General features: G+C 39.6%; 2 protein-coding genes across 2 annotated transcripts; one reads left to right on the top strand and one right to left on the bottom strand.

The window, feature by feature from the left end:
* Positions 1–45673: 45673 nt before the first annotated feature.
* Positions 45674–51687, bottom strand: FZD4 (frizzled class receptor 4). The gene is made up of 2 exons (XM_066341294.1): positions 51471–51687; positions 45674–50261 (listed from the first exon to the last, which is right to left on the bottom strand). The coding sequence occupies exons 1-2, from the start codon at positions 51600–51602 to the stop codon at positions 48933–48935; spliced, it is 1461 nt and encodes a 486-aa protein (XP_066197391.1). The 5' UTR covers positions 51603–51687; the 3' UTR covers positions 45674–48932.
* A 19091-nt stretch (positions 51688–70778) lies between these two features.
* Positions 70779–232317, top strand: TMEM135 (transmembrane protein 135). Its single transcript, XM_066341303.1, has 15 exons — positions 70779–70990; positions 81086–81213; positions 86618–86710; positions 105987–106020; positions 140241–140306; positions 172835–172881; positions 213997–214038; positions 215256–215402; positions 217504–217573; positions 221489–221656; positions 224346–224409; positions 225099–225175; positions 226734–226832; positions 228312–228379; positions 229920–232317. The coding sequence occupies exons 1-15, from the start codon at positions 70850–70852 to the stop codon at positions 230050–230052; spliced, it is 1377 nt and encodes a 458-aa protein (XP_066197400.1). The 5' UTR covers positions 70779–70849; the 3' UTR covers positions 230053–232317.
* Positions 232318–288358: the final 56041 nt, after the last annotated feature.

Genomic DNA, 288358 nt, shown 5'->3' on the forward strand with positions numbered 1-288358 from the left:
TCTTTTCTGGAAGACAGAATTGAAGTAACCCAGAAGTAGCAACAGTAATAAGAGTTTTGCACTGGGTCATGAGTGATGGGAATGTCACAGAAAATATGGAGTAGATAGGAGGAGATTAAAAATAAAATGAAGGCAGGTGAATAATGAGAATGAATGGTCTACATTCTTAGTCTTGGCCCAGATGGGGACTTAGGACCACAGAAGAGATTGAGAATATCTTTGGGAATGGCTGGAGGAGTCAAGCTCTGTGGAAGAGAGATGAGGAAATGGGAACACTGGGTATGGAACAGTTGGGGTTACCTCTGCACTTGCCTTGGAGTGAACAATAATGCACCATGAGCAGGATTTCTAATCCCCTATGTATTTTCATGTCTTCCCATTCTTTTCTCTCCCCCTCATCCCTTTTGCTATCACTAATATGCGTTCAGTTTATAACAGTATTATTTCGTTCTGCAGCTTTCCTTGGTTTAAGAGCCAAAAATCACCTTATAACTGAAAAGAAAATATATCCAAGAAAAACAGTTGGGATGCACAGCTCTGTCAGAGCTAGCATGTGAGCCACTGGACTGGAACATAGTAAACCTGCTCAGTGAAATGCTTAGAACTAAATCTGAGATGAAAGTAATAGATTACAAGAAATGTTGGCACACATGGTCCTAATGAATGCAAGAAATCATTTCTTTCCTGATTTAGGTTTGAAGATTTTCTAGGTAGCTGAATTTTGAAATGAAGAAAAAGCCTAAGTGGCTATTGAATAAACTACTATTTATTGCATTTTATAACACAGTAGTTTTGCCAAGGACGGTCTTTCACCTGATGGATTGGCTCTTCAGTTAACTTGTGACACAGATAGACATACTGAAACGCATACTTAAGAGTTTAAGATACAGTGTACAGCTTTGACTTGGCAAAACAAACATATCAGCTCTAATCACAAGTAATGCCGATCCATTGCAGGTGAAATTTGGCTATGAATAATGGATTTCATTTCCACAATGATACCCAGGTCTGCATGCAGAGCTGCACTGCTTTTTGTTGGCCCTTTCCCAGAATAAAAGTGGTCCTGGCTCTTTTCTTCCTTGCTGTTGGATTAGGAGCACTAGATTCCCAAGGGACGCAGATCAGACCCCAAACCCGCCTGGCATGCATTGCAGGCAACTCCACTCAAAAAAATGTGGATTGGCTCATGCCACATAGGCAGATTTGCAAAAATGAGAGTTTCTCTTTCAAATTTTCCTCATGGGAATTGCAAATATTCCATCTTCAAGCTTTTTTTTGCTGTAAAAACAAAGACCAGAAGGGTTTAGGGTTTGTTTTAAAGGATGAGAGAAGACGACATAAAAGAAGTGTCTGCTGGAGAGGTACGTTTGTAAGAGGGGACATAGAGCTGTAGTTTGCATCAGTGAATGTGCCAGTGATAAACAACACTCCTATCAAAGACTTGATTCAGGCAGGTCTCAAACAGGCTGCCACTGGGATGTTTGCATTTATTTATCTCTACTTCTTTTGCTTTGTGAACTGCAGAAAAAAAAAACCCCACAATCAGCTGTTCAAAAAAAAAAAAAAAGCTTTTCAGCTCTTCCCAGTCCAGCTTAAACGAAATTCCACTGACATTTTCTTCTGAACCTAATTTTCTTATCTGGTCCTGGGAATGACAAAAAATACCTGCTGTCAAAAAAGCTTCAGATTCATTTTATCTATTTTATCCAGTTGTGGTGTTTTTACCCCTGCAGTTGGCATGGTTCAAACTTGGTACACTCAGTGAATAGGACGTAAGTGGGAGAATATCACTTGCATGGCCAAAATTATAACAGCTGAGAGGTTTTTTTAAAGAGTCAGTGAAGTTATGGCTCTGATAGATGCTCAGGACCATCTTGCTTACATGGAAAAATGAAATGGCTCAACAGCGAAGAAAAAGTGACACATGGACTTGAAACCTCTATTACTAACAGAAATGTGAGTACTTGTTGGCAATGAGTTTAAGACCAGAAGATCAAATTAAGGTTAGAAGGTCAGAAGATTGCTAGATCACCTGTTTTGAGCTCTGATATGATGCAAGTCATAGTGTATGAAGTGTATGGATTTCTGTGTATGGAGAGCAAAATCTTGCCTTTGGAGTGCCAAAAGTGTGTCCAGTTTGTCTTTACAATTTCAAAAGATAACAAATTCAGACAATTCCCAAGGTCCTTGGCGTTTTCTCTCTCTTACCAGGCAAGAAAGATGCTACAGTAGCAGAATTCTAGAACCTCGAATCCATTTTCAACTGTGAAAGCAGAGAAGTGTTAACAAAAATGCAGTAAATCAGATAATAACGAAGAAGACGAAAAGTGCCGAGGAATGCCAAGTGCTACTCAAAGTGCTGTGTGTAGAATCATTTCATCAGAAAACTTCAGAAGAAGATTCACTATACCTAGAAAGGCCAACTAAAGATACAGAGAGTACAGTGTTGCAAAACCCTGAAGTTGAGTGATGCTTCTTGGTGTTATTAATGATTATTATGTTATTATGTTATTAATCTCTGAATAGCATGTCTCCTCTATGTTCTGAGACTTCTTCTTGCAGATATTGCTTGTCACAGCTCGGCAGATCCTCTGATGAGGTGAGATTAGGCTTGTTCTTCAAACCTGCTGGGATCAGGTGTTCTGTCTGGTCCTACCTGGGTGGCTTTGCAGCATCCAGAGCAGATGTACCTCAGGAAACACAAGTATGTGCTCACCAAAATGACAGTGGTGACAATGATAACCACTGTAGCACTAAGAGCTGGTGACACTATGTCTTCCAAAATGGTCTTCCTGCTGTGGGGAAAGCAGGCAACACTGTGTTCTCACCTGGTGATGATAGAGCAGTCACAAAGCAGAAATTGCATCAGCAATTGCACAAAGCCCAAAACACTGGTGGTAGTTGGAAAAAAAAAAAAAAAAAGGCAAGCACGAAGTAGGATACACTAGCATTTATCTCAGTTAACTTTGACATTTTTAGGGTGCACAGGAACACCTGAGCTAGTGTCTCTCACCTTGCTTGCAAGGAAAAGCAAGAAATATGCTTTTTGAGGGCACAATTAATTGGCCTAATTTTTACTGTCTTTAACATGAGATAAAGTGTCTCTGCAGGCAGCCAAAAGCAAGTTAGGGGATGACTACATTGAAAATAGATGGTTGTATTTAGTCAAATGATTCTCACACCTGATTATTGGGAAAAGAAAACATAAGCCAGTTGTTGAATCTGATTCTGTGGAAATATTCTTATGGGTGACACAAGAATTAAAAAAAAAGAAAATTAAAATTATTGAAGTGAATATGAGGATAGGCAACTATAATACTTGAATTGTGAGGCCTTGAAAATAGTTTTAGAGAAGTTCTCTCCCTGAGAAAAGTCTGACACGCTTTCACCTTGATTTATGTTCATCAGTTAATTGGGGCTGCCCATGACAGTGACAATGGCCCTTACCCTGAGGTTAGGTACTTGCATATAATAGGTTATACAAGGTTAGATGCTATGCATACAAAATTCTCTAGGATTCTGGACACCCAAGATGTGTCACTTGAAAATCCACTCCAGACAAGTGATATTATTTAATTGGATTTTTGTTCATGATCAATTCGCAAGTGGATTTTTTCTGAGAATACTTGTCAAAATCAGCTCACATGTCTGGCAGCACCAGCTATGTCACTCTTTTCCACTCTCATCCAAATCAATTCCAAGCACCTCCTGCTTCAGAGCTCTCTGGTACTGCCCCCCACAATGGGCCTCAGTCAGGAGTGTGCTGAGCATGTTAAGCACATATGTGCTCACCCTGAAATCCTGTGTTTGGGTTAATAGTATGACCAGATTGCTTTAAAATCTATGTCTGAGCCTACGTTCTGTTTACCTTCCCAAATCCTGGTTTATTGACATTTCTGTGTAATGCACCCCTACTTTACAGACAAATCTCACATTTGCATTAGTTTTTTTAAATTATCTTCTCACTGTCAAAAAGAAAGTCATGCTTGATGCAGTATGTTTACCCCTCTGCCTAAGCACTGATATGTCTGATTTTTGCACACAAAGCCATACATACTCTCTCAGCAGACGTGGGATGATTATGCAAGACCTGACTGCAGAATCCTACTCTCAAAGTAAGTGCAGAAACAAGACACAGACTTCATTTTTCCTGTTTGTTTTTAACCTGAAGCTTGTTCCCTTTCTTTTGGCACAGATGGTTATTTACATATATATCTATATAAATATTTATATTGTGTTCTGCATACCTATATCTCTCTGTTGACTCTGTTAGCAAAAAGAATACGAAGCTGTTATATTTTCCACAAGGAATTTCAAGTAAATTCAAAGGACAGCACATTGTGCTCTCTAAAGGAGATATCCTTATGTACATTTCCATGGGGAATGTACCAAAATGAGGAAATAGGAACTTTAAATAAGATTCTCCTCTGAAAACTTCACTAAAATTAGTAATTTAATCTGAAACTTTTTTTTAATAGGGGCCAGATTTTTCCGCTCTTTTTCTTGTGAGTAGAACAGTGATTATGATTAAAATTCTTAGGAGTCTGAAATATGCTGTGGGGTTTATTGGTGTTTCTCTTCTAAGACTTCTTTCTTCAGGTCTCAAGCTACTTTGAATGGGAGGTCTGGAAGTGTAGCCACTACTCCTACTGTGCCAATATCCCACTGATTTCAAGATCATACTAATTAGAGGTTCACCCCTGTTATGATGCCAGACAAAACACTCCCCAGCAAAGGCAGGCTGTGAGAATGCCAGCCTTGATTTTTCCTACAATTAACATGTTTCTAACTAGGCAAATATATGTTAATTTAACTCTTTCTTTATCTTTCTCAAGTGTTCTGTTTTTCCTTACCCTTTTGTCTGGCCTTGTACATGGGCTGTAAGCTCTGCTGTGTGAGCACTCATTAAATGGGAGCCCAGAACAAGGAAGGTGGGTGGGTGAATGGGGCTGCTTCTTGCTCCTCAACACAAACAAGCAGAGCACAAACGATGAGATTGGCCCTCGCATTCGAGTGACAGGAGAACAAGGTCGGTGAAAAACACGGAGCACTGCCATGGACCCCAGGCAGTAACATGGGTGACAGGCAGCTCTGAGTGCCACCAAGAGGGCTTTGCCTCCTTTTGTACCGTGCTCAGCTGCTCCCACTATGAGTTAATTTTTCACCTAACTCATCTCTTTGCTTCTGCATCTCAGCGACCGTAGTGACAAGCACATGGCAACACCCCCAGAGGAGGGAATGGAGCTTCATGGTGATCTTGTCCCTCTGGGCTGCTGCTGCACACAATCCCTCTCTTTCAGCGCAGAGATGACACATTCATAGCACACCTGCCCTCCCCACACAGGGACAGGCTCTGGGCAGCCAGGCCCTCTGCAAAGGCAGAACAGAGGGCTGTGCAGGCGTCTTTCTCTGCAGGATTGACTTTTCCCATTCAGTTGTGCTGCCTCGAATTTTAATGGCAGAGGCGTTGCCAGCTCAGATAGCCCCAGTGCTGGGTCAACTCTTCCTTGTCAGACTGATGGGGAGCAAGAGTCCCCAGGAGAGGGAAGGATATTGACATCTCTGCACCTCAGGCTTCTCTTTGCATCAAGCTCCAGCTATGTGTTCTCAAGACCCTCCTAGCTCTGCTCTGACTGGTCAGCTCTTGTCTCCAAGTTTCCTATGATAAAGCCATCTTTATCATGTATTTGTTTTTATTTGCACTTTATATCTCAACCCTAAACTTACAATCTTTCTCTGGAATTCTTCTTGAAGGTCTAATTATCTCTTCTTTTGAAAGGTATCAGCAAGTGCGTTCTGGATGGAGGACACGGCAGTTCTACTTCATTTAGGGTATTTAAAATTGAGGAGTCCACAAATGTCCTGATTTCTCCATCTTTTAATATAGCTGAATAGAACCAAGCAGCTCTCATACCTTTGAGAAAACAGGCTGCTCCTATTTGTTGGATAGCGTGTGCTTTGACTATCTCCTCCCCACCTACTCAAAATATGCTTTAAAATTTTTCAGGACAAAACTGCCTTAATGTATTTGATGTGTTACCATGCAAGGGCAAAAGTATGCAGAATTTTACTGGACTTCTGCTATATTTTCCTTTTATACAAACAAGTACTAAAACTAATCGTCCCCATGAATACATGGAGTGATTTGGAAAGAACTTGAGATCAGCATTTGAAGGCATTTCTCTAAAAAGTCACTGTGAGTACTGTCTACTGTGGGTGGGATCAAAATGTTGTTTCCAAATCTGAGTGTGGTGGAGTCTCGCTCTGACTGAGGTAAAGTGATGTCATCTTAAAAGACTTCACTTCTGCCAAGGCAAATTGATTTGAATGACCCAAGTGCAGAAAAACTGAGTAACCTGGCTCTTTGCAAAGCAGAAGGGATCACCTTATGCAGGTGTGCTGGGTGTGCAAACAGTCTGGGCACCTCGGGATTTTTATCTTCTCTAGTGGCTGAAAATACTGGTCTGACCTGATATTTGGATTTTCCTGATCACAAGGAAGTGGAAGTCTGCATGTTGGCTGTGTGAGAACTGAGTCTTGTTGCCGGGACTTTGCTGAAACGTGGTAGCAAACAGAATTCATATCCCAGCTCTAGGGAAAAGATTCTGGGGTGTTATCTTGAAAATAAACTAGTGATGAATCACTGCTTAAATTCTGAGTCACTAATGCTAGTAACATGCTTTAGGTGAAACATGAAAAACACTTGTGTTACCCATAAAATAACATTCAGTAATCATGAGAGACAGAGCCCATGGTCCAGAGCTCACCAGCCCCTCTTTCACACCCTGTAGGTGCCAGAGAGTGTGAATAAGAGGTGGAGTCCAGGAAAAGACTCTGCAAATTCATCCTGCAGCATAAAATACATTATTTGCTCTACACAATGGAAGTGCCAGCTGCTGCTGGATAACTAAATAATATGAGATGTAGGCCCTAACTTGGCAAACATCTTTGTCAGATAATTCAGTGGGTTCATCAGTTCAGAAATTCATTTCTTCAACAGTTTTCGTAGTTCTTCATATTATTAAGATGGGAAAGGGTAAAACAAGGAGAAATGAGACTAGATATTATGAAAACACAGATCTGGAAAACACACCAGACTCATTATGGAGGTGTATGTCTGGCTTTCAGGTGGGAATAATTTCACATGTCAAGAAAACTAGGGAAGGATGGCAATTCATATATAACAGATTGTTTGAATGTACACACAAAGATACATTGTTTGTATACATTTTTATGTGTGTACTTAGCTGAGGAATGCAGATTTTCTAGCTTTTTCTTCTGTTTGAGGATAAATATACCATGCTTATTGAACATTTTTGTTTGGAAACCTTCTTGTGCACAAAGACTACACACAAAGTCCTACTTCACTGTAGAAGCAAAAACAGAGACAATTCATTAGCAATTGTTCAAAATAAAGGCAGTTGAACAAATTTGTTCTAAAATTCAAGTACTCAACCCACAAGAAGTTTGGCTTTCAGCCACGTGCTAAGGTCAGGTTTGTTGCTGCTCCCTTCCTCTTGGCTTTGTTTTTCCTTTGGGACTGCAGCTCTTCAAGGCAGACCCAAGCACCACAGTTGTGTTCATGCCAACCCTTTCCTTGTGCTGATGCTGCTGTGGGGCTGGCACAGACTGGAGCTCTGGGTGAGTACCAAGAAACGCACAAGTGATGTGTATCACACAGTTGTGTGCTGGGCTGGGCTCACGGTTCATTCTTTGAGGACAGGCAGATGTCTTTAGACCTGGACTGTCACCTTCTTGAGTGTTCCCATAGACAAAGTTGCCATTTATCCTCCTAATCAAAGAGGTTGGTGTTGCAGCTCTCTGCTCCTCCTCAGACTGGAAGAGGGAAAAGAAATGAAACCTTGGGAGTTGGTAAATGTCTGCAAGGTCTTGCTGTAGTGCGAGATTGAACTAGCAGACTTGCATGCCCAGGGGACTGGGTTGTGTGCCAAGTGAAATCTGACAACCACATTTTACACAAATAATGTGATTTTTCATTGCTAGGAAATGAACTTCAGAACATCTTTAAGAATACACAAGGTCGAAATTCCTTTGGTGCTCAGTGGAAGCACACAGGCTACAGTATGTCCTTTACTCAGATGTGATATTGTGGAGATCAGGGATTATCTCCCCCCTTGAATGCAGCAAAGGTATATGGCCCTGGAAGGTACATACTGAGATCATGTGGCTCCCTGTAAGCAATTCTGTGTGCCTCTAAGCCCTTTCCCACACAGAGGGCCTTTTAGTCTCCGATTTCCTCACACAAGGTGGATTGTATGCTTAGGCATTTCTGGCTGGTAATCAGGCACTGTAATTCCTTCTGTCACAAAGCTGTATGCCAAGAACATCTCACTAGATCTGGCAATTAGCAGTAAAGTCTCCAGCTGTTCTCAAAAGCCTCTGTCTGCAATTTTCTCTCTCCAGCCCTGAAATTCACCCTGCAGCTCATCAGAGCCAAATACAGCCATCCTTCTGTTCATCAAATCCTTTTCCGAGTCATGGAACCCCTGCTTGGCCTGGGCGAATGGCTGCCCTCAGTCACTGATGATTTGACAATGCCTGTGATATCTAAGAGTGTGCTAGAGGAGCAAAACACAATAACTTCAGGTAGCAGATTGCCCAGAGCTTCTTCATCCCACATGGCTGGCAGAAGGTGGCTCTCTGTGCATCTCCACTGGGTGTGAGGCATTCGGTACAGATAAAGGCAGAAAAATAAAGGGGTTTGTCCCAGATGTGAATCAGCTGGATCTGGGCAAATAAACTCAGCAAGGAGGAAATCAGGAAATGTCATCAAGTTACAGTAGAAACAAAGAAGGGAATGAACATACTTGAAAAAGAAGTACCAAGTTCTGTTTGTGGAATCAAGATGTATGCTCAGGGCCCCTATACCATCAGGCTGCTGGTACTAAGAGTAAGGAAATACAAAAGTATTTAGCTGCACTATGCCACAACTGGTGATAGATATCCAAGCATATTACTGCAAAAGTCATCACTTCAATTAGCACTGAAATCCAAAGGTAGAGCCCTCATCCAGAACTGTTCATAATTATTTTGCTTTTTACTTAAGAGTATAATATGTGAAGTTTTCATGAAAGTTATTAAATATCTTATCCTGACTTTTTTCTTTGCTTCTGTTAGTGTTTTTACTGTGCATTTACAGTAGAGCCCAGCACCACATTGGTTTGCAGATTGGTTTGTAAGGGGCAGAGCCTCCACAGCTGCTACAGAAGGAACAGGAAAAACAGAAGCCCCCCCATGTATCTAGCTGAAGTAGAATTTAACCGTAATACTGAATAAGTTACCAGAGCTTTATACTCATGAGAAGCACTATTGCATTTTAATGGCTGGCCAGCAAACAGCAACGATGCCAGGACAAATATTGGGCAGCAGCAGAGATTTTTTTTGCCCTTTCTCTTTGGCCATCTGTGACACAAGAGTTCTCAATCTCTTGGGTATTCAGCAACCTAGAAATACAGCCTAATACTTTATTTTTCAAACCTGAACTATGGAGAATGTTAAAACCTCAGAAAGTGTCTGTGGTTTTGACTAAATCTCCATGGATCTCCTGTCCTGAACGATGACCTTCAGCAACTGAAGAACATAACTTGATGTATCTTCAAATCAAAACTAACTCCCATGAAATATCACTTTAACTCCATATTATTAACTGAGGGAATGGATCTGGCTTCTTTGAAGCAAAAAAAAAAAAAAAATCCTTTCAAAGAAAAACTGGATTTAAAAATAGTCAATCCAAATGTATCTTATTTACTTAAGATATTAATCTAAGAATTCAAAAAGCAACATGGATTTCTGTAAATTAAATTATAATTTGATGTAGGGGGTTGTTGCAGCAGTGCAGTTGTCTTTGAAGCGTGTAACTTCACTGCTTTTTGCCTTTTGGCTTCATCTTCGTCTCTGAGGCCAAATTTACTTATAATAGGATTACTTATGCTCACACAAGCTGCAGTTATAGAATAATATCATTTTGGGCTGTAAGCACCAGGAAGATCTGCCAGCTTCAAAAGACCAAGCAGCACCAGGAGTGATGCCTCAGGTTTTGGGTTTCGGCGCGGGATTCGCGTCTTTGGGAACGTTGTCTCCCTGGGCTCCAGGCCCCAAGGATGGACGGCGTGGGGGATGGAGCGCCGTCATTTGGAATGTTGATTGGACGGCGAGTGGGGCCTGGAGGGGGGGGGGGAGGAGGTTTGGTGACTCGGCCTTGTTTGGGAGCAGGCTTTTTGAAGCGAGCGAGGCAGCCACTGCTGTGGCCGCTGGGGCTGGCCTTGAAGGCCAAAATAAAATGCACCTTAACTTTAACCCTGACCGGCCTCTGCCTCAGTCATTGGCAACAGGAGAGCCTAAGCTCTGCAGGGTCCTTCATAAGCCTGTATATAAGCGCAGACCTGTGGACACAGAAAGTCAGGACTGGTTTTCCAGCTTGTATGATCCCACATGCTAAGAGCCCTGAACACAAACAGAGAAATCCTAATCCAAGCTCCCAGCAGTAGCTTGCTTCAGTCTGGAGAAAGAGAATGAAATGTATGGCTACACAGGTGAGAAGGAGTAGTCAGTCATTAGATTATTTATAGCAACCTTCCAGTCCTTCTAGCACCTTCCTGCAGCTGAAGGGGATACAAGAGAGGACTTTCCACAAGGATGTATAGTGACAAGACAAGAGGGAATGACTTCAGCCTGAAGGAAAGTAGGTTTAGATTTGATATTAGGAAAAAATTCTTCACTATAAGTGTGGTGAGGCCCTGGCACAGGTTGCCCAGAGAAGCTGTGGATGCCCCATCCTTGGCAGTGTTCAAGGCCGGGTTGGATGGGGCTTGGAGCGAACTGGTCTAGTGGAAGGTGTCCCTGCCCATGGCAGGGGAGTTGGAATTAGATGATATTTAAGATCCTTTCCAACACAAACCATGCTATGATTCTATAATTGATTCTATGACAACCAGAATGCATTAGATAACTACTAGATTTGACACTATTTTCCTTCCAACATAAAGAAATTCTTTTTTAGCTGTTATCTTCAGGAATGAAGGATTGCCTCAAGAAGAAATTTTGCAGTATATAAACTTCTCAAAGATATTTTTCAAGCCTTCTCATTCCTTCCAGTGTTACTTTTTCCTCTCTGAGCCTGCAAGTAAATTGCCATTAATTTGCAAAACCACACACCATATATTCAAAAATGAGCAGACACCACAACCTTAATTTCTATAGAACTATCCAAACCTCAGGCCTGCCTTTCAGCTGTTCAATCTCGTTTCAAATTGCCAAACCTTTCCAATTATCCACTCTGTATAATAATCTTTCTGCTTCGCCTAGCATTTCAGCCTTTCTAAGGGGAGAGGCAGGTGTCCTCTATCTCCAGCAAGTGGACAAAATTAATTTTACTGGAGAAAATCAGTGACTTTGAACACCAGTTCTATTAAAGCAGTAACCAAAGAAACAAACAGGCTTTATCTGATAATTTTCAGACTTCTTCTGTCCCCATTCAGACTTCTGAAGCATAAGATACATACTGAATGAATCAGTGAGTTTATCCTGATGGCAAGCAGAGGGATAAATGTACTTTGTCACATGGGAGTCACTTCATCCTGGGATGGATGTTTCTAACACAACTAATGCAAGTTCAATAAGGTCAGTCTGGATGACTTAGCACAGAAATAACCATTTCAGGCAGGGCTGCCTGAAATTAAGCGAGATAAATTCCATCCTTACTAATACAGATGCACAAGAGCTAAAAGGTGATTTTATAACAGCAGCAAGAATCATCACTGAATGATGATTCAATGGGTTGGAAAGGACCCTTAAAGGCCATCTAGTTCAATGCCTCTGCAATGACCAGGATCATCTTCAATCAGAACAGGATGTTCAGAGCACCATAAATGCCTGATACAGAAATGGGACATGCTCTCTATTTACAGTTACAGCAGAATTTCAAAGATACAATGGAAGAAAAGATGAAGAAGCACTTTACTCTGGGCTGTTCATGAAAGAGACAAAAAGGAAGGACACCCAGGCATGCTCTGACTGACAACATCAATTACCTTTGGCTCTTCTGGCAAGCAGATGTCATAAGGGTTGCAGATTGAACAGTGGATCTAAAAATAATACACTTAACTCGCCTTTCCACCAGTCCCCTCTGCAAAGTAACTTGGAGTACTTATTTATTGCATATTATGTCCTCTGCACTCTTAACTGAAAAGGATATAGTTCTGCAAAGCCTATTCACTCCATTTCAATGAAGACCCTGCTTTCACATTTAGTGAAACCACATTAGTGGTTCACATTTAATGATTTCTTTCAAGAAAATGATTTCAAGAAATGATTTCTTTCAAGAGGAAAGGTTATGATTTCACACTAGAATACTCAGATGGAGTCTAAGAAGGGGTCCAGGTTGGGTTGCCCCTTTTAAACCCAGTATAAACCAACAATGTTTACAATTGTATGGATTTATGTTGCAGCTCTGCAGTGCTGCAGTCCAGGTTAACACCCTGCTCATGTGGGTTGCAACTGAGCAACACAAAGGCGGTAATGAACAGCCAGAAACAGGGAGCAAACAAGTCATTAATTAAACATTAATGACATAATAATGGTTATGCTAAAATTTTTTTTGAAATCTAGCCAAATATAATGTAATCTAGTGAGAGTGCTAGGGGACACAGAAACTAGCCATGTATGTATTACATACAACAGAATATGTAATTTTAAATTTCAGAGGGACCGTGTGCCATGAGGTAAGACTATGAGTAATAGGATGAAGTTATGTGAAGGAAACTTTACAATGAATTACAGGAAAACTTAATTAACTTTGCTGAGGTAGTTTAGAGTCATAGGTTCCCAAAGGAAGCAGGAAAGTCACAATTTATTTGTCATCTCAGACCAGTGTATTATATATTCTAGACAGTGGATGATTGGATACCTTACTGGTCTCTGGATTACAGTAGATATCTGATAGAGTATTTTAATCAACTCAGCTCTCCATGAGCCTGGTTATGTAAAGGCTCAGACTTTCTAGCATACCTGCATGCCCAAAGAAGCATGGAACTGCCTAGTGGTATTTTTGAAAGCACCTGAGAAGAAAGATCTTGTGTCCTATCTGCCTTGTTTTTGGAGCACAATCTCTAAGGCAACACTGAAGAGTGTATGAGTGCCATTAAACCAAACTTCCAGTGAATAAAATTACCTTGGTACAAACATTGTTAGGGAAATGATAAACAAGACACTGTGTTGGTGCATCCCCTGCCCCTCCTCAGATCTGCCTTGTGTAAGGAGCTGGGTGGTGAAGGGTCCCTTGATCATATCAAGTACTACAGATGCCTGGCTAGATGGAAGACAAGAACAGGAATTATCAGCCATCCCCCGACAACTCTGGAATATTTCCCACCTGAGTCAAAGTCTCCAGTGCCGTTCTTATTGCTAAACCCTTCTGCATCATTACTCTTTACACTCTTGCCCTTTTTTATCCCTGATTGCCGCCTAAATGACTTAACTGATGCTGATCTCATTTTCCTTTGTACACTTCATCCATTCGATCAGAACTAGAGTGAGCCCTACCATTGAAATATCTTAAGTTACATTTTCAGAAATTTATATTAAATGTGCTTTTGCTAATACCTTTGAGGGTGATTCTTTAAGTGGCTTAAACCACCCATTTGCAACAAACTGGCATAGTCAGCAGGATCCAAGATCAGGATTTGTGACTGATACTACACTCCAAATACATCTTTGAAATTTCTGGCATGATAGTTCATTGCTGTCATATACAAGAGTGAATAGAAAATTTCAAGAGAAATTGAAAAGAGTGATTTCCAGCTTTTCATCTCTCAAGTATGTGGGATTAACAAGTAGGCAGCTATTACTTTAGAGGTATTTCTGGGGGTCATATCCTTGATGGTGAATGATGGAATGGAGAGTATTTTCCACTGAATTTAGATACTTATAATTATTTGTAAAAAATTAGGAACTACTTAATTTTCATTTTTTTCATGACCAGAGTATGTTGTCATCCTGATTTTATCTAACATACTCCAGCTGAATCCTGGTTTATTTTCAGGGGGAGCCACTTACACTGCTAACAATTAATTTTAATTCTCAGGTGGCTGAGAATAAAAATTACAAACCAAGACTCTCAAGAATATGTCCTCCTCCAATCAGATTTTTGTAGCACTCTATATTATTTCAATTTAGGATAGGAGGGTGATGATATTTCATTCTTTTAACAATTGAAATAGTGGAATAACTCCTGAAGGAGTGCTGGACACTGCTTATGTTCTGATCTCAATTCTAATTAGGAAAACAAATAAAATATAGGGATGGGTATGATGCCCTTAGCTGATATAAATCAACTTAATTTTACTGAGTACAGTGGAATTACATCATTTTACATCAGCTGAGGATCTAACACAAGTTTGCAGGATGATTAACCTTCCTCGAATAATCCAAAGTTACTGCAGATTACAGTTTTATATGTAAGCCCTCCCTTCAGCACCTGCCAGAAAGGTTAACAAATAGATTCATCATGCTATAGCTGTGATGCTTCTTTTTCCTAAAACATAAAACATCTGGTGCAATATGTCATTCCTAACATCTGTCAACCATATTTACTAAATGCTAAACAAAGATACACTTTTTCCAGTGACCTCTTTTTCTGTTTCCTTACACATGCTTCTTCTAAACTATTCTTTCCAGGTCCAGTTCCAGACAGAAAAGTAAAATTTGCCAAACATGATTAAAGCCACGACAAGTCAAGTACAACCCCAGAAGCATTCATGCCGATGAAGGTTGGAACAATGAAGCAGAGTCCCTTTGCTGCTACAGGAAGTCAGTCGAAGCAAAATTCTGGACAGTGCTGTTGTGAGAGTGAGGACTTCTAGAAACATCTGCTGCTGTGCTGCTCATGTTATGACCATTTTCATTGTGGCTGTCATTGTCTGGAGTGTGCATGGGCCTGTGTGTCCATCTCACTGTCCTGGGTTCAGCTGGGATAGAGCTGATTTTCTTCCCAGTACCTGGCATGGTTCTGTGTCTTGGATTTAGGAGGAGAATCTAAATCTGATGACTCTGATGAAGCAGAGATTCCTTGTAATTACTTCTTGGAGGTTAGACATGATAAACAAACAGTAAGGAAGGCTGAGGGTGATCAGAGGCTTTGCAGTTATCTCAAGTTAATCTGTGTAAGGTCATTTGTTGTAAATTTGCTTGTTCAGCTGCAGTGTCTAATTCTGTCTAATATCATTATAGTTAGGTTTCTTCCCAGCCAAGAAAGTCATCTGCTAGAGAATGCTTTCCTTTATTTACTCAGATCTTTTTTTCCCCCTAGCCCAGTATTTAGTTTAATTGATAACTTCTTTACCCAAAATGAGATTTTCCCCTCTCCCCAAAAAGCAAGCTGAAGAGGATCATAAACGTATGTCTGAGTCTGAATATTTTCCTTAAAATGTAAAAGGAGCATAAAAGATAACTTTATGTAATTAATCTGCTGTATTTTACAAAAAGTTCTTCTATCTTTTCATAGTTTAAAAAAACTGGTAGTTTAAAAAATTCTGAGTTTACTTCTGAATCTACAGTGTTCATCAAAATAGCCATCAGACATTTCTCTGTGATCAAATCAAGGTGTACTGCTGCAATTCTTTTTCATAGTGAATGGCTGCTAGAAGACATCCTTGAAAAGCAAGGATAAAACAAGGACAGGGCTACCAGCTAAGCAATGTGGCTGACCAGGTGCTCAGTGCTTGAGCCTGAATTCTGGTCCTCTATTTTGGAGTCAAATGTCTAATATGACCTTGGACACATCAGTGAGGAAAATGAGGCACCAAGACTCTCACAGGACAGTTCTTCCATTGCGAGAAGTGTTGTGGGTTACAAATCACACATAAGATGCTGTGACAGCTGACATGGGCTACAGATAGCGATAGAAGACTTTGCCACTCTCAGCTCACTAAGTCTGATTCATATGAGCTGGGCTAACTAAGGATTGACTCAAGGGACTTTTAAAGTATCTTAGAAAATCAAAAATATGGTCTCAAAGCAATGAGAGATTCTTGTTTCTGACATGCCCTCCAGCAGATGACTGGATGTACAAAACTCTTCCATTTTTAAGATCTTAGCACCCAGCATTGAGATGCAAGAGAAAAGCATCCTGGCTTATGTACCAAAAGCATCCTGGCCCCTATCACTAATGGTGTGGCCAGCAGGGCAAGGGCAGTGGTTGCCCCCTAGAGTACAAGCACTGCTGAACACCTCAAATCCTGTGCTCAGTTCTGGGCCCCTCACTGCAAGAAAGACATTGAGGGGTTGGAGTGTGTCCAGAGAGGGGCAACAGAGCTGGGGAAGGGTCTGGAGCACAAGTCCTGTGTGCACCAACAAATCAATACCATTCCCTCAGCCAGTTTAATAATCCAAGCAGTGCACACAGCATCAAGAAAAGGTCTCTGACACAGGGCCCAAAGGATTTTTCTCTATTTGCTACTATCTATAAACATTTCCCAATGTTTATAGATTTCTTGATTTCTTCCCACTCAAACCACAATTGGACTGGCCCATTGTTACAAAACCACAAAATTCTACTTCCTTAGAATAGGCATTAGAGAGATCAGGGAGAGATAGGCACTAGAGAGACCCTGACTACGGTCTAAAGTAGTGGTGTGTGGTTTTGCAGATCTTCTCTTACACTAGGTTTACTTAGTGAATTGCACAGAGCTGTTAGCACATCTGCTGCATTTATGTCCTGGCTGCTGGCTTAGGAGGTCAAGGTTGGCTGGGAGGCCAGGGCAGGTCCACCCCACATAAGTCCTCATCACTTTACCCCTGGCAGTTTCCCATACTGGCCATGGGGAATGGGCAGGGAGGGAGGGCAGCAGGAACCAGCTGGAAGCATCTGCTCTTACACTCATGCAGAATTGCAGGGTGGAAACCCCTGTTTTATGTATGGCAGAGCCCAACCTGTGAAAAGGGAAAACCAATGCAAGGCATTGAGCCTTTGCCAAAGGCAACATGATCATTTCCAAGCCAAATGTCCAGATTAAAACTGATTTGCTCCCACCAAAATTTTTCTTTCAGGCTATTCCAGCAGAAAAGACTTCAATTTGTGAAAAAGAGAGAAAGAAGGAAGGAAGAAGGGAAGGAGGGAAGGAAGGAGGGATAGAAGGAAGGAAGGAAATAAGGGAGAGAAAGGAAAAGAAAGGAAGAAAGGAAGAAAGGAAGAAAGGAAGAAAGGAAGAAAGGAAGAAAGGAAGAAAGGAAGAAAGGAAGAAAGGAAGAAAGGAAGAAAGAAAAGAAAGAAAGAAAGAAAGAAAGAAAGAAAGAAAGAAAGAAAGAAAGAAAGAAAGAAAGAAAGAAAGAAAGAAAGAAAGAAAGAAAGAAAGAAAGAAAGAAAGAAAGAAAGAAAGAAAGAAAGAAAGAAAGAAAGAAAGAAAGAAAGAAAGAAAGAAAGAAAGAAAGAAAGAAAGAAAGAAAGAAAGAAAGAAAGAAAGAAAGAAAGAAAGAAAGAAAGAAAGAAAGAAAGAAAGAAAGAAAGAAAGAAAGAAAGAAAGTTTGTGTGGTGAGGTAAAGACAGTCATCCTTCTTCTCCCTCTGCTCCAGGCTCCCTGGGGCTGTGAGGTCTCTCAGAGCTCTAGAGATGGAGAGCATCTGTGCTGATAGAAAGTGAGTGCTCCCTGCAAAGACAGGGTGTTGGGAAAGGTGAGACAGGCTGTAATAGCACAGGGAGGATGAAAGTGCACTGCATTCATTCCTGGGGGTCTCCAAAAGCTGATGGATGGGTGAGTCTTTGCAAGAGCAAGACATGTCTCCACAAGGAGGTCTGTGAAAGGATTCAGGAATGAAGACCCTGTATGAACCCATGGCACCAGTCCTGTTGATTTTCACAGAGTCTCATAAAGGTGGAAGGACACCCAATCTCCAAGAGCAGGATTTACCAGCTTTCCAATTAGTAGCCCTTTAAAAACAAGGAGCTTAATTCATTGAGAAATTACATGAAAGAAACCATCACTTGTAGGGAGGGAAGAAGCAGCTGGCAGCTGGATCTGAGACCTGATAGCCACCATCAAATGAAAAACAACTAGAAAGGACTCTACACATGTGAATTTAATAAGGCAAACCTTCAGGGGTCTTAATGTCCCCCATATTGGAGACCTTTCTTTTCCACTTTCATCACCTCACGTTTAACAGCATATAACAAACTGGGATGTCATGATAACATCTATTTATGATCACTTCCTCAAAAGTCCACCACTGCTTTTCTCATGGACACCCTTTTCTTCCAGGGAAAGAACTGCAAGCAGTTACAAGCCACTGTCAGAGAAAGTGGAGAAAAAATAAGACAGAAATGTCATAGCAAAGTAACCTGACATTTCCAAAGAGTTTTGCAGGCACTTTTACTCCAGTCCAAGAAATCAACGGAAACAGAGAATTACAAACAGCTCTTTTTGCAGCTGGTCCATGTGCAGATGGTTAAAAGCTAACACCCCTACCCCAGCAGGGAAAGCGCAGCCCAGGCCCACAGGCACAGCTAAGTCTCTCCCGTATGGTCCTAAAAATCCAGGGCTGCGTGGACTTTCGGAAGAGGCTGAGGAGGGATTTCCCCGATTGCCCAGGGGGGATCCCCGCAGCTCAGCGCCCCTCCAGCCCCACTCGGGACACGGCGGGCGCTGCCCATGGTGCTGAACCACCGCCCGCCGGGCTGCGCCGGGCTCGCATGAGCCCGAGGGATGCCCTGCCCTGCCGCCGAGCAGCTGCCGAATCACAGACAAGAGTGAGAACATCTTTCCTAGTGTTTTCCGTTTCTTTTCCCTCTCCTCGTTCATTCCTGTGCTTTATATTTTTCTATTTTTTTTTCTATTTCCCAGTAAGACACAGGAACATTTTGCCCAGAGAACTTGTGGACACCCCATGCCTGAAGGTTTCCAAGGCCAGATTGAATAGGATTTTAATCTGCCTGGTCTAGAGTAAAGTGCCCTTGCCCAAAGGTGTTGGAACCAGATGATCTTTAAGGTCCCTTCCAACTCAAACCAAATCATTCTATGATTTTCTTTCAAATTTTTCAGCTTGGCATGTGGCTTGTCCACTCAGCCCACCTTTCCATTTATGAGGGCACAGTTTTTATTTCAAGAACTAAAAAGGAAAGCAAATTATAGAATTAATGTCTCTAATCACATGATATTAGGTCCATTAAAAAGCACCACTGATGAGATACAGAGATAGAAGACCACGCTGGAGACTCTGAAGCATGGCTGCAGTATCTTCAACTGAACATTTCTAAGTGAAATAAGTTGCCACACTCACTATTGAAATTGACATCGTGCCAGATCTTTGATTATGTAGCAAGTTCATAAGAGGAAGATGAACTCAGAATATTCCATTTTGTTCGTCTAAGTGACTCAGTGTTGGAGCAAGATAGTAGAGGAAGGTCATATATATTTTATGGATTAGACAATTTTTAACTTTGAAGATGATGCAGGTGGGTCTGAGGATGAAGGAAGAATGGTGTTGTCTACCTTGACTTCATCAAGAATAGCGACACAGTCACAGCATCCCTCTTTTCAAGCTGGGTTCTTAAGGTCTGACTCAGTGGATTACTGTCAGAGGCTAAATAACCAGCTGGGCCATCAGGTTCAAAGAGTCCCAGGCAAGAGGGGACTCTTCCTGGAAGTGGTTACAAGTGGAGACAGCCACATCTTTATCCTGGATTTATCCTTGTTAAAATTCCTATCAGTGAGCTGTAAGAGAAGACAGAATGTACCTCATCAGCTTTGCAGGTACACTAAGCCAGGGGAGGATCAGGGGAAGAGCAGCTGGCATGCTTGGGAACAGAGCTGTCATTCAGAAAGTCCTGGACAGGTTGGAAGAATGGGCATGCAGGAGCCCTATGAAAGGGAACAAATCTGAAAAGTCCTGTGCCATGGAAGGAAGAAATGGCAATGGACACGACTGACCGGGAAACAACAAGAACCCAGGAGTGTTAGGGATGTGCGCTGGCAGCAATGAAAACAGGTTTTTGTACTGTACTAACAGGAGTGTAGCTAGAAGACAGTGGAGGAAGGGAATATTATTCCTTTCTACCCACCTTTTAGACCACAGATGTGACCAGTTTTTGGGCCCCCAGAAAAAGAAAGAGTGATGAACTTGGGCAAGTTAGCTGGAGGGCCACCAAAATTGACAGGGGCATGGGAGCACATGTTGTGTGAGGGGAGGCAGAGGAAAACAGGCCTGATCAGCCCAGAGAAGAACAGTTTTTGGGGACAATGGATACCAGTCTTTCCATGTGGATGAGAAGGTTGTGAGGAAGACAGAGCCAGACTATTCACAATGATTTATGGTGGGAGGGCAAGAGACACTGGACATCAGATGAAAAAAGAGAGGGATAGTCTTTTAAGAGTGGTCTCATAGAACATCATTCACATAACATGAATTTTTGGTTTAGGGTACCCTGACATTTGGTACAGGATTCTCCTAGTATTGTAAATTAATATTTCAGTCCAACAAAAGTGTTGCTTATAATATTATGATATCCAAGAGGCAGCGCTGAAACTTGCAACTTGATTTGGATACTTTTTTTGTTTCTTGTTTTTCAAAAAATAACAAACAAAAGGAAAAGCAGTGACTTCAAGAAAAGCTTTGCTTTACCAGGCTGGATATTCTGTGCAAAACTGATGACATACTCACAACATGAACTTTACCAAAGAGTCTGCCATATGCAATTCAATTCAACCTATTGATTGGTTTCTGATAAGCACTCAAATTTATTTTCCAGCAGTATAGAAATAAATTCTGAGAACACAGTTGGAACTTCTGGTGACCCTTTGGTGTTATTTTTGTGTCAGAGATTTGACAGTGCAAAGTACTCAGCATTCTGACCCTGGTTCAGCAAAGCACATAAGTACCTGTTTGACTTCAGCCTCAGACCTCGGTGCTTTTCTGGATCAGGGCCAAAGGGGCACCATGCTGAAAATCCATCCCAAAGGTATGTTTTACACAGCTAAAAAGAACCGATGCAGCCTTTTCAGTGGCCCTCCTCACTTCCATTTCAAAGTAATTTTTGAATAAATAAGTGAACAAATAAAATGAGCCATCCTTCTCCAGCTGCATGGCAAAGGCATAATGTGAAGCTTTCTCTGTTTGGGCTTACTCTGAGTCTTGTACTCTGACATGGAGAGGCAATAAAGGGGTACACAGGCAAGCAAGAGTGATGTTGCTGGGAGTGTGACACTGAATTTTTGCAGCAGTGTCTCAACCCAAGGGGTAGCATAATTTTATATGTTGTTAGCAGCTATTTAGTTTTAGTTCAGGCTTTTATGATATAGTTCAGCATTGTAATTTTTTAATAAAAAAAACCTACAAACGACTTTTTTGATCAGCTTGGTTCACAACATCATTAAAAGACAAGTTTCTAGTAGATTTCCTCCTCTACATATACCTAAGTATGCAAATTAAAACTGTCACTTCTAGCCTGTGCACATAAACACCTCACTTGTGTCCAATGCAGATATATGTGGTGGTGTTGCAAAGAGGAGGAGTACAAAGGCTTCCTGAAAGCACACAGTTGTTCCTGCAGCACTTGAACAAGGCAACCTTAACTCTGGAGACAGGAGAATGATGCACTGGCTGCTGTTTATTCTTATATTTACAGCTGAACACCACTAGATGTCTCCTGCTGCCAGCCCTGCAGCGACAGCCACATCTAGGATGCTGCAACAGAGCCTCTCCGCGCAGTTATACCCCTTACACTGAAAAACATGTCATTACTGCCTGGGGAAGGTTTCAGGAGACTTTCTTATGGCCTTCCAATACTTTCAGGGGATGTAGAGGAAAGATAGGGACAGAGGTTTTAGCGGACCCTGACGCAAAGAGTTAGGGTTTTAAGCTAAAAGAGGGTGGGTTGAGTCTAGATATACAGGAGGCAATTTTTATATTGAGGGTGGTGTCTATACTGTTGGTGGATGCTCCATCCCTGGAAACATTCAAGATCAGATTGAGTAACTTGATCTAGTTGAAGATGTGCCTTGCCCACAGCAAGGGATTTGACTAGATGACCTTTACAGGTCTCTGTCAACTGAAAGTATTCCATGATTCTGTGGCTATTTTTGCTTTGCTGACAAAAGCTACATAACAAATTTTAGAAAAGGTATGATTGCAGTATGTCCTGAACACCTGTGCAGAGCTATTGGAGGTTTTCAACCTTTCTTCCATTCTTCTACTTCACCTTCCTGCTCACAATTACCTCTCTGGGGACAAGAGACATTAGTGCATAAATGTTCTGATATTTGTCTCTATACCAGCAGAGGTTTGGTCAAGCTCAGATCCTTGAAGACTTTGTTCTCCCTGAACATCACAGAATCATAGAATGGCCTGTGTTGGAAGGTATCTTAAAGACTATCTAGTTCTAAACTTTTTGTCATGGTCAGGGCCAGTTTCCACTGGACCAGGTTGCTCCAAGCCCCATCTAACCTGGACTTGAACACTGCCAGGGATTGGCATCCACAACCTCTCTGGGCAACCTGTGCCAGGTTCTCACCACCCTCTCATTAAAGTATTCTTTCCTAATATTTAATCTGACCTTTCCATGTTGACTGTCATGTCTTGTCTTTATACCTGTAAAACTGTCAGGTGTCTTTTGCAAGATGGAACTTAGATCAGAGCTAGACCAAGCCTGCGAAGGGGTTTAAAAGGCCTTGTCATTACTGAGCTCACAGTCTGTACACAAATGAAATTCATCCCTGTGAATTTATGAAAGCAACTTGCTATATAGTGAGTGGGAGGGGACTGACACGTGTCTGAACAGCTCCTAAGTACATCTTAAGAGAGGACAAGAAAGTTGTTTGTGCCCAGTCAGAGTGTTTGTGTTTATGGAGAGTAATGTTTTATCTTATTTACCCTACAAAACCTTATCTGCTCAAGTGCATGTGAGATGCAAATATTGCCAAAGAATACAAAAAAAATCTTAGCTAATAACTGCTCTGAGGACACTAGCCTGAATGATACACGAATCACATTTAGATTCTTTCACCACAGGCCTGAAAAAGTGAGCTAGGAAAGAAGTTTCCTTTTAGTTTGTCTAAAGTGCCACTGACATTCCCTCTTTCCCTAATCAGCGATTGCATATTAGATAAAGCTTGTCACTATGCCAACCCACTTAGAAAGGCCTTGGACAGGAAATAGAGCCAGTGAGGGACAGAAGTTCACGAGAAAAAGCTTCCAACATTTTTCCATCTGACAGGAAACTACAGTTACCACAAAGGATTTCTTGACGTATTCCCTCCAAAACGTGGGTCAATAGTCAGACCTTCAGCTCGTGACTCAGGCATGAAAAATGTAAAACATCTGGCTCAAATCTATGCTATGAACAGAGAGATTCACGACTTTAAGCTAAAGGCTCATTGGATCCACTTTTAAAGACAATTAATTTTATTTGAAAAACAGCTGTGTAGGAACATTCTGCAATATTCCAGTTGTTAGGAATGAACCGGTGAAAGGCCTTTCTTTGATCAACAACAAATGAAGTAATCACAGAATATAACACTATTCCAAATTACCCAAAAATACAAAATGGTCTTTATTTTTGCATTTTTAAGTAAGTCTAAAATGTTGATTGTGCAGGCAAATATTCAAACTAGGCCTCAGAACATAATCACAGAAATCCATAGAGATGGCTACAGATCTGGCACAATAAAATCACATCCATCTTATTGATACTTGGCTAATTCATAGCATAGCAAGGCATTCTCACATCTGCCTGTATGAGTCTGTGCAGACATGTCCACAAATTCCAGCTTCATGCCTAATTCTCTCTCATTTGTGGTCAAGGGTGATGCATGAACATGCTGCTGCCACCTTTCCTCACCATCGCTCAGACACCAACAAAGGAATGCAATGGAGCAACTTCATTGGCTCTCTGTGTTCAAGGCTGATTCACAGCCACAGAATTGTGATTCTGAGGCATCTGGAGGAATAGCTGGAAAAAGTGCCTATAAAATCTGCCTGCTTGTGGTCAGTCCCTATCTCCATTTCTTTTTGTGGCCATGCAGAATAGGAAAATAAATCTGCAGTAGGACTGGGATGCACTGGTGGTGTGATTTGTAATTACTTAAATATTCTATGCATAATCCACCAGCTTTTTAGTAAACAATTTGCAGTTACTGGAAGAGGCATTCAGGAAGTATCTCTGGATAGTGAATGTTAGACCATTACTGTAGATATCTTGTGAACCTTTTTTTCTATGGCATGGCTTTGTTTGGAATTCCAAGGTCTTTAGGATACCTCTTCAAACAAATCCAGTTCCCGTTGTTCCTACTTCTCAATAAAACCCTTTTCACAGGGGACCTCTTCCATGACTTTCCCAGTCCTGGAGATAGTAATGCCTTTCTTACATTAGCTACTTTTAATTTCCTTAAAAACTGAAGCAGCACTGAAGTCTGGGGTTGCAGAAGGGCTCAAGCAGTGCCAGGCTCTGTACTGGTTACAGGGCAGCACAAAATGCAAACAATAAATAGGACAAACTCAGGAGAAGACTTTAAATGTGTATTTTGTTCAGAATGAAAATATTCCCATGGGAACCAGTGCATCAGCTGCTTCCAGCCTGACAGGGAAACATAATTTGGATGGGAACAGGTGGAATTCTTCCCAGTGTGTGAGTAATTTTTTCTTTGGCTTCCCTTACAGAGTTTGATAGAGATCCTAATGCAACACACATTATTCTTTTTAGTTCTTTGTTTTGCTCAAAACCCAGTCAAATGGGCAACGTGGAGGATGACTAAGCTGGTGAACAGAACTGTATTTTTCAAGGTTGTTGAATTTGGCTGGAAATCTTGGTTTTGTCTCTTCGCTCTAATAAAATACAGATGGACGCCTTGGGCTGCAGATAACCTTTTGTCTTCCAGAAAAAAAAAAAAAAAGGACCTCTTTGGGTCATGAGTGCTCTTCCTACAGATGGGGCGAAGGACCAAGTAAAAACAGTATCATTTAGTTACTTTTGAGTAGCCAAAATTTTATAAAAAACTTGAAAATCAGATTACAGTATGAGTTCACAAAACATCAGGAATGTCTGATTTTTCATTTCAGGTGAATTACAGGCCCTGGAGAGGCAAACAAATTCTGCTGGAGAAATATATTAAATAAGATTAGGTTTATCATGCTGCTTTAATGTGTCCACCACTGGTCTTCTAATACTCTTTCTGCCAAGGTCCCATCATTACTACACAGAATCTGGGAATAGTATGGCTGGTACAGCACAGTACATATGAAATTTAATCCAAAATATCCAAAACACCCAGACAGCCTGACTGCTAGAGCCAGGAGTCTCTCTTCTGTTGACGAGCTTGGGGTTAGCCCTGCTAGAAGCTTGTTTCTTTATTGATTTTTCATATGTGGGTTTTTTTCTCTCCCAGGCAAGAGAAGCAACCAACATCCTGTACTCAAATATTTCTGAGATAAACAGAAGGGGGAGACCTGCACCATGAATCTTCTTATGTTTGTGGCTTTTGGATCTCTCTGCTGCTGGCTGCCCCTGAAATGCAATGGAGCAACAACCCTGAATCGTCCTATTAAATGAATTTTCCCTAAGGTTTAAAGGGAAGTGGCAGATGAATGATGACAGCTCAGAGTGCTACAATGTGAGGTTTTATCATGAAGTGGAGCAGGAGGAGCAGGCAGCATTGGTAACTAACACACCTCATACTGAACTCTCCAAGAGCAGAAATCATCTTCCCATGAGGAAGAATTTCTCACCTGAGGTTTGCGTCATCTGCTGTACAGTGCCTTCAGGTTGTTGTGCCAGCCAAGGGTTCTCTCTCCTTCCAAACATGCTGATACATCAATGCAGCATTTCATAGGCTGCCAGGTGCTTTTGAAAGCTATCCCAAATTTACATGTAGAATAGCTCAGGAATAGTCCAGGCTATCTGATGGGTGACGTGCATGGCACATGGGCAGCAGCTGGGGAAATTGCTGGGTGCTTTGTGCTTACAGCTGGCCCCATATCTGCCCACAACGTGTAGCATGGGTCTTCAGTCACAGTCAGAATTTGAACCTCAAGCTCATTCCCATATAAATGATATGGATTATTAACTATATTTAAAATTCAGTAGAGGAAAGTTTTTTCCACTAATAAAAATGTTCACAGCTTCAGGATGAAATCAACACCTTCAAAGGTATGACAGGGATAAATAAAAGCAGCTGCTATGGAAAGCCTTGAATTCTCTGGGTCTTCCACTGTGCATGTGGGAAGCCTCTCTCCTTTATTTGAAAAATACATGGGTAAAATATGCATTTATGTGTATATGTTTGCATATATAAACATAAGTCTCAGTCCTAACGCAGCTGAAGTTGCAGTTGTGGGGATGCTGATACGCAAACTCAGGGCTGTTTTGGCAAAAAATATCATCTCTAGATACAAATGTTTTTGCTGAACTTTTTTTTTTCCCCCCCCAGAATAAATGTATAAACCAGATTAATCTTTAGTGAAATTCTCCTGAAATTATGTCAGACATTACATTTTTAGTACATTCTTCTGTGTTAACAGCTTCCTTCCAACAGTGTAGGCTTCTTCCAAAGGCAGAAAGACAGAAAAACTGTTTACCATACTGACTGCTGCTTGATCTTCTCTAACACAAAGATATTATAAAGGCTGGCATTGGAGGGGTTTGCTCTGAGACAGTGCATCTTGATCTGGGTTGCTTGGTCCTAGTGTCTACAGAGCAATTTTCTCAGGGACATTGAGGAAAACCCCACAGATAAGCAGGTGATATGTCTAAATGAATAAAAAACATAGTTGTAATGGAAGGAAGACACAAACCCTGTCCAAGACTCCTGTTTTACATTTCTGTGACACCAGTTGTCTAGCACTGCAACCTGAACTGTCAGGGAAGGAGTTTTCTCTCCACTCTTCTCTATGTTCGTGGTTGCCACAAAGAAACTCTGTCCTTTGGATAATAGAAAGATTACGCATAGGTGTCGTGGTGTGGTGCAAAACCTCTGCTCTTGCCTGCCTTCATTCTCACTGGACTCTATCCTGATATCCTGGGATATCTCATTAAATAGGCCTCCTCACATGAGAAAGGTCCCAAGAAATGCATTAATCCAAAGCCTGGAGGTCTTATTCCCTTGGCAAGGCTTGTCCCATCCCAGCAGCCCTAGCAATGCATCCTGAGCATGATCTGCCCAGCTACTTTCCTCTCACAAGTAATAAGTGTTCAAATATCAATTCTAATTTTTATTATCACAAGGAATCAGGCCAATCCACATCATGTCAGGCTATGAAGCAGAGTCTCCAGAAATTTACACCCTCCTATCAAGAGGTTCTAGACAAACATGACACAGTTTCAGCTTCAAAAAATGTTTGTAGGCCACATGTTTAAGGCAATATTGCTTTTCATACATTGTGGGCATTATTAATTGAGGCTGCATTTTAAATTTTCTGCTTTTGAGATTGTGGGTGGATGTTTGTTATGGCAATTAGTGTCTGGTATTTTGGTATCCTGGTATGTTTGCTTTTACAGGTGGTAGATGGATGGGAGCTAGTTGCATTTTACAGAGTTGTTTGTTTCAAAATTGAGGGGTATAAATAAGACGAAAAGAAATGATATGCCAGTCTCTTCTGCTTAATTCCTTATATTATGTAAGAGTGCTATGAACTGGAAATGTGTGTTTCAGGACTCCTAGATGACTTTGGAGTTTACAATCACAATTAACATCTGTCTGTGATGGTCGGGCTGGTCCTTTGGAGCTATCTTTGAAGACTTTTTTTTTTTTTTCTCAAAGGTGACAGTGTTACCTGTGTAATTCTCATGGTATAATTTTTCCATCTACAGAAACAGAAGTCTCTTAGTTGATGAAATATTGGCAAGGCTTGGCAGATTCTTGGGCATCCTCTGGGCATTAAACAGTGTTCTGGTTGGCTTTCAGTGTGACTGAGAGCTAGGGAGATATGGAAGCTTGTATTTCACAGGATTTATTTCCAGCAAACTTATTTTGTAGCATATATTGCAAAGTTTGAACTTGGTAGTAAAAAATTTAGAGTCAGCATCCCAACTATATTCCCATCCTATAATTCTGATGAATTAAAATGGCTTTTTAGTTAATAATCTCCCATCAGGGATAAAACTAACATCTGGAGTTTGTAATGAAAAATGAGAAGGAGATCATCAGGATAATCAATAACCTTGAGAGTGGAACACTTTCCTCAGACTGGATGGAATGACCTAAATGTAAACTTTTTAAAAAAAACCCAAACACTAAATGAGTCTGACTTTGGGAGAGTTGAAGCTTACAAGGTGCTCTTCATGTCCCAGATACATGGTTATATACAATCTGTAGTTCTGGGTCAATAATCAATCAGTTTTGACCAGTGATCTTAAGCTGAAGTTGAGTAGAGGTTCATCAAAAAAATTCAGAGATTTTTGGGATTTGATAGCAGACATGCAAAAAAGTTCATACAGGCAGTATGTATTTTTCCAGTCCTCAGATCATAACCATGATCATAACTGGGTAATTACTGAGTTGTTTGATTTCTGTCTTCAGGTGCTGCCTAAAATAAAATAAGTAAACAAAACAAAAAACAAAACAAACAAACAAACAAAAAAAACTTTGTTTTATTCATAGATAGGATTTCACAGACTGCAAATAGCACAGGAACTTGAGATCAGCAATGATAAAAACCTCATGAAGGGCCTCACTGCCCACACTGGAGTACAACTCTCTGAGGAGAGCTTGAGCATTTGGATGTTGTATTTTTCATTGCATCAGCTGAATGTGAGGGCCAGCTGCCTTTCAATGGCATAACTAATTTCCAAAGATGTAATGCTATCCTGGTTAAGTTACATTGTCATAAAACTAATAAATATAGTCTGTATGTAAGACACATTTCTTCCCAAATATTTTGTTGAGTTCTCTTGTAGACAGGTATGTTTAACATCATCAGTGGCCACACTTCTGCTTTTTAAATAATTTCCTAAAGCTTTGTTTCACATAAACAAGTAAAATGGACTGTATGACTCATAAGTGAAAAGAAACACATGTATATTTATGTAGCAAAGTTCAACAGACTTCAATTTCAACTGTCGAGTACTCGATATAGAAAGCAGCCCTACCCCAGAAGGATTCCTGGTGCAAGTTTAACTGCAGACTTCCGACAATTTGTTCCCTGAGTGGAGAACAGCAAGTTCTGTTCATTTCTCCTCTCCCTTTAACGCTGACTTCTGTGCATTTCCCGTGTGAAGTCATCCAAACAGATTTGCAAACTCTCTTGTTTCCACACAAAGATAGTGCCCTGGGATCCTGGCTCCTACATGAGATAAACACCCACCAGTGCTTCCAAATTAGAGGAGCTTGCTGTGCTCTCTATCAGGTCACTGACACACTCGGTGGCCCCAGCTGAGACCTCACCAGGCACTTTACAAGCAGAAAAAGAAACACAGCCTTTCAGATAAATAGGTGGTGGAAAGGAGGAATGATGCTCAGGTGCAGTGAGATTAAACGACTGGCTGATGGTCACCCCTTACCAGGACTGTGAATAACACCCAAACTGATGTTCCATTCTGTGATAAAGGCAGCAAATCTCCTCTTGCAGTCCACCAAAACTCCTGGCAAACTGTCAGAAATGCAAACACAAATTACTGAAGTCAAATGCATCCTGTGCTTGCATTATGAGATCACAGCCTCCTTTCTTCTTTTGTTCCCGTTCCTCTCCTTATATGCCAAATCACAGTGAACCACAGCAGTAAGCCCATTTAGTGACTCTTGAGTGAAAATAAAAATCATAAAGTTGTCATCAGAAATGATGTATGTAATTAGAAGACAGAAAATCTGCTAGGCTGCCTGAAGGCTTATGCCAGGATGCAGCCCACTGTGTGCTCCCTGTGCTGACTTCAGTTTTCTGAACATGGTCTGATAATCAAGCAGGCTCAGGAACTCCCTCTGAAATGACAGGAGGATGGGAACAATCGATACTCAGGCGTGTCAAGCTCATCTGCTATTGTCATCGTGATTCCTGTGGTGCCAAGTCTGTCTGATGTTGGACAATGGAGGCTAAATTCACCCATGATGTAACTCTGCCAAAGGCCAACATAGCTCTGCCACTGGAGGGATTAGTCCCTCCTAAATCTTTTTCAGAATGTTGGATGTGGTGCAGCTGATGTGTTAATGACTCCTGACATGTGCTGCAGGACTGTTTTTGCAGAGCAGCTCACATGGAATCTCTCATACAGCTCAATTGCTATTAATTTACACTACTGGAGGTGGTGTGCATTTTCCACATGTCAACTTGAAAACGGACCCCCCCCAAAAAAGCTTTACTAATGAAGCAGATCACAATGGGAAGCAGCTGTGATCCACACAGCCTCCCAGTGAGGGTAATTCCAGCTCCAGCAGTAGAAAAGTAAACAGAAGGGCTGGCTGAATGTGGGCATGTGGATGGTGCTAAAAGAGAGCAGGAGACCTGCAGGCTGCTTGGTAGCAAGGAAGAGAAAGCTTCAGGAATGGAGTAAATGAGCTGCCTCCTTCCTCATGGACACAGCCGAGCTGTATACAATCTCCAGCATAATCTGGCTGAGCACTTGATTCTATAAACCTCATATAGCAATGCTTTTAGGGACCATACCTCTGAAATGCTGGATTTTATGATCTGGGTGGAAATTCCTGTTTTCTTTTCATGGAGTAGCAGAGTACCATGGTTTAACTCCAGCCAGCAGCTCATCCCTACACGGCTGCTCGCTTATCCTCCCCTGGTGGGATGGGGAAGAGAATTGTAAGAGTAAAAGTAAGAAAACTCATGGGTTGAGATAAAGGTAGTTTAATAGGCAAAGAAAAAGCAAACCAGTAATTCATTCCCCACTTCCCATGGGCAAGCAGGTGTTCAGCCATTCCCAGAACAGCGAGGTTCCATCACACCTGACTTGGGAAGAAAAATGTCATAACTCTGAATGTCCCATGCCTTCTCCTTCTCCCCCAGCTTTATCTGCTAAACATGATATCATATGGTCTGGGTTATCCCTTTAGTCAGTCAGGTTCAGGTGGTTTGGTTGTGCTCTCTCCCAGCTTCTTGTGCACCCCCAGTCCTCTTGCTGGTGGGGTGGGTGAGGAATAGAAAAGGCCCTGGCTCTGTGGAAATCCTGCTGAGCAGTAGCTAAAACATCTCTGAATTATCAACACTGTTTCCAGCACAAATCCAAACCATAGCCCCATACTAGCTATTATAGAAAAAACTATCCCAGACCAAAGCACAAAAAAAAAAAAAAAAAAAAAAAAAAAAAAAAAACCCACAAAAAAACCCCACAAAAAAAACCCACAAAAAAAAAAACTAAAAAAAAAAAAACCACACCACACACACACACACACACACACACACACAAAAAAAAATACAACCCAAAAAAACCTCAAACCACCCCCCCCCCCAAACCCAAAAAACCCCCACAAACAAACAAAGAAAAAAACCCCACCACAGGAAGGGAGGAGTTTAAGACTTAATAACAGCATTGCAGGACATGTGTGAAACTTAAGACCAGAAGCACCTGCTACAACACTCATTAGTCATATGAAAGAAATACTAATTTTCTGGGAGCATGTGCACAAACTGTACACTGGGACATCTCGGGAATGTAGACCCTGTTTATGAGACTGCCTTTGGAATATACTTTTTCAAGTCAATCTGAGGAGTCAGTCCTGTACCTCCAGTTCCCTCCTGTCATTGTGCTGTGCTGAGCCAGACCATGGCTCTGGTGACACCCGAGATTCCCCCACCTTCGGGCTTTTCCGTGGAGGCAGGGTACAGCCGGGCACGGGCTCTGCTCTCTCCGCAGGGTTTTTATCAGTACCGTGTGGTTTCCCAGAGCTGCCAAGAGGTGGGCATCCTGGCTGCTCCCAGGGCTGTGGCACAGGGTGTCTTCTGTGGGACAGCCGTGACACCTAGTGGTGACACACGCGAGATCCCGGGCAGCCGGGAGCTGCCCCCACGGCCAGCCCTTGGAACAGACTGTAGAAGGGGTTTGTCTTCGGACCCATGATGCTATTGGGCTTTCATTCAGATTTAGAATAAATGCCAAAACAGGGCCTGTTACAACCTACATCAGTACTCAAGCCCAAACCCAAGTTACGCCACCTAAATTCGAGCATAAAATTTATGAAACTGGCCCATATGTAATTAGAAACTCGGGCCAACAACAACTGTTGTGTAATCCAGAGTGGTCCCTTAAGTATGTTGAATTGCTAATGCAAATTAATATTTCAGAGGTCCAAGCAGACTGCTCTCCATTTCTGAAAGCATTTTTGGAGACCACCTCACATGTCTTCAGACTCCGTGAGGTAAAAAGAAAGGGCGTCAGCTTTCTGTAAGAACACCAGCGGGAACACCAGAACACATTTGCAAAGGAACTCCACATCTTTAAGGAACTTTTGCTCTGCTCAGACTCCCTGCCAACCTTTTGAGGAATCCAGCCTCCCTCCTGATCCACACTCCAGCACTCTCTGTGAACCAGCCCCCTGCAGAGGGCGTGTGGCAACCACACAGAAACCCTTCTGCACACACTGGCACCAGTTCACATGGCGAACAGAAAAAACTAAGGGACTAGAAAAAACTAGTGCTCGGAAGTGAAACATTAAAACTTCCAGTTTGCAGATATCCAGAGCGAGTTCCAAACTTTTGTTTTAGGTCAAATGCTGTGGTCATCCCCAGTGATCATGGAATCCTAGAATCATGGAATGCTTTGGGTTGAGAGGGATCTTAACGACCATCTAATTACACTCCCCATTTCCTGGGCAGTGACAGTTTCCACTAGACCATGTTGCTTCAAGACTCAACTAGCCTGACCTTGAACATTTCCAGGGACAGCTTCCACAGCTTCTCTGGGCAGCCTGTGCCAGTGCCTCACTACACTCTGAGTAAAGAACTTCTTCCTAATATCTAATATAAATCTCTCCTCTTTGACAGCTGGATGAAGAGCTGCATATGAGCCACGGTCAGAGAGGCAGGATATTCTAGGTCTGGTCGTGTTTCTTACCATTAATCTGTTTGGCTCACAACAACCCCAGGCAGCACTACCAGCTTGGGAAAGAAGGCTGGAAAGTTGCCCACCAGAAAAGGACCTGGGGTACTGGTTGACAGCAGCTGAACAGGAGCCAACCTGTGCTCAGGTGGCCAAGAGGACAAATGACATCCTGGCCTGGCTCATGGTGTGGCCAGCAGGACCAGGGCAGAGACCGTCCCCCTGCACTGGGCACTGCTGAGGCCACACCTCAAATCCTGTGCTCAGTTCTGGGCCCCTCCCTGCAAGAAAGACATTGAGGGGCTGGAGCGTGTCCAGAGAAGGGCAACAGAGCTGGGGAAGGGTCTGGAGCACAAAGCTGATGAGGAGTGGCTGAGAGAGCTGAGGGTGTTTAGCCTGGAGAAAAGAGGGGGAGGGAGGACCTTATCACTCTCTGCAGCCACCTGAAAGGAGAATGCAGCCAGGTGAGGGTCAGTCCCGTCTCTCAGGTAACAAGTGACAGGACAGGCGGAAATGATCTCAGGTTGTTATATGAAGGTTTTAGATTGGATATGAGGGAAAATGTCTTCACTGCAAGAGTTTCAAGCACTGGAAAAGGCTGTCCAAGGAAGCGGTGGAGTCACCATTCCTGGAGTTATTTAAAAAGTGTAAATGTGTGCTTAGAGACAGGGCTGATTGACCTGGCAGTGCTGGCTTAATGGCTGACGATCTTAAAGGTCTTTTCCAAACTGAATGATTCTAAGATCCTATGATTCTACATGGGGCACATGCCAGTCATCTACACTGTTCCATCCACACAAGCTTCTGCCCACTTTGGACTTCTAAGTGTAAAATGCAAATCCAAAGTTTATGTCCAGAACCTTTCCAAAGCAGCCGCTGTAGTGAAAGTGAGCAGTGAATGCTGGTGGAACCAAGGGCAAAAAGATCTACATGAGATACCAAAAAAATCTGGGAAGTCTAAGCCAGAGCAGAAATGTGAGTGAGCTGTGCATGCCTCGAGGGATACTCAGTGCTCTGCAAGTGCAGGGTAAATCATTTACAGCCAATGGCAGTGTGATGAAGGTGCTGCAGAGGGAAAGAGACCCATTAGACCATGGGTAATGATTGACTACGGGTGAAGGTCACAAATCTTTGCAAATATACAGTACAGTTAATGTTATGAAAGATCTACAAGACCTGAGTAGGCATAGGAAGAGAGTTGGGGGTGACAGATTTTGAACCAGTACAAAAGTTGACTGCCATGTATTGGCAGGAGATGAGCAAGCTGGGCAGATCCTCAGTGGCAAAGAAGAGAAAGGAGTGGCACCTCTGAAAGCCCCAGCTGGGAAGGTCTATGGAAGTCTTCATGTCACAGATTGTCACAGGCACGAATAACTTGTAAAGCATGTCCTTTAGTGTCTCTGTATAAAGTGGCCCTGCTAAGAAGGCATCTCAGAACCTTCTCTCAAAAGACCCAGAAACTGCATAAAGTAACATAGTTAAAAAGTATGAGAGCAAAAGGGAGTAAGAACAGCTTGGGAACAAGTTTTCGTAAGGGCATTGTGAAAATGCCAGCAAATGGAAGAATTAGTTGAGGCACAATTCACACCACTGAGAAGAAAATGCAAATAAAACAAGAGGGTTGTGAGCATGGCAGCTTGTTGAAGTGCACCATGTGCAGCTGACATGCCACACCCCTTATCAAAGGTCCCTTATCTGTCCAGAGCCAAGGCAGGGGGTGCATTTGTGCTGCTGAAACAGAACAGGCAGAGGAAGACATGTGAACTCCTCCATCAGGTGGTCCCAGCTGTCAGGGGAGTGGACAGGTTTTAGAGCCAAGCACAATCGAGCCAAGTGAGCTCCTGTGTGCCTTGGGCAGGGAATTAGCAGCACAGATCCACAAAATGCTCAGCCCTTTGCGTTAAACCAGGAGAAAAAAGTCCCAAAACTACCCTGAATCGAGAGATGTCAAAGATGCCTGTTCTTCAAATACTGTTTTCTTTCAGCAAGGTTGGGAGGAATAAAAATGTCCCTCCATATTTTTGTGATAATTTTGTGATAATTTTTAAGATTTAGAAGTGTCCTTTCCACATCAGAACTTATACCTAAATGTTTTTACTTCTAAACAAAGGAGCTGAATGCCAAGAATACAGAAAACAGAGAGGATGAGAGGATGGCATCTCTGGGCAGTCCCTCTCTGCTTGCAGACTCCATTTGCATACCCTGAAACCAGGTTAAATTCCAGGCATTCTCTATTGGACAAATTCTTTCCTCTTTCCAAGTGTTCAGGCCTGTGCCTTGGGATAAGACTGTCCTTTCACTCTTGAGGGGCAATCTCTTCAGTTGTTTCAACAGAAAAGCTTCCTACACAATTCATCAAGCAGAACATTTACAGCATTTAATAAAAGTCTGGGCACCCTTGGACTTGGAGAAATGCACCTCTTGGCTCCCTCTGTAGAGGGGACAGGATAAGGTTGCTGTGTTCCTGCCTGTAGAACAGCACTGGTTATTCACAGCTAAACTGACAGCAGAATAGGTTATTATTCCTCATTCTTGGATTAATGTAAAGGCAAAAGGATCATGATGGATGCTAACTGGAACACAAGGTTTAATCCTGCTTTCAGTTGTCAAATCCCCACAGATTCTAAGACATGATTCAGACTGCAGCTGACAGCAGACTTCTTTTTCTATGCTTCCTCTTGCAGGCGTGGTGGAGGTTACACGTGGGATTGAAGCAGTCTGTGTCCAACAAAGGAAAGGGGCTGCTCAGGAATGAGAAGCTCCTCTAGAATTTGCAGCTCTTGCACTCTGATTTGCTGAGCATGCTCTCTGTCAGCAGGGTGGAGGGAAAATTGACCCAGAAATCAGGAGAAGTCCTGTGTTCATCACTGAGAAATTCAGTTTTCAGGGTGGAAATGGAAGATTTCTCCTGCTGTCAGAGCTGCAGGCTTGTCTTTGGCAGCTGTGACAGACTCACAGAATGGCTGGGCTGTAAGAAATCTCTGGATATCATCTCATCCAACCCCACTGTCCAAGCAGGGCCATCTATAACCCAGGACCACGTCCCAGTGGATTTCAACTGTCTCCAAATGTGAAGAGTCCACGGCACCTATGGGCAATCTCTTCTGGTGTTTGGTCACTGGTTTTGTTCAGAGCACGAAAAAAGAGGGGAAAAAAAGTGTTTCCTGATATTCAAGTGACACTTCCAGTGTTTCAGTTTATGTCCAGGACCTCTGGTCCTGGCATTGGGCACCACTAGAAAGAATCTGGGTCCATCCATCCTCTTTGCACCTTCCCTCCAGATATTTATCTACAGTGATGAATTTCCCCTTGAGCCTTCTTATCTCCAGGCTGAACAGTCCAAGCACACTCAGCCTTTCATTACAGGAGAGAGGCTCCAATTTTTTGCATCATCTTTGTGGCCTTTTTCTCATTCCCAGTGCAGGGACATACTGGTGAGAGGCCAGTGGTGGTTGATGGCATGGGGCTGCCCTGGCTCTGCTGCTGAATGGGGAGTACAGACTTACAAGGGTTGTTTTCTCCAGACTGGTGTTCCCAGAAGGGGAAAAAGAATCACTCCTTTCCCTCACGCTGCAACTGCCTTGATGAATGAGCGATAGCAGGTTAGTGGGCAGTGAGGTCTGTCGAGCCCATATGCTGGTTTCTCACGTTTCAGTCAGTTTTTTTCACCTTTCTGTCAAGTAAAAATAACATATTTCCCAGGGACTTTGAGTCTGGTGATGTGGGAAGAACCACCTGTTGAAAAAAACACCAGGGAAGTTTTCCTGCTAATTTGTCAAAGGCAGAATTTAAATCTATCTTTGTGGAAAAAGGACCCATGAGAACCAAGTCCTTGCTGGGGGGCTTGACATTTGGTAAAAGTTACAGGAGTACTCAGGAAAGTATGGTAGTTTATTATTAATGAATATAGCAGTTCACTGAGAGCCGTGATAAGGTCAGAGATGTTTTTTGCCTCTTACTTCAGGGGAGTGATATCAGGGTTTACCCTGGCTCTGAGACATGTCTGATGGAAAGATCCATTTCAGACTGGGCAGGTTGGTGTTTTTTAGTCTTGTAGGGTACAGCAGCTGGACAACCCAGATTGGAAGGCTTTTGGTGCTTTTGGACACCCTTCTCCACCCATGAGTATGTGGCTGAGAAGGCAGAAACCCCGGCTGATGGACCTGTGTGTGGGCTGTGCCTGGAAAGACTATGCAGGAGGGTGGGGAGAGAGCAGTGCTACCACAGCAGGAATACCCTGAGTCCTGTGGACAGCTCCCCATCACCAGCTGGGCCTGAGCAGCCCACTCATATCACATTCTGGGAGACTCCAACCCACAGCCTTCCCTAAGCAGTGAACAGGGCAGAAGTCCTGCCTCCCAAAGGAGCTCAGAGCCTCCTACTTAATTTAGAGGGAGAAGCACAACTATCCTAGTTTTTCTCAACAAAAGAAGTGGAGAATAGGAATGGCTGAGCTCCATGGTGGATCTCTAGCACGTCCAAAGTCTGGGAAGCATTCAGCTGGTCTTCAGGATTAAAAATGAGTCTTCAGGCCTCACCGTTGTCAAAGGCTTTTCTCTTTAGAAACAGCACTTAAAAGCCCAGCTCTGGCACTGGTGGGACATCCATGGGGTATCAGGTCTCAGCCATTTGTTTGTGGTGGTGGTGTGGCATCCCTGTGTGCTGGCAGACCTCAGGCAGTGATGCTCAGCACAGTTCTGGCTGGCACAAAAGCAACTAGGTGTCTGTCCCTACAGAATGAGGTTCTGCTACAGCTTTTGCAGTTAGAGGTTTGGTGTGAAGAGGATATGGCAATTCTGCACAAGGTATTGTTAGGAGAACTTTAAATTAGAAACACAAATATACATACAGACATAAATATATACACACATACATATGTACCCTGCACTTGCTACTTACCAACTTATTGTGCCTGTCCCCAGTAAGAGAGGTTTCCATTTCCAACTGTTTCTCATGATAGACCAAGAAGGTCTGCCCTGTACTATCTTAACTTTATAATCACTGTGCAAAAACACAAATGCAAAGAAAATTTCATTGCATATATAAAGTTAGCACTGAAAATAACACATACAAAAAGTCCAGATGCCAGATACTGGGTATCTGGAACATTCTGCTTATTTACATAAAAAAGTGATGTTTCATTGCTTAGTCCAGTGCATGCATTATTTTATTTTTTTATCAACTCCAAAATCTGTTATGAATGTTTTATGCATATTCCAGTGACACACTAACTGTTGTTTGAATAAACAAAGCGCATTTTCCTTCATCCCTGCCTGTTCCACTGGCTTTGTTTGGAATGCCAATGAGGAACTTTTGTTTGCAAAAGTAGTCACAGAAAGATAGCGTTGTGAATTCTGTCTAGCAGTGTTTGCACAAGCACCCGGCAGCAGAACTAACATGAATACTCTTGGGAATTTGTTCTGCAAGGTTAATGTCAGAAATGATTTATTGAGGCCTTCCTCCTGCTTGCCAGTCTGGCATCCATCAAGTGAGTAAACATGCCCTGCCCCCCTCCATGATTTCAGAGTGCTCTGAAGCTGATCACTGAGCAAACACTTCATTTCAGAGTCAATATTTTGGGAATAATCAATCAAATTGTATTTATTGCTACAAAATTTAGGTTGAAATCATTTTAATCAAAAGTAAAAGCCAGAAGATTTTGGAGACAAATTGAAGAGAAATCCATTTTTCCCCTGCTGATGCACTAAAGTTGTTCAACAAAGTTGTAAGAATAGTTGATCTGGTTAAACCTATATTTACATAATGTGGAATAATTTTAAAAACCACCAACCCATTTGGAGTTTTTAGGTGAAATTTCAGAAATTAATATTTCTGTCCTCATTTCAAGAAGAAAAAGGATTTGTATGGTGTTGCCACACACTTGTGATATGGAAATGCCCCTTCCAATGTTTTCACCATTAATTGTTGATCCTGAGAACTTATTTGCTCCTTCCTTCCATTCTTTCTTTCTTTCTTTCTTTCTTTCTTTCTTTCTTTCTTTCTTTCTTTCTTTCTTTCTTTCTTTCTTTCTTTCTTTCTTCCTTCCTTCCTTCCTTCCTTCCTTCCTTCCTTCCTTCCTTCCTTCCTTTCTTTCTTTCTTTCTTTCTTTCTTTCTTTCTTTCTTTCTTTCTTTCTTTCTTTCTTTCTTTCTTTCTTTCTTTCTTTCTTTCTTTCTTTCTTTCTTTCTTTCTTTCTTTCTTTCTTTCTTTCTTTCTTTCTTTCTTTCTTTCTTTCTTTCTTTCTTTCTTTCTTTCTTTCTTTCTTTCTTTCTTTCCTTCTCTCTCTCTCTCACTCTCTTGCTCCCTTTTTCTATCTCTCTCTCTTTCTCTCTCTCTCTTCCCTCTTTCCTCTTTTTTCCATCTTTCCTCTCCTTTCTTTACAAAGTGTACACAGAAAGGGATTCTTCCTCTCCATCATAAGTGGTAACTATAGAAATCTGGATTCACAGGGTCCTACTGAATTGCTGATAGAGCTCCCAGAACCAAGGTAGCCCACAGAGAATTTAATTTATACATTCTAGTCACAACCAAAACCACTTCCGCTCACTCTCAGAAGATTTTAGGTAAAACATCAAAGAGGAACCTGAGATAGAGGCTTGAAATTGGCAATACCTCTACATCAGTATCAGATTAAGATGCAATGCTAATTTTACCCTGTTCAAATGCCAGCTTTAAGTGTTCTTGTTAACGTGAGAACATATTAGAACATTAAACCATAAAAAAATGGATAAAGGATGTTAGGCTTATAGTTGGACCTGATGATCTTAAGGGTCTCTTCCAATCCAAAGGATTTCATGATTCTCTGATCAGCTGTGCACAGACACACACTTGGCAAATGGCTGTATTCACTGAAAGGCCTCTGCTCTTGGTTTTTTGCTCTGCTGGCAGCTACTGACCTTTCAGCTCTGCCAAGCCCTGGGTGCAGCCCCATCTGCTTTGTGCAATGGTTCCCAGATTAGTTTAAACACCCCAAACCCTGCGGATGTCGTGTGCTGCCCCTTTTCTGGCAGCCCTGTGGGGTCGCTGAGCAGCCATGGCTGGCCTGGGACAGACATCTGCCCACACTCTGGGGCACCTTGGGGCTCTTCTATGCTGCTCTCCTTTCTTCTCTCTGGTGTCTTCCTCCTGCCTCTCCCTACAAGGCTGAGGCTCAGTTTGCTTTCCAATCCTTGAGAAAGGAGATTCTAAGGGCTGTCTCTGTGCATGTCTGCTTCAGTTAAAAAACACTCTTAGTCAAATTTGTGTGCAGATTCACAGAGGAACTAGAGAAGCTAGATGGAGAAAGCACTTTACAGTACTCTTTTTTAAGTAAGGCCAATTCTTCACCTCCTCTTGTGAAACAATTAGCATTCCTTCTTTAGGTGTGAGGTGATGAGCCAACAGGTGCAATAAGGAATGGGATGCAACACCCAGGTTTCATTTTTGCCATGAATCTATTCACATGGAGATTCTTCTACTGCTTCTGTGTACCTCTTTAGATCAACAGATTCTCAGACCTCTTAGTCTTTCTTCTGTCCCCTGGAGGTTAGTTAGGTTCTTCTACACATCATTTAAACACCTCCAGGGATGGTGATTCCACTACTACCCTGGGAAAGCTTCTTCCAGGGCTTGGCAAAGAGGAAATGAATAAACCTTTCTTAACAACCTAAACCTCACAGGTGCAATTTAAGGCCTTTTCTTCTTGTCTTATCCCTCATGTCCCAATGGCTGTGGCAGCTGCTGAATCCTTCTTTCTGCTCTTAGTTCCCCATTGCTGGGTCAATCCCAGTAGCTACTCACAGCAGCTCAGCAGAAGACTGCAAACTCCTGATGGGAGCCCAGGCTGAGGAAGGGAGTCATGGGGCTGCAGAGACCAGCTACTGGAAAGGGCCACCAAAAAGAGGAGGACTGGACCGGCGGCTGTGTCTCTCAGACTTAACTTTTCACAGCCAAAATAAGTAAAAAGCACTTGATACTCTGAGAAGAGGGGGAAGAAGGAATGAGGCCCCGTGCAGTGTCCTGCTGCATCCCGAAGGTGGCAGGGCTCTGGCAGAAGCAGACGCTGCTCTCCAGAGGGAGGGACTTGGAGAGCTCGCAAAAGTGAAACCCAGCTCATCCCATGACAGACTGATGGCCGGCTTTGCTGACGCTGACAGGGTGAATTACTGGTGTCTCAGAATAAGGTCTGCCCCTTTCCCTGCTTTGGTTATAAAAGCATTCTCTGGGGAGGTATGGATGGCTCCTCATTTCTTTTGGCTCTGCTCAGGCCACAGCTGTAGCAACATAATTGTTTTGTGAGTGGAATGGTATTATTTTTTGTCATAACTTTCATATGCTGGGGCCTCTTCAGCTGATTTTTGGTTTTGGTGCAACATATATATATATATTCCCTCTTGCTCTGAGAATCCTCTTCCCCATCTCCAGGCCTCTCCTGCACCCCTCCTTTCAAGATGTTTCAATTGTATTGTGGGTCTCTGGTGCGTGACTCTGCAAATGCTTTATGCTTTCTTCCTGGGGCTGACAGCGGTTCCCACCACTGCCAAATGGCAGCAGAAAGAAGCAAGGCTGTCAGCCCAGGCTGGAGGCTTTCTTTTCTCCTGTGGTCCCCCAGGTCTTCTTCTTATAAACATAACTAGTGTGATGCCAAGGAAGAGATTGTCTTAAGTCTTCCAAATAAACTTTTCGGACTATATGTGTTGCTGGCTTCTGCCAAGAGCAGCTTTCCTCACCAGAGCAGTGGACAATGTCCTATTGACCCTTTTGCCATGCTACTTTACCAGGTCTGGCTTTTTTGTCCATGAGCATTGTTATCAACCCTCCTGTAATCATGCCAGCCTTGAGCCCAGGGTTGAACAAGGAGATTAATAGAATCATAGAAACATTTAATGGTTTGAGTTGGAAGGGATCTGAAAAACCATCTAGTTCCACTCCCCCTGCCATGGGCAGGGACACCTTCCACTAGACCAGGTCACATCCCACAAGGCCCATCCTGCTTGACCTTTTACACTGCCAGGGGTGGGGAAGCCACAACTCCTCTGGGCAACTTGTTCCAGAGCCCCACCCCCACAACAATAAAAAATTTCTTCCTAACATCAAACCTAACATCTTTCAATTTATTAAACAGTGTGTGAGTTTGTGATTTTCTTACCTGATGCACTTGGTACAAACCACAGTGTATAGCCCAGAGCTGGTAGAATTTGCTGCTAGACAAAGCCTTCATTAGCAGCAGATGAGGTACCCTGCCCTGCTTTTTGACACGAGTGGAAGGCAGGGCTGGGAGAGGAGTCGAGCAGCTGCAGCCAGGGTGCAGCTGCCACTAGATGTCAGCCATTCCTTGCTGCAAGACAGAAGAGCTTCGAATGCAAGAAAAATCTCCGAAAAACCGAATTTCTGCTTTTCCATTGCACTCTGCTTATCATCCCTTACCAAGTACTTGAGTGAGAGTGCCTCTGAGCAGCTTTGCAAGAAAACACTTCCTCCATTAAAACATCTACTGTCAGGCTGTTTCTCTGCATAGTAATATTTTAAAATTTAATATTGTAGAAGCAGAAGCAGTTTGCTGAATGATTTGCATCTATTTTGCAGGACGGATGTTATTCTCTTCCTCAGAGTAAGCTCAGGAAATGAAAAAACCAGACAGGAAACTAGCTAAATGCTGATGGAAATATAAGATGAAGATATTTTTATTGCCAGTGTATTGACAAAGCCATGGGTAGTTGTTTGGGTTTTTGTTTTGGTTTGGTTATCTTTAATGTTTTAAACCTTTGATTTTAAAATGGACAATATTTAAGTAAGGCATACATTTTTTTGAGCCCTCCAAGTGGATCTAATTAATAAGCACTTTTTCTTCTGGAAGGAAACACAACAACAAAATCAAAGTTACAAATTACAGTGAACTTTCTGGTGCAATAGTATTTGTCTTTGGCATTTAATCTGTTTTCTCTGGTGTTGTACCTAACATCTGGCACACAGGATATCCCTGCTCCCCGAAAAAACTAGGGAAAGAAAATAACAGTTTCTCAGTGATACCTTAGCGTGTGAGCCCTCATTTGCTGCTGCTCCCCTCTAAGCCACCTTTGTGCTCTTCCAGCCCGTGCTGACTGTATGGTAGGCTGTTCCCAGAGCATAAAACAAAACATCTGGTTGCTAACAACACAAAGCTGTTACAACAGCTGGAGTCTGCCAGGATGTACAGGACCTCTGGTCAGAAATCATTTCCCAGCCGCAGGAAATAGAGTGATATGGGATCTATTGCACTGGCTCAGCATCAGCTGAGAGCTGCCTGACCTGCACCCATCCTCTCACCCACTCCTCTCAGTGAGGTGCAGCAGGATGGCAGCACCCTGCTCCAGCCGGGACCGTGCTCTGCCTCATTTCTGTTGCAGCCGGTGCTGGCTTTGCAAACATGCGGAGACACTTTGCTCTTAACTGGACTGCCAAACTCTGGTGTAACTTCTGTTTCACCAAACTTGGCAGTCCAGTTAAGCCATCCTAGATTGAGAAAGAGGCTGCAAACTCCTGGCCTATATTATGAGCCAGTTAGTCCAAGCATGCTGAAAAGGGCACTGTGGAGCATCAGCAACACAGCTGCGATGGGGCTGTGTAATGGGGCGTTCACCCATAGGTGAGCAGTTCACATCTGGACTCAGTCATCCCAGTTAAAGAATTAGGGAGATACCAACAGCCCTACTGAAGGCTTTGCTATTTCAGTTGAGGCTGGGGAAGCTGGAAGCAGTCAGGCAGTTGCCACTTTGCTCTCTCCCATCCCTACAACCTCACAACCTCGCAGGTAGACACAGCTCTGGCCTGATGGGGAAGATGGTGCATGAGGCTTGGGAAGCAGCTCTGCAAGATGATGCTTGCACCATATCACAGGTAGTTGTACTGGCAAAGTGAAGGAGGAGCTGAAATGTGGCACCATTATGGGAATGAGTGGCTGAGGATGGAGGAGGTGTGACGGAAACCACCACTGAAGCCGAGGACTTGGTGGTACCATATTTTCACATTACTGGAGCTTAGGCTGCTCCTGATTGCTGGCAGCACAACCCTGGCCTCCTTCTCTACAAATTCCCTAACATATGCTTTCTTTAAAGATAACTAAAAAAAAACAAAAACAAAAAACCAAAACCAAAAAACCCCAAACAACAAAAAAAAAAACCCAAAAAACCAAAACAAAAACAACAACAAAAAAACACAACAAAAAACCCACAAAAAAACAAACAAACAAAAAAACCCCACAACACCCAACCAAGTAAAAATACCCCAAGCCTAAATATCAAAACAACCACAAAAAATTGTCATAAAGGCTAATTTTTGTGAGCATTGCATACAGATACATACTTCCCTCAACAGGCAAACTGGTGTGGATTTGTCATCTCTGTGGCTTGGGGAGCTTGCTCACCATTCAGAGCCACTCTAGCAATCCACCATCACTTCATAGGTGATGTTCTGGGACACTTGATGTGAGTGATCTTGTGAAGACAAACACCCATGAGAGAGACCAGGAGCGGCCAACACTTCTTAAATGCCACACCTGAGGTTTTCAGGTGGTATGAACAAGAGGGAGATCCTGCTCATTCTCCAAGAAGCTCTTTTATGTTTGTTACAGTTAACAGTAGCTTTATTAAAGACTCATTAGGATAAGTTTGAAAGATTGCATTAATCACCAGCCTGAGAACATTACAATGATGAGCTGCCAAAGGCATGAGAAAATCACTCATAATTATCAGTTTTAGATGCTGCTCTTCAAAACTTGATTAGCTACAGACACACAGGTGATAGTTGCTACTCTTTTTTATAGCACACCCTCACTATTAGCCACTCTAGTCTGATTTAGGTTTTTATTAGAATAACATTCTGCTAATTAAATAATCTCACATACAGATTGTTTCATGATGGAGACAATTAAGCAGGTTTAAATAATTAATGTTGCATACTGTTCCATCAGTGTTAAAAGAAACTGGTGAGAGATGCACACAAAAAGCAACTCCTTGCTGTTCCCATACATCCCAACTGTGAACAGAAACGACAAACAGGAATTAAAAGTAGAGCAATTAATAAGCTTGTTTGTAGAAAACCATTGCTAGAAAATGTAGGCATTCAATTGAATCTCTCCTCTGAAGGGTTGAAATCACTGAAATCACCCATAGGAATGAACTCATTTTAAGCAGGTTACTAAGATTAGGATTTTTCCCTTCCAAAAGCCGCTAGTAGTTCCCATATACTGAACAGACTGGTGGTGACACTGCCCTCCTCCACCACATGCTCCGGATCTGAACGCTCACGCTTTGGATGTACACATCCCATAACACCTGAAAGCCTTACAGGAGCATTCCTAATGCTCTTCTCAGGAGCATTACAGCAGTGCTAGAGCAGCAGTGGGCCGTGTTTCTGTATTGCCTTCCAGCTGGGATTTGAGGACATGCCCCCACAACACCAAAGTTCCAGCTGCAGCCTCAGTCAGCACCCAGGACCTGTGTGCTGTCTTTGAAAGGGTTTCTGTCCACCCCATGTGCAGAAACATGAACACACTTTCACTGTTGCCCAATGATGATTCGTTCTCAGTTATTGGATCCAAACTATGCTGGATTAACCCATTCAAAGTGTCCTTTCACCACAGCATGAGCATTTCAGTCCTTCTTCCTTCAGAGGAAAAAAGCACTTCCAACAATGCTGAAGCCTATTTAAGAAACAAACTCACCAAAAATGTGAAGGCTGCCAGGAATTTTTTAGTTATCCACAGAGGTTAAAGTTTTATTTTGATATAAAAATTAAATAGCAAAGTCGGTTTGGTTTTTTTTACAGTGATAAATTAGAAATTTACAGTACATACATTGAAGTAGATATATTTTCTGTACACCCCAAAATAATCAGTGTCTATTTCCTCAAAATTCAGAGAAAGGAGCTAACTTGTCTGTTTAATGTAAGAGCTAAGCTTGTACCTCTCTGGCAGATGCTTGTGAAACCTGCAGTGCCAAGAGCACACGCTGAGGGGGGAGATGGGAGCAGGGACTGTGCAATCGAAGGAAACGCCTGCAAAGTTTCTGGTTGTATAACCACAGCAACTGCCCTTCCGAGACAGGATTAGTCACACCGCTTTTGGCCTTAAGCTCGTAACAATGTTGAAATGAGAGAACTCCAGAGTTGCTGATACCCGCTCTTTGCTCTTCTCAAGCACCAATTTTTAGGCTGTCTGCTGTGTCTTCCCACTTACACAGCCCTGACATGGAGCCAGGTAAATGCATGTGGGTGAATATACCAATGGAATGGTTTAATTGATGCAACCACTAATTTCACTTTGGGTCAGTACAGTGTTCCCCCAGCTGCTGGGGAATGATGTCTCTTCAGGAACAGCAGCTGGTACCTTGCCTCCCCCCAGCCCACCTCTTTCCCATAGCATTTGAATCCCTCACATGCTTTAATGAAATATCCGTCCAGGTCCCTCCTAGGGCTACACAGTGCCATCCTCATCCAGCTCACTGTGTCTCACGTCAGCAGGGGCATCCCTCTGTCAATAGTTCACAGGATCACAGGCAGAGATGCAAGGATTTGATAAAAAGGCACTATTTACCATTCACTTCTGTGTACATAACAAGGTTAAAAATGCCATTTATTGAATCAGTCTCCTCAAACATGGGTCTTATTGGCCAGGAGAGTATCCAAAGCATTTCAGAGTGAAGCACACCTTGAGTGAACATGAGACCTCAGCACAGCCAAATACTAGGTTACAAAAAAGGGTCATACTGCATCCTTGCTCCTTGAAAGCCAACATACAGCTGCTGCCTTCACATTCCCCACTGTGCCAGCAGAAAGACTGCATGATGGAGAAGCTCAGCCATCTGAAGATCTCACACTTGCAAAACTCCTTGTTCACAAAGGAATAACCAGATCCAAACACAACACTAACAGCAAGAGACTTTATGGAGAGGGTGAAAAGGCCCAGCTGGAATGTGGTGTTGGCCAAGACAGTGCTTGTGTGTCTTGAACAGAATGTGTCAAGTTGTCACTTGTTCTGCTGGAGAGGGAGCCCAACCGCAAAGACTGCCATTAGGGTTTGTTTGGGGTCTGGATTTTGTTTGTAAAAGAAAAAAACCCGTTCTCTAGCACATGTTTCAACACTGACATTGAAACAATACATGCTTCTGGGACAGATTAGTGTTCACTTCCAGAGCTGGAGTGAACAGTGGTTTGGGAAGCACATGGGCACCTGTGTGGAAAGCAAGTACTTTATTAAAGCAGCATCTGCTCTCAGCTGCCCTGGAAGATCATGGGAGTTGGGGGGATGCTCTGCAGCTGATCAGGTTCCACACAAACAAAGGAAGCAAAAGCTTGGGGCACAAAGGTAAAAACAAATGTGTTTCAAAGGGATAGAGCATCATAACAGTGCTCTCTTAAGTGCTTCTAGAATATTTGTATTTGCATCATCTTTCTTACAAGCCCCTAGACACTACATTCAGCTCCCTGCAAGCACAAGCTGGTCCCTCCTCAAATAAAAGAACAAGAAAATGAAATGGTTACTTTGAAACAACATTATTCACCAAGAAGTTAGATTCCTTGGATCCCTTTCCAAAAACTGGAAAGGTCTTTGTTGCTCCTGAGGACTGAATGCCTGCTCACATTCTATGTGTAAATGTACATTAAAAAAAAGTGTCCATAGCTGTCAGTGAGCAATTGAAGCATCGTTGTGAGGCAGTCAGCTGTACTGCAATGTCATGGGCTGAGAATGTTCTTTTAATTGCAACTGACACACATAATTATACAAGTGATCTGTGTGAACACGAGGCTGCCAAGGAACTTAACATTTTGTTTCTCCACAGACTGGCGTCTACAGAGGAGATACCATCACACTGAATGAAATACATTAAGACTTAATTGCTCCATGCAATGAGTCTCCAGAAAGAGAAAAGTAAGTTTGCTTGGAGAAACATGGCATTGTTTGAGGGTACCTTCAACTAATTTTTCTCTTTCCTGTAGGAAGGAACATTATATAGTTAAGACTTTTTTTTTTTTTTTAAAGCTAATAAATGCAGCAGAAGAAAGTGGTCTGCTAGGAGTAGCAGGAGCACCTGAAGAGGCAGGAATGGAGGCAGAGGGATAATGACAATAGATGTGGAAGACCATATACAGTTTTCCAACTTGAGCTGATTCCTCTACTTCTGAGGATGCCTTGAGTAAAGCTTTTAGATTTTATAAATATTGATAGAACCACAGAATGACTGAGGTGGGAAGAAACACAGGAAGCTTGAAATTCCCACAAGGCAGAATCAACTCTCCATTCAGATCAGGTTATAAATGGCAAAAAGAATGAGTCAAAATTATTATTAGACCATTAGATGACTGAAAAGTCATCCTCACTAATACCTCACTAAATCCTACTCATCACAAATGGAAAATCCATTTGCTATTTGTTTCAGGTCGTGATCCCTGACTGAACTGTACAGTGTATTGGAACACCAGAATTCCCCCATAAAGACAGAATCCTCATCAAGTGCTTCCTTCTCAATGCTGAACTCAGAAAGAAGACATCTGACTGAGGTCCTGGGTGCTCCATTTCTGGTAACTTGGTAACTGGACCCTAATTAAGCCCAGAATTTGGCCCTGGACTGCCTTTCCTCCATCCGCTGTAAGATGATGAAAGGAAAACATCATCTCACAGCTAAGGGCTACAGCACCTCCGTTTCTAAAGACTTCAAGACTTCAGTAATTGCATCCTGCTTCTTTAAAAAAAAGATAACATGTTTGGGTATTTCACAGCTTTTAAAGCCTCCCTGGGCTCTCCTATTTTGGGCAGCATGGTTTATGGCTATTGGTATCTGCAGCACAATCTCTTTGCTGTTTATTCTTTAAGGCTTTTTTTCTCCCATCCCCAGAGACAGGTTGTATAACTGTCCCCCTACTCTACTCCCAACATTTACACAGCAATGCTTACACAGGACCAGTCCTTCACAGGAGAGCAGTCAGACCAGCAGGATGCTGTCCTTTTCTCATACCACTGTCTCGTTGCCTTTCCCAGGTTTCACCCAACCATCTGTTCTCTTCTCCCGTTTCACCTTCCCTGAGTTCACCAGTCTGTTGGAGCACTTCTGCCACGTGTGCAGAGTTTTGGCTGACCAGATCCACATACCTGACGTAATACCCACCAGAAGGGACATGAAAATTTTGAGCATCTCTACTGCCATATTGGAATCATCTGCTGAATAGCGGAAAATGGCCCAGTTGGAGATCTCGTAGAAATAACAGGCGATGACACATGTTGCTGGGACGGTGTACAGCACTGAAAAGACTCCAATTTTGACCATCAGTCTTTCCAGTTTGTCAGTTTTAGTTCCATCTTTCTGGAGATTAGACCTGATTTTAAATAAGGCCACGAGTCCTGCTGCAATGAATAAAGTCCCAATGACCAGGTAGGTAAAAAGTGGAGCCACAACAAAGCCTGTCAGCGCATCCAGGTTCTGGTTCCCAACATAGCAGAGGCCGGTGAGCTCGTCTGCATCTACAAGTCTCATAATCAAAATAACGATGGTCTTCACTGCCGGGATGGCCCAGGCTGCGATGTGGAAATAGGAGCTGTGCATTTCGATTGCTTCGTGGCCCCACTTGAGTCCCGCAGCCAGAAACCACGTCAGTGTCAGAATAACCCACCAGATGGAGCTAGCCATCCCGAAAAAGTACATCAGCAAGAAAATTATCGCACATCCTGTGTTCTTAAGACCTTCTTGGATAAGAACAGGTTCTGCTGCCTCTTCAAAATCACAGGATATCCTTTCCCGGCCCACAGTTAGCCTCACAATATAAGCAATGCTATAAATATTGTAGCACATGCTCAAAAATATGATTGGCCGCTCCGGGTAGGAAAATCTGGATGAATCAATCAGGAAGGTCAGGACTGTGAAGGCAGTCGAGATGAAGCAAAGACTGGCCCATATGGCCATCCAGATATCTGTGAATTCCTTAGCTGACCTGCTGTACAGACCAGCATCGTAGCCACATTTCAGGACACAGCTCAAGCTTCTCTTCACCCAAATGTACTGATCTGAGTTAGATCCCATGCCGTGGCACTCTTCCCCAGGCTGCAGGGAGGTCTTGCTGTGAAGGGGAACCTCTTCATCTCCTGGGCCCTCCATGCACATGTGGTTGTGATCATTCTGGGGTGGGAATTTGCTGCAGTTTAGGCTGTCTGGCCAGGCAAACCCAAATTCTTTTAAAACAGGTTCACATCTTCTTTTGACAGAGAGGCACATGCCTCCACAGGGACCTATGGGGATGTTAATCTTCTCTGTGCACATCGGCACATAAACTGAACACAGGAAGAACTGGAGGAGAGAAACAGAAATCACAAGTGCGTCAGGGGAAAATTAAACAGGTTGCAATATTACAAGTCTTCTCTTTCTTTTCCTTTTTAGCAGTAATATTTGGTCCTTTGCCTTAAAAAAACAGGAAGCAGCATAAAACAAATAAACCAAGAACAATAAAAACAAAGGAGAAAAAAACCACAATGTTGTCTTCTTTCAGTTCAAATGTGGTCCAAAGCCAAAGCCTGAACATTTTACTCCCTAGATTAGCTCCGTGTAAATTTAGCCCATCAGTTCCAATGAAACAAGTGGGATTTAGCCAAATTTAAACCTCAAGGGTACAATTTAAGAAAGCAGAAAACCAAATTAAAGAGGTTTAAATAAATACATATATTTGTTCTGAGCATTGCCTGGATATTTCAGCTAAGAAACAAACAGGATGGGAAGAAAAAAGCATTTATTGAAATATTTTGGTTCACGATCCTCCTAGAAAAACGTCTTTCTTTCAGAATAACTTCACGTACGCATTTACAACGGTGATAAAATATTGTAGTTTTCTTGTCTTTTGAATAATAGCAATTGGGCGATGCCACACCGTGAGAGGAATTGCGTGCTGACTCGGGAACTCTGCCCCGAGAAACAAGCCGGGTTTTGTTTGAGGAAATCCATGCCCGTGGGGAGGACAGGGATCATGCCATCCGCCTGGGAAAGAAACTTTCGCAGTGCAGCTCCCGGCGGGGTCCCGAGCTGCCCCAGCTCCCCGCGGCCAGCTCCGCTCGTTCTGCGGGGAATCGGGCGCGGCACCTGGGGCACGGCCGGGACGGAGGGGCAGCGGCCGGGAAAGCTCCGGGAGTGGCCGCAGCCTCCGCGGGGGTACCGCGCTGCGGCGGGCAGCCGGGACACCGCCGGGACACCGCCGGGACACCGCCGGGACACCGCCGGGACACCGCCGGGACACCGCCGGGACACCGCCGGGACACCGCCGGGACACCGCCGGGACACCGCCGGGACACCGCACCTCCGCCCAATGTGAGCAGCGCTCTCTTCCCAGCCAGCCAGCAGCGACCCTGCGAGGCGGCGCGACTTTCGGGCTGGTTTAGTACCGAGCGGAGGGGATGAGGATGAGGACGGGGTGCTGGGGGACAGCAGCCGGCCCGGGACCGCACGGCCCCGCTGTGTGTCGCCCCCACCTCGCCCACGCAGCCGGGTCCCCCCGGAGCCCCGACGCACCTGGAGCTGGCTGGAGCAGCCGTACTGGATGAGGGGGGTGAAGGTGGTGAGCTGCAGCTCCGCGTCCGCCTGCAGCTCGTGCCCCACCAGGTTGGGCATCTTGGTGACATTGTAGCCCAGGTTCTGGCACATGGCGATGCGGATGGCGTCGCAGCGCCGCTCCTCCTCGTCGCCGAAGCCCCGCGCCCCGCCGAGCAGCCCCGCCAGCAGCACGGCCAGCAGCCGGGCGCGGCCGGCCGCCCCCCCGCCCGCCCCCCGCCATGGCCCGCAGCGGCCCCGGCCCCGGCCGCGCCGTGCCGCACGGGCCGGCTCCAACGGGGCGGGCCGGGGGCGGCTCCGCTATTAAACTGAGAATCGGCCCAGGGGAGGGACGCGCCTCCCGGGCCGGCCTCCCGGCGCCACCGCCCCCGCCGCGGGAGCCCGCCCCGCTCAGGGCAGGGCCGGGCAGGGCGCGGGGTCCTACCTGCGCCTCAGCCGGGCACCGGCGGGTTCCCGGCCGGCCCCGCTCCCTGGGGAGCCCCGACCCTCAGCCCCAGCCCCGAGGAACGCGCTTCCACCGCCTGCATCCCACCGCTCCTCGCAGGGACCCCTTCTCCTTGGTGACCCGCTACCTGCACACCTCCGAAACCCCGGGGATTCCTGTCCGTGTTTCGTCTCCCCACAACAGTCCCCCCTTCTGTCCCGTGTGCCAGTGCCCCTGGGAGACATCGTCACTATCCCCAGAGTTCCCACCGTGAGTGTTGGTCCCAGGGGCTCCCCAAGTTCCACAGGGACAGGGTAGGCTGAGCCCCTACTAGTGCAGATGTGTTCAGGCTCATGGTGCCCAAATTCTCCCCTCATTTCTGGCCTTTCTCCAGCCCTAAGTGCTCAGCTCTTCCGCTGTCGGGTTAAAAAAGGGTGGCTTTCTAAGCTGCTGCTTTGTCTTCTCAATGGGTTAAACTGCACCGCTGGGTCACATCTGGGCTGTAGCATTGTTTGTTTTTTCATTGGGGCCATGAAACCTGTAGGGCACTGCTAGGTGCCTCCTGGCATTTGTATAAATCCCTGTAAAATAAGTAAGTGTGGATGAAACATTTGTGAATTTGGGAGGAAAGGGCTGGATGATTAGGCAGACCTTTAACATGTCAGTAGGAGGAGGGATTAAGAGCAGAGAAACAAGGCTCACACTTAAATTCTCTCGATATTATTTACACCTGTAATAAAATCTAGTTGAGCTGGTTGTGCCTTTAGCAAAAAATATGTCATCTATTAATGAATTGTTTGTAAAGCACTTTGAAAATATTTGTAAAGCCCTAGTTAAGCAACCTCCTTCTGTGTGCATACAGCATGTGGCATGTACATGTGCTCCTGCATGTGCAGAGTGTCTGTCACAGGCCTGAGTGCACCTCGGGGCCTTTGCTGCTCCCCATCATTCCCCACCTCCATTGGTCAACCAAGACTGGGACTAATGGGATAAGCCACCCCTCAGCTATTGCTCCTTACCAAGCACAAGACTGTAAATCACAGCAAAACCCGTGCTATGAAATGCTCTGTGCTCACTCACTGCATGTTTCCCCTCTGAGGTTCTGTCACCAATGGGGTTTCTTTACCTCAGAGAGGGGGGAAACTGTGTGTGAGCTGTCCTGGGACATTGCAGGGACTGATGGGCATTAATGTGCTTTCCTCTAGAAAGATAGGTAAGTGCTTTAATTGAGGTTTCATGAGCATAGGTATTTATATGCTCATATTTATAATAGCTCTCATTGCTGTAACACTTTACGTCTAGCTTGAATAAACAGTGTCTCTAACCTCACAAAATCCTTGTGAAGCAGACAAGTAATATTATCTTAACTTTTTAAACACAGAGGCAGACAGTGCTCCAGCCCCAAGGTCAGGCAAGGAGCCTGCAATGGAGTCAGCAACTCAACCATATCTTGCAAAGCCCATATTTACCTGCAGGCATTGCTGTCTGGACCCGGCAGTGCTCAGCTGCTAATCTGGGTGGGTGATAATGCTGTGAACACACATGGTGTGCTGCACATGTCCACTGAGCTGTTCCCAGCACCATCGAATCTACCTTCCCTAGCACACAAGTGCAGGGAATGCGTGATGGGCACTCCGCATGCAGTCGAACACATCAGAGTAAGAGGCAGACTTCCACAGTAGAAGGTCTTGGTTAGAGTTTATTTGTTTTCTAAATTATGTAGGAAAGAAGGCTAGAGGGAGACCTTAAATAATAGTGACCTTAAAAACTATGCATCTTCATCTTAGCATGTGAAACCCCTTTTCATCTGCCATCTCCTGCTGCAGTTAAGCACTGAAGAAGAGTTTGCTGCTACTAGAATAAGGCCTTTACCCAATTCCCATTAAATAAATCACCTATTGCATATTCTGAAGTCACAAAGCAAAGCCCTTGGTCCATGGACCTATTCCTCGGACTAAGTAAAACTACAGTGGACACAAGTACCTTTGTAGAAGAACTCTTCCCCCCCAAAAAACCTCCTACCTCTATTGCCTCTTCTTTGAGAATACAAAATAAATATTAGAAAGTACTACACCACTGTGTTTGCTTTGGAAAGTCTTTTAGATAATGGGAATTAGTTTTCAAAACAAGAGTGCTGTGAGAGCCAGTGGCAAACCATATGAGAGGCTGGAGTTGAAAAAAATGGTAATTAACCTGCTTTGAACCTTATGCATATAACAGTGATTCAGTGTCACACCGATAAGCATGTAGATAACATTTTCTTTAAACACAACAAAATAGGAAAACTTCTGGCTAGTGGATTTATAGATTCTTAGATTACTGGGCAGTGAGAGACACTGGCCTATATCTGGCACAGAAAAAGCTGTATTCCTTCCTCAATTATTGATTGCCTGATTTGCAGCATATTTTTTTCTAAATTTTATTTTGAGGGTTCTTTAGCTGAAGGATCACAGCCACCCTTGCAAATATTCTTTGTTGTGACCGCCAATAATTACGTTTGGTTTCTAGTCTGAGTTATCTTCAGCTTCCAGCCACTGTTTTTTGTTCTATCTTTTCTGGACCAGTTGAGAAGTCATTATTGAGATTAACCCTGTAGATAATGTCAGGCTGTGATTAAGTTACCTTATGCCCTTTTTTAGTAATCAAAATAGATTGAACTTCCTGAGTTTCCTATTGTAAGAAAACTTTCCTGATTCTTAATCATACTTTTGATTTTAAAGGAGCAAGATTTTACCCTGCCATTTAAATACCACTTTCAGCTCAAACCATCCTTTACAGTATAAATAGATGTATCTGAATTAGTATTCAAAGCACCTTTAGTCCCTTTAGAGTCAAGAGAGCTAAAGTCAAGATAGACAGGCACTTGCAGAAGGCAGCTTACATAATAGGAATGACATTAATACAAAATCCTACTTATTATTATCTTGTTTTTAGTATTTCCCCCTTACATTTGTATGCATTTTTTTGCATATTTATTAAAGCCATGGACATATTTTTACACTATGAAAATAATTAATCCTTACCAGGATCTCTGAGTATTCCACTGATTTGGAAGGCATCTAGGAAGGTTCATAACTCTTCTCTGAACATTTTCAGTGCAACAATATTTATCTGGACTGTAGTGGTAGAACATTCAGTTCTCAGCTCAGCTTTCCCATTGGAGTGATATTCATGTCAAAAGCTCAGCCCTACAAGATGACCTCACACACAACACAACTTCTCCAAGGACATGATCTCTTCCACTACATTGCAAGGAGAGTCAGGACCAATGCTTTGCAAGCCGATCTGGGAAAACTTGGGTATCCTGTTGGTTTTCTAAAAAAACAAAATGTGGATAGCACATTAGGAAGTGGTTATTTTAACTAAACATAGATGTCAGCTTTTAGTCAGATGAATTTCATTCTAGAAATACTTCTATCTCTCAGTTGACTGTAAAAGGAATGTAGGATGACTAGCCCAGAGGTGAAAGCTCTCAGAGGTGTCTAGTGCTGGATGAGAATAGTCCCTGCCTCCTAGCCAGTCTCCTGGAAATTGATGAGAGAATATTCACATTGCCTTCCAGAAAGTTCTTTCAAAGACTTTGTATAATAGATACAAGTCAATAATATAATAATATTATATTATAGTCAATATATATGAGTCAATAATAATATAAGTCAAATAAACATATAAGGCTTTTAAAATGTGTAGATTCTGGAGTGGTTTTGGGACACTGAAATTTTAAGAATGACTTAATTACTATTAGGTATCTCTATGATACAACTCATCTCGTATGTATTTTTCAATATACAACAAAAATGACTGTTAGACCTAGCTGTTACCTGTTTTGCTTACTCACAATTCCACAGCTTCCATCAAACAACAGACTTCTACCATTAATGACTTTTTTGTCTCAATTTAAATAAAACAATATTTTCTTTGAACATCTGTCCATTAATTTTTTGTCGTTGTTGTGTATATTTTATCACATTCTTGTCAATTCTTTTGGATTTATATTTGTTCAAATCAATGTCTCCTTCCTACTCTTTGACATTTATGCTTTTATTAAACTTAATTAACTTTATAATTTTAAATTTTATTACAGAATTAAAAAAAAATCCATCTGAATTCCAGCTGAATTTTTTTTACTCAGGACCTTCTTTCTCAAAATTAAGACCTAAATCAATCAGCTTCTTTATTCAATGATGCTTTTGCAAGCATCTAGCAACATAGTTTAAATGGTTTTCCTAATTACCCTTCATCAGCCTAACATAAGTTTTCTCCCTTACTTCTGTATCTCATGAGGCTGACTCTTTTAAGGCAGGAGATATATTCCCCTCTTTGCATTTATCCATTATCTTCATAGTTTCAATTGTCCAGTAAAAATCAGAAAGAAATCCTACTGTCATGACTCTTCCAGTGAACATGGCTCTACACCATCTCAAAAACAAACAAACAAAAAAACCCAGTGCAGTGAGCTGCCTATGTATTTATGCACATGTACATATATAAATATGCAAATATATTTACATACACAAATATCTGAGGTTTATATATGAAGCATTCATAGAATCACAGAAACATTAAAAGTTGGAGAAGTGCAAGCACTAGCCCAGCACTGCCGAGCTAAAACCACCACTAAACCATGTCCTTAATTGCCACATTTACCTGTATTTTGAACACTTCCAGGAGTGGTGATCTCTTCACTTCCTTGAGCAGCCTGTTCCAGTGCTTGATCACTTCTTCAGTAAAGCAATTTTTCCTGATATCTAATCTAAACCTCCCCTGGTGCAACTTGAGGCCATTTCCTCTTGTTCTGTTGTTCACTGGGAGAAGAGATTGCCCCCCACCTGGCTGCAGGTAATTGCGGAGAGCAGATATAATACAGGTAACATCAGTGCACAAGGGGGTGCACATTGTGGCGCTCTTATTCAGTGATGTTGAATCAATCAACACTGACCTCAGTGGGGCAGGACTTGTCCCAGACTTTAAAATAAAGTGTATATTATGTGCAAATTTGCCTGCCATAGTGCACTGCAGAATGCTTCTGGGCCTGACCCAATGGGATTTGGCTCCTGATACTCTCAGGATACTCTGTTTAAATTTCTACACTTGGTGTCTCTGTGTGAACCAGCTCTCCGTGCAAAGGGGACACCCAGACAATATCAGCAGTGTGTCTAGAGCACCAGTCTCCTGACAGTCTGTGAATCTCTCTTTTCATGCAGTTATGACTGTAATTTCTTTAAGGTACTTCAGTGCAGCTAAACTGTGACACAGATCCCATCTCTAGATTCACATGTATAATTCCTTGCATGCCAATTTGGGTCAATAGTTACTCCATGACCCTTAAAAGTCAATATTTGGTTTGCACGGAGACCTCAGAATTTGGTTTTATAGCATTGTAAACAGGAAATTTCAGTGCTACTTAATATGCATAATTTTGAGAAATCCTTTGCATTAAAATAACATCAAAACACTTGACAGTACAAGAGGATTTCTCAGATGATATGAGGCTAGAAATCCAGGTGGCACAGAGGTATCACACACAATGTTCCATGGGGAACAGGGAACAAATCCATAAATCTTATAAGATGAAAAGTGGCCATATAAAGGCCACTTAGGCCACTTCATCTATGTGTTAGTATTTTTTTTTTCACATAGGTATTTCTCTTGTTAACTTGAAGAATAACTTCAATTAAAAAAAAATTACACAGTTTTCCAAAAGTCTCTTTCTTCATGTTATTCAGATTGATACACCTCTCCAACCAAATCAGCAGAATAGGCAAGGAGCTGTGAGGTGAAGTCACTCTCAGGATCTATTGAGACAAAAACATTTGCACAATGAGTTTTTCATAGTGTATCCATGTCCATAAAATTTTGTGCTAAAATACAAATCCCATCCAAAGAACCCTGCCCTCTTCCCTTGCCTAATTTTGACAAACTTCTTAGGAAAGCTCTGCTGCAGAGCAGACCAGTTTCAAAAACATCTCTGCCCTTTAGGAAAATTAGTACACTTTTCATCATGGTGGAGGCAAAACTCAGCATGAACTTTGGAATTAGTGTTTTTTGTCTCCCAGAAGGATTTCAGTTTAAACTGCTGCTCACCATTACTTCTATAATGCTCGGAAACTCATATTTTGACTTGAAATTTCCCACATTGACCTTAGCCCAAATGATTATTTTTTTCTGGACATGGATGAAGTTTTCTTCTCAGAAAATGGTTCAGAGGTCCCATTTTTTTTTTTTTTTTTAGTTCTCAGATAAATCCAAAACAGCTTGGATTTGTAGCTTCAGATTTGGCACGTGCAGGGTGCAGTCCTGAAGGAGGAATGCACTTTTTGTATCGTTTGAAGAAATATAATTTCACAATAGCAAACTAGCCTGAAAACTTTAGAAATAATAGACTGATTGCTCATGAGGCGTGATTTAGCCATGGTAGAAAATGACAGGCTGAGTTCCCCCTCCCTAAGAGGTCATGAGTCTTGCTTTATAAATAAGGCTCAGTTTCCTTTTTGCAGAGTCATCTTTCCCACTAAACCTTTCTGCATCCTGTTTTGCTTTAATTCTATGGCAGCATCAGAGGTTATTTCCTGTGTGTTTGCTGTCCATAAGCAACATTGTACTTGGCCTTCGGTGTCATTTTGCACGTTCTGTGAAGCAAATTTCAGTGCAGCTGACTTAAGATGGACTCTTTCTGCCTTGTGTGAGACTCTGAGATAATTTACTGCTCCTAACTCACCCAGGTTACACTCAGTCCTGGTCTTCACATCCAGCTGTCACTAACATCACCACAAACATGCTTATGGACACAGGGAGACAGATTTTTTTAAATTATCTTATAGTCCTTTCCCCTCAAATGTATTAACAAGAAGTAAACACAAAGATTCCAAACATTAAAATAATTAACTTATTACCAAATAAGTAAATATCAAGCTTTTAAGCATGGACAATAATTAATTAATCCATTATATTTTTTTATCTTTGGAAATTATATCAGGCTGAGATATAAATCCCTCAAAATCAAAGCTGAGAAGGTAGGTTTACTGTTATGCTTCAGCTGGTTTGCACTGCTCCAGTGATACCATGACAAGCTGGTTTAATCAATCTGTTATTGCAGGCTGAAAGCTGTTCTGTGTCATTGGAGCAGCACAGAGCTGTCAGGCGTGTGATGAATCTGGCCACAAATCTTAAAATGTACTATTTTTCCCCATTAAAAAGGCAATGTGAGCTGATATGCTGTGTTTAGTTACATAACAGCAAGTATTGACTTGCAGGGCACGGCTGGAAAAAAACCCTTCTTTGTATTGTGTTCGGCAGGCGGTGGGGTCACTCTCCTGGGAATGGAACTCGACATCTGCCAGGAGGTGAAGTCTGCTGCGTGCACGTTGCTTTTGTGGTGCCTGTGAATACACAAAGGGGGAACTGGACACAGGAGTGAAACCTGTCCTGGTGAGGATAGGCGCTGTTGGCTGTGCTCTCTGGAGCCGTGTTGCACACCAGTAACGTGCCTTTGAGTTATACACACTGCTGCTTCCAGGTCCTTATGGAGTCACAGGGAACTTTAAAATAAGCAGCCATACTTGAGCCTTCCAGTTCTAGCTGGACTGCCCAGTTTACAGTGGCACTATTCTTCACTTTGTGGGCCATTTAAAACACAGTTACTGAGTGCTAATTATTTCCACATTCCTGTCTCCATTGCAATTCTTTTATTTTTTTTTCCTAACTTTCAAAAAATTTTAATTTATTCATGGTTGTTTTCTCTTTTAATGATTACATAATGCATTCAGCTTGAGAGCTGTATAATTATTTCACATAAGGAGATGTGTTTTTGTTAACATATTTATACACCCAGCATGCATGCAATTGCAAAATATATCCACGCTATTCTACTTTCTCTTTCGGGATAGTTTATTTCCCTTTCTCACACAGACAGACCTGCTCTTCCACTAACCATTTGTATATGACATTCATAGCTTTTCTTTTTCTTTACCTATTCCTATACACTTAAAACAGTGCTACATTCACAGGAAGACAAACACATAAATGTCATAACAGACAGTGAGAAGGACTGGTTTGGCAAGTCTTTGGCAAAGAGGTTTCCTAATTTCTATTCAAGATGGCAAATTAATCATATATATTACTGTTACACAAACCAAAGGACTTTGAAATTAGTCTGAGCACAAATAATGCCATTCTGTCTTGTGCAGAAGGCTTTGCTGCCAATCTACATTTGCCTTATGCTCCTTGCATGCATACAGGTTGATTATGTGGAGTGCAACCCACCTTACACTTTGCACATATGCTCCCTTCCTCTGACTCCCTGGCAGGGCAGGGTAGGTCCAGGTACTGATTATTAGAAAACTAACAAAATAAAATAAATACTGCTGTGATGACATGGGGGGATGGTGTGACCACAAAAGGAAACAGATCAGCTTAGTTTGGCTTCAACCATGAGGGAACCGCACCCTTATTCTTTTATGTTGTGCTGATCATGGTGGTATTTTTGCACTGTACTGAGGTTTTATTATCAATGGACCTAAAGGTGAATTTTATTTTTATTATTACTGGATCTGGAATTTGAGTATGAACTGATCTTTCATTCTTGGGCAGTGTAATTTATATTTGGAGGCTGACAATTCATCTATTTCCCCACAGACTCATACATGAACTTGGAAAATAATGAGAGTTTATGTGAATTCCATTTTTCTCAGGCATTTTTATTCCTGGGAGAGACTTCCATGGGCCAAATTACCATGAAAACTAGATTACCATGATATTTCAGTTCCTTACAGTAAAAGTTCACATCTTTCAGTACTGCTGACACTGTACACACATCCTTGGGGAATTATGAAAAATATAAAAAGAAAACTCCTAAAAAATGTGCATTAAAAACATAAGAAAGCTGCCATCTAACCTAAATATTCCCCAAGTAAAACTAGAGCAAATTATTTTCCAAATATGAAAATTCTAGGCCACGCCAGAGCATAGTGCTATATTGAGAGGTAAGATTATTATTCAACTTTTGACATAAAATCACTTCAGATGTATGAAGAAATTAGTTGAAAAGAAGATCAACACGCAAACAAACCCTTTTGCTCTCATCATATGGAGCAAAGCAGCGAAGAATTGGGTGCCAAATTTAGGCAAAAGCCACTCTTCCAGTGGATCTGGTTCCTGAGGCAGAGGTAGAATGTTTTAATCCTGCAGGAAAGGCTCTCAAAGGCTCTCTTTGCCACCATTCCAAGATGAGTGCAATGGAAGGAACCACTGCAAAGGCCAGTGACCCTCTCTATCTTGTCCCAAAGCCTGCCTCTCCTTCCTGTGCACCTGATGTAGAGATATGATTTTTGGTAAGTTTTGAGGGTGCTAGGTTTGTCTCCATTGAATACCATGTGCGAATGCAGACAGAGAAGGTAATTGAGAGTCCAGTTCAGATCTAAAGTGGCTGCACTGGAGATGCTTCACTCTCCTTTGACTATCAAAGGAGCTCAGGATGCATATCCAACTCCTTAGCTCCTTCAGGCATCTGGGTAAAAAGGTAAGAGGAACTAACAAAGGCTCAAGTTAAATAGGGGAGGGAGGATTAGGGAAGAATATATGCAAGAACCCTTTGGCAACAGTGCATGGCTGTAGGACAAATATTATTCATCCTGACTAGAGGATCATTTTAACGTTGTTATTGTAAGAATTGCACATAAAATATAGTACCATGCACCTCCAGCCTTTGAATTATGAAAGGATGAACTGGGTCCCAACAATATGATTTCTGTAAGTAAATAGCCAGCATTTACAGAGATCGTTTGTTAAGAAGACACAAGGGAAAAGAGAAACCCTTCTGGAAAGCAGTATTGGTAAAAGATGGATTTACTTTCTTCAGCCAAACCAAACTTAGATGCAGAACATTAAATGGAATTTGTTTTGTGACAATGAGATTCTGGTAAGCCTGCAAACTCATATATCTCTTTTTTTCGATCGTCAGTAATTATAATTCCTTCATACATTGGTCAAAGCTGCATACTCTTTCAAACTGGGCTATTTACGTAACTTAAAGTTTCACTTCATCACCTGAAAATATGCTTTCTGTGCTATTTTTATATATTTCTCTCTAAGCAGAGATGGATGCAGTTCAGTGGGTGTGGGAGTGCCAGGAGGAGGTATAATTTCTTGCATACTTTATGATTTTGCATGTGAAGTTTGCTTAAGTTCTTGTATGAGAGAACTGACTCCAACTGTATCATTTGGGTTAATCCTTTTTTTGGCATTGCAACAGAATTTGGACATTTGTGGACATCAGGTCATTAACCACTCTTACTGCCTTCTTTTTATGGACAGCATGCTCTCCCAGCCAGGGCTGCATTGATTCCCTCCTGGGCTTTTAACCAAAGAGGTCTGTATAAAACATTAACATTACATGTCTTATCCAAAAAAAGAACCAAGTAAATTCTTCTATTTTCCATAAATAGGATAAAGAAGGAAGGTGCTTTTCTGGTGTGGGACGGGAATGTAAAATGATACCATGTCTGACCAGTTACCTCATCTCTATGCACAGGCATATGTACATGCATACTGAGCTCGAGCCAATGCAGTAAGCTTTCTGCTCTCTATCTTCAGAGTCTCCTAGCACTACAAACTACTCTAAAAATATCTAGAGAAGCCTTCCAACAGTGGAATATATCAGGCTGCAAAATGACTTCTCCCAGGGAGTGATGAAAGCCCTATCATTGATAATACGAACAATAGTAATTCTGAAAACATGATGTGCACAAATTTGGACATTAAATGATCTGCAAGACATGCCTTCAAGATGTCACTGCCACACAGAGGCATGGATGGAGTTTTGGGCCTAGGGCCCAGAGAGCAAACCTCTTCTTAATAAAGAATTTACAATCAAGGTCATCTCTTCTAGCTGGGTCCACTGATACTAATGTAGCCCCCACAGCATTTACTTACAGCTAGAAAAAACACTGGAAAATAGTGTCTGGAAGACATATAGGTAGGGCCAAAGAAATGGCTTATTATTTTACGAGGAGATTTTATTCAAAGACACAAACGTAGGTGTTCAACCTGCACTGAAATCCAATAAAACCTGAGCATCTAACTCCACAGGATTCTCTGAAAATACTGTCCCCACGATGTTAGGTCTTTCTCTTGGCCATGCCAGGGTTAGCATGAGGGAAGTCTCTACAGGAGATATCTGTAAATGAGATCAGAACTCAACCATAAAACAGAGACCAAATCATCTGGAGCACACAGAGCTGTTCTCAGTGATGAGTATTTAACTTCATTATTTCTGTGTTTATTACATTTTTTTCTCCTCACGTTGTTTCTGCTTTATCAGCAGTATTTATTTTGATTTGGATTTTATTATAATTTACTTTGCTAGTTCTCAGTCTATTTACAGAGAACAAAAGAATGTAAAACAGTAGAATAATAGTGTTTATTTTCACAAGTTTGAACTGATCAAGTAACTCAGAAGTCCCAAAGTAGAACCATGCTTGAGGTAGGTTAGGTCATCTCAAGTGTGGGGAAACAAACAGAAATATCCTATTCTTTGCTATTGTTTATTGTATTTATGCTGCTTGAGAGTTCTAACAATACCACATATATAAAACATTTGTTCTTGCTTTCTGTATTATTCACAGTTTTCTCAAGGCTCTTTGGTGCCTTTTTTCCCGGGGACACTGTGATGTTGCTATGCTTTTGTGACTTTCTCAACTGATTGAACAGAAATGTTAGAAATGGCTTCTAGGAATGAGCCGTAAGTGCTGAAAAGAAGGTTTTGTTCTCTGAGTGTTTCTATGTTTAAAATTTTCTTGAGAGTTTTAGCTAGTTTGCTGGAAGTTATTTCCTTGATTCTTGCTCATATACATTGACAAACCTTGGTTCAGTAGAAAGAAACCAACCAACCAAGAGGCTGATGTTGCAAATCCACAATTGCTTTTTACACTGCCTCAATTTTTGACAAGAGGTCCAAATGTGGATGCCTAAAGCTACATCTGCCCACCTAAACAAAGTATTTCAAATTCTAATAGTAATCATGGGTCTGTTGTTTCTTTAATTTGCAATTTAAAGCACTTTCAAGACAACTGGCAGCAAATTTGGAAAATAAAGGCAAAGGGAGCAGCTTGCCTCTAAGAGCCTCCTCTGAGCAATTCATTCTGCTCACAGAGATCTTTGGACATCCACAGTCCTGCTGAAGGACAATGCAGTTTATCAACCCAGGATAACATAAATTTTCCATCTATTTGAAAATATAAACCTGAAAAATGAAGTAGTTCAGGAGCTGCTTCTTAGGCTGTTGAATTCTACTGCTGTGACATCCAAGTGCTGGCAGCACGAGTGATCAGAGTCCTGCCGGCACTTCAACATGAGCATTTGACAACTACATAGCTGAAATTTACTGCTCATTATTCTTCTGGAAAAAAGGAAATCAGGCTTAAATTGAAAGCCTTTCAAAAGTGCTGAGTTCCTTGAAGCTATCATTAATTTTCAATGGAGCTGTTGGGTGCTCAATTGCTTTAGAATAATTACATTTCTGTCTGTGGCCTCAGCATCCCAACTTGATAGACAGTCAGTTTTATTACAGAAGCTTTAAGCAGACTAGAAACTCCAAATGGAAGGAAAAAACTGCACCTTCTGAGTATCTTCTTAAGGTCATGACTGAAAAATGCTTGTGTTTGAAGAATAAATAAAGTCTCAATAATGATCTCCAAAAAGTTAGGAGTAGCAAACAAAAGTTTTTATTTGAGGATGTCATAGTTCACCCCTGTCTCCTTTTTCTCTCCTATATTCTGAAAGATCCTTGGCATTGACACTGTTGAAGAACAGGCCACCCACCACTCACTGCTGCTCCTACAGGCAAATGACAATGACTGGCTGGTATCTATCCTACTTAGGGCCAAACCTCTCTATATCATATTGATCTCAGATATCATTCAAAAGGCCCCAGAAAAATACCTGAGACAGAATTAGCTATCAGGTGTCACAGATAATAGATATGCAGAGCTGTACTCCAGTTCTTGGACCTCTTTAAGAGTGGAGACCCATCCTGTGCTGCCCCTGGGCTCCCTGTGTCCAGCAGCATGGAATCCCAGCTGCTCCCACCCTTCCCACCCATGGTCTTGGAAAGGTGATTATCACCTGCATGTTTGAAGGCTGCTTGCCCCCACCCAGTAGGCAGAAATGAAGGACATTGAAGCTATGTGGGACAGGTCTTTCCTGCCTGCTCAATTTGATAAACATCAAGACAAGAGGACGGCAGAGGAAGGATGTGAACTCCAGACACAGCACTGTGACTGTAGAGCACAGGCAGCCATACCTTTTGAGAGCACCAGAAAAGATTTAGGTTTGTTTGGGTGGTGTAAAGCTGTGTTGTAGTGGTTTCAGTCAAACAAAGGTAGGGGACTGGACAAGGGAGTTTCTAGCACAGGAGTACATCGAGATGATGCAAGACTGATTTTTGCATTCTTTCCAGAACTACAGAAAGCTCTTTCCTGGAAAGCAGGAGAGCAGAGAAGCAGCATCAGGGTCACAGTTGCTGTTTTGGGCTGCTCTTGGGATGGTGTGTCCACATGCACACATGCTCTCATTCCTTCTGTAGTGAAAGCAGTGGCTTAATTTAGCCTTTAATGACCAATCCTGTCACCTGATTTAGAAAGAAGAAATCACTGTCTCCAGGAACAGCAACACCATAGGCTAAATACAGCTGAAGTACAATTCAACTGATGCCAGCAGCATGAATATGGCTCAGTATGTCATCTCTTGGTTTGGCTCACAGAGTCAGTGTGGTGAATGTTATGATTTTGTTTTCTTGGTACAGTCCTTGGTACCTCTGTAAGAAAGAGTGCAACATTTATGTCTGAGAAAAAAAATCCTTATTTGTATAAATACGGGGATATTATTGTGTGTATTAAAGTGTTCACAGGGTATTTATTATCCCACAGTCCATCCCATATTTACTTTGGACATTACTACATCTTGGAAAATGGGAAAACTTCCAGATAATTCCTTTACCTTGAAATATCAGCAAACATAAGGGTATTTTGAGCTTATCCCCTGCTAAAAAATGAAAAAATAGCATTCATGGTTGCAAGCCAGAAGAGAATCTCTCTTCAAATAATGCAAAATGGGTTAAGTTAAAAGCCTAAGTAGTTTCAGGCACAAGGGTGAAAAGTAGTTCTTAGAGGGCCTTTTTTTCTTGGAGGAAAGTAAATCCACTCCATTAATGGCCATTCACTCCCATTCAATACAGCCATTTCATGTATTAGTGATGTATGTTACAAGATTGTGGTTTATTTCTAAAGAAACTAATATTATATTGTACCCATCATTTGTCCTGGATATTGTCCTGGAGAAGAAATGGAGACTGGAGCAATATCTCTGAGTTCCTATGCAGCTTACAAAAGGAAGTAGATATCTGCATGCACATAGTGTCACCTATGACCTGAGGAGAGGAATTAATTTAATCCCTTGCTTTTTTAGCAGCAGAATATTTTTCAGTCTGGATTTCATAAGCTTGATGATGGAGGCATGAGACAATTGCACAGAGGGTAGGAGAACAAACTGAGGGATAATAACAATGAGAGTGGAAGAATGGGAAAAGCAGGAAAATAAGTGAGTGAAAAAAACCCCTGCTGGTGGAAAGAACAATTCTTATCAGACAAGAGAAGTATCAGACAAGAGAAGTTACTTCCAGAACCAAAATGCAGGCACTGAAAATGGCATGAGTAGCAGGGAAAAGTTGGATCCGTTGTCCCAAGGGAGAAAACAAATAGGGAAAAAAAAAAAAAAAAGAAAAGCACATACAAGCTGGAAAGCAACAGGAGGGAATGGAGAGGGCAAAACATAACATTTCTTCCAAGTTAAAATGTTTCCAGATTGTTCTGATATTTAAAAATATTTAGAAAGAAGATTTCCCAGATCCCAATGCATTTGGAAGGCAAAGCCTCCTGAAATGTCAAGTCCCCCATTTGGCTTTTTTCCTCAGTTTACTTTTTTTCTGCCTGATTTTGTTCTAATTAGTTAAATGCTTTGCCTTGGATTCCTGGCTAGGCCACCTTCTAACACTGATAACTTCTCCGTGTGAAGGCAAGAGAAAAATCTTCACACTTCCAATTACTCTCATAGGATAAGACATGTCATTTATTTGTAGATACCAGACTTAGCAGATGCTGAAGATAGCAGCAGAGAATGTTCCAAACTGTAAGACTCACTAAAACCTGGAAAGGAAGAGACTACTCTTTTTCATTCAGCAATTGCTACCCAAGCCATCTGCCTCCCTAATATAATCAGTTATCATCTGCATGGGTAAACTAAAGGGTTGAAGTGCTGTCCATCAGTTAAGGTACCTTGCTAAAGAGTGAGTCTAGCCAGGGACTTGTACTGAAAGCTGCAGTTTGTTAACCCAGCTGCAAACAGGTACATGGGCAACAGGAACAGTCTCAATGCAGGGAGATGCTGCCACATCACTCCCTCCTGTGACACAAGCCCGGGACATCATTGCTGTCCTGGTTCAATGAGGTTCACTGTCGGCCTACATTTTTATTCAGACACATTGGTATATTTGACTCTGCTATGTCAACAAGGATCAGGGACTAAGCAGAGCAGTCTCAACTCCCCACCATTCATGTTGCTTAGTAATTAGCTCTCTCCCTGGCTTTGTTTAGTTCTACTCTGGGTAGTTCTTTCCAAGGCACCTGGATATTACAAGGCAAACTCTGAACAGTGTGTGCTACATCACTTGGCTTTATGCCACAAGGTTCACCACCAGAGTTTGTTTAAGCAACATTACAGACACACCCTTCTATTCCCAGTATAGAGCCTTGTTCATGCAATGAGAAGCATTCCTGAAAACCCCAGATGCTTAGGGGCAAAAGTAAAGGTCATCAGTGTTTTATTTTAATTCATGAGATTCCACCCTTTTCTGAGACTTTTTTGTCCCTATTCCAACCAGGGGTAGGTTTCCCAGGACAGAGTAGCCTGGGGTGGCATCAAATGCCAACTGGACCATCAGCAGTATTCCCATGTGGCTTCACCCACAGGGCTTCTTCTCAGAGTATTGCAACCTCATGGAAAAGGGCCTGGAGCAAGGTCAGGACTGTGCTGCTTTCTTTATCAGCGCATCATCAGAATCTTCCTCAGCTGACCCAACAGGAGACATGCAAAAGCCTTCAGCTCTGGGCAGGCAACTCTTCAGCTAGATGACGGGTGCTGCATAAATGAACAAAGTATCTTGTTGGATCCTTGTCTGCCAGTTTTGCTTAACTTTAGCCGGGCAAGTGCTCCCAAAATTAGGACTGTCTGCAAAAACATCTGTCAGATGTGAAATCTACTTGTGCAATTAGTGTTGTATGTGCCATAGCTCACTGCCTACAAATACAAGGCAGCAAGCAAGGCTTAAGACCAGAGTATTACCAATGCCAAAACATGCAAGCAAAGAGAGCCAGAATCCATAACGTAGGCAATAATGGCATTTTCTGCCCACAAGCAGTGTTTTACGGAGTACTTAAAAAAAAAAAAAAAAAAGCAAGCAAGGCACTAGGTCCAAGCCGAAGTCCAGACAACAGCACCAGGTTATATGGCCAAGCCTGCTTCCCCCCTGCGAGGGTCAGCACACAGCAATATTCACTCCCTGAGGCAGCCACAGAGCTGCAGCTGCAGGGGAGCTGTACCCCAGGACTAAAGCTGAATTTCAAGTTATCTCTAGGGCCTTCCACTAGAATTTAAATACAAACTGTCATAGACAGAGCTCTACCTAAAGGGGTTGGTTGGTTAGATACGCTTGAGTGAAAGAGCATAATTGAACTATTTAGCCCAAAGATCTCCTACAGCAGATTTGTTGTGAGTCTGCAGATAGTCTCTCAGTGGCCCCAAGTTCTGTGAACCATCTAACCTACCCATCTACGGGCTGCTAAAATTGAAATGCAAGTATGTTGTTGCACCCACAGCAAGCTCCTTTGGAAGAACAGTAAAGGAGTCTACAAAATCAGTACAAATTTGCTCTATATTTTTGGGAGTGGTACAGGATGGTCCCAAGTCTGATCAGCGAGATGAACTCTTCAACAGGACTATTTGGAGCCAGGCTGTTAAGAGGATGGAATTTTCTTCCTGTGGATCTGTTCTAAGTCTGCATTTGAGTGGAGGTTAGTCTGCTGATCTTCCTATGGACTTCAGGATGTATGTCCCACCTAGGTCTTGAAACAATCTCTTCTTGACTTGACCTCAGCACAAGAGGTAGAGTGTACTTTCTTCAACAGGACAGAGTGTTTGTGACCTGTTATTTAACAGAGAAACAAATGAAGTCCTCATGTCCTGATATACGCTGCCTCTTTAGTCCCTAAATCAGCAAAATTTCAAGCTGGATCCAGATGCCAGTTTTGCAATTGAGCTGTAACTGTGTCATCAGTCATTGCCTTCATGGTTTTGTAAAAACTCCATCATGTCCAAAGGTGATTTGGACTGAAACATCTTTCACATGAGGAAAGGCTCAGGGACCTGGGCTTCTTTAGCCTGGAGAGAGGGACCTCAACAATGTCTATCACTATCTGAAGGAAGGGTATTAAGAGGATGGAACCAGGCTCTTCTTGGTGGTGCCAAGCAAGAGGACATGAGGCAACGAGCAGAAACATACACAGGAAGTTCCACCTGAACCTGAGGAAGAACTTCTTTACTGTGCAGTGACCAAGCACTGGAAAAGCCTGCCCAGAGAGGTTGTGGAGTCTCCCTCACTGGAGATATCCAAAAGTTGCCTGAACACAATCTCAAGTGATGTGCTTTAGTGGGTGCTGCTTAAGAAGGGAGTTTGGATAAGATGACCTCCAGTGGTCCCTTTAAACCTTAATTAATCATCTCCCTGCCTGGCCATCCAGCCCGCTGCTGTGGCACTGGGAGCCACTCCCTATGTCCCCTTCGGGGGTGATGGGACGCAGGGGACATGCAGGAAGGACGCTGCGTGCGTGTGCATGTGTGCCTTTTTTCACTTTTCTGGTATCGCTGGTTCATAATTAAAGTTTTTTTTTTTTATGAAGACTTTGCACTTAATACACAGTTCTGCACGTGGACCCACGCAGATGCCGATCTACGTCCCAGGAAGTTTACAAAACTCTGCAGTCAGCCTGCAAACACTCTAACCACAGGAGCCAGACCTTAAGTGTGTGAGGAGGCCGCACCAATTAAGACGGGAAACAGCGCGTTTGATATGATCCAGGGTCTCAGGAGAAGCGGGGTGACATGGAAACCAGAAGGACCAGGGCCGCACGGGCGGAGTGAGCTGAAGGAGATGTCGCTGCCGTCACAGGCGACGAGCAACTGCGAGATACCTTTAATTCTGAGCTCAGCGTAGACTCCTTGCCCTACTCTGAAACCTCTCCCCACCACGATGAGAATCAGCCGAGTCGTGCGAGCTGCTGTCTCCGCAGACATCCCAGAATCCGTACTGCTGCGATTTGACCACACCAAGTACAGAAACAGCTTCGTCCAAGTGCCCGTGCCGCCACGGCTGCGTGACAGGACACGGGAGACACACACACACACACACAGGACATACAAAGGGAACAAACGCGGGACACACAGGACGCTCGGCGGACGGGAGACACACACGGGACACCCAAGGACACGGAGGACACACCGGGGGGACACACGGGGGACACACACCGGGGGTAACACTCTCCCTCAGCGCCGCCGCCCGCCCCCCCGCGCGCCGCCGCTCGCGCCACCCCCGGCCCCGGCCGCTCCCCGGCGGCCGCGGATTGGCTGCGGGCCTCACGCGAGCGGCGCGCGCTCGGGGCGGGGGGCGTGGGAAGAGCGGCGGTGCCCGCGAGTAACCCCGGCGCGCGCAGCGCCCCGCGCGACCTCTTCCCCCGGCAGCGGCGGTGACGCGGCGGCCGCGCGCGCCCCGCGCCCCCTCCCGTCCCCTCCCCTCCGCGCGCGCGCTGCAAAGATGGCGGCCCTGAGCAAATCCATCCCCCACAACTGCTACGAGATCGGGCACACCTGGCACCCGCGGTGCTCCTGGGCTGTGCTGCACGTCACCCAGAGCGCCCTGGCAGAGTCCCTCCGCATCTACGGCACCCTCTACCTGGTGGGTGTGTGCGTGTGCATGTGCGGCAGCCCGGCCTAAGGGGCAGCCTGGCCTGAGGGGACAAGGGCAGGAGGGGTGTCAGAGAGGGGGGAGCCTGACCTTGGTTTTGGGTGGATACCAGGGCGCAGGGGGGGAGCCTGGCCTGGAGTGGAAGTGGACTGTGAAGGACATGGTGGGAGCCTGGCCTGAGCGGAGGGGGAAGGACGTAGGGGTGTTTTTGGGGAGGACACGAGTGCCGTGGCGAGGGGGTCTGGCTTGCGGTGGCGGGGAAGGACATAAGGCGTATTAAGGAAGGGAGACTTGTCTGGGGTCCGGGGAGAGTGTTATGGTCGGAGGCAAAGGGCAGGACACAAGTCAAGGGAGTAGCCGACCCTGGAGTGAAGGGGGAGAATCGCAAATAGTATGTTTTGGTGTCGAGTCTGGTGCTGGAGGGGAGAGGGATGGTGGTGGGGCCGTTTGGTTTAAGGGCTGTAGGACTGTGTGGTGGGGAGAGCCTGGTGTTTGACAGGGGAAAGGCATGACAGGGAGACTATCTTGAATCAGAGCCAAGTAGGGCAGAGGAATGGCATAGGGGGTAGTGGCATCTGGAAGCATAATATACAGTGAGAGAGTTGGTGCTGGTGAGTAGAAGAGCATGTAGAAATACAGCCTGAACACTGTATTTCTGTCATCTTCCAAAGCCTATGATAGCTGAATAAAAAGCCTTAGTGTTTGCCTGGGAGGCTAGCATTGTGTCTTTGGCAGTAGCAAGTGTAATACACGTGTGTTGGTGACACCTTCCTAATCAGTGCTTTAAGATCAAGGAGATTCTGTTGCATAATGAAGCAAGACCAAAAAAATGCATCGAGGCTAGAGGAGTCTGAGTATTCAGAGAGTATCCTACAGGTGAGGTATCTTAGCGTGAGTGTGCAATTAGACTTGGTTATATCACCTCAGTTGCAGCTGGCACATTTCTAGCAAACCAGGGTGTAGATAGAAGAGCTGGGATGTGTTTGCATCATCTGTGTAAACATATCCTGAGAGCCAATCTAAGCTGGAGTTGCTGGAGGTGAGCACTTCTGTCCCCAGCTCCGTGCTTCTCCTGTGGTGGTACCCTGGGGGATTGAGGAGTGAGCTGGCCCTGAGTTGCCCCCAAGCTGTACTTGACAGAAGGAAGCACAAGTCATTGAGTCTGCACCAATGGTGGTGCAACAGGATTATCGAGCTGTGTAATAAAGAGAAGGAAAGGAGTGGGACTGCAGCATCCTGGCATAATTCAGTAAAGCTCCCATTGAAGGATTTCTTGAGTGAAAATTGTGATGACATCCATTTGTATGGTAAAATGGTAACTGGTAGCTGTGTGAAGCTAAGGAGTTGTCTGACAGTGAACATTTTCACTCAGAACTGCCACAGGCAGGAGTGGCAGCTGTTGGTGGGAGCATGCAGTGACCTGTATCATGAAACTAATACAGAGAACATTCTCTCTTCTCTTCCTTTACCCAGTACTATTTTCTTTGAATCTGTCTTCTGATCTATTTTGCTCTGTAGGAACATGAACAGTTGTACCAGCAGAGCATGGTTCTGAAATGAGCCTGAGAGATGTAGTGGTGATCTTTCAGGTCTGGCTAAAGATAAAGTAGCTCAAACAGTTCTGTAATTATATCAAAGTTCCCCAACAGCCAAACCTAGTCAAGAGATTTCCTGCTAATAGCTCTGTTGTGGTTCGCTCAGTTGTGCAATCATGGGTTAGGGGGAAAGCTCACACTTTTTATTTCTTTGAAAAGAAAAACAAACCTAAAAAGGCAAAATGTTTTCCTGATCTGTTTTGCATTGTGACCCCATAAACAGTTACATCTTGTCACAAACTCAAAGTGAGGTGGGAACTGTTTCAACCAATGTCCTGCTGTATTGTAAAACCTCTGCCTCACTTTTTACACTGTTTTGTTTGCAGTTTAGTTTAGTTTCTCTTAGCTTTTTGTTGACAGTGTTTAACTTGTCCTGACAGGGTAATCTAAAGCTGAGCTGCTGTCAGATCTTGCTGCTGTCTAAACAGAGAGGAAGCACTTTCCAGTCTCTGCTCCCAGACACATAACTTTACTTTTTCTTTGTGTGATTTCGGACCTCATCTCTCCATGAGCTAACCAAGAAGAGATTACTTACTTTGCTTTTTAGCTGGGGTAATTTTCAGATACACTACTGAATTGAATTATTAAGCAGGATTTGAGGAGCACCAGAACCAGTGTAAGGGAAAGAGGAAAAGGGTGCAGTGTGGGCTGCAGAGGAGGAAGCAGAAGCTTTGCACATTAAGTAGCTTGGCAGGGAAAGAACAGTGTTGAATTAAGAGAGTCATCACAAAATTCATTCTTTTCCTGACTTACAGCTGTGCTTGAAAAACTTTTATTTGTAAATGAAATACCACAGTTGGACAGCAGAAATGCTCAGATTCACATAAGGGGATGGATTGAAGTTATTTTGTCTTTATAGTTATATCAGTGTGTGTTCAGAATGTTTCTGGTTGTACTTAGTCCTAGTCCTTTGTAGACCTCAGCAACAAAAAATGCACTTCATTTTTCTGTGTCAGCCTGTAAAATGGCTTCTGATTGTTCCTCTTGTTGCTACAAGCTAATAGCTAAGGAAAGGAGATGAAAGAGTTTCCTTTCACAAAAGCTTGTGTAGAAATGAATGAGAATGAATAGATGAGAATAAGTAACCAGAGGTTGTTCTCTGACAGAATGTGGTTAGGGACAGTTGCAATCCAGAGTCCAAACTCGTAGTGGCTTCACCCCACATCCCTTAAATGCTTTGTTTCTCTTTGGTCTGTGGGAGACTGATGGAACTGAATTAAGTGGTGTCAGTAAGTGAAATATTGGCTGTCGGTATATGACTGCATAAAGTTTTTGCTTTTAAGTAGTGCTGTACTCTTTGTTTAGTTGTTTGGTTTTTTTCCCTTCTTTTTTTAGTAATTGTGCTTGAGTATTATTTTAGTTGGAAAAAATATAGCCTTGAGACACCATACATGCACTGTCTATTTTTGGTCCAATACAAATGGATTGCTTTGGTGAAAATAGGCTTCACATCTACATTGAATTGTCCCTTGCCATGTCTAGTGGCTGACAGGAATGCCTGTTTTGTAATTAAGGCTGCTTGTGTTTTCACAAACCAAATGTCCCCATATGCAAGTCTTATGAAACCCACTTAAAAAAAATAAAAAAAAATAAAAAAGGAAGTGGCTTAGCATTTGGCTTGGCTTATACCTGCAGAAGAACCCCTGAACAGTGTTTCATAAACCTTGTGATTATACTTTTTGAGAACTATTTGCCTTGATATCTTGAAACTTCAATGAAAATGTCCTTCCTCAGAATTTGCTGTACTTTCTTCAATCTGTACTTTGTTTTCACATTAGTAAAACAAAATAGGAAAGTGACATATTTTCAAAGCCGCAGAAGAAGTCAGACTTCTAGAAATTCACAGAGGTGAGGAGATGAGGATGATTTAACAGGAAAAATGCACAAAGTTGGGAAAAGACTGGAATAGTGAGTGGTTTTGAGTAGTTTCATCATTCATTTCCCAAGATCCTGTTCATTTCACATGAGTAAAGTGCTGTTCATCACATGCATTAGAACAAAATCCTCTATTTCCTGGGGATTTGTAAGTTTTAGGCATTTGTTTGCTGATAGTGCAGAGTAGATAAATGTGCTTAGTCATTTTTATGAAGTCTTTGTAGTGTATCAGAGATAATCTGATCAGGTAACATTTTCACCTAATCTAAATAAGGTAGAAATTGTTTGTTTGCTACTTTGTAGTAGCAATCCTGGAACTCACTCTTTGAACCTTTTCCCTGTGGGATGCCGAGAGTCAGTCATACCATTCGCCTTGCCTTTCTCTTGGTCCGATTGTCTACTCTCTTCACCTAATTTAAGATAGGCTCCCTCCCTCACTTTCTGGCCTGACTTCTGTCCTGCCCCTCTCCCTTTCGAACACAGGTCTTCCTCTCCCCACCTCCATCTCCTGCACTTCCTTCTCAGCACCAGCCTCTTCCTAAATGTATCTGCTGCTAAAGGGCACAACCAGGGCACAGCTTGAGCACTGGCCCAGGCTGACTCTTGGCTTACTCCTGGCTCTGACTCCAGACACTTCTCCCGCACAGACCTGCTGGCACACAGGAGAGGAGCTGCAGGCCTAGTGCGCTGTGGGTGCCAGAGGGTCTGTTTCAGATGTCCTCTGCACTGAGGGCTGATTCAGCCAACTCTTCAGAGCAAGTGTAACCAGAGTCTGCTGCTCCAGGACAGATTTTAATGATCCTCAGAACTTGCTCTATTTTACTGTTTTTTTTTCTTTCTTAATTTCTTCTCATAATCTTTTCAGGCTCAGTTTCATACTTTTGATTCTCATTTTGGTTTCACTTCTATTTGTTCATACTTGTGCCTTATCTGCTTCTTCTTTTGCCAAGAATAACCTTCAGGTTCTTAGATGCCAATTGCTTCTTTCTTTTTCTGTGTCAGAAGGGGTTTTTTTTTCTACTTAGGATTCCAGTGCTGTTGTCTTCCTGAACCCTGTTTGACCCATCAGTATCTGTATTCTGTATCCTAATCTCCATTATTTATTCTGTAACCTTTCTAGGAATAGGATAGCATTGTATATCATATTGTCAGAGACACAAATGCTCTCAGCTATTGTATAAATATGAGGTGTTTTTTTCTTTCTCTACAATATCAGTGGGAGAGACATTTGTGAGAGTACAGTGTGGGCCAGGGAGCTGCAGTGCCAGCAGCATGTGGCAGCTGGCAGGTCACTTCACAGGTAAATCACTGTTTGACTGGAGGCAGCAACAGCAAGACCAGCTCTTGTGCTAATGAATTGCTTTGAAAATGATTGTGGGTAAGACAGAATCACCAGCCAAAGATCAAGATGAAGTGTGAGTCTCACATCATTTTTGTGGCTGTATGCACATTGCTGTAGGATGGGGCCTGAGGTTGTTCCCAAGGATGGATGGTGCACTTTGGCTGTGCTGCTTCTTCAGACTCGCTTTGCATGCAGCTTTCCTTGGGAGAGCTGTTTGAATGGTCCTCAGCAAAGGTGGGGGACCAGCTAAGTAAAGTGGATCTTCTCTTGTTTGCCAGCATAGATAGAGTTGTCATATATCATCTTTCTGAGGTGTGCAAGGAGGCTGTACTGCCCAGATTGTATTCTAAAATGCTCTAGAATTACTAGGTTTATTAAGATGTGATTTTTCCTTGTTTGTGCTGCAAACCATTGTGCGTTTAGAAGTAGAGTGGGGAGACTAGGGAGGATGATAGTGTTACTATGGAATAAGCTTCTGGATGCCAGCTTGGATCTCTGGGTTAGGCTGTGAGTGAGTAATCTTTCTTCTGTCTGATCCAGTACCTAGAGTTACTGTAATGGTGGTATGCGATTGCCTTCTTTTGGATATCTGTTCATCTTAGTACTATGCAGTGTCCTGTGTCTCAGTGCTATGTTATGGATGACGTGTAGGTCACCGCCTTCTTGCCTTTAGATTCTGCTGGAAGCTGGGTTAAATATGACTAAAATTAGCCTAAATGTTACTAAAGTAACTGTGACTTCTTTATTCCAGGCTTTGAACATTCCACTCTGTTCAGGTGGCTTTTGGGCCATGATATAAAAATTCTCTCATAAATTAAAATAAACAAAAAAAGTCTTTTGCTGAGATGCTGAGGGTTTAAAAAGGATCATATAATGAATTTAGGTGAACTGAAAAATTTATGGTCAAAGATGCAAGGGGTAACCAGGAGCCTGCATCACGGTAATGCTGGAAATCAGAAACAGCCTCAGCCTTGACTGACTGAGCAAAGATCTTGGTAAAGACACTGTGAATACTGAGAACTATCAGGGACTGTTTATCAAGGAATAAATCTGTTCTCTTAAGTACAGCTTTATAGTAGAGTGCAGGAATTTCAGGGTAGGATGACAATCCATAAAAATTATGCTGAGTTAGACATTTTAAGGGGAATGAAATATACTCTCCAACTTATTTCAGTAGAAGGAAAACAACTAGTGAAGATAAGTTGTCATGGAAGGAGAGTGGTTCCAGGCGTGAAGGTAACTTACATGTCATTCAAAGAATGCATCAGTACTGTTTATTTCTTTTTTTAGTTAGTGGAGTGGTATGGAAAATTTTGAAATATCCAAATCAAAACATCTCTACCGAATAATGGTGATCCTCACAGGACATCCTGTGTGGGACAGGGCAGCTCAGAGAGCGGGAGGCACACATTCTTCTTCCTCAGAGTATTGCAGGAACTGATCTGGATGCCAGGTTTTGTAATCAGCAAAAAGAGGAAGGGGCAAGCTAATAGAAAGAAGAAAAGCAAATCTGAGTGTTTCAGAGGATGCATGAGAAACAAGTTGCTAATTTGAACAAGTGTATTTCAAAACCCAAGTGTTACCTGAGGGCATGTTGAGATTCAGTTACTCCAATGCATGTAAAAATAATTTTTATAAAACAAAGGAGTAATGTTGTTGTAAAATTTGTAAAAACATGCAAATGGTTCTAAAGAACATATATAAATAACTGAATATAATTGTGAAAGAAATCTGACATCTATTTGTTGCTCTGCCCGCCATTTGAGTAATGAAAAGTATTTTCTTATCTGTTTTAAATACTGGGGGTTGCTTTGCTTTTAGCATGTGACTGAATTTATAAGTTTCTCCTTGGATTTTTAATGACTTGCAGCATATGGATTATATAAACTGTGTGCACAGTTGTATTGATAATTTCTAAATTTGCATTTTAAAGGTGCCTCAGCATGTCGGATAGTTATGCCTATTAATGCTGTTGAACTCTGCTTTCCTAAAGATTTGTCTGTGTCTGCATATTTTTATAGTTGTTTGTTTGTTTGTTTGTTTGTTTGTTTTGTTTATTTTCTTTTCCTCTTTTCCTTTAATAAAAGTCTGTTATGATGTGGTTGATTTCAGCTGGATGTTGTGAAGGAATGAAAGAGATGGTAGTGTTTGTTTCCATTTTCCATCAGTCAGTGTAGTATGTGTTGTCTAAATTTTGGTGGAGGGGTAGTCCTTGAAGTCATACATTTTGTCCAAACTTAGGGGAGGGTTAAGGAGATTGGATGGAGGAGGGAGAGATAAAAATGGTGTGCATATGACGGCAGAATTGACAGAAAGCCTGTGGTGTTTTTAGTCTGTAACCTGTCCGACTGTACATTGGTCAGCCAATTAGTACATTCATTAACTCAAACCATTCTTTGTGTGCAGTGCCTCTTGTGGAATCTGTAGTTCAGGGATATAGGTGAGCACTGAGGGTGCTGGAGGTCAAGCTGAGGTTACTGTGGTTGGATGATGCATGCTTGTAGGCGTTCCATGACACATCACGAAAATAATCAGGCCTGGCTGGTGCCTCAGATCATGGCAAAGCTTGGCTTTGAGTCTCGTGTTCCTTTTCTGCTGGAACACCAATAGCTCAAATCTTGAAGTAGCCTATGTAGCTGTGCTTTAGGATGACATTGGAATTGAGTATATTCTTTCCATGGTTAGGGCACAATAAATAATTTCTGATTTTTGTAGATCTGTGGGGCTTAACATTTTTGTATAAGGACTAAATTAAAATAGAACAAGGACTTAAGCAATTATATTCCGCAAACTGAGATATCCTGAAACTGGTGGATTTTTTGTAATTACATTTTTTTAATGCTGGCGTGTCAAAATGCAATTGTGTGAATTCTAAAGTTAGTACTAGAAAACATTTTTTTTCTGTCTGTTTCTTTATTAATACTGACCAGACTGTTTTTTTTTTTTTTTTTTTTTTCTCCAAGGAAGTATGTGTTGGATGTCCTGATGCCCTCTCCTTCCATTCTTTCTGTTACTGACATCCACTGCTAAGCCTTGAGCAGTACATTTATTGTAATAATTTGGTTTTTGTAACGATGTCATCCCAGCTGACTTGAGTGAAGTGTATCCCAGTGGGAGCCATGAACTGCTGCATTCTGACATCAGATTTTGTAATCTTTCTGCACTTTAATAATACTTTTCCGAAATGTGTGGAACTGATAGGGACAGCAAAATGGTATCCAGAAATATCTGGTCTTTTTTCTATGTAATCACATCACTGGTAGAAGAACTCTGTAGTCTGCTCTTGCCTGCTTTCAGCCCTATACAGTATTTAGCTTTGTTAATGTCTATAAAGCACTTAGAAAATTTAATCTCTTATAAGCTTAATTTTTTTTTTTTGATGGGTGTGCATGAAACTATTGCTCTCACATGTATTTCTCTTTCAATTAGTGTGAGCAATTTTCTTTGGAATGGTTTATGTGTTATTGTTTCTAGTTCTTTTCTGTTTTTTATTTGGGAGTAGGATAGTAAAGAGAAGGGAAAGCAGAAATTTACATTAATGTATTAGATTAGACATTGCAGAAATAAATGTTTTAATTTGATTTGACATTAATTTATAAGATACCAATCTTTCTGTATTGCACTTCTTACATCTTGGTTGGAGGGAGCAAGGCTGCACACTTAGGTATAAGTGCTGTGTTCTTGAAACAGAAAAAATAGTTATTTTATTCCAGTGTTCATGTCCTTCCTACAATATGCTAGAAATAGCTGAGTGGGTAGCTACCAGTTATCCAGCATTTAGACTACGTCAAGGCTTCTCTTCAGCAGAAAGATTATCTGGATTGCATTATTGCCCAGTCCATTATACTTAAAGCAGTCTTGACACTTGATTAAGTAATGTGTAAATCTGTTTTCAGAGGTCTGTTCATGCGTGGATTTCTTCTTAATCCTTAGTTTAAGCTTCATTTTGGAAACAAGATTTTGGCATTACTTTCCCGTGGTTAGTTTTAGTAGAATGTTCAGCCCATCTCTAATTCTAAAACATCTATTTGCTGTTCAGTGGACAATGTTTGGGAAGAATATATCTCTCTCACAACCAAGACTTTGAGATGTGTTTGCAGTGTGGATTTGACAGGATATCTTTCTTTTTTCTGTCAGCACTAGCAATATGAAGCTTGCTCTGTGTAGAACTTTTCTAAGCATTGACCAAAAACTTCTTCAGTTTCGAGACTCCTGGGGAGATAAGTGCAGATAAAGGTAATAATGCTAGAGAATGAAGAAAGGATAGAATCTGTCTCTCAGTGCACTCAAAGTATACTTTTGTGGAGCTGTAAGAGCCCCCAGGCTGAAGGGACCCTGGGAGACCCTGAGGTTGCTTGAGGACTTTCCTAGTTAAACTTCAAGGGTCTTCAGAAGTGGAGAGTCCATCCACAATCATTTTTGGCAACCTCCTCCAATATTCAGCCACCCTCAAATGAAAACTTTTTCTTTAGGTCTAACCAGAGTTTCCCATACTTAAGTTGTCTGTTGCCTCCTGTCTTAGCCCTGGGTACCTCTGAGGCAAGCCTGGTTTGCTACATCTTCCTGTTAGCTAATTGCAGAATTTCTGTTGACAAAAAAGCATGAGGAGCTTTCGTATTTGAGTCATGAAATAAACTATTCTTTATAATACCTGGGACATGCATTTAACTGTACAAAAAGAATGTTTATTTTTTAGGTCGAGCCTGTTTTCTGCTATAGGCAGTTTTAAAAATAGTATACCAATTCTATAAAATATCTTGTTCCCGCAGCAGATGGTGAATGTTTTTTGAGGATTTACAGTTATTTAATTGGAGTAGAAAACCTTTAAAACTACATCACCACCTCACAGACACTGTGTAAGGCGAGTGTTTGGATTACTTCAGTGGTGTTCTGACCATAATCATGTGATTGTCCAATTGAGTTGAAGACAAAACTCTGTAGATATATCACATCTTAAAATTTTGATATCAGGCAGACAATGTTTCTGACAATTATGGTCAATGGTTACAAGGTAATAAAAATTCCTCCTATACTTTCCATTTCATATCGCTTGATGTATTTCCTGGTATAAATATTTTAACAGCTGAAACAAGTTCAAAGGAAATCTTTGTGATATTGTTCATAAAGTTTAAGAGGCTTTGTTGTACTACTTAAGTGGGCATGCCTCTTTTTTTTTTTTTTTTTTTTTTTTTTTTTTTTTTTTTTTATGATGTGCAAAAAATGCCTAACTGAATTAAAGTTTTCCCCCAATTTTTTTCTTCCCTTCTCCCTCAGATTGCAGCTATTCTCAGGAAACGAAAACTTGACTATTACTTGTACAAGCTGCTACCTGAGATCTTGCAGTCAACCTCCTTTCTGACAGCAAATGGGACCTTGTATATTGCTTGCTTTTGCATTTTAAGGTTGGTATACTATCCTAAAAATGAAATGTAGTAAAGCTATTTTTGTGCAACTTTTCAATTTGTATAATAATTTCTCTTTTTGTAATAGGCTTGTTTGTAATATTTTGAAATAAGGAAAGCTACAGCAATCAACTTGATTTCTGGTTTTACCGTTTGAATATGAAACAATGCTTTTTCAAAATTACTTCATTCTCATTTTTGTAATCTTTTAATTGAGTAAACAAGTCAAGGAATCCACTTTGCTTCTTTCTCTCTGTTTTATGGATTCAGAATACATTGTTGCAGGAAATTCAAATAGATTCTAGAGGGGAATGAGAAGTGCCTAATGTTTCTTTTCTAGAAATAATCACTGTAATTTGATATTGGTTTCTATTTTCCTAATGCAGAGGCTGTGATACCTTTTAGTTATACTGAACTTTAGCAAGCCATCCAAGTTTGTACTTTTCCTTATGGTCATAAATGAAGGAAATCCCAACACAGCCTCTGGGATTTTGTAAGATACAGACTTGCTCTAAAAAATGAACATAAAGGGCACCTCTGTATTCTGTTTCAAGCATATATTTCAAGTAACTGTCAGGATAGTTAAAAATTTAAAGTTGCTCTTTATTAAAATGATTATGCATTTAGTGTAAGAGATGTTTAGACATGTAAAGCCTACAGTAGCTATGAATGTTTGAAAGTTCACTGCAAACTTTAACAGCCCCTCTAAAAGATAAGTCCCTTATACCCTAGTTCTAAATCTGTTTGGAGGCCTCTAAACTTTCCTTCAAAGCTGAGGGAGAAGGCAGAGAAGAAGGGGAGCTGGCTGAGGAGCCATGGAATGCTTTTCAAGTAAATAATTCTCAAAGTTAAAAGCGAATATCTAAGCAATGAGCTTTAAAGAATATGCTGTTTTCTAGCAATCTAGGTTGTATTAATATTGATTTTTCTTTATTCCTCTGAACTGTGGAATGCTCTTTCTTATTCTGCCATGTATTTGCCTTTAAATCTGCAGTGCTTTACTCCAGTGCTATAGTTAAAGGTTATTCTCTAAATTAAGCTGGTATGGTTTTAAGCTCACAGAGGATATTAGCCATCTAGCAGATCTGTGACTGTGCTAGACAGTGAAGTAGGTAAGAGATTAGTGTCTTACCAGCCAGTTGGCATGGCATCACTTTTACCTGTGTGGAGCACAGCTGTCTAAAGCTGTTCTGACCTCCAGAACAGCATGGCCAGATGCAGACTGGATAATAGAAATGCTGCCTAGCCCAGGTGTCCTCCAAGTCTCCTTGAAGCATTGTTTGGGTTGACCCAGGTCTGAACCATGTAAAGGACAATTCCAATGATTAAATGTGACAAGGGACACACAAGTGCTTACCCTGCCATTCGTACAGCAGCTGTGCTGCTCAGTAACCAACCAGCATCTTGGGAGGTGTATGTGCTTTTTCTCTTGCAAAGAAATGCCTGTGAGGAGTAAACAGCTGCAGCAGAATCCTTGCTGGCAGAGTCTCTGCACACTGCCCACCATCTGCAATTCCAGGACTTGCAACTAAAAAGTTGTTGGCTAGAGTGCTGGTTGAAACTGGTGAGCTGAAATCACTAATAGAGGCAAAGCAAATGTTTAAGGCAGCCATGGTAATGGTGCCTGTTGAAATAGATGAATGTCCAGTTATAGTGAGAATTTTGCAGCTTTTCTGTCCAAAATGAAATTCAGAGCTTCAGCAATTAAGTCATTGGGATATGCAAGAGCTATTAAATGACATTTCAGAAAACAATGGATAACATGATTGTTAGAGAAGGAGTACTTTCCAAACTTGTATCCTTTGAAGGAGAAGTACATACCTGTACATACATCTACTTGGTGCATTTTCCAGAAATTCCTAAGTGCCTTTGACAAGAGTGCTTGCTAGGACTTGTCAAGAAGAAAGGTCCTCTGTCTTCCAGAAATTGGTAAATGATTAGAAAGTAGTAAATATATATGGAAGAAAACAAGGCTTAAATAATTGGTTTGCACTAGAAAGAAGTTGCCACTGAAGTTCCTGTTGTGTCCTTTATTTTGGATATACCTAAGGGATCTGGAAAAGGGGCTGAACACTAGTATGAGGGATTGTATGAGATTATTTAGGGTGCAGAAATCTAAAATTGACTCTCACCCGTTTCAGAAAGATCTGTTTATTAAAATTACTTATGAAATTTGATAAAGGGCAAAGTAAAAAAGAAGCTCTGTCCTTACTCAGGGACAGGCTTTAAATTAGTTCTTGTTTATCAGGAAGGTGTTTGAGGATCATTATGGGTAGATTCTTTGAACAAGTCACTTCAGCACTTGAATATGGTCAAGGACCTGAGTGGGTGGTGTTTGGAGAAAAAATGACACTGCACCAGGAAGCTGAATGAATACATGACACCTTTACAAACTGAGCTCTGTATGCCTTTTTAAGAGTTTGTGCTAAGATCATAATGTTGAAAAGTCATTAACTTGAAATGTATTTAGTATCCTGTATTTGGTATACTTGTCTTGCAGCTTGAGCCATATAAGCTTGCTTCTCTCACCTGTTCTTGGGTGGTTGATGTAGGAGGGAAATGTGAGACTTCAGTCCTTTATTTTTAACCAATATGTGTCTTTTTTAATATTTATGGTTTTTAAATGTTTTGATTAAAGTTGTATTGTTTTTAGAATTTACTGCTGTATGATCAGTATATTTCCTTCAGTAGCCCTGAGAGCAAGAGTAATGGTATGTGATTATCTAGGCCAGAAACATTTTAAACCAAAAAGAAGTACCAGTACCTCTGTTTCTGTGTAACTGGCCTGAGTATTTCTGGACTTGATACACAATCATGGAAAGAGATTGAGACTGTGAAGACCTAGATGCTCTCCATCTGGTTCAAGATGGTGATGAGAGATTGGATGTGATAGATTTGTACAATAGGATATATGCTGCAGTTTTTATATCTGTTTTTGCTTGAAATGTATATTATAACAGAAACAGTAGCTCAGAAGCAGAATTGTCCAGCAAACCCCATTGCAGTTGATTGCTCTTATCCTCCTGGAGTTCTAGACCAAAACAATTGAGTAAGGGTTTATAGCTGGACATGTTAACTCATATTTATGGTAGTTTCTTCCTTTTGGCTAGGAAAAACTACCAAAATTGAACCTGGGTATGCAGATACTCTCAAGGATGTAAAACTTCAGGAAAGAATGTGGAATTAAATGATTTCAGGCATTGTTTAATACTCTCATCATTTCACATATGGATAAAATTTCAAAAATACTAAATGCAATGTCAGCAATGACTTAGGCAGTGGGTAGATGTTCTTGTTTTAGAAGAGATTGCTAAGCTAACTTAACTTTTTTTTTTTAATTCCTATTTTTTTTGTGTGGTGAATTAGGGTCTATGTACAAGCTGCTCTGTTGGCAGAGCAATGAGAGTGATGATCTCTGTTACAGATGTGTGACAGTCCAGCTGGGAGTTGTAATCTCTTCCGCTAGTGAGATCCAGAAGACTACATCTGTCTGGGCTTCAGATGGAAGTGCTGGGTTCCTGTGTTAACAGACATTGCATCTGTTAAATGGGAGGTGTTATTTTTAGGTTTATGGTTCAATTACATGTAAAACCTCACAAAGACTTGGTTCTGTTAGTCTATCAGCTAGAGTAATTAAGTTTGTCCATGTACAGTTTGTAGATGGAGGAATTAAGTGCATGACCTGAAAGAACTCCTAGTTCTTACTCCAATTTCTATTCCTAGGACATGTGAAAATAACCATGCAAGCAATAACAAAACCTAATTTTCATTTACTTTAGGGGAAGTTTAAATGTTTTGGTTAGTGACTGTACATTTTCATTTCCACTAGAATTTATAATGTAGAATGTGTTACTGTTGTTTCCGAAATCTTGTCAAACCAAACATGCAAGCATTTGTAAAAGGATTCTAAACCATGCCAAAAGAACAAATTACTGTTTCTTTCCCACAGAAAAGGCATTTGTTCTGTTACTTAACAGGTGTGTCTGGTAAGATGTGTTCATACTTATTAAGATGCTTAAAATGATTTCTCTGAAACTTCATACAGTAATTACTTTCTGAGAGAGTCCTAATAACGAACTTTAGCTCCTGCAGCATTTGGCATTGTCATCCTGAGAAATTATCCTTTTGCAGCCGTGGGAATGAGCAGTGTGTGTAATTGCCATTACATCACTTGCTGCTGATACACTGGCTCTCTTTTCACTTACGAACTTAAGCTGGCATTGCTCTCTGGTAATGTTATTTTTGCAGAAGTATGAAGTGAGACTGCTCATGCCTTTGACGTCAGGAATGAAAGTGAGCTAATCAGATGGTGTTAATTAATTATCTTTGTTCTCTCTTCTGTGTTGTCAACATGAAATTTTGTCTAAGAAAGTGTTCTCTTCTACTGTGTATATGTTTGCTATTTTGTTTGCTTATTTTGTTTACTGTGTTTTTAGAAGGGTAGACTCCATTGTACTGCTTTGTTTTCTCACTGATAGTGCTTGTCAGCTGAGCAGCATTGGTATAATTGAAATATTTTTATTGTCATGCTACCAAATGTTACAACTCTCTGACTCTTGTTTGCCTATGATCAGCCTGAATAAGTTTGAAGATGCAGGTCTCCTGGACAGACCAAACATGGTGGGTGACATTGTGTCTGACATATAGTTTTGCTTTCTTCCTTTTATAGTGACCAATTTATAGAAAGATTTTCTTAGATATTGCCATTTGTGTAACTCTTTTTTTCCCCCTCAATTCTTACTGTTGAAAGAATCTTGATAATTGAAATTGTGTGGACTCTAAAAGAAATCCAGATCTCGCTGCCAAAAATGAGAGCTTTCCTAACTCAATAGGACTGAGAATTCACTGCTGCTTCCACTTGTAATGTACAGACTGATTCCTTGGCTTACTATAAATGTGCATTTTCCTGTTTTTAGCATCAGTGGATTGTCTGTTTGGAGTGTGGCATGTATTATAATTACTTGATTTGATTTCTGTCTCACCTGACTGCATCGGTACATTCCACAAGGCAGATCTTCTTGAACATCCTACTTGTATTTGGACAAGTAGCAAAGAGATGAGTGACTGTAAGGTCTTTTAGCAGGTTTATTCTATAATTAGGATCTGCAGCTTTTCAAGAGTATGTCTTGGAAGACTCTGATTTCCTGGAAGAAGAGTATTCACTTAAATGAAATGAATACATTAATGAAGTGTTTTAAGTATTTAATGTTTATGAACGGCTTTGGGAACTCCTCTGAGAAATATCCAACTGTAAAAATACAACAGTTAGTGTTTATTAGTAAGTGCAGATTAATGTGAGAGGACAAAATTAATAAATAATTTGAATTTTATAATACAACTAAAATACAGCATGGTGAATAAATGTTCTGTTTGCATGTAATATGTATATAAATTACTTTTTCAGGAAGATACTGGGAAAATTCTACTTTTGGTCTCCTGGCTTTGGTGCAGCTTTACCAGCTTCTTACATGGCTATTCTCATTGAAAGGAAAAGCAGGTAGGGTTTGTGTTTGTGGATTTTCTGCTTAATATAATAATGTTCCTTGTTTTGGTCGTTTGATGATTGACATTTGACAATTCACTGGGCTTATTTCAGAGTGCTGGAAATATAGTTCATCTGAAATAGTGTCTTTTTGCAACCTTAAATTTAAATCTAGAAAGCTACAGTGAAAAAAATACTTTACGAACATTCAGTTTCATGTTTGTGGTTTACTTGTCTTGTTTAATGTGCAGTTGCATTGCTCAGGATTGCCTGATAAAGCTTGGTTGCTTAGGGCTTCTTAATGAAACTATGATTTTGTTCTTGCTTGTTTTTTAAAGTATACCTTGAGCAATGTTTGTAGTTAGTCACAGAGAAGGAGAATGCTGATGACTTAAAAATGTGACATTAGTTAAGATGGAGGAATTATGGGATGTTGTGGAAAAACTGTGGGTGAGTTGAAATAATTCAGATTGGGTGAAATGTGATGGTACAAAAAGCAAAGCCTTTCACTTAAGGAGAGGTGCTGAAGTTCATCTATCAGAAGTGAGTCCTTTATGAACGCATTCAAGAGGGGGAAGAAAGCTCTAATTAATCCAAGGATAGCCCAAAGCTGCCGTTTGTAATGGGCCAGGAAGATGGCCAGTGAAATCCTGGCTTGTAAGGTTTTAACGTTTGATATTCAACTACATTGGTAGCTTGTATAAAAAGTGTCAGTTACAATACTTCCTTAATTTACTATGGAGTGAGATGCTTTAGGCATCTAGTTACTAAGTTTAATTTAAAGAAGAGAAGGTAAGAGAAGGGTAAAGTACAGGATTACTCTTTTTAAAAAGATATTGAAGGAGGTACTAGGAGTGGTGTGAATGTCTGAAACATCCTTAAGCGCCATTAAAAAATAATGGCAAATATGTATCATTATGTTGTTGACTCACTGTCAGGCCCCATTCCTGAACTTCAGCTGTAGAGTAAGCAAATCCCACGCCAAGTTTTATGTACGTCAAAGTTCTGTCCTTTTAAAAGAATGCATTAGCCATTGTTTCTGAAGATTTAGGATGTGTAAGAGTTTCTGGAAGTATGGGAGCACTTCTGAATCACTTTCTTTAATGTAACTATAGAGGAAATAATTGTAATCAAGTTTCCAGCGAAGTTAATTATCTTTTTCATGTCCTCTCTAGCTGACTGATTTTCATCTTACTGTAATTACTTTCTAAGAGGTTGGATACATTTTAGTTGAACTTTGTCTAGTTACTTAAGACTCTGGCACTGCTGTTGGCATCAGAGTATCATTTTGGGGTGAGAGCAAATGCATTTTCTCCCTTTGATCAGTGATAACAATTTTCCTACAGACTTGTTACAATGTGAGGCTTTTCTGTGCCAGACTTCCAGTATTTCTAGATAACATTAAAGACGAAGAAATCAGGCTGGTTGTCAATCTGTGACCTTCTTGTAGCTTTCAAAATATTTGTAAGTGGAGAGTTGAAACTGCTTATGAGCCCAAATCTGTACAAGTTTTTTGTATAACAGCAAAACATCTATCAGAAAGTTGCAAAGCTACACTTGTTAAGAGTAACAAAAATAGGAAAATTTCATATTGAATGAATTTTTCTAGACTTTTTTGTGGCAATGTGTGAGAGCTCTGACATTTTAAAAGGATTCTATTTAGCATCTGAAATTTGAAAGAAATGGAAGTTGAAATAGAGGTACATGGAAATGACCAATGTGGATTGATACAACATGTATGTGAATGAATGATGCTGGAATACTTAAGTCCTGTAGGGTTATTCCCCTTTCTGTCAGAATGCATGTGTGACCTAAGATATTTTGCCTAAAAATTCACATTATGTTGAATCAGTTAAAGGAAAGAAGGAAATGTTGGTATTGCAGTATAACAAATGTATGAAAATGTGGAGTCATTGTTCTTAACGAAAACAATCATTAAAGGATGTTAAAAGGTATTCGAAAGTTAAGGGTTTTTTTAAATACAAAGTTGTTTGCTATGTTCTAAGATGGCAACCATGTATAATGTGCAAAATGCTGCTGCTGACAGTGAAATACGACTTTCTGATTTCACATCTGTTTGCCTGTTAGCTTCTGTTACAGGCAAAATCAAATTTTAATAGACTCACAGTCCCTTAGGAAACTGACATTTCACATGGAGACACAGGGGCATTTTCAGTTATCTGCTGAGCAGCTTAGAACAAATTGTAGTGAAAAATCAGGGAAGTGGGAAAAAGTCCTGATTTGAGTTCATAAAATTATCTCTAGCCCTTCAAATTGCTACTAGCAGCTGGGAGCAACATGGAACCTAGTCACTTAATCTCTTCCCAAGTGGATACCCTATTTTAAGTACCTCGCTGGCATTTGCTTGCACAGTGTCCCTGTCACTCCTGAACTTGGGAACAGCAGGCTTATAAATCAGATTTTCTTCCAAGTGTTGCTGTTCATGTGTGCTAGCCTTGTAATGTGTAATTCATATGGAAGAATGGGAAAAAGAGATTGATAGCTTGGATAGGTGTGTTATAATCCTGAGGAGGAACATGTTTTCTAATATGTTACAGAATTAGTTTGACTGTAGTTTCTATCTGTGTAATATGTAATTACAGATTTGCAGGACACTGGCAATCAGGAGGGGCAGTGACATTGCATAGAAACTTCAGACAGACTCAGGAAATGCTCTGCACTATATTATGCTCCTACAGGTCTATAAAGATACGAATGACACATTAATATGTCCATGTGTGTTCTATTTGGTGACCATAAAATATAGTTGTCCTGTGTGTGAAAACAAGTTTATCAGGATCTGTGGAAAGGGACAAGGAATAAAAACACTTCTTAACATTTTTATGTCTATAAATGTTTTGTGAGATTATCAAAAGATAACTGGTCACATTATTAAGTAAAGTTTTGATAAAAATTATTTCTTAGATAAGAATTAGATGTGGATATATAAACATGGAGATTATGAATCTGTGCATTGCAAACACAAATTCTGTGCCTTTCATCCCTTCCTCCAGTAGGAGAACTCAGAATTTTTCTCTTTTTCTGATGCTGTCAAGCTTTGTGGATTCCCTGTTAGGGTTAGGAGGAAGCATTTTTGCTGGTTCTAATTTGTTTTAATTGTCAACATTGTAGTCATGCTTTATGTTTATATTGTCATAATAGCTATGGATATATAGTAATACCTAAACATGCTTCTAATAGGTGCAGTTCCATGATTATACTTAAAATAATATAATGTTCTTTGTTTTACGTCTTGTATTAAAGAAAAATGTGCAATTGTTTTGTCACAGAATTCAGTTTCGTAGTGTTAGACATGAAAAGCTGTGCTAATGTTTCCTCAAAAATAGAGATGACTCTTAAATTCATTTAATTAATTTCATTTTTAATTATTAAGTTCATTTAAGTTCAAAGAGTTCCATTAATTTGATTGAGCTTCCTTAGGAAATCATTGCAATCTTTTTATTAAGATTAAACAACTCTTTATATGGAGTTGTTTAACCATACAGTCCTTGTTAGTGCCAACAGATATTGTTTCTAATTGGTGATAAGGAGCAATTTTATTTATAATTTTTAAAAAAGAATATTTTGCTTGTGTCTTTTGGCTTCTGTTTGTAATTCCAAGTTACAGTCTCCTGTCACTTCTTTCAACATCTATTAAATTCTATCACTAAGAATTGAACATAGAGTAAGGAGGAGATACACAGCCTGGACTGAAAGACATGGCACTGCTTTTTTCTAGAAGTTAGAAACTGTTAGAAAGCAAGGAAGTAACTGAATATACTTGTTAAAATTATTGTGAATCAAGCTGTTGAAATATGATTTGAGACTTGGCTGAAGCCAGCCTGTTACTAGAAGTCTGATTAAATCCGTTGTACTTTGCAACTTCTAAGACGAAGGAGTCCCATAGCTTGGTGGAGAGCCTGTATTTAAGACTTCTGTGATTACTTCTAGGAAAAAAATCTGTTCTCTTAAGTGTTTTGTAAATGCACTGATATTTCAAAATCATTTAAGTTGTGTTTTGCTAGTAGCTGAATGGCAAACTTCATTTTATTGGACTCTTGCTCAAGAAATCACGTATTAATGAATTTCAAGAACTATAAAGCTTTAAGAGGGGACACAATTCCAGGTATAATGAAATTAATTGTCTTGCTGCCTGGCAGTTTTGTTTTTTGCCCCCCTGCCTTTTGTAACTAATTAAGCCAGAGAAAGTTCAACTACAGCCACCTAAAATTTCTGTGGCATTTGTGAAGGGACGCTTCTGGGGTTGCTCCTGCTCCCCCCTTAGGCTGCATTAATGTTTACATACTGGCTGTTAACATTATAGCGGCGCCTGTCTCGTCGCTACACTTACGACTCTGTCACTGATGGTATTATAAAACTTGAGATTTAGGGCTTTTATAATTTGGTTGTAAAATCTTGCTCTGGGCAGCTATTTGTAATATGGTTTTAGTTGAAAACTTTGGGTGTTTTTCATAAAAAAAAAATCAATGTACTGGACTTTTAGAAAAATATTTAAAGCAAATGCATTTAAAAAGTAAAGCAGTGCAAGAGTATGTGTTATATAGGACATCTATATAAATACACATATATTTAGTGTTCTTGGAAACAAAAGTATTACTATGCATTGCTTGGAAAAGTGACAGAAACATTTGTGTAAGAACAATGTGGAATTTTTACACTGTATTTTTATTCTGATAAAACATTCAATGCTGTTGGATTAGTTGCTTGCCATAAATGCCATTAGTCTAAACACATTATAGAGGAGGAATGTGGTAGCACAATAATGGTAAAAACTATGCACTGTAAAGAAATGAATGAATATTGTAACTTTATAGCATTCAAATACAAATTTGTTGATAAATATTTCTTTATAGTAGTATAGTATGTTTAGACTTGAGATGACAGTCTCCTTTCTCAAAAACGTTTTGTGGTTATTCTATTTGACATATTTTAGGGAAACAGATGAATCACTGTTTGGTGGGGTGAGTAATCAAAACAAGTGAACAAACTCTTAACACACCAAGTGTTTTTGCAAGCTTTAGTCATACTTGCTACAGGTAAAAAATTGAGAAAGCAAGCTATGTTGAGGGGTGGTTTTTTGCATATTCTATGCACTGTAGTGAAAAACCTGTCGAGTTTGGATCACTGACATTAATATTTTGTGGTGTAATCTGGTAAGGAGAGCTAGCAGGGAAACAAATTTTTTGGGACTGTACTCCTCTAGAGTGATTATTGCTGTGGAGTACAGAGCCAGGCTGTAGAAGTTACTGGGAAAAACTTTCCGTTTCTAAACCAAAATATGTGTAATCCTATTGTACTTCGGCAACTGCCTTGGTGAGAGCCAGTGTTTGAGGATTTATGTTTTTATAGTAACAGTGCATAAACATTTGTACATGTTTTGCTGTGTGCTTTGAGGGTTGCTACTGTGCTGTAGTTATAGAACCATCTCATAAAATGTTTTGGATTGGAAGGAACCTAAAAGCTCATCTAGTTCCAACACCTCTGCCACAGGCAGGACACCTTCCACAAAACCAGATTGCTTTAACAGTTACCAGAAGTGAAAATTGATCATTCAAGGCTGGGAGTGCAGAATTCAATCTGGAAGATGCTGTGATGGTGGCAACATTGTAAATGGCAGGTAGCTCAGGATAGGCAGGTCTTGGGAATAGTTTTCATGGAAAAACCTGTGATACACTAGTATTTTACACTAGAAGAACTGATGCTCTCTCCAAGGTATATCCTTGGCAGTCATAACTTTATTGATATATTCAGAGAGTTTTCTGTTTGTCATACTATTGACAATCATGTGTTAATCCTAGAAACAGTTTCTGGAGTTTTTTTAACTGTTCAGTTAAATCAGTATTAATAAAGTCAGTTTTTAAGAACTGTCTTTTCTAAGTGCAGGAGCAGGCAATTCCAGTGTGTTGTAAATCGAGCAAGTGGGCCAAAACACTGGTTTGGCTGAACAGTGAACTTCTTGCGGAGCTCAAGAGGAAAAGGGAACATTGATCTCTGGAAGTGAGGTCAGGCATCGCAGGAAGAGTACAGAGCTGTGGTTTGCATATGCAGAGAGAAGATTTGAAAGGCCAAAAACTCAGTTGAAGTCGAGACTGATCACTGCTGTATTTGAAAACAGGGAAGGGCTTTTTAAAGTACATTAATAGCAAGGAAAAGTCTAAAGAAAACACACTGGCACTTGTTGAAGGTGGTCACCTGACTAATACAGATGTAGAAAGAGCAGAGACTGTTTTTGATTCCATTTTTAATAATATTGATAGACCTTAGGCTGCTCAGTTCTTTGATTTGGAGGACCACATGTGTCAATACAATCCATTTGCAGACAGTGAAATTGTAAGGAGCCAGTTGTATCAGCTGGCTGTTCACAAGGCCATGGGGGCTGATGGAATTTACGCCAGAGTTCTAAAGGAACTATTTGGTGTTGCAACAATGTTACTCTGTGTATAGGAAGGATTTGAGGGAACAACCAATAAGCTGTAGACCTTGGTCTAACTTCTGTTCCTGGAAACATTCTGAAGATTATTCTGGGTAATATTGAAAGGCATTTAGAGGAACAACATGATCACCAGGCACAGTTAATATGAGTTCACAGAGAGCAAGTCCTGTTTAATTTATTTGATGTCCTTCTGACCAGGTCACTCACCTAGAGGAAATGGCTGTCATTTAAATTGTAGCCATATTGTGAAGCTGTTGGGTGTGAAGGAGAGCCACGTCCTTTGTGGGTCACAGAAAGATGCTGTGTTACTGGCAAGGTATAAATTGTCTGCTCCATTTATAAAAGTAGCTGCAGAGTAAAATGTGCTTCATTTATGTGAACTGTGGAAACCTCTTGGTTTACTGTGTGAGAAGGATCTTGTCTCCCTTATGGTGTTCTTAATTGTTCCTTTAAGAAGTCTAGCCTTCATTCCTGCCCTTTACTCCTTGTGATTCTGTGTATGCACACAAGGTACAGGCATAATCCTTATATTTCTGGATAAAATAAGTGGTTGCGCTTAACACTTGGTCTTTCCTAACTATCTAAAATGTGTGTTTCTATTTAATAATGGTTATTTCTTTCCAGTCAGTTGCATGATTCACCATTCTGTGCTCATTACAGTCTAGATAACTGTCTTAAACTAGATTTCATCCATTTGAGATGGCAAAAGTTTGGCAAGGTGAATTCTGTACAAGGTGAATTGTGAACAGAGCAAGAAGGTTTGTTGGGAATCAGTGACTATGGTTCCATATGTGTGTAGTCAGTCAGTCCAGGTAATAAACTATTCAGGATTCTGAAAAATTCTACTGTTTCTGCATAAGTATTCAGCAACTAAGTTTAACATTCTAGCTGCAGTGTTTGAATGCTGGAAAAATTTGGTTCAGCTTTCTTGTGTGGTAACTGAAGTTGTGCACAAGATGAAGAGCAGGAGAGCAGCTACAGCTTTATAGTTGACAGTCCATTTTCTAAGGTAACACAGGCAGACAGGGACAAGTCCTGGAAGACCTCATGTGAAGTATTTTATGTGATTCTGGAGATGCTGCAGAAATCATTGCAGCATCTGGATGAGTCTGTAGAGGCTGGGTTTATTTTCTCTGTGTGTTGTTAGAGGCTGAGATGGACATGCAGGACTGTTTGGTTGAAATTGCTTAGTTGTCTCCAGATCTCTGAGTTTCAGAAGGATTTACCAGCTTAGGCACAGCACCAGCCACGTGGCTGCTTCATGAATTGTGGAGACATCTCTGGCAGCACCCATTAAACTCTGCCTACTCTATCAGTGCATGTGGGGCCAGCCTGGGTGAACAAAGGATGGTGCTAAGGTCAAGCAGCAAGCTGTGATTGATCCCAGGTGACTGTGCAGATACCTTCCTCTCTTCCTGCATGGCTCCATGAGTAACTGAGACTTGATTATAGTTAAGGTTGGAATTTAAAAAAATTATTTCAAGAACTGCTTTTGGCAAATCTGTTTCTGAAACGTTCACTTTGTAAGCTGAAAACGTATAGTCATCTGCATGGTCGTATAATTTTGTATTCTGTTTTTCATCATTACCCATAAAAAACCCACCAAAATTTGTAAAACTTACAGTCCTGTTGAAATGCTGACAGATAAAGTGTTAAAATTCAGACTGCTGCTGGACTATTCTGTGAGTCTGACTTGGATTCAAATGATACAAACAGTGGTGGATTAATTACTCTGTCCTGTCTGCTTAGCACTAGCATCCAGGACACACTCATTTGGACTTCCTTAGTTTGACCAAACACTTAATACATCTTCTGTGTCTGAATGCTTGTGTGTAACATGTAGCTCCCAGAGGGGGAATAATACATATTCTGCTAGTATAGAATAAACTTCAGATGCTGCTTAGGTGAGCTGGCTTGAGTGCTGACATTTACCTGGCGAGATAACATCCATGCCTAAGCATGCCTCTAGTGCAATGGCTGGAAGTCTTGGAGAGAGCTTTTTGGTGCTGTGTTCCTCAGGTCTGCTTGCAGGATATTGTTTCTAGATAGGAGAGATGAGAGCAGCTCAAGTATTTGTTTCCGTGTGAGTCACGCCTATAAACCCTCTGTAAAAGAAGTGACTTTTCTGGAGTGTCATTGTTCCTAGGAACTAAGGTCATTGTTAGCTCCTGCAGCAGGAAAAGTGTGAAGGTAGAGACTTAGAATGGTAATGATTTCCTATATTTAATCACACAAAGCTTTTCTGCGGCAAAGATTACAGCAGTATTCTTAGGTCAAACATCTTAGTTCCCCTTCCTGCCCTCTCCCCTCCACATCCTGGGATGGAAAATGGCATGTTTTTATTTCCTTTGGTGAGGAAATAAAATGCTGTATATTGTAGTGTTTCTTGAATCTGATGACCTCCACTCCAGACTGAATCTTTTTTTATAAAGTAAGTGTGTGCCATTAAAACCTTCTCCTACAGACAGTCTGTCTAAGAAGAAGGAGCAAACCGTGTCCATGGCATTAAGGCAAGCATTAAACAGGTCTCATGAATTTGGATCAGTACCTGTCATCACAATCCAGACTGCTCCAGCTTTGGTGAAAGACTGAAACAGTATGGACTGTCTGGTAGTACAGCATAATTTGGTCTGCAGGAAGGAATTTATATGGGCTCCATCTTGCTAAGCAGCAAGATGTGTTTTTCCTTCTAAGCTCCTCAGTGTCTGTTATTCATTCCTCATGAGCAAGGGACTGAGGAACTAGCAAAAGGGTTCTAATATCAACTGTTGGCAATTTGAATGTTTGAGCTTAATGCCAGAAAATAATAGATTCAAACTGGACTGGGCAATAGCTCATTTCTGTCTTTGGTAGGTGAAATGTCTCATTAATGTCTGTCTGTAGTATCTGGCACAGTTCATCATCCAGTACTGATGTCCTGCCAGAAACTGGCTTCTCAGTCAATAGGGATGTGTTGAAATGACACTCAGTCAAACTGTTAGTGTGGTTTGCCTGCCTTTCTAGTGAAAGTTCATGTTGATTTCTGACACTGCTGTTCCTTGGGACCCCCATTATGGATGTAGGCATACTCTTAATAGCATTCATCTGTCTTCTGAGTGATTAAATTAATAGTTCCTAGCTGAATTTAAAGCCTGTTTTTAAAATGACTTAATAGGCTGTCATTAGAGGGTCCAAAGGGGAGGGAAAAAATGGTACAGAAAAAATGTCACTGTATATTGACAAGTCTAGCTCCATACACCACTTCCCTTGGAAGTGCTTGTTTGCTGTTGCTGAATACAAGGGCGTTTGGAAGTAAAGTCACACCATGTGAAAAGCTGCAATAGTTCCTTGTTTGAGTTACATTGATTTATCAAATTAACTTTTTTTTTTTACAAATTGCTTCAGGTGCTTTGTAACCAGTGTAATCCAATCACAAATGTAACATCAAAACATTAAAGAGAAAATTAGTTCTAAATGTGCAAACACTACCATAGCTATTAGTGTGACAGAATAGAAAAACAATATCAGGCTGCTTAAGTCTTTTGAAATAGATGAAATAACTGATGATTTGAGTAGCTCATCAAAAAGCTTGTGTTGTGAAATGGGCTATCTCAAACTGGGCACAGAATACGAATTGGAAAGGGAAGGCCAGCCATTTCAAGGGGCTTCTTGGGAAGCCTCTGGAGCTGCTTCTTGCTGAGCTGCTGTGAGCTGGGTTTGGGATATGCAGGTAGGGTGTGGTTGAAGGGCTCTTAACTTGAGTAGGGGTAAAGGGTAGAGGTTGAGAAAAGTAGGTCAAATACTGGATAATTTTTAGCTAGAATTGGGACAGCCCCAAGCTGTCAACTGTGACCTTATATGTCAAATTTTTTCTCCTTCCTGCCTTCTCACTCTCAAAATACCCTGAGTATATGTTCAAGGCCAGGAATACTGGACATATTTTCAACTCTGAATTTTTTCCATGCCCTGTCCTGCTCTCCCTAATTGTTATTAACTGTTCTGTCCATAACGTCCTATTTTGCTTTGGAGTGGTAGTGATTGCCAACAGAATACATTAAACAATGACCTGCTGCTGCTGAGAATCTCCAAAGCAGTTTTGTTCAAAAGTATTTGCCTTTGTGCCCTATGCTCATACCTTGGCCAGGCAGCCCATGCCCAGAAAGAACTGAGTGTTTTCTTTTGTGATTGACTGAGCTGATTAAAAACAGCTCAGTGTTACTGTCAACAGTCCAAAGAAATTGTTATTTGGGGCCTTACTTAACACTAGATAGACCTTCTGTACCAAGAATGTGAATAATTTAAAAAATCCCGAAATCCTTCATTTCTTTTCCTGAGGTTTGATTAATTTGTTTTTCTTTTCTTATCTCCCAGTCATTCATTCTGTAATACTAATAAGCTTTTTTGAATCTTTTTATCTCTTCACAGAATCTTGCGAGGTTAAATCACACTTTTAATTAAGAGTTTTTTCCCCTCTGTAGGTCAGTGTTTGTTTTTGCTCTGTAGATAGCATAGAGAAGCTGGGAGAGAAGGAAGAGGGAGGGAATCGTGAAAGAAAATCTGTATAAAATAGAGCATAAAGGAGTTTAAAAAGTTTAACTATAGATGTTATCTTGTGCTGCGCTATCTGGAAACTCTTGTAAGAGTTATTGGTACTAATTTAACTGGAATGTATTACTGTAGATATATTTTATTTTGGGCTTCTCTCCCTTTCCAGTTTTCTCATACCCTTTCTTTGGCATGCATTCAAATCATAGAACATGTTGAGTTTATTTTATTTCCTTTTAAGAACAACAAATTCTGAGTATTTGCATAAAACCGTTTTGCTTAACATGTAATGTGCTCCAAGCAAGAATTACTGATTTGCAGTTTTGAGCAATTTCAATTTCTCCAGCTTGCAAAGTGTCCATTTCCTACTTTAAACAAAATATTGAAGTAGGAAATTCCTTTGAAGAAACAGTGGGTCATGAGTCCTTAAACTGTATATTTTTGAGGTGAAGTTCTGAACATTATTTTTTGTGTGAAAAACTTGCCTACTTGGTCTTTACTAAGCTAAAATGTTACCATGTTCTTTTCTGAAAATTCACTGCTTAGGTCTGTTTTCATAATTTTCAGCATTATTTTGAAAGCTTGTCTGTTCCTGCTGATTTTAAGTGAACTTTTGCACCAGGACTTCTCTGCTGACCTCCAGCTGTCAGTAGGAAATTGGTGGGTGTGAGAGATTAACGATACCCTAAACATAATCTGTAGTGCTTGTGTTATTACAGGGATGCAATCACAACTCCACGTCTATGCTGGGTTTGCTTGTGGTGTCAAGCTGCTGTAAAGCAGAGAAAACCTTACCTCTTACCTCTTCATTTTAACTTCTTTCATTTCAGGGAAACCTGTGATTTGTGTGTTTGATTTAATTCTGCAGGTTATAAAGTGCTGCAGTGGGGGGGAGGGATTGAAGCTGACGGGTAGAATTCTTCCTGTTTTTGCAGACCAGGAGTCCTGTCTGGGGAGCCATTGCAAACTATTATATTAGCTTCTTAGATTATGTTCAGAAATTGAAGTCAGAGTTAACTCTTTCTGGATCTTTCTTTTTCTTTCTTTTTTCTTCTAAATTCAAAGAGGACAAATGTTCCCAAGTTTTGCCATTTACTGAAATATATATGTAATTATAATATATGTATTTATATATGATATAGACATATATATGAAAATATTTGCTACTAAAAATGACTGTTTTGCTGTAACAAGTCAGTACAGCAAAGGTTTTGTGCTCTTTACCTTTTTTTAGCTTTCCACCCTATTTTTGCCTTTGAATCCAGAGATTCTTATAAAAGTAGTTTTATTTGTGATTTCTTAGACTTGTAAAGAATTAAAAAAATAGTTAAAATACAGTGTCAGATAGGTGTCAGAATATGCAGCAGATTCAATGAATAGTGACATTCATATAAAATTCAGGCTTGATTTTGTAGGAAATGAATATAATGAATTTATGGAAAAAAATGGTTAAAATGTAATGCATAGTTCAGATTTTGATGTATGGGTCCCCACAAGGAAAGGTGAGTTTGACTCTAGTACCTGCTTCTTCTTGGGTCAAGTCTTGTTTGTTTGACAACACTAAGAGTTTTTGGAAAAGCAGATATCAGGAATTTGAAGTTTTGGAGTGGGCATGAAGTTAGAAAGGTTTATAGCAAAGCTAAAACTGCTCGTCCTAGCAGTGAGCTGGATGTTTTATTTTGTGGGTGTCTGCCCCACCAGCTGTTTTAATTTATTGTGTATGTGGAGAAACAGCCCATCAATTAGATGTTTAATCAGAGAACCTATGCTCTTAATTGCATGCATAAAAATTTTTAACATGCTGCTATATCCATCTTCAGGCTCCTTCTAGCCCCCTGTGCTGCTGGCTGCTGCTGTGTGCTGGGCTATGGGAGCTGTGGCAGGCATGGGGCCTCGCCCTGCGGAGTGAATTTAATTCACACCTAGGGCTGTTTTCACTGAAGGAGGTGCCTGTTCAGTCAATTTATGTTAAATCTCTACACAGTGGTATTCTTCTTGTTGTAGTTATTTCCTGTTATTCCTGACTTAGTGCTAACTTATTTCCCCTTTAGTTTTGAGAAAGACAAAAAAAGTGACATAAAAAAACAGAATACTGGTAAAAAAGAGCGGTTACAGTAGTTCAAATAAGTTTAAATAATTGCAGTGAACGTTTAGATTTCAGGATGTCTGCTCAGAAAGGTTTGTGGTTAAACTGAAAGAAGGCAATAGAGAAAACAATTCTTTAAATTTTGTATCACCAAACCCAGTTTTTAATGAGGAAATTCTAGGAACTGGAGTGCTGCTATTAGACACAAAAAATGGGCAGGGCAAAGCAAAATGTATGAAAGAAAGAAATATGTAGAAGGAAGAATGAATATTGAGAAACATACAGCTTAAAAATGACAGGTCCTACCTCTCTTCTTTGGCTGTTTAGAGAAAGAGAAGGTGTTTGCTTTCTGTTGGAAATTTTCTTTGAGGGCTGCTGTGGTTGCAATAATTAATTTATGGTAAAATTTCCATGAGCCTAAGTACTTTGTAAGGGTTCATAAGGGTTCATTCCACCTTCAGGCAGGGTTGGTTGGTGGCTGTGTGGTGGTTTTTTGTTTTTTTTTTTTTTTTTTTTTTTTTTTTTTTTTTTTTTTTTTTTTTTTTTTTTTTTTTTTTTTTTTGTGTGTGTGTGTGTGTGTGTGCTGATGGTGCTGTTGTGTTTTGGTTTTTTTTTTTTTTAGCTTAGCAACAACTTGGTATTTAAGGGAAACCATAAATACATTGAAGGAAAACCATAAGTGAGAGAGAACTGGCAATGAGTTTTGTAGAAAAAAAAGTCTTGGTTGTATTTAAAGATTGATATTTTGTATGAGTTGCTAGTCTATGAAGCAAAAGCTTATGCTGCTTGTGAAAATAGAGTTATTTTTTGAATTTTATAGCCCATCAAGCTGAGCAAGAAAACATTCTTCAGCAAAGTGTTCCACAAACAATATGTTGGCATGCTGATTTGGACAGTTGCTGCTTCTACTGGCACGAATAAGATTTTTTACTCACGTGTAAGGGAAATTTGGCTTTGGCCTCAATCAAATAAATTTTCCAGAGTTTACAGCACTTACAAGAAGATATAAATACCTTGCTCACAGGCAAATACAAATTATGAGAACAGCAGTCAGTGATTTCTTTGACTTTAAAATACTTTTGGTTAAACAAAAGATAGGAGAACTTTGATCTATTTTATATTTTCTATATTTTCATATGAAGTCCTGAGGATGAATTTTGAAAAACTTTCAACATTGCAGCAAAGAGCTATAAGTATGATTAAACTTAGGGAACATGGGGGAAAGACTGAAGGAGTTCAGTTCTTGTTTAAGAAATGGTATGAGGGGGACTTGATTGGAGGGAGCAGTGTTACAGGGGAGGTAAAGATGTAACTGTTTTCAGAGACCAGACTAATTCTTGTCTTAGGGTGCAAATTGTAAGGATAGATACCCATAAAATAACATATCAGTGATTGTGGTGGTTGGAAAGTAAATAGCTAATTTATTAAAGAAGAGCTTGTGTTTGGTATTCATTAGGAAGACAGATTGTCTATCACTGTAATCTTGTCTGATTTTATAATCTGTGAAAAAAAATATTGATGTTAGTTTGAAGTTGCGTTCTACCTTTTTGCTGTAGAATAATATAATTGTTCAGGTAAATCTTGGGAATTCAGCTAGTGCAGCTTCCTTCTTGGAGCAGGGCTGGCACTGAATTAAATTTCAATCCAGCTTGCTTGGGGATTTGTCTGGTCAGCCTGTCAAACCTCTGAGGACAGAGGCCCTACAGCCCCTCTGAGTCCCTGTTGCAGAGCTCTCCTGTCTTGCTGGAGAAAATGCTGTTTCCTTGGGTCAGCTCAGAGTCTGCCCAGCTGTGCTGCTGCTCCTCCATGCCAGCTGATCAATCCCTGCTTGTACTGGGGACCACAACCGGGCATGGGACTCTGTGGTGTAGTGACTGCCAAGTAAATGGGATTAATCATTTCCCTTGACCTCCTACCTAAACTGCTGGTAATACAGCCCAGAACACTGCTAGGTTTCCTTGTTATTTTTATCCTGTAGCTTTTTGGGGTTTTTAGCAGTTATTTCAGACTGTTTCCTCTGGGCAGTGCAATAACAAAAATATGTGGCTCTCTGTTGAGGTTTATAGGCCATAGTTTAAGAGCTCTTGCTGTTATAATTTGGCCTGAATGTTTCCAAGTTGTCCAAAAAGCAATTTTTATCTAGTTAAACTTTTCTTTGAGGAAGATGTAAATGAACAAGAGAATTATCTTCTAGAAGCCTATGGTGTGTTGTAATTTAAACATTAAACATGGAATCTGCAAGATTGGAATTATTCATCTGTAGATAATGTGACCTGTGTTGGATAACTAAACTCTGAAACCTTGTCTACTCAGTTCTCTATAAGCAGGTTGGAAAATTCATTTAAAAGTGTGAATTAGGAAGAAAAAGGAGGAGAAACAAAGTGAAAAGTATACTAAACACTATTGCTCTTTGAGACTTGATTTTAAGAGCAATTATAACATGATTACTTTCATGCAAGCTTTCTTTATCAGATGAAGACTTGTCTTGTTAACACTATTTTCAGCAGGTGGTTGGGTTGGTTTTTTTTTTTTTTTTAATTCTTTAATTTAATACAAGAAACTGGTAGGATGAACCTTGGTCTGTTGCTCATGAATTTAAGGTTACCCCTAGCTCGTGTTTTTCCTTCCTGAGTTAAAGATTACAGATGTCATTGGAAACAGAGCTGAGAATGGGAGAGACTGTCAACTGAAGAGGTGCCTGGGAGTCAGTGGGAAACCACAATGAAGATATTTATGAAAGCAGGCTTTGGAGAAAATGGCCTAAGTCAGAAACCATGGAGGAAGAGCAGGCAGGAAAGATTTGTGAGTGTCTGCTTGGGCTTTCCCGTAGTGACTTTGCCAGACTGTCGCTGCTGTAGCCACCTGCTGATGTTGGTGTTGCCAAGATTAGCATTCAGCACTGGTTCATGGACTTTAGGAGTGAAATGTAAGCTGTTTATTAGTATCTTTAAACCTCCCCAAAGCATGTGGTTAGACATGGCTGACTAATTATTTTTATTGTTTAATAATTTCCTGCTCTCCTAATACCATTTCCCAATTATATTCTTCGCTTATTTACCAGCTGCAGTTTTAAAACAGTCCTTGGGTTGTACCAGTGACCCTTTTACTTGGCCTACCTCCATCTTTCTGTCCTGTTTTCTGTCAGCTGTCATTGCTACAAAATAGTGCAACATTTTCTGAACTTCCAACTGCTCTTTAACAGCCGAGTTCAGGTTTGGGTTAGGCTTGTTGGATCACATTTGCGCAGGGCCAGGAAGAATGCCCATTCCCCCTCCCCTTTTTTTCCCTTTTCCCTGGAAACATGGGCCTATTTATTTTTGAAACAGTCACAGAATTAATTTGGAGGAAGAAAGCTCTTTCTGCTTGGAGTCAGCCGGGGCCTCGCAGGCAGGCTTGCTGCAGGCAGTTGGAGATGACGTCATCTAATAACTTGCTGTGTTTTTGGTTCCGGAAGTGACTTCCTTGCACAAATTTATTGTCTGCACATTTTGTCTCCTCCCAGCCACTACTTCTCACATTGGTCTTGCTGCAGCTGCACTGCAGCTTCTGATTGCTTTCCTTCCTCTTCTCTAGCACCTTTTCCTTTCTTTGTCTTTGCTGTTGGTGAGTTCCATTTTACCCCCAAAGGAAACAGAAACTAAAACTCACTTAGTTCTTCGTTTGTTAGTGTTTTAAAAAAGACTAAATAAATTTCAGTGGGAGGCTAAAAAACCCTGCCTCCATGACAGGGAGACTGCAGGGAGGAATCCACTAAATAAGTTACGTGCACATAACAGTGATCGTCCTGCTTTGTGCCCACTGTAGATACTACAATTGTGAATACACGTAGTATACTCTGGAAGCTGTGTCTGTCACTCAGTTGCTAGTTGAGTCTTCTCACGGGTGTGTTACTGTGGGATGTTTTTGATGTTCTGACATTTTCCAGAATACTCAAAGTGGATTGGCTTACCACCAAGTTAGCTCCTATGGGTAGGTTTACTTCTGTGTTTCCAAATGGCTGAGTGTTTGGATGTTTATCATAATTTTTTAATGCTATTACAGGGGTAAAAAGAAAATCTAAGAAACATGAAATATCCAGTATTTTTTCTTGAGAACAAATTAAAGTAAGATTAACAGTACACAGAACTGTATTAGCTGGCAGTTTGCTACTTAGAAGGATTAGGGCACTAATATTGTTTTATCACCTGAACTAGTCAACTGAAAGCCTAGGTGAATGTTTACAGACCAGCCTGAGAGTTGAATTTATCTATTGCATGAGGTGCATTTTTACCCCTTCCTGTTCAGAAATGTCATACAGTATTTTTATGCTTTACAGCAAGTTGTAGGGGCTATTTTGCTTAAATACTGATAGACCCTATTTCCTGCCTTTTGTCTTCTTTTTTTCTTGTATGCCTCATCCTCAGCAAATCTTTAGATTCACACTTTTTTTGTTAGGGGTCCATGCTAGAATCTTGTTTCTAGTATCTGGCACAGGGTGGTACTGTCTAGAGAAGGAATACAGAGAGCAGATTGTAATTGTGGTGTGTTGGTTTTTTTTTTTTTTTTTTTTTTTTTTTTTTTTTTTTTTTTTTTAAACCCAAACCCCATGAAACAAACTGATTTTGCTAGTTAAAAGTTTTGAACTTAAGCCAAATTTGAATCTTCTCTGTGAATAGAGAGCAACTTGCAGAAGTCAGTATACTGCGTTATTGCTTTCCACACATTCAATGTGATGTCGAAGCAGTAAAACTTTTAAGTGGAATATATCCCTGTAGTTTAGATGGCTGCTGAGAAAAACCTTGATCTGGATGCATAATTTGACAAAGTTATGGACATGTAAACATGGAGGTTAGAAAATACTGAATGAACATTTTGGATGAATGAAGGTTGGGAGCTGTGCGATAGGGATTTCTTTATTTCTTTATTTCGTTCACTTCTTCAGCTAAACTGATAGCAAGAAATGTTCTGTTATCACATGGCTCTCTTAGGCACTCTAAGAATGCTTGGAAATTTAAAATTTCATGACATAATGGAACATACAAGCCTGGGTTAGACCTATTGTTACTTATTACCTTCTGGAGTAGCAATATTTTAAAAAAAACCTAAATGACATGAAGACAAATATGGATTCATGTTATAAAGTCACTTGCATATTGAGAAACTTTAGTAGTTGAACATGTGGTGCTTTCACAAAAATTTTCAGATTTTTTGTGTAAGACCGGTAGGGTCAATGATAAAAATCCCCAATACTGCCAGGCTCATGGTAGACCCAAGGAGATAAGAACACCATTCCAGTATGAAATACTGAAACTGAGTCTTTCAACCTTTGGCCATAGTTTCTAATGAAATCTTTGTGGAAGAAGAGGAATTATTGAAGGCAAAGGAAAAACTGCAATGATGATGTCTTCCAGTTCCTCAGGGGTGATAGTGGCTTGTAACTGTTCTATAGAAAATAATTTCAATTTCATCTGGACCCTACAGTGCAGTTGGTTGCTGGAGCAGCTCTCATCTACATAGTTTAGTTCAGTTATCATCTTGTGCTGCAACAAAATCAACAAAAATGTGTGAGCTTGACCCCAAGTTTTTACTTTTCCTAAAGAGCAGTGTGAGCTGTGGGCTGAATCACAGAGACAGATCAAAAAATAGAAGTGGAAGAAAAAGTAGATAAAAGTTAGAAGAGAAGACAGTGGCCACTGTTCCAGGGCACTGTTGGCACTGTGACTTTCAAGAGGCTTGAGCCAAGATTTATGCACTAGTCTCAGTAGAAAACTTTTCCTGACATTGACATTGGCAGAAGGGCTAAGGTCCCTCGAGTTACATAGCACCAATCGCAAAACAGAGGTTAACACACAAGCATTTTGCTGTACATTCACAATTTAACTTAAGCTTCAGTCATTGTTTGCATGTTTATGTTACTGGCTCATATGTAGGCTTATTTTGTGATAAGTGTTGTGGGTAATTCAAGGTGCCTTACCCCTTGTGACAGCTTCAGGACTCATGTGGAGCAGCCAGTTGCTATATATAATTTGGTTCCTGTAATTCCTTACTGCTTTGGATACTGTGCTCTCAAGATGCTATTTTTGGGTTTGCACTCATTTTTCTATAAGGCTGTAATCATTCATCTTCCATCAATAATCTGTTTTTAAAAGTCTCATATTTAATAAAATATTCTTAATGATTAAAGTGTTTTTCTTCTGTCTGAAAAATATATTTGATTCATTCACTTATTTTATCTTTTCTGCTTATAGGAGAGGTCTTCTCACAATCTACATGGCCAATCAAGTGAGTAGTCCTTTATTTCAATAAAGAATAAAAGCATGTAAGATCCATTGGAAATGTCTTGTTTAAAGTTGATAGATGCTGACATTCATTGCAGTTTTTTAATTGTCGCAGAACTTTTCTTTAAGAAATATGCATTATTAGATAACTAGAACTCTTAAGAGCAAATTGTGGTAGAGGTCTTTCAGAAGTAGCTGCAAAGCAGAGGCTGTAGTACATTGTACTTTACTCAAAGTTTCCTGTGTTGTAGCCCCAAGAAGATGGTAATTCTGTATTTCTCCTCCCTGATAGAATGGCGTCTGGTACTTAAATGATCTTTATTTTGCAGATGAGAAATCCAACACCATATACTTCAGTTTTGTAATTAATAATTGCTCAAACTTGTGTCAGCTGTTGTGCATGCAAACATTTTTACCACATGGTTGTGTCAATTTAAATTTTGAGTCATACTTCTTTTACTCTCCTTCAAATAAATAACATTTATCAAAATGATGCTTTGTGCATTAACTTTTTCCAGATATAAACTGTTCTGTTACTTGATCATATTCCTTTAGGAAAGATTTTACTTTGCCAAAGGAGTTATGTAAAGTTTTTGTACAGATTGAGTTGCATAAATAGTCACAGAACTACAAAAAAAAAAAAAAAAAAAAAAAAAAAAAAAAAAAAGAACAATTTAAGAATTGTGTTCAGACTACTGAGAGAGTTTGCTGGGGCCTCAGTAGAATCATGCATGAGTCAAACTCTGATGGTGATGATAAGATTAATGACTAAAAAGGGTGAGACAAAGGCAATGTATCACAGTGCAGATTAGGGTGATAAAATTAATGTTCTCTTCCATCCTTGTACAATCATTGTTGATGACTTGTAATTCTGAATATTTTGTGGGGGCAGAACTTTTGGAAGGAGTTGCTATCATGATGTTTTAGCAGGTAAATATCCAGGAAAGTCCCTTTATGCATTTACCAAACCCATTACATAATTATCTCTCAAACTCTGGCACTTAACAATTTCTTTTAGGCAGATATTGTGTCTGGGTTGTTTTGTATTCATAGACTCTGTCTTTACATACAGACTTGTGAGGGGAACTTACAGACTTCTGAAGAGAATTAATTAATTTTTGCTTTTCACTTTATTATTGTCGAAGTACCATTGTAACTTTTATTGCTTCCTGACTTATATGGCTCGTACTCTGTTCTTTAGGATTTCTTTTCTTTATGAAGTTTTTTAACCTATTTTGAAAAGATGACAAATTCTCCTTCTGAAATGCAATTAATTCAGAGTCCCAGTACTGCATGGGAACAAGGTTTGACTCCTGCAAGGAAACCTTAACCTTGGAAGTTTTCCTTAAGTTCAGAAGGGCAACTGTGTAGAAACTCCTCATTCAGGAAAGAGAGGTTATAAGGACAGTGATATTTAGTTGGACATACTATCACTCCTTCAGAATGGATTTTCCAATAGAAGGAGGTAATAGGTGTGCTTAAGTAGCAGCACCCTCCAGTATCTGAGAAAGATGTCATTGTGTTCATGGCTCTAAGGCTGAAATCCCACACAGTTCACCTGGTGTTGGACAGAGTTGTAAGGGAAAAGTCAAGCCATGCAGTTACCTTTTGGGATACCACTTGGTGTGGATATTCTCTTCAGCATAATGGCTCATTTTAGTCACAAGTCTTTGGTGAAGCCAGAGCTGCCAGGGTTTGCTTTGTAAACTGCCTGTGATCTTGTCATACTTACCTTGTTAGCAAGCCCAGTAATCACAGTAAATGTTTCCCTATTTGTGTTGCTTATCTTTGGCTGAGAACTTTATATGCTTTGATAAGATTCACTTACAAATTTACTAAGCCTGTAAAACATTTATTTCTGTCAGCTTTAGATTGCAGTGTGTCCCATTTCGAAAATTGTCCCATTTTAATCATTAGTGATGGCAGATAGATTGTGAAATTAGCCTGATTTCTTGCATTCTGTAAAACTCATGTCAGGACCTGTTTAGATGTTAATGGAACTAAATGTATTCCTTTGTTTTGTTTCACGTTTTGCTACGCTGGGTTTTGCAGCCTGAGCAATAATAATTAAGGCTTTTTGTGTGATTCTTCATGTGTGCCTTTGCCCAGGTAGGCAGGAGGTAACTTTAATTACTGTTGGTTATTATAAGTGATTATCATGACTGTTGCTGCAGTGAATTTTTATAGCCAGATTAGGACTTATAAATCAGAAAATTTTAGTCCTATTGTCCATTTGGCAGTATGTGACACTTTGTCCTTGGAGATGAATTTCCTTAGTGAAAAGGGGAAAGGTGTGTTAAATCTTTATGCATGGCTGCTGTTTCTCATTTCAGTGAGTGAAATGCAGTAGAACATGAAAGGCAGTGGGGTCTAAGGACTCCTGTTCAAAATGTGACATTTTTATTGTTTTTTTTTAATCTGGAGCTACTAGAAACTTGTGAATGGAAAAGTGAATCAAGGTGCTGGTTCATTTTAAATTAGTCAGTGATTATAGATTTATGTGAACCTGAACTCCCTAGCTGCATTTTCTTGCTGCTTACATGCTAACATGACAGATTAAAAATAAGATATTTAGACTTTATATGCTCTCTGGAAAAATAGAATAATTTTTTTTTTTTGAGATTAGCTTGCTGCTAAATTGAAGCTATATAAGAATGTATTTTAAGACTTGGATTTTCTTTTGCTTTTTTTTCCTCAGAGATAGGAATTAGAAATAAACATAGGACTGAAGCATTTGTAGCTTTAATTTTAATGTGGAGAGTCTAAAATCAACTTCTTAGCTTTTCACTGGAAGTTATTTGAAGTTTTTAGAACTAAATTAGTATGCCTAAGTCCTGACATTGCTGAACACGTGGGTTTGAGACCTGAAGTTTCTTTAATAGCCCAGAACAGAGTAGTGGTAGACCACACAGAGCCACGGAGCTTTCAAGTTCTATTTTGGATTGCATGTATTAAAGTCACAAAATTTCTAGGATCATAAGAGATGCATTGGTAGTGAACATATAAGATGATCCTTCATGGATAAATTGAGATCAAAAGGAACCTCAAGATTCCAGCAAAAGGTGCAAAGTGAAATGTAATCTTTTGGTTATTTTTATCTGGAACAGTAGATGATATTAATGACTGTCCATGAAGACAACCTATAGCTCTTATGTTTCCAAACAGTTGAGGCAAACTTTGTTGTGAATAGCTCAACAGTTGAGTTGTTGCTTTTAAATTGAAGAAACTGTGTCCTTGCGTTAGGGTTTGGGTTTCTAGTGTTGAAAACAAAACAAACAAAGGCTGCCTTCAAAATATGGGATAGGAAGAGACTGATCTGAACTAGGACTGATTTGATATAAAGCTTCTTTGAGAAACAAAACTTCAGAAAAATTGCTATGTTGTCATTGAAATGCTACACCAGAGAGGAGGCAGTTATCCTAGCATGTGCTGAGCTACATGCTATGTTTGAAATTCAAACTGTGCGTTACTACATCAAAGTCTTTATTCATTCTCTGCTAGGACTTCTGATGTAGGGTGGGCTCCTTACAGAATTGGAAATGTTCATATTAATAAGAGGCTCTTGAAGGTTATGGATTAAATGATATAAAGCTTAAGCGTAAGGTGAAGCAGCTGCATGCAAAAGGCAGGGTAATGCTGTTGAGAGCTGTTTCTTGAGGGTGATGGTAGGAAGAAGTATAGGGGTGTGTCCCAGCCATAGAGAAAACATTCCTGAGTGGAAGGTTATAAATTGGAAAAGTAAGATACAAAAGATAGGAAGAAAGAAAGTAGTGAAGCACAATCTACAGGTAAAACCCAAAAATTTATTGTGGCAAGAGACATGGAGCTGGACTGACGTAATGGGTGTTGGTGTGTGGGAGTGTTAGAGGTAAAACAATGGAAAAAAGATGAGAAAATGTAGAGTTTATTCTGGTTTACTCTAGTTTACTCTAGTTTATTCTAGTTTAACAGGGAGATGATAAATAAAATGATGGGCTTGCTACAAAAGGATTGGATTAATTTAATAATAATATTAAGAAAATTTTAGAAGAGCCTAGAAAGGGAGAGACAGAGTGATGATATTGTTGGTGTCCTGGAAATGGAAATTGGGGAAATTGTCAGCAATTGCATTTGGGCAAAGTTTACAGAGAAATCTGAGGATCCTGAATCTTATTTATTGCTATGCTGACGTTGGGTCATCAGTGCATCTGCTGTTTATGAAATACTGCGCACAGATTGTCATACACAGAGGAAGATATATTATTAAACATGTACGAAATAAGTTGATTAGTGGCATTCCAGTGGGTGATGCTCTGCTTCTATATCTGATAAAGTAATGCAGCTGAGCAGAGTTTTTTGCTGTTTTAAAGTAGTCAAGCAGTTTCACAGTTGAATTGTTTTTCAGTTGCATGAACCAGCTAAATCTGGCTTCATTTGGGCTGTATCACTGTTTATTCCAACTAGTCAAGTGTGAAGGTTCCATGTAAGTTGTGCTCTTAAAGCTTGAAATATTTGGTCTAGGAGTGTGCAAAAATGCTGAAACACAGACTCAAAAAGAAATCCCTCAGGATCTAACGGAGAAATGAGTATCCATTGCTCTTCAGTCAACTTTAACTCCAGATGTCTGTATGATTTTTTTACGGGGTGGAAGTCATAGTAATTCAAAATATCACAAAATGTTCATGCTGTGCAATATTTAAAAAACTTGAAGCTATCAGCCTAATTTCAGATATCTGGTACACACACAGAGCAAAATAGATACCAAACTTGGCAGAGATATGGCACAATATAGAAAATGGTTCAAATGTTTGAGGCCGGGAGCCCTCCATATACACTGAATTTGTTACTGTTTAATGCTTTTTGAGGGTGATGGGTGGATGGATGAAAGAAAGAGGAGTGAGGCTTGCTGTGGCAAGAGAAAAAGCAGTAGAAAGTCACTCTTAATCTGTGCTTTTGCTGATCCTGTAGTTTTAACTTTTTGCTAAAGTCAGACTGCTAATATTCTAAAAGAAGGTACTTGCATGCAAGAAATGCTGTGACACTGCGCATTCCTAAGTGATTTTTCTTACCAGCTTATCAAATGCTTTCTGTACAAAATTGCTGATGTATCTGAGTTGTTACAGATGTCTCAAGAAATACCTTGTGCCAGTTACAATTAAATGAGGGAGGATACTATGAATAATGTAGGTTGAAGGGTGTTTTTGTTTTGTGGGGTTTTTGTAGTAATGTGCAATCGTTTGTCATTAACATAATGTGCAACTCTGAGAAATTATCGCCCAGTGCTGTTACATACTATAAAACATTGTGTATCAGTTCAAAAATATCCTTTAAAATTAAAAACAAGATCATTGTCACTTCTTCATTTGTAGTTCTGTAAAGTAATAGGAATTTAACACATCTCATTTGTTTCAGCAAAGCATTGTATTTGGTTACACAGTTTATTCATTATAGCACAAAAAAAATGTTTTCTGTTTCAACTTACTAAACTGACATTACATAAACAGGACTAGCTGCCATGTTTTCTTCTCCATTGGGAACACTTTCATCTTAGTCAAAACATGGAGGCAATCCAAAATGACAAAGGACAGGTGAATTTACATTTTCCAAATGCACGTTTTAAATGTTTTTAACCTTTTAGTTGTAGTAAAATGAATTTGACCACTCCTGCCTTGTTTTTTTTGATAATTAAACTTATATTGTGTGCTTTCATGTAATCCTGAGTACTAACATTATATAAGGACTGCTAGGATAAGAGTTTAGCTATTCTTTGCAAGATAGAAATAAACTGCTTTTATTTTTCTAACATTTCAGAAGTAATCTCCATAACTGAAAGTACATCAAGTAAATGCTTGAGACACTTGTCTTCCAGGATTGCTTTGTTGCTGTTTTCTGTACCCTTTTTCTAGGGTAACAGTGGCTTTGATTACAGCAGCAGCTAACAGGAAACATGTATTTATTATCTGAGGGTGTCCAGATTATCCTTTCATTCCTTGTATTGTCACCTTTTAAGCTGACAGTGTGCTAGTTAAGGTAAAACTGTTGCCTAGTTCCATCTTTCAAACAAAAATGCCTTAAGTACTAAGCTGCTTTTTTTGTTAGAATAGTAAGTGGTTTTATTTCCTTGGTTTTATAAGTTAATGTTGGAATAGCAGAAGTATTTTGATACTTGATTTAGACTCGATACTCGGAAAAATTTCTTCTCATAGGGATTGTCAAGCACTGGAACAGGCTGCTCAGGAGTGTGGTGGAGTCACCAAACCTGGAGAAATTTAAAAGGTGTGTACATGTGGCACTTGGGGACATGCTTTAGTGGTGGACTTGGCACTGCTGGGTTAGTGGTCAGTGCTGATGATGTTATGCAGCCTAAAGAAATCTATGGTTCTGTGAAAATTTGCAAGCTCAGAGGGAAGGGTTTTCTTTCTTGGAAACTGCTTTGAACCGAAGCTCAAGATTGTAAAGTACTTCAAGCTTTGTGGAGGGCAAAGCCCCATTTTGGGACAGTGTTCTGAAGCATGTCCTGATTCCCCTAGGGAGGCATCCAGCACCCACTCATTCCTGCTTGGAGGAGGGAAGAGCAAAAAGGACAGAATTTAGTCCTTGCTGGAAAAAGTCTGAAGTACTCACTTATGGCAGAATTTCTGCTTTTGCATGGACAAACACTCTCAGGTGATGTCTTGCCATTTGCTGTAGTTGATAATTTTTCTAGTTCTGTCACAAGTTAAGCCTTTAATTTTAGTGCCAACAAGAAGCAAGTCTTGTCTGGTATCAATTTAGACATTGAAATCAACTTAGGAGTATTTTCCCTAGGGCTGTAGTTCTAATATAACACGCTTCAAGTTTGAAGCTCAACTGAGAGTCCCTGCTTCTATTAACGGCATTTTTACAACTGTTTTGGCCCACATTGTAGCATGGCATTTTGTCAAGACTTGGTTGCTTCTTCTTGTATCAGGTTGTCTTGGTTTAGTGCAAATTTGAGAGGAGACTTCTGAATGGGGTCCCTCTAGAAAGCAAATTCAAGTAGCCCCTTCCCCCACCGGTTTGGAAGATACAATCCTCCTTCAAGAGAAGTGGAAAAAGCTGTTTATTTAAGAACAAAGTACTCACAAACATGGAAAAATGAATAATATTAAACAATGGGATCTTTCGTTGTTCTGAAGAGATGGTGAATTCAGAGAGTCCTTTTCGTGGGGTGCAGCTCAGCATGTTCAGTCTCATCAGTCTCTCCTGTGTTGGAAAATGCATCCTGGGCCCTGGTGGGACACAGGTGTGAGCTCCTGGTGTTTTTCTGTGTTTTTGGTCCAAAGTAGGGCTGATAGTTCCAAGAAACAGAACAGCCACAGTCTGGGGCCTTTTGTCTCAGCTAGCAAAAAAACTAACTGAAAGTGAAGGAGAGCTCTCTCCCGCTGTCCGTGCTGCAGACAACAGTCTGTGAGAGGGAATGTGGAGGAGTGAGTGCAGTTTCTGAAAAGAAACTGTGTGCTTCTTCTCCCCCACTTTGCTGTCAGAACCAGTCTTAAAGGCGCAGAACTTAATATCCAGCATAAACAGAATGACTGGGGATACAAGCATCATAAAGTCACTTTTGGACGCAGCTCATGTGACTTTCTCTGGTAAATCCTGCCTCCTGTTGTGGGATGGTTTTTTTCTCCTATTTTGTCATCTGGGTTTAGGAGAAGAGAATCTTCATGGCTTCTGCTTCATTACTGCCTGGATCTTAGTGGAAAAATTAAGGTAGAAACCAAAGAGCGTGCATCTTTCCCATTTCATGGAAGGCATACTCAGATAAGGCTCATGCAGTGTTTGTTCTTTAAATATGGCCTCCACCTTTGTGCTGCCTCATGGTTTAAAGCCAGGTAGAGTCAGTCCTTGTTCTCAGAGTGACGCTTGGGATATGGCTGGTGTCACAACATAGACTGTCAGGCATCACAGATGCACTTGGTGACAGTAATCTGGCTTATGAAACTAAGGAACAAGAACCAAGATGAATGGATTTTTAGTCTTTAGATTTTAAAGGGCAAGTCTCAACAAAGAAAGCTAATCATGTTAGTTTACACTTGAAGACAGTGTGCTGCAATGAGAAATACGGTTTGTTTTTTTCATGTCATTTCAGTTGGCAATCCTTAATGCTTTGTAAATGGCAACAAAATATAGGATTCTTGGACACTTGATGGCACTTACATTATGAAGTTATCTTTCAGAAACATCTGAAAGGAAGTAAATAAACCCTAATGAAACAGGATTTACAGAGTCAAAGATCTGCATAACTAGAATATGCTGGTCACTCATTGCAATCTCTCTTTCCTTTCACAGGTTAAATTGAGAGTTGAGAATGAACTTTAATTAATTTTAAGCTCTTACTAATGGCTCTTATTTGCTGTATATCTAGTTGTGTATAGGCATGTGTCTGCAGAAACAAAAACTATCCAGCCAAGAAATGATTAAAAGTAAGCCCAGTTTTGAATAAGAATCTAGAAAAGAAAGCTTGATTTTTCTTCCAGAAGACCTGCAACTTTCTTTAACATTTTTTTACTTCTGTTTTTGTCTCATTCTCTTAGCATCCTTGAGGTACAGAATAGTTCAAGAAGAACTGCCAGTTATATACTGGGGTGGTAAAGTAAAGGCAGTGTAAATGTGGTAGCAAAAAGCTAAACTTTGAATTAAGATGTCAATAAACTTAATATAGACTGCTTGGAGTATACACAGTTTTCTGAGAAGTTTGGAGGAGTATGGATGCTATTCAAAAGAAATGGGTCCCTTTTATTGCTTGACAGTAATGTTCAGATTTATTTCATAGGCACCTAAACAGAAGAAGAATTTTACTCTTTTATGGAATGATTGAGTTTATTGTGGTGAATGTGCAGGGAAGTGTATTGTAAGATGAACATTTCCAAATGCCTTGCTTAGAAATCAAATACAGATGTTTTCAAATAATCAAAGACTTGGACATGCTTTATTCTAGTCGACAAATACTCAAGACACTTTCCAAAAATTTTATTTTGGAATTCAGAATTAGATGCCATAAATGGGTAAGCTATATACTTTACACATATCATGTTCTGTGGGATATGCAGCTTGGCAACTGAAACAGGCACTATTGAAATAAATTGCTACTTTTAAATATAAACATTACATAGAATTCATATGAGGAGGGAAGTAAGCTGAAGTCTTACTTTCTTTTGAGTAGTGCATATTGTAATCTAATTTGATTAACAGAATGCTTTACATAATTAAATTATGAGCAATCATGGCACTCTGAGAGGATTTTAATAGGTTGAAACTTAAGGTCATTGTCACTGCCCCCCTCCTAAATCTAAAAAAGGCAGGTTTTAAAATTAGGAGTCATGTGAACTTAAACATTGCTGATGTCTTCACTTTTAAGTAATACTGTAATAAAGTTAGATCCTGGCAGCTGGCATTCTTGTGGATTGACATGGCTAATTGGCTTTGGCATCTTAGCCTGAGGAAACCTCATCCATCACTTCAGAGCAGGACTTTTGGCAAGAGTCAGAGAAAACATTTAATACTTTGTCTCTTGCTTTCTGTGCAAAGCTGCTTTGCATTTTGAACTTTCCTGTGTGTCTCATTAGAAACTCCATGTAATACTTAACGTTCTGCTCTTTTTACATGATATTTTATAATGAATAGTTCTCCATTTGACTTTCTACAATTAGCAAAAGTGTCAATATTACAAATCAATATTACAATATTACAAGTTTTGAGAGTTACCTCTCAGCCACAGCGGATAGTTTATGCAGAATTTCCTGTAAGAAATATACTAGCTAAAGAAAGGTAGTTGCCTTTTATAGTTAACTCCTTGCTAGTCAGTAGTGGAAATTAAAGTAATGCTTAGCTTCACATTCTGAAGAGCTCCAGACACCCATTTCTAGTGCATGTAGCATTTCTGGTTATGAGAATTGCTGTGGGCAGTGATTTGATAGATGAGAAAAATGGGTCAAGAGAGAATTCAAGACTTCTCAGCAGGGCAAATCCAAGTAGTGTTTTAAGATGGTTGAAGGATTTTCCTGATAAGAGGAAAGGATTTTCAGAAGTCTTCTGGTAAAAGCTTGTGAGAGCAAGAATCTCCTGTTTTTTTCTATTTCACAACAATCTTAACAGTCTTCCTTGCTCCTCTCAAATCTTAACATTGTCAGGTAATCTTCTTTTCTTCTTCAGGCCTTTGAAAAACACATGCCTTATCCTCTTTTTTCCAGCTTCAGTCTGTGTTAGCCTGGCAGTTTCTGCTGCCTCTCATGCTTCTAAGTTTGTGATGTTTGGGCAGAAGGGCAAGTGGCCCTGCTCTGGGGAAAGTGGGGTGAAGATGCAGTCAGAAGACTGAAAAAGTTGGGACCTTAAGCAAAACTAATGCTTTCTCATTCTGTATGTGGTAAGGTGTAGATCTGGAAACTTCTTTGGAAGGGAGTTTTTTTTTTGTTTCCAGCAGTATTTCCTGTTTGCATCTCCATCTGCTTCAGAACAATGTTCAGGGTTCAGGTGCTGCTGCAGGAGAGCATGCTCTGAGTGTTCAGTGAAGCAGGTGAAATGTTGCTGCAGGCTTGGCGCTCCTGTGCTGCCCCAAACCCTGGAGTCCTCTGCTAAAGCTTGAAAATTGGAGTCTGTTGGAGTGATGCCAATAGTGTGTTTGAGGCAGAAGGTTATCAATATCTCTGCTTTATCCAATGGTGAGCTCAGCCATGAAGAACAGAGGAAAAGTTCTTGAGCTGGGTTCTCTGCCAGCTCCTGATGGGGAACAGTTTTAGGGAACAGTTGTAAAGACCTAGTATCAGGTACCAGATCTACCAAGAACACGCTGAACTTTGGCTTCTTGTCGGAGCACAAAGGAAATGGGGTAAAGGTGTTTGTGTGTAGTCAGAGATACAGAGGACAGAACTACTAACTGACTGCATTGGATGAACCTGTGAATGTCCACTTTGTCTCTCTACTGCCTTCTAACAAAAATTGTAATGTATAGAATTGTGGAATCTATATTTTTTGAGGTCTTGGTAGTCTTACTTAAAATTGTCCAGTTATTGTGTTGGTGATAGTTGTTGGCAAGCTGCTGCTTTATGGCTTCTTGGATGGTTCAGGTATTATGAAGACTAGTCCAGGAGTACAGATTCCATTTTGTAGAAGAAGAAATCTTCAATTCTGTTTTTAAAATACTCAGAATGAAGGTGTTTCTAAGAGGACAAAAGTTTGCAAAATTTAAGTTTATTCTACCAATTTGTGATTTGATTTTTTGTTTTAAACACAGTGTTAATCTTGCCATAGGACAGGCCAGTGGAATGAGCAGACATTCTTTCTGATTATCTGTATATTATATTTAATTTTTTTTTTCTGGTTCCATATGTTTCAGTTGAAATTAAATCCTTCATGGTTTAATTGCCTATATCCACTCAAAGTATATTAGTGCCAGTTCTAGTCTGATACTGTTCCTGATGTCATTTATAGGATAATGATAATTAAACAGAGCAGCAATTTCAGCCCAGAAGTTATTCTGCTCCTTTTGAAACTCTTAACATGTCAAAATAAAAGTCAATTGTGCATTTGCATTCCTTAAATAGATTTCCACAGAAAGTTTTGGAGCAAAACCAGTTTGGTCTAAAAATTATAACCAGCTTTTTTTTTGTACAAAAATGAGTTGTTTTTGAAAATATTGCAGTTAGTTTCTCCATTCCTACTATTTCTGTGATGCAAAACAAAAACTATACCTTTGCAGTCTGAAATAATGTTCTCTTTTTTCACTTCTACATGTTGAAGTACTTTCTGTGTTTAAAAATATTTCTTGTATTTTGTATAAAATGGTTTTTAAAGTCTTTTTGTGAAAGAGTAAATGTTTTTGCTCATGTTTGTAGTCAGATAGAATGGATGTACTGGTGTATGGCAAATGATAACACGTGGTTGCTGGAGTTCTTTACATGATGCTTTACAGGATACGTAGATTTTTAAACAGTGCTGAGACTTAAGTTTTTTAATTGTTTAAACAGTCACTGGTTTGGCATTCAGGGGGAGGTGGTTCATTTGAAATCTTGTCTCTGTGATATGCTCCTTATGCCTCTAATAAGGTTAGAAAAGCGGAGGAGGACAACTTCTAGCACAGCTTGTAAATGTCAGTCTGGATGGAAGACAGGTCAGCTTGAAAACCACATTGGTGTCGGAAAATGAAAGAAAAATATCCTTCCTTGAAGCTGAGCTCTAACAAGGAGACATTGGTAAAGCAAATGTAGAATTTCTTGGTAAAGCAGAAGGAAGTAATTCTAAAGTATCAATCTACATCTGTGAAGAAAGTTAAAGAAAGAATAAGATTTATTTTATCTACATCTAAATCTGACTAGTTTTCTAAGGCAGACTTTTGTCTTGGTTTGGGTCCTGTTCATGTGTGAAACTTGTCAGCTAGTGTCCTGTCTTCCAGTCTGGTTCTGTTCTTGGAAGACAAACTGACTTTCATATTATTTTTGAAGGAAAATCTAGTGATGAGTGTGTCATTAAAATCTTTTCTGGATCTACTCCTCTCTCTTTTCCACCCTTTCCACACAATGGATCAGTAAATCAGACCATTAGTGACTATGGAAGTTTCAGTAGTGCATCAGTTGCCACATCTTACTGCAATATTCTGCTGAATGGGGTTATTTCTGAGAAACTCCATCTTTTGAGGTTGATCTCATGTGGTCACTTCCATGTGAACTATTAATGTTTTTGTAATGTCAGTAGTGTGATTCTTTAAGGATTTTCTTCCTGGTTCAGTAACTGTTCTCTTTCTGCTCAGATGCAGTGGGGGGAAGGAGATTTTTGCAGAGTTGGTTGAAATAATTCTGGAAATAGAAATTCCTTCTTCAGTATTTCTAGGGAGAAGAATGATCTAGAGTGGGAATCAGAAGGAGGGGCTGAATGGCATATATTTAAGAACATGTGTTTCTCAACTTTAATACCTGTTTTATGTTGACAGAACATTCAACAAACTGGCACATATACCAGTGTTTCATATATTTTTGAATTTTGTAAAGAACACCTACCACAGTTTGGTTAAAAAGTATAGGCATTGGTTTCAATAAGATGTATTAGGTTTAAAATGATTAGAAAGTTGATAACTTGATTAAAGGTGTCCTGAATTTGCTTAACACTCCTCTAAAATCAAGCTTAATAATTGTCACATTGAATATTTTTAAGTGATAATGATTATACTATTTTTCAGTTGTAAATTTCCTAATCTTGAAAAGTTGTTTTTGTTTGTATAAAATCATCTGTGTCGGTAACCTTGAATTAAATAACTGTTGGCTTCACGCCTACTCAAGTGAGCTGGTACAATTTTTGAGACAAAATTGTGTTTGGAACATTTAACTTAAATAATTTGATGTGCAATGCAGATCACTATACTGAATTAAAGGTCTTTAAATATCAGTCACATTACAAAAATTTTCAAAGAGTGGATTGTACAGTTGGATTGGAAATACGTGCTTTTTGTATGTGTAAGCTCATGCCCCACTAGCTGCTTATAAATACTTTATAAACAATTGTATTTGTTTTGAATATTTGAAAATTTTAAATTCTTCAGATGCTTGTATAGGAATTCTTCTGTCTAAAAAGTACAAAAACCTTTCTTGCTTCCTGTCACAAACACATGGATATGTGCATCCATGCATGTACTGTCTCTGTGTCTATTTTTCTCTTTCTTTCTGTTTTTATTAACCAGGAAGATCTTTATGAATTACAGTCATTATCCCATAACAAAATATAAAGTTCTTTTTGGTCATAGCAGTTCTTTTGACACACTGCAATTCTCTACTGTGCAAGAAATGCCTTGTTGAATAACTCATTTACTTTACATTTAAACCCTGATGTTCACTGTCTGTTACTGATTCCTGGCCTAATTAAGACTGCTGGGAGCTGAACCACTTTCCTGAGTACATTAAGCTGTGCAAACTGGCCCCTTGAGTCCCGAGCCAGGGCTCTGGTGTACAATATCAACCATTTTGTGTCGAAATAGATACACTGAACTTGAATATGGGTGTTGTTTGCTAATGCTTGCAAATCACGGTAAGTCAGTGGCTTTAGGCAAAGCAAGATGTCATGGGAATTCACTGATATAAATAACTTTACTGGAGAACTTTGCCATGGTAATAAATAATGAAGCTCTTGGACATATCCCCCCTTTCCATGAAAGAAAACCTATATAGATTTTTTACTGGATTTCCTGACTCCTTGCTTGTAATACATTTGTGAATCTGAATGAACCAGAAGATGAAGAGGTTTCTGCTTTGACAAATTTTAAAATAAGGCCTCTCACTGATTTGTTTAGAAAGCTTTGGACACAAACCAATGGACACAAATATGTAATTTTTCTCTAAGAGTTCCAGCATCTCTGTAATGTAGCCTATATATTGTGTATATAGAGACTCAAAGAATGTGTGCCAAGCTGGAAGGATTATGTTAGGAAGTTTACTGAATGGATTTACTGCAGTAACTCCATTTGAGCAGTAGCTCAAAGCAAAGTCAAATTGATTTGTGTTAAACAGTATTCACTCATGTGAGGGGTGGGGTGGGAGGAAGCTTCAGTCGCAGGTAAGGGATATGAAAAACCTTAAACCTGTGCATTGAATTGAAAATACAAAGCTGGTGTAAGCAGTAGTAGAAGACTCCAGCTACAGGAATTTCACCACTGAGTTAAGGAGAAGGGCTAGCATAAGTCTGTTGGTAGGCATCATGACCTTCAGCAAAAGTAGATGATTGATTACTTGAGACTTACTGAAGACATAAGATTGAACAAACTGTTAGGCACTAAAATGAAGAAGATTAATTAAGTTGGTGTTTTACAATATCCTAAGAAACAAAACCTGTAATTTATGTTCATATTTGTGTTTTTAACATGTTTTTCCAGTTCATGAGTCATCTTGTATGCAAAATCATCAACAGATTCAGAGTACTCTTGACTTGGAGGGCACCCACAAGGATAAGAGAGTCCAACCCTTCAGTGAATGGCCCATACAGGCGTTGAACCCACAGCGTTGATGTTATTAAATTAGCACTGTGTTCAGACCAGCTGAGCTCATTTTACATCTGGGTTTCACACTATGGTCTTTTCCAAATTAAGCCATAAGACTTTTTTTTTTTTTTTCCCTCTAGTACAGATGTGTTTCTTTTCACTTTTTTCTACCTACCAAATCTTCTGCACAAGCTTCAGTGCACTGTACTGAAGTATTTGCAAATATTTGCAAACCTAATAATTCTCCCCTGGTCTGTGGTCACTTTTGTCCTGTACTCAGTTGCTTACTGTTTATATTTTAGCAGTGTTCAAATTATTGCTTTGAATTTGGACTTGTAATTTCAAATGCAGAGAATGAATTAATCTGTTACTTCACTCATACTTACATGTTGCTCACATAAGAAAAATCAGATAAACAAAATGTCTCCCTGATTAGAGGTCCTTTTTTTTTTTATGAAAACAAGTTTGCAGAGTACATTTGCATTGCTTATAAAAGCCATTAAACTTTTATGTGTAACCAGGAGTTTACAGATCACTTGAGCAGGTGATTTGGAGAAAAAAAATGCTTGGCAGGTTAAGTAATAATGTTAATACTGAATTTTGAAGGCACAAAACAATGCAATCCGGAGCTCCTGGAATATTTTTAAATGACCACCCAATATGTATTAGATTAATAAAACAATGTGAGAAAGTTCATCTCACTACATCACATTAACTTGGACAGTTTCTGTGCGTTTTATTTTCTCGTGAAGCGTTTTAACCTGGCTATAGAAATCAGATTGATGAATATTTAGGTAATGACATATGATGATCCTTGGGATCAATATTAAGTAGCAAATTAATTGCTTACAACCAAATGCAACCTTGTGTAAATATAGTCTGGGATTGTGGACACTGGCTGGAGGTGGTGAGTGAAGGTGAGCTGTTGTTCTGTGCAAATTGTCACTGAGCAAAGCTGGTAGTTGACTCCTTTTGTTGCTGGATTGACAAGCAGTGCCATAGGTGACAAAAGCAAAACCAGGCAGAAACAGAATCCTATGCACTTGCCAGTGTATTGTGTAACGGTTAAGGAAGAAAATGGAAGATGAGACTAAGAGAAAAGCACACTTTGTGTGCTTATCTCAAAAATGTGGGGCTTTTATTTACCAAAATGGCATTTAAGAATTTTTTGTATGGATAGATTTTCCTTTTATAAAGCAATCTAAAAAGTTTAAAGACATGTAAGATGTGTCATCAGAAGAAAACTGGAAAAATAGATTGGTCAGAAAAAGGGGAATAATTTACCCCTTGGTAAGAGAATACCGAGAGTCTTTGGTTAAAGAACTGATAAAATATTCCTGTTCTGCAGGCAGAAAACAAATACAGAGAAATTGTATATATCTGTATGAACTTGGAAGCACAGAATCTTGCATTTTTAAAATTTCTTCATATTGATAATTTTCATGCATCCATGTTCACTAACTCCATTTTTAGTTGTGTAGATTCAGCCACAGAATTGCAGATTGGCACTGCAAAAGTGAGGATGGTGCAAGTATGGCCAAACACTAGGTAATGGGGAAGAGCACCTATTGTCATTGTCATAAACTCTCTGAGGAAGAGAAAACTGAGAAAATAAGGTTTTGCTATTTATAGGTTGTCCAAGATTGTAAAAATGAGAGCTGGTTCTAAAGCTTCCAGAAGCCTCATGACACTGTTCCACTGATGAAGTGGCAATAATGCAGTGCATGTGGGGAGAAAACTCCTCCTTTATATATACAGTGTTGGAATATGATTTTTACTCAGACAGGAAGTTGAAAATATGAGGAAAATGTCTCATATTCTACGTTTTGTAGCTATTAAACACCCCCATTTTCCCTACTCCCTTCAATTTAATATTGAGGATGATTGGGAAAGGAGTAGAGGATAAAACTGAAAAATTATTATCATTCCACTATGTAAATCATGGGTGTGCTGACAGGTTTACTGCTGTCTGCAGTTCTGGTCCTCTTTAAAGTGTAATAGAAGTAGAGAAAGTACCTCGTGGAAAAATAAAGATGCGAAGGTGTTGAAGAACATGTGTAAGTGGATGAGCTAAATTCAGTAAACTTAGCCTGGGGGAGTATGAGTAGGAGACAAGAAGTGTAAAATCATGTTTGCATGAAGAGCGGGGGGGGATGGTGATGAATTATTTACTTGTAACTTGTAATGCAGGAATGAAGGGATGCCAAAGAAAACTGTTAGCAGTTCAAAACAAACTGATGGACACAGATGTGAAGCTACACTGGACAATTAGGATGCCAGAAGCTTTCTTGTGGGTTGCAGGAGAAATTGTGGGAAAAATAATTTATTAGGGCAATCACATGTGGAAATCCTATATGTTGTTCTGGCAGCTGTGCCCTGGAATTTCCTTCACTGTATAGCAGGGAAGGTATTCTTCAGGCACTTGTTGCTGGTGGTTTTTCAAATCCAGGAATTGAGGTGGCTGTGTTGTGGAACTCTTCTCTGTGGACCTGTGCTCTGGGGTTGGATGCAGATGTTTCTCCTTCGGCCTGTGGAGTGGGAATTCAAAGGCTTTATACACCTCCATCTGGAGAGGCAAGTCTTGTACCTCGGGCCAGTTTGGTTCCAACAGCAGAAAGGCATTTTGCCATCTGTGTAAGCTGAGCAACAATTCCCACAGTTAGTGGGGTGATCTGCTGGACCTCCAGGAGTCAATTGCAGAGCTTGCTGAGGCCATCCATTCCCTTCCCACTGCCTCTTGGTGTGTAGGTTCTTAGCTATGTATTTATTTTCCATTCTCCTGGCTGTCCATGGAATAATTAATTGAGCATACATAAGCAGAATTTTTTCTCTAGGCTTAATTCTTAACTCTTCTTGCATTATGTAAAAAAACCTAGGCAAAACAGGTACTAAAGAAAATTCAGGGAAGCCACATGACATTTTGTACTTCAGTGTGTATGTGGTGGAATCTCTGGACCAGGAGTGTGTGTTTGTTGTTAGCACCCGCTCATAGAGAGATGGAGCATGCTTGGAGGGATGTAGCTTACCTTACCAAATCCTCTGTTAGTGTATACAGATGGGGAGAGTGCTCTCTTCAGCTGAGCTTGTCCCTGGCAAGTGTGGGAGTCCATTACAGTGGATGGACAGGGGGGATCTTTTAGCTGTGTGGTTAGTAAGACTTCTGTAACGCTGATTCCATAGTTTTTCTTTACGTTGTCAGTAAAGCAGATCTCTTCCCTTTCCTTGTTTGCTACTTTAGAAGCACTTGGACTCTTTAATTGTCATAGAAAATATAGGCAGGAGAGATATTTTTCAAAAGGAAATAGAAAGAAATACTGGGTGGTTTTATAAAACTGCATGTATGAGTTCTACCTGTAACTCTGTTTATTCTCTGTTATCTAGGAGAAACAAACCTTCTGGTGAGGTATTTCTGTTTCCAAGCTGGGAGAATGGAAAGGATATTGATTTTGTGACTGAAGGAAGGAGGAGATAGCTTCTTTTGCAGTCTTCTTTTGAGTCTTGACAATTTCCTCAGGTTAACTTTTCAGTGGAAGATAAATATGCTGTATATGGAATCTTTGATGTAAATATCTGAAAGTGTGGAACATTATTTAATCATAATAGTGTCTTAAATAATAAGTGTCTTTCTTAAATAATTTTAACAGGAAATGGAATAATTTTGCAATTAGGGCTGCTATGTCTTTCAAAGGGTTAAATGCTAATTTTAGCTAGAGATTTTAAGTAAAGTAGGTTAGATAACCTTTCCCTTAAGTAATAGATACGTCTTTCCGTGCCATATCTGATTCTTTGGTAATAGTATTAAAAATTTCCTGAGTTTGTTTGAGAATGGTCAAAATGTTAGGCTTTATAAACTTCTTAGTGTAAGAACTTAGGAATAAGGGAGTTCTTCTGATTTTGATGGGCTTGTGCATCTTTTCCATATGGATTCAATTCACATTTTTGTCGGAATGTGGAAGTCATTACTCTGACATCTGAAACTGAGGTAGCAATAAAAAAAATTATCACAAACAAGACAGCAGACACAAATGATTTTGTGTTTATTACTGGGTGGCCCCTTTGAAACTTTCCCAAAGTTAATTGGTTCCAGATATTTGAGAATTAAAATTGTGACAAATTTATTTCTGGTCATATTTAACTCGAGTCTTCTCAGTAAGGAGGCTTGAACAAACAGAAGAGTTGTCAACCCACTCATGTCTGTCTCCAGTTTTTGTTGTAGTAGCTTTAATCCCAGTGATTTGGTTTAATAAAGACCACTGAGAAAACAAACACTGGTGGTGACTGCACTGCTCTTGTAAATTATTTATCGTATCTCTAAGGTTTTACTGCGGCGTAAGTGCTGCTGTGTTAGCTTAAATTGTTCACAAATATGTCATGTTGGATTAAATGCTTGTGTAGAGTTTATGTGTGCCTGGGAGCAATGCTTCCTGCTGTCTGGGGTGGGGTTGGTGGTGTGTGTGTGCAGCTGGGGGCTCACAGACCTGTCCCTACTCTCATGGAGAGTGAGTGACCAGAGCAGGCTAAACCACAAAACCTGGGGTTTCGTGCTCTGCTTCCAGTACAGCAGCTGCTGCTTTACCCAGGGCAGTCTGACTGAGTGCTTTGTGCTTGTAGACACTCCGTGAGGTCTTGGGTATGGGTCAGTGGTGGGATTGCTTTGCTGCTCACCTCAAGTTACGTGTGTGTGAGTGTGTGTGTGTGTGTGTGTGTGTCAGGAGCCCAGGGGCTTTGCCTGAGGGAGGCAGGAGCCCAGGGCAGGGTGTGCAGCAGCTCAGATTTTTCTGCTTATGATTTGGTATGATGTATTTTCTGTACAAAATACAGCATGTTTTCAAATATTTGAAAATAGGAGACAAGTGTGGCTAAGTAGCATCTTAAATGCATATTACACACGTTGTTATGTATATGTCATGTGTCTTCCTGTACTGTAGTGTACTCTACTGCTATAGTTATTCGGAATATTTATTGAATATTCATATGCATATATTGCATAACAGTAGCTTTGTTTTTTCCATTTTAAAACTAAACTTGGACATGAAAACATTACAAAACCAAAATTACCTTGCTGTTTACTGTTCCTATCTTATCAATATATGCCTCAAACCTTTTTATGTTCCTATAGGAAACAAGCCTTTTTTCAAATTTCTTAAACTTATATTACAGGACTCAAGTTTTAATCTTGAAAGACTTTCAACATTTAGGGTTTGAAATTGGTAAAGCTGTTTCTGACAAGTAACGAAAGTATTGCAGTAGTAAAGTCAAGTGAAAATTGCTAAGAGTTAATTTTCTCTTAATGAAAGGATCTAATTTGTAGCTCAGTATGCCAAGTTCTTGGATGACAGTCTTTTTCCTCTCAGAGTGTCAGTTATCAGCTGTGACACACTGATAATAAGATACACATTAAAACCCTCACATTTTATATGTATATTTATGTATATGTATAGTCACACCTGGTGAAAGGGAAGAGAAAGCCTTTGTCCTTTTGTATGTTCTCCTGAATTAGCAGTAAGTAAAAATGTTAAAAGGAAATGTTTGATTTGTGTAGGCATGGGTTTAATTAATACAAGTCTATGTTTTGTAAGTGTTGTGTTAGTAAAATTTATGAAAGAGCACTAAACTGCATTAGGGTAATTTATGGCCCAAATAAATGTCAGTTGCTAAGGTAAACTAGTACAGAAACAGTGTAACTAGGATGAAAAAGTGAAGAACTGGAGTAAATTGCAAACATTGTAAGAACAGTGATACAATTCTTTCTTTATATTCACCCAAGCAAGTATAAGTTCATTTACAATATATTTATTAACAGTCTCAGGCTAATAAAACAACACTTACAGAGCAATTTTGGACACTTTCCAGCTCTCTGTATTGTGCAGCAACAACTTAGGCCAGTGCTTTTTTTTTTTTCTTTATTAAGAAAAAAAAGAAGGAATCTGTATTCCTGGCTCCTTTATAAGGTTGTTAAATGTGCCATTTGGCATTTCAGAGCACTGGTTTGCATTGTGCTCAATTAGTGTGGATGAAGCAATCGCAGCACCAGTTTCAGAAATGTGCCTAATTACTATAAACCACTGAGGGATCCATTCATTCTGTGTTTCTGGCTCTGTGGGTGCCAGCCACAGAGACTCCAGCAATTTCTGAAGCCTAATCCCGAGTCACTTCTCCATGTTTCTGTGGCACTTGCATTTTGGAGCCTGTAATGGGTTCTGGCTGTTTATGACCATGCGTTGCTCTGCAACTGTATCTGTAGTATATTCTGGAAATGAGACCTTGGTACATAGGAAAGGATTGAGAAAGACCCTTCAGCCCTTTCTATACACACACACTTCCCTCCTGAAAAAGGAGGTGGTGCCATTTTATGTTTTGTTTTAAATTATTCTGACTCCTGCCACAGAGAGTCTTTATTAGTTATGAAGGCTATGGATCAGTTTTTTGGAATAGGATTTACTTGTAGCCTGTACTAGTCATTATCATTTACTGGCTAGTTGGATGACTAGTCTCTTCAAGCTTGATGACAAACCTTTCACATTTGCCTTTTTTGGACACTTCTAGTTGGTAACTTATTTTTGAACAGCTACTGGGCTTTTAAATCCAGACTAAAGGAATATGGGTGTTGGCTAATTGCTTTGATAAGACATGTACTTGAAACAACAAATCCACGCATGATTGCTTTAGTTGAAGTGGTTTTGTTTGTAGGGAGTTGGCTGCTACCAGAAAGTATTCCTGTATAAATACTTGTGTGAGCCTAAAGCTTGGAACAGAACTATCTTGGAGGAGCATCTTACTGTTTACAGTTCATGCTGGCAGTTTTCCTGGTGTTTAGGTTATACAAGTCCTTTAAGTACCAACGAAGCCCATCCATTTTAGCACCAGGGTTTTTTCCCCTGTACATTCTGTCAGTGAAGTGGTGAGACTTTAAACATCTCATAAATGAGTGGGGAAAACTTATACTGCAGACATGACCTGATATATGGTACTTTAACCTATCATGGTGCTAGCTACTCTTAAATGTTTGCAAAACACAGGCATCATTTTTTCATCCATGTTTTGAAAGCTTTCTGGAGAGGGAGCCTAACTGAAAGCATCTGATTTATGTTCTTGTTGATGTTTTTGCACTTATCAGGATTAATTTGCTCATTTGATAGGGAGCACAGTGTGTTTTAGGCGCACTTGATTGTCTGCTGTGGTTTCTAAATTGTTTTCAGGGTTGCTACATTCCTTAGACAGTTTCTTGTTCTGTAATTGTATACTTGTAATTTATGTTGTAATTTTTCCTTAAGCAGTATGAGCTATTATTTGGCTGTACAAATTTAACCTAACATACAGGGTGGTTAAATGAACCTATCTGTGCAGTCCAGTGCAGTTTATGGAGCAGACCCACTACGTATATTTGGTACCATTAAACCTTGCCAGGAATAGCTGTACATTTTGTTCCCTGTCAAAGATCCACTTTCTTGTTATTTTGTACTAGGTTAAAGTGTTTGCTGTAAATCTTAAACGCTCTATAGTTTATTACATGTTTTAAATAAAGAGAATGGGTAAACTAGAGTGAATAAACTGGTCTGGTGAAGAGATTCTGATTATCCCTCCCTGAGGCTGGAAGCAAGCAAGACTTTGAGTGATATTTGGATTGAACTTTAAGCCATCTCCTCATTGCCTTCCCAGTGTTGTGATGCAGCTCTACATCACTCACTAGCTTATGGCATGCTGCAGTTTCTAGATTTGGTAAACCTAGCAGTAGTACTGGTAGTGCCTTCTGTGATCTGAATCAGTGGCCTTTAACTGTACAGTCACTGTCTTTTCCTTGGGAACATTTTTCATTCCCAGTAGAAGATTATAGATGCCTGGCAGATTAGCAGCTGCTCAGTTTCATAGCTATAACTATTGGTGTGTTCAAAACTTCCATAAAATATGGGTTATCAGTTCCTCCATTGGCTTTTCTCTGATGCTCCTTACCTGCAGTTTGTAAATACTTCATAGTCTCTTAGAATTTATTCTCATAAGTCAACTCTAAGTGGCAAATATGGTAACAATTTTTTGCATGAGAAGTAGAATCATAGAATTATTTATTTGGATTGTATTCAAAAAGTATTCAGTAATGTGATTCAGTGCTAGAAAGCTGAGGTATTTGTCCATGACTATTTCCAAATTTCTTTGGTTACATTTTTTACCACATTGGAATTGTAATTGTTTTGTATGTTCTCAAGGCAGTGTATGAAAGTAACTAAGTCAATAGTCTTATGACTTTCGGGAAGTAAGTGAAAAGTATTTTTTCTCTTCTGGATAAGGAATTGCCATGGTAGTACCATCAAGAGCAGATTTTTAGGATCTCTTGATTGAGGGTCTCCCACCCTTGGGAAAAAAGACCACACTACCTATTTACAGAAGAATCCTTGGTGTTTCAGTTGTCTTGCCTGATGTCAGATGAGAAAGATAAAAGCTAGAATCTGGCCCTCCTTTGTGCATTCTACTTGTTTTACCAATAATCTCATTGTGTTTCCTTGTGATTTGCCTCCCAAGTTTTAGAGAAGGAGGAGAGGGGTTTTACAGACCTGGCATTGATTGCCATGTAGCTTCATTTCCTTCTTCCACTGTCTCTACAACCATCTGAATTTTGATGAAAGTCTTCTATCGCCTGAGACAATCCACAAATGAAAGTAGAAATCAAGTCCCATATTTCTTGAGTTGGAGTAGGCTGCATTTTTTTCCGTATACAAATCCCGTATTGTTAGGATGACAAAGTTAGTTGGCAGCAATTTCCAAATCATTGTGCACCAGGCAAGAATATTTAATAGTATTGAAGTCAATTCATTACAGCAATTTTGGTGATTGCAATGGTGTTGAGCAGTTCAGACTGAAAGCCTCTCTGGACCAAATGTTTCAGGATATGGAGGTTGTAGTCAACTTCATTTCAGGTGGCTTGAGTCTGAGTCTGGCTCATGCCTTGATTTTTAAGGGCATTTTACTGGTTCAGCTTGCTCTGGAAGTGCTTTCTTCTGCTTTGACATTTGCTGTTCTCTGTTCTCATCCAGCTGGGCTGGATGCAGTAATTCATCCATTGCAGGGTCAGACCTTCACTTCATGGAAAACATTCAAGAGCAAGAAGGAGTATCCATCTGGCATGACTGAGAAGCAGGAGTGAGGTGTTTTAGACTTAAGCTATACATGGATAAATACTACAGATTTGTACATTTAGAATTCTTTAGGTACAAAATTAGAGGTGGTGAGTTCTCATACCTTTTTTTTAGCAGATTTGACAGATTTTACTGCTTTCTTCTGTTGTACATGTGCATAATGCAGCAAGGCTTGTGGAGTACAGCTGTACCATGGCTTCTGTCAACAGTGTTGATCTTGAAAGTAGACATGGCTCTTCTGATAGTGTATGTGAAGGAGAAGTGTGGCTTCCTCCTGAGATTGGTCTTGTGATAAAGGTTTCCTGCTTTTCTAAAAAAGAGAAAACAGCATGCACATGTGCTTTGCTATGGGCCTTGCACTGCTTGGCAGAGAAGCTTGATTCTTAGACGCTGGAGGGGCTGTTGTCATGTCAGTTTTGAGGAAAAATGCTTGGGAAGAATTCTTGCTCATTCAGTTTGTCTGAAATGGCTTCACTTGCAAACTCTGAGTGTTGTGCAGCCCATAAGTGAGAGTTTCTGTTAGTTACTCATGGCCAAAATAAGAACAGTTTTCTTGAGAACAGGAAGCATTTTACCAGTGCTTCCTCCAGCTCTCAAAATACTATTCTAAGCAATGAAATTTTTAGCTCTCCTAGAAAGAAAAATGTTAATTAAAAATTGATTCAGAATGCTACATTATGTTGGTAGTTATTTCCTATATAGGATATGGCTTTCTGAATTTTCTTGTTGATTATTTTGTATTAAGTGGTTTCAATCACAATCAGCATCTGATTTAGTTAATTGTTTTTATTTTTAAGAGCATGTGATAAAAAAATCGCAATTTTTGTTGGGTCATCACCAGAACAGACATACTCTTCCTCAAATGCAATTTAGCTGTTGTTGACCGTTAGTAAAACTTTTCTAGGCAGAGCAGGGACACATTTTTATAAGCTGCCCCAAAAATGAAGTAGTGCTAATCTGTGTGTTCTGTTTCTAATTAGTTCTAAAAGATTCTGTAACATATACATGTTTAAACAATGAGTTTGGGAAGTGAGTTGTGTCTCATTCAAAGTCGATGTAATCTATGGTACTGTTTACACCATGGTCATGATAAATCACTAGTTTGAAAAAGTTTTTTGGGTTAGATTCATATTAGTTTAGTGCATAACACTCTGAGTAAATCACAAGACGTGGAAACAAACCAATTGAGACAAAGAAATTTTTGTTTCATTTGCAGATACAGAGAGCTACTACTTAAAATTGCTACTAGTGGGAAATGTAAAAGGTGAGGTAATCCCCTAAAGTAAAAGGGCCCTGGTTGTGAAACACATTAAATGTAAATCTTGTAAAACTTGTGGGAAATGTACTGAAGTACTGAATTGAACCTGCTCAGAGTTCATGCTAACGAGAAATTCTGGTCAATGAAGGCAGAGAAAGGAATTGTAAATGACTGTTTAAATTAGTCTGGAATTGCAGAACATGTGCTTGGATAATATGAAAGAAAGCTGTCTAAATATGCAGCTCTCAATAATTTACTGGTCATAGTGAATGTCTGTTACAAGATCCAAGGCTGCTGGAATAGCTTGCTGGTGTTTAAATCTCTACCATTTTTGGGGGGTTAGAGTGGAGAAGAGAGATCAAGGATCTTTTGATTTTGCTCTCTGTTACCCGGTAACTCACCAAGGGACTACAGATGGACCATGAAAGCTCACCTCAGTTTTCTTTAACTTGTGTGGCAGAAGAGTTTGGCTTAATTATTTATAATAGCTTGGGAATTAATTCTACAGGAACATTGTGGTGCCTGTTGCCATGTCACACATATTGTCTTCTCGACTATTGTCTTTCTTTCACCAGTGCTCTTAAGAGGATGAGGGTGAGGCTTATTAAGTCACAGAAAAGAGTCAAAATAAATATACATGCGAAGATGTAGTCATAAGTGTAGATGATCAACAAGACCAAGTGTAAGATGCTGCACGTGGGTTGGAGCAATCCCAAGCACAAATGCAGATTGAGCAGAGAATGGACTGAGAACAGGCCTGGAGAGAACTTTGGGCTGTTGGTGAATAAAAAGCTCAGTATGATCTGGGAGTGTGAACTTACAGCCCAGAAAGGTGGGCTCATCTTGTGTTGTATCCAAAGCAGTGTGGGCAGCAGGGTGAGGGAGGGGATTCTGTCCCTCTGCTTGGCTCTCATGAGACCCTACCTGGAGTGCCGTGTCCGGCTGTGGAGTCCCCAACAGAAAAAGGACATTGACCTGTTGGAGCGAAGATGATCAGAAGGCTGGAACATCTCTCTTACGAAGACATACTGGGAGAGTTGTTCAGCCAAGAGAAGATTCCAGGGAGACCTCAATGCAGCCCTTCAGTACTTGAAGTGGACTTAAGAGAAAGATGGGGACAAACATTTTACAAGTGCCTGTGGTGACAGGACTAAGGTCAATCATTTTAAACTGAAAGAGGAGAGGTTTAGATTGTATGCAAGAAAGAAATTCTTTGCTGTGAGGCACTGGAATGAGGCACTGTAACAGTTTGTCCCATGATGTGGATACCCCATCCCATGGAAATCTTTAAGACCAAGCTGAATGGGGCTTTGAGCAACCTGATCCAGTCAAAGGAGTCCCTGCCCATGGCAGAGGAGTTGGACTAGATGGTCTTTAGAGATCCTGTCCAACCCAAATCATTCAATGATTATGTATAGTGTTGGAGTTCATTACAACTCTGGACTCAGGGCAGTGTTACCCTTTTATCCTAAAATCTTGGTGACTACATCAAGCCTTGTCAGACTTGCTGGTTTTTACATGTTGTTTCTCCAGAGCCTTTGGCCAGGCAACATCAAAGTTCTCCATGGATCAGTTTCAAATGGGATAGAGGGAGATGGAGCATGATGAGTGCGCCTTCTCACCATTTTGGAGCTGAAAATCTGAAGATTACACTGCCCCTAGATCCTGAGTGGAGGGGTCACTGACTATACAAGCAAATGTGCTTGTATATTCCTGGTGTGGCCAGACTGGTCTTTTGGCCACTATCTTTTCTGCTCTGGCAGCATTACTAGTCAAAACCAGGCTTGACAGTTGTCATGTGCTTTCCGCAGGCTGGCTTGCAGCTGTTTGTTGTCCTTCTGCTATGTGACTGGAAAGAAGGAAGGTTTTAGTTGGCTTCAGTGGATCATTTCTCAGATGCAGAAACCTCTACTCCATGATGATGGTGGGGCAGGCTTGCTTGGACCTCCTTTCTCTGGCATTTCTGTCAAGGCAGAGGAGATTAAATGGCCTATTTCTCCAGTTTCCCATGCTGGCTGCTGGCCTGGTTTCTGGGTAATTCAGTTCATGAGCATTATACTACTGGATTTATTTTTTTTTTCCTGGCTTCCTGATACTTAGTTAATTGCAACGTTGAGCCCTTCAATCCTTTATGCAGAGAAAACTAGAAAAAGGTGAAAGTCAGTTACAGGCTGGGACCAGGAATCTCAATGTAAATACCAAGCATTTTTTGGGAGGGGGTTGGGGGAAGGAACGGGAGGAAAAACAGGTAGAGGAGAAGTCAGGAGAAGAAAAGCAATTTTCATGATCTTGGCAAATCTTATAAATACCACAACTGCAGACTGCAGATTAAGATAAATACATAGAAATGCTTTTATTTCATCCTCTTAGCAGTACATATAGTGTGATTATTTCTGTTGGTTCATTTGTTGAGCATATGTTCTGCAATTTTAAATTATAAAGCTCTTTAGGGAGAAGTTGAGGTTCCTGAGCAAGACTGCAGCAGGGAGGAAGATCTAGGATAATTTAGTTAGATAGAGAGTAGAGGTAAATTAGTTCATAAGGTAGTTTATTAACCCTGAAAGTGCCTATTTAGGTCAATGAGCAAATATAATTTGTAAATGGAATAGAAGTTACACTGAACTATGTGTAAATTTTAACCTGTATTTGCGTGACAAACCCGCAAATGCTCTCAGGAATGAGCAAGACAAATAAAAAAAAGTGACTATCCTGTTAGTCTTGTAAGTTTTAATACTGATTTATTTATGCTCTATTAATGATGTGTTTTGCACATCTCCAAACTTCTAGTTAGGGAATCGATGCATTTATTATTTAAGAAAGAATAACATTTCCATCTAGTACTTTTCCTTATAATATACATGGCCAGATGTGTGCTTTGTTTGCACAAATATTGGGTAAGTAACCAGGGGAGAAGGAGGTCGAGTACAATGGGATTCAGAGGTGGGTGTTCGGTGCAACACATTCTGAAAGCATAATTTGGGAAAAAATTAGAGATGTTTTAGAAAATGGATACAATGCTTTCATGAACTCTGTAAAATATGCTTTATCATGGGGTTTAAATTGTTTAGTCTTTAGAAAATTTGCAGCTAAATTACTTTTATTGAAGGTAAAGGTAAGAAATTATTTGATCTATTTGTGGGTAATTGAAAAGAGCTTGTGTCTTGCAGATTTCAAATATAGGCTGATGTACTCATTTTACAAAGAAGGTTCCAGTAGTTCAGTAACGAAGGCAGAGACATTCAGAGTCATTCAACAAAGTAAAAGATGGAGGTGTATGGAATTCCCATCTGTACAGTGGAATTAATTGAACTTTTAATGTTTTTTCAGGGAGTACGAGTTTACTTATCTGTCTTTTTAAAAGCTTCAGTTCAGCTTCAGTATTGTTTTTTGATATGTTTAAAAAATATTTTAAGTCTACAAAGTCTATAGAATGGCAACACATTCTATTTTGGTATTGTGGTAGTTTCATCAAAAGTTGTAACAATAGTTAAGCTCCTCAGTTAAATCTGTCATCTTGAGCAAGATTTAAATGCAGGCAGTTGGTTGACATTTGATTTTTCATGGACAGAATTCAGGAAAAAAAATCAGAAACAACTTCTGTGTTTTCCTAGTCATTATTGCTTCTGAATCTCACCAGATCTTTTTTTTTCTAGCAGTCAGTCTTGTTTTCAAAAGTTGTGTGATGGTTAGCTAATAAGGGCTATAACAATAGTTCATGTATAATAAAGTTGAAAGATTGTTTTTCATGATTTCAGATAGACTGTCAAAACCCTTTTTTCATGTAATTTACTTTCATTAAGAAGCACAAATTTTACAGGCCAGAGCTGTCAGCTAGCTATTGTATCCAAGATCAGCAAACCTATTAGGAGTGAAAAAATGTCTTTTGTGGTATTCCATCCTTCTTTATTCTTATAAGCAATTGGCACCATTTTGATTTTAATTCTTTTTTTTTTCTGTTTTGTTTTGGGTTTTTTTTAATGCCTATATAAAGTAGATGCCAAAAATTGTCAGGTGATTAAAAAGCATGCATTTCTAAATTCATTAACTTGTGTGATCAATGTGTTCACTGCTTGGATTTGCAATTTTAAATTTTGCTAAAACAGTAGCTATTCTGGTGGAAGTCTTATGTGAGACCATTTTATTTTTGAGAATACCTAGAAAATGCAAGACATCTGGAATCTAATGCAGTGTTTCTCTTTCTGTTTTTCTTACCATTTCTATCAATAATGCACAATTATTTTCCACTTGAGTACTGCTCATACAAGGTTTTTTGTTTGTATGTTTGTTTTTTTGGTTTTTTTTAAACCCACTTGCAAAGAATTTGATGAAAAGCAACTGCTTTGTTGGGGTGGGAACAGTTGGTCATCTTTGTCTGGAGATGGCATTGGGGCTTGCACAGTGTTGCGGAGTGGTAGCATACATTAGGCTGCCATTTTACCTCAGGGATAATGTAACACACTAAACATTCTTTATAATGAGCAACAATTTTAGGATTCAGTAACAATCATCTTGGCAACACATTTATTTCACACTGAGATCACTAAACCCATGTGTTGACAATTTGCTTTCTTATGAACTTCTGACTCCCATGGCTGAGTAGAAAGCTTATTCACAGTGGATTGAATGCAGATAAATCTCAAGTTTTTACAGCTTTCTAAAAGATCTGATTATATTGTAATATTTAGTGAAAAACAGTTAAAAATTAGCTAAATTCCTAGTCAGCAGTTTCTCTGAGAATAGTAGTATTATTTCTTAAATAGACAGTTATGCCTAGTTTGTGACAGAGCACTACTCTGCATATTTTTAGGAGATTTAATTAAATGAAATTACCTTGCCATTTCAATATACTTAGCACATTGTTTAAAATTAGATCCTTTGAACTCACATCTTTAATAGACTTAGTCTGTATTGAAGCAAGTTGTATGCAAATATTTTGCAGCATGAATATTGACTGTTATTATACTGGTAACTTCAGTAGATTTGAAATTACATACCAAGAATATGTCAGGCAAGATGTGTTTAATAAACTGAATTTTCAGTCACAGTAGATTTGATGTCCTGTAGGGATCCTTTTGCTCTCAGGAAGATATTATCATAAATAGAATTTTAGAAAGTATATGAGGTGTGCAAGAATATTGTTGTTTTTATACTGGTGGTGTAGTTCCTCATGCAGCTTCTCCCCCTCCCCCTTTTCTGTATGGAGCATTAGGTATGATGGAATTTTTCTCTAGCATTCAAAAAAAAAAAAGGCAGCCCATGTATATTTTGACTTTCTCCACCCTTATGCTTAATTTTCCATATCCAACGTGTGCAGCTCAAATGCTAGCAGGATGTTCTGTGTTTTTGGATTTCCTTGTGTCTTGGCATGTCACTAGCTAGAAACTGCAGGATAGCCTTCCACTTGGCTAGCACAAAGCATTTCCACCACTTAGAGAGAATTTGAGGAATTAGACTGTGTTTCTTTGGGAAGCAGAAGGAATTTACAGGTCATCTGTAAATTGCATTTTTTTGTGGGCTTGCCACTTAAAACGTTGTTGTGAAATGCTGAAACAGGTTGATGTGAGAGGTTATGAGACCTCCAGTCTTTGAGATGCTGAACCAGCTTGCTAGACAAGCTGGTTCAAAGGAATCTGAGCAGGACCAGGCAGAATCATGGAATTGTTTAGGTTGAAAAAAGCTTTTAAAGTCATAGAGTCCATCCATTAACTCAGCACTGCCAAGCCCACCACTAAACCATATCCTCAAATGCCACATTGACACATCTTTTAAATACCTCCAGAGATGGTGACTCAAACACTTCCCATGGCAGCCTGTGTTCAAGTGCAACTAAACTCCTCTCCCAGTGCAACTTGAAGTCATTTATTCTTGTTCTGTCACTTGATGCTACAAGTGTTGTAACTTGGAGAGACTGACCTTCACCTGGTTACAGCCTCCCTTCAGGCGGTTGCAGAGAGGGATAAGGTCCCCTCTGAGCCTTCTTTTCCCTAGGCTAAACAGTCCCAGCTCCTTCAGCTGCTCTCCTAAGACTTGTGTTCAAGACCCTTTCCCAGGGCTGCTGCACTTCCTTGGACATGCTCCAGTACGATTCTGTTTGTTTCTGCCTTTGCAGGGCAGAAGGGAAAAAGATAAAAATTGAAGACAGTGTGGAAGCTTTGAAAAAATAGCAGTGTTACAGAAAAATTTACATTTTAATACTGGCAATATTTTGCTAGCTGATTGCTTTTATCATTAGTCTGTGTGATGTTATAGCCCTGCGAAGATGTTGGAAAACTCTGAATGCTTACATCATGCTCTTTGTCATTGTACGACAACATCGCCTTACTCAAATCTCCACATCTTCACACTCAGTTTGCTTTGTCAAAAGAATGCAGACCTGAACTATTTACTGCCAGTGTCCACCTCCTTCACCTTAAAGCTTACAGTAACAGTAAGCTTGGGCTGATTCCTGTTTTGAAAGATGAACTTCTTTAAGCTTGGATTTTGCATGCCAAAATCCCCGATAACTCTTTCTCCAGCCTTGTCACCATCAGTCACTGGCTATAGGTGGGCTCATCCCTGCCATGCAGTTTGTGTGGGAAGCTGTGTTTGTTATACTAATCTTAGTGAAGGGTGGCCCACCGGAAGACATCTGTGATGTTGCATTTGCTATTACTGTGATTTTTGCTTGTTTCTGAATGGTTTTGACATCTGGCATTAGTGAGGTGAGTACAAGTGTACTAAGAGAGATCTTTTACTAGTAGATGTGAAAAGAAAGTCATCGCACACACCAGTGGTTTTCAAAAGAAACAAAAGCTGCTTTGCTGTATTGACAGAATGCTCAATTTGGTTGAAACATCCCTAAAATGTTGGTGAAAGAAGCCAATTTTGTGAAATACAAAAGGTTCTGTGAGGTTCACTTCATCTCTCAGAGAAGAAAGGTTCAAGAAGCAGAATCACAGTGAATGTAAATGAAGTAATAGATTTTGCAGCCCAGTGTTCTGGAGTGCACACATTCATTTACAGGGTGTGTGGGAAGAACATAGGGTGATTAAAACATCTTTTATTAAGTTCTTTCCTTCAGAAAATTATTTAGGATAGAGTAAACCCCACTTAATCTGTCTCTAGGAAGACTGAGAAATTAATCTCAAGAGATGTCTTTGATATCACATTTATTGAGATACAGCTGTCTTACGGTCAGCAAATCATGCAATCATGGAAACACTGAGATGCTTTTTCTTAAAATCACTGTTTGGAAAGATGATCGGCTACTGCAAACTGCTTTTATTTATAAACTTTCTAAATGTGGTTGTTTTGTTTTTTGGGTTTTCTTTTTCCAAACTGCTAACTACTCTTTAACATAGATCCTTAAATGTCAGGGTATTTTTTAAATTAGAACCAGATATTAAAACCATATTTTTACAGTTGAAATTGAAACCAGCTTCACTGTTTGCTATGGAAACAAGTTTTTAAAACAAATCTGTTCAGGGGTATGCTGATGTGCCAGTTCGTGAATTTATGTAACTTGTGAATTTTTTTCATGCCTTTCTCCAAGCAGCTTGTAGAAGGATAGGTGGTACAAAACCTATTACAGTCTGTATTAAGCCAGTAACCTATACCTGTGTCAGAAGCATTGTGCCAATTTTCTCACTGGATTAAAGAAAGGATGAGGCAACTCACACAGAAAGGTATTCAACCTAATTGAAGGTTAAAGATTTCTCCAAGTTTGTCTTCTCTGCCATTTGCATATGACAATGTTGCGTTTTGTAATCCCACCCTTACTGAGAGTTAAGAGGGGTGCAGGTGCTTTTAGGAAAAGTGCTGCATTGTACTATTTTTTTCATACTCATTTGTCAATTTAAAAAGTAAGTTCCATGAGTTGTGAAATATCATATAGCTGGTTTTTCCTTAGTACCCCACTTGTAGCTGACTCTTGTATTTTGAGTCCAAGATCCCCCTAATTAGGGTTTTTTTTAACCTTTCAAAGTCCTGTGCCAGGGTTTAAAAGATGAGCGGAACTTGCAGCTCGGTCTTGAATGGTGTTTGTTAAATTTTCTTATCTCAAAGTTTGTGCGCCGCCCTACACCCAGCCTAGTGTGCTGAAAGGCACCACTGCCAAGAGCATGAGACCTGGTCTTCAAGGTCTTTTAAAGGTTTCTAATCAAAATAACTCTTAAAAGATACTATATTTACAATTTTGTGCCAATAATTACTACCAGTTCTAGACACGCAATTTTCTACATCACCTGCATTCTACCAATGTCTTTGTGCCACTGTCACAGCAGAAGATGGAGTCGAAGAAGAGCTTAAGACACAGCCCAAAATTCTCCATCTTGCTTCTATCTACCTCCATTCTAAAAACCCAAAACTTTTCAAATTTTCACCCTGTGACAAACTAAACTATTATCTAATTTAAATTTTTGTTGTTTTCATTTCATCCATAAGTGTTGGCAGTTTTTCCCATGGGCTGAGGTCAAAGGCAGCGCTTTCCTGGGGTTCCAGCAGGGGTCTTGGAGACCTCAGGGCAATTTGAGGGGTTTTCCCCATATCCTGGACTCCAACCCCTGACAACTTGTGGAGGACGATTATCTGGGGCTGAGCATCTCTGACCTGCTCAAATAGTCTTGAGCAGGAATTATGGAACAGCTGTTGCCTGAGGGACCATGGTGCTGCTTAAGTGGTTACTTAGGCCAATTCCAAAGTCTTCAATGTGTCTCACCTTGCAATAAACTCTTGCCTAAACTGTGCAGGTTATTCTAAAGGAGCTACCGGAGCAATTCAATTGTAAAATAGGTACTAGAAAGCAGCAGAAAATATAAAAATTGTTTAAAAGTTGAAACAAATTGTCATGAGCTGTGTTGTCTGTTTTTTTAATAACAATTTTGTCTGTGTGTTTGTTGATGCAGGCCACAGAAACATTGTTCCGAATGGCAGTAGCAAGAGGAGCTATCACGCCTTTAAGACATGGAGAAGTAAGGCTAAATATATCTGTATTGTTTTGTTTCTTATTTCTGTGTGATATAATGCCATATTGACACAGTGCTTTATAAATTCCTAGAAGTCATACTGTCTTCAGGTAAGTGAAGAGAGCTGGACTATATATAATTTCCATACCTACATTCCGGTATTTTTGAAGGAGAGCAGGAACTTAAATACTGCCCAGTCAGAAATGAAATATTTTTCAAAGAACGCTCTATTCTTCTCATTGCTTCTATCATTACTTAGCTGTATGATGGAATTGGCTCAAGAGAGCCTTTCAACTGCTTTGCCAAGGGCTGGGATGCAGTTTTTCACTGAATTTTCACTATTAAAGATTGCCAAATCTAGAGAAATTCACAGGAGGTCAATATTTGTTACTGGGTAGTTTTAGAGCAGTTACTCATCCTTTGTTCCTTTCGAGAAATAGTAACTTCATGTAATATACAAAATACATTGATTATTCCAAAGAGGATAAATATTATGTTGCTCATACATACTTCTGTTTGTGGTAAGCATTTTTTTCCTTCTTTGGATGGTTTTATATCTGGTAAACATGGTTTTGAATGTAAAAGATTAAGTATCTCCAATATGAGTTGGTGCCATTTATACTTAGGTTGAACTTCATTTAAAAATGAAAATACTACAGTCAGTCATGACACTGGGAATGAGGAATGATCTGGGCACTGCCACAGCTGGATGCTGAAGGGGTTTTTCAGTGTTAGAAACCTCAACGTTTTTTTCATGGTAATATAATTTTGATAAAATTCTTAATAAGTTCATGAAAATTTCTCATCAGAGACACAGTGTTCAGTCTGAATCTTGACCTACACCGATCCTGAAATCCCAACTGTGCTGTAAAATGTTCCTTATGCTGATAAGGTTGCCTTAATCTCTTTTTTGTGACAAAATAATGTATTTCTGTGTCAGTGTCTGAAGATGTACCTGAGATATCATGTCCTGCCAGTGTCTGTAGTTTTAGCTTTTCTGAATATGTGGATACTCTATGAATTTTGTTTCTGCTGTTTTCTGCAGAAGAATGTAATGCCATTTCCAGATATGATAGTTACCGAATATTTGCATCCCTTCCAAATTCCCTGGTTAGGTTTTTTGTTCAGTTAAAGGTACTTAATTTTCTGTGTTTTAATGACCAGATTGTCTAAAAGGTTTATGTAGTTATCCAGTCAATGGTTGAATTATGGAAAAATAAAACTATGGGATTTTTTAAAAGAGTAATGAATTGTACTCTTTGCAATCCAAAATACTGGGACTACTACAGATATAACCGTGTCTGTTGTGAGTGATATTAGTAATTTCTGAATCTGATGCCTCTTCTGTTGAGCCAGTTTAACTCACTGACAAGGCAGAAAAGTTCTACTTTTTTCTTCAAATATTCGTTCTAATCTTTTATCAGTTAAACCACCTCAAAGGCTAGAGACAACCAGAGGAGAAGCATCAGCATAAGTGGTGAGATGATGTAACCATGGTTAGCAAGAAAGGAAGTGTGAGAAAGTGAACTTCATGTGTGTGTATGGTGTCTATGATACTTTTTCTGAGGTATTCCTGGGGCCTCAGTGGAAATGCAGTTAAGGCTAAGGTAGGTAATTTATAGATAAAACATTTAATAATGGTTCAGAATTGGCTTTTTGTGTAAGAAGGCAGCGGGTGAAACAAGAAAATACCTTTTTTCTCTCTTATATTTTTATTGGACTCTATGCTGCAGAAAATGTTTTCACTCAAGGGAGATCTTTTCATTAAATTCCATTGTGTAACTATAATTTACTTAGTCTGAGAATGAGAAATTACATTATTCAAATGAAACTAATTTTTCCAGAAGAAACATATAATTATCAAGTCCTTCTAAAATTTTTTTTACTCTTCCAAGAAATTGCTGGATGTTTGCACAGTGCATAACTAGAAAGGGAGCCAGAAAAAAAGTTCACTGTATTCTCTTTCAGAAGTGTGAATTTGGCAGTGAAAATCAAAACAGAGAAACCTTTAAAATGGAAATTTCAAAATACAGAGGCAGCAGTCCAAATGTGCAAAAGTGCTGTTCAACTTTCACATCAGAACTTAAAAATGTAGTACCATTTAAAATTTGCGAGAGGGTGAAACTGTTTACTGTTAGAAGGCAAAGGTCATACCTGTTTGTTTTTAATTAATAAAAAAATGACATTATTCTGTCTCTATCACTGAACAGATTAATGTGTGAACATTTATTCTGCAGGCAAAACAGGATGCATGTAAAACTGTCCATTATGATCCAGTTGTCATCACCAGGTGGATTTATAAGTTATAATATTGAATGTCCCCTGGTAGTCCCTTTTATTTCTCCTTTCTACATTTCCTCATTCATTTGGCCTTATCAGGCCTTTATGCATATAGAATTTTTATGTTTTTCATTTATTATCCTTGAAGAAATTGAAAAATGAAGGTTTACAGGTTTGATCTTTCTACTTTTACATGTGGTTTATAAAATCACTGTTGAGAGTTTAGATAATTATGCTGCCAAAACTAATTATCAAAACTGGGGTCATAGTGCCAAAAATTATTTAACTGTGGAATATTAATCGTAGAGTTTCCTGAAGAATCTTCTCAGCAGTTCTCTGGCTCCTGGGTGGGTTTAAGTGTAGTAGCATCCATGGGAGGGCATCAAACCCAGAAGCGTAATTCATTTCAGAATTCAAGATGTTGTTTATGTTAATTAGTTATTCCTGTCAGTTATTTCGCTGTGGGGGTGCATCATGAGGCAGAGCCTTATTGATTTCTGTTACTACTTCTAGCCGATTCCCAAATGGTCCAAAAACTGTGGGAGCAGATGCGATCACACCAACTCCCATGGCTGTGCTTCTGTCCATACATCTTAACATGCAGTTCATTAATGACGCCAGGCTGAGAGCCTGTGGTTGGCACAGCTGAGAGCTTCATTTGGGGAGCCCGGATCTGGCACCACCTAGAGAGCATCTCCAGCAGTTTCTTCTGCTTTTGGTCTTCATGAAGAGCGGGGGGCTCAGCTCTGCTGCCTCTGTGTTTCCTCACAGTGTCCAGTCTCTTCCAGACAGACCAGCATTCCATGTGGGTGCTGGCTGATGTGGCAGCAGTGGTGGGGTTGAGGAAACAAAAGCAGCAACAGCCTGTCTGCTGAAATGACAGAGAAGAGGAATACAAGGAGGCCCCTGCTTCTGAACTGACTGTGCTTTCCAGTTCTGCATTCCCGGGAGCCTCTACTGCTGTGTGCTCAGCCCTCAGGGCAGAGCTATGAGGAGGAGTAAGGGTTGGCAGCAATGGGCTGTAAGGAGTTGCTCAGTGCATGGCAGCAGGATAGAATACATTTGGCACAAGCTGAGATCTGTTTGGTGACTGTACACAGAGAGAGAGAGAACTTCCAAAATTTTACTGGAAATGAGCAATTTTATTCACGTTGTGCCAGTGATATACCAGAACCAGTGTGTCACATAGGATGTGTATATCCTGTGGAGATACTGAACAAGAACAAGAGATCTAGTTAGGACAGTGAACTCACAGGACTGATGTTCTTAAGCCCCTGTAGAAGAGGGAAATGAATCCATGGAGAGAAGGAGCAGGGGATAAACTCAGAGAGTGGAACCCTTAAATGGAAAAAATGCGTGAAATACGTAGGCTGACATAGCCAACTCATCTAATGTGGCCCAGAGAGCCACAACTGATACCAGCCATGCATGATCTCTTTGGCTGTTAGCATTAAAATGTAGTTTCTCTAGCCTAAAATGGCTTACTGCCTTGCAGTGTAATACATGTAACTGTATGCATTGCTATGGAAGTATGTACTCGTGCTTGAAAGAGGATTCATTGGAAGAAGACAAGTCTTTGTTTTTATTTAAAGCTATTTTTAAGCGATTTCACCATTCTGTGTATTTTCTGTAAATTCAGTGATGTGAAGTGTGAAGTTTTATGAATTTAGCCCAGATATCTGTAAAAAGTAATTTCTGTGGATTTGTGTTCATAGTTAATACCAGTGATGTATTTGCGATACCACATTTAGCTAAACATTGAACAAGGGGATCAGTAATGATCTTTAAAATGTGGTTTATGTAATGTTTTTACAAGTGAATGCAGAACAGTGAGAAGAGCAATATGAAACTCTCCTTCGTACAGCATTATTTGTTCCACAGACGTACTGAGAGTACCTTGGAAAGGAGGGTACATAGTTGAAGTGACATTACTGCCAGCTCAGGTTTTCCTTGCCCTCTTTCTTCCCAGTGTGCTATAGCAGAGTGCAATGTAGACTCCTGGAAACTCACCTGTGGAATTAAAGTCATATAAACATGAATCTTTTGTATTATTAACAGTAACTGTAATTACTTTTTTCATGAGAAGGAACTTTGTGAATATTACTTGCCAATGGAAGGATTCAAAAGAATATGGTATTGTGCCACCTGTCATCATATTTAGTTGTGTAATGTGAAGATAACGTGGAACTAAGTATTCATTAAATGATAATCTCTTTTCCATATAAAGGGTTTCTGGGACTGTTAGTCTCTTGGATCTTATCGTATGGGTTTTTCCTGTCCTGGTTAAAGGTTGCTGGCACACAGAAAGCGTGTGTATTTTTACAAGCTATTGTGTTGCAAAATAGTGTAAATTTAATTTAACCAAATCATATTTCTGAACGTCATGTAAGATCCAAAGTGCCAGTAGGTTTTGGTATTAATTTCTCTTATAATTACCCACTTATATTTGAAAGGTATTTGCAAAACTAAAAGAAAGGAGTTTGTTGCAGTCAGGTCTGAGTGCCTGTTCATCTAAAGTGAAGTCCCTTCTCTTATGTTCTAAGAAAATAATCTGTACTTTGATTTTTAGCTTTTTCAAAAGAAATGTGTAAAAAAAATTAAAATTAAAAAGGTATCCTATATGAATGTTCTGAATCATCAATTAACAACTCACTTAAATTATTGGCATACATAGTTATAGCTTTCTTATTAGTGAAATCTATTTTGGAAGTAGTGTGGAGCCTGTCTTTTATAACTTCTTGTAAAGAAGAAGCAAATTGATAAAATGTATCCACAAGAATAGAAATGTTTTATAGTCGTTTCACTTAAGGTTTTGGTTTGGGGCATATGTGTCAGAAGTATTTTAAAGTAGTACTGGGATCTGGAAAATCCTTCTGGCAGGTCACAATGGGTAACAGTTCAAAGGTAATTTAATTGCCAAAGACCGGTACACCTTATCTATGTTATCTGGAAGTAAGTCAAAAGTAAATAATTCTTCTGATTAAATGCAGTGAAAACTAAAGCTTGATTGGGGAGAGGGAGAGAGGTTGAGAATGCCATTGAACCCTGGGGAAGGAAACCAGCAGATTGCCTTTGAGGTGTTCCAGTGTACAGTGTTCCAGTGCTATTTCATTGTGTGAAGGTGTTACTTATCTAGTTTGCCCTGAGTTATCCATTTTGAATAGTCTATGGTTTTTTAATTAATTTTTAATCATGAAGAGGAAGGAAAATTTGTCTTAAAACCAAAGCTGAATGTGAAGAACTTTTCTGCTCTTTAGGCCATTTGCTTAGGGATAGTCTGTTTCTTACTAAAAGTAATCTCAAACATTGATAGTTATATAATAATATGTAACAATATATAATACTAATATACATAAAACAAATAATTTTAAAGTGTTGTGATGGAGTTACTTTGTTAGGCAATGTGAAAAATAAATGCACTGTAGGAATCATGTCTGGTGTAAATTTAAGGTAGAAATATCTGAAAGTAGGAGAGTGGCTACATATTTCAGAATATGGAGAGGTACCACTGAAGAAAGGTAACACACAGATTTGGAAACTTGGAGAACTTGAATTTCAAAACAGAAGTGAAATAATATCTAGATAACTCATGCTTTGTATTTTTCTTTTAAGTGTATGGAAAATATAGTCAGTCTATTTTTCATAGAGTGGAGCAATGGAATTTAGTACTTTCAGCATTTAGCATATCATGCTAGGCATTATTGTCATTGTAATTTTCTTTAGTGCAAGCTCATGTATGTATTTATCTTAGAATAGTCTTAACTTCCCTTAATGAAGTGAAACGCATGGCTAAAAAGTAAATTAAATTATGCCCAGAGGTATTTGACAGGTGTGTTTCACCAAGAATGTATTGGCAGGGATTAAAGTAAGGAGGGAGTTACCTATTTTAAAGACTTCTCCTTTTTTTTTTTTTCTCCTTAGTACTTAGCCTATATATTTCAGATTTCTTACCCTTTTACATCAGCAAAGCAGTGAATGAATGGTAAAAGTAGACAATAAAAAACTATAGCAACAAAGCTAAATGTGAGGAAATATACTCAGTTCCCAATCTAGTTTTTTTTAGTCTTCTATGTCATGGCTTTGGAATGAAGCTGTCATTTTGTTTTATAGTTAAAACCTGCCCCCAAAATTGCCCCCTGCAATTCCATTGTTCTTCAAGAGTAAAGATCATGTGTAGGGAAGTTTTTACTCCTGTTCATGAGGAAAGGCAGAGTAGGTGCTACTGGAGCTTGGTGCTGGAATAATACTGCTTTCTGACTTTGGTGATGTTGATGCTGATGTAAGTTAATTCATTCATAGCATTGAAGAAATAGGCAACTGTAAGAAGATACTTAACTTGATAAAGCTAAGAATTTGTTCACATTCCTCTAGACATTTAAGAATGCTGAGTGTTACTAAAGCAGACACATAATTGATCCTCAGTTTCTGAGCAAGTTGTTTGATTCAAATTGTTGGAAGAATAGCTTTACTGGTGTCTGAATGCACACCATTTTTGCTAACACTTTGCAGTGTGTCATCTAAATCACTGCTGTATGTACAGTCACAGAATCATAGAATGGTTTGGGCTGGAAGGGACCTTGAGGAACGTTTAGTTCCTTCTCTCCCCATCATGGGCAAGGACACCTTCCGCTAGACCAGGTTGCTCAAAGCCACATCCAACCTAGCCTTGAGCAGTTCCAGGGATGGGTCATCCACAGCTTCTCTGGGCAGCCTTTGCCAGTCCTTCACCAATCTCACGGTAAAGAATTCCTTTCTATCAACTGATCCAAATGTACTCTCAGTTTGAAGCCATTCCATCTTCCTATCTTCCGTTCCCACTTCTATCACTGTAGTGATAGTGTCCTATCACTACAGTGCCTGATGAAGAAGCCCCTCTTGGCTTCCCTGTAGGCCCTCTTTAGATTCCTTTTGGAAAACAGTGTTCTCATTCAAGTTACTTTATGCCTCTTGTCCATGTGCTTATGCTTCTTGTCTTTAGACTTACTAAAGTATTGTTGAACACACACAAAGAAATAATAGAAAACTTTGGTAACTTTTAGTTTCCCTGTATATTAACAGATTGCATAAATCAAAATGCAGTTTACAATGTCTTTTCTAGGGTTTCTGAAAAGAAGATGACTGTGCCTATAGTCAGTGAGAAAGCTTTTCCCATTCCATTCAACCTAAACAATTGTGTTGTGATTCTGTGTGCCACTCTATGTTTATAAAGACCTAATTTTTCAAACATTTTTCTGTAGGTAGAAAACTAGAATAATCCTACTTTTATTGGGCATATACTTGATTAATATTATATGAAAGTTAAAATTTACTTACATTTCTCTTAAGAGGTAGAAAAATCAAATGACAGTACCTAGGGTAAGCAGTTCCAGCTTATAAATGCTAAGGGTTTTATTGTTCTTTCCAAAATGTGAAGGTATGGGAAAATACTATTGATAGGGAGGTTGACTACTAGGATTGGGAACTGATACCAAAACCGGGTGTAGTATTTCTGGTGGGACAATATTTGGTGGGAGGAAGAAGAGACTCTGGAGCTTTTCCATCACATGACAGGTTGTGATCCTTGCTGGGTGAGCACAGCTGGCTTTTTTGGACACTGTAGGACTGGTAATGTACTCCAGTGATCTGAAATTATTTCAGACTTAAAAAACCTGTACCTAAATAGCACCTTGAGAACAGGAGAACAGTCTAGTCTGAGACGTTTATGAATGTTAAGGAAGTTGTTACGGGCAAGATCAAATGCTGTTGCTCACTGCTCAGGAGTTGGTATTTAAGAGTCATGAATAGTGGATGTTAATTTCCATTAACTTTGCTAAAAATTCTTTAGCTACAATCTGCACTGGTTTATTGTAATAATGTATTCTAATATATTTTACAATATTTAATCACTTAGGGATTAAATTAGCATATCATGCTAGGCATTATTGTTATTGTAATTTTCTTTAGTGCAAGCTCATGGTATGTATTTATCTTAGAATAGTCTTAACTTCCCTTAATGAAGTGAAACACATTAATAACACATCTTGTCTTTCTTGACTGATATCTCAGTGCAAGGTGATTGCGATAGGTGAAGATCTGGTCTGCCAGCAGCAGGAATGATAAGGGAGCATGAACTGCTGGAACAGTTCTCCCACTCTGAACCATGAAACCAATCTGTTCCTGGCGGCTACAATTTTATGCAAACTAATTCTTTGTTGATGGAATCAGGTGAAAAATATGTGGTTCTGATTAGCCAACAGTCTGTAGAGGAATGGATAACATTCCTCTGGCCATGTGCATGTGTTCAGATATGTGTGACTATACATATTATTTATGTTACATATTTATCTTCCTATATTAAAAATAAAGGGCAGTTTAGTTTTTAAAAAATATACTCTTTTTTAATATTTGTACTATAATTGATAAAATTATAATTAAGTATATGCTTATTAGAGTAGAATAAATATTCAGTTTTATTGTTTCTAAGTTTCAGAAACTTAAACTTTTAAACCCAGCAGCCCTCGAAAGAACATTTAGTAGAACTGTAGCAAAAATTCAAATATGAGCCTTTTTTGAAGTACCATTGTTTTCTGTAGGAAATGTGTATTATACAAGTGACTGCTTGGATAAAATAATGACCTTTCATTTGTAAGTATCCTGCAGAGCTGCAAAAAGTAAACTGGTATCTGCAGTCTGCCTAATGGACTGTGCACCACATCACTGCATGCAATTAAGCATAAGTGATTTTTCTGCTCAAGACAGCCTCAAGACCGATTTAGCAATGAAACTTAATTACTTCTAGCCCTTAGAGAAAATGGCCCAACAAGGTTGAGGTTGTTGGCAGGGCAGTGTGGGAAAGCTATTGCTGCAACTCCCCTCCCCACTTCTGATTTTCTGTTTGCAGTAGTTAAAGCACCGTTAACCTTCAGTTAAAAATTTTTCCCACAAAAATGGTACATTTTTATTTCTGTCTTTGTTACAAGGCTGAAGAAAAAGATAATGAAACATGGCAGTGTTTTAAAAGCAAGCATTCTGATCAAATCCCACTGCTTCAGACTATGGGTAAAATTATTTTGTGCTAATGGAAATGAAAACTTAAACATTAGTTCTCAAATGCCTGAGTGTTAGTTAGCCATTCTGGCCAGAGAAATCTCAAGCTAAAAGCTAAAGCTAAGTGCGCTTGTGCTTCTTGACAATTCAGTATGTTAGAGGTAAATTGTTCCTTTATTTTGTACTTAGGTTACAGGAAAAAATGCTGCAGGAAATGAGCATAACCAAAAAAATGAATCATATTAGTAAACTACTTTATACTCAAAATTGCTTCATTTGAGTTTTTCGAAATGTGTTATTTTTCAAGGAAACAGGAACTTTAATTCTGTGACTCCAAGGAATACAAGGAATACATCTGGAATAACAATTCAGAGGGACATATGGCATCAATTGGCTTATATTTTCCTATATGGGGGTTCTGATTGAACTAAGAGAGAAAAGTGCTCATTAATTATGTGGGATTAAAAATACAAATACTGCACTGTTTTGGATTTATGTGCCCTATTAAAGAACTGTGAGTATGGAAAAGATGTGGAAGCTGAGCAAAGACAATTTGCTTTTCTGTTAGTCAGCTGTGACAATAACTTGCTTTACTTCTGTAGTATATTTTTCACCTTAACAGTTCTGACTCCCTTACTCTTATCTCTTCATGTAGAGAAATTTCTTGCTCACCTCTGAGATTGTAATTTACAAAAAGACACAGTACTGCACTTATAATTTGTTTGATAAATTTCCTCCTTAGTAATGCTCCAGGTCTTTTTCCTATTCACAGCTATGGACATGTTTATCAATGGAAATATTCATGGTGACAAAACTAAACATGTGCCTAAGTATTTGAGAGAGTATGCAGTATGAGACACTAGTTCCCAAGAGCATGTTTAGCACATGCTCTAGTGTTTTACTCAGTAGGGAATGAATTTGAGAGTGTGTATAGGTCCCCTTGATTTCAACACTGTTTAACCAAACAAGTGACCTAAGCTTTTTGCTAGACAAGAAATAATAATTTAAGCATGTACTTGAAGGAGGTTTTTTTTAAATTTTATTTTTTATCTTAGGATTTTGAATCCCTGGAATAGTTGAATAGTTACCAACCTTGGCTTATATTTATTATATTGTACTATATATATATCCCTTTTTATCCCTTTTTTTTTTTTTTTTTTTTTTTTAAATTTGATCTGCTCAGGCTGACATTTTCTGAGGTAATGAGGATGATGCTTCCCATGTGCACTATGCAATGTCGGTTTACCTCCTTTCATGAAGGAGGCATGAGGTCTTTCACAAAATCCATCATGTGACAAAGTAATGAGAGATGGACCAGAGACTTGAATTACAGCTGCACCAGCAATGTGTATCAGGAACTACATGAACTTAGTAAGGGATACTTGACTTGAACGGTTGACTACCTGAATAAACTTGGTAAGAGGCTGGAAAAAAGTTTAGTATTAACATCTCCTTGAGAGGCTTGGGATAGGTAAGTGACTGACTGGGAATCCTACAAGTACATGTGAAAAGTAAGCTTTTGCTCTCTTCATTATATGGACAAAATGTTTGTATACTGCTTATTGTGCAATAGGTCATGCAGTAGATGTACTTAATTCCTATCATAAACTAATTAATGGCATTACTTGCAGTGAAAGATGCTCTTGGTAATCCATGTGATCTCCTGCAGTTTTAGGTTCTGGTGGAGCTGGGCCCCAGTGGCTTGGCAACCCCTGTTCTTTTCAACCATCCAGTGATGCAAGGTGATGCTTCGGCTGCCCTGGAAACATCATGCTAAAAATTTAGGATGAACAGTATTGTTGTGATATAGGATAAATAATATTTTTTGTATACCTTTTGAATTTTACTAAAGCTTGGAAGCTAAGCTTCACTCCTAATCAGAAGAAAATCTTTTATTGGATTAACAGTAACAGCCTTGCTGCCTCCTTTTGTTCATTGCTGAAGTAAGTGTTTATAGCAAAGGGAGAGATGCACTGTGTTCTTTACAAAGCTCCTTCCTGGCAGGTGCTTTGACTCCCTTGCTTTTTGGATTTTAAATCTCTGTTAAGTTTTTTGTTAAAAGAGTTCAGTTTACAATTTACGTCTCTGAATTTGCTCTGAGCTGTGTCATTTTGCATTCTGTGCAGGATGGAACTGAACAGAGGCAGATGTGGAAATATTTCTTTTCAGTGAGATTATATTGTACACAATGTACTCCTCTCTGTGGCGTTCAGTACAGCTCATTGGACTTCATGTAAATTCAGAACAAAAATGTGGACAAATAAATTTCCCTGTGTCATCTGCATGTCCTTGAACTCAGTTTCACTTTGAAATGACTGTGTGAAGAGACCATGAGTGGGTACAATTTTCCAGTCATAAGGAAAGTGCTTGGAATTCCTGACATTTGGAAATGTTCACATATGTTTCATAAAATGTGGTGTTTGTGGTTTTTTTTTTTTTTTTTTTTTTTTTTTTTTTTTTTTTTTTTTAAGCTCTTCTAAGTTGCTGAAACTCAGAACTTTTTTGTCATTAGATCTGACCCTGAGCTGTTTATCAGACTTAAATCAGACTTAAAGTGCCTTTCACTTCATTTGAATGGTAGTGATGATGTTTATAGGAAAGATTGATTAATATCTCTTTCTCTGTTTTTGGTAGCCACCAAAGATCTGTAAGTTCATTCTCTTGTCTCATCTTGAATACCAGAGAACCATTTAAAAGTAACAGCTGATGACGAGTGTGGTCTGGTAGAGGTGGTGGATATCAAGAAATAATTTCATGTTCTTACAGCAGGGAACTGTACTTGTGAAACTGGCTTAAATAAGTATTTTTCTTACTCCCAATATAAATTATTTCAGTTTCAGTGTATGCAGTTTCTACAAGCAGCATTTGGCATTGAGATGCACAAAATATTTTGGTTATTTTAATGTGTCAATAATATGGGAAATACTGTTCTAGGTAATGGAAGTCTGTGTACAAAAGACAGAAATAAAGACTTGATTCTATTGACTAATAAATATTTTGGTGTTTATTAAAATATCAGTGCATGATTTTAAAGCTATTAAAGTGCTGCTCAGCAATGGATGTGGTGACAAACAACTGGCTAAGGAAAAGTTCTTCCCTTGGTTGCTTCCCTCAAGGTATTTTTATGCCAAAAAATTACAATTTGCGGTTACATTACTAATTCTAGAGTGAAATGCTAGTGAATTCTAGTTCGTTTAGCATTTCAAATTGCTATACTTATGTCTGAAGCAGATTGTGCATTTGTAAGTTACCTCTTTGCATCTTCACCCTTCCCCATTTTTGTTTTCTCCAGTATTTAACAGTTGGGTTTTTTAAAGATGCTATCAAAACAAAGTCTTTTTCTTGTAGTAAGTAGACCCTTTCTAGAGCAGATTTCTACTTCTACAGCTTCATCCCCAAAGTGAGAGCTATGGCAGAGAAATGTGATCAGAGAGTACCAGCATTGCTGGAGGGGTACTGGGAGAACTGGGCCAGCCTATTGAATGGGGATTCTTTGGACTAGTCTCACCATCTGACCAGAAGACTGTGGGAAAGGTTGTCTGTAAGTTACAGCATGATTTCTGTGCTGCCTATTAAGATGTCTTCAGTCCCACAGTGCTGAATGTGAAAGGTTCCCTAAGAAGGGATTTTAGGAGAGCTAAACTTAGACAAAGCTGCTTTTATTGCTGAAATACCTCATTCAGTCATTTTCCCACTATAGATGAGAGTTCATATTTGTCTCCATTAATTCCCTCAGGGTATCTTAAGGAATTTTGTGCAAGATCTCTAAAAAAGAAAGAATTGTGTTTCTGTCCCTGATGTTCGTGTCTGGCATTATATTAAACATCTAAAAATATACAGATTAAACATTTGAAGATATAGTAATGAACCAGGGCTGCTTCAATTTTTCTTTGACCCATTCCTGTATTGTAGGCAGATTATAGTATCAAAATACTGTAGTAAATCACTTAATAATTGAATTCTTTGTTGGTATCTCGAGAGTTTGAAATTCCTTTGGGTTTTCCCACCACCACCTTTGAAGATAAGGCCTGATTTGTCATGTGTGACATGATTCTAAAGTAGTTTTTGCTCAGGTGACGTAACAAGCAGATAAAAATGGTGCTGTACTTGGGGGAGAGAAAATACTTTAAAAGTTTTTTTTAATGTGACCATTTTTTCTTAAATGTCTGTAGATTTAGCAAAGTTATACACTTTCAGAATATACGAGAATGTTTTTCCAGTTGTGTAAGGCTGTCTTATTATTAATCAAAACCTTTCAGGTGTGAACATTTGTTTTTTAATTGGAAGCAAAAGCTCTTTGCTAGAGATTTGCCAGAGATTATTATAGGTAAGACCTGAAAAAGCTCCTAATTTTTATATCAAAACTTTTCAATAGAAGACATATTTTCAAGAGAAACCAGAAGAAACCAGAATTAAATACTCAAGTATTTATTTTCGAGTTGTTTAATTTTCTGTCTTGGATTTGTTTCTGCTCAAAAGCACAGAGACCTCAGGTCAGATTCATAAAGGCTTCTTACATTAAATATACTAGTATTAAGCACTCATTCAGTTTTAATGTGATGTGTATGTGTCATGAATTTAATTCTTGTTTTAAGAAGCTAAGTGGTAATAAAGGTCTGTGATTTTTTCCCCCAAACAATATTTTTTATGTGTGCTTCTCCCTTGGTAATAAGCACGATATTGGTCAATGTTTGAAGAAGCATTTCATTGCCCCAGTAGTGAAGTAGGTGTTCTAGGAATAGTATGAAACACTGCCAGAAGTTCTGGAAGCAATAAGAGAACTGCTTTGATGTTGCGATACTTGTACAGGGGTACCAAGATTAGGACCCTGCGCAAGGCTCAGTTTAGTTTCTTCTTTTTGCAGTTTAAAGTAAAGTTCTTGAACATAAAGGCATCAACAGAAACCCCCTAATTTTTTTTTTTTTTTTTGACAAAAGGCAGCTTGTAATTAGGGTTGAAAAGTACTTTTAATGGTGTACTAATTTATTCCTCTTCCTTGTCCTGACAGGTTTAATTATTCCTAAGTATCAGTGAATAGACTGATGACTGACCCAAAATTGACCAGTTCCATTGATGACTGGGCAGTGGTAAAACCGTTCCTTCCATTTTCTTTCTTTTTTTTGTGAGTTGTACTAGTGAATTATTCTTTCTCAGGTAACCTGTGTTTTTACTTAATTGTAGATATGTCAATAAGACATTTCCTTTGCTTCTTACGGGTATTTTTTTAATTCCTTAGTCATCACCCTGGCTGCAATTTAAAGGGTTAAAATCTTTACTGGCTGAAATATTTCCCCATAAAGTTAGATTATAACTTTCTTTCCAATGCATTTTAAAAACTTAAAGTAAAATTCCCTCTCTTGTATTTTTTCTTTCCTGGGTTCCTGGCATTTTTTCTAAACTTAAAAATAACTTAAAATAACATGCTGAACTTTTCCATATTGTCTCCATCAATGTCTTCACTGTTATTTCCTTTTCCCCCTTTGCTTCAGGAAACACATCTTTCATGTCACTCGTGGGCAAGGGAGTAGTTGATTTGTACAAAATCCAAACTGCCTACCAAAATGATCATTTTCTATAGTTTCCACAAAAATTGAACTGCTTTTCTGCCTACCTGTCAGCCTTTTGCTGTTGCCTCCTTCAGTGTTTTCTATATTATATGAGCTATACTCTTGTTATCCCACTACTTGAGTGATTCATCTCATCTGAAAAAGAACTACTGGTTGTGTACTGCTCGACTTGGTTATTTCTCAAGAAATGAGGAAACATGCAGATTATCAGTTTCACTTTTTCCAGGGGCTGAATAGCATAATTCTGCAATAACATAATTCTGCAGCAGCATTTGATTTATGGCAAGTGATAAGGAGGTAGGGCACAGCAAAGTGTGGAGGGGATATTCCTAGCTAACAAAAACCCCACAAACCTACTCCTGTGTGAGTAGGTAGAGGAAGAAAACTTACATAATGGGAGAGCAAAACAGATTACTCTGTGAGTCAGAATAGTTGATGTATTTTACTGAGTCTTCATGAACTGGTCTTGTGATGGACAGACTTTTGTCCAAGCTCTGTTATCCTTGTAACAGAAGCTACTGAATTACACATGACAAAAACAGCATCAGTGAGTGTAGCAAATGCAGTAAGTTGTGCAGACGAACAGCCTTGGGCGTGTTCTGAACTCACCTGGTGCTCCATACTCCCACCTGAAACAGTCTCTCACTTAGAAGCTTTGCTATTACTACAGCTGAAATGGAAAATTACAGTATTTTGTCTGAAAATAGCACTTTGCTCCAAGAAGTGTTGTTCTGGTACTCAAAAAAAAGAGCCGGAAACCTGGTAAAGCTTATGGGTGGATGCCAAGAATGACGGGAGAAAATACCTTGAAGATGCAAACTCATGAGCTGAAATAATAGCATATTTCCCTTGGTTGACATCTCAAGTATCTTTTTAATGGTAAAGGCTAGATGTTGTTCGAGCCCTGGTCACTGCAGAAACTGGATGCAGAGTCATCAGGAAAATGGAGTAGAATCACAGAATGATTAAGGCTGGAAAAGATCTCTAAGATTAACTCTAACCTGGCACTGCCAAGTCCACCACTAAACTTACGTTCTCAAGTGCCACTTCCACTCATCTTTTTAATCCTTCCAGGGGTGATGACTCTACCACTTCTCTGGGCTGCCTCTTCCAATGCTTGGCAACCCTTGAGGTGAATTTTTTTTCGTAATATCTAAAACAAACCTCCTTTGGCTAAAGCTTAAGGCTGTCTCCTCTTGTTCTATTGCTTCTGTGGGAGAAGAGTCCAACCCTGCTGGGAGGGAAGTTGTTTTTTAATACTCCCTATTAAACCTGGAAAGGCTGGTGCTTTTACTTTACTTAATGCCTCTTCTCTTTGTGAATCCATTTGTGTATCTACAGGCAGTATCGTTTCAACAAAAGAATATACCCAGGTCTTACCTGCTTCTATTTTAAATATGTTGAGGGTTTTTTTAAAAATTTCTTTTGTTCTCAATAAGGGATTAAATTGAGACTAAGTAGGTAACCTACAATGTTAAAAACATTTATATGTTACCACAGTTATTATGTGATAGCACCATTTTGATTGCATGAATAAGCTATCTTAAAATTATTTTTTGCAAGATGTTTCTTTAAAAATACTAATATGAGCACAAGTTAGTTTTTGATTACCAGAGCTATTATATTTATTTTTGAACTTTCAACCAAATATCTGTAATATTAATCATCTCTTAAGTATTAATCTATTAAATATTGTCCAGATTAGCATTTTACCTGTATTGATATTGCATTTCCACAAGGGGTTTTTTTTTGTCCGTAATTTGGTAGCTGAAACTATCGGTTCCTGTTTCACACTGCTGTGTACTTGCTTGAGTTTGTGTAACCTGATCTATTTGTCTGAATTTTGCCTGTTCTGGGGCATGTGCTGCCTGCTTGACTCCACTCTGCTTTTGTCTCCCTAATTTTCACTCCTGTAATGATTCCCTGCAGTCTGTGAACAGTAAGGTTGATGTGAGGTCAACCATACCTTGCAGATAGGGACAGTAGTGCAAATAATGACAAATATGGGAGGGTCACATGGTGTTTCCTGCATTTCATTTAGAGGCTAGTGAAATATGAGCAGCTTGCAAGGATGTTGCATGAAGTTTGGTTTATCTTTAGGTTCAGATTTGAATCTCTGAGTGTGCTCCTGTTCCCAACCCCCTTTTGTTTTTTGCTTTTTGAAAAATCTTTTCAATTGAGCATGTTTGGGGATCTTCTGTCTCTGCGTTTGTATTTTTTCATGTTTTTTATGTATTTTGTTTCTTTACTTTTAGGGGTTTTGCATTGACAAAGCTGTTTCTATTTAACCCCCACCTGAACCTGGATAGCCTGAAAAGGAAACTCGTCCAGCTGAGGAATAATTTTAGTCCCTAGTGACAGTGAGAGCACATTCAGGAAACACAAAATATTTTCTTATGGGTTCCAAAAAGAAGAGATGGCTCTAGGCTAGAAATGCCTTTTGCAAAGTAGGAAGTGGTGTGTACATATGAGGGATTTGAAATCTCAAAGAATTTCTCTATGTCAGCTGATGCTAAAAAGTAATTTAATATTACTAATAACAGTGCCAGAAGGTAGCAAGGCAGGCAAATTAGTAAAAAAAAAAAAAAAAAAAAAATCAACGGCAAAACAAAAACTACCTCTTTTTTTCCAGCGTTTTAATAAGCCTGTTCTAAATTGTAAGATTATGGGCTTCTGCTTATACTCTCCATGAACAGCTGTTGTTGGCTGGTGGAATATAAGGAGCTCTTGGCCTTCCCCAGAGAGCCCTTTGTCCATGCAAAGGTGAGTGCAGGGGGTTGTGGTGCTGGGTACTGCTGGGCTGTTGTGGTTGCTGTTAAGGAAACAAAATAAAAATTAAGCTCTTCTGTTTCTACCTTGGATTTAGAGATATTACTAAAATCTCTGAAATCCCTGGAAATTGTGATGCAACAGTTTACTCAAAGATTTCAGGAGTATTTGTGAAAGCATTCCCTTAAATATGGAATAATGAAGTTTGATGAGATAATTTTATGTCTCCTTTTACCTCAGCTGTCTTTGTTATTAAGTTAGCAGAAAGAAGTCTTTGTTTTGGGATACTTTCACTAAGATAAGCTGAAATCTTCTTTCAGTTGATTGATTTGTTCTTATGTGCTCTATTGGGAAAAAAAGAGCACATCTATCTGTGATGGATACCCTGATATTATGCACTCTGTCATTTTACAGAGTAGGATGTGCACTTAAGCTGTTTTACAGGAAAGTCTTTTGAGACTCTTGAGAAAACAGGCCAGAAATATAATTATGCCAAAACTGCTGACTTTACAAAAAGTTACCAGTGATAATAGGATTTAAACTAAATGCAGTTTAATTTCAATTCCATTGCTGCAACTTGCAGAAAGAAATTTTACCTTGAATTTACATTTTCTTGGTTTGAATTTGTTAACCCCTTCCATTAAAAATAGTTGTGGCACTTTGTTTAACTGTTATTTTCAGTGTTAAAGATATGAAAATTCTGGTTGGAAAGAGAAGATTGTAGTGTTGTTGCATTGCATTTCGATGTTCTCATAGCTTGGTTATGCTTTTGAGTACAACTAAGAGCATATTTTGGTGCAATAGGAAACTGGCCCCACAATTTGTTCCTAGTCCTGTTTTTACAGAGCTTGACTGGGAGTAGCTGAGAGATGAAAAGATGTTTTCAACCTGTCATCCCTAAACCCAAGAATGTTTGGGGTTGTTTGATTTACATTACAGTCATTCACTGTCTTCAAAGTTTAAATAGTTTTCGTTTGTTTTGGTATAATCCTGTTTTGAATGCTATTTTATTTCATTAGCTGGCAGTTCATCTACTCACACCTTGGCCTGGAAAATACAGTTTCTCTGTGGTGATTTGGAAAACTTTAATCAGTATAATGGAGCAAATATTTCATGACCACCTATGGCTCTACATTTCACCTCTTGCTGTACTGCTTTCAGATGCCTGTTCTATAATCAAAACCCTTTAATTGTGGGATCTTAACCAAATTATCTGGTCTTCTGCACCATTTGTGGTGCATCTACAGGTGCAGAAGACAGAGAATTAAATTGTTTCCTGAAAGAGTGGTATGTGGAGCCCTGTAATCTTTACTAGCTAAAGCTCGCCGGTGTGCTTCAGAGTGATACTTAATGAGACAGTTCAAAAGGGCAGCAGGTGTGTTCTGGAGAGCAGGAGAGAATCAGTTGAGTTCTTTGCGGTTGCATTTGAAGATGTTCATGTTGAGTCATTTTACACAGTTCAGTGAACTGAGTGAACTCATGATGTGTTTTCCTTCACTTTTTCTCTTATTACAAGAAATCTTTGTAGAGTTCTTCCACTTGTTCTTCATCCTTTGCTGTCAACCAAACCCGACAGATCTTTCACAGAATCACTAGGTTGGAAGAGACCTTCAAGATCATTGAGTCCAACCCATGCCCTAACACCTCAACTAAACCATGGCACTGAGTGTCACATCCAGTCTTTTTTTAAACACATCATAACATAGCGATGGTGAGTTCAAATGTACTTGTGTTGCAACTCCCCAGGCAAGCCGAGGTGAGGTAGACTCTGGTGACATGTAGGACTAATTTGGGCCTGAGAATTATTCGAATGCAATATTTGGGGAAAATAAACCAACCTCATAACACTTTGAAAATGTGATTTTTTGAAGATTCAAATCCATAGCAGTAATTATACAGGGAGAAGTATAATTGCTGATGTTTTTTAGAGGAGTAATCAACTGTATTAAATGCATATGTTTCATTAATGAAAGTATTTTTATAATATTTTTCCTTCTATAGGTAAATGATAAACCTTTAATTTTTTAAAAATAATTTAAATAAATTACCTTATTTTTCCATAAACAAAAATCCATGTAAACATTTTTTTAAGTTATTCGTGGAGTAAGACATTTTTCAGATGTAAGTTTTTCTCACGGGATAATTGCTTGTGCTGTATTGAAATTTGGAATATGCATATTAGAAAAGAATTGAACTCACACATGCCATGTTTTACTATGTGCTCTGCCTAGACCTTGTGCTTTTATTCAATGTTAGCTGTGTAAAAAAAATCCACAATTAGCAGCAGTTCAAAATTTTGTTTAAACACCTTGTTATTGGTATAGTCTCTTTCACACTGTATTTAACCATTAGTTAATGTATTTTGTATTTGAAAAAGCAGTGATACAATGCTGGATGGCTCTGAGGTAAAGACTGGAAAAGATATGAGTGAGAGAAAGTGTTGCAAGGAAGTTCAGACTTCTCTCTCAGCTTTAGCTGGTGGAAGCTTTTCTCATTTGAACTTGTTACTTTATCTCTCAGGAGTGCTTGCTGAGTCTCCCCTTACTGAGTAGAGAGAGTCTAGATGAAGCAGAGCTTAAAGTAAATCCGTAGCTCCTTGGCTACCATGAGATAATGTGCATTCCTGGCCATATAGTATTTTACATTATTTGCGTAAAATTGAAATTTTTGAGTAGCTTCCTAAAATGTGTCTGGAAATTGTAAACAACTGAGCGTGGAGACACTGCAGCAGTGTCAAGAGCTCAGTAAATTGAGCTGTGTGGTCAGTTACAAATGCAGCTAATCTCCCTATTGTGACCTTTTCATGTTCCCAGTAATTTTCAGGGTACAGCACCATAGTCCTGGGCATGGGTGCTGTCTGCAGTTACCTCAGTGGATTGCACAGCTGTTCTCTAGAATCAGATTTTCATTAATTTTCACAATAATGATTAATTCTGCTAAATGAAAATAATCTTTGCAGATGAATTGGTTTAGATCTTAATAACCAGCTCTTAGCTAATTACATGCTTTTCAAAGGTTTTTAAACCCCCTTTATCAAGGTGAATTCTTTCTTTGAGGTGTTTTGTGCACGGTTGTGACACTATTTGAATGTATCCTCATTTATGTTTTAAAAAAGTTATAAAAAAATAAAAATCACATTATCACCAAGTACCACATTACTTTTGAAGTTCTCCAGGAGCAGACTCTGGAGATTTGGTAAGCCAGGTAACCCACATTATATGTCCCTTTCACTCTACTTTCCTCTTGCCTTTTCCTACTGGTCTGATAGCATTGTATGGATGCAGTTTGCCACTGGGGATTTTATCCACCATGATGGATGCTGTGAAAGACGTAATTTGAGGGTCTGGGACAGCCTTTGTGGCAGTCCCAGCTCCCAACAGGAGAAGCTGTGTGCAGACAGCCATCTGTCCTTCCCAAGGGACAGGAAAGGGTGAGAGAGGTGGGGGTTCAGAGCAGATGGCAGGGATATAATATAAATGAAATTGTCACCATTTTAGTTGTTTTGTTATGTACCAGGTTTGAAATGTTGTGTTCTAGTTTTGGATCAGCAACAGAGTCATACGTGTAGGCATGGATAAACATCCACACCAACTTTTAAATATCTAAGAGAATATGTAAACAAAGACCAAAGGGCATAATCTTATGTTAACCTTGTTTCAATTTGCTTATGTTGTTTGAATTTTTTTTTCTGTGTTGTGGTGATAGTAACTATAGCAGAAGGAATAAAAATTGATCTGCCTTCTCAGTAGCATTCCTGAGCCTTTTGCATTTTTCCACTGATTTCTGTATCATTTTTCAGCTTCTATATCTTATTGCTACGAATATTACAACTAAATAAAAAGATTGGGAAAGGCACTGTGAATCAAGCTAGAACAATTTATAATAGTGCTTCATGAACTTCTGCTTAGAATCTCCTTGTGCCACTCAGTCTCCATGTAGGAGGTGGTGAAGATGACCACTGGAGGGGCTCTTCAAAGCAAAATGAGTTGTCCTCTGAAGCACAGCCATCACCAGCAGCCTGAGCCCCTTCCCTGCCTTACTGCAGTGATGTGGATGCTGAGGAGAAGGAACCTCCAGCAGTGGAAGAGAGTAGACATCTCTGGTGAGAACTCAAGTTCTCAAGTTCACGTGCCACAAGAATATCCATACTTTCTCAGGAAAATTCAATGGAAAATTATTCCATTGCAGCATGAACTCCTCTGTTCAACAGATAACAAAATCAGTGCTTTCACCCCATTCCACTCAGGTCTCATTTTCTTTCCTAACATGCTCACATAAATGTTACTTTTCAAGAGCCTTTGTTCCCCTGAGGAGCTGACTGTGTCTTACGATGACAGCCAGTGTCAGCTGTACATTGTGGAGGCTCCTATCTAGGGAAATGTGAGAGGCATTTTAGCTTATCTGTTTAGCTAGTCCCCCTCCTCACGTTCTCAAGGGGGCTCTCACTTGCAAAGCAATGCATGTCGTTCAAAATGTTAATGAGAACTCCGCCAAAATTGCGAAGAGATAAAGGAATGTTAAATGATATCATATACAAGGTGCCAGGATTTATGCAAAACATAAATAATTATCATAAATTTTAAATATTTGTCCTCAGTTAATAAAATCAAAATGCTGCTGTATATGTGTGTATATAAATAGCATTTATTGTAGTTGTCTGCTAGTTGTACAGCATTTTAAAGAAAAGAAATACACAGATCCTGAGTTCTTTATTGTGTATTTCTCCTGGATGCCCCACTGTGGGACAGGAAGCTCTTGAACCCAAAAGATAAGTATTTGTCTGTTACTTACTAAAGTATTTGTCTGTTATTTACTAAAAATTTTGGCATGCTCAGATTTATTTTAATTTTAAAATTTGTCCACGTAATTGACTTTAATTATAAAATGCACGCTTATATAATAGTTAAATGGTTGCAATAGTGGGAAAACTCTGCTTTTTATGTCTGAATTATCAAAATAGATGATTTATTCCTGCCTCTTTACCCTGTCCCTTTACTAGCTTTTAATGCTTATCAGAAATTCATCACATTCTGCTACTTTTCAGAAATTAGACTAGTATGAATCATTACAGTGGCTTTCAGGGTGCTGCCTTGCAGAGTGTTATGCTTATAATAAATACATGTGCTTCACAGCAACAAAATTATTTCAATACCTCTAGGCTTCTAAAGACAAATAACTTGCCGTTACTTTTTGGATACTAAGGTAATATCAAACCTTGTAATTCTTCAGTGATTGTGAGCTCTGGAAGAAGAAGAGACAGACAAGCAGAAATTCTCATGGTGGAGATGAACTCTTGGATGATATTTGTAACATGAGCTAGGCAGTTATATTCAGAAGCCTAATACAAGACATCTGCACAGACTACTTTAAGAAAATTTATTGGGTTTTAAGTATTTACTACATTTGTGAATCTCTTGTAGGATAAGTCAGCAGATTTAAATTTCTGCTTACATATGGATTTAATACTTAGTGATGTTACTGTTTTTGTAGTTTTCATTTGCAATATTGTATTTCAGATATTTCATTTAATTTGCCTTTTCGATATAATTTGAACAATTCACAACTAATTCATGTTTATTTGTCAGAATGATAACAGAGGGAGGTTCAAATCATGCTGGTTGAATTGACTGTGTTGTTAGTATCAGGCTGTGGTTTGATCTGGGTGTGGCTTAAGTTGTCTGACTCTGCTCATGTTCAGTCCTTGAGAGCAGAAAATGGTTGCTTTCAGGTGGGTCAAGTCTTAAGATTTGTTTTTCTGTGCATCTCTGTGCCAGCAGAAGACACATGGAATAATCATTAAAAAAAAAAAAAAGGTGCTGAGGAGGAGTGGTGACTACACATGTTCATGTTGCCTGAAAGTACTTTTGAGTTTTAACTCAAGTCGTGTGCATGGCCCAGCAATAGGCAGACCTGCAGAGCAGGATGTATAGCCATCATGAGGAACATGTCAGGTTGTAGGAGGATCATGGTGACCCAGTCTCAGAGTTTTAAATATGGATTTGAAGTGTAGATTTTGAAATTGAACTCAGTACGCTCCAGTGGTATTATACAAAACTTTTGTTTGTGTTGGTGATGAAATTAGAGTTTGATTTGGCAACTACTTTTTTGTGCTTCAGTCTCTCAAGCCTTGTGCATTCTTGAAAGCAGTGGACTCTCCTGAGAAGCTTCCAGAAAGGATATTCAGTGGCTTTTTCACTGTATGTTGTAACTGTGTTTGCTGGGGCTAGTAGAATATAAAAAATGGGGAAAGAAACATGACAAGTGTTTTTTTGAGAAAACAAATGAAGAATGTTGAAATGCTTAGTTATAGGTATGTATGTGTGTATATATATTATATATAAATAATATATCTACATACAGAATTTGTGAACTAGCAAATCAAGGGTTTAATTTTTTTTATTCATTGCTGATCTTCTGGGACTGGCAGGTGCTCCCGGTCTTGGCTCAGTTACTGTCTGTATTTGCCAATTGTAATCTTTTAATCATGATCCAACAACAGTGCTTTAACAAGAATCTATATAATCTCTTGTTTAATAACACATACTAGTGTTTCTTTTGATCTTATCAGCCCAGGGATTGCTTCAGACTTGCTGTCAGAAAACAAATCAGGAGCCTCTAACAGCTGAGTGTTGTAGGTGTAGTTAAACTGGCCCTGTGCCCAATAAGTGCCTGACAAATTGTTTTCTGTATTTTCATAAAGCCTATCAATTTTAAAACAGCAGCAATGTTGCTTCAAAAGTTGATTCAAAAGTTATTTAATTTCAGCTAGGAAAATAATCATTATATGGATGGCCATGGGTATGACAAGAATTTTTGCCATTACTTTTGATGGGTCATGAAGTTCTCCCCAGATATGCTGCATGTCAATTAGAGGAGGAGATAAGGTGAAAGTGAAGGTTTTCACTTGACAGGATCAACTATAGAAAGAAGGTAAAACATTGTATCACTTGAAATTGCTGGAGACATTTCAGGATTTCCAATTGGCATGTTTTGTGAGATTACTAGAAGTTTGAGCTTGGTGAAGGACAACCAACATTTTCTTTAAGTTCTTATGCCTTCATACAAAACCAAATAACCTGTTTTCAGCGTAAAATATCTTTGTTTGAAAAACTTCATTAATGACACTTCTGTACAGGAACTGTGTGGCTTCTTTAATAAGCAGTGACAACACTGAGAATGGAATAATTAATTTTTGCTGCCTGCTCTGGAATTCTTAGGAATTGAGGAGTGTTCCTAATAGAAAAATAAGGGACATTATAAAGAGATTTAAATGTAAATTAAAACATAAAAAGTAAATCACAATTTCTGATTAGTGTGTAAACCAGGAGAGATATTGTATGACTTCACAGTAACTAGACAGCGCCAACCCAGCAGGTACAGACAATAATGTGTGATGGTGGTGGTGTCACCTGCTCTGTTAGAGCTGTTGGATCTTGGACTCGGAATCTCCATTGTTCCAGATCTATACATGCTTGAAGAAAATCAGAGCACTTTGCATTCCCCCTTGGCTCCTTCTCTCTCCCTGGGGGATTAAGAAATAAGGAGCTTGTGGTTAAATGTAGAAATGGTCCTTGAAAACACCCTGGCCTTATCTGAGGCACTGTTTGGTGCTCTAAGGTGTCATCTGTAACACAGGACTGGCCTTGAAAGAGGAGCAAGGGACTCTGACACAAAAGGCTAGAGGATTGCCGTAGGGCTGGACCTGGTGCAGGATTTGGGAGTGTGTTTTCCCTTCAGTCTTCATTATATTTTCACTACAGCTTTAATAAATCATTTAACAGACCTGAAGTGTATATTTTATTCAATACTGAAATTTAAATAAAAATAACTGATTCAGAAGCTTTTGCTAAAGTGTGTAGAAATGCATGTTTTAGTATGTATAATGCATTTGTTTTAGAGACATGCATCAGTAATACTGTTTTTATGAATGCTGATGCTGCAGGAGACTATAAAATCATCCAGTTGGATACTGATCAATAGTGGCCAGTGAATCTCACCACAAACTGCATCAAGTGTACACAAACCAGTTTAATCACATTTCATTAATTAATCTTGGTAACCGTGGAAGAAGTTGCCATTTTACTAGTCTGAGTTTGACAAGACTCCAGGTTCTAGCTGTCACATCTAGCTGTCTCTTTGAGTTTTTTCTACCAAATTATGGAACCGTTTTTATTCCTGCAGGCTGGTACTCCAGCCACCTCCCTGTCTTCTCTTGAATAAGCCAAAAGCATTAAGATACTGGCAGCTTTAGTTTTATGGCAAGTAGTGTAACCAGGGCATTGAATTGCTTCTTGCATCTGCCTTTCCTGGTGTTTTTTAGCTCGCTAACAGGTGGGAGTAGAGTTCTGCTGTGGAGAATCTGCTGTACATGCCCCAAAAGAACATCAGTCTAAGAAGTGCAGGATGAATGACTTCCTCAAGTGATTTTTACTTACTCAGGGCAGTGAATAGATAAGTGGATAGAATAGGTAGATAGATAGATAGGGCAGTGAATAGATAGTTCTGCTCTCTGTGGAGACCAGGAGACCTAGCTCAGTGCTCAGGAAAACCCCTCGCTGGACCCATTGCTGATGTAATGTAGCATTAAGTGGCTGCATTGGCCCTCCCATGCACTGTGTCTGTGTAAGTGCTGTTCATGGCAGTGATCTCAGAGGTATAGCTTATGCTCTTGGCACCTCCTGGGTTTTGGGCTGAAGTTCTCCCTTTTAGTCCCATATAGGTGATAATGTAACTGTCACATAGGAACTGCTGTCTCAGCTAATGGTGACTAATTCCATCAGGTAATTGTTTATTGTGGTAATTTCTTGCCTGAGGTGTTAAATAATAGTAAAAAATAGCTATTTATATTAGTAAGTGTGATCATCAGATCTGATTTTATGAGACTGAATGTAAAGTAATGTGGCTTCTGCTTTTATGTAAGTTCTTTTTGATGTCTTTTGTGTCTTTTGATATGACTTCTGATATCTTTGTCTAGTTACTCAGAAAGACTGTGATTCCGATCCCCTTTAACTACTAGAAAATTACAGAAAATTGCATGCTTTTAAAACCAGCTATTTTGTAATTGGGAAAGATTAACCAATGTATTTCATAAAGACAGTTCATTGATTAGGATGCTATATAATGTGCAGATGGAAAAGAGATAATTCTGTACATACATATTTCATGGATCATGGAGTACTAGACAATTATATTAATGCACATAGCTAGTTCCATTGTTTAATTTGTTTTGTTTTGGTTTTGTTAGAAGGAAGTTTGCTTAAGAGATAATCTTATTGATAAGAACTGTAGAAAACATTTTAATAAGGGCATTAACCATCTTGAAATAAAATTTAGTAAGTATAGATTGAGGGTTTACTGTTAGTGGTGCTTTGATTTTTATTAAACTAATAAATATGTATGGAAAAAAATAGATGGCTTTTGGTACAAGTCATTCTTCATGTCTGAAGTAGGGGTAAATTAGAAAAATAGATTGTGTAGTCAAAAGTCCCATGGAGCATCTCCCAAGATCCCTGGTATAATAAAAGATAGTACAGCTACCGTGCTGCTATTCAGCTGTGTGTATAAAGGTGAGAGTGGGGTTTATAAACTCTAGCAGCAGAGACAGCAGTAAACTCTTCTGTGGATGAATGTCTTTATTTTAACGAATAAAAAAATATGCTAAATAGTTGTGGTTTTCTGCATCATATATTTTAAGAGTAAAAATTTGTAACCAACTGTACAAGGCTCCTAGTTATATGTATCCCAGTTATATATCTTGTAACTTTGGAAGTAATTGGCTTAAGTACTAATTACTGAAGGGGCTTATTTAAACTGGGTTTTTAATTTTCCATGGTTTTTACCACTAAACCTTCCCTCAGACAGGCTTTAGCTGGCAGTTGAGTTTTCTGTAGCACACATACTCCAGGATTTAGGAGTAGTAGTAGTAACTTTTTATCAAGTGTAGCTGTAGGTCTTGCATACATTGCAAAGTTGTTGATCAGGAAGGTGATGGTTTTTAGGCTTTATGAATACACTGGAAGTCAAGTGTTATGTGCCAGTGGTTGAAGCTGCCTTAGGTCTTCTGTGAGCTGGAAGTAGCACTGTGAAGTGTTGAACTGTAGCTCCAACACTCCAGGTGCTTCTACCAGCCAATATCACTGATTTACCTCCTGCTGTCTTCATTAAATAGATTATGAATACCTTCAATGCTTTGCCTTTTAATTACAAGGTCTGTGTTCCTTTATCACAGGCTTCAGTCCTACTCTTTATTCTGGCTGTAGGGGGGAGCCAGCAGCCTCCAATCAGAGAAATTTGTACCCCAGGAAATATGGCTATAATGGAAATGCTTAAAGAAAATGCACATAACCTTAGGATTGAGTAATGTGCAGGAAAAGCCTGAGTACACAAGACTCAAGTAGTTTTGATAGTTCCAGCAGTGTTATTTTTCCTTTCTTTGGGCCAAGATTTTTATCTGGCTGTGAGGGCAGGCCATTTGTGAGCTGCCTGTACTGGTGTTATTGGGTCTACTGTTGTCACCAGGGCAAGTGGTAACTGCTTTCACCCAGAGCTTTTTGTTTTGTGCTCAGTACTGGGTACTGCCAGATGTCACTTCCTGTTGCTGATTATATGAGGGCTAAACTTTCTTGAAAAAAAAAAATAAATACTGCCTTGGTCAGCCAACAGAGAGCTGGAAAAAAGTTTTGCCAGCAAATTTCCTTTTTCTAATTTTTTTTTTTTTTTTGTTAAAGATTTAGTATAGTACAGTGAAGTATAATGTAATCAATCAAACTGAAGTACTCACATATCAAGTATGCTAACCTGTCCTGGAGCATAAGGATTTTTCCTTGTAAACTATGAGTATCTCTTTGTAGATGTTAAAATATTTAAGGCATATATATATATGCTAATTCTCATTAGCAGCATGCAACTGTTTCTTTAGCTGGAAAGTTTCAAGGTGTGTATGTTTCCAAGTACATTGTGTTGGTCTTCCTTTGTAAATCAAAAAGTAATAGTCTCTGCAAGAAAAATCCCAAGTGAGATTTCCTGCTCACTGGAATAGAAGTTTTAAATTCACTAATTATTTTGAATTATATTTCTGTAGGCCTTAGTATTTTTTTTTAAATATAGTTATTTTAAAAACTAAAGTAGGTATTGCATATTGTACTGAGGGTATCACAAAAAATTCTAGAATGGGAAAAAAATAAAAAAAGGGCTTATTTTGAAACTAGCTTAGATTTGGAGTACAGTGATAATTTTTCTTCTGTTTCTGTAGTATTTATGCTATGATAAGGCAGTCTCTGGACTTTCCATGTGGATTCTGTGAATTTCATGTAGAAGAGTCTGGGTCTGGTTCAGCCACACCTCTTGCTGTGTTTCAGTTGCTTAAATATTGGTGTCAAATATGCCCATGACATTCCTTGGATATGTTTTTGCCTCTACTGATCTTAAGCATTTCTGACAAAGGAGATTCCACAAACTTAAAGACAACTTGTTCTGGTGTACCACTACCCTGGGGAGAGCTCTATTATCCAACCAATGCTTTATTTGCTGTAGATTTAACTCTGCCTCCCTTCTTCTGTACCTGATGAGACAGATTTATCGGTATATGGTAATTATGTGAAAATAATTGTCATATTCATCACTAACTACTTCTTTGGTGGTTTCAATAATTTTCCAACAGTTGTAACCTACAGGCCTTTTATTTCCATCATGATCTTTTGGGCTGCCTTGTTTTGTCTCTGCTTTTCTTTAATAATGATGCTCCCAACATTGGTTTTGCTAGCATGAAGTTATTACCTTTGGTTCTGGAAGAGTCTGTAATATTTCGCAATGCTTTCTACAATATTGCATTGTATGTGCCTATTTACTTGTGACCTGTGGAGTTTTTATACTCTTGTATACATACTCATTGTACTCTTGTCTACACAGTGGTTTCTTGTTTTTATGGATGTGATTTCTCCTGCCAACTACTTTGTATTAATTTTAATTGAATTTATTTGTGTTGACTTTGGGCAATTCAATCACTTTCTGTCATTTAAATGATTATTGAAGAGGGAGGCAAAACTTCTTCCGTGACTTCATTTAAAATGTCTTTTAATTTGATAATGAATTGCTGGCTGTGAGAGTTTTCTCCTGCAGTGTTTTTGAGCAGCCCTGTGCATACTTGCTTGATTGACTGTGACAGAGGTGCATTAAAATTAGGAAAAACTACATTATATTCCTTCCCTTAAATCATCTGTCAAAGAAGAAAATTCCAGTAATTTTAATTTATTTCTTTGTTGTGTTGGTTGTTTCTTATCTTATTATCTATATGGTTGTAAGCTGCCCGTATCAAATAATATATTGCAGTATGGTTGTGGATGCTAGAAGTGGTCTGATTGACAGTCTGATATTCTCTGAAATTCTCATTTACAAAAGTTAGTAGCAGTTCCTGCTGCTCTACCTGCCCAAGGTCTTCCACATCTTATTTTTTTCAAGGAACGTTTTTAAATTCTGGACAACATCTGGAAATTATAGAGGCTGATTAAGAAGGCCTTCAAGTATTTTTAGTTTCCAGATTTTGCTGAATGGAATATAGGTTGTAGGCAAAATGATGAGGTGGGTTGAAAAGTGGCTGAACTCAAGTGGCAGAAATGGAGGGCTGTGGTCAGCAGCACAAAGTCCAGCAGGAGACTGGTCACTGGTGGCAGACCCCAGCAGGTCATCCTTGGGTCAGCAGCATTTTTATTAATTACCTGGAGAAGTGGACAAGCGGCTCTACCCACGGCAGCTTTGCAGGTGATTCAAAACTGGGAGGAGCTATTGCTGCACAAGGTGGTTGTGCTGCCAGCCAGAGGGATGTCCACAGGCTGGAGAAATGTGCAGATGGGAACCTGATGAGGCTCAACAAAGAGATGAGTTGTGGCTCTGGTGAGGAATAGCCCCAGACACTAGTGTATCCTTGGGGGCATTGGAAAGCAGCTTCTCAAAAAAGAATTGGGAGTCCAGGTGGGCACCAAGCTGAACATAAGCCAGCAAAGGGCCCTTCCAGCACAGGAGGCCACTTGCCAGCAGATTGAACCAGGTGATCTTTCCCTTCTACTCAGAGCTGCTGTGACACATCTCTAGCATTGTGTCCAGTGCTGGGTTTCTCAAGCTGAGAAAGCTACAGTGCTTTAGCCTGGAGTAGAGAGAGCTCTGGGGGCATCTTAGATTGTTATCGAACTTACTGGGGAAAAAAAAAAAAAAAAAAAAAAAAGAAAAAAAGAAAAAAAAGGAATAAAAAAAAAAGAGCAAGAAAAAGACTGTTCAGTGAAGTGAGTGTTATTAGTATGCAAAGGCTTACTTGTTTTGGTTGTTTTTGGTTTTTCTTTTTCTCTTTCGTTTTTTGTTTTGTCATACTGCTGTCCCCCCATCATGCAGAAAACTGGTTCTTTGCCATGTCTCATTTATTTCCCAATATTGATCCTCAGGCTGTCAAGCCACCTTTCCCCTGTGTCTCCAGAATAACCTCTAGAGAATTGATGGTTGTTTGACTGATCAAATACATTTTGAACTTTAGAGGAATAGGGCAGATCTTTTTGAGTAGAATTTGTGTTTAAAAACAAGTCTGCTTGTCTGCTTTTGCTCCTAGTTTGAAATGAAATATTCCATTACCCTCATAAAATATACCTTTTCCCTAATGATTTTGTATTAAACGATTTCAGATGTTCCCATTTTTGATGCAGATTATTAAAGTATGATAGTACTGATGATGGAAAAGGAAAAAAGGGATAGTTTACACAACAGATGTTATAACGTCTCATGTGACTTTAAGTCACGTGCCAGAGGACTGAGAGAGGGAAATGGTCCCATTTTAAGATTTTTTTGTCTGAAAGTCATTGTAAAGATTTCCTATGCAAATTTTTATCACACTTTCTGATCTGTTTTAACACACAGCAGCCTCCTGTTCTACGTATTTATAACCACCTGATTTACACCTCTGCCACCTCTTGCATTTCTTCTTACATAAGATGTGTGTATCCTCTCATGATCAAAACTTCTTCAACCCTTGAAAATAGGTGCAAATATTTTCTGAAAGACTTGCAATATTTCTGTAAGGATTTTGCCTCCTAAACGATGGTATGAATATGGTTCAGCATATCTAGAACAAAACAATATTTTCTCACTTGTAGCTGTACCTGGCAAAGATGGAGTGGATTAAGGCATGTTTTCTTCAGCATTTGTGAGTCCCTGTGCAGGTGATAAGGAGGAGGTAACAGCTGTAAGTCCCAGCAGAGAGGTTGGCAGGATGAAGTTGGACATTCCCTGTCAGTACTGGAGAGCTGCTAAGTTTGCTCAACAACTCTTGTATGAGCACACTGATGATACAGAGCAAGACAGGATTGCTCCAAGTGAGTTTAGCAGTAAGGTAAACTACTAGAAAGGGTACTGTTAATTTGGAATAGAATTATCTACTGTCAAACCTGCTGGAAAAGCAGTTCAGCACAAGCAGCTGTCTATACAGATGTTTTAAACACTGTGCCTTTTAAGCAGGAACTAGCAATATGATATTTGCATAAATCACAAAAGCAAAGACTGGTAAAATATGATATTTAAGTTTCAGTTCTAGTATTTTATTGTTTAAATTCTGTTGTTTTATAATTATTTTATTACTTGGTCTTTTATTACAGGTGCTTTTAAGTGATGCCATTTGCTGTATCTCTTGTCCCACTACCCCAGTTTGGGTTTCAATTTTTTAAGCTTCTACAGGAATAATTCAAAGTCCACTAGAAATGAGGCAGTCCTTTTTGGTGAACTCAAACAAGCTTTTGTTCTGGCCCCTCAAGCATATAAATAAAGCATAACTTTTATAGTAAAAGATATAAAATCTTCATGATCCAGAACATGCAGTAGTAGTGTGTAATGTAATAACACTCCTTCTCCTTCTTGTAGGTCCTTTTGTTCTGCATCACAGCTGCTCTGTTCATGTTCTTCTTCAGGTATGTTGCTGGTGTATCTGTGCATGTTGTAAAAATTGTTTTGAGCAGTGTTTCTTGGAGCTTAATGTTTTTTTGGTCTTCCTCTGTGTGTTCTTCACTGAAGTTGAATTGACTGGAGTACTTCAGTGGCATCACCCAGTACTGGTACACATAATTGAGCTAAAAATGGAAATGTTGAGTCTTCTGGAGAATGTGCTGATTACTTAAGGAGTTTCATTTCCTAAATAAGACCCTGGAGATCTAACATAGTGTGAAAACAACTGAAATCTACTTTTCGTGGCTCTTTTTAAGAGCTCATGGCGGGGAGATTACATTTTCTCTTCTGGTAAGAATAAAGGAGAACAGGAAAATGAAATGTTGTGGTCTTAAATAATATCAAATATTTGACTTGTGTACAGGTGTAACTACCTTCTTTCTAATTTAGAATAAACTTGTTTCACATGTTTTCACGAGTTACGAATTATATTAATGTTTTAAAACTTACAGTAGTGAGAGGTAGATGAGACACTCATTTTAATGCCTTGTTTCCCTCTCAGTTTGCATTATAAATGTATGTAATTTGTCTTATTTCCCTTTAAATACCAGACCTCTCAAATTTTCTTCATTCTGTCTCAAATTGGAAAGTTGTTTTTAAAGTAACCTTTGACTACAACCCTTTGACTTAGAGTTTTCTGCAGCGTGCAGCCGTCTATGGTTCTTCAAGCTGTATGATCCCCTGGTAATTGCAAAACTCTGGAAAGCTGCAGCTTGTTTTTCATAATTCCATTACTTACGGATATTGGCCAAGAACAGTCTGTGGATAGAAGAGGGCTGTTAATTTAGGGGATTCGAAGAAGCATTCCTCCTTTCATCTATAACCTATTAAGAACCTTGCATTGGCAGTCTTCTTGCTTTATTTTCTTCTATGTCCCTGAGTTAAGCCGTAACAGCCTCAGAGAATTTGACTTATAAGGTTGAGGTTAGACACCTGTCTGCATAAATGCTGGTCAAACGAACTCAGAGGACTAAAATTCTGGTCAAACCACAAATGTTGTATGATCTTGGAGGAAGCTAATTGTCTCCTGTCTATGTCTTTGGTAATGAGGCAGTGTTTCAGAGAGAACCTGCAAGTTAAATCACAGACTCCTAGAATAGTTTGGTCGGAAAGGGAGCTTCAGGGTCATCATGGCAGCCCTCCTGCCATGAGCAGGGACATATTCCTCTGGACCAGTGCTCAAAGCCCCATACAGCCTGGCCTTGAACACTTCCAGAGAAGAGACATCCACAGCTTCTCAGGGAAACCATTCCAGTGACTCACCACCACATGGTCTGTCACAGTAAATAATTTCTTCTTAATATCAAATCTAAGCCAACCCTCTTTCAGTTTGAGGCAAATATCTCATCCTATCACTACATGCCCTTGTAAAACGTCCCTCTCCAGCTTTCCTGTAGCCTCTCCAGAGGTGAGAACTGACACAGAAGAGTCCAGACATATTTGGTGAATTTTCCCCTGGCTTGACAGTTGAATTGGCTCCAAACCACTTTCTCTTCTAAAACAGTGACTCCATGCCAAGGCTGATGGAATATCCTGTTGAGCAATCATCAACAACATTTAATTCCTTTTGTCTTTGTGTTTTACCAGTGGAATTAAAATAGAGGCTCAAGTTTAGTTTAATTATTGGGGGAAAAATCTATTTCTAAACACCAATGAAGTGCTAAGGCAAATCTGTCAAAAATAATTAGCATAGACTAGTGTTTGAGGTTTTTTTTTTCCCCTCGGTGTAATGAGTACTTGGAGTAGTTGGAGTAGGACTTCTTCACAGTGTGCTACTTTCCTAAAGAAACCAGGTATAGAGGGGTCTGGATGAAAATGCCTCTGGATATGCACAGAGTCTGGTCAACTGCTCAGGGAGAAGAGACAGCAGAGAGGTCACTTAATCAGGGCTCAGAGTTGTCCATTTGTCTGGAGTGGCTGTGACTGTGAGCTGGTTGCTGTCTGAATTGATAATGTGAATTAACCATTGATGCCCTTGAGTAAGATTTTGGACAGCCCTTGGAAAAATCCTGTGTGGAGTCTCAGGGAAGGCAATCTTTGCATCTCTGTTGTCATGTAAAGTGGAAAGTAATTGGGAGTGTCATTAAATTACATTTCATATTTAATGGCTCAAAATCATTTCAGCCTTTTTCTTAATCATAAGTGGATCAAACTGACAAAGTCATGTTCATACTTTTTCAATAAACACCTTTTTCAAAGTCAGATCTGTTTTGCTTGTAGAATATATTCTTGTTGACTGTTTACTCTTATCAAGCATTCAGTGACCTGAAAATCAGAAAATTCTCTTTTGCATTGTACTTAAATTGTTCCCAGAGCTGCCTTTTGTCCTCTCCACCCAACTAAAATGTCAACAAAGGTACTGAGAGCAGTAGCAGTCATGGTCACTAAGATCATATAAAATGTCTTTCATTATTAAATATAAAATCCTGATACCTATATGGCATAATTTGAAGCTTAAAACCTTTCTAAAAAGAGACTTAATGTAAGTCTACCTCTATGCCATAAAAGTCTGACTGATGCTTCGGAGTCAATTGTTGCATGGAATAAAAACAAAACAGTCTTTTATTTTCTGAGTCTATATTAACTGCCTTACCTGAGGTTATCGGGTCCTCTGATATTAAAAATTACTACTGTCCCTAATAGGTAGCCCTGGTTGGCACTACCTTCCTAACACCTCCAGGTTTAACTAAATTTGGCTGCTCTCTCTGCTCCAGGTAGTTTTGAGCTGAATCCTTTTCATTGCACAGCCTGTACTATGATGCACACTAGCTGCATCGGACTTAGCCAGTAGTGCTGATTGGGAAAGCATGGACAGCAGAAATGCTCCACAGCATTTACATGCTGCAAATTTGGTCATTTTAAAGTAACTGCATACCAGCATAACTTTAGGTGACCTTAGCTGAATCTAGGAGATTAAAAGTTATTTGAGTTGGAAAGTTTGAAAGTATTTTCTTCATGGAAGAATTGAGGTATATTCTCTACATCACACAGCTTCCAGGCTACTTTCAGGTTGCCAGGTTAATCGCAGCCTATAAAGTCGAGTTTGCTTAGTGTTGCTTCTGGAAGGTCAGTCCTCTGGTCGATAGTTATCTATTAAAAAAGAAAAATACCAATATAGCACTTAATTGCAACATGATTGTACCTCTCCCTTGAGGTGAGTGTCTTCCTACCCACTCCTACTGTTGCAGGAAATATTGCTGTTACAGATTTATGAGTCTTGGTCTACAGAAGTATGAGCATTGTTCTTCTTGATTTATTTGAATATTTCCTTTTCTAGTATATTGATTTGTCTTCAGTATCTCACAATAATCTCTATCTTATATTGTTTTCTAAACAAATTCTGTAATAATGGTCTGATGATGAGGCAGGTGTTTCATACTAGTTGAAAACTTCACCAAGCAGCCTTGATATTTATCACTGGAGTTTTCCCCAAATTCTGTTGGACTGTTCAAACATTACTGTATTTGCTACAGGACAAGGAAAAGTAGCTGCTAAATCTTAACGAGTAAAGAAATAAAGTTACAGAACTGAAATGGTAGAAGGAAAAACCAGGAATAATTACTCCAGAATAGATGAAGTGAGAGGAGAGTCAGAATGAAAGGTAAATTCAGAAGAGCAACATACAAAGGAAAACAGCAGGAAGAAGGAAGGAGAGAGTGACCGAAGAGGGAAGCAAAAAGGTCATCTCAGGAGACAGGAAAAAATAGAAGAATATACTAGGAAAAAAGCAGCTGAAATGCAGATGATAGGTTTACAAGCAACAGAGTTATATTTACAGACAGAGGAATCATATTTTAGTGCAGTGCGTTTTTTATTTCTTCTCTTCCATCCTCCTCTTGTGGTACTTTTCTTCTAACTTAGACCTCTGTGTTTTCTCAAAATGCTTCTGCTCCACTTCACTGGAAATGATGAAATTAGGATGTATTAATCATTTGTGGATAGCTGTAGTATACACAGTATAGTGGAATCTGACATATGTATATTTAATGCACACATGTAGGCAACCACAGTTGAAACAGGATTGTTCCCCTTCCACAAATATTTGCCTAAGAGTCTTAGATGCAAAAGTGTGTTTGGAGAGAGGAATGTTCTCATATCTGTTGGATATTACCTGTAGGAATTAATTTTTAGATGATATTGAACTCCACTGGGTGTGAGCGTTCACCACTTACTCAAAAAACTCAGTACTTAGTAGTGTCACCTGATGTCGTTGTGTCATCTGATGTGTTGTGAGTAGGACTTCTTCACAGTATGCTGCTTTCTTAAAGAAACCAGGTATAGAGGGGTCTGGGTGAAAATACCTCTGGATATGCAGTCTGGCCAGCTCTAGTTCCCTTCAATGAGAAGAGACAGCAGAGAGGTCACTTGATCAGTCCTCAAACACCATTCTTAAAGTGTCTTGTAATAAAAGTACACTTTTTTTTAATGCTTCTAATTGTTTTTTAAATTGTGATTTGCATGGAATTAAGTTTGTGGGTAGCAAGGTTTTGATTATACTGTGGTTTCATGCCATCTTATTTCAAGTTGAATAATTCGTGGTACTGTCCAGAGTCTGTCTTCTAGAGGAGTTGGATAGAATGAAATGAAGAAACAGGAGGGATCCTACAATGTACAAAATAAATATTTGTAAAACAGTGAAATTTTTTTTTAGTAGCAGTTTCATCTTGAATAATACACAAGGGATTTTTTGGAAGGGTGATGCAATGCCTGTGCATTTTTGTGCGTGAAGAAATCCAGGTAATATAAGACTTGCAATCTCTGTACAATAAATGAACACCTACATAGAAATCCTACCCATATAAACTTAGAAAATCTGGCAATTTGGGTGAATATGTGTTGGCAGACTACATACTGGTTGTTGTAGTAGTTAATCCTTGGACCATAAACTACCAGCTTATATAATATGCACATGTTAATTCATCTGCTCTGAACCTTAGAAAGCAAAGCTCCACCTAAGAGCTGAAACCAGCTATTAAGAAAAGCTGAATGTTTCTGATGATTGATTGATCATGAGTTGAGGATGAAGGCTGCCTTCTCTAGAGATAAAAGCTGAAGTGTTATTTTCTGAGATGGTAGTTTCAGACAATCTGAAGTTACTGCTGTGATTTCACAAAGCAGGACATTATGTTTTTCATAACTCAGGATTTGCGTAGTTCACAACGGAAAGCTCTTGATCTCTTAATGCCATTTATATATTATGTGCTGATTAAAAATGGTTAGTGAAAAAACACATAAGAAATGCAGATGCAGTATTATATACTGCTACCAAAGTAGAGTACTGAAACTTGTGTAAAGACACTGAAAACCTTTAAGAAAGGTCCTTTTGTTCACAGAGCCCTTTATGCTATCTCATTAAGGAAATTCTAGCCTCCCAAATTACAGCTATTTGCTCTTCTTTCTCTGTGAAACACATATCCTGTAATTTATTCAGTATTTTCGACATGATATTTCAAAGTGCCTTTATTTTCTTTTAAAAATGTGTGGTACCAGTGCCATATTAGTCTCTTGTTTAATTACTTAAACTGCCGTCTGTGCTGAAGCAACTGCTTGAAAGATATTTTTGCCTTATAATTCCACTTTCCTTCTACAGTAGAATCAGCAGGTTTAACAGTTGGAGTTGCTGTTATATGGATTTAATAGGAAACAATCTTCCCCTTTCTTATAAAGATTATTTTGGAGCCCTTTCCATTTGCTGTAGAATTACAGGAGTGCATTAAAAGTCCTCTGCTGTTGAATTATTATGTAATAAATCAGAAGAAAAAAACAGATGAGGATTTTTTCCATGTTTATATGTTTTTTACTATCCTTATATAAACATCTCAAAGTTAGTGATTCAAAGCGTTGTTTTGGTAAATGTCATGAGACTTGATTTCTGAGGTATTTTGGATGACCTGGTGAGTAGATGAAAACATTCAACCTCCTAAGAAATGCTATAAATATCAGTTTGCTTTATTTAGTGTGAGCAAAAGTAGAACATGAATTGCAGGAGGGGGATGGGAAGAGAAGATAACCTTCTGGGTTAACTCAGGCACTTCTGGCAGCGACGAGTGCTGGACTTGCACAGACTGGGTTTAAATATAAATATGGGTAGAAGGTGAGATAACCTATGTTCTGTTTATCTACCAATAGAATAAAAAGTGAAAAAGAATCTTTTACTGTTTTTCTTTTTCATGAAACACCTTTTTTGTTCTCTCATTGTCTTGTAGCAGACTTCCACTGCATTTTAGTGTGTTTGTTTTGTTTTGTTTGGTTGGGGTTTTTTGTCTCTTTAAATCTTGCTGTGCCATATAGTACTTTTGGTTTGCAAGGAAATTTTGTGGATTGCTGAGTTTTGTGGAGCTCTGGTCTGAACTCCGTTGTATTCACAGGAGAGGGAGACTGTTTCTCTTCAGACTAAAGCTGGACATACACCTCTAGTTCCAAAATGATAAAGAATAAAGATGCATCTTAAGCAATTTTTTATTACTAGAACAATTTGATATTTTTAGATTTTCATACAGGTAAGAAGAATTATCTGGACCTAGAGATTTTACAAAACAAAGTGTATTTAGGGAAGAAAATTGCAGTGTCCAGCAGGATTGAGGAGGGCATCTTTATTTGATTTGTGTGCATCTCCTGGCACTCTTGCACCGTCATTCTTTGCAGTGGCTGTTATACAATAACCATGAGGAACTTCTACTTTTGCAGTTTCTGTGTTATATTTTCAACTGCAAACCATTATTTTTCACTTATTCATTTGAGCAGTACTGGAGGAAGAAGACAACAGTGGTATTCATAAAATTAGAAGAAATCCATTTTGATCCCCAATATAGCATTAAAGAGTGCCGTAGAGCAGCTACATCTTCAGCATGTTTCTAGGGTCTGTTTCCAAGACTCATCTTCAGCTTCAGGCACCTATCTGATTTAAGTTAGGAAATAGGAGGGGAAAATGGGCAGATCCAATGGGCAGTTCTCATCTTGTGTAGGTTTAGCTCATGTTGTGGAGCTTCCTCTCTCTTACTGGTTATATAGGGGATTGTGCACCAAACTTACTTGCACAGTTCTAGGTGAAGTACATCTAGGCTAATATTTTTTCTTTAAAGTTACCTAGAGATCCTATTAAAATTATTCTGAGGGATGGTAAGTGTTTGGAATTAATGAAATGCTGAGATACTATGATTCAAAGTTTTTTTCTAAGCTATTCTGCATACATGGCCCATATTATCTTTCCATTTCTTGGCTTTGATATGAAAAAATTTACCTTATGTTCTGCTAATAAAAGCAAAAAACCTGAAAGGGACATGTATACTGAAGTATTTATTTAAGTATTGATTTTTATGGTTGCCAAAGTTTTTGGATGCAAATTACAGGAAAAGGACAGCATAGAACAAAGTGCTTGCCTGCTTGGAAAAAATATGTGAAATAATTGAAAGTATCCTTTTAAATTCTAAACAGAATTATTGTAGTTTTTACAGTAATAAGAAGTTCAAAACTTCAGTAAACTCTGTGATCGCTTTAGATCCTTCTGAAGAGGAAAAAGGGAAAGTATTTATACCTTTTTTGTGTCCTAGAGATGCATCTTTGTAACTGGAAAAATTTAAATTCGCTATTATTTATTCCTGTCTTTCCAAATGTACATGCCAATTTGGTTACAGTATTTATTGCTTTAAATTAGAGATCTGTCATGTACTGTTAATTTTATGAAGTTTTTTTCGAGTACCTTTACTTGAGAAAGAATTTAGTTTCGTGATTAGAATGTAGCATTTAATATTCATGTTTGCCTTTCGAATACGTGTTTGTGCTACTGAAATGTTACTAGAACAGATGTAGTCTTAAGATACCTGGAGTTATTGGACTAATTTCCTGAAAATACCCTGAGAGAAAACTTCTGACATTTTGATAATGATCTTTGATTGCATGATGCCTGTTGCATTTGCAGTTTCTCCCAAGGAAATGCACGCCACATCAGCCTTCAGTCCTTTGCTCATTATTTTATGGTCTGCTGTGGTGTGGCTGTCATGCCAAGCCAAGCAATGTCACCATGTCCGTGCCTACCCTCAGAAGAGGTGCAGAGTGCATGTCCATATACCCCATAGGAAATTAAACCAGACGTGAGAGCCTATACTGCAAGATTTAGGTGTTCAAAGGGATAAGCATAAGCATATTTAGAGTATTTTAAACACTCCTTCTGATAGTAAGATGAAAGCAGCTGTTACCTGGTGCTGAGCTGTGCGAGTGTCATCTCTGCCTCCCCCTGTCCCAGCTGGCAGCTCCTTAGTCTCCCGAAAAGCGGGTGAGAGTGTAGGAAGGTGAGCTGGAGTCACAGTGGCAGTGTCACTATCAGCAGAGACAGATGATTAGCATCGCTTTCCCAGAGTTGTGATCGACTGGGAGCAGTGGTGGTGGGAGCCAAGGGGAGGGAAGGGACTGGCAGGAGGCTCCATATGGGGCTGTGTGCAGTGGGAAAACAAATGCTCTTCTTGAGTTCTTTTAAAATATTTTTTTCTTTGGATCCTTTTGAGGATGACTGGTGGATTATACTGAGTTCCCAAACTCACTGTTTCCCCCTTGACCTACTCTTGTTATGAGGTGCACTGCTTGATCAGAGAAGAAAAGAGAAACGTGAGGAGGATAGATGGAACAGTATCCACAGTGAAGGAGTAAGAGGCCAAGCAGAACAGGGTTTTGACCAGCCACGAACCAGCTGTAATTAAAGGAGTAGGAGAACATGGGTGGTTGCATTATTAGAGTTATAATGCAGGTTTTTGTCTTTGGGTTTACCAAAGCTCTTCAGATAAAGCACTTATTTAAGAGCATAGTGGACCATCAAAGTAACTAATTTGCAAGTCATCAGGTCATTTTCTGCCTTTTTTTGTTTCTTCATCCTGATTTAACAGAGAAACAGTACATATTTTGCAGCATGCTGTCTACAACTCTGTTTTTATATGCCTGATCACTGCCTAAATGTTATCTGTATCAAATGACAGCCCAGAATAAAGGTGGTCATTGTCCTTCTGACTTTTTTTAAAAAGAGGTGTACTGCCTCCGATCCCTTGAACCACCTTTCTTGTTACAGGAAGTTTGCCAGCCCCAGTACATACTATTTTTCACTTAGTCTCTCAAGCTAATAGTGGATTGAAATGAGTAGGCAAATATTTTATTGTTGTATTATACCCTTGTCTTCAAACTAGCTCTGCTCTTGAAGGCATGAGCTGTGGTTAGGTCAGGTCCAAATGAGGACTATTAAATGTGTGGGCTGAACTTGGGTTAGTTTTCATTTTCCCTATGTTAAATCATGCTGCTCCTGATTCCTGCAGTCTGCAGAAAGGCTGCAGAGTAGGCTTTTTCAGCTGCCAGTGAGGGAAGAAAACTATGTTCTGTTTAGTTCCTGTCTTTCCTATCTTTTTTTTTGTGGTTGCAGTTTTTTTCATATTGAGATATGCTGGTAAATCTGTTCAATGGTAATACACATGTCAAAAGTCAAGAAGATTCTTTAAAGCATCTTTAAAGCATGTGACTTCTCTTTTGTTGAGCTTCGCTGCTTTAAAAAAAAAAAAAAACAAAACCCCTTTCACACTAAATTCAGGAGTCTTGCTTAATTGCTTCCTGTGGATTAGGTAGTACCAGTGATTTTACAGCTATAGGGGAGGAAAGGAGAAAAAACTGATAAAAGCATCATGGTACACATGCCAATTTGCATGCTAGGAAATAAGTGAAATAGGGATTTTTAGTACTGTGCATACACTATTACAAATGTAACAGCCTACAGAAATAATTTGTTTCTTTTGAAGTTAAAATGGAGTACAAGTTATTACAAATAGTTCATTGCATTTGCAATGTTTACTCTTATATAGCAAAATACAAACTTTTGAATGTAATGTGAAGAGATTAAATTTAATTTACCATGTTTAGTCACTTTCAGCCATATGGTACCTAGGTTCCTGGAATGTATTTTAACTTTTTCTTTCCAACAGTAAATCTTGTACTTGTTTTAACACATTGCTTTACATGTAGCTGGATCCAGTTCCACAGCCTCCTCAAGAGAGGAAATGCATTGCCTGCAGACAAGCTGTACAAGAATTATGGCTGTACAATAGGGAGTATTTTTCCACCATTATCACTTTTCAGTGGAGATTCTTTTTCAGATACGTAACAGTGACTCAATGAACCAGGAAAGTGTTTACCTGCAAGGTGATCTGGTGGTAACAGGAGAATCTTTTGAGGGCTAAAATTTCAGGCGTCTCTGTCCAGAGCCATCCCCAATGGAAGAAAGAGGGTCTCCTCCCCTTCTTTAGGTTTTGTCAGTCAATCACAAAGAGCTTTTGTACTGCTAGCATATTGATGTGTCTGGGCTTTGGCTGTTTATCATCTTCCTGTCATCCTTAAATGCAAAATTAAAGAAAGGAAATAGCTTCTGGTTCTCAGGCTTTGAGAATAAACTGCTTGTGGCTGCTGGGGACCTTGGCGTCCCAGCTGCCCTGGAATGCCTTCTGTGGGGATGTGATTGCTGGCACTCTCTCACATCACCCCTGTAGCTCCCAGGCACTGGCCAGAACAAGGCTGATATTACAAGTCAGATGATGAAAAAGCAATTGAGGTTCACAGATTCGATTTCTGTCTTTGATCCTGGCATTAAAGTACCAAGCTCTGTGAGTGGAAGTATAGTGCAGACAAGATTTCTGGTTGCTTTAATCCCACTGCTAAAAAGATCCATTCACAGGATGTAGGGATTGGCTTGTATTTTTGCAGGATTTCAAAGCTGTTAAATGTATTTTATCTGTGTATTTTGCCAACACTACAAGCAACTAGGCTTTTTTCTTCCTTATTTAAAATTATTTTTCTGTATGATTTTTCTTGTGTGTCTACTGTATAGTAAAGATTTGGCAGCTAATTGACTTACCCTTTCACATACATTTGAGGCACTTTACATTTTACATACAGAGTACTAAAGCTGAAGATTTGAGTACCCTGCTGAAAGTCAGAGACAAAATTTGTATGCCTTCAAGCTACAGAGTTCCAGTCTAGTTCTTAAATCACAAGGCTATCTTTCCTACATTCCCGTTACAGGACATAATTTAACTTTAAATAGTGGGGCATGGTATAGAATTACTGCCAGAGAGTTAGGTAGGAAGTAGTATATAAACATCTATGTAGAACCATGGAAAGAGGCAAGAGACAAAGATATTATGTATGATAGTGTTGAATGCTTTGCACCAGTCCAGGTAGGAGACATCACTTGCTCTTTATCCACCAGCACTGTAACCCCGTTTTAGAAGGCCACCCAATTTATTAGGCACAGTTTACCCTTAGTAAAGCCATGTTGGCTGTCACTAATCACCACCTTATTTTTCATGTACCTTAGCATAGTTTCCTGGAAGATCTCTTCCATGATCTTGCCAGGCACAAAGGTGAGATGAGGGTGGCCTGTGTTCCCTGAGTCTTCCTTTTTTAAAAGTGGGAATTTTGTTTCCCCTTTTCCAGGCACTGGGAACTTCACTGGCCTGCCACAACTGCTCAGATAGGATGGAAGGTGGCTTAGCCACTTAATCTGTCAGTTCCCTCAGGATCTGTGGATGCATCTCCTTGGGTTCTATGGATTTGTGCACCTTCAGGTTCTAAATATGGTCTCAAACTTGATCTTTTCCTATATCAGATGTGTTTTTCATTTCCCAGTCCCTGACTTTTCCTTGTGCAACTCAGTTGGTGTTGCTGGATCACTTGATGGTGAAGACTAAGGCAAAAAGGTCATTGAGTACTTCATTTTTCTCCAAATCTCATGTAACCATATCTCTCATTTCCCTTTAGAGAGGGCCCACATTTTCCCGTGTTTTCTTTTTGCCACCAGTGTACCTACAGAACCTTTTCTGGTTGCCCATCGTGTCCCTGGCCAGATTTAAATCTCTCAGGGTTTTGTCTTTCCTAATGTCATCTCTGGCTGCTCAAGCAATCTTTCTGCATTTCTTCCAGGCTACCTGTCCTTGCTGCCATCCTCTATAGGCTTTTGTTTGTTTGTTTGTTCGTTTGTTTGAGTTTGCCTAGGAGTACCTTGTCCATCCATGCAGGCCTCCAGGCGTTTTTGCTGAACATCCTCTTTTGGATGCATCACTCCTGAACTTGAAGGATATGATCCTTGAGTATCAACCAGGTTTCTTGAGCCCTTCTTCTCTCCAGGGCTTTATTCCATGGTACTATACCGAACAGATCCCTAAAGAGGCCAAAGTCTACCCTTCTAAAGGGCGTTGAGCTTGCTGTGTGTTCTCTTTGCTGCCAAAAAGATCTTGAACCCCACTACTTCATGGTCAAAGTAGCCCAGGCTGCCCTTGGGCTTCACATTTCCCACCAGCTCCATCTTGGTGAGCAGAGTGCAGCATAACTGCTGTCCTTGTTGGGTCCTCTATCACTTGGAGAAGGAAGTTATCATCAACACATTCTGTACTCTTTTTTCCTCTTGTTTTCTTTGCTGTCCCAGCTCCTTGGCTTAATTTCTTTTGTCTGTTTGTTGCCTGTCAGTTCTTCCTGGTTTTGCTGCTGCTGCTCTCTTAAAAAGAGTTACCTAGTTTTGCTGAGCTGAGGGTCTGTGTAGTTGCTTGTTTAAATTAGAAAAGAAAAATATTTTCCTGGCATTAAAGAGAGATCGTTTTGAGGAACAGTTAGGAAAAATTTAAGTACCATCTATATATTAACAAAATCCACCCATGAAAGGAGAGTCACACCAAGAAATAAACTACAACTTTTAGAAGATGGATTTAGAGTTCAGAAATCCCTGCTTGTCGTTTGAATGTTACCTGTGCCTGTTTGATTGCTACAATCCTTTATGGCGAGACTGAGCAGTTGCAGACACCAACGTGGTCATGAAATATAAGTCCTGAACTGGTAACTCACACTCATCACATGTTTCTGATTTGATAGCAGACAGGGCAGAAAATCTCCGTTTCATGAAAAGCAGAAGGCAGTTACATTACATTAGAGTCTACATGTTTTGGTATGTATTTTTAAAATAAATAGTCTTTCTGTTTATGTAAGAGTTGCACGTGATGAAATATTTTATATGCAACTACTGTGCAAATTGAATATATATTTGTAGTCCAAAGACTGCAGTCCCAGAAATGGCTTTTAGCATATGACATTTGTATTTCATTTTAGAAAAAGGCATATTTTTAACTACAGGCATTGGAAATACTTGGAATTCTGTTTCTGTGAGCTAATTGCTGACTAGAATAGGAAAATAAGAGCTACTTTGTGGTTAGATGCTTGTGGTCTTTCTTTTGGCTTTTGGCCCTTAGATAAAATGTCAGAGAAAGCACAGTAATGGATAATGGCATCTATCAGTGTACCCTGGACATAATTTGAAGCCTGTCAAATGTCTGCTACTTTATAAACATTGATTTACATAGCTCTTCTTCATTGTACCATCTGCTTATTTGGTTGGAAGAGTATAAATTATGTCATAGATGATTTTCACAGACATGCTTCAGTTCATAAAGTCTCAATTTCACAGAAGAAGAAACTGCTGTGAAAAAACCCAGTTTCTTCTGTGAAACGGAGACTTTATGGGCCATTTCAAATACTCTAAAGAATGAGACATTCTTTATTCTCTTTCATATGTTTGATACATTTGCTAGAAACCATAGTGAGGAAAGGTTTCTAGTCTTACACTTTTTGCCTAAATAAACCTTGCCTCAAACTAACCAGATCTGATTAATATAATAATAAACTATAATTCAGATTCTGACTCTACTCTTACATTAATACCACACCATGGTTCTCATCATCAGATGAAACTATGGTTCATTTTAATTGACTTGTAAAAAAACTTGGATTTCACTTATGGTGCAAATAAGATAATTGTGTAAGTAGATAGTAAGTGAGGAGAACCCTAACGATTTATGATAGAATGACTGTTAGAACAGTCATATCTGAGTATTTGCTCAAAGGAGTAAGTTTTAGTGCATTTTAGATTTAAGTCTTTTTTGTAAATTAGGTAGGATACCTTAGGTGTCTTAAATAGTAATTTTCTGATATGCCAGAGGCTTTTATCTCTATAAATTCGAATGAAAACATATTTAATTTTTTTTCAGTGAGGCATTACAGTAGTGTTTAGCCCAGGATCATGCAAATGTCAAAAATTTTTGGCATGATTCCTCACATACACTCTTTGAAGACACTTAGAATACAAGGTGAATAACAGTGTGCACAGTTATTGATGAAGAATGAATTGTGTCAAGTCAAACTGGCTTCCCTCTGTGAAGATTAGAGGCTTCATTGATTCAGAAGTAATAGAGGATATCATATATCTTCAGTAAATCTTTGGACAGACTCTCATGTGACAGTCTCATAGGAAAGGCCAGAAAGTACACTGTAGAAAAAATCCCTCCTACTTAAAACTGGCTGAAAAACCTGAGTATTGAATTTACCATCGGAATGGAAGGGTTCATTTGTTCCATGCACAGATTTACTATCAAGCTCTAAGTAATTATCCTGATCATTATTAAAATTTTTTTACAATGAAACCAAACCTGTTTTCCAAGGTGTCTGGCTTTTTCCACAGATTTAATGAAAATGTCATTCATTTTCATTAAATTGGCAAATTGGAAAATACTCCCAATATATGCAATGCAAATTGATGGCAAGTTCTGTACTTTAGAAGAAAGAATCAACTGTACAGATGGAGAATTTCAAACCTCTTCGTGGCTCATAGCTCTTCATAGCAGTGCATAGTAATTAGATGGCAGCCTGAACATGAGTCAAAGAACCGAGATGTGGAAAACAGCAGGTGTAATTGGGTGTCTGTGGCTGGTACTTGGATGGACACAGCCAGAGCTGTGGGCAATAGCTCTGTGTCCAGGTGGAGGCTGGTGATGAGTCTCTCTTGGGACACAGCTCTTTTAGTGGTGTTCATCAATGATGTAGACAGTGAGACCTAGTGCACTTCCATCCCTGGAAGTGTTCCAGGCCAGGCTGGATGGCATTTTGAGCAACCTCGTCTAATTGAAGCTGTCCCTTCCCATGGCAGTGAGGTTGGAACTAGATGATCATTAAAGTCCCTTCCAGCCCAAACCATTCTCTGATTCTATGATGATATAAGTAAGAGTACAGCATACGAAGCATGTGAAGTTACTGATGTCTCCTTAGTGTCAATAATGTCAGCTGCAGTAACAAAATTCATCTATACATGGACACATTGTGCAGAGCCAGAGCAGAATGAGAGTTATCTGACATTTATAGACCATATTGTTTAAGAAACTTGAAATTACTTGAAATGTTTTGTTTACTCTGGGAAGAGGCTAAGCTGATGATATTCTTTTTCATGTGTGTAGTACTTCTGTAATGAGAATAAAGAACTCTTATTTGGGTAAAAAGCAAAAGAAATAATAGTCTAAAATTGCAGGGTCTAGACATGGGTTAGAAATAACTATATTTGAGAAACTTTCTAATATTAATACTCACTAAATAGTGAGGGATGGTTTGATGACCAGGGCTGACATGAAGGGTAGAGCTGCAGCCCTTGTTTTTGATGGAGAAGCAACTATTTGAAATTTCTTCTTTATAAAAAATAATGATTTCTGTTCCCTGCAGAAACTGTTCCTGCATAAGGTGTGAACCATCACTCCTAAAAGAGAATCTATTTGAAGTACTACATTTTGTGTCACCTATGTGCCAAAAACCAATAGCTTATATTTAGTGGTAGAATTTCTGAGGAAGGACTACTGGCAAAATAAATATTTCACTGAAGCTACAAAGATCAGGTGTAGAGGGGAAGATGATGTGTTGAGGAGTAGCTGGAATACCTCTATGACTTCAGGCAATGTAAATATGTGTGGGAGCTGTCATAGACTGGGTCTCTATACATGCTTGTATGCATTTCTTCCAGAAATGCAAGGTCTCCTGAAAAAAGAAAGAAAAGACACATGGTTGTAGCACAGATCTTTATTTAGCAGCTGCTGTAGAAGGCTTTTGAAATCTTGAAATCTCATCAGTTGTGTGATAGAAATACCAAAAAGCTTAAGGTTTTTCCAATTGTTCATTTCCTGCTTTAGAATATTCCTTTCTCTCTCTATTGCTGCATGAAGAATTAACTAAAGAGAGAACTGCCTGTAGCACATGACGAAAAACTGAAATCATAAAATGCTTGAAACCAGAATTTATAAGTAAATAGAAAAGCTTCTTTCTGGGATTCTGCTTTGAGTTCATTATTCTGATTTGAAGAGATCAGTTGATAAGACAGGAAAGTGATTTGATTTAACTTTTCAAAAGGACAGGGACAAATGTTAGACCCAGCTAAAACGTAGCACTGTTAGGTTTTCAGCATGTGTCACCTTCCAAAGCTGACTTAATGAAATTGGAATTTAACTTATCCTCTGTTGTCACTCTGTAATAAAGACTGACAGGTTACTGATAATTTCTTGCTGATACACCTCTTCTCACAGGGACAAACAAAGGGTAAGTCTTATGCTGAGAACAAAGCTTTCAAATAGTTTAAGAGGTTTGGAGCTTTATTTGTGGCTTCTGATAAGAGTGTGAACCTTTTCACTGTACTGAGTGTGCTGTGAGTAGGTGACAGGGCAGTGTCAGTTTGAGTTATATCAGCACAACCCACCCAATCAGTTCTAGTCTAAAGAGTCACCTTAGAAATACAATGTAAATCATATTGATTGAAATGCAGAATCACTGACTGCTCTAGACCCCACTATCAAAATGCTTTATTGTGTGTTATAATGTGCTTGACTGTGTTTTAAGAAGTGATTAATATAACGGGGAATGCAGGAATAAATTATTTAGGTTTCTTAACCAATATTCATGCTTTCCTCTTTGGCAGTATAAGAAACATTTGCTTTCATTATATATTTGATAAGCTGAAGTTTGAAGATGTGATCATTTACAGTAGGTTCAATGTTAATCTGCTGTCAATTGTCATTGGGAAGCATAGAGTGACTTACCCAGGAGTTATTCTTGTGATTTACCAAAGCAGTCTGGTGGTTCTTTGTTGCACTCTCAGCCTCTCAGCACATCCTTACTTCAGGCACATTTGATTCACAGTCAGCTACTATTAATTTTAAAAATTTCAAAGACTAATTTTAGGCATAATTCCATGCATATCCTTCTTGAAAGTCCCCTTGCAATCAGGTAGCATAGCAGCAATTAATAGAATGTTGAGCATGCCACCTGGTACTTAGAATTATAGATAACATTGTGACTGATAGGCACATTCGTGCTCACATGTATCTGTTGACAAGCAGTTATCTAGGTTTCAATGAGAGGCATTAAAGGAAAATGCAGCACTTCTCAGGGAAGAGAAAATGAATTTAAAGTCAATTTTCTTTTGAGTATTCTTAATCTCATTAATGTACTCAAAGGTGGAGATGCCTGCACTTTCAGTTCCATTTCAATTCTTATTTTAAGTAAGTCCTCTGGCATTGGATCTGCAAATGCATTTTAGGCCATTAATTTTTACTATTATATTAATTTAATATGAAGTAAACAAAGCTTTGGAAAACAGAGCTATGATGGTATGTTTTAGGATCTAGGAACTATTTGGTTGACTGCCTTCCACTTAATTAAATTTAAAATGTGCATTTCTGTTATTTGCCCTCTAATTGGTACCTCTCTATTCTTTCTTGTAAAATACAACTTCAGCTGAGACTATTCTTTGACTTTGAACAAAGTATATATATACTGTACCATATTTTGTATATATACTGTACTATATTTTATCTATATGTGAAAATATATATATATATATTCAGAAGCCCTCTATTACTTGAAATAACTTAAGATTCCATGTTAGGGAAGATCTGGTGCTTTAAATTGTCAGAGCACCGAAATGAGATTTGCAAATACTTAAGTTCAAGATCTTGTTTTTTCCAGTCTTTTCTTCTCTGTTCTATACACTACACATAAAGAAGTCATCTATTTAGAGGGGCTTTTCTTTTCAGGAAACTGGAAATGTTTAACCCTTAACTGTGTCCAGGATATCCTAACCTATGCCCATTAGACCAGTCTTGGAGGTTTCCTTTCCCCAAATGAGATGGTCTGCTAGGCTTGTGATTTTGTTGTCATTTCATTTTACTTGCAAAAGCAGGGAATGAAGGAAAACCCCACACACCCTTCAGCATTTCAGAATGTGTCTGATAATGTAGAGATAGAATCAGGTCAGGTCTGAAGGCCTTTAAATTGGGTGCAATGTAGGATAATTTCTCACTTCCACAAATGCTCCTTGGCATACTGTGTGCCACTGGACTGCTGGTAAACCTCAGGGTGCTATTTGCACATAGCTCTTACTCTGCCATCATATAGAGTGAGCTTTTGGAGAATTTCTCTTCAGTAGCCATCTGCTCAGTAATAGCTCTTTTTTTTTCTTTTTTTTTTTTTCTTCCTGCTTAGCTGGAAATGATTACCTGGCATACTTGACATTCATCTCAAGAACCAAACACCTTTTCTGTTCTGCTTAGCATCCCTTCTCCTGTGCTTTGCTCTTTTCATCTTACGTCAGATCTAATTTGGTGCAGATATCTTGTTTTAGATATCTTGGTAGGTAGGAGGTAGATAACCTCATCTACATTTTTATATTAACAAAGATTTTCCAGACATCTCCTCTTTACCTTAGACTTGTCTAGTACCCTTATTTTAAAATGTACACTCAAGTGTCCTTTTTAAGTTGCAATTTTTGTGTAATTTATTTCATGCTGTGTGAAAATTGCAGCTTAAAAGATAAAGATAGGTGAAAGAAAAAGAAAGTTTAATAAACTACATCTGAAGTCCCATTGCATTGGTGCTTCAGAATCCATTGTCACATAAGATCCATTTAGGGTTTTTTAAGAATTAATAGTAAATTCCTTTTATTTACCACCAGATGTTGTAGTTCTACAATGACATTTCTTGATTTTTAAGAACTATTTTGATATTGAGTATGCTAGCAACTGAAAAAAAGGCATGAGAAGAGACATTGCTTTAATGTTCTTTTTAGTTAAAGTATTCTTTGCTGTTATTTGTTAGAATAATTGATAAGCACTTTTTTGGGTTTATTGATTAAAATATATATTGAAGGGGAATATTGCCTGAATTATTTTGCCTAGTGTTTTAAAAGTAACACTTGGGAATTGGATACTTAATCTAATATAATCTCAGATGGTTTCTGATGTGGATCTTTAACAAACAGGAAGAAGTTGCTTTGTTTTCACAATCAAGTAAGTTGGTAGTTGATGGTGAACACGTTGGTGCCCCCCAGCTTGAGCAAGAGTCAGTAAGACAAAATATTCATTGTTTTCTTTGCATAATTGTGTAATGAATATTTCCGAAGTAACACCCTATAAAACTTCAGGCATTCATGGATATATAGAGGAAAGAATTGTTTGCATTGTGTATAGTATTTCTGGAACCAGATAATTGTCTCTCCTTTATACTAACTGCTAGAGTTGCTCAGGGTGGTACATTAGGCATGAAATGGAGCTGTAATGATCAAATTGAGCCTAATTGGAGGAAAACCAAAGGGGAGGTAGGGCTGCAAATTAGTCTTTCCAGAGCTGGTGAAGGGGCAGGTGGGAAGCAGAGCTCCTCTGGTCCTCAGCCTCGTGGCACCCACCTGTGAAAAGGAGGTCAGGAACTCTCAAGGATCCTGGAGCTCCTGGTGCTCCAAAGGCCTCACAAGTTGCAGCTTTGGAAATCTGTCTGTAATCCTCATTAAAAAAATATGCACCAAGTCCTGAGCCTGGAAAATGCTGATGGTCTCCACCATGTGGAGGACATGGGATGGGGGTTTTCTCTTGAGCAGAATAACAGGAAATTTCTTTAGATCATTATAATTTATTTCTTTTTTGCATTTGTTTTAAAAAGTGATGTCAGTAGGCTCCTGGCTCTGCAAGGGTAGAGAGTTATTTGAGCTCTCTGAACATTGGCAGTTGTAGTTACTTTCATTTGTGTATGACTTTCTGTCAGTGTCTGACCTGCATGAGCGTGGTTGAGACAGATTTCAGGAAGAATGCTCAAAAAATGCTTGCTACATTTATTTTACTCAGTAATTAAATCAAGCTTTTCTGTAGTCAGGGATTTTATAAGAGTAACATTGTCCGATACAGTTAATTTATGAACTATTTATCTCACAAAATGTTTAAATTCAGGCCTAAATTAAGATCTAAGAGATGATTGTATTTTTTTTCCTAAAAGACTTGTATTTTCTAAAATATTTGTATTTTTTCTAAAATCTATTTTTTTAAACATGCAGACATAGGCAGCAGCAATGTAAGTGCACAACTTAAAAATAATTGAGCATTTAAAGCTGAGTACTGAGCAAACTAAATGCATGTTCAAATGTTACACAGATTCTTCCAAGGTTATGAACATACATAGAAATTATTGTACTGGAACAGATCAATGATTCACCTAGTCCTGCTGAGAAGCACTGATGAAGCATGCCAAAACATAAATCAAGGACTTGATCAGAATTTCAGGTCTGTCACACAATGCTTAACCCAGCTGGAGACCTGGCAGCGGAGTGCAAATTATGGGTGACTGATCTCCCCCCCACCTCCATCTTCCTGCCCCACAGGAGGTCTCATTCCTTCATTGAGTTAAAGTCTCAGTGCTAGAAGGTACTTGCAGAAAAATCCATCATGGATCTGTGGTCTGGGAGGCCACTGCTTGTGAGCCCTTGCTCTGTCCTTGCAAGGTGGGACTGTGTGGCTGGGGTGAGTGTTTGAGCTACGTCTGTGCCACAGGCCTTCTGTACTGACCTGCCTTCCTTCCCCAGAAGCCAAGGACATAGCTCCATAGTTCTCCTACCTCTGCAAAGCCTTGTAAGATGGAAAAATGACAGCTTGTGTAGTTGCAGGCAGGGGGACAACAAACAACAGAACTGCAGTTCTGTTAAGGTCATTATGTGTTTCAGTCCTGCCAATAAACAGGCATTTGACCGGCATTTGCCCCGTTTCTTGGAAGAACATGCTCACGTGGTGACTTAGAGTATGAGCGTATGAACAGCAAGAGTATGGCACTTAGAGTATGAAGCGTGTCTAGTGAAGGTGCAAATCAACCTGCACAGATCTGCTGTAGCCACAAGAAACAGGAACAGTCTTCATATGAGGCCCTGTCATGTCTAGCCAGTCTGATAATGGTTGAGTGTATGGTTGGTCATGAGCTTAGGATGTACGTGAAACATCCACAGTTTGATGTAGCATCTATTCAGAGTGACAGAGCTGGTTCCTGGGTAGTCCATGGTGCGGGGGTTCTGAATCCTGCTTTGGGGAATGGAAGAGAAGAAATTTCCCTTTCTATCTTTGAGACAATTAGGAGAAAACATGATTAACTCATTTAAAGCCTGACTGTGATAAGTGGAGGAAATAGAGAGGAAGCTATGTAGAAGCCTTCCTGCAGGGCTACCCTATCCCTTTCAGGGGTGAGGAATTCCTCAGTATTGAAGAAGTGAGCATTGTCAGTGGTGATGATCTGAGTGGAGGTCACAGCATCAGAGTCTTCTGTTGGGCTCAACTGGAGCCCCTCATGGACAGCACATGTCCTGCTGTGGTCTCTGGCAGTGGCATGCTTGGTGAATATCCAACAGTGCTATTGCTGGATGTGTGTGGTTAGAGATCTCAGTGCAGGCACTGTTCTGGTTCATTTAAATTTAAGTTGTTTGGGTTTCAAAACTGCTTGGAAAGCATAGAGTGAAATTAACCTGTTACTGGATGCCGGTGGAGAGATGCAGCCCAAGTAAATTTAAATGTTGTTGACATACTTGTAGAAAATACTGGATTTTAGGTAAATTCCCCATTCTTCCACCGAATACTATATTTTTAAACTATATGTCTATGACAGTGTTTCTTTAAATGCAATGTTTGACTGGTGGTGGTCAGGCAGCATGGGGTTTTAATGGTTTAATATGGATACTTAGTTAAAGGTGGCATCATGTGGGTTTTGGTCTGAGAAAACTAAATATTCTATTTAGCAGATTTACTTTTGAAATACCAGTAATATTATTTTAATGCTTACTAGGACTTCAACTTGTTTCCTGTGTAAAAATCAGTTATCATTGGGAACTATGAAATGTAAAATAAAAATTCAAACCAGTATATTTATAAGACACATAATCAGAGGTTTGGTATGACTTTTTAAGATTGGATTGGATGGAATGTTAATTTTGGATTACACTTAGGAACTCATGTAGTGTTAAATAAGCCTGAGGTGCTCTGAAGATGATCAAAGCACTGTACAAATGTTCATATTATTGAAAATATGATTTTATGACAGAAAATGTCTTACAGAAGGTAGTAGTTTGATACATTGATTTCTTCAGCAATTTATGGCACGACTCAGTTTCACAACTCTTTTCTTCTTTGTCAGATTTTTTCCTGGCTTCAGCAGAGTTCTGGCTACACTTTGCATATAGCTAATTCTATGGAGAGCTGCCTTTTTTAGTTTTTCCCCCTAGGGCATGATGAACAAAAGACTTTTGATCTGTTTATGAAACTGTATAAAAACAGTGCCTTCTGATTTTTTATCTGCTCATCCAGTTGTAATAATAATTTTACTGAAGCGATCCTGCTATTTTAAATTGAAGAGGCAGGTGGATGTCAGTGATACACACCCAGCAGTAGATGTGGAAGAACAGTGTTGTCAGACACTACCCTGTGATTTTATTGGAAAAGTGGATGTAATTTATTGTTTGAGGAAAAGAAAGAGGCAAAATATTATTTTGAAGGTGAGCCAATTCATATATTCTTGGACATTACACAGACCACCCAGATCTGAGGCCATGTTTTATGTCTCTTAAATCTAAATAGATTCAACTGAGCATTGAGCTGCCTGCCTGAGCCCAAGCGGAACACTTTAGGAGGGAAAAGCTACCTTTTAATTTCCCTTTGTTTTCATATCTTCATTAGTGAAAGTCTTCACAGCAAATAAGTCTGATGAGTTTTTGGAATGATGAATAAGAAGATTTGCTTATCAGAAGTGTGGTGTTCCTTGCTGAGAATTAAGTTTGCTTACTCTAGGTAATGGGCATGATCCTGCAGTACAGTCTCCTTCCAGCCATGTCTCTGTGCTACCACAGTATGGGCACAACATTTAGCAAATTGTATCCCTGATGACAGGTACCTCTACTAGAGGACAAAAAAAAAAAAAACAAAAAACCAAACCAAACCAAAAAAACAACAAACAAACAAACAAAAATAAAAAAGGTGTGTGTGTATATTACATATGTGTATCATTGGTGACTTTGTTCCATAAAGGAATTTGACAAAATTAAATGAAATTCCACACCTTTTCTGGCACATCCTGCCAAATGGTAGGGTGGCCCACCAGATGTTCTCCAATTTAAAAAACTCCAGTTTAAAAAAATATCAGCAGGGGAAAAAAGGGTAGGTTTCTCTGATATTTGGAACCTCATTTAAGAATGAGAAAAATGTGAATGTCCCGAATTGTAATGCTTTACTGTTTCATTCTGCTCTTATCTGCAAATGAAATATGGTCTTCATAATGTTTGCTTTTATGTTGTGATGGCTACAGTCACTGACAGGCTTTTTCTCAGCTAACCTTGAGAAAAATTCTGTATCCAAATGATACTAAAGAACCAGCATCCAACAGCAAATTTTCCATTTTCATATTTTCTGAAATTTTATTGTGACCCGTCTTAGAGAAATAAGTCAGGTTTTGCCAGTAAAGTGAATCGTTTTTTGACATACATACATGAATTTATTCTTACAAACATTGATGTAAAAGCTGGTGCAATATTTCAGTTTTTGAAGTAACACTGGGATCTGAGTAGTAATTTATAATATACATTATATTTAGTTTATATAAACATCCACAGTTAGATTTTTGCATTAAAGTATTATGGAGTGTGGGTTTTCTTTGTAAAGCACGTACAGCTCAAATAATCACAGTTCATTAGTGCATTGATTAAAGAAATCTGTGGCAAACAGACTATGGCAGTTTCTTCTGGCTTCATATAATTTTGTGGTGTTTCCTTGAATATTTTGCAGAAGAGGAGACACTGAATCTGTAGTGTATCTGTTTAGAAAAATACTTGTTAATTTTAGAACTGCTTGTTCAATGAGATTTTTAAGCAACAAATAGTGTGATTTTCAAATTCATTGTGGATTTAAATTTGAGCTGCTTTATGCTGGCAGAATGAGGCAATCTGGGGGCAAAAAAGGGTAAAAACTGATATATGAGAATCTCAATTTCAAAATATAATGGATTGAATTTAATATGCGACTTTTGAAATTCATATTGTGAACATATGGTAATAGAAACTTCCCACAAAAACAGATGACAAGATGTGAAAAAGATAAGAGTCAGGAAAAGTTTGGGTTTTTTTAAGTGTATCTTTTTCAGGTTAGCCTTTTAACAGACATAATTTCTGTCAGGGGAGATAACTGTAAAACCTCATGGATTAGTCAAGTGAAATCCTGACCGTGTTTTGCCTGGTTTTTAAAGGAGGAAGGATGTTATCCGCAGCACTCCCTTGTGTTTCTGCTGGTCTCTTTCCTAAGGAAGCTTTGAACCCTAGAGCCAGTTTTGGTCATATTTGTAAAAGCATAAAGGTGCCAAAGATACAGAAAATTCTGCTTTTTTACATAATGGCAAGCAGTTGTGCAGACAAGACAGCTGTGCTGGTGATCACAGGATGAACCTGGTCCTTTGTAGACCTCAGAGAAGCAGGTGAGGGTGTTCCACTCATGGAATATGCTTCCTGTGCATGTTTCCTGGAAATCAGGCTCCATGGATTTGTTTGCTCTTGGAAGAAGTTGTTGACTTAACTGTTCAAAAAACCAAAATTTATTTAACTTAACAGGTTTAAAACAGCTTTGCCACTCTCCTGTTGAAGTTGAATGGGCATGATGAAAAAAACCAAAACATCTAATTTATAATAAAGGGCATTTAAAAGTGTTGGTATTTTTCTTGTTTCTAAAAGGATAACTGTTTCACTCTTTTCAATATAGATTATTTTTTTAAAACTATGAATAGTAAAAAAAGGAAAACTACATTTTTGAAAAAACAAACTCGAGCCTGGAAGGGAGATAAATTCAACAAGTTATGATTTAATGTGCTGGCAAGTTAGATAAAGTAGCAGTAAAAATGCTCCCTGTGTGCAGATACTCAAAATCTGAGTTCTGTAAGACATGCCTTTGATGTATCAGAACAAAAAGTTGATGAATATTGTTTGACAAGAAGCTCAACATGGCCTGGCAATGTGCCCTTACATCCCAGAAAGCCAACCATCCAGAGCAGCATGGGCGGCAGGGCGAGACAGGGAATTCTGCCCCTCAGCTCTGCTCTGGTGCAACCCCACCTGCAGTGCTGTGTCCAGCTCTGGGGTCCCAGCACAGGCAAGATGTGGACCTGTTGGAGTGAATCCAGAGAAGAATCATGAAGATGATCAGAGAGCTGGAACATCTCTCCTGTGAAGACAGGCTGAGAGAGGTGGGGTTGTTCAGCCTGGAGAAGAGAGGGCTCCAGGGAGACCTTAGAGCACCTTCCAGGGACTTATTTAATAAGGACATGTAATGCTAGGACGGGGGGGAATGGCTTTACTCTGAAAGAGAATGGATTTAGTTAGATATTGGAAAGAAATTCTTTATTATGAGAGAGGTGAGGCACAAGTCTCCCAGAGAGGCTGTGGATGCCCCATCCCTGGAACTATAGAAGGCCAGGTTAAATGGGGCTCTGAGCAACCTGGTTTAGTGGAAGGCGTCCCTGACTATAATAGAGGAGTATGAGCTGGGTAAACTTTAAGGTATCTTCAGATACAAACTATTCTTTAATTCTATGGTCATTAATTTTAATTTAAATTAATTTGGGACACAGTTTCAGTATAACTTTTAGTCATGTTTGTAACCATGCAAATTCTGTATTGATGGAACAGCAGGAAAAAAACATGTACAAACCTCAAAAAACAACCTGGGTAATATTAATGGCAAGATAGTCTGAATCCTCCAGGAGGGCAAGGAAAATCTGAGAAGATAAAAGATGTCTTTTTTTCCATGGTCTCTCTCTCAAGGTTCAATATACAAAACACCAGGAGATTTGCACACACAGCTCCTCTGTGAAAACTCCTGGCAAACCAGTAGGTTTAATGAAGAGGCGCAGCTTTACTCTGTGTTTTTATTTGATTCCACAGCCTCTTGCATCTTCATGAGCCTTCCATGTGAGGAAAGGTGTTTTGCAGCCCTTGTTACCCATCTGCAAGGCATAAGAAGGTCTGGAACAGAGTCTAGATCAAACTGTATTGTTTTATCAAGAGAGAGCTACAGTGTATGTGACCAAGTGCTCTGTAGAGCCTCTGTGACTTGATCACATAAATATTCTGAAGCTTCAAGTCACGTGCTGCTTTGTCAAGATTGTAGCTACAGGGTTCATTAGTTGTCTGGACATCAGTGTGGCTTGCCTGTGTCAAGAAGTCTTAATTCTGGAATATTTGATGTGATAGTAGGAATATACAACATTTTGGAGGATAACCTTCCAGAGAAGATCCTTTAAATAATGTAATTCTGTGCACATTATAAACAAACACCAAAAAAACCTCTATGGAAACTTTTTCTGAGACACCACTGAAAGCACTTACGCTATTCCTGGTGCAGATTGCTTGTAATTTCCTCTGCTCTTTATGTACTGAACTTCTTGCACGTGTTTCCTTCTGGCCCATAGGGATGGATCATGAATCCAAGAATGAGAAAATAATTAATAATGAAGTACTCTTACTAGGATTTGACATGAGTAAGACAGGCATTGGTTACTTTGTCCTTTCAAACTGCCAATTTCAGATACATCTGCATGTTCGGCAAGGGTCTTAGGCCTTACCATTACTAGTAGGATTAGCAATATAGCTAAAATGTTCTTCCTACTGGAGTCCAAAGTGATATTCCAGACTGCAATGTGACCCCCAAAACTCACTTGGCTGCATTCCCCAGGTCAATTTTTTGCAAGCACGTTATGAAACACATTAATCTCTGAATGCCATATAATGTTGTTTTGCAAGTTAACAATGCACATATTTTTATGTATTTTGAAATGCATTTATGAAAGAAGTAGTTATACTTAAAATACAGAACAAATAAGTGAATATAAAGAACCTCTAAACATCCTAAATCCTCATGTTTCACCCTTTGCTCCATCATAAATAAATCAACAATGTAAAATTGTTGTTTTTCTCTAGAACAAAAGTTTCACAGCTGTATTTAAAAGTATGCTGATGAAAAGTGATTCATAAGGTGAAGTAATCATTTTTATACAGTGCATTTGGCAGACTCCAGCCAAATTACACCATAAAAGAAATATTATATTTGACAGCAAACTGTTAGCGATGTGAAATTTGAGAATGAAAACTATCTGAAGACTTACTTATGACTATGCTGCTCTCTGATGGTACTCTGGTTTTCTTACCCAATTGTGGTATGTGTTTTTCGCATCTTTGTGAATTTAAGCTGTAGGTAAATTTCTAACCTCTTTCTATTGTGAATTAATTCACGTTTGTTTGATTTAGAGACACAATTGGATTATATTTAATTGCTCCAAATTGTTTGCTACATGTAATTCTTACAAGTTAAAAATAAAAGTAATTACACTTAAAAAGTTTTGGGCTACCTTACAGGTTTTTAAATTGCTTCCATTTTGTCTATTGAATTTTCGTTTGAAAAGAGCACGTGTGATTCACCAAACTGCTCTGTACATAATGCTAGATGACTTAAAACTGCAGCAAATAATTACAAGGACTTAACTGAATGGGATAAACCCCTTTATTCCTTTTGGCATGAGTGACTTGGGAGCAAAAGGTTGCGACCTACAGGGTCAAGAATACTCTATGTGGAGTGTTTGAGGGTAGTAGATTTATCAGACAGTCCTGTTCAGGCGCTGCTTTTCCACTGAAGCTGTCCTGGTGCTCTGCAATTAGTGGACACCAGTTACCAGGGATGTTAATGCTCCTCCTGGGCTTTGTTTGTTTTGCTGTTTGTATAGAGTACTGATTAGGGCTTCTGAGTGTGGAATTCACTTGCAAGTGATTTATTTTGTATCTCTAGGATTTGTTCCAGCTGTTTTGGTTTGCTTTGGGTTTTTTTATCCTGGGTAATCATGGTTTCAGATAGCAGCCAAAGTAGCAAACTTGGAGAAGTTACAAGCAGTTCTTCTTAATTAATATTTTTTCTTAGGGTGAGAGAATTTAATTTTCTATCTGTCGTGAACTTTATTTCTATTTTTATTATCCTTCTCAAAAAAATTCCAATATGTTACTCTTTTAGGAATTAAATATTCATCAAGGATTTATAAGAACCTATTGAATACAGTTAGAAGTGAGGATGTCACTACATATGTGTATTCTAGGAAACCCGTGGGATATTTTACAAAAGAATGTGCCCTTGCTTAAGCTTCTCATTCAGAAATTAAACCCCTATTGATACATAGAAACAGACTCCTATTCATATGTTCCATATGATTTGTAGCATCCTAATCCTTGCCATGAATCCTTTCCTTATTCTAAGCGTCGTAGACTGAAACACATCAATTCAAAACATGGCTTCTTCACTTTTTTTTTTAAATGTCAGCTCTTGGTTGAATACAGTTCTAATCATCTCTTTTCGCAAGTGCTGGGGCTTTCCTAAATCCTGTTGAAGAGTTGTTTATTTTCAGTTATTTAAAAACTTGTCTTCTGTGCATATCGTAAAATTTACCTTGACTCTCCACATGCATGTAACTACCTAATTTCACAAACCTTCAATTTCTTCCACTTCTACTAGTGCTTATACTTTTCTCAGTGTATTTTGGGTAAAACACGTAAAATGCTACTGTTTTTAAGAAATGTTGTATTTCTAGTAGCCAGTAGAAAATAATGAATTTATTTAAACTTTAGCAAGTAATAGGTAGATTAAAAGACCACAGAGCTGCTACATAGTGCCTCGTTTACATACTTGTTAATAACTTACTTCAGCATAATTTTGTTGAACTGTGATTGTCATTCTAAAGTAAAACTTTCGTTTTAGTTTTTTGCTGGATTACAAGTAAAATTCTGATAATAATATTCTTTACCACAGCTGGTTAGCATTTATAACTTTATTATAAACAATTAAACAACATAGGTCCAAGAATTACCATCTGCCATATGAAGTTAGGAGTGCTGTTCACATAATGTTCATGAGTATATTAAAATAGTAAAAAAACCACCATGCCACTAGAACTTGGATACCTCTTCACCTCATGACTGCAAATTAAAAATTAAGCAGCCTTGTGTAATCTGCTTTCATGGTTTTGCAGTGTCCAGAGCAGTCCATGAGTCAGCATCAGGTGCAGTTAGAAATAAGACATGTTCTGGCTTAGGAAGAGATAGATGGAGGAATGTAATCCCCTGAAGAAAACACTCCAAATGTCTTGGCTATTACTCTGAACTTTTTCACTGGAAAGCTCTCAGAGCTGAAGGAACAGTTCGTCGTGCAAATCTTTTGTCTGCTGATTTTCTTCCTTTCCTGTTAAAATGTGTAGTAGTAGGCAGTAGTAGTAGGTCAAGTGGGCCAAAAATTACCTTTGCATATTACACTCTTGCTTTATTTTTCCATATTTATTTGGTGCTGGAATTAAGGAGACACGTCATCGGCAATCCCCGTTTATTTATTCTTACTAGAGCCTTATAAAGACTACACATCTCAGAAGCAAGACAGAGACATAAGAACTCTCCTGAAGCACTCTGTACAAGAAAACTTAAAGGAAAAGGAGAGAGGGGTGGCGAGCTTAACTTTGTGGGTACGTGCACAGCCCACAGTTTCATATTGAGTCCTTGGTATACCAGCCACACTTGACATTGTTTCTTACAAAATACTGACTTTGAAAAAAGTGCCTGGCACAGGCCAGGAGAACAGTTAATTCCAGTTGGCTGCACATTTGTGTCAAACACAGAAGTAGTGGCAGATGTGCTTTCTGGCCCTCCTGCAGCTGTCTCACAGTCATGTTCCACAGCCAAGCACGTTGTGTTGCTTCTCCGGTTGTGGATTTTGTCTATGTGGATTTATTTACCTGACGGTGCCTCTTCTTTGGTCTGATAACTGAGAAGCACTGGATAACACCTTTACTTTTTCTTGATGAAGTTAAGCTCCAAAACTGACCTTTACTTTTGCTAACAAATACAGTGTATCACCTTCTGTTCCCAGGCGTGCTGGGATTGCAGCCACGTGAAGGTTTGTTTGCAAAACCATTTTTATATGGCTTTATATTTTCAGTAACAAAGTGCATTGAGCTTGCTGGCTAAATGTAAAATGAGGGCAAGATTAATTTTATTCTAGGAGGGCAAATGGTTATATTTGTGAGTTGAACATTAAAAGTGAATGAAAATTCCAATATGAAATAGGTGAATTCAAAGTTAAAATCTGATTTTCTTGCTCTTGTTTACTATTTTTGGAGGATTTTTTTCAGCTGAAGGAACCAAGGGTTGATCATGGGCTGATCTCTTCTGGTTTTTCATTCACTGCGGTGATACTTTGTTATCACGGACAAAGAAGCTTTCAGAACAGCTTTAGAGAATCTCCGCTTTCCATTCCCCCCCTTAATAAAGTTATGCAGTTGGTTTAAATTTTGGATATGCGAGGACATATATGTTAAGTGTTGACTCTGTATTTCAGTCTTTTAATGTAGAATAAAAAGACTTGAAGTTATGAAAGATTCTCTTATTTTCTCCCCATTCATGTAAATTACCTGGCTTTTATTTTTCTTTAAAGTTTTCAGTAGTGGAGAGTCCATGGCATCCTTAAGCAGTCTATTTTTAGCCATTTTTTTGAATAAGAGTTTTACAGAGTCTAATTGAATATATCTTGATACAGATTTGGTCTATTGCTTCATCTCTCATCCACAAACATGAGGAAACAAATTATTTGTTTTACTTTGTAGCAAACTTTAGTAGTAAAGACTTATCACATGGTGCTATATTTTCTCCCCTTTGTCTCCCTGTACCCTATTCACCTTTGTGATGCACAAGACAGTTTATTTCAACTGATAAATCTTGATAAATAAAATAGAGCAAGACAATGCAGCATTTTGCAAGTTGTTGCTTTTCTTTAGCATCCCAAATAATATTTTGCTTTTTAATACTTCACAGTTCTTATCCTGTATTTGTGTAGTTGATTGTTTCTACATACATATAATGCACATACAGTTGATTAATAACATCCTGGTTTTTTTCTGAGCCAATCTCTTCCACTTCATAAAATCATAGAATCACAGAATGGTTTGGGTTGAAAGATCCTTAAAGATCATCTAGTTCCTGTCTCCCTGCCATGGACAAGGACACTTTCCACTAAATCAAGTTTCTCAGAGCCCAATCCTGCTTGACCTTGAGCACTTCCAGGGATGACGCACCCACAGCTTCTCTGGGCAACCTGTAACAGTGTCTCACGATGCTCACAGGATTTTTTTTTTTCCTAAATTCTAATCTAAACCTATTCTTAGTTAAAACTTGCTACTTCTTGTCCTAAGACTAAATGTCTTTCTAGAAAGTCCCACTCTGGTTCTCTTGTAACCCCTTTAGGTATTAGAAGGTGATATAAGGTCTCCCCAAAGTCTTCTCCAGGCTGAACAATGCCAAGTCTCTCAGCGTGTTTTAGCAGCCCTTGTAGCCCTTTTCTGCTCAGTATTATCTGCAGAGGTAATAGGCATGCACTTTTTTCTCTGTTACCACTCTTCACTACTGAAATTACTGAGTAGCAGACATTCAGAATTGGTCCTTGTGGAATAGCACTTAGTACGTCTTTCCAGTTTTTCAGAAGCTGTTGACAACTGCTCTTGTCCAACCAGTTTTGTATTCATTCTCGATATCTTCTATTAGATATGTTTCTGTTGTTGTTTTTATCAGAAAATGTCACCTGCTCTAGGTCCAAAGCCTGAATTAAGTCAGTAGCACCTGACACATATCACTTTGCATTCCTAGTCACGAAATGAGAACCAGTGTTTACAAGGATTTTTTTTTTCTTTGATAAGCATGTGCTCATTGTTAGTCATGTCCTTGTGATTGTCTTCTAGGTGCTTACAGGGTCTGTTTATGTATGACCTTCCTCCTTAGGAAGCCAGTTGAATTGCAGTTTTGTCTAATTCCTCCTTTCCCAGACAGTGCCATAGTTAGTGTTTAGCACTGTCTTTTCTAAAAATAACTAAACATCCCACAGTTACGCAGCTTTCTCGCTATTGAGGTCACTTTGGTGGCTCACAATCAGTCTGTACCTGCCCTTCTGTAGGAATGCCAGGAAAATTCAGATTATGGTACATACTTTGTAGCTGACAAAAGCAGATGTAGTATATTTACAAAGTGAAATAATTGTGGGGAGTTTTAGTGATCTCCTAAAGGATTCCAACAGCATTTAACTTCCCAGCAATAATTTTTGGAAGATTATTTTCATAAATACCATGTTCTTGCTTAAAAATTAGTTAACTGAAGCACGTATTTAGTACAACATAATTTTATTTTTCTTCATTTTTTTTGGAAATCTTGTGTTTCTTCTGGATGATTATATACATTCTTAGTATGGAGTTAACTTTTTCTTAAAATTTGTTTTTAAAAAAATCAGAATTGGAAGTATTACAGATGTTCAGAAGCCACATTTATGTGATTATAAGAAGAAGAAAGGACAAGAATTGTCCATGACAGAAGTGACACATCCTCCCTCTGACTGTGACCTGTAGGCTTGGGCTTTCTTTCAGGTCACTCCAGGTCTCATGACCAGTCTCTCAAGTTGGTTTTTTGGGGGTTTTTTTGGGTTTTTTTTTTGGTGATGCAACTTTCTATTCCAAATACTCCACCTGGATGTGCAGCACTAAAAATATGATCTAATTGACCAGCACTGTAGTAATTTAAAATAAAACTGTTATGTTAGAGTAAAATGTGGTCTCTTGCTACAGTGTAAGCCAGCAAGGGAGTTACTCAGGAGTAAATTTCTGTGGTTGCACTGAAATTTGGTTTTCAAAATAGTGTTTTCTTGAGGCTGTGCACAAACACTTTATTCCCTCTGTGGTTATTCCAGAACAGATTTTATATTTTAATGTAATTTCAGGACTTCCCTTGGTACTTACAAGCATCATAGGCAAACACCACAGCATTCTTCTTGGAGATGTGGGTGTGAACTCTAGGTCAGCAGGTAAATCTGCAGTGGGCAGTTGTCATCACAAAGAAATAGAAGTTGAATTTCTACAAACTTTGCAACACGGTCATTCAGTTTGTGTGTAACAACCAGCTGATGTTGTCCTAATGCTTCTGGTTAAATACTTGTAATAGTCTCGATGATTTTGGCAACATTCTGCATTATAGGAATTAAGAATACTTCTGAATAATAGAGTCAAGATCTCAATTCAAGTCAATGCACTAAAAATAACCCACTGATCTTTGCTCTCTATCCTAGCTCATGCAATGTCCTAGATACATTCAGAATGATTGTTAATTTCTTTAAAATATTTTTATAGCTTTTCATTTCATTACGCATTTATTCTGATCTTATATTTTATTAAATGTCAGAGATAGAGTTAATAAATATAAACATATAAATGGATTTTCTCCTTTTAATCATGTTTTCCCCAAATTGAAATAAAGCAAGAAGCCAAACCTTTCCCTCAAATCCAATTACAGGATCATTTGGGAAAATCAAATGTTGTATCTGTTTCTCTTGAATACTTGAATTAATCATTCAGTGAGAGAGGTTTAGCTCGTTGAAATTTTGAATCATCTGCAAATAGCATTAAGTATATTTACAGAAAACAGTTTTAACAATTTTTAGCCTCTTATTTTTTCTTTCCTCTTTTTTTTTTTTTTCTCTCCAATTGCAGAGAGCCAGTAGAAAAAGCCAGAGGAAAATTTGTCAGTAGATACACTTAGCACAGGTCCCCTTCTAAGACAGAATCACGGCAGGTCCCACTATTACTTAGTAATGAGCAAAACCTGTTGTGGTTCTAAGATTATTTGTTTTTTAATCTTGTAACAGCATATCCCTTTAGTGACAGACTCATTGTTCCAACAACAATGAGATGGCATCAGTGCAGCCCTGGCTCCAGGGGTGGACGTGGGTTTGTACACGTGTTGAGGTACATTTCTCTGTGTCCTCATGCCTCTAGAGACAATTTGACTTCCCATCTTCGTGTCTCCAGGGGATTTTTCCATTTCCTATTTTTGTTCTGTGCCTGGTTTGGAGAGAGTGTTTGGGTTTTGCTTTAACAGAAGGTTGCTGTATTTTGTTAAAATGCTTGTAAGGGAAAGGTCAAAATTGGATAGCAGAAAAATTAGAGCACTTAGCAGAATTCAACAAATCATTTGAACTAAGCAGATAAATCCTTAACTTCATTGTTTAGTCAGCTTTTTAAATTGCTTGGAGAACTGTATTCAGCTCTGAAGTCCTCAGCACAGGAAAGACATGCACTTGTTGGAGCAGGTTCAGAGGAGACCATGAAGATGATCAGAGGGCTGGAACACCTTTCCTGTGACAAGCTGAGTTGGGGTTGTTCAGCCTGGAGAAGAGAGAGCTCCTGGGAGACCTTAGAGCACCTTTCAGTACCTAAAGGGAATTTATAAGAAAGGTGGGGACAGACTTTATTGTTAATGCAAAGGTTAATGTTTTTAGACTAAAAGGGTAGATTTGGACTTGATATGAGAAAGAAATTTATTATTATGAGGGTTGTGAGACACTGGCAGAAGTTGCCCAGGAAGATGATAGATATCCCATTCCTGGAAACATTCAAAGCCAGGCTGGATGGCGCTCTGAGCAACCTGATCCAGTGGAGGGTGTCCCTGCCCTTGGCTGGGGTATTGGACTAGAGGATCTTTTAAGAGTTCTATGCTGGCTTCTTCTATTAGCTGTGTGAGGTAGGGGCTTTGATGAAGGATTTTGAAATGGGAACGTGGCCACCCATCCAGATGATGGAATGATTCAGTTGTTGCTCCTGAGCCCACAGCACAGCATTGTTGGTACAAAATGATATGGAACATCTGCATCCAGCTAAAATAACAAAAAACTTTGTGGTTGTTTTCAAGACCTTGTGAGAGAATTCCTCTTACTGAAATTGCAGTTACTTGCACATTTCAGAAAGTGCTAATCTCTGAAGAAATGAGAGTGTTATAAGTAGTAGGATAATTAACATCACTAGAAATCTGATTTCAATTTGACAGTAATGCAGAAAACTTGATTAACAATCAGATGTGAAATGTTGATTGATAGCAGCTTTGGTTTACAACTCTGAATCCAGTATTGTAATTTAACTTCAATGGAAACAACTTTCTTTTCAAGTGCAGTGTCACATTCTTCACAGAACTGTAGAATTTTTGTTCTAGAATGTAATTCCCTGGATTTATATGAGAGCATATTGGGACCATAGGTCACTGTTGACTACATGGCTTGTCATTTCAATGCAACTTTTCTTTCCAAGTGCTGCAAATGATGCATTCAACTTAGGTTAAGGAAAAAACAGTGTACATCCTACACAGTGCTGATCTCACTCTTCTCCTTGAATGTTGCCCCTACTTACTCTTTCCTTGTAAATTTATTGTTTTACAAAATACAGTTTTATATTCACTGCACATGATAGTTGCAAAACCATGGCCTTTTCAAAAGATCATTTTATACTTCAGGCACAACTAAAAGAAATGCCAGGGTTAGATTTTTTTAACGTTTTAGTTAAACATGCAGAAGTTAACTATCTGATTTGGAAACAGGAATTATGAGACTTTTGAGTGAATTTTGATCCTGGCTACATTTTGCACATTTAAAAATGCACTTTTAAAAGTTAACTATCTGATTTGGAAACAAAAATTATGAGACTTTTGACTGAATTTTGGTCCTGGCTAAATTTGCACATTTAAAAGTTTGAAGTATAAGTTTTATAAGCTACCACTCCTCTGATTTCAGTTATTTTTAATGTGATTGCTGAACATGTTTTCCCAAAGTTGCATGTTGCCCATGGGGTACAAGATTAGATTTTTTGCTTGTAATTGCACCTTATAATTTTTTCATATTTCTGGCTTGAATAGGTAAGACCTGTGTGTAAAGATAAAAAGAAAATATATGTTTAATCTAAAAAAGGGGAAATTTAGGGAAGAGAGAATCTGGGTATAAATTTACCTCTGGATTTTCTCTGTGCAATTATTTTTAAGAGAAAGAAATGAGCTTTTGAGAATAAGGTTTGAAGGAAGTTAGGGGGAAATGTGAGAGAGCAGCTCAACTTATAGGAAGAAAGGGCAAAAGAGAAGATGGAAAAGGAAGAAGACAAATAGATACAGAAGACATCTCAGAAAAATGGCAGCTGTTGCTGCTGACTTTTAACACTGGGGAGAGGATGAGGAATGAATCATTTAAGATCATCAACTCTAGCTGAAAAACAGAAGGAGGGAGATACAGTAACCTCTCTAAGCAACTTAAAAGAGAAGATTGTCCTCTAGAGATCATCATAGGTCCCAAAATACTGTAGATTGCCTTTAATTCCTAAAAGCAAGGGATTTAATAGGGGTATAGCTGGCATGTGCAGACACAGCCACATTTCCTCACTGTGATCCTCCCTTCTCCATAAGGAAGAGACCTTAGCTTGAAAAAGTGGTCCTCCTGACCAGTCTTCACAAGGCAGAGGTACAGCAGTAAAATGCTAACACATGTCCTGTGCTTGAAGTGCTTCCTTCCCACGTGGCCATAATGAGAGCTCTGCATATGGGAGTTTCTAATTTACTCTTAGCCTGAAGGATAACATAAGCACTGTGGGGATATTGTTAAACATGGCATGTTGTTACTACTGCGAGGTGCTTTCTGCTTACCAGTTCCATGGGTGAAAAGTGGCGTTCCCTCAGAAGGTTTCTTGTCCGGTGTATATCAGTTGGTCACAGAGAAATCTTGAGAAGAGCTATGATAAGGCATACTAATGAAAAACCCCAAAACAAACATATTAATAAAACCCCCCAAAATATGATTGCTGGCATCCAGCCTTACAGTTCAGTGTGGGAAATTCTTCCTGCAGGATGGAGGGAGAGTACAGTTAACTCATATATAGCACCTCTTTACATGTACAAGCATAATTACATTCAGTTTGTATCTTGTTGGAAGTATAGTTTGTATCAAGCCTTGGCTCTATTCCACTTTTGCTGTTTTCTTTATGAAAAAATAAATGTGTGTGGCCGTAAGTTAAATTTATCTTATAAATACTCACTATTAAAATTGACTCTATTTGCTCACATGCCAGAATAGTCCCAGCAGGGGAATTTTGAGAACCCAAATTTATTGCTTTGGCTCCTTGATTCTTCTGCTCCTTCAGCTCCAATCAGGTCTCTGGCCAAACACAAGCTGGAACAGAGTAGAGCATTTCTGCTGTGTGATCAGGTACATGGTGCCAGCAGGGACAGCTGGCAAAGTCACTGGTGCTCTTGGCTTTGTACCAGGGACAGTCTCCATCTGATGGGAAAATGTAGCCAAATTATGCCCTGTTTAAATAACTGCTTGCTGGGCAAGAAGCAATGTTGCCCTCCTGCAGCATGAGATTTGGTCCCTGGGATATTTAGGGTGGTGGAAAACAGAGTAATAAAATGGTTTGGTTTGGAAGGAACCTAAATGATCATCGTGGTCCAGGACACCTTCCACTAGACGAGGTTGTTCAAAGACCTCTCCAACACTGCCAGGCATCCACAGCTTCTCTGGGTAATCTGTGCCTCATCACCCTCACAGTGAAGAATTTCTCCCTACTGTGTGATCTAAACCTGCCCTCCCAGTTTAAAGCCTTTCCCTGTTATCCTATCACTACATGCCCTTGCAGGAAGGTGGCCTACACTGGTGCCATACAACTCTGTTATCCCAGGTTTTGCAAGTTGAATAGTACCCTAAATTTCCTCCCTTAAAATTCACTTTTTATATTTTTCCTGTCCCAGGGGTATCTGCAGTGCTGGGCACATGTAATGCATTGTGCTAGGCTCATTTGCAGCTTGAGTGGCTCATGGGGGTCAGCAGCAGAGCTTTTTCAGCCCTTGAGCAATGAAGCATTGAGTAAAAGTTATTATAACTAATTAGCAGTGGCATTATTATTACCAATTAGTGGCTGTATGAAGCAAATCATTACTCTTCATTCAGTTATTAGCAGCCAGGTGTTCATGAAATGTGCCATGTGCAGCCAGTGGTGTACCTCAGCAGTCTCTGTCGAGGCCAGTCGCTGAATTTGTGATGTCTCTCTGCAAGGGGCTTGTGACAGCCTCCTCCTCCCACCCCCTCAAAAAAAAAAAAAAAAAAAAAAAAAAAAAAAAAAAAAAAAAAAAAGTGTTTGAAATCAGTGTGTAAGGCTTTTTTGGTTGCTGCCACTGTTGTGTACCTAGTGAGGGAATAAAAAAGGTCATTTCAATCACTAGACCGGCATTCTGAAACCTTAAATATGATGAATTCATGATTCATGCTGTAAAGCGTACAATTAATTCCAGTTTTGTTGTTGATTGCCTCTTCATTCATAAGAACAAAATGGCCATGCCACAGAATGGCAGTTACAATACAGATTACTCTTGACTGCAAGTATTGTTTCTCTAGGACTCCTGTTTGTAAAACCCTTAATAAACAATATTTCCACACACCCATTAGTTTTACAGAATGGCTTTACAGAAGGCAGTTTAGACAGCAAGCAACATTAACTAAATTTTATTTAAGAGCTTGATTGCACTTTTTGCTTTTTAAAAATTAAATAGGAAGTTAAGGGGGAAAAAATTCTGATTGTGTCTTTAGTATCACTTCCTTACTGACTACATATTTAACTTTGATGAATTTTTCAGGGACATTCATAGCTGTAGCTCCAAATACACAGAGCAACTAAAAAAAGAGAGAAAAGCAAGCATAGCTAATAAAATTCCAGTACTCTAAATACTTTCTGCATAGAATTGACCTTTTTTGTGTAATTGGAATAGGCATTATTTTTTGTTTCTTGGAGAAAAAAAATAGGGGTTTGAAGTGCTGTTTTCTCTTGGTGATTCAGACGTCTTCTGATTTTCAATATTAGTGAAGAAAAGATTTTTGACATTTTCTTTGAGGTCAGTTTAAAGGAAATGAATTGTAGGGTAGCATCCATCAGGGTGCTTTGAGCAAAGCTGGGCAGGGACATCTGGTGGTGCAGTAAAGGAATCATTGAGCACTTGTGACTGGAAGTGCAATTGCATTGGAATGATTAAGGAGAAAATATAATTATGGTCATACTGCGATTATTTTTCTGTTCTGATATTATTCTAGAAACACTTACATACTTTTAGATTGCAGTTTGTGTATGGTTTTAATTTACTGGAAAAGTAGAAACTAAAGTCCTATTCATGAGCTGGCAGCTTGCAGGTGTAATGTGTTGGACACCCTTCATTCAGAGGGCATTTAACCTACAGTCAGCTACAGTTTTAAAATCAAACTTATGAAACTGGACCGTGGTTCTGTGGATGGAGTGGGATGTATGCTAAACCTCTGCATTTGGACTCTGGACTTCTGCCAGTGATTCACTGTGATCTCTGGGCTAAGCTGATTCGAGTTGTTTCAGTCCATCATTTAGTTTTCAACTCATCTTTGAGTCCATTGTTCTGTAAAAGTGCTGTGATAGTGTTTCAGCTTCTGAATTGTATGTTTGGATAAAGAATCACAAATAAAATTACTACATATCTTCGATTTCAAAGTTCTGTGTTAATTAAAGATACAATGAGCAATTTTATTTGTATATATATTTACCCTACAGATCACAAATATGTGACCAATAATTTAACTGCAGTAATTTTAAAAGACAAATTCTTTGCAATGATTTTTGTGGTGTCATGTGTAACTACACATGCTGACAAAACCAAGTCCTTGGGAACATATGTGTTGAAGGTCATAACCTTGAGAAGAATTTCCCAGGAGTGTTTACTCACTCATAACCCAGGAAGCATTTCCCAGATGCCTTACCACCAGCTCTGTACCATGCATTCCCCTGCTGGCAAAAGCAAGAGTTTATTCATTTGTGAAAGTCTTTGATCTTGGTAGGTTTTTCCTGCTGTTCACGTATATCCAGCCACTGCTAGTAGATGTTGACCATGCATGGAGCCTTCTGGACGATGGTGTGACCTGCTCTTGAAGGGTGTGGACACAGCACTTCCAGAGACAATGTGGTCTCTGCAGGTGGAAGGCAAAGGGCTTTCGTCATCTGCTTCCATTTACAAAGCTTTTGCAACTATTGTTCTGTCTTCCCTTAGTGTAGGTATGCTCTTGAAATGGTGATGTTGATAAGTTACTGGTTTGGGCTTTGTATATTGTGTCAGGAATGCATTTTTACCATCATGTATTCCTCATACAATTCTATAAAAAGAAAAGGGGGGAAAACACAAGTATCTCCTCTCTTTTATGCTACCAACATGGTTTTTCAGGAGGAATCAGTAGCCGCTACAAGATTTAGATCCTTTCATTGTATCCTGGACAAAAAAAAAAAAAAAACAAAACCAAAACCCTAAATGTTTCATAGCCAAATATGTGCTCCTAGTTGTGGTAATCTTCACACAAGGACCCCTATAACTGGTAAGAAAGGTAGATATAGATATAGATATAGATATAGATATAGATAGGTATAAGTATAGGTATATGTATACTATCAGGCTCAGAATCAGAGCAATTACTGACTGTGTAATTGAAAGACTGGGACTTTCAGATTAAGAGTCTTCTTAAAATAAGAAGCTGCAGACATCAGCACTTTGCAAAGTACAATTTATCTCAAAGTCAGAGAAAGTATTCCCTGCAACTTTTCACAAGAAGAGTGAGTGTTTCATTGAGATCCAACCCTCCTTCTCTCCTTGCAGTAAAACGTCTGTTTTGTTAAACTCATCATGACTACTTTTTCATAAAGCAACAGTTCTTTGTCATCTTGCATTGTCGCCCTAGTGGTTCCATCCTTTAAAAATTTCTCCACTCTTGGTTTGGATAAAAAAGAAAAGCACTGGCACTTGATGCTGTGTCCTTTGTTTGAGAGATGTCCCAAGGCTGTGGTGACAACTGGGAATCAAGGATAGCCACGGAGTTGTTGCAAACATGCTGGATTTTGTTAATGAAAAGCTGGTGTTCCTCCACAGCCCTTCTATGCTGTATTTAATCTGTAGCACTTTATATTGCCAGCAGTCCATTGTAGAGGAATCTCTTGTTTTTGTCTTTCAGGTGCAAAGACGGCTTGAAAGGATTTACATACTCTGCACTAAAGTAAGTTTCTGTGACTGTGTAAGAAAATTTTGAGGCATCATGCACCAGTGGCAGCTGCATTGTAAGAAAAATCATGCTTCTCTAAAATTTTTCCAGCTTTTGGATGTACAACATATTTTGAAGAAAGCATAATCATAAAATCCTTTGGGTTGGAAAAGACGACTAAGATAATCCAGTCCAACCTTTACCTCAACACTGCCAGGTCCACCACTAAACCATGTCCTCAAGTGCCACATCTACATGTCTTTTGAATACTTCCAGGGACGGTGACTCCACCACTTCCTGGTCAGCCTGCTCCAGTGCTTGACAGTTGTTTCAGTGAAGAAATTTTTCTAATATCCAATCTAAACCTCCCCTGGTGCATCTTGAGTCAGTTTCCTCTTGTGTGCTAGCAAGAGAGAAATCCCTTCATATTTGGGACTGTTATTAAAGAAAACTCAGACATGTGATTGCATGTTTTTGAAGGAGTGCTAATCTTCTGTCTTTCTAAAATTTGGGTTCAGGATAACGCATGTTTTCCTGGAAATAAATGGCTGCTGTGTTTTTACCTGGAGCTTATTTGCTGCATTACAGAATGACAAAGTTTTTGTATCTTCATTACCCTCAGCAAGAGCACCAGGGTACAGTGTTACTTGGATTATAGTGCATGATGTTAGGAAACATCTTGCCATTGTGTCCTCCCTTGCCCTTAACACACAGTAATTCTATACCCAAGATGAGCCAATATATTGACAATATCAACTTCTGAAGAAAGAAGGCTGAAGATGAGGCCAAGCAAAACAAAGTTGATGTTTTCAGTGGGTTCAAAAACATTTTGAGGATTCTGCAAAATAGATATTTTATAAAAATATTGTAGTAATTATCAATCTATGTAACCCCATTTTGCTGGAGATAAGTGAGATATTTCAAGTGCCTTTTTTTATTCTTACTAAGTGTACTTCTTTGTCTTAGAGATGGACTTCCCTATCAATGATTTTGGGTTTACTTTTAAAACTGGCATCAACTCTATCCTCTAGCTGAAATATCTCTTCAAATATATGTCAATGGGGTGATCTTCTCTGAAGAAGTATAAGGTTTGGCAGCTCTGTAAGATGAGTTTTTACAGATCTGGGAGTAACTTCAATCTAGTCCAAGACTTAGAGGCTTATACAGGACTTCATGTATTTATTTGAATTATTTATGTAATTGCATTGTTCTGTTTTGCTTTTTTCTTTCAGGTTCATTGTAGGGAAAGAAGAAATCCCCACCCATTCTTTTTCACCTGAAACAGCATTTTCAAGAACAGATAGAAAAATCAAGCATAGTGAAAAAGTATCACAGCCAATGAACATACTGGCACTAACAAAAAAGCTCATGGACAAAGTGTGAGTAAAAAAACCCAAAAGAAAAACAAAATAAAATGAATCGTTATTTAGAGCACTTTAATGTCTCTTATGTTGTATTTGACATTGTTATATAATACTTCTGATTTGAATTTCAGTGTTTTTATATTTTATTTTTACTAGGTAGTTAATAGTGACAAATGATGAACTCTAGAGAGAGCAAAACCTGAAGACCTATATGTCATAGCTATGACTTACAACATGCAATTGCCTAACAAAGGGAAAGCAAATTCAGTCCATGATGACTGCAGGATGGTAGCTGCTTTTTCCGCAGTTTTCAGCATGCCATAGTTCTGCTGGATCTAGTGGTACTATTAAGGAGAATAATTGCACAGTGGCAGACCCTACTTATGTCACCTTAAGTGACTATAACATAGTCTTTTGGGGGACTTACCCCCCTGTATTGCATAAAGGAGAGCTACCTACAAATAGGATTGATGGCACGTGGGCTGCCTCTGCTGTCGGGAGATAGAAAGATAGAAAGAGCGAGTCTAAAACTGTTTAGCACAAGGTCAGATCTGGACATCTGAAGTTAGGCAAGGTAGGTGCCCTCTGTCTGCAGAATCCAGTCCGCTGTCTTTTAATATGAACTTAAAGAGGTGAGTGCAGTGAGCTTTTCAGTCTGATGTGTTCAGATGATTTACTTCTGCTATGACTGATTCCTCTGCTTTGGGTATATTGGATACCACAAGGAGTCATTCATTTACAGGGAAGATGGAGTAAAAAATGGGTTAGGAGTATGTTCACATGACACCTGTGAATCTTCACTTCCACTGACCTCTTCAAGAGCAGTTTTATGACCAAATCTGTACATGCTGTCACGCAGGAGAGAGTTTTCCAAATGCATTGTAGTGGCTTGTTTTACATGCTGAGATGATGAACAAACATGAAGTGATCCCAATCACATGGTGAATTCATATGATTTGCTGGGTTTTAGTTGAAAAATATGAGGGAAGTCCTGAGTGGTTTTTCAGGCATGACTGTATTAGACAGCAAAATACCTACAAGAAAATTCTTTTACCTGAATTGCTTATGCCTGTTTTGTCTAAAATACCTGCTACTCAGTTTGCTAGATATAGTTCATAGCTCTTCTGTTGTTGGTTAAATACAAGGATTGAAGATGGAGAAGAATATTTTTTCTTTAAGGTTTTGAAACTCCCAGCTCAGACATTCAGCAAACTTTCAATATGGAGTTTTTATGCTCTCACTAGTTTATCTTCCATATGGTTCTTTTCAGTATAATTGAGTCTAAATGCCTGTAACCTGAGCACATTCTCATTACAATTTTTGCTACATAAACTGACCTCACAGATGATTTATGGCCATTAGACTTTATAGTACATGATTCAAAACTTCCAAGATATTTGACATAGTATATAAATTGTGTAATTTATTTTACATTAAATCTTAAATACTTGGATATAGCAAAATATAATGTTCAGACCTGGTATGAAATTACTTATTTTGATTCTACATAATGCAGAGCCAGAAACTGTACAATCCACACATCGCACCAGCCCAAGCCAGTCTGTTTTAAATGCTCAAAGTCAAAAATCTCAGTCCAAAGGAGAGCTACATAAAAATCCAAACTGCAGAAGAAATAGCCCAAAAGTGAGAAGCTTATAACTGAGAGAAGTCTCACAGGGTGTTTCTGTGCATTTGTATGATCTGCAGTGCCCTTCAGTGACCCTTACAGTGGTGTGAAAGGATACAGGTAACAGATGCTTGTTCAAATATCATTCCAGAACCATGGAGCAGAGACAAAACAGGAAAGGTCACATCACTTTTTGTTGACCACAGCAGAAAATTTGTTCTTTAATTTAGCATTTTATGGTAAGAGGTTGGATCCAAATAAGTGTGCAGACACTTTTTTCTTGGGGTACAACTGAAGTATTGTTAGTTTTTTATTGTCCTTTTATGGCATCATAAAAGTTCACAGTGCCCTTCAGTGGGTAATGGGGAGAATGAGTGCTGGGCAAATAGCACTTTATGTATTTTTAGGCAAGAGAAATTTATGAAGTCTCCTGTCGCTGACGCTGAAAACAGCTACGAGTTAATACGTGTTTCATTATGCTTTTTGCAGGTGCAAACATGGCCCAAGGCATAGATGCTGTAAACACTATGGAGATAATTGCATCTCATACTGCATTAAAGTAAGTGAAGAAAAAGCTCGATTGACAAACTCTGGCAAAGAAGGGGTAAAAGTCTGTAGTCAGGAAAAGCATATGCTTAGGAAGTGAGAAATGAGCCTGTTACTCATTCTTCTTCTATTGAAAATGTGACAAACCAGAAAACAGATTTTCTCAATTTAGGACAGGGCGGTGGTGGGGTTAAAGTTCTCTGGTCTTTCAGATCAGCTGTAGTGAATGAGTAACATAAAATGTGTGGGAAAAAATGGACTAGCCAGCAAGGAACTTGTTTAACTATGTGATGCACTTCACGGCTGAGCCCACTTGTGACTCCCCCCTAAATAAAGCACCTGGAATGTGCTGCTGTGGCAGGCAGCCGTGGCTCCCGTGCAGCTGCACAGCTCTGGAACGTCGCTGCTGGGTACTGGGTGCACTCCTTCAGTCATTTATTTTAAGGGCTCGGGGTAATGAGAGATTGGTCACAGTTGCTATGCCCAGGAAGAGCTGTTTATCTCCGGTGGTATAATTCATCCTCCATTATTAATGCGATCAGCGCATTTTTTTAAAGAGAATTACTCTTCAGAAATTTGTGTTGGCTGGCATTGGTTTGGCACAGGTGGTGCCACCTGCTGTGCCTGTTTTGGGAGTTGGTAAGACTCCAGAAGATCCCAATCCCTTAACAGTTGACCTGTTTTTATATATGGAGCAGCAAAAATGTATTTGAGTATATGTATATTTAATTTATATTACTTTCAAAAATAACTTTTCAAAATGTTAAAGGAACTTGAGGATGGGGACGAAGGTGGATATTCAGGAGTACACATCCTTTTCACTTACTGATTTAGAATCATTTTGTTTTGTTTTATATATATCCTTAAATGGAATGAGAGGAGGAAAAAATCTAACTGATAATAAAGCTGAATAAAGACTTGACCTTGACAAAAAGTAAATTTTAAAAAGAATTTTTTTAAGGCTGCTCTCTCTTTAGAGGAGACAGTTGTGCATTTGAAATGTATTTCATTCTTGGCCTCATCCTCTCTAATATTTTGGTATAAATTATTCTTGATTACAATAATCTAATGAGGAAAGTATTGCTGAGGCGACACTCAGATGCTTTAATTTCCTGTCTGTTCTTTTTATTTAAATTAAAAAATGAGTGAAAAAATATTTTTATGTATTTATATTTTTAACGATCCAAAATTCTATGAGTGTTCCTGGAGTTGATCAGTAACAACTATCAGCTGACATGATTTGAGCATATTTTTACAATTCCTTTTCTGTAATGGAGCTTTCAGATCTGATAATGATGCAATGAACTCCTTATTGCCAAAATTTCCCCTCAGTGCTATTTTCATTTGTCTTCTCATTAATACATCTATGCTTTTACTGTCATTTGCGTGCTCTTTTTCTCCTACTTCACATTTAAATGCCCATTAGCTCATTGACATCATCATGGCTTTTACATAATGTTCAGTAGTCTCACTCCACCTGAGTTCATTGACTTCCCTCCAAACCTTAAATACTTGAAATGTTTTGTACTTGTAAATGTCTGAAAAGAGCTGTGAGAGAAGCAGTAGAACAATATTTTTCCTCTTTTGGATTCTGCTTGTTTACAGTGAGGAGCCATTAGCCAACAGTAGAAGTCCAGATATCTGTTTTTTCTGCTGGTGCTGTGGACAGGGACAGATAACTCTCCAAATTTACTGGTGACTACGGTGACCTCAGAGAAGGTCATAGGATCATACCGTGGTTTGTGTTGGAAGGGGCCTTAAAGAGCATCTCATTCCAGCCCCCATGCCATGGGCAGGGACACCTTCCACTAGAGCAGGTTACTTGGAGCCCCATCCAACCTTCAGCAGTTCCAGGAGTGGGGTGTCCACAACTTCTCTGAGATTATTTTCTTATGATTGTAGTCTCAAAGTCCTGTCTCTTTAAGGAATGTGGGGTCCTATATACCCAGAATAAGTAATAAATATCTTAATTAAGTGATTTTAACTGTCTTAACTAATTCCTAATATATTGCAACAGGTTGACTGAGTTTTTGGCATGTTTCTGAACTCTGTTTATGTGCACATATGCTTTTCTGAATTTCAGTTATAGCAAGTATCTTGAATGTATTTTTAAGAAATTGGTTTTTCAAAAGCAGAAAGAAAGGTTTATTTGACAAATTCTAGAGATCTCTCATTCCACTGTGCTACCAATTCTGGCTGATTTGAGCTCCAGCTCAAAACCTCTGTGGAGAAATGGAACTTAGCAGTTTTCTTTGCTCAGTTGCGTTTATTTTAGTGTCCTGCATATGCTCTGCTGGGTACTACATCCATTCTTACTGGAGGTCTTTTTATGGAAGATAAAAATTACAATACTGTACATGGATTATAAGATACAGTACTTCCTGTTATTATGAAAAAAGCACCTGTAGTTGTGATATGATTTCACCTGGTTGAAGTAATGGGCTAAATAGAGAGATTTTGCACAATACTTGGTATTTCCTGCACATCAACATTAAACCTCAGTCCTTTGGTTCAGCCCTTCCAATTTGGCTACTAATAGGAATAAAATCAGGGATGTATTTGAGTGTTTGCAGTTGTAATTTAGATGTTTCCTCACCCCACTGAAGTCACCTTTCCTCGGTAAAAACATCTAACACACCATTCTGTTGCTTCTTGTTTTGGGCTTTGTTCTTAACTGCTGGGTTTAGGACTTCCTTTTTTTTTTTTATGGCATGAAGGAATGGAATTTTTTTCAATCAAAAAAATGCTGTTGGATGGCTTGATGACTTTGATTGGATGACTTATTTTCTTCCATTTGATTCTCATAAACCACTTCTTGAGTAGCAGGAAGAGTAATTGTTTCAGGAAGAGTTTATTACTGGATGTTTAACCACAATAAAATTTTATGAGCTTTATGATGCATTATAAAGTTCTTTAGGAGACAGAAATGGTTTGAGTTTCTGAGTCTGAAGGGTTGCTCAGTCAAACTCTCTGCCAGATTTCCTTGTCACTGGAATTGTGTCCTTGTCCTGTAATTGAATGAGGTATCTGCCTTGTTTGCAGGTAAGTGCAGAAATAGTTTTCACATAAAGCATCTTTCAAACAAAACCTGGGTAAAATTTATTCAGAATTATTAAAAAAGGTTCACCTTAGGGTAAGAATAATGGTAGGAAACATTGGAGAAAGTTAGAAGAAACTGGGGAGAATAATTTGGGAAAAAAAAGTGAGCGTGGTTTTGTGTCATGTCAAAAACAAACAAACAAACAAACAAACAAAAAACCAAACAGATCTTTATCCAGGGTGGAATAGTAAACAAATTCTTTGGAACCCATTTTATCTTTTCTCAGTAGCTCTGCACATGAAGTCCCTTCCAGTTTATCCCTTTCCCTTGCTGCAGGCATCCCGGAACCTCGTGTTTGGCTGAGGCAAAGTCTGTGAGCATGTGCCAAGCCACCAGGGTTAACTTCTAATTCTCACAATTTCTGAAATTTATTTTTTGTGGACTTTTTCCACCTTACTGTTTTCTCCAGACATTTGAGTATAGAAGTGCTCTTTTTTCTCCACTGCATTGCTTTCCTCTATAAACTCGTTTGTGGTTAAAAGTTGGTCAGTAACCTGGAAATGAAATCATCAAGACTATTTCAAAGGACAGAACTTTGGAGTAGAAGGGAAGGCTCTCTCTTGAGACCTTTCAGAAATTCATAGAAATTAAAGAAGGGTCAATTGCCTGTGATTTTACTGCCTTTGTTATTGTACAGGGTAACTGGGAAAAAGAAAAGTCTTGAGTTTGAAGGTGAGGATAGGATACATTTATGCATTTTACATATTATCTTCAGAGTGGGTTTTAAACTATTCAGTGTCAAAAAGAAAACCTTCTGTAGAAGCTTTTGCTTTTCCTTTTTCAGAATTTGTGGTTTCTTACCACAAAATCTCTCTTTCTTTTCTCTAGGGCTTCATTAGGATGTTTAGCATTGGTTACCTGATCCAGTGTTGCCTTCGGATTCCTTCCACCTTCCGGCATCTGCTTACACAACCATCACGGCTATTTTCCCTCTTCTACAACAAGGAAAATTTCCAGCTTGGAGCTTTTCTGGGATCTTTTGTCAGTATATACAAAGTAAGTTTATAGTATACAGAAATGCTATGTTTTTTATTTCACTTTTCAGAATACCACAAAGAGCTAAAAAGTCAAGCTGCTTAGTAGTACTGGTACTGTTTCCTACAGCATGTCACTGACAAATTTTATACTATTGCATCAAATTGTAAACAGAAGGCTATTCTTGTATTCTGTGTGTTTTTTCTGTAATTTCTAAATAAACCACAGATGGATTTTGCAGCTTGTTTTCAAGATCAGGAGATAGAGAGTACTTCAGAGAAAGTGAATTCAGATTTCAGAGGGATTTGCTGCTACACAAAAGCATTTTAGTGCAGGCAGAAGTAGTGACTGCAGTAGCATCTGTGTTGCCAGAGAGAAGCCATGTGTATATTTTGTTGGCTCACATATCTGGAATTCTTACTTGACACTAAATAGAAGGAGACTGCAGAACATACAGCATGTAGCAGAGGGCACATTGCACTTACTGCTTGGAAGTCTATTCTTTCTACCCCATTATAAGATAACAGATTGTGAACTGATAGGCATTCATTCAGTATTGTTGGAAATAATGAAATTATGTTTATTTATGCCAAAAGAGAATGTAGCAAAGCACACACCCTAATGCAGAATATATTGCACAGTGCAGTGCTGAAGTGTCTTTTACACTTTTGTTCTTAATCATATGACATTTTTCAACAGCCATTTTACTTGCTCTGCAAATTCAAGGTCATGCTGTATTTTTCAAGGTAAATATTATTTACTGAAAAATACAAAAGGAGGTCTTACACGTAAGCAAAGCAGCATTTCACTTGATTAGTAATTAAATTGAGAGACAAGAATTTCTACGTTTCAGGGTCTAAAATTTTTGATGGCAAAGTGCAAATGAGCTGTTCAGAGTTTGCTTGAAAATTAAATTTTTGCTTAAACTTTAAGAAAAAAGCCTTTAGAGAAGAAAAGCATTTAAATTGCAAAAGCTAAAAAGATTTTGATGTGTTTAAAAGCTCCAATTGAGAGCCGCAATTCAGCCCAATGGACACTCATTTTGAGGGTGACATATTCTAACCTTTATTTGTTATTTTTTAAGTATGTGGTCAGTACTGCTGAGGCCACACCTCAAATCCTGTGTTCAGTTTGGGGCCCCTCACTACAAGAAAGACATTGAGGTGCTGGAGTGTGCCCAGAGAAGGGCAACAAGGGGAAGGGTCTGGAGCACAGTGCTGATGAGGAAAGCTGAGGATGTTTGGCCTGGAGAAAAGGAGGCTCAGAGGAGTCCTTATCTACAACTGCTTGAAAGGAGGGTGCAGCCAAGTGCGAGTCAGTCTCTTCACCCAAGCAGCAAGGGACAGTACAAGGGGAATTGGCCTCAAGTTGCTCATGGGAGGTTTAGATTCAATAGTAGGAAATCTTCCTTCACTGAAAGGATTGTCAAGCACTGGAACAGGATGCCCAGGGAAGTGGTGGAATTACCATCTCTGGAAGTGTTCAAAAAGGTGTGTGGATGTGGCACTTGGCGGTGTGGTTTAGTGGTGGACTTGGTGGATGCTAGGTTAACAGTTGGACTTGATCTTAAATGTCCTTTCCCGGCTAAACAATCCTCCAATTCTATGATCTATGGTATGTTATTGTTTGCATTTCAAAACTTACACAAATTTGGGTTGCATTATATTTTTCTTCCAGTCTAAATAGGCATGTAGGGCAGCAAAGATTCTAGTCAGTCAAAAAAATTTGACCATGGGGAAAAAAAAGAAAAAAAAGAAAAAAAAGAAAAAAAAGAAAAAAAAAGAGAAAAGAAAAAAAAAAAAGAAAAAAAAAAAAAAGAAAAAAAGGAAAAAAAAAAAATCGTGGTGCATTTTGGATCCAAGGGAATATGTAGTTCTACTTTTTTTAGATTAATGTGTTTTCCTAGTTCCAGAATTTATCGGACACATGAAAAAATCTCTGGAGGTTTGGTATGTAGTTGAAAAAAACCTTTATCTTGGGAAAGAGTCTAGGCAGATACAGCAAATGAGGATGACATGAATTCAAGATTAGCTTTGGTATTGGATCAGAATTCAAATTAGATTAATCTGCTCTCCAAATTTGAAAGAAACGGCAGCAGTAAATTGTAAATTTAAGACACTGAAATGTTATGGGTACTATGTCCAACTCTGTGGACTTTAGTATCACCACTGCTTTTAAAAAGCTTGTTCTTTGTTGTGTTGATTTCTTGTGTTTTTGTTAATGTAATTTAGTGTTTCTTGATGTGGTAAAGATTACCTAATCAGACATAACGTGTCTCAATAATGAAAGTTTCTACAGCTCTTAAGAAATTGCAATGTGATTTTACATTTCCCTTGCAAGATTCTTACAATGGGAAAGTTTGCCTCCTCACTTATCAATTAAATTTCCTTCTATTGTAACAATCTTACCAGGTAGAAGAATGCATTATCCCTGAAAGTGTTTAAGGGCAGGCTGGATGGGGCTCTGAGTAACCTGGTCTAGTGGAAGGTGTTCCTGCCCATGGCAGGGGAGATGGAACAAAGTCATCTTCAAGGTCCCTTCCAAAACAAACCATTTTATGATTCTGTGATCTCCACTTTCAATTCATACTCTGTGCTATATTACTAGCTTATAAATGTGAGGAGTTTTATATTCTTTTCTTCGTGAATACCTCCAGTCTTTGTGTTATAAGAAATAAGTAGAGCTATGCCTGCATTCTGTTCACCTGCAGGGTACAAGTTGCTTCCTGCGCTGGGTCCGAAACCTGGATGATGAGCTTCATGCACTTGTAGCTGGTGAGTCCATGGAAAGTTTGTGTTGTGTGTGTTGGGACTCTATAAGTCCTCTTGTCTGTCCTTCCATTCCCTTTTCAGATTTCTGTGATTAAAATAGGACTTTGTTCCTATTCCTATGTACATCAAGGTTGTGTCAAAGTGACAGTGATGTTTCAAGTAGTGTCAAAGAAAGAGTTGCAATTAAAATTGTAATTTTAAATGTGGCGTTTCTGGTCAACTCCAAGGACAGTATATTACTGTGCGCACAAATATAAACTTGTCCTTTAATTTGCAGCTGTACAGATGTGAGATGAAAATACTGACTCTTCCATATGTGACAGAATAAACATTTGGCTCCAGTGGGTCCAAAGAAAGACCCTTTTGCCATGGAATTCGTGTGGTGATGAGGCCCTTCCCTAATGTGCATCTGTCACGTGCTGGAACCTCAGAGGTCTCTCATCCCACAGAGAACAGAGAAATTTGATACTGTGCTCCTGAGGACTGAAGTACAGATTTGTTTCAGCATTTTGAAACTTTCTCTTTTTAGTGATACAAACCATATTTGGATGGGCAGCAAAAGAACATCACTGAACTGTGCTGTCTGTAGCAACAGAAATAAATAGTTCTGTGCAGTGTTTGTTGGGCTGACACAGAACAGTGACCTTAACAATGCAAATCACAACCTAACAATGCTTTTCTAATTGTTACAGGGTGTCTAGCAGGAATTTCTATGATGTTTTACAAAAGTACAACTATCTCTATGTATCTGGTGTCTAAATTAGTAGAGGTAAGTTATATACCCTCCTAAAAGAGGTCTTCATTTCATCAATTTTTTCAAGACAGAAAAAAAGAAAATTAACTTCAGGGGTTTTGTCTGGCAATTCCAGTAAAATACAAAGTTGTATGGTGATGGTGTTTCAGTACATGTGTGCCAAGAGGTCTCATTTCTTTCTTGCTTTCTCTTCTTTGACTCATTTTGAATGTCCTTTGTCTGCTGGTCTTCATGTATATTCTCCATGATTTTTTTAATCTCCTGATAACTCTTTGCTTTGTAGTTTTTGCAGATTTTTTAAATCAGAAAGTTCCAAGAATACCTATTCTGCCAGAAACATAAATCAGACCTAGTCCTTAATTGCAGATTTATTGCCAAAAGCTACAGTTTAACTTCCTGCCTTTGTTCCCTAATTTTGGCATTCAACAGTCTAAGATAACTCAAAATAGCTTAAGTTTTAGTCTCTAGCTGAAGTTGTTTGTTAGTGTACTACAGCTGATTGAATTCCCAGGTTTGGAACAAACTTTGCTCTAATTACTAATCTTCAGGCTTGAGTTCTTTCTCTGAACTTGTTAAAATTAGGAGCCCAGGAAAAAAAATAGTTACAGAGTTTAGGTATGTTGATTATACTTCTGTAACCAGCATTTGATTTCTGACTGTGATTTTTTCCAGAAAACTGAGACTTAGTCATGGTTAATTCCCCAACACCACCACTGGAATGAGCTAATAATGTTCTCTCACTTTGCATCATACCTGAAACACATATTTCTCCTGCAGACCTTGAGGGCCTTGTTCTCCAGTGATATTTATCCACCTCTATTACAGAGCAGAATTAATTTTAAAGAACATAAAAAGAAGGAACTTTTTCTTCTTACATGTAAAATTAAACATACTAAGGGAAGATACTCTCTGTTCCTCCTCCTGGTTACCCAGACCAAGCTCTGAAGTCAGTTCACGTATTGGTCATATAACAGCAAATCTGAGTTATCCATATTGACTTTTCAAACACCAGTTGTAAAAAAACAGTATTATCTTCTATTACCTGTGGTTTTCTCTGGACTTTAAGACATCATGGCTATAGTGAAATAAGAAAAGCATTGTGTGTTCTTTTTTTTTTTTTTTTTTTTACTACTTTTATCATCTTACGCAAGCCAAGGGTAACTGACCAAAGAGGCGTGTGCTGCTTTACAAGGTCAGGCTGTGCTCAGGAAAATAAACTGTACATGTTTTCTCAGAAAGTAAAGTATGTGATTTCAAGCTGTTTAAGAACAGTGAATATTCACTTTGGCAGAATAGTTATTGCATTGTTCTTTTGCTTTTTTAAAAAGAAGAATTTAACAGAGCAAACTTTTCCCTTTTTATCTTTATGTTCTGTAACACCCAAGCTGTTGCTAGTCCTGTTCTGTGCATTAATAGCCTATTATTAGATTGATCTTGTCCAACTTTTATAATCTGTCTTAATCAGCATCACATTTGGGGGCATATACAAACATGTTTTTTTAAAAAGGTAAAATAAAAAGTAAAAAGATACTTTGATTTTGTTGCATTCAACATTTTTTGTTTATTTTTACAGACTTTGTACTTCAAAGGCATTGAAGCAGGGAAGGTTCCCTATTTTCCTCATGCAGACAGCATCATCTATGCCATTTCTACATCAATATGCTTTCAGGCAGTAAGTATGTTCCTTAACAGAACACGAAGTTCTTTAAATCAAATGTTGGATGAAAAGAGGAGCACAGGGAGATAGTTCTGTAGAAAAGATGTTGAGATGTAGTGATTCACAGCATCTTGCTCCTGCATCCTGATTCTGAGTGTCACTGTGGGAAGGTCATTTCTAGGACTCAATTTCTCCTGTGCTTATAGCTGAATACATTATACAAAGCATTGAATTCTTTGGAAGGGATCTTAAAATGCACTCACCCAGAAGATGAACAATAATTTATAAACTTCCATATGCATGTGAAAGGACAGCTTCTCAAGAAGGCAAACAATGTAATACAGTATTTTATGCTTTTTTTTTTTAAATCGACTGAAAGTTTCCACTGTCAACTGACTTGAATTAATATTTCCTAATTGAAAAAATCTGAAAAAAAATAGTAAAAACCCTGAAGTGTTACATTTGACATAAGATGTAGCTACCATCTTTTGCACTTCTCAAGTTAGCGGCATGCGTTTACTTTCAGTCCTTTTATTGTCTACATCAGCTAGAAAATCAATTTTTCAGTGCTATCCAAATAGCTCTACTATTCTACTACATCTCACTATTCCTAGACCTTCTGCTGAAACATCCCGGCATGGACTGCATGTCCTCTGGACCTCCATAGCGATGCATATTTCTTGTACCCCTCAATAAAGAGAATATAAAATGACCCTAAAGCAATCTTCTGCAGTCTTGTGCTTAACAGGACATTTAAGAGACACTCCTCCTCCTCGTTTTTCCCATGTGCTTGGGAATATCTCTAAGTCTAATATCGAAGTGAATTGATATTTTAGTGCTTCGGGTGTGCCTGAACATCTCCAAAATACTGCTGTCAGAGACAATTGTGTGAGACTAACAGACAAAAAGTTATATGAGAAAAGAAGGGCTTTTTGGTTACTTAATAACAAATTGGAAAACAAATCTAAGACCAGAAACAACTTGTTAGATTTAGCAGGAAGAAGGAAGGAGAAATTAGAAAAGGGATCTATGCTGAAGTGTTTGTTATTCACTATATTATATTTCTAAGTGACCAGAAAAGTAATGGAATAGAGAGAAGACATGGATTTTGGCTATATGACATTATTTAAGATAATGTAACACGGAATACAAATATGACTACAAGAAATGGTAGATCACAAAACGCAGAATGTATAGGGGATTCAGGAGGAGGTAAATTCAGCATCCACCAATGCAAAGTCATGTACGTACAAATAATGATTGTTGTTGCTTTCTCTGCAATGAGGTGTAAGCTAATTGTCACCACTGGTAAAATACTGTATTCTGGGAATATCAGTCTGTGCTGGTGGTGGTCATACAGAGCATTGAATTCAGCAGAGAGCAGTAAAAATTAGTTCCATAACAATCCTTTTGCTAATTTTGGCAACCTAATGTAGCAGGTGAAGCTTTTGGTTGACACTGTCAGCTGGCTCTGACAGAATCCTCTCCTTGCAGGCTGTCATGGAAGTTCAGAACCTGAGACCTTCATACTGGAAATTTCTTTTACGACTAACGAAGGGCAGGTATGTACTCAGGGGTGTGTTATGGCTTGTCTAAGCCTGTCATTGATCACACTCAGATTTCTGTGTCATTCACTGCCAACAGCAGAGCCCTAGAAGTACATGAGGGCTAATTTCCTGTGGATTTACTTTGCTTTTCAAACGGTTTCCATTGCTCTTGAAGTTCTTTGCTGCTGAAGTGGCATTGCTGGGTTTAGTGTAATGACAGGACCAGACTTAACTCTAGTGAAGACTATTTAGGAGATGAGTATTTTACTTGAAGCTTTTTTAGTTCACTTGGGGAGGGTGCTTTCAGATTCCACTGGAACATGAAGAATCTAGTGAACAACTATACATGTTGAAGAAATCACTTAGTTGGTACAGTGATTGACAACATGGTATTACTGTGGATTTAAAAGCATTACGAGAAATGTCAGAATATCTCCTAAGAATACTTGAAAGCTTCAGTACTTCTTTTTTAAGTGTTTCAGTTGGGAAAGGAAGTTTTTTTTTCTTGGAAAGCTAATGAAAAGTTTTCACTGATCATAATCATAAATACACATTGTAATAACATACTGGATGTTTTTTCTATTTGCTGCAGGAGTCTAAAAAACTTTCTTTTGAAAATAGATCTTGCTGTAACTGACTTAAAAAATTACAGCTTAATGAAGTGTACACTGTGATACTGGTGCAGTGTGTGGCAGGAACAAGGCATCCAAATCTTGATCCGTTTATGAATGAGGTTATAAAAGATAATGTTTCTCATGACAACAAACTCTCTTGGCTCTAAAAATAGAAGTGAAATCAGAGGCCAGTCCCTGGAGCATGTTGAACCTACACTCCCTGTGGCACAGTACATGCATGAGGTGATTGAATACATTGCAAGATTTGGTGGGAAGCTTTCCTGGAGATGCCTGGAGGCAGTCCTCAGGCAACCTCTGAGGCGATACAAACATGATACAGGGAATGATGTCAGTGCAGGTGTCCAATTTTGGCTGCATTTTTTCATTTTGTCCTAATCATAAGCTTGTCTTAGTTATAAAAGAGGAAGGAATAGAAATTCTGTTCTTCTCATTTATTTTAGCTGAAGGAAATCCCTCTAATAATAATTTTGATACTCTCTCCATAAAGGCAATTTCTTTTGACATTTCATGCACTTTTCATTCTATAGTTGTGAAGAACAACAAAATGGAAGTAGATTGTAACACCCATAAAATTGACATCCAGACTTGGGCAGGCAGGGCCACAATTTGTTTTGCTGGAGTGAGAGAGAACAGTGGTATATTTTGGTTGGACCTTTTTTTTGCGGAATTAAAAGTAGAAGGGGAATCTTCCCCTTTTTCATAGGTTGCATTATTTGAAGTACACTTACACAAACAGCCACATTTTTCAAATGCATTTTTTTTAAAGTCTTTATTGCTTGTGGTGGAAAACTTTCAATCTCTAAACAGTGCAGGCTGAAGCCGATATGTCAGAGATTTTAGTGAACTTTCATGGCCTGAAATAATTTTATTTTTTCATGGGTGAGTCATGCATTCATGCTTTCTTGTCTTTTCTTTTTCAGGTTTGCTCTCATGAACAGGAAAGTTTTAGATGTGTTTGGTACTGAAGCATCTAAGAACTTCAAGGATTTCACGCCTAAGCTTGACCCAAGATACACAGTTGTGCCACCAGAGCTACCGCTGGAGCTGTCTTGAACACAACGGTGTGGCTCACCATTGAATGTGATCAGCATTTGTCCTGAAAAGTTAATTAACTTGACAGTCGTATATATGGAGGAAGGCTAGGGCTCCACTTCAGTATTACTTCAATGAGAAATGCTTTTTACCAATCAGAAATACTGAAGCTTTGCAGGGAGGTGTGGCTTAGTGATTAAGCCCCTTCCATAAGCAGAAAACATTTCTGGATTACTGTAGTTGGTTGACAGTATGGTAGAATTCTGAATGAATTAAACAAATGAGTAATATATTTAGAGATGAGAAGTAAAACATAAATGTGCTTCATAATTTCAAAAATTCCATAGTTCATACCAGTAGAGTATTTCTTGGTAAAACTAAAAGTAATTCTTAATTTAAAAAGGAAGACAATTGGCATAGTTTAGGTCCAAAATTTTGCCTGATCTTAAAAATATTGCAGTCTGGTGAAAATGCCTCCCTGGTTTTCAACATTGCGTCACTGATTTGTCTCAAGGGCCACCACCCCCTCATTAGCTATAATTAGGGTATTTTTACACAGCTGTGGTTGCAAAACAAGGCATTCCTTAGGAAAAGAAAATGCATATTGATTCAGAAATCACATTCCAGGGCTGTAAATTCCACTGATGACACAGATAACAGACAAGGAAAACAAGAAGGTGGTCCCGGTGGCTGCTGCGCGCCGAGGAGCGGCGGGTGTGGTGGTCAGCATCTGCCAAGTGGAAAAGGACACAACTGGCAGAGGAAGGAATGAAACGTTCCAGCCTCTGAGATGGTGCTGGAAACAGCAGACAGTTACAAAAATAAAAAAGCCAAGAACAAAACAAAACACACACCCGCCTCCCCCCTCCCCAGCTAAAATACACTGAAGCAAAATGTTTATTTTTTAAAGGTTTGACATTGTCGCCTTAGATGGCATCGGGTTGTTTGTCCGGCTGCAGCACCAGCCAGTGTTTCAAGCATTTCTTTGGAAGAGAACTGACCCCTGAGGTTAGGCTGTTATAGAGAACAGTTTTGACAATCATATTAATAATCTTTTTTCCTTGTAGTTGGTGAAGAGTGGTTTTCCATCGCGCCATTAGAGCCACGACTGACACAGTTACATTAAATTTGATTTGGTACTCAATGCAAATAACTACCTACACAGAGTCCATCTCATTTTTACTGTACATATTTCTGCAGATTTGTGTTCTAAAGTGAAACCTTGTCGTGCTAATTGCTTTTTTTTTCTTCGCTTTTTTGGGCTTTTTAAAATTATGACGCATTCAGGTGATGCTGAATGGTGTTCATTACCCTAGAAGTTAATGAAAAGACGAACTATATTCACATTCAACTGAAAAAACTAAAAACGAGGCAAGATAAGCCAGGGAAATTGCAGTAGGTTGCATGTATTTTAAAAACAAACAAAAAAAGAACAAGAAGAAGAAATGTTTTATTGGAAGTCTTTATCAGATAATATAAACTGGACTAATTATTAGACTCTTTGTCTGGTAACACTGTAATCCTGTCCCATATTTTTTATTCCAAATAGCTGAATTTCTTGATCTGAATATACAGTCATTTTTATCAGATTTATGGTCATGAAAATTTTACCAATTTGTGCACAAAATCTGCTTCTTCATCAGCTACACTAACAGTGATTTTTTGTCACTGTTACTAAAGGTGCTTCTTCCTTTTAAACAGTGGTTGTCCAATTTAGTGTGAATAAAGTTCTGCAAGCTAGTTTGTATGCAATATTTTGTTGCTTGGAATTATATTAGAATTCCTCAAAAGGAAATAAAAGTTAATTGAACAAGAACTTTAAAAGGATTGTAAGAGATTTGTAGTGTTTTTCCACTGGAATATGGTCTAAAGTATTTGACCTTGTAAAGTCTGAGAAGTTATATATTTTAGGTGGTATATTAGAACTCACACACTATATTATGAATACTTTCTAGTGTAACTATATACCATTCTCAAACCTAAAGATATTTTATAGATGGATTAAGTTTCTCCACTGGAATGACAATTGTGATTGTTTCTTTATTTGACGGGGTTTTTTGGGAAAAAAAATCCAAGAACTACATCTCAGCAGCTAAATAACAGTTTTGTCTATGTTTCTCGCTTCCAAAATTTACAGTTCTTGTTTCAAGTTATTTTCATGTAATATAAAAAAGAAATTAAAAATTTTTAAATTATTTTTATTCAAATTGAATATATGTAAGAGGAAAAAAAAATAAAGTCCTAATGTTCTTCCCAAGAATAAACTGTTGCTGCTTAAAAAAATGACTTTTTGGGCCATGTTGTTAATAAGCTCACTGGAGTCGTAAGTGAAATGAAGTCATAGAATCTTACAATGGTTTGGGTTAGAAGGGACCTTTTAAAGGCCATCTGGTTCCAAAGCTCCCTGCCGTGGGCAGGGACACCTTCCACTAGACCAGGTTGCTGAGAGCCCCATCCAACCTGGCCTTGAATCCAACCTGCCCCAAGGATGGGGCAACCACCATCTCTCTGGGCAACCAGTGCCAGTGTCTCCTTGTACAATCTTCTTTCTTGTATCTAATCCAAGTGCACCCTCCTTCAGTTTGCAGGCATTAGCCCTGGAAGTGATTCTTGGTGGTGAAGGAATGCTAGGAATGTGACTGAGTATTAACATTTGTTGCAAAATAAAGTCTTAATGGGATGACAGTGAAGAGGTAAGGGGAACAGGTAAGCTGGCAACTTCAACTCTGCACTTCCTTGGGCAATGAGGTAATGTGAGTTGATGTTACTGTTTCTTTTTGAAACAGAACAGACCGCATCTCCCGATGTGCCGGCAGGGAAGAGCGGCACTCCCTGAGCTCTGCCTGCCACCTGGTGGGATGGTTGGGCCCCATGTGACTGAAAGGCCAGCCCTTTCTGGCTCCTGGTGTTTGTGATCATAGGATGGATGTCTCTTTGCTGATGCCAGACTTCCTGCAAAAGTTCCTTTTGCAAAGAGGAATGCAGAGGTAGGCTTGTGCAGGAGTTGGTGGGAAGTGGTGATTTAACCTGAAATGTCACAGTTCTGCAGTAGATGTTTGGGTGTCCCTAGGGAGTCTGCTCAGGGCAACAGTGCTTGGCTCCCTGCAGGTATCTCAGGAGGCTGCTGCTTCATCTATGGCTCCCAGAAACAAGCATGACCTATGGCTTAGTCCTTCATCCCTCCCTCACCTCTGCTCATCCCAGTGTTGGGTCATTTCCCTTTGTGAGTTTGCCTTCCTTTATTCCACTTTAGGCCACTGTTCTTTTGCCTGTGTTTGAGGAGATGGGAAAGGGTTTTTTCCAGATTCCTGGTGGCATCCTAGGTAAAGGAGTCTGCTGTGGTCTGAGCCCAGCCTTATGCTCAAATTCAGAACAGCTTGTGTGCAGCTTCAGTTTCCAATTCTGTCAAAGGAAAATATTTCTGGACAAGCGGTCCTTGAGTGTATGTGCGCTGACAAGGCACAAAAAGGTATCAGTGTGGATTATACTGAGGTTTTACTATTTTGAGGATTTTTTTTTACACAACTACATTTAACATGTGGGGGAGGCAGGGCCCAGGCTCCCTTTGGCTGGACTCAGTGGTTTCATGGGACCTTATCAATTTGTGTGATTCTGCATCAGGGTTATGAGGGCTTGTGGTGCAAAAGCACAGGACTAGGGGCATGTAGCAAATTGCAATTCAGGTCAGCAAAGTTGTTTAGGTGGCTGTAGCTTTCTGCTTAAATCTTGGTCTGGAGGTTTCCATTTCCAGATTGGTTTTTCTCTAAATTTGTGGGGGAAGAGTGCCTCACAAGTCACCTCCTTTGACAAAAGCAATACATTTTCTCTGACACCTTAGAGAATGCAAACGAGAAATATGACACTTTTCCTTGAGCTACACAGTTTTGTATTTTCTTATTTATTTAGTAGCAGAACCTGGATGTTTTATTTATCCTGTAGATATATTAACAGTAAGATTTTAGGCAATATTTTTTTCCCCCATAAGAAGCCTAAAATTGCCATTGTGGGTACACTGGCAAATTCACCCAGTGCTCTCCCTTGCCTTTAGCTACACTGACATAGGATCACTCAGGACACAGCACTCACGTTTAACAGCTGATGGATTATGTCCTTCCATCTCCATCAAACAGGACACTTGCTTTACCAACATGCTGCTTTGAATGTGGCAAGCAGAAATGTGAATTAGAGCCCACTTTAATCTCAAGGACTACTTTTTTTTTTTTCCCTCTGGTGCAGGCCAGGGAGATTTCCACTAGCTAGTTAAAATGGAGAACAGTCAGAAGAATTTTTAACATTAATGCCAAGGTTTTACCCAGGGTAGAGGAGTCTGGTTGGAAACCCAGGCAAATAATTAATCTTCTCAGGCTGGTGGAATCCAACCAATGTTTTTCCCCCTCAGCTGCCACAACAGGGACATAAAAAAATGCTGCTGTGGCTGTTGGAGCAGGAGCTGGTGAGACTGTTCCCAGGCCTGCTTGAAGTTTACAGAAGACCTGATCACACAGGGTCAGGAACAGAGGCAGGGCTTTTTTTCTGTATTTTCCTAGTATTTTAGAGTGAAAGCTTGTGTTCCCATTACAGGCAATAAAAACTTGCAAGGGGCAGACTGGGCTGGGATGAACAGATGTGGTGTGAGAGTCCCACCTCAAAGTTCTGCTGATTGCACTGCATGTATACAAACACAAAAAAACCTAAGGAGTCCAGAAATGTTGGTTTGGTCTTTGTCTATTGGCTGTAAAACAAATGAAAAATAAAAGAAACTTTCCCCCTCACCATGACATGTAACTCAGCTGGGAAACTCCTTTCCTGTGACCATTAACACAAGTCAAAAAGGTGATCAAAATAGCAGTTCTAACTATACCCAAAGGCTTAAAAAAGACATTGGCTCACATAGTACAGTCCTTAGCCCATTGCCCTCACTGCCATGTGGGTTTGAGACAGTATTATCTGTGCATTATGTTCACCTAGAGGACCTGTGGGTAGTGTGCAACTTGTCACTTGGACAAAGGTGTGGAACAGTCACTTGGACAAAAGTCATCTTTGAAGGCACGTGGCCTTGATTTCCCAGCTCACCAGTACTAGGGGTGATGAAGAAATCCAGTTGGTTTCTGTGACAATACAGCTTAATCCTCTGCAAGGTCACAGGGACAGCAAGGAGGTGTCCTGGGAATCAACAGGTGTCCTGTTCAGTCAGATGCTCTGTCCCATAACTGTCAGTGAAATGCAAACTGCTGTGGATCCCAAAAGCAAAGCAATGTCCTTCATGCAGGGGATGTCAGGAAGTGAAAAAGCTGGTATGTGCCCTGATAAGTCTACTTCATGCCTTCAGGCTTACAAGGATCAAAAGACATCACCTGTCATATGGGTTTTCTGTATGGGACCAGCTTCATCTGCCCAGGCACAGCCTGCTGGAACCCAGGCAGGAAACCAGTGGCCACAAGAACAAACTTGGGATTGTTAAACCCAAGGCCACTCACCACCACAGGCTTCCTCTGATGGCTTGGAGCCTTTTTCTCAGGTCACTACTGGAGTCAGCCAGGGACTGGGCAGATTAGAGCACTCCCAGCAAAGGGATGAGCCAGACTGGCCGCTGCCATCAGAGCTGCGCCCAGCGGCTCCCTGCGATGTGCAGCACACAGAACAAAGCTGCTCTGATGGAAAGCCTCCTCTTTGATAGTGCCTTTCACAGGCTGGCCTGCCTGGGAACTCAGCTCCATGCAGTGTCTGATGGTCAGCTGTTTGTGAGCATGACTTCAGGCTTCATGTGTCCCTGGGAAAGAGAGGGAGCCAGGAAAACAGCCTTCACAGTGCTCCTGTGGGAAGCTGAATGCTGAAGTTTTGCTCCCCTCAGCTGGAGTTTCTGCTCACCTGTCTGTTCCCGTTCAGCCTCATTCATGGTCTTCATTCAGCCCTACAGTAACCTACAGCTGTTGAAGTTTATCTGCATCCCGGTTCCAGGGCATGTAAACTCCAAAGATGATCCAACAGGGGTGGGAGCAGAGGGAGCTCAGCCTTTTTGCTCAGCTGGGAACAGCAGTAGTGGGGCTGCCTTTCTTAGCTGGGGATGTGTTTGGCTTTAATGCTGGCTTTGATCTGTACACGGACAAGGATGCTGGGCAGGAATTACTGCTTGCTCCAGTAATCATAATACCACTCAGCATGGGATTAATTTTTGATTCCATGAGTTAGTCTTAAATTATTTTGCTGTAATAAGTTAGAGTGGGAGGAGAATATTCTCACAGAGAGTGAGTCCAAATAAAACAGTGTGTGTAGCAAGGCAAAGTGATTTTCCTGAGAACCTGGGGGGGGCTGAGGCCATGTTTTCAGACATTAGCTCAGATCCTTGGAACAAATCTTTATTTGAGCTCTTCATTCTAAAGAGTTTTCTGTTTGATAAGGAAAGAATGACCTTTTGCTTGCTGCGTTGGGCAATGTTGCCCAAGACTTGACAACAAAAGCAGTTTATACTGTCATGGATAAGCAAGATCTCCCTCTCCTCTAGTACACTTTCTCCTGCATTAGTTAAGAGCACACACCAGATTCCTAAGTGACCTAGGAGTATCAGTCTCCATTTTTGGAGGTTCAGCCTCAAATCATGATTCTCAAAACCCACCCCAGGTTCAGTTTAACTTGACAGTAGTGTGCTCCTTTCAGATGTGAAAACATCCAGAGACCTTCTGTGCTGCCACTTCTGCATGGATTTCGTGAGCTGTGATAATGCTGGGAAGCCTTCTGCCTCCCACATATGACAACAGGGATACAAGGGTCCCTTTGCCAAGGCCAGTCCCCTGGGGCAACCACTGTCCAGAAAGAATGAGGTCTGGCCCATATAAATTCCTGGACATGTCCCAAGACCTGTTGGCCGTGTACTGGTTGGTCCTGGCCAATAAATGTCAATGAACTTACAAACAAATTAGCCCTGAGAACTCACTTTTCTGTTCCAGCAACATCCCCTGGCACCCTTTATGGCTATGGATGCAGCATTGATGCATGGCTGGAAAGGTGCCCATTGGAAAAGGCCCTAGGAAGCTGGTCAGCAGCAGCTGAACGTGATCCAGATGTGCCCAGGTGGCCAAGAAGGCAAATGACATCCTGGCCTGGATCAGCCATGGTGTGGCCAGCAGGACCAGGGCAGGGACGATCCCCCTGTACTGGGCACTGCTGAGGCCACACCTCAAATCCTGTGGTCAGTTCTGGGCCCCTCCCTGCAAGAAAGACATTGAGGGGCTGGAGCGTGTCCAGAGAATGGAAAGTGAACTGGGGAAGGGTCTGGAGAACAAGTCTGATGAGGAGTGTCTGAGAAAGGTGAGAGTATTTATCCTGGAGGAAAGGAAGCTCAGGAGGACCTTCTCACTTTCCACAATTGCCTGAAAGGAGGGTAGGAGTCAAGTAGGAGTCAGTCTCTTCTCTCAGGTAAAAAAGTAATAATAAGAAGGAAAGGCCTCAAGCTGTATGAGGGGAGGTTTAGATTAGATATTAGTAAAAAATTCCTTCACAGAACGGGTGGGCTGCTGAAGAAAGTGATGGAATGAAACACTGTCCATGGAAATATTTAACAAGCATGTTGGTGCTGTTGGACATGGTTAAGTGGTGGACTTGGCAGTGCTGGGTTAACTGTTAGACTTGATGATCCTGGTGGTCTTTTCCAACCTTAATGATTACATGACTCTGTGGGGAGGGACAGGGCTTCCCACAGCTCCAGCACTGCCGAGGGGCTGCTGCTCACAGAGCGCAGCAGTGGGAGGAGAGGCACGGCAACCTTAGCTGGAGGATTGGCAAAGATTTCCTCGTGATTTAGACTTGTCAAGGCAAGGCTTTATGCCTTTGTTTTCACAGGAAGTTTCTGATTCCCAGTTGTCGCTTACTGCTGTTAAAAGGGAGGAAAGTGACTCATGGAGTTTCCTATTGGCCTGAGGAGATATGCAGGGAAATTACTTACTAGGGACTCTGCCCAGACAGCCCAGCGCCTGGCAGTGAGGGAGAAATCAGGCAAAGAGGTCTCAGATTCATTATCGTGGCTGCAAATTAATTGCCTGAACCAGAAATGCACATAAACACCTTTCTCCTGTGGGCAATCATTGTGGGAGGGTGTGCTGCTGCTTTGCCAAGGGCTGGGGTCAGACAGGGTGATGCTCATTTTGTAGCTTTAACCTCCAAAATTTACTGTGTGGACAAAGCAGGAGAGGAAACCAGAGATGGATGTGCCTGTTTCCTCTCACTCCCCTCTTTGTCCATTCCCTGGAAATCACTGTGAATTCACTGGGAAGGGCACAATTACATGTGTTTTGCCAACAGGCCCATGCTCTCTGTGGTCCCTGCTGCAGCCAGGGCTCAGGGCAGAGCAGCCAGCTCTGTGTCCCAGGCAGGGCCATCCCCAGGGCTGCTCTCGTGGGTGCCTGGGACCAGGAGGGGCATCTCTGTCCGCCCTCTTCGGCCAGAGAAGACCTTCCTAGGGGTGACACTGGGGGTACAGGTGCATCCTACAGCACAGAAGAAGCATTTTCGTGTTCCAGGGGGAAAACCTTGCTGAGAGGACACACTCTGCTCTCATCAACATCCTTTTACTGCCTTTTTTTTTTTTTTTTTTTTTTTTTTTTTTAAATACCTTCTTTTGCATTTGAAGTAAAGAAATGAAGGAGAAAAACAAGTAACTAGCATGTGAGGAAAAGCAGCCCCTCATGAGATACACGAATTTTCTGAGAAGCTATGTGTATCTGTGCCAAACTCCACAGGGAAGACAGTACACTTCGTGCCAACAAAACCATGAGGTCATAAAAATTGTGTGAGAAGGAGAGGAGAGGAGAGGAGAGGAGAGGAGAGGAGAGGAGAGGAGAGGAGAGGAGAGGAGAGGAGAGGAGAGGAGAGGAGAGGAGAGGAGAGGAGAGGAGAGGAGAGGAGAGGAGAGGAGAGGAGAGGAGAGGAGAGGAGAGGAGAGGAGAGGAGAGGAGAGGAGAGGAGAGGAGAGGAGAGGAGAGGAGAGGAGAGGAGAGGAGAGGAGAGGAGAGGAGAGGAGAGGAGAGGAGAGGAGAGGAGAGGAGTCCAACTGCATGTTGTTTTTAGGCATTTGACATTTCTAATATCTCTTTTGAACTGCCTGAAGTTTCTCCTTGTGGAGGGACACATGAAGCAGACGAAATGCTGCTCTTCAGGTTTAATTTTAATTTGTCTAATAAGCTCTGACACTGTGAATGAAAAAGTGGATCTGTTTTAAGGGGTAGGCAGTGATTGGGGAACCAAGCAGCTCTGCTCCTGTAGGAGAGATGGGGACATTAGCACATGAACTTTTGAGCAGATTAGGGACCTCAGCCGATCAGTAGGCAGGTTCCTACTCTGCTGCCATTCCTGTGGCTGAGAAATTGCCCCTTTTTAGAGGAAATAATTTGTCTCCTATGCAGAGCCTTAGGGAGAAATTCACCAACCAAACCTGCAGCATGCCATGGAGTTTGTCCTTTGCTTTCATCTCCTTTTAGAGAGGATCTCATCTCCATTTAAAGAACTGAGGAAAATACCATTTCTTCTTACAGACACAGTTGCTTGTACTCTCCAGCCACACAGCCCTTGCCTACGTGATTGTCATGAGCACTCAGATCCAGCCCTGGCTCCTGCTTGGGCTTCCCCCATGGAAGACAAGGAGTCCTCACTGTGCTCAGATGCCAAGGCGAGAAATACCTCCCTATGAATAAACATGTTTCCAGAACTCGGCACCCAGGAATCCCTCACATCCCAAATTGCCTTGATGCCATGGGATGCCTTAGCCAGATCTAAAAATACACCCACAGGAACACACACGTGCAGATGAGCACAGCACAGGGTACAAAAGGTTTGGGACTTTGCTTAGGTTTGGTTCCTCTGGTTTAATTTGATGCTACTGGGAGAATAAATATTTTATTTTCTTTTTTGTTTAAAGGAGAATCCAAAGGAAATGTTTTTAATAGAGATGAAGTCTGTATGTATTGCTCTCCTATAAATGCTTTATAAAATCTCTGTTGCTGAGGGTTGATGTCAATCTTTTTCTGGTAATGGTTAATTTGTAATAAAATGAACCACAGAAAATAAAGCGATTGAGCTAAATTATATCTAACAAATATATGGTGGTCAAACTTACTTCTTCCATCAATACATGGTTCCTTGTCCCTCTTTTGCAAACAGATTTTTTCCATGATGCCTTGTCCTATTGAAGTATTTGAATTCCCTGGGGCCAATATCTTACCTTCTGATTTTTGATTTGTCTCTAGATGAACAAAGAAGTCTGAAATAGGGTTTGCTCTGGATGCAACTTTGCCTGATGCAGCTGCAAAAGACTTCACTCCAGCAAGAGCTAGATTTCATCAAGTGCATGAGCTGCACGTGGAGCCTACAGGTCACTACAGAAATCCTCACTCTTACTCTCTGATGACCATGAAAACCTCATGATTTGCAGCTGCTGATAACACACCAGAAAACAGAGATGTCGTTTGACGCCTATGCTCATTTTCAGGTGACTTGCCTGGATGCAGTTTATCAGTGAAAGCTGTTGGGGGCAGACAGAGGCTTCCACCAGATGGTTTCCCACCAGAAGTTGCTGGGGTGCAGGTGAGTGCTGGTGGATTTGATCTTGGGGCATTTTTCAGTGCAGTGAGTGCCACATTTCATCTCCCTAAACCTGCAGATGGAAGTGAGCCACCACGATCTGGGTCGATAAGCCCTGGGTTGCCCATGGCAGGGATGCACTGACCCAAAGGACATTGATCCATAGTGTCATCCCTGGAGGAGGGAGTGGAGTTTCTTGTTTATGCAGGATGCACCCCTGAGCTGGAGTTCACATGAGGAAAAAAGTACTCAGGAAGTATTTCCAAGGCCCATGTCTGCTATGCTGCACTTCATTTGTGAGGCTTTGGTACAAGATGACCTTCCCTTGCTCCATCATAACAGGCTGCTAAGGCAGACCCAAGCCCTGACGTGGGCTCCTTAGCTTGGAGCTAAACAGCTCCAAAGGGTGTAACCATGGGCTTGGGCCCACATGCTGAGCCAGAGTTTCCCAGAGGTGCCTCTCCTGCATTCTGAATAAGCTGGGTCCTCCCTGCAGGGATGCAGCTGGCCCAAAGTGCCCCAGCTTGCTGAGCAGTGCACAGAGCCTAATGGGGACACAGCAGTGATAATGACCCAAAGGGCAGAGCATCTTTTGCAACTTTTTCCAGGAGCATCAATGTTACACCCGTCCTGAAAAACTGTCTGCATCCTCCAATAACATACCTGGAGCTGAGGTGGGAGAAGTCAACAGAAAGAGCCTTTTGCAATTTGTGCTGCCTACAGCTCCTTCAAAATTAAGTAGCTGATGAGCAAAAGGCATTCATAAAGCTGAACTTACATTAAGAAAAAAAAAAAAAAAAAACAAAAAAAAAAAAACAAAAAAAAAAAAACAAAAAAAAAACAAAAACAACAAGCAAGATACAAGACCTCCCACCACAAACCTCTGAAAGGTTTCCTTTATGGGTTCTTACAAATCCAAGGAGGACAATTTTATCACACTGATGAAGTTCCAGGCATCCTTGCTCTCTTCCTTAAGATATAGGTGAACCAGGAGAACCCAAGTTACACCCTTAAGAATCTGAGAAATGCTGTGTTCTGTCGCAGAACATCGTCCTCTTGCAGAACTGGTGTAGCTGTGTTTTCCTGCATGGACATTGCTGTTTGGTTTTGTTTTGAAGTTTTTGACACATTTCTCTCTGTAAAGGTTTATAGAATAAATGTTCTTTCACTGAAGCAGGTGAGAGGGTCATGGAGAACAGTTGAAGAGAACATCCTCTCAGATCATGGGGACAGCAGTCCTCTGAGTCACAAGACCATGGGAAGCTGCATGACAGTTCCTGTCTCCTCTCCTTCTTTGGAAGGGCTCCAGCTCTCTTTTCATTATTTTGGCTGATTTTTTTTTACAAAAAGACATTAATTTTGCACTTTTTTTCATTTTTGTCACAGAAGTGGCAAAGTTTGGAGATGGAAAACTTTTGTGGCAATTACCTTTCTTTAAAAAAAAAAAAAAATCAGGTTAAATGAGATATTTATTACAGGTACTTGGGGAAGCAGCAACACCAAACATCTTCACATGGGAACATCTTCACATCTGCCCATGGAGACATGGGAAGCCAGTGATGCAGGCCTGCCACAGTAGATTTGAAGCACTCATAGTGCATGTTGTCTTAAAATCCAGGTGCCCTGTGTTGGCTGGTTGGTGCTGGGAGGCACTGGGCTCCCCCAGGGCTGTGGAGGGCACAAGTATCTTTGAGCAGGCTGCTGGGGCTCTTGGATGTTATGGAAATGCAGCTGCTGGAAGAGGAGTCACAGGGAGCAGGCATAGCTCCTCCTCTGTTTACTGAGGTGAATGTGGTCCCCAGATCAACTCTGTGGAGCATCCTGGCTTAAGCAGACAGCAGACAAATTCGTTCAAATTAGCAACATGTGGGCTGATCTCTCCCCTTTCAGCTTGGTGAGCAGTCAGGTGGGTTTTCCCCTCAGCCAGGGCTGTCAGTGAGTTCTGCAATGCATGTTGAGGTCTTAAGCCACCATTAGTCATGAGGACACAGCCCTTGTCTCAGGGGAGATGGGGATTTTTAGGGGATTTTGTACACATGCCTGGAAGGCAGCATTAGGGAATAATTGTTACATGCTGCATGCTATTTCTGGAAACCTTCCCTCCTCAGCAGTCATGTTCCTCGATCTTCCTTGATTTAGTGATTCAAAACTCCCATTTCCTTCTTTACTCTGATTTGTACATGATGTTTTATTTCCATTTCTGCTTTCAGGCTATTCTATGACATTGGACAAAGCTGTTCAATGTCTTTCTGTTGTTTCCTCTTTCACTCAGTGTCCATCACGTCCTGTCTGGGACTGTTTTGAATGGAAAAAAAGAACACTTCATTTTAACTGTAAGCATGTGGGTTTTGGATGAAGACGATCTTTCAATCTGCAGTTGTACAACAGAGGAAGGTTCTGCTGTCAGGGCATCACAGAGTGATGTACTTCTGATGGGACTGTGGGAGGTCGTCTGGCCCCGCTCCCTGCCCGGATCTGGTCATTAGATGACCATGGGATTTTGCCAGTGGCAATAAAAGTTCTGCTCTGTTTCTGGTTAGACTTTCCCATGCTTTAGTCTCCTTTCCACAGGTTGAAACAGATATTTTTGAGATTGGGAGAAGAATGGTAGTAAAAGCAGTAGTGTGGTCAAAGCCAAACACAGTTAATAAGGGCTGACTGTTTTTAATCTGGCCTAGACAAAATTGATCTACTTTTCTCTGCTTGGTTGGCTATGCAGAACTCCTCCTTGGCCTGTGAGAGGTGAATTCTCCAGTCCTCTCATCATTGCCAGCCCACTGCTGATTGGTGTCCTGAAGTCACATAATCCAGCATGGCAGAAGAGCAAGATGTCTTCTCCTGTTGGTAGAGGATCACAGGAGAGAGGTCAAAGGTAAGTACTGCATAATTCACACCCACGTGGGAAAAAGACCCGAAGGCTGTCATACTGCCCAATTCCGCCCCCACCCGCCACAATTCCAGTCCTGTAACAGCTGAATTTGTGGACTTTCAGCACTCGAAAGGGGCTTATAAGAAAGATGGAAGTAACTTTTTAGCAGGACCTGTTGTGGTCAGAGAAATGGTAATGGCATTAAACTAAAGGAGAGATAGTTTAGAATACTTGTAAGAATTAATTTTTTACAATGAGGGTGGTGAAACACTGGAACATGTTGACTACAGAAGTTGTGTACACCCCATCCCGGCAAGTGTTGAAGGTCAGATTGCATAGAGTTTTGAGGAGCCTGGTCTTTTTGAAGATGTGCCTGCTCACAGCAGAGAGAACTGGAGTAGATGACCTTTAAAGGTTCAATCCAAACTATTCTGTGATTCTATGAATTTACAGCTAAGACAACCAACAGTGAATCAGTTTAATGGGTCTGTGGTCTCTTTTGTCATCACAGGACATTAGTGCTTCTGAAGCCAACTCTCAGCAGCTGAAAAAAAGGAATTTTTGAATTGAATACTCTGAGCACTCGATGCTGGTTATCTTGACATGAAGGCTTAGAAAACTGCAGCCCAGGATTTCCCTCCAATTTTCAGTAGATTAGAGCTACTGAAATCAGTCAGATTCTCACCTCATTTCAATGCAATTCACACCCATAAATACTTACTTTAGCAGTATTTCAGTGGGGCCGTGCCTGGTGTAAGAGTGTGATTCACATTACTGACATTACACAGCTGTACTGATAAGGGTGGGGGAGAGAACAACCCATTTTCCAAGGAAGAAAACCCAAAACTATAGAAATCAACAAATCCTCAGGGAAGAAAAAAAGCTGGTTTGAGACCAAGTTTCTCTAAGATACTAGCTTGCCCTTGTCACTAATGTTTTAAGCATGTGATTTTTAAATCATAAACATTTAGACTAACACCATAAAATTTTGAGTAGGTATATAGTAAACAGCGTAACATTGAAGACACATCATTCTCTGAGCAAATAAGAAAGTATTTTTAAGTTTGTGCTCACAAATATACATACATTTTGAGAATGTAATTCTTCTTGTATTTGTAATATAACTTCAGCATGAGGAAACTGGAAAGCTTTGCTCAGCTTCACAGAGCAGTAATACTTTAATATAAACAACCCATTCAGTCCAGACAGCTACTTTATCCTTCAGCTTAAGTCCTGTTTGCTTCAAGCTTTGAGTTCCATTAGTGCTCTTTCAAGTTAAGCATAGGTTTAACAGCTTTACTAGATCAATGCCCTGGACAGCTGGTGAGAGATCCAGCTCTCAATGAGACTCCAGTGCAAAGACAACTTCTTTGGTCTTCTTGTTGCCCCTGAAGCTGTTTTGCTCAGCTACAGGTGTGCACTTCTTTAACAGCCCATTTGATGGGTTGTTTATAGCCCTGGGGGAGTCTCCAGTGCAAATGAATGTCTCTGTCAGCTCTTGCCTGCTTGCACCTCCCATGTCCCCATTCTCAAGGCCTCTGCTATCATATCAGCCTTGCTTTCCCCATACAATGTATCATTATCCCGGGGTCATGAATGTTTCATTTAGTGCAGAATAAGTATTGTCTATATAAAAAAATACAGTTTTACCACATTATTATAACAAAGAAAACAAATGAAGCAATAATGGCCATGGTCTCTAGAAAAGCTGCTGTTAGAGCTACACAAGCTAAAGCAAAACTTTAGGCAAGCCAAGACACGTTTGAACAAAGCCTGGCAAGTCCTGAGGCCTTGCAGAGAAAGAATGAATCCTGTGGTCTTCTATAGTAATGGCAATCCTGAATTTAACGGGATACAGGGCAACAGTGAAATAAAAGCATTAAACTGGCTTGGTGCCCCAATTGAATTTTGAGAAACAGCACTAACAACCTTTTGTTAGCCTGATGATTCCTCTTTCAGGAGACCCTATTTTAGGACATGAAGCACTATATCCAATATTTGTTTAAAAAGAGACAGTGTAGTTGCTTTGCACTATACTTACATAAGCAATCCATTATCTCCTGAGAGAAGTCCAATTCCCTGAATGCTGTACCTTAGATAAGACACAGTTTTAGCTCTTGACTTTAATTATCCTTTCCTTCCAAGTCTGTTCCAAAATATAAAGTACATAAGCCTAAACCTGGAGCTGGTTGGCAGCAAGATCTTTTATCCTTTCAAAATATAGTGGTTTTGGGGTCATTATTCTTCTTCCCTTTACAGAACCCTGGAATTGAATAGTGTGGAAGTCTGATCAAGGAACTCGGGCGCTCTTTAGAGAATCACAGAATTGTTAGGGTTGGAAGGGACGTCTGGAAGTTCTCTTATCCAGCCCCCTGCTCACACAGGGCTACCTTGAGGCAGTTGCCCAGGACCCTGTCTTTGGAATATCTCAGAGGATTGAGACCACAAGCACTCTAGGCAACCAATGCTGGTGCTCTCTCACATGAGCAAAGTGTCTCCAGATGTTCAGGCAGAAACACACTTCTTGTGTGTGCCCCAGACAACAGCAGGACTGTACAGGCACTTCAGAGAGGTTCCCCAGAACCTGGAGTTTCTGGAGATGGTTTGGAAGGTTTCTCCGTAATGCTACCTTGTAGGCACTGCCTTGCTCACACACTGGAGATCTTGCTTAATTCTCATTTTGCTGACTTTGTGGTCCCACCCATTACATTACTCCATATGCTCTTTTCTCAGTGATTCTGTTCATTTCTTCTTCACAAGACTGCTAGTTACTCTTCTCTTCATTTTCCTGAATTTAAAGCCCTCCTTATGAGGTGAACTGTCATGATGAACATGAGTTTTCTCAGGTTAGCAAGCATCTTCCAAGCAGATGCTACTCTGCAGACAGTGTCCCAAGGTTATAGAACCCAAACCCCTGTCACTCACACAGGGAAAGAGATGGATTCTACACTTGGGATGGGGCAACCCTTGGTGGGTGTACAGTGAAATGAGAGGTTGAACAGCAGTGGCAAAAAAGGGACCTGGGGATCCTGGTCTATGGCAAGAGAGCAGTGCCCTGGCAGCCAGGAGACCCAAGCGTGTCCTGGAGGGCATCAGGCACAGCATCAGCAGCCGAGCAAGGGAGGGGATTATCTCACCTGGAATATTGTATGCAGGACCAGGCCTTTTACCTGTAGTCACATCTGTTTCCCCTTCATCTTTGATGATGGTGAATCCATTCTGCAACTCTAAGCCCTTAGGTGAGGCAGAAGCCTCCACCCTGATGCCAGAATTCACTGGCTTCCACTTTTCCCCTTCTCCAGAAAATTTGCTTACTTTACTAGTGGGAGGTAGACATTGCCTGCTTCTCTACTGGAGAATAGTGGAGACAGTCAGCAGAGAGAAAGATAAACTTTGGCGCTGTGACTCATCTGTTCTATCCTATATATTTGTTTTAGGGTGAAATGACATAGTCCCTCAAAGTGTCTGGTTTTCTCCCGTGGTTACAAAGCCAGTCTAGATACAGGAGTGTTATGCAAATTTATTTTTTTTTCATGTGATGTGTGCTATCAGGGCTTTTAAAACAGCTGCAAACTAGGAACAGTAAGAATTAAGTCACATTCCTGCATGCACTGTAAAGAACAACACAGGAAAAAATGGAGATAAAGAATTAACTCTGGCCATGTAATCTGACTGCTGTTTTTCAGTATTTGAAAAGCATTTTGGTGACAATGTGCCAGGAAGCACTGAGATTTAAAAATACTGGGTGATCTCCAGATTAAAAAGTGTTGATGAATATGACACTAGGTGGCATTGTATAAATACATATAAACTCTTGTGCTTTTTCTGCTTCAAAGGAGTTATAAGGTATGAAAATCTATTTGAAATATGTCTGATTGGTTCACTAATTTTTTGTTCTCTGGTCATCGTAGCTGATATTTAGCACATTATTGGAATGCATGGAGTCTAATGATAATCTAAGTTTTATGGTTTTATCTGCTAAAATCTAAATAATATCTAAAATAGCTGAAAATCTACAGCTCACACTCTGGCTTTTATTTACACATGATATTTATTCCTGAAAAACATTGTCTTCTAGAATATAGACAAGAATATATTGAAGACCCATGGCTACTTATCTTTTGTAAGCGGATTAGAGTATGACTGGTTTGGTCCCAAGGTGGCCAATGAGTTTCTTTAGATCTCCACTCAGCATTCCTCTTCTGAAATAAATTTTGCCTCCTTGTTTATATGAACACCTGTGAGGTAGGTTGTCCCTCTGAAGGATCACATCAGGACTGTGTGGACACCTCCTTTGTGTAAATGGGATTGAAATGCTGATCAGACCAAACAAGAGGATGTTGATAAGTCACACAAGTAAGAGGGGGGAAATGAACCTGCTTTGTAAATGGTGGGAGATTTTAGGGCGTCTGAAGTGTGAAGTTACTCAGTAGGATCACATCCACCCTGGTAAAACTGGAGTGTGCAGAGAGATGCAATTCTCTAAAGGCATCAAGTGAAATTTTTTCTTGGAAGTGGCAAAATTTCACATCTGTTTTGAACTTGGTCTAGTGCTTAATAGAGGGTACAGGGCAGGAGAACAAATCTTCTTCCTTTCTCAGCCCTTCTGGGCAGATTCAGGACTTGGGAAACTTCATCAACTTGACTGCAACAGGGGAAATGGGCTTGGATGAACCCAAGCAAAACTGCCTGGAGTCAACACACTGGAGTCTTCAACAACCTGGTCAAAAACTAGGAAATTTCTCATGTCTTTTCTGGGAAATCATTATGACTGGACACCTCTCTGAAGTGCTCAGACTCCAACAGTGCAGCACAGCAAACAGAAGGAATTAGAGGTCTTTGTGCAATAGCAGAGTCCCAATCTCTTTAGGATCATGGTGAGGGATTTCACACAACTGGAGTGCTCTAAAGGTTGGCTACAGGCTCCACAGGAAGGAATTAAGGAAAGGGAACTGCCCTACATGAGAGAGAGCATTGGGAACATGTCAAGCTTTGCCTTGACCTGAGTGAATAAACCATAAACTGAGACCTTGTGGGTCAGGATTAGATGGTGGTTTGTTGTTGTTACTGTTGCAGATTTCTGCTACAGACCACCTGATGAGGTAAAACTAGTTAAGATCTTCCTCAGACAGCTGGAAGAAGACATTCATAGATCCTGATTGTAAGCAGGAATTTTAAGTATCTTGGTGCCTCCTGGCAGGATAATCAGCAGACAAATGAGTTGTAGGTGTCCTAAGTAGACATCAGTGCACAACTGTGTCCAGGGCAGGGAGAAAAAAAAAAAAAAAAGAAAAAGCAGAAATATACTTTACCTTGCTTATCTGGGACAGCTCTTATTTTTGCAGTAATGAGAAAGGTCAGCAGCAAACCTTGGTGATGAGCAAAACTGGATAGTTGCCTTGGGTGATCATGCTCTCTCAGTTAAGTTTTTGTATTTCTTTCACCCAGCGTCACTTCAGATGAGCAAGAAATTGGATTTGAGAACTGCAGGCTGCTCAGCCTTACCTTGAGAAGGCAATACTCCTGAAAACATAAACATTTCCAAACACATTTAGTTCAAGAAAGTGATTGGGAGCAGTCAGCATAGGTTAAAGAAAAGGAAGTCCTGCCAGACCAAATCAAGAGCCTTCTAGAAAAAAATGGTGAGTTCAGTGGATGAGGAGAGACCATATGGCTCTTGACACTCTGTTCTGAATTATCCTCATAAGGCAAACTCATGAAATATAGGGCAGATAAATAGACAGGGAGGTGGACTGAAAACTGATTGAACTGTGGGGGTAAAAGTATTGTGAACAGCAGCATCAAGTCCATGGAGATATTAAAAATCCAGCTGTACCTGGCCCCTAGCAACCTGCTCCTGATGACCATTGCTTTGTGTGGAGGCTTGGACTGAACAATCTCCAAGACATCCCTTTCTATTTCAAATATTCTGTGATTTTGTGAGCAGCACCTTCCCTGCTGGTCTCATTTAGGGATGAGCCTGTAGCTCAAGCCTCCAATTTCATAAGCATCTGCAAAGGTTTTGGACAGGACAGAGTGATCTGTTCCCTGCAGCACTGCCTCCAAACTGTTGTCCTGTTACTCAGAGGGATGAGGGGCAGATGTGTGCAGTCTCATTCTGGAGAAAAGGAGAAGTCTCATTTTGGGTTTGGTCAGAGCTGTGTTTGTAGCTATAGGCTGGAATATAAATACTTGGCAACACTGGAGTGTGCAAGGGTCAAAAAATGGCTTTTGGCACTTAATACGCTTTTGATACTTAGACTGAAATTTCCTTTACTGGGGTGATTTCACCCAAGAAATATTTTAAGGTTTTGTGGCTAACACAATGATTTGACTGGTAACAGAACTGCCATGCCATGTTAGTAGTATTGGTGCTAAGCATGGGAAATTTATTAATCTTTACACACTTAAAGCAGCAGGCTTCCTGGGACTCGCCCCACTGTAGATCCAGGCAACCTAAACAAACAAGCATGGGATTGAGGCAAGAAATTTGCAATGTGTTGGGAGAAAACCATCCTTGCTTACTCTGAAGGACCTTTAGAAGCAGACCAAGTTGTCTTGATGGTCCTGCTCATATGGGAGGAGGTTTACAGAGGCAATGCAAAACCAAAAGTGATCTTCGAGAAGTTTTTAGGGAATAGAATTGGTTGAAGCTATTTCTTTTAAAATAGGGGTTATTTTTCATGTGGTCATTTTTGTTCTTTCAAATACATGTTCCAAAATTAAAAAAAAAATTTAAAAAAGAAATTGTGATATTTATCAGTCTTGTAACTCCCAGTTGTGTGAGATTGTTTATTTTAGTTAAGTTTTAAACAAAGCAAACTCTTTAAAGCAATTCAGTGGTTTTAGAAAAGTGGCTCTGATAGGTGGTGATTTACAGTATGTTTTTCACAAGATGAAAATAAAGAAACCAAAACATTAAAAAAAATCTAGTTAAGCTGAACCCTTTAGAACAGTCTAATTACTTTTTATTGTTTTACTTTAAAAGCCTAATTCAGTCATCCTCTCTGGAGGAAAATCGAATGCTGCAAGGACTAACAGACATTAGCAATTAACTGGCCAAGAAAAGGTTTCCTGTGTTTGCCTGTCCTCTGCTAATGCATTTTTGGCCAATAGAGCCTGTTTTGCTGTGTTAATGGGTTCTTGTTCCTATTTCATAGGAGACAGTAGGCATATGAGAGAATGTTGAGATCATGGGGCAATAGAAGTCATAGAAGTATATTAGCACAAAGACCAAGTATTTCTATTTTTCATAGCCAGAGTGAATGATGCAACATCTGTTCTTTGCAACTGTGGAAGTATTTGATCAACCTGCAAGTCAGTGATTATTGCATTGTACTGACGAGGACCAGCATCACAAGATTTCAGACATACGGGAGGTGACTGCTTGGTTGAATGCTAATCTGTGTTGCAGGGCTGAACCAAAAATTCACAGTAAATCATTTACATGACAATTTGGATTCCTTTCTGCCTGTGGGATATACTTTCTGTCTTTTTTGAGGGTCTTAAGCTGTTGTCTTTAACTGCAATAACTGATTCCTTTCTTAGAAGAGGATACAGAACCTGCTGGGGCTGTTTTGAGCAAACATCTACATACTGCTTGCTCATTAAGCAAAATAATAAATTGTGGCTGTTCATGGATGTATTTTTCTTTCCCTTGGTTTACCTTGAAATAAGGATGTTACACGGTAACCAGCTTAGTACTTTTTTTAAAAAAGAAATAAATTCAGAATAATAGCTGAGATAGCTTGTCAGTAGTGCTTTAAGAAGTTGTTTTTTCTCTTGCAATTGCCACATTGCTGCAAGGGCACCGAAACAGCTTTCCTGGCCCTTGGTATGATTAAAGAGCAGAGAAGGAAAGGTGCAGGGCAAAACCTCCCAGATCACAGTTGCTACTTGAGGTACAGGGCCCTTGCACGAACCTGCAGACCTACCAACCCCCTTCTGCCTTCTTCCTACCATTAGTCATTTATTCTGTCTCTACTCCCCAGGAAATATTTTACCTCCTGAGCTGAGTCAAATACTGAAGCTGTAACTGCTGCAAGGGGAAGAAACTCTGGCAAAGAAAGTGAGAGTGCTCGACTACATTTTTAAGCTGTTCATTTCAAATTAATTTCCTTTGGAGTGGAGAAGACAAGTGTCATGTTTCCTCCTGTGTCTAACATGCAAGAAATGACACTTTTCATGAAGTTCATCAGATAAAACCAAAGTTGCTGATGATCTGGGGGATATTTTCATTTTGACATTTTGAGTTTTGGATCAAATCACCAATTGTCAGTAGAGCCAGCATTTGTGTGTATCTGTGATTAGATAAAAAGCAGTAAAATTCTAGTTACTGAAGGGACCATTCAAATCAAACATCAAGTCCTCTTTATCATGCAGTGAAAACGTATTTGATACTTTTACCATGCAAAATAGAGCCTTCTCAAGCTTACATATCATACAACCCCTTCTGTGGGTTGTATGATATGCAAGAGGTATGTATGCAATATGTATGATATGCCCACAGAAATCTGTGTGCAGTGCTGAGCTCCCTGCAGCAGTCCTGGCCATGTGGTGCATTGCAGCAGGTTCTTGTTCTGCTTGGGTTCTGCCAGCACATTTGTCCTAATTTCTGAGTGATATTAGTCCTCCCAGCAGGCTGGCACAGACAGTTTCTTTTCCCCCAGGACCAGCATAGTAGATCCCAAAAAATAATTTCTGATGTTGTATACCCTCTGCTCATACCTAGTTCTGTTTCTGGATTTATTTTTCAAGTGCTGGAGTGGAGTGGAATATGACAGTGTCTCAAAACATTCAGCTGTAGCTCAAAGCCTACCAAGCCTTGTGTAGCAGCAGCTTTGACACCACTGTAACACTGTCCTGACTTTGACATGTGCTTCCTACTTGGGATCTTCTGTGGGTGATTTGATCAGTGAAGGACATTTGTGGCTATGGAGGAGAACCTCTTCTGTACTCCACAGTCTCCATGTCACAAGTACCACCTGTGTATACCACATCTTAAAACTGCCCCTTCACCTGGATTTCTGTGCAAGATATCTCACTGCTTGTAGTTCCACTCAACTCCCTCCAAATTCCACGCCTTCTTTTTCTTGGGAGGAATGGAAGAAGTCTCGACATTGTCCAACCCAGTAACGGAGAAATGATCTCTGCCCCTGGTTGGGCAGAATTTGGCCTAAATCTTGAAAAAAGGTGCAATGTCACCTCCCTTGGCTGATGCTGTAAGTAGAGTTTCCCTGTTTTCATGTGCAGTCCATCAGGCTGATCTGGCCATAACTCAGCTGGTGTAGAAGTGCTTAGCCCACCACCTCAATGACCAGTCCTCCTCACCCCCTCCCAAGTTCTTCTGATGCAGTTTTTCTTGGGTGCAGACTGCCAAAATGTCCTCTTGAAAGATCTGAACAAGCAGAATGCACTGAAAAATCTTAGGTACAAACCTGGATACCAGCACAGTTTTTGCTAGGGGTTGCAGAAGGATGGTAACCTGGCATCAAATGTAGTGTGAGGGAAAGGTGGGGGGGCAAGTGGCCAGGGACAAGCTGGGACTGTAATCTCTTAAGCCATGACAGCACAGCATGTCTGCATCGTGTGAGTGGGAGGACTCAGACAGAGAGGACCCTAGGGAGCAGGAGTTTAATTTTGATCCCTAGACCCAGACACTGTTTGAAGGCTGGATGCCTGCTGCAGCTGACCTGCCTATCTTGTCTCTGTTAGTGGGCTGGTGTTTGGTTGATTCATCACTGTTTTGTGCTTTTATATAATTAATTTTTCTTGGCATTTGAATGCCCTTTTATTCCAGCCCCTCAGCTGATACCCAGCTTCCCACAGACACATTAGTAGTGTGCTCTAATAACAGATAAGTGGTGTGGTAAATACCCTGGGGTCTCGTTACCATTCATGAGGTTACTGTTTGAGAAATGTGGTTCCAAATGTGCTGGTGAATGAAAATAATTAGTCATAGTCCATCATGAACAACTGCTCTGCTGTGCCCTCTGTGTGCACTCCACAACACGTGTGTGAGTAGTACCCACTGGTGGGTGTCCTTTTACACCCACCTCTGTCTAGAGCTGATGTCTCACACCAAGCCCTTTTCTCTGGCTTGGTTCTTGGCCATTGCTGCTCTGCTGGCTTGGTGATCCTTCATTTCCCCATGGGGGCATTCACAATGCTTTACTGATGGGAGCTGTTCCTGCCAGGAGCCACCTTTCCTTGGTCTTCCTGAGCACTGATCTCTCTCTGGTGGAGTTTTTCTCTTGTAGCAGATTCCACAGATAACACAGAATATGACCCAGAGAGAAGTTCCTCTCTGTTTATCTCACAGACCTGTTGTGCTGACCTTTGAGGCTATCACACTAAGATAGGACTTTAGACTTTGGAGAAGCTTTTTTGGGGAAAAAATATATATATGGGAAGGTTTCAACTTTCCCATCAAATAGTTGTAAACAGCAAGGACCCATTAAAATACCTATTCCTTCTGCTTTTTTTTTTTTTTTTTTTTTTTTTTTTTTTTTTAATAAGGTTTAATCCCTTCCCTGTCTCATTGCTTGTGACCGAGCAAGGCATTTTGGAATGTCTGTCCTCTGTTGCTTCATTTGGTCAACTCCTTTGATTCTTTCACCTGGAGACTAACTTACACCTATTCCTTGTAAAGAAAGAGAAATGCTGGCTGTAGGGCTGGGTTATGCCAGCTCCAAGAAGGTGTCGTCTCCCTTGGATCTCTACATGTCCTCAGTAAATGCTGTTTTTTCTCCTTGACACTGATACATTTCTCAGAAGGCCTGCAATCAAGGGATCTCAAGGTCTGGGGTCTCATCTGAACCAAGCAGGAAGCTCCTTGCTCTGGATCTCAGTCCTTGTGAGATCTGGAGGCATCCATGTGGCTTTTTGGCCGGTCCCCTTGGAGTAGGAGCTGTTTTCTCCACTTGCTTGTCACTCAGGGGGAGAAATGGGTGAGCTCAAGGCTAATGCAGGACCGAGCTACTCACCTCAAACCTCAGCTCTGTGTAACGGGTGGTTACATTATTCATCTTGAATGCAGTGCAGTTTCTTGATTTCTAGGTCAACTAGCTGAATCTCTTACTGTTCCCCTATTCCTGCTATTTTTGGCTAAGAGGTGCTATCCCCCTGTTCCCTCATTTTTTCTATTTACAATTACAATTTTAAGGAACATAATGAAAACTTTAAAATAACTTTTATAATACTGTAACTGTCAAAGGACACTGATATATTTTTTAAGGCTTAAGGAATAAACACAATTGTGTGTAGGATTAATTTGATAGTAGAAAGAATAGCCTAGTATGTTCCAAATAATGATACCAAGATTGGCTTAAAAATTATTTGTATATGTGAATACCAGAAAAACCACTCTGTATAGTTGAAAAGATTTAAAAGTCCTGAAAATTTTGTAGATTTTTGCATGAATAATTAATCCAGAAAGCAACCCCAGAAAAGTGTTCATAGTGTTCTTTAGCTTCTGGTGCTTCCATTGCCACTCACAGAGTAGAGACAATATTCTATGATTTTGTATTTACTGACATGCAAAAAATAATGAATAATCACACTGGCTCTTTGGAAAGAGTCTGGGATTTTCCTGTACAGATGCTCAAACAACATATTGACAAAAAACCTTCCAAAAAAAAGAGTCAATTTTTATTAAAAAAAAAAAAAAAAAAAAAAAAAGATTAATTGGTTGAAAAATACAGAAAAAACTGCTTTTGTAATGAATATTACTGTACAACTAATTTGACTGGTTCTATTTCTAAAACAAATACAACTGCGGAAAAAAGCTTTATGAAGCAGCCCATAAACATGCAGCTTTCATTCACTTTTAACCCCAAATGAGGAATATGGTCTGCGTATAATTTATATTTTTGTGTGGAAACCACGTAAAGCTGAGTAGAGGCTTCATCCAGTTGTAACACAAAACCAGGAGACTTTCATGGTTTTGGATGGTGCTTTATTTTATAATTTGATTTTAATACAAGTGAAAACAACTGTCTTGGCTGGGAGATGGGATCTCAATTGCCTTCTTCCGAAACAAAAAATACATCTTCTGGGAAGCTGGTGTAGGTTAGCTCTCTGTTGCCGAGTCTTAGCCTTGCCTGCAGATCCATGAGCAACCTGCCCTCGCCCTCACCAGATAGAAACCCCTCCCTCCCTTCAGTGTATCATCACTGAGTAAGCATTTCAGTTTGTTTTCTTTTTCAATCCTCTTGGGCGGGACCTATTTCATAATTATTTAATGCTATTTCCCCTCTTCAGAGAATGGAAACCAAGGGGTTTGTCATTTTTCTTTGCAGTCAGATTTGCTTTCAGATGTCCGTGTTTTGGGTTTAAACCACTGAAGAAAACCCTGTTTCTCAGGGAGATTTAATTGCAGGAATTCATGTTAACTTGTGTTAATATTACCTTTGGCAGAAACACTGTTCCCTTTTGATAAATACAGTCTAAAATGACAGAAGGAGTTGGAAGAACCAACGAAATTGTTATTCTGTTTCTGTCAGACTGCTGTGCCTGAAGGGAGTTTTCACAGGTATGAAGTCCTCTAATGATCTGCTGTGGTGTCTGGTAAGATACAGTTTAAGAGGAGTATTAAGGTAATGGAGAACATTCTATTATTACTATAACTCACTCTTCCATGGCTCCAAGCAGTTGATGGTTGATTAACAATTTTTCCTCAAAAATTCAAAATCTAAATGACATTCTGATTTTTTTTAATATATATATATATACACACACACATACATATAGACATATATATTTAAATGTATGTATATATGTATAGACATGTGTATCTATATCTATACATGTGTGTATATATGTATGTGTGTGTGTTTGAAATATATATCCCAAAGTATTTTTTAGCATCCCTTCTAGTTACTTAGATTCATTGAATTCACTCGCTAAAGAAATTTATTCCAGTATCACATCAGTGGAAGCAAGTCAGTAGAGATGGTCACTTCTAATAAAATTTTCTTTCTCTGCCCTTGCAACATGGACAGAGTTCATCTTTCAGATCCAAGTGATTGGATGGATGAGTGAAGGAGCCTCTTGATATTCTGTGCTCACACAAAAGCTTTTGAAGCAAACAGATATGGACTCCTTGCTGCCTGTGTTCCTTCCTATCTGTTTACAATCAGGGCAAAGCTGAGTGAGACCTTAATTCTTTGGGAACTTGGCAGACTTTATAAACAGATGAAAAATGATATTTGAAGGGAGCTGGGATTTCACTACTGCTGGCCTGAGCAGAATGGATGGCTGCTGAGTGCTTTTTGATATTCTGAGGACAACTAGAATATACCAGCTGGATTTTAAGAGCAGCATGCAGAGTATCAGTTAAACAGATAATTTAGGAGTGCTGATTTCTTGTTCTGCCCTTTGTGAAAATTTTAGGTATTTAAAATTAAAATTTTCTTGTGCAAAACTGGCCTTGCCCTGTAAAATTTGGCATCCAATCCACTATGATTGATTGACAAGGCACATGTATGTGTTAGAAGATGGGAGCCCAGAGGCATAAACACCAGAGTTTTCCAAGATCCTGTAGATGTTTTCTTTTGTTTCAGTCCAACTGTTTTCCCTTACCTTCCTAGAGCTGAGCAAAAATAATCTCTAACCTTACAAAAATAATGTATATAGGTTTTCTCAGGAGAAAATAGTAGCTGTTCTGATAAAGTAAGATCCACACACCCTTAATTCAATTTAAAATGAAAATATTAAGACCATTTCTATGCTGGCTGCCCTTCAGCATGCACGTAGCTTGAATTCTGATTACAGACAGGGCTGAAATTTGGCTTGTGACCTGCACTAAGCAAGTTTCATTAGAAGAGATTTGGACATTGCTCAGACAAAACTAGATGTACATTAAGCTAAAAATAAGGAAGAAATGGAAAAGTAAAAAACCTCTCTCAAACAAATGTAATTTCTGTGTTTTAAAATGATATCCTTTTTTTAGCTCACAAAATTATTTCAGGCACAGCAATGAATGATGAATAAGTTCTTGAACTGGCTGGGTCTGGGCTGGGTTGCATTGTCTGGGAAGTCTTGCAGTGTCCACACGTGGCATAGGGTATTTATCCTCACAGTCATCAACATTTGTCTCTGTTGCTCTGTCAGATTTGCTGTGCGTCATGCTGGGGGCAGCCAGAGGACATGTGGAGACCAGAGCAATAATTCCTTGAGGGCTCAATTTATGCCAAATATTGAGCACGCTTTTCCCTTGTAAATTGCAAAAGACAGTTCCTGTATTGGACTCTAGGAATATTGGTGTTATCAACGGTGCATTATTCTCCAGGCATCTATGTCTCATCTCAATGAGGGCTTGGCTGCCTCTCAACATCATTGCAGACTCTGATAGTGTCCTTAAGGATAGTCTTAATTCTGTTCTCTTCTCCAGCTTGCCAAAACCTGTCCTTTTCTGTCAAAGCCCTGTTCTTCACCCCGTATGTCTTAGAATCCAAAATACAGAATCTTAGAATGGGTTGTTTTGGAAGAGACCTTATAGATCATTTAGTTCCAACTACCTTCCCATGGGTAGGGACACCTTCCACTAGGCCATGTTGCTCCAAGCCCCATCCAGAGTGGTCTTGAGCACTTTTAGAGATGTGGCATTCACAACTTTTCTAGGCAACCTGTTCCAGTGCCTTAGCATCTTCACAATTAGGAATTTATTCCTAATCTAATATAAAACTACCCTCTTTCTGTGTGAAATGATTATCCCTTGTCCTATCACTTCATGTCCCTGCAAAAAGTGCATCTCTAACTTGTAGACCTCTTTGGGTTCTGGAAGGCTGCTAGGTCTTCCAGGAGCCTTCTCTTCTCCAGTCTGATGTCTGACATCTTGACAGAATGCATGGGCTTGCCAAAAGAGGGGAATCTGTCTCTTCCTCCAGCCTAGTCTGCCACACCGTGGTGCTCTACCTCAGGATCTCCTACAAACCTCGCTCTAGATCATGAACTTTCCTGTCAGAGCAGTATCTGAAGTTTGATGTTGCAACTGCTTGTCACTGCCACCATCACTTGCTTCACCATGTATTGCTTTTGTCTCCTTAGTGCCCATCTCAGAGTTGCTGACCAGAGAACTGAAATGCACCATTCAGCCGGGACAGTCATTTAGGTAATGACAGCTTTTTGTTCATAACTACACAGTCTCTACTTCAGGCCATTGTTGCTCAAGAAACTCAAGTCATTAATGCCTCACTCAGCTTAAGGGCTAAGAAACACAAGTAATTTTGAGGTAACCTTTTTACCGTGGCACTTGTTCCTCCCTCTCCATGTGTAGCTGCTTTTTCAACCTTCTACTAGAACTTTTGCCATAATCCCAGTTAATTATCCTTGGCTCCGCTACTTAATTCTTCCTCCTCCTTGCAAAACATTATGTAAAAAAGTCTCCTAAGGCTTTCTGTTGTCCCTTATGGCTTCCTGCAGATCTCTGGGATATAATTTATATGATCCAACGCTTGTCAGCTTTCCTTTGCTCGCAGTGTCCAGCTGTGTGCTGTGGGATAACACTTCATCCTTTGATTGTTTACCTTACTCCCTCTCCACCCACCTCCACAGGAAATCTCATCAGAGTGTTTGCCACGGGAGTGTCAGTCTTGGAATGACAAAAGCCAGACAACACTTTTTTCTTCTAAAGCCAGGTCTTCAGTAATATGAAGGTTTTCCATCTACAGCAATAATTTCTATAGAAATGCAATCATTTCCTTCTTACCTGGTGATTATTTTCTTGGTCAAAATTTTGCCTTTGTTTTATTTATAGTGGTGTTTTTCCACTTATTATAATTATTAACAGTAATAATTCATGTTAATTCCAAAATGCTGTTTTATTTAGTATCTATTTCTGACGGCACACCTTGGAGATTTATTTTTCAACATATATTTAATTGCTTTTATTTCGTGGAGATAACTTTGTATTGTTCTAAATCTCAAAGATCTGCCGTTTAATAGCATGTACATATGCCTACAAGAAAATGACTTAGTGTGGCCCTGTGGCTTACTGCTGAGAAACAGAGTTACTTTACTTCCCTGAAATAAATTAGTTCATTTTGTTTTATATTTCCAACATGCTCGGGAGATATAAGTCACTGCCTAACAGAGATTACCTGCAAGTTGTTCCGCAGTAAAGTTGCTGCAGTTCAGGCTCTGGCATCTGTTTATGCATACAAGATTTCTCAATCTACTTTCTTGATTTGTTTAATAGAGTATGGATGTGTCTTATATAGCCAAAATACCCAGAGAGAAATACATTGGTGGCTTGCTGGTAGCTCTGCAGAGGTACAGTTAATAGGTAGCTGTACTGCAGTGTGCAATTTTGAAGTTGAATATGCATATAACAGAGCTGCTGGATCCAAGTTGGTTCTGGGGAACATTTTGCCCTAATTTTAAAAGCTGTTCCTTTTAAAAGGGGTGCACACAATCTGTAAGGACTGAATAATTGCTTTTCCAGGACATATTGCTCAGCTGTGGGCTGGAGTGGCTAATGGTTAAGTGCAGCAATTCAGATGAATGGGATTGCTTCCAAAGCAGGACTATTTACATATGGCCTGTATAAATATACATGTACACACACATATAAACTGAAAGAGAGTAGGTTTAGATTGGATACTAGAAAGAAACTATTTACTGTGAGAGTAATGAGGCACTGGAACAAGTTGTCCAGAGAAGCTATGGATGCCCCATCCCTGGAAATATTCAAGGCCATGCTGGATGCGGCTTTGAGCACCCTGTTCCAGTTGAAAGTATCTCTGCCTATGGCAGGGGGGTTGGAACTGGATGATTTTTAAGATCTCTTCCAAGTCAACCATTCTATGATTCTATTTTCTTCAATTTCTTACTTTTCTGCTTAAATAATCAAGCCTCAGTGGTTACTTCTGCATGTCTGGAATGAGGTGTGCTAGAATTATACATTCTTCTCCATTTAAAGAATGAATGCATCTTCAGACAGGCTATTTTTCCTTTGCCAAAACACATGGTGAATGACATGATGCACAAGGGTGACTTCTGAATAATGTGACATTATTAATGAGGTTGTTCTCTGAACATAAGCACGGTGCTCAGAGATAACCTGGCACAACACAGGCACAGAACACTCCACAACGAGGCTGAACTGTTACAGAGCCAGCTGAGCAGCAAATTTGATGCCTACGTGCTGGCCTCAAGACTAAGGGTTAAAAGCTTTGTTTGGGTAGCTGAGTAGAGAGGCTGCCATCTCAGTGCCGTAGCAGGAGGAAATGAGTAAAGCCTTTGCCTGTGCTCACTAAGTAAATGAGCTATCCAGGGATCAGATTCCTTACTCAATGTGTGTTACATGCTCCTAACAGATGCCAGATACTGAAATTCCCCACGCACAGTGATTTGTATGCTGTAGGATAGTGTTTTATTCTTTGCTCCCTAAATGATGATGGCAGGGAAAATACTCTTGTAAATGTCCCTCCCAAATCCATTATAGGGACCTTGAATGTAATAGGTTATATGGAGGTACACCTCTAAATCTTATGGACATCTTATACACCCTCAAATCTTCTTCTGCCTCATGGCCTTCCATGTGTGGAAATTTTGAGGATTTGTCAGCTCCCTGCCTCTGGGTGTGCACTGGCTCAGCTGCTGCACCGGAATTGCTTTTGTGGAGGACTATGTGTGAGACTGCAGCCACTGGACATTACCTGAGGAGATGGATGGGACCTGGGTAGAGATGTCCAAGTGGATGGGAGGAGCTAAAAGAAGAAAAGCCATACATGGACATACAGGTCCTTCAACACCAGTCTGCAGGACAGGCTCTTACTGCCATGGCCAAAACCCATACTGGAGTCAAGAGTAGCAAAATAGGGTGAAACCAAAGCACTTAATCAATTTTGATCTCAAATTCTATATTCTAGTTGTTCTTAGACTCTTCCTCCTGAATTCTAGTTCTGTATCAAAACGAATTGTGGATCTGAAGTTTCATTCCACAAGGCCTGCATATTGTGTTGGAAAGATTCAGTCTTGGTTAAAAGCTGATTAGAACACAATTTTTTAAAAAGTCACATTTTAATGTTATTTTTGAAGCTCATGTCTAACACTTTGGTGTGATATCTGTGGTTTTTAGTCTAGAGCATCCAAGTGTGGAAACTATTTATTTGTCTCCTAGGAGATTATGGCTAGCTTGGATGAACACATAAATCAAACTACTTTTTAAATATTTTTATTTTCTTTAAAAAGCAAGAATGCAATTAACTATAGTGGACTTAAAAATTCCAGGGGTGACTGAGTTTTTGAACACAGCAGTGCCCAATGCACAGAGAGCCAGCACCAGGGAGACATGAGGCCAGGACACAAAAAGTAAAATCTTCACCACAAGGGTGCTGAAGCTTTGCAACAGCACCAGAGTGAACTTATGGGGAAGGTTTTAGAAATTTTCAAAATCTGACTGGAGAAATATGATCCCACTTGGGTGCTGCATTTGCACTGAGTGTGGGGGAATAGAGCAGATCACTGCAGATCCCTTTCAACCGACTCTGTTTTACCATTCCACCCTCTGACTGGAATGCTAAACATAGATCTTTCATCTTGAATAATTATTTATTTATATTATTATTTGATATTTATTCCAAACCTGGTTAGACACAGTGCTGAGCAGCCTTCTCTGGGTGACCCTGTTTTGACCAGATGGTCTCCAGAGATGCCTTCCCATCTCAGCTAGCCTGTGATCCTGTGAAATTACATGAAAGCTGAGGAAAATACTCCAGGGTGAGTGGATTGCACAGTTCAATCTGTTTGAAAAGAAAGGTTAAATTGTGGCTTTGTTACAGTTGGCAAGTGCCTCAGTGGGAAGGAGACAATAGGGACTAAAAGAGCTCTTCAGGAGGAAAAGAATATAAACATCAGAAAAGGAAGCAGGATAATTCAAGTGACAAAAGAAAAAATCAGTCTTTCAGTGATGGCAGATTGACCAGCACTTGGTATATCTTTCTCTGTCCTCCCAGGAAGCCTGGTTTAGTCACATATGAACAAACTTTTTGTTAAATACAAGGCATTCATTCCAAGAACAGACACAACCAGGTAAACAATAGAAGCAGGATTTACAAGAGGCTTGCTTGGATGATCTAACAGGAATTATTGAAGGATCTGTTTTTCATAGCTGAAGAGAATAAAATGAAATATGGGAAAAAGGTTTAGTTCAGGCTGTTCAGATTTGTGGGGTCTATTAAAGCTTCAACAACAAGTTTTGTTCCTCCTGGGTGTTCTTAATGTTTGCCAAACTGCCTGTTGACATTATATCTCTTTTCATTGAGATCTGATTTACAGACAAACTGAGGTATATTTGAAGTAATGAAAATGAGAGTGTTTCAGCATCTGCTTATGGGTGGGTACTCGAGCATAACCCTGTGATACAAAGGACAGTGTTCCCAGTGCTGGGAATGGTGCCAGTGTTTTGCAACTGATGAGGTCTTTCCTTGTAAAATCAAAGATCTGCCCCATACCCGGTAAAAATTCCCACAAGGCTGTACACCACTCCCAAGTGGGTATAATACATTTTATCAGAAAAAAACCAAAACAAAACAAAAGACCTTTATGGATTGAATCTATCTGTCAACATAAATATTACGGTAGTGTTGCTTGGCTTCACATGAGCACTATCTATTGGTGAGACACTGAAGCTGTTATCTGAAATCTTGAGATCTACTGAGACCACAGTGGAACCAGCGAATGCCAATGGGACTGAACAACATTGATTCCTTATGTAAACAGAGGTTTAGAGAGTGAATAAATCAGACTCCCTCAAAGGCAGACTGTGTGCCCTTTCCTGGCACAATAAGAATACAAGATAAGCATGATTTGTTTTTTAAGTAGTGCTCCTTGACCTTTTGTTTGAACACTGACACAGGAAAGTTCAGTGTCAGTGAAAAGGAAATAAGAAGATTCCTACCGCACTGTTTTCTTTCAGAGGTAGGAGAGGGGTCATGACAAAAGAAGTGTGGAATCCATCTTCCTTGTACCCCATAGAACAGAGTGGAGCCATCATCACCACTCCAGAAGTCCTCGTTGTTTCCCAGACTCAGGGTGGGGTGGTGGTGACACTTTCCCTCCCATACACAAATGAGCCAGTTCCTGAATTCCTTCTGCTCATCCTGCCGCATTCAGCATTGCACCCCAGGGGTGGAGCCTTGCTCCAGAGCATACTTCAGCCAACCCTGACTGACTTTTCTGTGAGAGCAATGAAAACAGGGAGGGAAGCCCTCCTGCTGTTAGGATGCAAGTGTCTGCCAGATGCGAGCTGTTTCAGAGGGTGACTCCATGAAGCCAGTGCTCTTCCCTAGAAATAATCACCTGGCGCAGTAATCGCTCCTTGTAGCCAGCTGTAGTAGCCAAGAGTCCCTGTTTGCCCAAATAGTCCTAAAGCAGCAGGAGTCATTCCCTTTCTCTTCGTGCTTTTCCCATGTCTACGAAATTAGCCTTTTGGAAGGTTAGTATGGAGAAACTGCCTCTGGTTCCTCTATCGTTGTCTCTGTATCTCTTTAAGGCCATTTCAGGGCTGGGGAAGTGACAATCTAGAAAATGAAAACTGGGCTGAACGCAAAAATACCTTTACTTCTTCATTTCATTGAATCCAGGTATTGTATTAGAGAAGGCAATTTATTCTGTACCTTTTCAGTACAACTGAAGTTTTTAGAGTGAAATTTTATAGCCTGAAAAATAATGGCACTTACCGTATCCAGCTCTAATACAAGAAATTTTATTTGAAATTTTCTCTGGGGCTAAACCATCTAACAGACATGCTTTTGGAAAAAGAACATATTTGAATCCTTAGGGTTTTCTTTTCTGCAGAATTTTTATGCATCTTCGTGGGAGTAAGTTGAGAAGGCTTGAACTAAGGCTCAGGACCTCTACAAGCAGACCTCAGAGTGCAAGTCCAGGACACCAAGCAGAGGGTCCGACTGCTGTTACAAAGGGTGGAGCAACTTGCTCCTGCCGCTCTCATGAAGTTCAGCGATGTGCCCTGCCCAGTCGTGGTTCAAACAGATGCTTATTAAACTTTTGTTCTAGCTCAGATGAATATCATCAGGTTATGAACACTGGGAGAAATAGTAAAGATCTTTTAAAACAGAAAACAAGCAAACAAACAAAAAGCCCCAAGATCCTGGAAAACCATAGAAATGTATAATTAAAGGGAAACTGAGCCGGGTGAATGGCTGTTTCTGCAGAGAAAGAATAACTTTTCCATTGTAGAATAAACACACAGTTCAGAGACCAAGTGCATTTTTTGTTTGGCTGATATAATCTTGCAATCATCCAATATCCAAATCAATTGATCAGAAGAGTCCTGCTTACAGAAAGGCTGCAGAATTGACAGCAGTGCATGTTTTATTAAATTAAATAGAGGAAAAAGATCCTGTACAGATGAATGACTTTTCCTGTCAGTATGTTGTTACAGTGCACTCAATTCTTTGCCCTCAATGCTTCTCTGATAATGCTCAACTCTGTAAAGAAAAAATGGAAGAAAACTCAATGGTTGAATGTGCCACTGTGGAGCTTCATAACTAACATATCAGTGAAAAACAAATGAAGCCAATTGTCATTGCAAGATGTTTCAAAAAGGCATGGATTCACACAGGGCCTCATAACACAGTGTAATAACATTTAGCTAAATGGAATCAGTCTTGCAGGGTACTGCAAGATCAAGAAGATCAAGCCCATAAACCAAGAATACCCAATATAAAACAGAGAATTAATATAAATTTTAGAATGCCATTAGGGTTTAAGTTGAACATTAACTAGCAAAATATGGCTCACTTACAAATCTACTATTGTTTAATGTCCCTGAAAGCAAGTTATGATTCTAATATTATCACAGATGAAATTCAGTTTACTATCAAATTTTGTTCCAATGTGGGAAAGCAAGAAATGTACTTAAAAATGTATCTAATCCTGAGACTTTTTAATGACAGCTGCAGTAGAAATTTGCACAGAATTTAATCTTTATTCCACAAAGACTAAATATTAAGGATACATTAATTTTGGTGCTTAGCTATAGAATTGAAAGCTGAATATGACATGCATATTCTTCATTATTCTAAACACAACTAAAGGTAATTGTTGGAAACTATAAATTTTTATGATGCTTTACAGAGTCTGAGCAAATAAATATAGAAAAAACAGGAAGCTCAATTCACATTCAAGTCCATAGCACATAGGTCACCCACATGGTTACTTGTGGTTTTGTATGTTTTCAGCTGTCCCAGAATGCACACTGCTGAACAGTCTTTGAACGTTTTCTGCACTGATTTTCCATTCAGTGTCCATTGTGTGAGCATTTTCTGGCATCATGAAAGCCCTGGTTCCTCTGAAGGCTAAACTTTCTGTTTGATTCCTTTAATTTCTTTGTTGTCATGTTAATTTCCAAGTTTTCAAGCTTATGTAGGAAAATTTCTCTTGGGGCTGTGATGATTTGCTCTTGCTCTCTTGAACTACTTGAAAGAAAGAGGTATCGTGGTGAGGGGAGGTCTCTTATCCCAAGCAAAAAAAAAATAGACAAGAGAAAATGGTTTCAAGTTGTGCCAGAAGAGGTCTAGATTGGACATTCAGAAAAAAATCTTTCCTGCAAGGACTGCCATGCACTGGAATAGGCTGTCCAAGGAAAGTGGTGGAGTTACCATCCCTGAAGGTGCTTAAAGGATGTACATGTAGGACATGTATAGACATGGTTTAGTGGTGGACTTGATGGTGCTGGATAATTGGTTGGACTCAATGATCTTAGAGCTCTTTTCCAACCTAAACCATTTTATTATACTGTCTTTCTATTTGATGAACTGATTTAATCAGCCCTGCATAGTATTGAAAAGTCAGACAGGCATATCACTTCTAGCTATTTCAGATTATTCCAAAGCCAGCAGGAACCATTGATTTTATAATGTTTTTGCTTCTTTTCATGACTTCATTGTTCCTTCAATAATGAGAATGCAATGTTTCATTTTTGTATTTCCATGCAAAAATCTAAGCAACCTTAGTGGATGAGCATTCATTCTGGATGCACAGCAGTTAAGTTTGCCTGCAAATTCAGTCATTGCTTAGAAGAAGAGTTTCCTTGATTACCATACTTAGAAAATTGGAGTGATTTGGTCTCTTCTGCTTGAGCTCCATTATGCAGGAACTGACTAAAATGTCCTCTTTTTCAGAAGTGCTGAGCTTTTTCAGAGTCCAGTGTGCAAAGGCTACAGGTGGTTAACAACAATGAGAGCTTGAACCACATCTGCTAAAAAAGACTAAATATTGATTTTGAAACTGTAAGCAGGAAAGCTTTGACATTTCAAAGCAATAATACTGGACAGATTTTTTTCATGCATTAATGATCTTTCTGAAAGTGGTTTTACCCCTTGGAATGGGGAATGGTATCTTTGGGGATTAAATGTGTAGCATGATTAATTGGACTACATACTGTCATTTAGTTCTCCAGGGTTGCTTTCACCCAGTAGCAGTGGGACTGGCTGTTACAGAACTGTCCCAAAATGTTTTATTTTACTCTCTGACCCTCCAAAATAGAGGTTGCATATGAACTCTCTGTTGTGACTGCCCCTGGCCCATTCTAGCTCTCAAGCTCTTCCAGAGAGTCTTTTGGAGAGGGCCAAAGCCATCTGACATGATCCAAACTGCACTGGAATAATTCAATAGTGCAAATTTACAGTGCAGATGGTTAATTTCCACTGCTGACCCTTCCTTGCAACTCTTTAACTTACAAATACAGACATTGCTGTAGTGTCCAGACAGGCCATCACTGACTTCACTGATGCAATTTGTGCCATAATTGCAAGTATGCCTCTAAAAAAGGCTTTTGTGTTGTGGGATATGGAGTCCACAGTACCGGGCATTTTACAGCTGAGGAACTGAGAAATGGGAGGAATAAAGCACGGACTCCTACACAGCTACTTTAAGCTTTAGCTGAGAAATCAATTTTCAGATTGCCTCTGTATTAGATAAAGCTACAGGAGAATCCTGAGGACAGTTTATACACACCAAGATAGAGATGTTTGCAGAGGGAGACTGAAGTGCACTCAGGCTGTGGCTGGGTTGCACTGTGGGATTCTCCACTGATGAGATGGAACAGACCTCCTGGCTTAGTTGCTACAGTCATATCACTGCTGTGGGAGACAGCACCTAGGCTGGAATAACTTGCAAAAAGTCACATGCTGTCAGTGTCAAGCCTGGCAGAAAAGGAAGTTTTTTCAGCCCTAGGGAAGACGTAAGGTTGGTCATATGATGTTGGGATTCAAAGGATCATACAAAGGATGCTGAGACAGACTTAAATGTTGAAAGTTTTATTCATGGAGTCTGTAGCTGATGGCACACACCCACTCTAAAACTACTGTTGGGAAAAAAACAAAGGAGAGAAGGAAAGAGAACAGGGAAAGCAAAAGCTTTCTCCTGTGGAAGGCCAAAAAGAGGTAAAGCAGAATCTCTAAAGAAAGTATCTTCTAGTGATCCTCTCCTGGTGATACTAATGATAGTTATTTTCCACCAGGTTTTTCCATAGTGACCATATGCCTTTTTGGATACTCCTGCTTAAAACAGTTTGCTCTGAATAAACCCAAGTGTTTGTATATATCCAGTGAGCTTGGATATATATTTTAAGTCCAACTAGAAGTTCAAGTCTCTGTTAGCCACTATGTTATTGACTAATTTATGCTTTTCTTTTAACGTAAACTTCAAGCTGTAAGAGAAAGAGTGGGGAAGAGCAAGCAGAAGGAAGGAGTCATCCTTACTCTGGTGGCCGTTTCTTCCCATGTGAAATCAGAGATAAGAATAATATCAGGATTTGCAGGTGCAACACCATGTGAATAACAGCATGAAAACAACAGCAGGGGAAAGGTTAAAATAACAGAGCAGCTTTGGTGGAAAGTAACAGACCTGCAAGTGGAAGACAGACTAGAGAACTGCAAAGAAAAGGACCTGAGCAATACACGGTGAAGCCATTCTGCAACAGTTTGGGGTCTGCTCTTTTCTCTCCACTTCAGCTGTGTTACCTCCTCCAACATCTCTGCAGGTAGGAGCAGAAGAAGCAGGTAGGAGCAAAAACCTTTTTCTGTGGGTTCAGGTAATCATAACCATAGGCACAGTAGTCCCATGTGCATCAGCAAGGAATAATTGTCTGCTATTGTTAGAAAAAATTCTTACACTGCTTTATTAGATTTTAATACATCTGTCTTCAAGACTTTGCTCATCTCTCTTCCTCTAAAATATATTGGAAGTCACACATTTCTTATGCTCACAATAACACAAAATCACACAATCAATTTTTGTAAAAGAAAGTTTGCAGCCACAGGTTTATTCTCAGGCCAGCTGTACCACATTTAAAAGTCTGTTCCTGATAAATCTGTGATTTCCTCCATGTTCACTTATTTTACACCATCTGAGGATATAGCCCTCTGGCTACAAGCACTAGTTAACTGCAGTTCCAAGCCATAAAATCCATTACAATATTAACTTGGCATGTGTTCTGTACAATAACAATTTTCCAGGACAGCAAACTTTTTTGAGGATAGTAAACTCACAATATTTCCCTGGTTGCAGTTATATGTTTCAGTTATTTTGCAGTTATATATTTCTGCTGCCAAGTGCTGCAGATCTTCCTGAGTCTGGCAAAGTTCTACATGTTTTAACAAAATTGTTGCTGGTGTGTATCATTTTTTCACTAACAATCCACTTGGAGACATTTATTATTATTGGTCAAAGACATCAAATTCAATAATAGGAAAATCCCAAATAGACCTTGAGAGTGCCCTTTCTTGCATTTTCAAGTGTGAGACTCCAGCTGGAACTGTGACCTCTACAGAAAGCTCAATGTAGGCTTAGAGGCAGGAAGCTGGGAGGAAAGCAAAGCAGCAGCGGAATGCTTGCCACTTGCCACTCACACAACAGAGTCCCAGAATGTCTAACCACAGTGGATTTTGGAGGAATTCAGCCTGAGCAGGTTTGGGGGGCTATGAGAAGCTCCTGTCAGTGAAAGGTGAGGTGGCAGACCATGGAAGGGCATTTGCCTCTGTACATAACAAATGGCTGCTGAAAGCTGATATCTGCTGCAGAGTGAGATGGCTTTGCTTGCATTTTGTATGAGATGTTATTCTTTGAAAATACAGGTAAGGAGGCAGGTCTGGGGAGGTTCAGCAAATCTGTGAGTGACAACTAGTGAAAGAAGTTGACAGCTATTACAGGAAACCTGTGCTGAGGTGGGGACTGACAAATACTGCTGGCCACACCAAATACTGAAGGCTGCTGGCAGTTGACAGAAGCCTCTAATTCCTCCAAACTGAGCTGGACTTGGTCATAATGACAAATACACTAATTAGTCCCCAACACCAAGAATGTACGTTGTCAGGCCCCTGGTCTGGATGGAAGTTGTGGTACAGGCTGAAAAGGGACAGGTGAGAAAAAGTGTGTGTGTGTATACACACACGTCGATCCACCCATCCATGCAGAAAATGTTTGTGACATATGACGAATACATATAACAGGATGTATTAAAACAAAAAGTATACAGAAAAAATGGGGAGTTGGTAAATTTTTTTGAGCGCCCCACTGGCTGTTGTTGGACAGGGTTGTGCTGCTTTCCTTGTGGCCAGTCTGCCTGAAGCAAGAAATTATGAGTGATTTCTTGGGTGCCAAACTGAGCTCATAGCAAAACAGAGCAACGATTATTTCTGGAGAGGGCAAAATCTAAAGGAAAGTCATTAAATCACTATGGGTTACAAAATCTCCTCCTATATTCAGTTGTTATTCTCTGATGATAATCAAAGCGGGGAAGTATAATCAGAGGTATAGAGAGTAAAACTTACTGTTCTAACCTCTGGGAATCTTCAGTATTGTAAAAAGATCATCTCTCTCTCCCTCTTTATTTCTCTTTCCTTAAAACTTCAGTGAACTTCCAGAAGCCCCATGCAGGGATTCCCATGGTGTTCTATATCCTGTGTTGTAGAGTCAGGGAGGCACAGACGTGGCTCCTATTTCAGGGCTGTATAAATGATGGATAGAAAGAGATGATGTCTACAGTAAGCATTGTCCTGGTTGTAGGCAGGTACTTGTGCAAAATATGAGGATGAATTTCTTAGGGCAAGTGAGTCAACAACGAACTCCATCAGAATTCAGTTTTCAATTCTCCAGCATCTAAATATTTCATGTTGTACAAATAAGGATGGTGAGTCCAGGGACAGTTAGAATTTGCTTTCTTTAAAAAAAAAGTCTTCTGCATTGCTTTTTGACATTTTCTTTGGTTCCTTGTTGAGCAAGGAGACTTTAATCATTCATTCTCTTATCCTTGCCCAGGATTACAAGAAGTGACAGCTTCTTGCCATTTTCTTGCCTCCAGTCCACCTGAGACACTCAGGCTCTGAATATGAGATCAGTCTTGATTAGATTTCTACAGATACGTGTATTGAGGCAAGCTGTATCTCGTTCTGCACTCAGGTTCTGCATCTCAATTTTGAGAATATTTATTATTGATATCATTGCTGCTTATCATCTCTTCTGATATTAAGACTGTAAAGCCAGGTAGTATTTGACTTTGAAAAGTCTATTCCAAGTTGTACCACCAATTCAAAGGTTCTATTTCTTATAAAAAATAAACTTAGTATGCAGAAGAATAGATCAACTGGTCACACCTGTTGGTAGATTCTTCCAGAGTTTAGTAGATGCTTGCAGAAAGAATTTGCTCTCAAAGTTCATTTGTGAACACTTGAAAAACACACTTTGTCCTTACACATTGCAAATTATATCCCTTCGCAAGTCACATTAAGAAGAGAATATTAACAAATTGTGAATACCATTCTCTGAAAAGTAGTTGCTCGGGGAAAATAATTGGTAACAGATGACTACCAGACTTGTAAAATATGTTATTATGAGATCCAGAACCTGAATTTAAATTTTGATTCTTGAGACATTACAGTAAAAATTAATAATGGGACTATATTAACCACAAGAACAGTTAGACATGGATGAGTTTAATTTCACTGCTGTTTTTTTTTTTTTTTTTTTTTTTGGGGGGGGTGGGGGTGGTGGAGGGAGATGGGACTTTGAAGTTTTTTTCCAAAATGAAATCACTATCTACTTAAACCTGGAATTGCCTCTAGGAAGTCTTAGAAGAGTCTTCATAGAAATAAAAGGGTACAACCAGGATGTGGCTAAGCTCAAGTGAAGCCAATCAACATGCACTGATTAAAACCACTGAGGGATGTGATTTGCTGCTCTTCAGGCTTGGAAATAGGTTCAGCTGCCTTTTAGGTAAGTGGTTACTATATCTCACCTTCCACATCAGTGCCCTTCCATGGGAAATTGCCAGGTAGCTCCCTGCAGTCCAGTTTTGGCAGAGCAGAATACATGATAATAGCCAGGGCACAGGAAGCATTGAGCCATTGTGGATCAGCTTGGGCACTGGTCTAACTTCTTAACTGTGGTAGCAATAATCAGTCAGAGACTTCAGTTTTGGGCCATGAGATGAGTCAGGGTCAGGTTTCTCACTTGGGAAAAGCTGTAGCTAGCAGATGGTCAGGAAAAAAAATAAAGACAACTTCACACACATGAAGTTGGTTTTGGTCCCCCAGTACATCTTAGGGAAACTTACTGGATCCCCACCCCGCTCAGCTCCAAGACACTATTTTGTAGCTAGACATTCAGTCATGGTTCAAGTATGTCCCTGTTTGGTCCTGATGTACTGGGTCCCTGAGCTTGGAAAAGAAAGTGTTTCCTACTGTGCTGTCATTTTAAATTCTGTCTTAAGACACGATCTGAGCTCTGACTGCTGCATATCAAGTAACATCTCTATTTACTATGCAGGAAATATCTTCATAAGCAGTGAAAATCCACTCTCATTACAATGTTTTAATTCCTGACTTGTTCTGGCTCCTATACCCTGAGGCTGAGGAAAGGTACTTTTTGATGCCTGTCAGAAGTAGCTGTCTCATGAGAAAGGTGAATGCTTTCTGCTCAGGATTTTAATTGGGAGGCCAAGCATGTCTTCACAAGGACAAGTTACTCACGTCCTTGGGGCAGCCCTGATGAGTATAATGCATTTTCTCATAAGTGGAAGCTAAGTATGCATCTTCATATATATTATCTGCCAGTATAATTAATAGATGCCTATATTTATGTATCAGAGCTGAGTGATGATGATAAAAAAATTGCTTAGTGTTCAGTGTGTCAAATTATTAAATAAGACTTGGATCCCCTAAGTCCCAAAAGGCTGCAATAAATATTCCCAGCTTTCCACTAGTTCCCCTTCTAGCTGTCATACTCTCCTCTGTTCTGATTAATAGAATCAACCTTCTAAAGTTAAAGATAAGAAATACTTTAAAATGGTGAATTAGGACATCTGTAGCGAGTGCATATTCTTTTCAACTCTTGGAAGCAAGTGGTTTAAGGGAGTTTGGATTGGCTTTTAACAGGAGATTTAAGCATGTAAACAGACTTCGTGAAAGACATTTTCCCTGTCTCATCTTTCTTCCCCCTTTCTGATGGATATGCACTCATACTTTGTTCAAAACCTGCATCTGTTGTCTTTCACACTCATTCTGCACAGATAACAGCTTTCACAGATACTAGGATGCCAAACCCCATACCTCAGAGGTGTTCTACATTGTTTTGTTTCCTATCGTTCCTCAGTTTTTCCAGCATCTTTGGTCATGTTATGAATATGCTCCAAAAGCAGTACATTCACTCACTTTAGCACAAGAAGGAGGCAGACTCCCTGTGGTCATGGAAAAGTTGTTCACAGAAGGCTAAATTCTCTTGGCAAATCTTCAGGTGTCAAGCAGGTCTCTAAAACAAATGACCACAGACAGCAGTTGCTGCTCTTTCCATCATGGACAAGAAGTCTTGTTGCATAAGCCAGTCTGCACATAAGCCAGGCTAATTGTAGACTCAGCTCAAACCACGTCCTGCTGTTGCCCTCTCTACCTTTGCCATGGAGCTTATAGGAAAACCTCTTGCACTTGTGGTCTCAATTAGCCATAACATGTACTGCCATTAGTTAAATGCCCAATCTATGTGAACCATATTAACATCCCCAGAAGCTCCTGGCAACAAGGAGCATGAAGGTATTTAGACAGTGACCATTAACTCACAACTCTTATGTTGGTGGAGGTGAGTTTATGTATTTTCAAAAGTGAGGTTTACTGCTTGTGAGGAGTCTGCCATTACTTTGTTAATTTTTTTGGACAGGCTTCAGGCAATCCTCATCTCTCCTAGTGTTAGATGCTATAGATTAGACATGAGTACAGTTTAAGTTCCAGAGTTTTAATCCTTAGGTAGATATCCAGTTTTGGAAGAACCTGTTTATCAGAATACAGAGAAGGTGTATATGGCACTCAGGTACACACTTCTACTTTGCAGACACAAACAAGTCAAGAGTGACTCAACTTCTTTGCTTTCAGATGTGCCCACAATAACGAAACACCTTAATAATGGATGAAAGACTAGTTTGAAAGAGACTTGCCTATTAGTAAGTCATGGAAAGGAGGAAGAATGAGAGTAACTCAACCACTTTCATGAGTTGGTTAAAGCGTTGATAAAGTTGTCCCACAGGGACACACTAGGGAGCACTCAGGTAACATTGACATCTGCTTTTTCTCAGACTGAATGTTCTTTAAAGCTAAAAGGAAAAGTACTAGTGGTAGAAAGAGCAGAATCACTGAGCAAAAGAACAGTGCTGTCATTAGTCAGAAAAGTTGCCAGAATACTCATGCCTGGGTTCTTGTTCTTAATATTTAAATACCTGAGAGTTGGCTTGCACTGTACCTTGTCATGCTTTAAGTAAACAAAATCTTTAACAGTCAGGATTTAGGGTGTTCTGTAGCTGCAGCCACTAGGGACACACCACAGACATGGGAAATCCCACACTACAGTGACTACTGCCAGGCTGGACTCCAGGATGAGGATGGCAGTCAGGAATTGTAAGAAACAGAAGACAGGGCTTGATGTCAGAAAAATCAACGCTGTTTTTAAGTTGGTGGCTGAGGGAAAGATGAGTGATCTAAGTCTAGGCAGCCAGAACACCATGGAAAACAGGAGGGAACAGTGGGTCCAGGCCAAAGCCAGGTGTTCGGTCTTAAAGTGTAAACCTTGGATATTGGGTGGTCACTCTGAAATGAGGACTCAGTACCTTAACATCAGTATTCAGAGTAAGCAGTCATGGGTGTGTGGATAGAAGATGGTTACAAAGGGGATACACATGTCAAACACCATGTTGAGCTGCAGAAAGCACACAGCTCACATAGCACAGATCACACAGCTCGCCTGGCTAGCCTAAGAGCCGGAGTGAGGCCCTGGTTCCTGTTGCAGAATTCAGTTCCCTGGGGCCTGACAGTGGCACTGCTGAATTGCAACACAAAAACTCTCAACAAATTTGCAAAGATCATTCATAAAAATGTACATGACCACTGAAGCCTGAAAACCAGACCCTTTATATGTGTTTTCAAGTGCTTTGAGAGCAGGGCACTCAGCCATGTCTAAGGAGGGGGCAATCTGTCAGAAGCTTATCAAAATTATATCCCTGTAACAGCATTCATTATGACTGCATTTTTTTAAATTCCATCATCTGAAGTGATCCCTGTGGACCTCAGAACAAAGCCATGTGTGACCTTCATGGTGGAATTAGACCAGCCTCAGACACCTTGTAGGACAAGAATGGTATGACAGTGCTAAATGGTTTAGTATTTGTAAAGAATTTCTTCTAAATCCTTGGATAAAACAGAAAGAATAATCTGTTTCAGGCAATTTTTTTTCCTTTGAAAATATACTAGAGAAGATTATAAAGTCTTGGAATGAATTCGTTCTTAGAGCACATGATCCTTTGAACATTGATCCCAGTGCTCCAAATGAAGACTAATACTTTGTGAAAAAGTTACCAAAAGAAAAATGTTGTGGATTTTTTCCTTTTTTGCTTATGCTGCATTCAATTCCAAGCAGCAGAGATACCACACTTTGTTATTAATGATCCACAAGTGAAATGTACTAAAAGACTATATGTGAACCTTGTCCTAATGCAAATCGCATCAATAGTCTTTAAAAGAACACAATTATGGGAAGTGATGAATCTGTGGAACAGATATATAACCTGTGTGTAAAAGGAGTATGTGATGCCACTTGTCCTGGCCTTCATCGTATTCATGAGTGTGGGCTCTTATCTTGCTCCTGCAAAGTCTTTCCTTCCTGTGTTCAAGCAATGATACCTCATAGATTTACCTCTATCAGGAAAGGGCTGTCCTCAAGATTGGAAAACATGCTCTGAAGCAATGGCATTTCAATAGACTGGGAAAACTTTGGTGGCTAATTAGCCAGAATAATAATTTGTACTATGAGGAGATAGGGAGACTTATTTTTTTAGGACCTAAGTGACCTAAATTTCCAACTCCTTTCCTTTATGGTCCCATGATCTGGCAGGGTGGATACAATATTGCTTACAATCATATATGCCAACTATGCACATTGTTTAATTGGCCTGAACCAATTCACTAATTTTAAGAATGGTTTGAAAAACTAACACTGATATTCATGGAGCATATCAATTTGTCTCCTGGAAGAAGAATTCCTTAAATTAACCCAATGTACAGACTACTCCTCCAATCCTTGTTCAAACAGCATTTCCACTGATTTTGATATAACCCTGCCTTCAATGTAAAGTCTTAGGAGAGACTGACTAGAAATTAAATCTTGGCTATCCAAAAGCAAACTGGGGGGAAAATCCATTATACTTGTTTTTCTGAGGAAACATGGTAATTGTTTCACAAGATTTGAACAGAAAGATGAAATCCACCTTGAAAAAAATTCACAGGATTTTCCTGGCTAACAGTAAGTATTAAATTATGGCTTGATTTTTTCATATGACCTTAGAAGTGGCTAATAATTTGCATGACTTGAAATTTGATAAATATTCTCAATGCCAGCTAAAGGCAATGGTATGGATAGGAAAGATGCTTAATTCCAAAAGGCATGGATCTCCTGCTTGTTGATGTTTTAAAGTCACTTTGTTTTCAAGCTCATACCATGACCAAGAAATGCTCTTGAAGAGACATGCCTGAATTATCTCCTGTCTTGTCTCTTTCTTTTCCACAGCAATCTGATTTAACCACGACTTTTGTTTTGAAGCCATATCCCTCAAGTATAGCTAAAGGACAAACTGTCTGAAGAGCCATATAAATAATAAATCCTACTTTTAAATGTCAACTCAAAATAAGCATCTTAAAGACCATTTAGTTTGTTTTTAAATTATATGGAATAATAGAATTTTGCAGAAAACCAGCCTCTATGACATTTCTTTATATTTCGTATTAACATCAAGCAAACAGATTTCCAGGAGTGAAGCTGAACTTTCTATTCTCCCACTTGGTTTCTGCTGGGTATTCAAAACAGCTGTCACTTCTCCTGAAAACCAGTGGCATCTCTGTGTCTTAAAAATTCTCCCCTCACCACCCCACCCCCACTTTTGGATTGGATTAGTTATTGGATTTTAAACTTGATAATCAAAATTACTACTTCTATTTCAATTTTCTGAAATAATTATCTTAATTTCTCTTTTTCTTGAGCCTCTTGCTTTTTCCTTGAGCCTCTTGCATCCTGCATTATACCATCCACTGATTGATTTATGAACATTTCTCTCCAGAGCAAAAACCCAATTTGCATTTTTTACGCACAAAATTTTTATACCCTGGTGTTAGATTTGAAAATTCTCTCATCCATACTGATCTAATAAGTATTTCTGTCTTGTGGAAGCTAAGGATGCTTGTAGTAAATTCTGTTCCGACAAGGGCATCCCCTGGAGGCTCCATAAAATTTCGATGGTTACATTCCCTTTTTATTTAAAGTAAGGCAAAAAAATGGCAATAAAACCAGGAAAAAAGGAGCATCTATACCTCATCAGGGGGCTTATCTTGATGAAACCCAAAGTCAGGGAATAGAGACCTGTTTTAAATGGAATAATCCTGTCTTCAAACATTTGGTGTATCACAGATATTTACTTCTCTGCTGTACAGTCAGCCCACTCATCTTCGTTTTGATCTTCACAATGTTGTAGTTTGGGTCCTTTCTCCCCTTACTTCATGGTGAGGCATTTCCTGCTGCTAAACGTGGCTTGCAGATGTCCTCAGAGGCTCTTAGTCCCCACCCTCCCACCCAACCTCTTGTGTATTTTTCTTTGGACTCATGACACCCCACCCATGGCGTGAATGTTTGTACAGCATCTTTCTCACATTTACCACATTTCTTTTAGTGAGTTTTATTTGTTTCTCTTCCTTATTAATATTATTATTTTTCCTCTTCTCACAAGATCTTCTTGGGAGGAACCCATGAGTCCACACCCACGTGTCTTTGTTCCCTGCTTGCCTTCTGCCCATGAGACTTGTTCCTACCCAGCCAGCATCCCTACTGCTGGCACCACCTTTTGAGAATTGGATTCTGTCTTGTAGGAGCAGACACATCATTGGAACCAGGTGCATTGGGGGATTCCTCTTTATTTGTTGTACAAAACCATGAACCATCTCCTGCCAGCCGAATATCCCCCAGGCTGAAGGATGGTTGGAGAAGAGTGGTGAACACTTGTTTACCTCCGGGACAGGATACACCTGTGGTTTTAATCTCTCCAGTGGTTCCCTCAGGGAGAGACAGGATCATTCTGTGCAGACTCCTATCCCCTGGGTGGCTGCTGACTGGAGAACAGATTATTTTCATCTTGAGTAACTTCACTGAACATAGTAGCAGAGCATAAGAGTTATTCTGCTGGCAGGTTGTGCTTGTTAGGTGAGGTGTCAAAATGCTTCGAGCAGCTTTCCAGAACAAGAGAAGCCGTGGGCTGGCACAGAAGATAAACTCAAGGGAGCCACAGACTAAAGGGAACCAAAGCCCTTTGTTTGAGGCTGAGATACAGGTCTTAGGGAAGTTACCCTTCACTCCTCCACTTATGCAAGTAGAAGAAGACGGCCTTTTTTTTCTTTCTGTTTAGTACTAGTTATTTGGCTTCAATTGTCTAATGAGGCCTTCTCAAGTGTGTGCTTCCTGGTGACTGATACCATCCTTGGAGACAGGTTGCTAATGGAAGCACATCCTTGTGCCATTTAAATCCACATAGGTTTCCTGCCTTCCCCAGAAGTACAGTGGCCAAATGCATAAAATCACTGGGAAGTGTGAGTCAGTTACCATGAGCTCCCTGCAAATTGCCTTTCCTATCTCAAAGTGATTATAAGTTTGAGGACTGGATTAGAGAGCGTAAGAGTGCTTTTGCTCTATAACTCCCTTAGGGAACAAAAGAATTGAAATGGGTAATGAAGTATTCAGTGAGTTTGCTGTTTGCTCCCTCCTGCCAGTTGTTTATTTCACTGAGAGTCAGCATGTGTACTTAGCTTCCCCGATATCTTTATACTTTTTTGTGGGGCTGCATGTCTGGGACAGAGGGTGGCAGGTTCTTTAACCTGATCTGCTGCTGGGGAATTTGTGGCATTTCAGCTCTGTACCTGTATCTGGGACACAGGGGGATATAAAGGTCCATGTTACATAACATGTAGAGTCATCCATTTCTTTTTGATCATATCTAAAATTATCTTTTTTTTTTTTTTCCTAGGATATTAGCATGTATTCTTGTCTCTGTGACTCACTTGGTCTACTCAGATTAAGATAATGAGATAAAAGAAATATGTGTCATTTTGTTCGCGATTATGCAACTACTCTAGTCACTGCAAAACACACCTCGATTGTCATAAGGTCCTTGAAGAATTATAGCATTGAGGTGTGAAAAAAAAAAAAAGGTGAAAACAAGCCATCATCATGTTAAAGACTTGTGTGGCTGAGCAGAAACACGTGTATTTTTTCTGCTTCGGGTAGCTGAAAATCATCGCTTTTACTGACAACATAGCACTCACCATCTTTATTAGCTAACCTATGAAGAGCTGACTATGCAGGGAAACTCTTTTATGGCTTGCACTTGACTGGGAGCTGTCAGAGCCTTTTCTTTCCTTCTACTCCTGTCAAGTGGGGATAAGTTTAAAGAGCTGAACTGGCTCTTCTGCTCCAGAGTGCCACTGGTCTGGGACATAGTGCTTTGGACACTGCTGCACTGGGTAGCAACTTGATAAAGCAAAGTAGCAGCAAGTTTTTACAGACAGCTGAAGCCTTTCCAGAGCTGAGAAGGAGAAGGGTGTTGGTTGTGACTGATAGGGGAGAATTTTCATTTGGGTATAGGAGGACTCCATTTCTGTCCTTTTCTGAGGAGATTTTAATGCTCAACTCTGTTTTCAATGGTGTATGACTGCACTAATCAAGCACTGGATTAGGAACATTTGGTAGATGTCTGTCCTTTCAGTCTCTGTAAAGGCATTCCCCAATGTCCTTGGGACAATCTGGCTTCTTGTACAGACATATGCAAATAATTTGTTGTGATTCTATACACAGCTCCAGAAATTGTCCTGCTGGTCTGCAGCAGACACCAAACCACTGTCTGCTCTAGTTCCTTTATGAGTAGGAGGGCTTATATGCGTTGCTAAAACCAAACTAGAAAATGTGATAAAATTTGCTGATTAAATGAAAATCCAGTTTTGATGATGGATGTACTTGATGACTGATTAGAGCCTCCCTCTATCTCCAGCACTTTATTACAGGCATCAAAATGTAGTTACGTCTCTTATCTGTTGCAAACCTAGAAAATTATATATGCTTAGCAATCCTGTGAATTATGTTACTGAGATTCAGGCATCTAAATGCAGTATTTGAGTCAGAAGACTGATCTCCCCAGGCCCCTCACATAGTCATTGGAGAGATAAAATATCCTCCAACAGGCAATTTGAGCATGCAAGGCATGTTCCTTCTGCAAATCGTCCTCTGGAGGAATTTCTTCCCTTCTGCTGTTCAGTGGGGTCCTGTGGCTGCCAGTCACCACAGTAGATAGCTTTGTGGGCAGCTGGAATCAAATCTTTGGCAAGGGCTGGGGTAGTATCAAAGGACACCTTTGAGGATGTGTCAGGGATGAAGAGCTCCACTTCTTTTCTCAGGGAATTAGGGAGATGAGGATCTCAGAATTTCAGCACACCAAAGAAATGTTCCGGACTTCGAGAAAACATGTTCTCTGCAGAAATTCCTGTGCAAACCATCCCATCAGCAAGTTTCTGAGTTGGTTAGTGAGATGTTTTTAGCACAGTTGGTTAGAGCTTGGTGCTAATATCACCAAGGTTGTGGATCCAAACCCCATATGGGCCATTCACTTAAGAGTTGGAATTGAAGATCCCTGTGGGTCCCTTCCAGCTCAGTGTTCTGTGACCCTCTGTAATATTTATTTATATCATTATCATAATGTATATTATTTAGTATTATATGTGGGTGCAGATAAAACAGTACAGGCACAGCTGCTCACTGTTCAGGAAGGTAAAACAGCCGCATGTCCATAACAGGCTGATCTTGCTTGTTTCCTCCCAAAAATGTACATCTTCCTTAGGTGTCTGGGCCAAGAACTTTTGGAGGGGTGATTGTATCATGTCTGAGGGAGCTGCTGAGGCTGAACAGGTTTCAGAGGATGTGAAATGAGTGGGGAAGAGGTAGAAGGTGATGGGGTCATAACCGAAACCCAGCCAAAAATGGAGAGTAAGAAAGCAGGATACAAATGTTATCACAGATAATTTCTTAGTACCAATGGGGACTGATTAGAGTTTGCTGCCAGATGCACTTAACTGGCTGCAACCAAGTGTAAGAGGAGACTCCCCACCTGTGAGGGTACAGACAGCGGGGGAAAAAAGGTGGTATAAAATATCTGACGACTTTTCCTCAGGTACTGCAACTTTTTTTTTTAATTATTGTTATTTTTCTCAGTTTTGTTACTTTTTTTTAAATAGAAAACCTTTGGCCATTCCATTTGGAATTACATGCTTTTAGAAAAAGCCTTGGTTACTCAAAATTCCATCTGACAGGGCTTATTGCCTGCCAAGTGTGCAAACTGGCTGGGGGAGAGAGTGAATATCAGAGATATTACACTGCTTTCTAAAAGACTAGTCTGCTGAGTACAATACCTCTAAAAATATTGTTAGTGCTTTACAATATTCCCGACTCTTCAAATTTTGATTATATTTTGACATTGGGATGACTTTAATTTGCAAGTTTTCATTCTGTATTCTAACTCCAGCATGTTTGGGCAGATGGTCAGTAACTGCAAATGAAAACTAGAGTTAACACAAGGATGAGTGTCACCTCCTATCTGTATTTCCTAGTGGAAGTGGCGTTTTGAGTCTCAGTTGAAAAATATGATCCTCATACACAGGAATTGAAGGAAGTAGGACAAAAAGCAAAAAGAAACAAATGTGATACAAATTTATTTGCTGGCTTATTACCTAAATTATTCTTCTGCTCATAGGTGTATCAGAAGGTAATCTTTAACTCTGATGTGCTCACAAGTCATTTAGAAACAGAATTTGAGGTCCAGAAGAAAGAAATTCACCTTCCACCTCTGCCCCATCCCCTAGAAAAGGGGACATCGTATGTTTTAAAAGTTTTCTATTATCTTTCTTTTGTCTCAAACACTAGAGTAGTAGTTCCTGTGTAAGCTGATGCAAGTTGACACAGGCAGACACTTGGGACAACCAGAAATTTGTGTTTAGAACACAGAGTAAATTTATTTCCATTACCTTGCAAAGCAGGGGGCCCCCAAAGCAGCACATGGACAGGAGTACTCAAGTGAGACACAGGCACCATTAAACCTGGTACCTGACTGGCGTGCTGTTCACATAGGCTTATCAAGAGTTACTCCCAGCTGCAACATCACTCAAGTGATTTACACTCCTCCTGGCCAGTCTTCCATTTCAATCCATTCCTCCCAACACTTACCATTTTACAGTGGAGAGCTCATCCCCACTGCAATCATAGGCATTTTAATGGAGCAGAGTCATCTCTGGAGCGATTTGCCTTTGAATTTGCAGGAATACGAAACAGAGCCAGGAACAGAGCTGATTCCATAGACTGTGTTACCATAACATGCAGATAAAAGACTGGCAGGCAATGGTTTAGTCACTAGCAAGGTTTTTGGCGTGGTTCCAACCTGTAAGAAAGTGAGGGATAGTCTGGGCTTGTAACTCTCCTCCAGAAAGAGGAGTGGACATAGCCAGGATGTTTTGGAGTATAAGAGTTTTTCTATGAGTATCAAGGTGAGCCCTTTGCTCACTCTCTCATAATTTAGTCCTAAATTATGGATAGACTTTGAATGCCAAGTTGTTTTCTTTCCATCTAACTTAGGTGGTAACAGGCCTTATTTGAAATTCTTGAGTGAGACAGCCATGTGCAACAAGAAATTAAGAAAATGTGTCATTAATATTTTTCATTATCCATGTCATGATGCACCGCTTATTGAAGTTTTATTCATGTTTTCCTTTTATTGACTTCTTTATTTTTCCTTGTGTGATTTTCCCCTCTGTGTAGCTGTTGTATGAGTGACCTCAGTTTGCCCCACAACTGTGGGTTGCTGAACTGGGCTGAATAATCCCACAGATAGGCAAAGAGACAGAAATTGAAATATCATAAAGTGAACAAATTCCTATAGGAACTATAGAAAACAAAGAAAGGAAAAAAGAAGCTTAACACTAGTAATAAGCATTATGTGCCCCCTTTATCATCATCAAATATATCATGATTCTGCACCCTTCTACACAGGTTTAGCTGGAGCATGAAGTCAGTGGAAATGCAATGCTTCAAATCTTGCTAGAGTTCAGTAGCAAATCTGTCACAGAGCCACTGGAAATACATGGAATCTGGACTGTCACACAAGAAAAGGTGTATGGTGAGCAGGGTTAAAACAGGAGACCTGGGCTGAGGTAATGAAATCATTGCAAATCAAAAATGGGAATTGACAGCTGAAAGAAATCATGGAAAGGAAAAAAAAATATAAATCTCTCTGTAACAGAATGACTATGGCATGAATAAAAATAAATTGTGAAAAAGGCAAATGTGAGTTTGGGGTGTGTGAGCAGAGGGACTTCAAGTAGAAAGTGTGTAAGATCCTGAGCAGCTTGCATGAGAGATACAGTTGAAATAGTTACCATAAAGAAAAAAAAAACAACAACTTTGAAGTTGAAGGTCTTTCAAAGAGCGCAACTATAAGTTCCACAGAAAGGAAGGAGGCATTCATGTCTCCTCACTCAACAGATTTTGACTTAATCACTTGAGCATAGCCAGGATTAAGAAAAGACGTATTTGTCTCAACAAGTACTGCAGGAGTAAAAGCATCTCCTAGTGAGTTTGGATGTTTCAGTTAAAGGCCAATCTTGGCACAAGAACAAATGGGTATAACTTAATTTTCCATGGATTTGGTTTAGTTAGAGCAAGGTTTAAGGTTTTACAACTTTCCGGTAGTAAAGAGAATGAGAACAAGATACTCTGTTAAGCGTATTTGTTTAATTCATGTAGTTCTATGACTGTATGTGAAAGATTATACCTTGTAGCTACCTGATATGCCAGGGGTAGATGATCCACAAAAACCACTTTAATATTTCACTGAACATTTATAAAGCTGTATTGTCCACACTATTACAAGAGACTGCACTCTGCTGCCCTTCTCTGCTGAAGACAGTGGAATATGTTAGTGGAGCAATTTGGTACTCTGAATCCTACTTTAAACTCTCTCTTCCTGGCAAAGTATTGTACCACTAAGGTACTGGCAACATGGTAAACATAATTTGAGGCTCTAAATCTCTATTTTGCAGAGGTGCCTGGGGCCAGTTTTGAAGATGTGTGTCAAACTGATCGTTCGTGCTTCTGTGATGTTTTCTCTCAGGCATGCTAGTGGTGGGGATGTCAGAGCCAGACTTCTTTCAATGAACAGTGTTCAAGGTGCCTAATTTGGCCGTACAACCCCTAACTCTTAAACTGGACACCTGACCTCTGAATCCAATACTTGACTTCTATATATGGCATTGTGGAATCTCTCATCACCCATGGATCCTTATTTCACATCTAAATTCATCTTTCAGCTGCCATTTTTTGGTAGAAGTCTGTTTACTGTGCTTTTCTTGGGATCAAAATGCAGCCATGTGAGAATAAGAAACCTACCTGGATGGGAAGGTTCATGTTTCAGTAACAAGAAGGCAAATTCTGGCCTTTGAAGTACAATTCTCTTTGACAGGAATGCAGATTTATATGTGAGGTAACGTAAAAATGTTAGCAACTTGGTGAATTACTCCATGATATCCACATTTTATGGAGAAGTTATGGGTTGTTAGGTTAAATGCCTTTGATGGGCCATTGTCCCTGTAGCAGAGAGAGGGTTTTTTTCCCAGTTTTTCAGTCTATGCATCTCTAATCTCAGCTATAAGGGATAAGGTGACGCTGAGCCACAGTCTTCCTAAGTGGATAATACATATCCATTGAGAATATGGCCCTTGGCAACTCTTTCTCTCAGTTTAGTTTCCAAATCACTTACAGGATTTTTCTTGTAAACACTTCCTCTCTTAAATAATGGATTCTGGGACAGTGATTGATTGTTCTGGCAAAGTTATGTTCATTGATTGCTAGGAAATTACTTTCCTACTCAGTTACTGCTAAAACAACAAAATAATAGCTGTAGTCATGGTATTTTACAGCACTTTTGTAGATGGTTTACAGAGATCTTAATACCTGCCTATCCATATCTATTTCCCCCTCTCTGCTGAATTTGCTGCTGGGTTGGTAAGGCCAATGGAGAGGATTGGTTAGAAGAGAGAAGATGACAGCCATTTTTTAAGGTATTGCTTCTTGTAACTGTTTTTTCTCCTGTTTTGCTGGTTAATAACATTTTTGTCAGCATATTTAGTGAACGTCCTGGTTTTGGCCAGGACAGGGTTAGAGTTTTACAGTAACTGGGATGGGGACAGGGCCAGATGCTGATGGTATTTGATACCATCTCATCACTTGCCAGGGTTATGAGTAAAGGTTTCTTCTCTGGAGAAATCATGGGAGGCTGGGAGGTGAAGGATATTGTTTTATTCCCATGTAAATAAGTTTCTTTGTCTTATACTTTTTGTTATGAGTATTGCTGCTGTTACTGCTCCTTTTGCTCTCATTGCTGTTTCCAGCAAATTGTTCTTATCTCAACCATAATTTTCACTGTCATGCCTCCAAATCTCAACCCCATACCTGGAGGAGGAAAGGGGGAGGAAAGGAGGAGGGAGTGAGCAAGTGACATCTAGTTGATGAGAATCTTGGCAGGGGCACTGAACTGGGGAGTGCTATTCCTGAACCATGACAGAGCTTTAGAAAAAAGAGAAAACTCTGCATTAGTATTGACAGTAAATTCCACAAAGCTGAAAAGGGTGTAATAAAATGCAATAAGAAATAGGATGCTTTTTAGAAATGTCTTTGTGTTTAAGTATTACTTTCAGTATGCTTCTGCTTTAAGATAACTGCAATATTAATCTAGCAGAGTTTCTAAATTTTTCATATGTGGTATTAGTGGGTTCCACACCAACATCAGAGCATGATTTGCTGTAACCTTTTTTATGGTGACCTGAGCCACTCTGACATTCATATAAGAGCTATACACTATGTCTTTGGGAAAGGCTATCCTTTGATTCTTGCAAAAAACAAGTATTTAAAGAACTGCCTTTGAACAAACCTTCTGGAAGAGAGGGTAGGAAAGCCAAGACAGAATTTCATGGACCACCTGACTTGTGATGTCATAAGGACAGTGACCTAACAATACCTTGCTCTTGTATACTCTCAGGGTGATGGTGGCTGCAATGGTGTAAATGTGGTGTGGCTGTCATGGCAAACCTCCCACTACAGGCTTTTCTTGCCAATAACTGTTCACCGAGTATCTCAGAAGAAGGGCATGCTGAAGAAAAAAACCTCATGTTTGAGGCATAATTGTGCCTGTCTTGCTTGTGTCTTGGGACTTTCTAAAAGGTTGTGGTCCCCATGATTAGGGCCAAAAAGTTTCTTTGAGCAACACAGACCCACTTGGCTCTCAGTATATAGTAATGAGGGTCTGACTTGGGCTGTTAGGTGTTCCTTGGCAAGACAAACGAAATAAAAAGATGACCATAAACAGCATTTCCTTGGCAGCTCCAAGTGGCTGTTCTGGAGGACAGCAAAAGCTGTGGCAAGAAAGGGTTGCCCATACACTATTTGCTTTCCTGTGTTATGAATAAGGTGTTGTGATCGGCCCATGCAAATGAGCAAGAGCTGTTGAGTATGGTGGGGAGAAGTTTTGTTGGGGTTTACAGTTCTTTTGATGTGTGCTTTGGTTGTTGCAGTACAGTTTTGAGCTCTTTTCTGTTTTCCCTTCAGTACTCCCCTCCCCTTTTGTGGTTGCTGCCTGGTGGCTCTGGCTGACAGGGCTGTAAAAAAATATGGGGCAGGGAGTTTTTTTCAATTTGCCCCTTGTAAGAGGTGGCAGAGAGTGGGGACACTCGTTCCAGGGAGGCCTGGCAGGGTAACATGGCACCAATGGGGGGATGCGAGAAGGGCTCCACCAATGAAAGGCACGGAAGGACTGATTGACAGGCCTTGGGTGGAGCCAAGTAACCATATACGGGCAAAGCCATGGACTGTGGGAGGGGCCAGGACATATAAGGACTGTTCATGAAAATTAGTGAGGCCAATACAATCTCAGGTTCTCATTTTGTGAGAGAGCCTCTGGTGGGCAAGAGGAGTCTCGTCAAGCTCCCAGGGCTGTTCCCCCCTTTGCTTTGTAATTTTAATGGCTTCAAATTAAATTTTATTTACTCATTCTCACCTGGGTTTTGAGTAGTTTATAACACCTGTGTGAGGTTGTGAGACTCATGAACACTCAGAAGTGGGAAAAAGGATGTACTCACAACTTGGACAAGCATGTACTCACAACAGGAATGAAGGACAGACTCACAAGTGCTGCTCCGGACAAGCAGGAGCAGGTGTGGGTTGTGCTCCAGGGCCTACCCAGTGTGCCAGCAGCATCCTGCAGACTGAGAGTGGGATGTGACACACTGTCCAGACCAAGGCTGCATTTGATTAACTTCTCTTTTGGGTGTTGAGAGGCTAGCATTTATCACCATTCTCTTGAAGCTGAGTATAACCTTCATGCTGTCTTTTCACTGCTCCTCTCAGGTCTCTCTCTGATGTGCATGCTTAGGAGTGATTTGCTGTATCTGAGCAGACACTATACTCCGTGTATATCCCTGGCCTCTCTGCATCCTTGAGTGGCAGCTACCACGTGACTCAAGAAGGTGGCTGAGGAGAGTAGTGAGGAGAAATGGCTGCTAGGAAAGAGAACTTAGTTTAAAAAAGTCTAGTATCCCAGTAGATAAAGATTATTCTTTTGAGGATTTTCACTGAGATAGGAATGGGAAGGAATCAGAAGAAATGCTTGGGGAGCTTAAATGGAAAATGAAAGGCTTATCTGAAAGACAAAGTTGGCATCTGCTCATTTTGTGCAGTGGCAGAAACTTTTGAAGATGATTTTCTGGATTACATTAGAGGCTGAAAAATAAATGTCTGGTCTTAACTACACAGGTGAGTTAGGTATCCTGTCAGTAAACATACTGACTTTCATGGGTTCACATTTTCTTTGTCTGGTCAATATGTTCTTCACAAGAAGCGTGAAATAATAAAACAGATTAGGAATGACTCTGTTTAATAGAAGCTTCCCTTTCAAAGGACAAAAATAATTACCTAGTCAGTTTTTCTCCAAAATTAGCAATGTTTCCTTTAAGCTTCTCTTTCACAAACAAAAATTAATCAATTGAACTAGTAGACAATAGTTGTTGCCTCTGCTCAGATTAATAACATGTCTGTATACCAGTAGGATAATAAAAGAGGGCTAATTAAGGAGTACAGACCTGTTTCCCAGTTTCTTAATGATGAAAGAGGAGTCACAGTCTGAGATAATAATAGATAGCATTTAAGATTTGTTTCAGGCAATACTTAACCATAAAACAATGTGTCTTCAGAAATTTTGTTATA

Source organism: Sylvia atricapilla, chromosome 2 (assembly GCF_009819655.1).
Source record: "Sylvia atricapilla isolate bSylAtr1 chromosome 2, bSylAtr1.pri, whole genome shotgun sequence".
NCBI lineage: Eukaryota > Metazoa > Chordata > Aves > Passeriformes > Sylviidae > Sylvia > Sylvia atricapilla.

Bases quoted from the DNA above. Each gene is read 5' to 3' on its own strand.
- FZD4 (XM_066341294.1), bottom strand. From the start codon at position 51,602: ATGTGCCAGAACCTGGGCTACAATGTCACCAAGATGCCCAACCTGGTG. The intron at 50,262-51,470 runs GTGCGTCGGGGC...TCTCTCCTCCAG, and splicing joins GCTGCTCCAGCCAGCTCCAG to TTCTTCCTGTGTTCAGTTTA.
- TMEM135 (XM_066341303.1), top strand. From the start codon at position 70,850: ATGGCGGCCCTGAGCAAATCCATCCCCCACAACTGCTACGAGATCGGG. The intron at 215,403-217,503 runs GTGAGTAAAAAA...TGCTTTTTGCAG, and splicing joins AAAAAGCTCATGGACAAAGT to GTGCAAACATGGCCCAAGGC. The intron at 225,176-226,733 runs GTAAGTTATATA...TTATTTTTACAG, and splicing joins TGGTGTCTAAATTAGTAGAG to ACTTTGTACTTCAAAGGCAT.